Source organism: Dama dama, chromosome 29 (assembly GCF_033118175.1).
Source record: "Dama dama isolate Ldn47 chromosome 29, ASM3311817v1, whole genome shotgun sequence".
Lineage (NCBI taxonomy): Eukaryota > Metazoa > Chordata > Mammalia > Artiodactyla > Cervidae > Dama > Dama dama.
Genome location: NC_083709.1, coordinates 35,483,408 through 35,771,765, shown reverse-complemented (window position 1 = coordinate 35,771,765; position 288,358 = coordinate 35,483,408). Strand labels below are relative to the sequence as shown.

Genomic DNA, 288,358 nt, shown 5'->3' with positions numbered 1-288,358 from the left:
TTTCCTCAAGAATATCTGGAGTAAATACTGTCGGGCCAATTCATCTTTTAACAATAGTTTTTAAATGTCATTGCTATTCTACCATCAGTGCCTGAGAACAACAACAGCACAGTACCAGGGGATCTCCCCATGGACAGGGCGCCTGGCAGGCTACAGTCCATGGGGTAGCAAATGAATTGGACATGACTTGGCAACTAAACACCACCACCAGGGGGATAACACCCGTATCACATTGGGACAGAGAATTCAGACCTAGGTGGTGAGACCACAGCAGGGGTATGTACATGCACCCTAGTGCTTCACACCCTGAGAGATACTAAGCCAGGAGAACATGTGGACTCTACAGCAGATCTGGCATCTGTTGCTTTCTAGAACCCAACCATCTAGCATACAGGAGATCCACCTTGTCTACTGGCTTCATGGTTTTTTCACTACAAAAAGTCCACTGAATTAGTCTGAAACATTTAAAAAATTATTTAAAGACAGCACTGACAAAATATTAATTTAAAACACTCTAATTCAACGTGGAAAGAAACCAAACCAAAATGTTAACAGTGAAGATTTAATGGAGAGGTGGTTAGTATCGCACACAGAGGTTCAGTCTTAAAATGTACATATTTAAAACCTTTCATTTAAAAATTTATTTACACATTATTTACTTTTTTTGTTGTTTAATTAAAAATATGCTTAAAAAAGATGGAGACAAAAAGCGTTCTCTGAGCTATGAAAATAAGTTCTTACAGGCACGTTTACGGTTTCATTCTAGAAACGCCTCAGGTTCACAGGTTGAACATTCAGCCGCTGTGTTATTTAAAAAACAAAACATTCTTTGGCCTGGAGAAAACCAGGCCTCTCTTTCTGGGGCATAGTTAACTTGATGAGGACCGCGTGGTTATGCAAATTGCAGGGGATTATTCCAGAAAATGTATGCGCACCTGCGTCAGAGGTGTGGCTTTCTTCCCTGGCGGTTCCTCACGGCAAAGCTCCTCCGAGGAGGTCGGGTCCCTGGTGACAGAGCCGGAGAGGCAGGGGCCGAACAGGACGGAGGGAGACTGTTTGCTGGTGTCTCCCACCTGGGGAAGCAGGGTTCTAGGGTCAGAGCTAGCGCGGAACAAGGTGGTTCCTCACTGTTTCTCCACGTGGCTGCAGCTGCCGAGACTGGGGGCGAGCCTGCCTCCACGTCTCCCTTAAGGCGTGTTCCAGAAGCTTCCTGTGGAGGATCCGGGCGACATTCTCGGTGAGCAGGCGGCAGGGGCCCGGAGGTGTTGGTGGGTGGGGAGCGGTGCAGTGCGGATAAGTCCTGCCTCAGGGGTGAGCCCTTTCCCCCCCTCCTCCCTGCGCGTCTCTGAGCCCACCCACGGCAGTGGAGCTGGGTGACCGCCTGGCTCGGGCCGGGCCCCGCTGTGTGCTCCGCCTCGCGGTCCTCACCCGCTTCTGGAAGGTGTCCTGCCCCACGGGGCTGTGGTATGTGATGCTGAAGAGGCTGGAGAGATCACCATGGTTGATGGCGGTGTGCACAGGGCTCTCCCGCCTGGAGGGGGTGCAGGCCCAGGCCGGCTTGCCGCACCCGTTCTGGGCCAGCCCGGTAGAGCTCCGGCCGGTGGGCTGGTCCACTCTGGGGAGGGGCTTCCCCTGCAGCTTGGAGACCCGTACTGGGGGAGCGCCGCGTGTTCAGACTAGGCCTGCGCCTTCTAGATGGCCGAGGGCACCTGCCTGTTCCTGAGGCAGCGAGAGGGAGGGGCCGGCCGTGTGGCGCCAGCCACGCCTTGGGCGTGAGACCCGTGTCGGGGCTGCGGGTGACTGCGCCGCCCCGCGGGGCTCCGGTCCGCAGGTCAGTGCTGATGGTCTGGACCGTCCGCATCCCTGTCGTCCCGGGCCCGTTGGTCTGGCAGGCCGTGTCCTTGACTGGAGGCTCACCGGCGCTCCTGACGGAGAGGACCACCTCCTTCCTGTCGTCACTGGGGTTCTCAGGCTGTACAGGGGGAGGAGAACCGAGGGTGCTATTGAGGGCCCGGAGCTCACCCTCGGTGCAGTCTCGGGGGATGCCTGGGGGGGCACGAGGCCACCTGCCAAGCACGTGTTCAGCAGGGCCGCCTAGGTGTCCGCCTGGCCCCGGGGGCCCCTCCCTCGCCGCCCGCAGCCGCAGTGCAGTCCAGCCTCCAGACGGTGGGTGGACTGTGAGCATCTTCACCTCAGCCGGCTCCGCGCAGACGAGGCTCCGCAGCGGCTGCTTCTGGCAGTGCTCTCGGCTGGTCCAGGGCCGGTGGTCAGGGGATGCTTGTGGTGAGGTAGCAGGAAGAGTTGGAGAAAGGCTCCATGCTGGCTTCGGGCCTCACTGCACTCCGGTCCACCCAGCGGTCTGGGGGGCTACTGTCCCAGCTCTTGCTGTTGAACTCCTGGGGGTGACGTCTTCCTTGGTGCTGGTGGCGGCAGACCTTTCTCCTGCGCTGTCCATCAGGCACTGGAATGCAGACATGGAGGACAGGGTACTGGCCCCTTGACAATTTCCCTTGTGATTTTCTTCTTCCTAAGGGAAGCAGCTCCTAAACTCCATCTGGGGCCTGTAGGCCAGAAGGCCTTTGGTAGTTTGATAGGAATTGCACTAATCTGTCAGTTGCCTTAGGTAATATAGTCATTTTAACAACACTGATTCTTCCAATCCAAGAATTCGGTATATCTTTCCATCTGTGTCCTCTTCAATTTTTCATCAACATCTTATAGAGTTTTTGGAATACAGATCTTTTGCCTCCTTAAGGAGGTTTATTCTTAGGTATTTTATTCTTTTTGATGTGACTTTGGGGAGTAGGGACATTTTAATAATATAAATATTCTATCCATGAACACAAGATATCTTTGGACTCATTTGTATCTTCTTCAGTTTCTTTCATCAAGTAGTTTTCATTGTACAGATCTTTTACTTCCTATTTTAAATTAATTACTAAGTATTTTTTGATGCTCTTATGACTAGGGTTGTTTATTTTTCAGATGTTAGTATATAGAGATACATCTTATTGCTGTATGTTTTTTTAATATTTGACAATTTACTGAATGTTGGTTTTTCCAACAGTTTTTGGTTGAATGTGGAATTTTCTATACATTAGATCACATCAACTTAAAATAATGACAGTTTTACTTCCTTTCTTATGTGAATGCCTTTTATTTATATGTCTTGCCTATTTGCTCTAGCTAGGACTTCCAGTACAACATTGACTAAGATTGGTGAGAGTGGCCATCCTTGTCTTATTCTTTATCTTAGAAGAAAAGCTTTAAAATTTTTGTCACTGAGTATAATGTTAAGTGTGAGTTTGTCATATACATGGACTTTTTTCTGTTGCAGTATGTTCCTTTTGTACTCAATTTTTTGAGGGTTTTAATCATGAAAGAATGTTGTATTTTGTTAAATGCTTTTTCCACAAAATTGAGATGATCATATGATTTTTATATTTCATTCTATTAATCGTATTTATTGATTTATGTCTATTGAAATATCCTTATATACCACTTGCTCATATGGCATATAATCATTTTAATGTGTTGTTGAATTCAATTTGCTACTGTTTTGTAGCAAATTATTGTACAGATGCATCTGTAGCAAATTATTGTACAGAGGCAAAAATATTTGCATCTATATCCACAGGGATATAGGTCTATAGCTTTCTTTTTTTTTTTAGGACACAGCTAAGATTCAAGCAACTTTTATATCCAAGGTCATTGCTCTTTTAACATACTCTAACTAATTAGTTAATTAATTTTTGGCTGTGTTGGGTCTTTGTTGCCGTGAGGGCTTTTTCGCTACTTGCAGTGAGCAGGGTCTACCCTCTAGTTGCAAGTGCAGGCTTTTCACTGCAGTGACTTTTCTGGTTGCAGAGCACAGTCTCTAGGGAGCACAGGCTTCAGTAGTTGCAGTGCTCAGGAACTGCGGTTCCTAGCCTCGAGAGTGGAGGTTCAGTAGTTGTGGAGCAGGAGCTTGGTTGCTCCGGGGCACATGGGATCTTCCCCACCCAGGGATCAAACCGGTATCTCCTGTACTGGCAGGTGCATTCTTGACCACCGAGCCACAGGGAAGCCCCTATGGTTTTCTTTTATTGTAGTGTCTTTTTCTAGCTTTGGTATCAGGATAATGCTGACCATAATTGAGAATTCTGAACCTTCAGACTCCTCAGAATTTTCTGCATTAGAAAAAGAGGCCCTGTCCTCCATTGCAGCAGTGTAGCAGTCCTTCCTTTTCGAGAGACTAGCAAGAGACTTTACCTAAGACAAGTGCCTCTTAAGATAATTCTTGTCTTCCTCAAGTTTTTACCCTTCAGTTCAAGTCAGTTCAGTTCAGTCACTCCATCGTGTCTGACTCTTTGTGACCCTATGAATTGCAGCATGCCAGGCTTCCCTGTCCATCACCAACTCCCAGAGCTTACTCAAACTCATTTCCATCAAGTCGGTGATGCCATCCAACCATCTCATCCTCTGTCATCCCCTACCTTCAGTCTTTCCTGCCTTCAATCTTTCCCAGCATCAGGGTTTTTTTCCAGTGAGTCAGTTCTTCACATCAGGTGGCCAAAGTATTGGAGTTTCAGTTTCAGCATCAGTCCTTCCGATGCATATTCAGGACTGATTTCCTTTAGGATAGACTGGTTGTATCTCCTTGCAGTCCAAGGGAATCTCAAGAGTCTATTCCAACACCACAGTTTAAAAGCATCAATTCTTCAGCCCTCAGCTTTCCCTATGGTCCAACTCACATCCATACATGATTATTGGAAAAACCATAGTTTTGACTATACAGACCTTTGCTGGCAAGCTAATGTCTCTGCTTTTTAATATGCAGTCTAGGTTGGTCATAGCTTTTCTTCCAAGAAGGAAGCATCTTTTAATTTCATGGCTGCAGTCACCATCTGCAGTGATTTTGGAGCCACCCAAAAATAAAATCTCTCACTGTTTCCATTGTCTCCCCATCTATTTGCCATTAAGTGATGGGACCAGATGCCATGATCTTAGTTTTTTGAATGTTGAGTTTTAAGCCACCTTTTTCACTCACCTCTTACACTTTCATCAAGAGGCTGTTTAGTTCCTCTTCACTTTCTTCCATAAGAGGGGTATCATCTGCATAGCTGAGGTTATTGATATTTCTCCCAGAAATCTTGATTCCAGCTTGTGCTTCATCCAACCTGGCATTTTGCATGATGTACTCTGCATATAAGTTAAATAAGCAGGGTGACAATATATAGCCTTGACGTACTCCTTTCCCAATTTGGAACAAGCCCACTGTTACATGTCCAGTTCTGCTTTTATCCTTACCCCACCATTCATTTTAGATCAATAGTTATTTCACACTGCAGCATGGCTCAGCCATGGAAGCACAGCCTAGTCTTCAGAAGTAAATAGATATTTCACAAAAGAGCTACAGAATAGCTAAAATAATATCAGTAAGAACTTTGAGAACACTCCTGGAAATGGATCTTGAGAGTGTTGAACAGAATATAGGGCTGGGTATGAAGTTTGTTGATATGGGATACTCTCCTGTGACTCATGGTTTAACATCCTGCCAAGGACACCTGAGATTGGTCTTAATATGTTGTCAGAATGACTCCATGAAGCTGGGGGTGGTGGTGAATGGAATCCTATTACAAACTAGATAGAGGTGCCATAATTACCCTAGTAGAGTATTAAGGAAGAGGTCAAGTGGTTCAAAGAGTGGGAATGCTAGACTAGATTTATTACACAAGACCTTGGAACCCAGCAGCTGACTATGTTGCCCAAGAGGGTCTAGAAGACACTCCCTTTACTAAAACAATAATAATTCTGTAGTAAAGGGGTCATTAGATGCATTAAGATGCATGGACTCTCTGATGACAATAAAGATGAAATGATCCTGAAATATCAGAAGCCAAGTGACAGCATGCAAGATAGTGAGAGGCAAGGTGGACATAATTGCCATACTGCAAAGTCAGTTTTCCTAGGGGTGAAATAGATGGATAGGTAACCAACTAGGGTATTTCTTGATCTAAATCAATTAATTTCATGTCTGGGTAAGGAAAATATTGATGTCAGCTGCTGCGATTAAAAAAAAAAAACATAATCTCTCACTGTTTTTGAACGTGAACCTGTTCTCAGACCTAGAGGCTTTTGATGGAAGGTTGCCTCAGAAAGTAGGGAAAACCACTAGACCATTCAGGTAGGGCCCAAATCAAATCCCTTACGATTGTACCATAGAAGTGACAAATAGATTCAAGGGATTAGCTCTGATAGCATGCAGAAGAACTATGGACAGAGGTTTGTGACACTGTATGGGTGGCAGCGATCAAGACCATCCCCAAGAAAAAGAAATGCAAAAAGGCAAAATCGTTGTCTGAGGAGGCCTTACAAATAGCTATGAAAAGAAGAGAAGCAAAAGGCAAAGGAGAAAAGGAAAGATATACTCATATGAATGCAGAGTTCCAAAGAATAGTAAGACGAGATAAGAAAGCCTTCCTCAGTGATCAACACAAAGAAATGGAGGAAAACAATAGAATGGGAAAGAGTAGAGATCTTTTCAAGAAAATCAGAGATACCAAGGGAATATTTCACACAAAGACAGTCACAATAAAGGACAGAAATGGTGTGCACCTAACAGAAGCAGAGGATATTAAGAACAGGTGGCAAGAATACACAGAAGAACTATACAAAAAATATCTTCATGACCCAGATAATCACGATGGTGTGATCACTCACCTAGAGTCAGACATCCTGGAATGCGAAGTCAAGTGGGCCTTAGGAAGCATCACTATGAACAAAGCTAGTGGAGGTAATGGAATTCCAGTTCAGCTATTTCAAATCCTAAAAGATGATGCTGTGAAAGTGCTGCACTCAATATGCCAGCAAATTTGGAAAACTCAGCAGTGGTCACAGGACTGGAAAAGGTCAGTTTTCATTCCAATCCCAAAGAAAGGCAATGCCAAGGAATGCTCAAACTACCACACAATTGCACTCATCTCACATACTAGTAAAGTAATGCTTAAAATTCTCCAAGCCAGGCATCCACAGTACATGAACTGTGAACTTCCAGATGTTCAAGCTGTTTTTAGAAAAGACAGAGGAACCAGAGATGAAATTGCCAACATCTTCTGGATCATCAAAAAAGCACAAGAGTTCCAGAAAAACATCTATTTCTGCTTTATTGTTTACGCCAAAGCCTTTGACTGTGTGGATCACAACAAACTGTGGAAAATTCTTCAAGAGATGGGAATACCAGACCACCTGGCGTTCCTCCTGAGAAATCTGTATGCAGGTCAAGAAGCAACAGTTAGAACTGGACATGGAACAACAGATTGGTTCCAAATCGGGAAAGGAGTACGTCAAGACTGTATATTGTCACTCTGCTTATTTAACTTATATGCAGAGTACATCATGCAAAATGCTAGGCTGGATGAAGCACAAGCTGGAATCAAGATTGCCAGGAGAAATATCAATAATCTCAGATATGCAGATGACACCACCCTTATGGAAGAAAGCAAAGAAGAACTAAAGAGCCTCTTGAAGAAAGTGAAAGAGAGTGAAAAAGTTGGCTTAAAACTCAGCATTCAGAAGACTAAGATCATCACATCTGGTCCCATCACTTCATGGCAAATAGATGGGGAAACAATGGAAAGAGTGAGAGACTTTATTTTCTAAAATCACTGGTTTTAGAAAATTTAGAGATTTTATGCTCTAAAATCACTGCAGATGGTGACTGCAGCCATGAAATTAAAAGATGCTTGCTACTTGGAAGAAAAGCTATGGCCAACCTAGACAGCACATTAAAAAGCAGAGACAGGGGTCGAACAAGATGGCAGAGGAGTAGGTGGATGTGGAGTACATCTCTCTCCATGGATACATCAGGAATACACCTTCAGACACAGAAGTGCATGCAGAACACCAGCTGAGAGCAGATAGGAGCACTTGACCAGTGGAGAAGAGTATATAGAACCATGCAAAACTTGGTATTACGGACGAAAGAACTAGAGGGGAAAACAGGAGAGTTAGTAGGACTGGACCTGCCCTTGGTGGGTGAGGGAACTGAAGCAGGGATCCAATCCCCACATCGGGGCAATTGTCTGAGTCAGGAGAAACTTTTAAGGCTGAGAGTGAAATAGCTGATCTGTGACAGCCTAAATGGAATGAGAATCAGACAGTCCTTGCCACAGCCATACATACCCCCAGGCAGAAACGCAGGTCTCCTGGAAGGGGCAGAGGCTTGGAGCTGGAGTTTAGGGATTGTGGAGCAATCCCAGGGCGAGGGCTGCTGTTGATTGTGGAGGAACGGATCGAGGGGATGTGAGGGAGGAGATCGAGGTGGGAAATGCCTGTGGAGGAAAGCCAGGCGGCCATGGAAGCAAGGCGATACTGCTGAATCCTCCGTAGGCGGTGCAGCAATCACCATAGCTTCTCTCTCTGCAAACAGCAGCACTGGCAGCTGAACAAAAGAGAGGCTGGCCCATCAAATGCCTGAGGCACTGAACTAGAGTAGGACCCCAGCCAGGGTGACTCTTTAAGTGCCTGACGCACCGATCTACAGAGTGGGACCCCAGCCAGGGGGCCCCTCTATGTGCCTGACTCGTGGAACAACAGAGGAGGACCCCAGGCAAGGGAGCCTTCTAAGTGCCTGAATGCGGGGAGCTACGGAGAAAGACTGGCCATAGAGGCCTTCTGATCGCCAGCTACAGGAGGCTCGAAAAAAGACTCTGAAAGGGCCATAACTCCTGTGGCAGAGGCAGTCCATGTCCCTGCACACTTGCTGCCACCAGGGTCCCCACAAGCCAAGCAGCTGCGCCACCTTCACGCTCAACTCTCACTGGCGCAGAGCTGCCACAGGCAGAAAAAAAAAAGTCTTGTGTTGATGCACGTAGGGTCGCTTCAGTAGTGTCCAACTCTTTGCGACACTGTAGACTGTGGCCTGCCAGGCTTCTCTGCCAGAGAGGGGATTCTCCAGGCAAGAATGCTGGAGCGTATCAGCCAATACTGCTTGCCATCCCCTTCTAGAGCTCTGTATTTCCTACTATCCTAACTGCCAACCCCCCTGAGTACCTGGTGCTGCCAGAACCCCGGCAACCCAGACAACTACACCACCTCCACACTTTGCCCTCACAGGGGCAAACTCAAGCCCTGAATTCAGGGCAGCCTCAGGAGCTAAACCCCAGTGAATGACCCACATGCAGAGGTGGAAATAAAACCACAATTGAAACGCAGAGGCAGTGTGGCTAAGGAAGAAGACCCAAAACCTTCCCACCAGCTCTACAAGCTGCAGATTAAATCCATACGATCAACTAGGCAGATGCTGTGTCTATGGAATATATAAAAGGACATTGAGAGCTCCCACAAAAGAAAACACACTAGTTCTGATATCTGTGGACATTGGAGGTAAGAACACACAGGAGTAGGGCCAGATTAGAATCTGAGCTGACCCCACAGCAGGTCTAGAGATAGCATGGTTTTGGAGGGCATCCTAGGGAAGTAAGGTGGACTGTAATTTCCAGTGCTGGAAAGGACTCAGACAGCAGTGACTCAAGAAAAACATTTATTATTCTTATTTTTTGACTTGTTCTGTAGATTCTTTTGGATTTTTTCTTTTTTTTCCTTTTTTTCCCTCCCTCCTCCCTCCATTGTAGTTGTCAATTTTATTGGCACTAAGAAATCCAGCCTTTTTTTTCCCCTTTTTCCTCAGTCACATTTTTTATTTTTGTCATAAACCTCTGCCTCTATGTTGGGCTTTTGCAGTCCTGTGGAGTTTTCCTCTTTTTTTTTTTTTTTCTCTTTTTAAAACTTTTTAAACCTATTATTATTTTTTCTACATTTATTCCTTTGTTTGATTTTCCTACTTTTCTTTTCCCCTTGCAGTTAATCTTTAACATATACGAATCTTTTTTATCTACCTCTATTTAACTTTGCATATCTATTCTTTCTTTTCTTTCTCTCCTTTCCTTTTAACATATTTGTTAGTTTTATTTCCATTGCTTTATTCCCCAGTTGGCACCTTGCTTTAGTTTTGTTTTCCAGTTTGTGCTTTAATTAGTTTTGTTCTGGTAGATATAAGTTTTGGTTTCCTTTGTTTGCCAGGTCAATCTATTGTACTTAATTTTTGTTGGACTGTTTTGATTTTGCTCATGGGTGTATATGTTCACTGGAAGGACTGATGTTGAAGCTAAAACTCCAATGCTTGCCACCTGATGCAAAGAGCTGACTCATTTGAAAAGACCCTGATGCTGGGAAAGATTGAAGGCGGGAGGAGAAGGGAATGACAGAGGATGAGATGGTTGGCTGGTATTACCAACTCAACGGACATGAGTTTAAGTAAACTCCAGGAGTTGGGGATGGACAGGGAGGCCTGGCGTGCTGTAGTCCATGGGGTAGCAGAGAGTCAGACACGACTGAGTGACTGAACTGAACTGATCTGAGTCTACAGCCATACCACCCTGAACATGCCTGATCTCATCTGAACTGAACTGAACTGTATATGTGTATGTGTATATTCAGTCACACTTTCTATTGTTATTATAAAACTTTGCCTCTACATTGGGTAAATGACAATCAGAACACGACAACTCAAAACCTATGGGATGCAGCAAAAGCAGTTCTAAGAGGGAAGTTTATAGCAATACAATCCTACCTGAAGAAACAAGAGAAACATCGAGTAGACAACCTAACTTTACACCTAAAGCAACTGGAAAGAAGAAAAAAAAAAACCAAAATTACTAGAAGGAAAGAAGTCATAAAGATCCTAGCAGAAATAAATGAAAAAGAAATGAAAGAAGCAATAGTGAAGATTAATAAAACTAAAAGCTGGTTCTTTGAGAAGATAAACAAAATTAGCCAGACTAACCCTTAGCCAGACTCATCAAGAAAAAAAGAGAGAAGAATCAAATCAACAAAATTAAAAATGAAGAAGGAGAGGTTACAACAGACAATGCAGAAATACAAAAGATTATAAGAGAATATTATGAACAACTATATGGCAATAAAATAGATAACCTGGAAGAAATGGACAGATTCTTAGAAAAGTTCAATCTTCCAAGACTGAGCCAGGAAGAACTAGAAATTATGAACAACCCAATTACAAGCACTGAAATTGAAGCTGTGATAAAAAATCTCCCAAAAAACAAAAGCCCAGGACTTAATGGCTTCACAGGAGAATTTTATCAAATATTTAGAGAAGAGCTAATGCCTATCCTTCTAAAACTCTTTCAAAAAATTGCAGAGGAAGGAACACTTCCAAATTCATTCTACAAGGCAACCATCACCCTGATACCAAAACCAGACGAAGACAACACACAAAAAGAAAACTCCAGGCCAATATCACTGATGAACGTAGATACAAAAATCCTCAACAAAATTTCAACAAACAGAATTCAACAAGACATCAGAAAGCTCATATACCATGATCAAGTTAGGTTTATTCCAGGGATGCAAGGATTCTTTAATATATGGAAATCAATCAATTTGATATACCATATTAAGAAATTGAAAGATAAAAACCATATGATTGTCTCAATAGATGCAGAAAAAGCCTTTGACAAAATTTGGCACCTATTTATGATTAAAACTCTTCAAAAACTGGGCATAGAAGGAACCTACCTCAACACAGTAAAAGCCACATATGATAAGCCTACAGCAAACATTATTCTCAGTGGTGAGAAACTGAAAGCATTCCCCTAAGATCAGGAACAAGACAATGGTGTCCACTTTCACCACTATTACTTAACATGGTTCTGGAAGTCCTAGCTACAGCAATCAGAGAAGAAAAAGAAATAAAAGGAATCCAGATTGGAAAAGAAGAAGTAAAGCTCTCACTGTCTGCAGATGACATGATACTGTAGTTAGAAAACCCTAAAGATAGTATCAGAAAATTACTAGAGCTAATCAGTGAATTTAGCAAAGTTGCAGGATACAAAATCAATATCCAGAAATCAGTTGCATTTTTATATACTAACAATGAAAAACCAGAAAGAGAAATTAAGGAATCAATCCCATTCACCATTACAATAAAAAGAATTAAATATCTAGGAATAAACTTACCTGAGGAGATGAAAGAACTGTACACAGAAAATGATAAGGCACTAATTAAAGAAATCAAAGATGACATAAACAGATGGAGAGATATTTCATGTTCCTGGGTAGGAAGAATCAGTATTGTGAAAATGACTATACTACCAAATTCAATCTACAGATTCAATGTGATCTCTATCAAATTACCAAAGGCATTTTTCACAGAACTAGAATAAAAAATTTGACAATTCATATGGAAACACAGAAGACCCCAAATAGCCAAAGCAGTCTTGAGAAAGAAGAATGGAGCTGGAGGAATCAAGCTTCCTGACTTCAGGTTATACTACAAAGCTACAGTCATCAAGACAGTATGGCACTGGCACAAAAAAAGAAATATAGACCTATGGAACAAGATAGAAAGCCCAGAAAAAAACCCATGCACCTATGGGTACCTTATTTTTTACAAAAGAGATAAGAACATACAATGGGGCAAAGACAGCCTCTTCAGTAAATGGTGCTGGGAAAACTGGACAGCTACATGTAAAAGAATGAAATTGGAACATTTCCTAACACCATACACAAAGGTAAACTCAAAATGGATTAAAGACCTAAATATAAGACCGGAAACTATAAAACTCTTAGCGGAAAACATAGGCAGAACACTCTGTGACATAAATCAAAGCAAGATCCTCTATGACCCACCTCCTAGAGTAACGGAAATAAAAACAAAAGTAAACAAGTGGGACCCGATTAAACTTAAAAGCTTTCACACAGGAAATGAAATTATAAGCAAGGTGAAAAGAAAACCCTCAGAATGGGAGAAAATAATAGCAAATGAAACAACTGACAAAGGATTAATTTCCAAAATATACAAGCAGCTCATACAACTCAATACCAGAAAAACAAACAACCTAATCAAAAAGTGGGTAAAAGGCCTAAACAGACATTTCTCCAAAGAAGACACACAGAGGGCTAACAAACACATGAAAAGATGCTCAACATCGCTCATTATTAGAGAAATGCAAATCAAAACTGCAATGAGATATCACCTCACACCAGTCAGAATGGCCCTTATCAAAACGTCTACAAACAATAAATATTGGAAAGGGTGTGGAGAAAAGGGAACACTCTTGTACTTTTGGTGGGCATATAAATTGATACAGCCACTGGGGAAGATGGTATGGAGATTCTTAAAAAACTAGGAATAAAACCACCATATGACCCAGCAATCCCATCTCTAGGCATGTACCCTGAGGAAACCAAAATTGAAAGAGATACATGTATCCCATTGTTCGTTGCAGCACTATTTACTATAGCTAGAACATGGAAGCAACCTAGATGTCCGTTGACAGATGAATGGATAAAGAAGTTGTGGTATATATACACAATGGAATATTTCTCCGCCATAAAAAGGAACACATTTGAGTCAGTTCTGATGAGGTGAATGAACCTAGAACCTATTACACAGAGTAAAGTGAGTCAGAGAGAGAAACATAAATACCGTGTTCTAATACATATATATGGAATCTAGAAAAATGGTACTGAAGAATGTATTTACAGGGAAACAGTGGAGAAACAGACATAGAGAATAGACTTATGGACATGGGGGGTGGGGAGGAGAGGGTGAGATGTATAGAAAGAATAACATGGAAACTTACATTACCATATGTAAAATATATAGCCAACGGGAATTTGCTGAATGGCTCGGGAAACTCAAAAAGGGGCTCTGTATCAACCTAGAGGGGTGGGATGGGGAGGGAGCTGGGAGGGAGCCTCAAAAGGAGGGGAAATATGTATACCTATGGCTGATTCATGTCAGAAAACAGCAAAATTCTGTAAAGTAATTATCCTTTAATAAAAAATAAATTAAGAAAAAAAAAAAAGCAGAGACATTACTTTCCCAACAATGGTCTGTCTAGTCAAAGCTATGGTTTTTCCAGTAGTCATGTATGGGTGTGAGAGTTGGACTATAAACAAAGCTGAACACTGAAGAATTGATGCTTTTGAACTGTGGTGTTGGAAAAGACTCTTGGGAGTCCCTTGGACTCTAAGGAGATCCAACCAGTCCATCCTAAAGGAAATTAGTCCTGAATATTCATTGGAAGGACTGATGTTGAAGCTGAAACTCCAATACTTTGGCCACCTGATGCAAAGAACTGACTCATTGAAAAAGACCCTAATGGTTGGAAAGATTGAAGGCAGGAGGAGAAGATGACAACAGAGGATGAGATGATTGGATAGCATCACCAACTCTATGGACATGAGTTTGAGTAAGCTCTGGGAGTTGGTGATGGATAGGGAAGCCTGGCATGCTGCAGTCCATGAGGTCACAAAGTCAGACATGAATGAGCGACTGAACTGACTGACTGCCTTGAGGAAGTGCTCTGCAACACCTTAGATATATGGTAGTGATTTCCCACTTCTTCCCCCAAGTGATCCTACAGTTGCAGAGTCATTTCACACTGTGAAAAAAGGAATACAGTACTCTTTGTTTTGGATACAGCATCTGAACTGACACTGGTACCCATGACCTGAAACATTATCATGACCCCCAGTTAAAGTGGACCATACAGAGATCAGATCAGTGGAGTTCTGGTCCAAGAGTATAGCATATTGGTTTGGTGGATCCAAGCATCTGCTATGTGGTCATTTTCCTAGTCCCACTGGGAGCATCCTCAAAATGGATGTAATTTTCAGTTTGACAGAATCCTTATATTGGTGTCCTGACCTGTTGTGAGAGTCATAAGTATAGGAGTGACCAAATAGAAATCTAGGAAGCTGCCTTCTGCCTGAGCCAAGATAGTTAATCAAAAACAATACTGCATCTTGAATATAGTGGCAGAAATTAAGCCAATACCAAAAATTTAAAGGTGCCAAGATGGTGGTCATCCATTACTCCAATCATTTTAGCTGTCTCAACCTTGCAGAAATTATAGCAGTTGATGGTGATCTACATAACTCAACTAAGTGGAAGCTCCAACTACAGTTTCCATACTGGACTGGTCTCTTTACCACACTAATCAACAGTGCCTCAGGTCAATGATATGCAGCTCTTGATATGGCAAAAAATTATGCTTTTCAATCCCATCAGGAAAGATCAGAGCAGTATGCAAGTGAACGTTTACCTGAAACAGACAGAAGAACATATTCATGCTTTTTCGCCAGGGCTGTATTTACTCTCCCACTATTTGTCCAAAGGGATTCTTTTTTTTTAAAGAAATATTTGTTTTTATTTTATTTTATTTTTGGCTGTGCTGGGTCTTTGTTCCTCTGTGCAGACTTTCTCCAGTGCACGATCTTCTCACTGAGGTGGCTTCTCTTGTTGTGGAGCACAGGCTCTAGGGCACTCAGGCTTCAGTAGTTCTGGTGCATGGGCTTAGTTGCCCTGCAGCATGTAGGATCTTCCTGGACTAGGGATCGAACCCATGTTCCCTGCATTGACAAGCAGACTCTTAACCACTAGACCACCAGGAAAGTCCCCAAAGAAATCTTGATTGTACACTGTGCAGAATAGAGCCTGGTCCGCTATATTAATAATATTATGGTAACTGGACCAGATGAACAAGCAAGTACTGTGGAGGATATGGCCAGACACATACTCCAGAGAACAGATAACAGCCCTACAAAGACTCAAGGGCCTGTCCTATCTGAAAATTTTAGAAATCTAATGGTTTGAAGCATTCCAGAACACCCCCTCACAAATGTAAGATAAATCCTTGTACTTCTTCCCATGGAGAAAAAAACACAGCACTAGGTAGCTGCTTCAGACTTTGGAGATAGCGTATGTTTCACTTATGAATACTTTCTGACCCGTGTATAAAGCTCAGATGGTAAAGAATCTGCCTGCCATGCAGGAGACCTGGGTTTGATCCCTGGGACAAGAAGATCCCCTGGAGAAGGAAATGGCAACCCATTCCAGTATTCTTGCCTGGAGAATCCCCATGGACAGAGGAGCCATGGCGGGCTATAGTCCATGGGGTCGCAAAGAGTCAGGCATGACTAAGTCACTAACACACACACATACACATTGGTGTCTCAGAAGGCCTGGTATAAGAGAGAACTCTGCAACTAATTCAAACTGGTATAAGCAACATTCCCACTTGAACCCAGCATACCCCATGGTGCTGAGGTTCTCCTCAGGGATGCTGTGAAGGTTTTTGGACAAGCCTCAATGGGACAGTCACATTGCAGACCTCTAGGTTTCTGCAGAAAGATCACACTGTCTGCAAAAAGCATCTCCAGGCAGACCACTCAGTGTTTGAACATTGCACATCAAGGGATTGTGCGACCGGAACAGAGCTGTCCACTACAATCTGTTGTCACACCCACCAAGTCGTATGTCAGGGCAGTATCCTATTTTACAAGAGTCACATCTAGGAAGGCAAATTCATCCGTTTACCTGGGCAATTTGATTGTCTTCTAGGTGTCACAACAAAGAAATGCCAAGGGAATTTTACAAACTGCAGTCTCAGAATTAGTTTAATAAAGACAATTGTTTGATAAATAGTATGCAGATTATTCCTTAAAACTAGTTTGTCCATTTTCTGTTGTGTTTGTCTTTCTCTGAAACATCTTTCCTAGCTATAATTATCTACTTTACAATATCCTCCTATGTTCAGTCTAGTATTGGTTCTGTAGTTTTGTTCTTTACATGTTGATTTTAATCCATCTTGAATTTATTTTATGTGTAGTATAACATAGTGATCTATTATTTTTCCAAATTAATGGTAAATTTTCCTATCACTTAGCCTTTCCTTTCACCAATGATAGGAAGTTTTGCATTAATAATATACTAATTTCTCAAATATACATGGTTCTGTTTATGGATTCTCTAATATGTGCAATTGACTTCCTGTACTAATAGCACTCAGTTTAATTATTACGGCTTTATATTCTTGATCTCTAGTTCAATATATCCCCTTTAGTATTCTTTTGTTTGTGTTTGTTGTATTTTTAGATGCCTGTTATTGTGCAATTTCTGTTCCAGATAAAATTTTAATTGAAATGTTTATTGACATAATTGTAGATTCACATGCGGTTGTAAGAAATAATATAGAAAAGAACTAATGTGTATTTTACCCAGTTTCTCTCAAATAGCAGCACTTATAAAAGTATGATATGTATATAAAAACAGTATATTGATACAATCTACCAGTCTTATTCAGATCTCCCCACTTTTACCTGTATTCATTTGTATGTTTTTCTGTGTTCTCCTTTATACAATTTTATCACATGCATAGATTCATGTATTTACCATCACATTCCAGATAGTGGATGGTTCCCTCATTCCAATAACCCTTCATTTGACCTTTTATAACCATTCTGCCTTCCTCCAACCTGCTTGCCTCACCCTCGTTATTGTTAAGTATCCTCTGGTTCTAAAATGTTGTCATTTCAAAAGTGTTATAAAAGTGGAATCATACAGTATATAACCTTTGGAATTAGAATTTGTAACTTTTTTCACTCATCATAATTCCCTGTAAATTCATTCAGTTTGTATGTATCAATCAGTTCAGTTCAGTCGCTCAGTCGTGTCTGACTCTTTGCGACCCCATGAATCGCAGCACGCCAGACCTCCCTGTCCATCACCAACTCCCGGAGTTTACTCAAACTCAGGCCTGTCGAGTTGGTGATGCCATCCAGCCATCTCATCCTGTTGTCCCCTTCTCCTCCTGCCCCCAATCCCTCCCAGCATCAAGGTCTTTTCCAATGAGTCAACTCTTCGCATGAGGTGGCCAAAGTGTTGAAGTTTCAGCTTCAGCATCAGTCCTTCCAATGAACCCAGGACTGATCTCCTTTAGGATGGACTGGTTGGATCTTCTTGCAGTCCAAGGGACTCTCAAGAGTCTTCTCCAACACCACAGTTCAAAAGCATCAATTTTTTGGTGCTCAGCTTTCTTTATAGTCCAACTCTCACATCCATACATGACCACTGGAAAAACCATAGCCTTGACCAGACGGACCTTTGTTGGCAAAGTAATGTCTCTGCTTTTTAATATGCTATCTAGGTTGGTCGTAACTTTCCTTTCAAGGAGTAAGCATCTTTTAATTTCATGGCTACATACAGTAAAAAGTATTTTACTGCCAAGTTGCCTTCCATGGCATGGATGTACCACAGTTTGTAAAACTTCATCTGTTGAAGGTTATCTGGGCTGATGCTTCTTTTTAGGTATTACAAATAAAGCTGCTATGAACACTTGTATACAGATTTTTGTGTAAGCATGAATTTCCATTCCTCTGGATAGATACTCAAGACTACAATTGCTGGCTTTTTTGGTAATTAGGTATTTAGCTTTTTCAGAGCTGGCAAAATGTTTTCCAGAGTGGTTGTACCATTTTACACTCTCACCAGCAATGTATGGCTGATTTGGTTTCTCCACATTCTTGATAGCATTTAATGTTGTTACCATTTTATTTTAGTAATTCTGATATGTGTGTAGTAATATCTCATTGTGGTTAAAATCTGCATTTTTCTGATGACTGATGATGTGAAACAACTATTACATCACTATTTTCCATCTGCATATTCTCTCCAGTGAAATACCTCTTCATGCATTTTGTGCATTTTCTAATTGGATTGTTTGGGAGTTTTGTTTGTTTGTTTCTTCCTTGCTAGTCACTTTGAGAAGTCTTTATATGTTATGTTTATGGGTGTGCACTCAGTCGTGTCCAACTCTTTCCGATACTCCGGACTGTAGCTCACCAGGCTCCTCTATCCTTGGGATTTTCTAGACAAGAATACTGAAGTGGGTTGCCATTTCCTATTCCAGGGGATCTTTCTGACCCAGGGATCAAACCCACATCTCTTACCTCTCCTGGATTGGCAGTCGGTTTCTTTACCATTAGCGCCACCTGGTAAACCCAGTGTTAAATGTGTGTTTGTAAATATTTTCTCCAAGACTGTACATTATCTTTTCATCCTCTCCACATGGGCTTTTGCAGAGCAAAAGTTATTTCAAAAAGTCCAATTTGTCAAACCTTTTTGTTTATGGGTCATACTTGTGATGGCAATTCTAAGAACTCTGTATAGCTCTAGGTCCCAAGCATTTTCTCCTATTTGAAAAAAACTTTCATGGATTTATATTTTATTTTTTAAATTGGTGACTTTTAAAAAAAATTAATTCTTACATAAGTTATGAGGGTTAGGTCAAGGCTCATTTTTTTCTTTTCTTTTTGGCCTGGAAATATCCAGTTGCTCCATACCGTTTATTGAAAACACAGTCCTTTACTGAGTCATTTCTGTATTTTTTTCAAAATTTACCTGAGAAGTTTGTGTGAGTCTACTTCTGAATTCTCTATTCTGTTTCACTGATCCATGTGTCTTTTCCTCTGTAAATGCCACACCATATGATTAGTGGAGCGATAAATTAAGCATCAGTGGGGTCTTCCCCTGTTGGCTCAGTGGTAAAGAATCCACTTGCAAAGCAGGAGCCTCAGGAAACATGGGTTTGATCCCTGGGCCAGGATGATCCCCCGATAGAGGGCAAGGCAACCCACTCCAGTATTCTTGCCTGGAGAATACCATGGACAGAGGAGCCTGGCAGGCTACAGTCCATGGGGCACACAGAGTCAGACACAACTGAAGCGACTTAGCAAGCAAGCATATTCAAAGTAACAGCCAAAATACTTCCTACAGCTTTTCAGCACTGTCTGATCTGATCCCCTATGACCTCTCAAACTTCATATCTTTCCTCTGCCTTTTCGCTCCCTCCACTCTGCCGTGCTGTCCCCATCAAACACACTCACCCAAGGCACATTTCTTCTGCATATGCCTGCACTACCCTTTATGGTCCTGCAGGCTCAGGACTTTTACATTTGCTGTTCTCTGTCTGGAACTCTCCTTCCTCGGTAGTCACATGGTTTTTCTCTCCCTTTGTTCAAAGCCTTTAACTCAAACTCGCCTCCATAAAGAGGCTTCTCCCAGCTACCTTACCCACAATTACATCCTCCACTCTGTCACTCTCTATCATCTTACTCTGTCCTGTCTGTCTTCTTAGTGTTTTTGTGTTAATATTATTTATATCTATCATCCATTTCTACTGTGGATTATAAGCCCTAAAAAATTTGTAGAAATTGGTCTAGATTTCTTTGTTTGTTGTATTATTATAACTAACTCTAATGCCTAGAACAGTGCCTGGCACATAGTAGGGACTAAAAAGTTTTCACCAACTAAAGGAATCTTTCTGTCTCAATCACAGAGCCTACAATGTAGTGGGCACTGCAAACAAACAAACAAACAAAAAGTCACATAGATCGTTATGGAATCAAAGGGTGTAAATTCTAGTTCTATTGATTCAAAAACCAGATATGTGGGACTCCTAACCCCAAGTACCTGTGAACATGACCTTATTTGGAAGTAGGGCTTTGCAGATATATGAAGTTAAGATGGTACCATAATATGTTAAGATGGGCCAAATTCCAGTGAATATTATTTTTTACAAGGAGAGAGAGATTTGGAGACATGCAGATACACACACAGAGAAGACAAAGTGAAGACAGAGGCAAGGATTAGAATTCCGTTTTCACAACTCAAGGAACACCAAGGATTGCCGGCTCCCCCAGCAGCTGGAGCAGACCCATGGGACATGTCCTCCCTCAGGGCCTTTAGAGAGAGCATGACTCTACCAACACCTGATTCCTTGATATTTCAGACATCTAGGCTCTAGAGTTGTGAGAGAATAAATGTCTGTTAAGTCACCCATTTTGTGATCATTTGTTATAGCAGCCCAAGAAAACTAATACAAAGGATGAGAAGAACTAAGCTTTTCAAGCTGAGTGGTTGGTTAACTGATTTCACTCAATGCCAGAATTAGAATGCCTCCTTCCTGATTCTCAAACTCAGAATGCTGATGTGCTTTGCTTAGCCGCTCAGTCATGTCCAACTCTTTGCGACCCCATGGACTGTAGCCCATCAGATTCCTCTGTCCATGGAGTTCTTCAGGCAAGAAGACTGGAGTGGGTTGCCATACCCTCCTCCAGGGGATCTTCCCATGCCATGGATTGAACCCAGATCTCTTACATGACAGGCGGATTCTTTACTGTCTGAACCACCAGGGAAACCCATGAATATTGGAGTGAATAGCCTATCCCTTCTCTAGAGAATCTTCCCAACCCAGGAATTGAACCAGGGTCTTTCTCATTGTAGGCATATTCTTTACCAGCTGAGCTACCAAGAAAGCCCCAAACTCAATATGCTTCCCCCTAAACTAGTACTTCTCAACTTTATTTTCATTATCAACCCCCTTTAAGGAGCCTTTTTAGATTTTTTTGCCAATCACCCACAAATGAATTTTTAATATCATAGTATATGTATTTATATAATGTGTCACTTTGGAGGGCTATATACAGACCACTGTACTATCTAAATTTTGGCCCCCACCCCTTAAAGAACCAGTATTCATCCTCTAGGGAGACTGTTGTCTCATAGATAATGCATGCACTCACTAGGTTGTAATGTAATCTAACAATGGCAGTGAGTTAAACAGTTTTCTATAATCTGCATGCATGGGGATTCCCTGGCAGCTCAGCTGGTAAAGAATCCACCTGCATTGCAGATGACCCTGGTTTGATTCCTGAGTCAGAAAGATCTGCTGGAGAACGGATAGGCTACTCATTCCAGTATTCTTGGGCTTCCTTCGTGGCTCAGATGGTAAAGAATCTGCCTACGATGAGGGAGAACTGGGTTCGATTTCTGGGTTAGGAAGATCCCCTGGAGGAACCCATGGCAACCAACTCCAGTATTCTTGCCTGGAGATTCCCATGGACAGAGGAGCCTGGCAGGCTACAGTCCATGGGGTCACAAAGAGTCGGACACGAGCAAGGAATTCAGCACAGCACAGCATGCGTGCGTATTCCAGCTCTCCCTCTGGCGTATGATAGGATTTTAATTCTCCACCCACTCTGAAGTGAAGTGAAGCCATGTGACTTGCTTTAGGCCCTGGAATGTGAACGCAAGTGGCATGTTTCACTTCCAAGCAGAAGCTTAAAGAGTGAGTGGAAGAGTGTCCACCTCTCTTCCTCCTGCTTCTGTGATTGTGGTAACACAGGTGCACTAGAGTCTCCAGTAACCAGGACACCTCTTGTGGTGGTGGTAACACAGGTGCACTAGGGTCTCCAGTAACTGGAACACTTGGGTGAGGGTGACGGGCAGGGCTTCCCTCATGGCTAACACTGTACCATATATGTGAGTGAGAAATCCACTGGGATGTGGGGGTTGCTTGTTACTATGGAAAACCTACCCTATCCTGACAAATACAGTATTGCATGGGGAAAAAGTCAGATGCAGAAAATTAACTCTTCTTTTGTTTTAATTTTCATTTACGTAGTCCTCACAGGAGCAACCAATAAAAATTTTAAAACATAACTATAAACTTTTCTGTGTTTTTTAAATATGTTAGTAAGAACTGATCTTATTATGTATTAAATTTTAAAATGTAAAGCATTTTAAAGTGTAAAGCAAAAGTTTACTACTCTAGAACGCTGTTAGAAATTTTGTGCAGTCATAGATGGATATGTGGGTAAATTTGCAGGATGAAGGGAGATTCCCCGCCACACACTACCCCAGCTCTGAAAGCTCACTGTTCTTCTCTACTTCCTTTGCAAGGTGTATGGTATTAGGGCATGAACTTCATCACCAGTGAAAAATAAAAGTATGTGTTTATTGGAGTTGTGTGACCTTTTCCTCCAACAAGCTCAGTGCCCAAGCTTTTAGCACATCCATTCCATAAGTAATTTTAAAATGCAACAAGGAGAAGAAAGTCATGCTGTGTGCTAAGCCACTTCAGTTATGTCTGGCTCTTTGTAACCCTGTGGACTATAGCCCACCAGGCTCCTTTTGTCCATAGAATTCTCCAGACAGCAGTACTGGAGTGGATTGCCATGCCTTTCTCCAGGGGATCTTCCTGACCCAGGAATCAAACCTACATTTCTTATGTCTCCTGCATTGGCACATGGGTTCTTTACCACTAACGCCACCTGGGAAGTTCCCTGATAAGAAGGTCAGACAATTCCAAAAAATCTGCTAGCCAGTGTCAACGGAATGCATTAGGTGCCAGTAGAGTTTCTATTTCAGATACTAACAAACAGGACATAAAGCTGCAGTGTAGTTGGAGTGAGGCAAGAGGCATGCCGGGACATATGCTCAATTACTCCTGGGAATTGGAAAGTACAGTCAGCCATTTCAAAGATAAGAGAGAAAGCAATAAAAAAACAGAGTTTTCAAGAGTAAAAAAAATGTAGGTGTTTTACCAGTAAAGATGCCTAATACAAAATCCTCACTTGCATTCAAATATTTCTTTTTCTTGTGTAAATTCAGTGGTTTGTAAAAATAGACAACTATTCTTTTCAACTTGCTCCTTTAATTACTTCCTTTCACTGGACAGACCTCGGTAGGACTTTGTGAAGTTTTTCCTTGCCTGATATCCTGTAACAAACATTAGTACAATTTTTAGTAATGGAAATGGGTTCAGTCCAGAAAACAGAGCCATTGCAAGTATTACAGAAAGAAAGGGATTTAATAAAGGTATCAGGACTTACACACATGTCGGGGAGCTTATGGAGAATGCTGCAGGGGGAGGATTGGAGAAATGTCAGCCTGAAGGACTGCAGGGGAGAAGGAAGCTGAAATTAGCCAGAAACCCAGGATGCCACCACCCCTGGCCACTGTGACCCCCTGAGAAGGATGGCTTAACTTTCTAAGTCCCAGGCAAGTTCCTCTGATGGCAGAAAAATCAAACCATACAGAAAGAGCATTCTGGGAAACATGGCACCCAACCTTGGAAGTAAGAGGTGGTTCTGCTGAGATGACCAGAAAACCCAGCACAGTCAAGGGCAAAAGGCAAGGAGAACTCTGTTTATTAAATACAGGGTTTATTGGGACTCCCCTGGTCATCCATGATTAAGACTTCGCCTTCTAGTGCAGGGGTGTGGTTCGATCCCTGGTCAGGAAGCTAAGATCCCACGTCCCATGGTCAAAAAACCAAAGCATAAAACAAGCAGTATTGTAACAAATAAAGACTTAAAAAAAATGGTCCACCTAAAAAGAAAAACAAGGCTTATTTATTTTAACTAATAATTGGAGTATAGGCAGTGGTAGGATAAAATCAGTTATTGAGTTAGTACCTTTTGCTTTTGTTAATAAAAAAAAATATTTTAAAGAAGGACAAAATATCAGCTGATGCACTTTTAATTTTTCCTGAAATTATTTCCATTAGATGTTAGATGTGTGCTTTCATCAAAACAAAGCCTTAATTTTCATGGTCATGGCAGCCCCTGGCCTTAATGTCTTGGTGATTGAGGCCAGACAGTGGCAATATTTTGAGTGATCTATTGTGTAATAAAGAAATTAATTAAAGCTGCTCTCTTCTTCTGGGTATAAAACATAGTTCAGAAGCATGAAAAATTCCACCGACTGTTATTTGCAGTAGAATTGAAAACTGGATTGCAATACAAGTTTATAAAATGAATACATGAGCCTTCAGATTGTTTATCTGCAAATAGTACAACCAAAAAGGGCACAGAGTAACTGTCAAAATGAAGCTTTAACAAAAGGAGAAGGACTGCAAGTTTTGGGTAGAGATTCTGCTGTTATCTGGGGATGTGAAGGTTCCTGGAAGACAGGAAAATGTCCCCTGCAGTTTCAAAATGCCTTAGAGAAGAGAGGGAGGGCAGAAGAGTGGGAGGGATGGGACATAAAGAGTAACGGGAAGAATTGCAGTGACCTGTGAGTGGAGAGGAGGCTGCAGAGGTGTTGCTAGAACAATCTAAGCCATAAGGGAGCCAGATCAGCCCTGGGACCAGGTTCTGTAACACAGCAGAATAGGACCGTGAGTTAGCTGGTTCTAGCAATGAGGACCAGCGAGAGACTTGCTCAACTGCAAAATTCCTTTTCCCCCAATTCACTCTTGAATCTGTCTGTGTGGATAATACTCACTTAATAATCTGGATTTTAGCCGTTTTTTTCTTTTTTTTTTTTAAATAGAGAAACCTATTCCTTGAACAAAAACCAGTTGGCATTTTTGTGCTTTCTTTGAGATTTAAGACCACCCTTTCCTCTTTGATGGCACAAATGGAACTCTGCTATCACCAGGTGGCAACTCACAACTTTGCAGGTGAGAGAAGAAACTGCTGTTGAAGCATCAAATAGCCCTGAAATTTTGACTGTCTTTGACGTTATAAGCCAAACCTTGGAGGAAAAATGGTATTTCAGATTTTGGATCACTTAGACAAATTCTGAAAAAATTAGACTCACTGTTTTCTTTTCCCCCCCCAAGCATTGCTCTAGAAAATTTGCTAAAGTTGATCATTATAACACGGCTTGTGAAAGGTTTATTTTCCTCTTTAAAGTTCCTGTTAATATTGAGAAATCTGACTGTAACTCTGTCCATGTTCTCTTGGCCATATTGTTGTTCAGTTGCTCAGACTTGTCTGACTCTGTGGCCCCATGGACTGCAGCACGACCAGGCTTCCCTGTCCTTCACTATCTCCTGGAGTTTGCTCAAACTCATATCCATTGAGTCAATGATGCCATCCAACCATCTCATCCTCTGTCATCCCCTTCTCCTCCTGCCTTCAGTCTTTCATAGCATCAGGATCGTTTCTAATGAGTCAGCTCTTCACATCAGGTGGCCAAAGTATTGGAGCTTCAACTTCATCATCAGTCCTTCCAATGAATATTCAGGATTGATTTCCTTTATGACTGACTGGTTTGAGCTCCTTGCCATCCAAGGGATTCTTAAGAGTCTTCTGCAACACCACAGTTCAAAAGCGTCAATCCTTCGATGCTCAGCCTTCTTTATGGTCCAACTCTCACATCCATACATGACTACTGAGAAGTCATAGCTTTGACTCCACAGACCTTTGTTGGCAAAGTAAAACTCAACATTCAAAAAACTAAGATCATGGCATCTGGTCCCATCACTTCATGGCAAATAGATAGGGAAACAATGGAAACAGTGACAGACTTTATTTCCTTGGGCTCCAAAATCATTGCAGATGGTAATTGCAGCCATGAAATTAAAAGACACTTGCTCCTTGTCCATATTGGGTCATAGAATTAGGGCCTGTTAGCTGAAAGGGGAGTTAGCCATCATTTGTTTATGATGAGACAACTCCCCCACCCTTTTCAGTGTATTTTCTTTTTAAAAAAACATTTGTTTACTTAACTGTGCTGGATCTTCATTGCAGCATGTGAGATCGTGGTTGCAGCATATGGGATCTAGTTCCCTGATCAGGAATCGAATCTGGGCCCCTTGCATTGGGAGTGTGGATTAGCTGCTGGACCACCAGGGAAGTCCCCTCACAGTGCATTTTCTACTGTATTTTGCTGTGATACAGTCTCAGGTTCTAGACTCCTATGACATAGAAGAGTATCTCTCAGGGACTTTGTAAGGATTAAAGGAGGTCACACCTGGAAATGACTAGTACAGTGCCTGCCACGTAGAAAGTGAAAGTGAAAGTGAAGTTGCTCAGTCATGTCCGACCCTTTGTGACCCCGTGGACTGTAGTCGACCAGACTTCTCCGTCCATGGGATTTTCCAGGCAAGAATATTGGAGTGGGTTGCCATTTCCTTCTCCAAGAGATCTCCCCAACTCAGGGATTGAACCCCGGTCTCCTGCATTGTAGGCAGACGCTTTACTGTCTGAGCCACCAGCACTTAAATGTGAATTGGCTTTTCTCCATTCGAGAGAAGTTTAGGTGATGAAAATTCGGATGGTTGCCATTTGTTGAGCTATGGACTGGGCGTTATGCCAACTGGTTTCATCTCTAAAACAGCTTCGTAATGGAAATGAGACTCAGGTACTAACTTGCCCAAGATCCCAGAGCCAATATGTAGGTATGCTGGATATTTACCCTGTGGACTGTCAAACCTTTTATCAAAATACCATCCTGCCCTTGACTCTTCAGACCACATATGAAATGCTGTCACACTTTGTGCAGCCTTGGATCACTTGTGCTGGACTCCTGCGGAAGAAAAATTTTTGTGGTTTTACCTCATTCAGTCTTTGAAACTCCAGTATAACACTGCCAAGCCCTGAATCTTAAGACTGGCTCAGAAAGGCAGTCTTGGTGGGCATACCACTGACAGTGAGCCTGGCTTTCTTCCATGGCACAGGGGTCAAAAGAGGCTGTGCTCCTCTAGCCTTTTGTATGCCACACACGAGAATAAACAAGTTAAAGGAAGTATTTCTAACTACCCTGTTCTGAAACATGATGTGCAAACTCGGACCCAACTTGCTCTTGTCCACTTTGATTTTCCTTTTGTCAGCTTGACACCTGCAGACAAAATCCTGTGGATTCCTGTCCACTTCTCCAAGTCTTACTGAATTCTGGTCCCCTCTTTCAGAGTCTTATTTGTTTTTCAACAGGCACTTTCTGCTAAATTTCTGCCTCTTTTTTGGTGATTCATTTCCAAAATCATTGAGTTAAAGGTACTAATGGACCCCAGGATGTATGGAAGACTTGGAAACCTTTAGAATGTAGATGCCTAGAATCCGTTAAGGAGGCCCCAGCTTTCTCACCCCTTTATGACCAATCCAGAAATTCCTCTATCTAGAGACTGCCTCGTCTAGGAAACTTCATAACGTTATAACCATAAGATTGTTCCTTGAAATACACATGTATTTCTTTAAAGCACGTTAGTAAATAAAAATCAACCTGCATATATTCTATGTTGACTTTTCACAATGGAAAATGAATTTGAAGACGATTTTCTGGATTGTTTACTTTGCTTTCAGTTGTTGTTTAACAGTAGCGTGTTCTGAGTGAATATTGGGCCTTGCACAGTCTTCCTGTTTTGCATTTGCTTAGTATCTTTGAAACTTCCAGAAATTTTACATTTGTATTTCAGAAACTGGAATATCTGGTTTCTTGGGGATCCTGTAAAGAAGCTTGGGCCTATGCCAGAGAATCAATTAAATCTTGCACTCAGGAGCACTCATTAACTGAACATATTCCTCCATCACATGGTTGACTCCTGAAGATCTGTAGAAATTTCTTTGGTCCAAGAACATTAAGAACAGTTTTCACTATGAAGTCCTTTGCTTTTCCTTTTGAAAAGATCCCTTTACTCTTATTTCAAGTCTGTGGAAAGTTTCCTAAAATACAAAAGTTTCAGGAAGTGGTTATTTGTAAATTGACTTTCTGTGTGTGACTTACATCAGCTCATTGTACTTTGATATTTGGATTAGTCAGCTTTCTCCAGAGAAACAGAACCAATAGGAAGTGTGTGTGTGTGTGTGTGTGTGTGTGTGTGTGATTATGATTACTGTATAATCATTTACAAAATGATTCATATGATTCATTCTAAGAGATAAAAAAATTTATTATTAATAACTAGCTCACAAGATTATGGAGGCTGAGAATTGCAAGATCTACACTCAGTAAGCTGGAGACTCATAAGAGCTGATGGTTTAGTTTCAAGTCCACGTCTGAAAGCTTGAGAACTGGGAGAGCTGATGGTGTGATGTCCAATTTTTTTTTTTTTTTTTTTTTTGACATCTGAACTTTTCAGCTCTAGGGCTGGCTCCAACAAAGAGTTATCAGACCTAGTCCATCTTGTGCATGTGTGTTAAGTTGCTTCAGTGGTGTCCGACTGTTTGTGACCCTATAGATGGTAGTCCACCAGTCTCCTCTGTCCATAGGATTTTCTAGACATGAATACTGGAATGGGTAGCTGGTCCCTTCTCCAGGGATCTTCCCAACCCAGGGATCAAACCTGCTTCTCTTATGTCTCCTGCATTGGAAGTTGGACTCTTTACCATTTTCGCCAGCTGGGAAGCCCCAGTTCATCTTGTACTTATAGATTACAGTACTTGAAGATGTCCCTCCCGGAGATCCCAGAAGTGCTCATGTTTGTGTCCTGGTTGGGAGGCAGGACACTGATGTTCCAGATCAAGGCAGTCAGGCGGGAGGAGTTTGTCTCACTTGGTCTTTTTATTCCATTCAGGTCTTCCATTCATGGGATAAGGCCCACTCATTTTAGGGAGAAAAATCTGCTTTACTTTTTTTTTAATGATTCGAATGTTAATCTCACCCAGAAATACCCTCAAAGACACACCCCAGCTTGCACTCAAAGCAGGAATTGAGTGTTCATCTGAGATCCCTCTTCTCTGTCTGTCCTCTACCTGCCGTTTGCCTGAGAAAGAAATCCACACTGAATGGAGCTCTGATGTTATCAGTACCCGATCAGTGATTCTTGGGCTTTGGCCAGATTCCAGAGACTCAGAGGTACCCAGCGTTATCTTTATAGATCAGATCACTCGGTTCTCATGGAATTGTCTCAGTCTACAGCGACCCTTCTTGCAGCCTGACATCTGCCTCCTTCATCATGTTTTCTCACCATAAAGCTAACTTGTACACTGATCTCATCACTGGTAAAATTTCACCAAGAAAAGTTTGGAATTGCAGTGATCATTTTGGGGAGGTTTTGACATGAACAAAATTGTTTATTTGAGGAAAAAAAACCAAAAAAGGAGCTTTCATGAGAACATTGCCTTGCTCATCTAAAAGAGATCGTTTTATTCAACATAGGGCATTAGAAGTTTTCCTCTTCTTTGCTTCTGTACTTTCAGGATTAGTCAATGATGGCTTTCCGCCCCCCCCACCCCCAACTGTATGACTTGATAATATTATCTAGGGCCCAAGTTTGAAAAATCCAGCCATATGTCACTTTCTTTTTTGTCTTTCCTCCTTTCTTATAAAGGTCAACTGATAAAAAAATTATGTTTCAAAAATTTTCCAAAGAATTGATCAAAAAATCATTTTTCATGCACTGTCAGGCTATATAGTACAGATAAACAGTAAACATTTTCTAAAATAAAAAAAGAAGTTATTAAATTGTGTTTCTTTTAATGAGTATTGGGAAGTATCTGATTAATCAGTATTCTGATTTTATAACTACAAGGTAGTAAAAAAGGTTTTAATTTCAAAATAAAAGAGGAACTTTGGAACATGATCAGAGTTTTTAAAACTTAGTTTATCGTATGGAAATAATGTTAGCAAAATATTTTGATTTGTTAAAAATAAGGGTTAAATTTCTCATAATTCAAAATTTCCTACCATGGTTTTATGAATTGAGTAAACTAACATTGTTTCCAAGGCTTGCTTAAAATGAAATATACATTATTATACTCAAGTAAACAGAATGATAATAATTAATATCTTTTTAAAGGTTTAATCTCATGAGAGTTTACAGTGCTGCAAATAAAAATTATAATACTAGTTAAATTGTAATTTTCAGATCCTTCAGTGACATTAAGATCATAGAGAAATGATTAAGTTCTTTGAAAATCTGAACAGTTCCTAAATAAAATTTTTAAAAGGTACAAAGCACAAATTACTAAACCTATCTCTTAAAATGGCAATAGAATAACAATATATAAAAGTGCCTTTGGATAATTACATAATGGTCCTCCTCCTAACAGTCAAAATTACATGAAGTATGTTCTCATAGACCAGTAATAGGCACTAAGCGTAATTAGGTTTGTCATAGACTCTCCAAATTTTAATAAGTAAATGTTATGAGAAACTTCTTACCAGACTTAATATGCAAAAACTGACAAATTATAAAGAGAGTTTAATCTTCTTTGGAGGAATGTACTTAAGTTGAATATGCTAACACAAATATCTCAGTTATCGAATACGTTCAGTTTAAAAGAAGCATGTTGTTGTGTTAGTAACTCAGTCGTGTCTGACACTTTGCGACCCCATGGACTGTAGCCTCCCAGGCTCCTCAGTCCATGGAATTCTCCAGGCAAGAATACTGAAGCTGGTAGCCATTTCCTTCTCCAGGGATCCCGACCCAAGGATCGAACCCACGTCTCCTGGATTGCAAGCAGATTCTTTGCTGTCTGAGCCACTAGGGAAGCCCAGAAGAAGCATACTCCTGCATAAACACAAAGGCTGATATAGTACTTCTGTTCCAAAGGATTTTTCCAGGCTTCTAGATTCACAAGCATTTTTTCCCCCTTTGTTCATAAAAGATTTGGACATACTTAGAATACTGACTCATGTGAATCATTAGAGACCTAGTGTAACACTAAAGTCTTTCATCGGCTCCAATAGCTAAGTCATATGTACCTCCTCAAAGATATAACAGTAATGGGAAAACATGTAAAAACCTCAGTTTGTTTCTTCAGTCTCCACTAACTTTAATGAGTTCCATGTTTTACATACACTTCTATTGATCACAAATGCTCAGCACTTTTCATCTAGTCACCTAACCTCTTATGAAATCATGTTGCTTTTCCATTCACACATCACAGCCTGTTGCTGTGACGCCCCAGATTTAGCCATCCTCTTTCACTTGCCTATAGGAGAAAAAAAATCCCATGGTTGCTTGCCTCTGTTGTCCAAACTGCTATACCCTGCACTACCTTGCTAGGGACTCCTCTTAGTCTTTGACTTAATTATATTTGCTCTACTGTGTTTAGTTGCTAGTGGTGTCCATCTCTTTATGACCCCATGGACTGTAGCCCACCAGGCTTCTCTGTCCACGGGGATTCTCCAGACAAAAATACTGGAGTGAGTTGCCATGCCCTTCTCCAGGGGATCTTCCCGACCCAGGGATCAGACCCAGGTCTCCCGCATTGCAGGTGGATTCTTTACCGACTGAGCCACCAGGGAAGCCCGATTATGTTTGCTAGTAGTTCATATTTTTTCTTTTTAAAAAAAGCTAAAAATATCCAAGCAGACTATGCTATCCAAGACTTAAGTTTATCCTTGAAATATAAGCTCTCATTGTATTCTTAGTGGGTAAAGTTGTTTCCCAGGGGTATACACGTTAACAATTCAGATACCAGTATACACATACATTGGAACTGAAGATTTTAGGAAATGGATGAGGAATGGTGAGAGCCAGGTTTCTTCCTGTTGGGATAGGAACTGACTGGTCACTGAGAGGAGGTTAGGATCCATGTGGTCAAGAATTAGAGTTGGAGACATGAATATGGATTCATATTTAGCTTAATATAGATACAGATAGTTCCTTATAGAAATGCTTACAGAACACATGTGTATACCTGGTTAGTACACACACACCTGTTTCCTTGCTCTCAGCTGAGAAAGGCTAGAAGGAAAACACCCCAATAGCAACAGGCACACTTTACTTGTGTGCTGGGATCTTGATCTCTAATATAAGGAAGTTGGGCTAAGTGGACAAAGGACTGATTCTAGAACAAAGGCAGGAAATATACAAGATGAACCTGGAGCATCTTGTTAGTGCTAGAAAGGATGGAAGTCTAAGTAACGAAGTGCTTGAGGTAAAAACCAGACAGAAAAACCTACATGGAAGAAGTTTGTTAGAGGGACTCAGGAGCCAACTGGAAGAATGGCTAGAATAATTTGATCAACAAAATAAAAAGAGTAGTACTGGATTATTGCCGAACATATAAACTAAATGAATCCATATTGGCTCAAAAAAGTAATTCAGTTCTTTAAATGGGGGAGAGTAGACAAACCTGCTGAGCAGAAGAAATCCGAATAATTTATGCAGAATCCCTGCCTCAGGGAGGGGAGCATGAAGCCCTGCTGCTTCTGTGTGGGTTGCTCTAGGGACTTCCTTCCCAAGGACAGTATGTAGGTGCATGGGAACGTCACAGTGGCAAAGTCTGATGAGCTCTACCTCAAGGATCAAGATCACTACAAGCAGTGACAAATCTCTTCAGTACATACAGAGTATGTACTCTTGACATGATGTGATGAAACGGCACTTCACCTCCGTGGTTTTTCTCTCCCAACTCATTTTAGTCATGAAATAGAATGAATCATGAATAGTCATGAATCAGACAGGTTCCAGTGGGATCTATAAAATGCTTGACCAGTATTCCTCAAAACTGTCAAGGTTCATCAATAATGAGGAAAGTCTTAAGAAATTATCATACCTAGGAGTAGCCTGAGGAGACATGACAACTAAATGTCATGTGATGGACCTCCTGGAAACAGAAAAGGCACATTAGACTTTTTTAGGACTTGAGATTAAAACTAAGAAAATATGACTAAGCTGTGGACTTTCATTGATAAAAATGCATCGATACTGGGGCTTCCCTGATGGTTCAGTGGTCAAGGGTTCTTGCAGTGCAAGGGTCACCCATTTGACCCCTGCAGCAGAGCGACTGGGCCTGTGCTCTGGAGCCAGGGAGCCACGACTACTGGAGACCGTGCGCCGTAGAGCTGGTGCTCTGCGACGAGAGAAGCCACTGCAATGAGAAGCCCACACACCGCAGCTAGAGGGTTGCCCCCACTTGCCACAACTAGAGGAAAGCCCGCGCAGCAATGAAGACCCAGCAGAGTCAAAAATAAATAAATAAGCAAACATTTTAAATATACATCAATATTCATTTATAAACATACATACCATACAAATGGAAGCTTCCAGTCCAGGACAAAGCCCTGCTTCCTTAAACTTTACATCACATCATAAGTCTTTTCAGAGCCCTGGGCACCCCATTGTGAGAGCCCCCAACCAGTGCAACCCGTAATAGCCCAGATTGTTCAATTCCGTGTGTGTGCTGTCGGGGTTCACCATAACTCAGTCAAACAGTGATGACTGTAAACATGTTGATAATGGCAAGCTTTAGATGCATGTTTTCTAAGAGTAATTAAAAAAACACCTATTATTGCTGTTAAAATAGTCTCATTCCAAATTGGAATGATTATGTTCTTTTTTAATGTTCTAGACTTTATATGGTATTGTTGTTCAGTCAGTTGTGACCGACTCTTTGCCACCCTGCTGGACTGCAGCCCGCCAGGTTTCCCTGTCCTTCACCATCTCCAGAGCTTGCTCAAACTCATGCCCATTGAGTCGGTGATGCCATCCAACCATCTCGTCCTCTATCATCCCCTTCTCCTCCTACCTTCAATCTTTCCCAGCATGAGGGTCTTTTCTAATGAGTCACCTCTTCACTGACGAACTAAAGAGCCTCTTGATGAAGGTGAAAGAGGAGAGTGAAAAAGTTGGCTTAAAACAAAACAGTCAAAAAACAATTCAAAAGGTCATGGCATCCAGTCCCATCACTTCGTAGCAAATAGATGGGGAAACAATGGAAACAGTGACAGATTTCTTGGGCTCCAAAATCATTGCAGATGGTGACTGCAGCCATGAAATTAAAACTGTGCTGAAGTACATTAAGTCTCAAAGAATCAGACTTGACTGAGGTACTCAACACACGTGTGTGTGTGTGTGTGTGTGTGTGTGTGTGTGTGTGTGTGTGTGTGTATGATATGCTTCCCTGGTGCGTCAGCGGGTAAAGAATCCACCTGTTGTGCAGGAGCTGCAGGAGACTGGGTTCGATCCCTGGGTCAGGAAGATCCCTTGGAGAAGGGAATGACAGCCCACTCCAGTATTATTGCCTGGAGAATGCCATGGACAGAGAAACCTGGTGGGCTTTTGTACATGGCGTCACCAGGAGTCGGACAGTACTGAGCGACCAACACTTCTTTACCATCTGAGACAGCAGCGGGTAAGCCCAAGAATAGCCTATGGCTTCTCCGGCGGATCTTCCTGACCCAGGAATCAAACCGGGGTCTCCTGCATTGCAGGCGAATTCTTTACCAACTGAGCTATTAGGGAAGACTATATATATATATATATAAAATCCTTGCAATAATGGCAATGGGCACCAGGCGGCAGTGTAACATAGCAAATGCAAGTTTGCCTTTTTCCAATCTACCTCGTGCAATAATGATAATGGACACGAGGTGGCGGTATAACACAACACATGCAACATTGCTGTCACCAAACTTTTACAAGAAAAAGTGAAAGTGAAGTCGCTCAGTCGTGTCCAACTCTTTCGACCCCATGGACTGTATAGTCTACCAGGCTCCTCCGTCCATGGGATTTTTCAGGCAAGAATACTGGAGTGGGTTGCCATTTCCTTCTCCAGGAGATCTTCCCAGCCCGCATTGTAGGCAGACGCTTTACCGTCTGAACCACCAGGGAAGTTCCTAGTTGGACCATAAAGAAGGCTGAACACCAAAGAACTGATGCTTACGAATTGTAGTGCTGGAGAAGACTCTTGAAATCCCCATGGACTGCAAGGAGGTCAAACCAGTCAATCCTAAAGGAAATCAGCCCTGAATATTCATTGGAAGGACTGATGCTTAAGCTGAAACTCCATGTTTTGGCCACCTTATGCAAAGAGCCAACTCATTGGAAAAGACCCTGGTGCTGGGAGAGATTGAAGGCAAGAGGAGAAGAGGGCAACAGAGGATGAGATGGTTGGATGGCATCATTTACTCAGTGGATGGAAATTTGAGCAAACTCCAGAAGATACTGAAGGACAGAGGAGCTTAGCCTGCTGCAGTCCATGGGGTCGCAAAGTCAGTCAGGACTAACGGACTGAACAACAACAGACATACATAGCGGCTGAACAACAGCAATCAAGTTAAATAATGGCTTGCTATGTCTCCACTGAGAAGATGAACTTCTCCAATAGGTTCTGTTGTTCAACAGGTATTATACAGGGATACATGGTCCAAAATGTTATTCTTTTGGACCTTAAGTCAATCAGATCTGATTCATTTTGAGAATTTATTTGTTATCTTGACAGTTGATGGGACTTTGCAAAGTAAATTGTTTGCCTTTTCATTTCTTAGACTCAACACTAGGAAGGCCTTTTTTATGATTGACTTTTACCATTTTGTCTCATTTTCATGGTATAATCACCAAAAGCTGTCTTTGCTTATCTCCGGGTTCCTGTCATCCCAGTTTGAGGGGCGTGAGGGATGTGTTCAGACTGTCCCCTGGGACGAGGGTGCCCGTGCCGACTGGCGTGACCACAGAGTGCTTCCCCAGGGGGAGGGCAGGGCCAGCGTGGTGGACTTCTGCCTGGCGACTGTGTCAAGGGCACAGAGGCACCAAGGGGAGGAGAGAAGCAGAGACCGGGAGCCGCCTGTGGTTTGGAAACGGGTGCAGCGCCGACGGAGCCCAGAGCTTGCCTTCCTCAGGGTCGAACCAGGTGCAGGGCCCCCGGCCCCTGGGCAGAGCTGCTCTGGCAAGATAGAGAGTGGCGTCCCCCTCTGGCTTTCCTGTCACTAGGAAGCCCCTGGGGTTTGTTCGTTTGTATTTTCTTTTTTTCATATTTTCTCAAGTGCCTCAACTCAGTCAGTAGCTCCTGGTATTCCTGTAGACTCTGGGCACCTAAGGCAGGAAAATAAACTCAGCCAGAAACAGAATAGCAAGTCCTCAAAGCTTTGGAAAGCTGCTGCCTTATTTTTATAGTATGCAGGAGAGAAAGAACCCCTTGAGTGTCTGAGGTGTGTTGGGAAATAAGTGTAAACTGCAGGTTTATCCTGGAAAATAGCTATTATTTAATGGGACTCGATATAGTGCTTCCTGGGAATCAGCTACTGTTCAAAATTCATTTAATCTTCATAACGATCCTATGGGATAGGTTACCATAATTACTGTGTTCTACAGGAGAGGATCCTGTGGTACAGAAATGTTAAATGACTTAGCCAAGAACACACCACCTACTAACTATTAGAACTGGGATTTGAACCCAGGCAGTCTGATACCAGAGCCCACACTCTTTATTATATGTATGCAAAGATACTCTCAAAATGAGAAATGCAGTTGCCTTCTGCGAATGAAAGTTTTGATTTGAATTTCAGTTCCCAGTGGCGCTAGTAAAGAATCTGCCTGCCAATGCAGGAGATGCAGGAGAAGCAAGTTCGATCCCTGGGTCAGGAAGATCCCCTGGAGTAAGAAATGACAACCCATTCCAGTATTCTTGCCTGGAAAATTCCATGGACAGAGGAGCCTGGTGGGCTATAGTCCATGTGGTTGCAAAGAGTTGGACACGACTGAGTGACAGCCCACATATGCAACTGGATTTGAAATAATTTGAGTAAATAATTTGAGTGCATATAATTTGTTGGTGCAAAAATGTTATTTTTTACAGTGAAATATATAACTCTTATTTGAAACTTATAATGGGATTTTTGGCTTAAATTATTTTAATTCCTTTCCCTAGTTACAGAATCTTTTTTTTAAAAATTTTATATCTTCTACTAAAAATTGACATCTCAAGAGAAGAATCACATCTATGTCATGATCTATTTAGCATTTGGACTATTTAGCATGAGATCTAAACCAATAGAAAGGGTTCTAGACATGCTTAAAAGCGTACCAAGTATTCAAGAGAGTAAAGTTTCTACTCCGCTAAATATGTACCAGATTCAGAGAACACACTACCAAATCTTTTAAAGTCCAGGCTTTTATTTATCCTATTGAAATCTGTTGTCTTGATTTTTTCTTGATAGGATTTTTAAAGACGATCTTAGGTTCATCATATTCTCTGGTATACTGTATCTAGTTTTCCTCTTTCTATTTCTAATCTGTTTAGCACAGAAAGATTCATGATTGTTATGTCCTTTGATATTTTAGCTCAATCTCAGTGATTAGTATATCTCCTTTTATAGAACATGTGCTCTGAAGTAGATCTCTCAGATTTTCACTTTCACTCTATTCCTTGATAGCCATAGGAGCTTGTGCAAATTAAGTTTTTTTGAGCCTTGAGGGTTTCTTCATGTGTAAAGTACTAATACACAGTACTCCTATCTAATAAGAGTAATTTCATAGACTTTATAGATTATTCCATAAGTAGCTGTTGTTGTTCAGTTGCTAAGTCATGTCCGACTCTTTGCGACCCCATGGACTGCAGCACACCAGGCCACCCTGTCCATCACTATCTCCCGGAGTTTGCTCAAACTCATTTCCATTCAGTTGATGATGCCATCCAACCATCTCATCCTCTGTCGTCCCCTTCTGCTCCCGCCTTCCGTCTTTCCCAGCATCAGGGTCTTTTCCAATGAGTCTGCTCTTCGCATCAGGTGGCCAGAGTATTAGAGCTTCAGCTTCAGCATCAGTCCTTCCAATGAAGAGTCAGGACTGATCTCCTTTAGGATGGACTGGTTTGATCTCCTTGCAGTCCCAGGGACTCTCAAAAGTCTTCTCCAACACCGCAGTTCAAAAGCATCAATCCTTCGGCACTCAGAACTTGAACATGTCTGTTTCCAAACATCACACATGATATCAGTCAAGAACACCTTCTGCAGTAACAGATTTTGTCTGTGGTGGTTTGAAACAGCAGGGGTTTATTTTCTCACATAGAAGACAATACGCAGCTGCTTGGCAGCTGGCCTTGGCCCAGTGGTTCCGTGGTAGCAGAGGCAGGTGCTGTAATTGCTCTGGCTTTTTCTTCATGGTGGTAAGATTCCAGGGAGAGAGGGGCAAAGGGTGAGCAGGCAGAACTTGCATCCCAAGTCCTAACACTTTCTTAGGGTCCCCATAGCTGACTTCCACTTACATCCCACTGGCCAGAACAGGGATCAGGAGGAGAATGCTAAATCAGGACGGTGCACAGCATCTATACCCTTGTTCTGAGATATTTGATAATAGGTTCCTGCCCAGCTAGCTCTGTAGAATCGTGGAAGTGAAATGACCAAGCAGCGTTCGGAGCCCACCTCCAGGGATACACGCTGGGTCAGAGCAACCGCGTTGTCAAGGGCCCCCAGGTGCCCTGGTTGCCCCTGCTCCTGCCAAGACAGCCGTGTCCCAGCGTCACATGATGACAGGCTGTAAACGCTGCCACCGCCTTCCTCGTGCTTCCTAGCAAGTTACCTGCCTGTATCTCGATGCTGCACTGGCTGTGAAAGCGAAAGTGAAGTTGCTCAGTCCTGTCCGACTCTTTGCGACCCCACGGACTGTAGCCCACCAGGCTCCTCTGTCCATGGGATTCCCCGGGCAAGAGTACTGGAGTGGGTTGCTATTCCCTTCTCTAGGGGATCTTCCCGACCCAGGGATCAAACCTGGGTCTCCTGCATTGCAGGTGGATTCTTTCACTGTATGAGGCACCAGGTTTTTGGGGGTTTTTTTTCTCTCTTTTTCTCCTATATATTTTTTTTACCACACTATGCAATATGTGGGCTCTTAGTCCCCTGACCAGGTATCAAACTCGTGCCCCCTGCATTGGAAGTGCAGCATCTTAACCACTGGACCACAAGGAAGTCCCTCCTTTTTCTAATTTTTGGTTTTCAAGTAGCCATAGGATGAGATTAGACACGATGTCAGAAGCTCTGGATTCTAGTCCAGTTCTGCCACCCACCAAGAAATCTGGGCCAAGTCCCCGAAGCCTTCAGTGTTTCACCTGTAAGGATGGGATCACTTTTTTGCTTATTTGTTGAGATCGTAGAATGTACCAGTCAGCACTCTGAACTCTAACTATGCTGTGCTTAGTCGCTCAGTCATGTCTGACTCTTTGTGACCGCATGGACCATAGCCCACCAGACTCCTCTGTCCATGGGAATCTCCAGGCAAGAATATTGCAGTGGGTTAGCCATTCCCTCTTCAGGGGGTCTTCCCAACCCAGGGGTCAAAGACCAGGTCTTCTGCATTGCTGGCAGGTTCTTTATCATCTGAGCCACCAGGAAAGCCGAACTCTCTTAAGGTCTTATATAAAATAAGATGCTATTACTATGACCAGTGGAGAAGGAAATGCAACCCACTCCAGTATTCTTGCCTGGAGAATCCCATGGACAGAGGAGCCTGGCCGGCTACAGTCCATGGGGTCACAAGAGGTCAGACACGTCTTAGCAACTAAACCACCACCACCACCACCACCACCATGACCAGGGGCAATGGGGCCTCTGGGTCCAAGGACTGCTGTGACCTTCTTGGACCATGAGGCTGTAAGACCCCAGAGGGCAGAGCTGTGTTGTCCTTGTCCCCGTCTCCCCAGAACTTGCATGATACTTATGCTTAGGACTTAGTATTCATTCAGTGAGTGGCTGAGCAGGTGAATGGCTGGACAAATAAATAAATGAATGATTACCCTATGGCAACTGGATTCCAGCCTTTAGCTCTGCCTTCACCCTTGCACGTCTGCCTGCACGGGCCACTGCCTGAATGTCCTGAAGCCCCCCAAACCAGTCTTGTTCCACAGGAGTGTCACTCCTGGCTTCTGCACAGAACTGTGATCACTTTGTGTTCCCGCTAATAGCATCTCTCTTCTCCAGCCCCGAGGTGTGCAGTTGTAGATCTATACTTGTCTCTTTATTTTCCCTCATTCCCAATATCCTGTCGTTTGAAGAGTCTTTGTAATCTTCCCCTATAATGTTCAGGCATGATACACGTCTCAGCCACCACATGGCTTTGCAAAGAGGGCTCCTGACTACGCAACTTGATCTTCTTTCACATGGTGTTGACGTGGGGCCGGGGAGCCTTCTGTCTGTTCCTGGGTTTGTCAGGATCTGCGCTGAGGCAGCGTTGGGCTGCGTGTTCTCAGGGGGCTCTGTCCCGTCTCAGATGCCCCTGCCTGTGCGGCTGTCACGTTTCATGATCGGGCATTGCCAGCAGCTGACTTGTGAGTGTATATTTTCGAAACTAAAGCACTAGCATGTTAGACGGTGATAGTGCGTGCTCAGATGAAGAGTTAGGCACTGGAGTTAGACTGACGCGTGCTCCTCACTTCTGCTCTGTTCACTTCTTTAGAGTCACTGTACAAATAACATCTTAAGACATAATTCACAGACCATTCAGCCCGCCGGTTTAAAATGTACAGGGCTCACCCATGTAAAATGCTAGTACATTTACAGTTATGCAGCCATCGTCCCGATCAGTTTTAGAGCATTTTAAGCAGTTGCCAAAATCCCTTACCCATCAGCAGTCACTCTCCTTCTCTGTTCCTTATCCCCCTCCCTCCTCAGCCCTAGGAAACTAGTTTGTTACTATAGATTTGTCTATTCTGTACACAATATTAATAGAATTACATAGTATGTAGTCTTTTGTGGCAGGCTTCTTTTACTTGGCTTAATGTTTTCAAGGTTCATTCATGGTATAGCATGTATTAGTAGTCCATCCCTCTTTATTGCTAAATAATACTCCATTGTATAGATATATCATATTTTATTTATCTATCTATTCATCAGCTGATGAATATTTGGGTGGTTTCTATTTTTTTTTTAGCCATTATGAATAATGCTGCTGTGAACATCTGTGTATAAGTTAATGCGGATGTTTATTTTCATTTCTTTTGGGTAGATACCTAAGAGTAGAATTGCTGCATCATGGGATAATTCTGTATTGAACCTTGTGATGAGCAGCCAGACTGCTTTCCAAAGCGGATGTGCCATTATGGAATCATTTCTTTTAACTTGGTGACTATTAATAGCATCATAATAGAAATGGGCATTTTAAGTCAGCATGCTCAGAGGCTTATTCAAAAGAAACAGTTTTAGTTTAAAGTGCTATGCATCTGTGCATTTATAACTTGTGTTGAGTCCCCATCAGAAGGTCTTCCAGGAAACAGGATTGCATTGTGCTGCTTCGTTTTTCCACAAAGAAAGATGAGCTACCTGGTTAAATATCCTAGCATTTCAAGTCACCTTCCCTGGGAAGTGGTGTTAGGCCAGCATCTTTCTCTGCCCGCTCTCTTGCTTCTTGTTAGGAGATTCAGGCACAGCTGGCCGCAGTCCTTGAGAATCACTGCAGCCCTGGAGTCAAGGCTCAGCACGCTCCTGCGCTCATGGGTGTTTCCCATAGTGGGTGGCTATGGAAGAACCTTGTGTCAGAGACAACATTGCAACCTCTCTGTAGAATGAGAGAGAGAGAAACCAGGTCAGAAACAGGCATGCTGCAGCCCCAAAGTGGTTAAAGAGGAAGGAGGAGAAGGAAAATCCATTCTCACGACTCTCAAGTGTATGTTCCATAACTCTGAATACACAAACTATAAATGCCACACTCTGGGTTTCATTAGATTGGCTTACTTCCACAATTAAAAAAAAAAAATGGATAGAAAAAAAAGAAAAAGGCACCACTGTCAGTTTCAGCTTAACCTTTATTTAGATTCTATGTATCTCACCTCTAGGGATGCTAAAATCAGATGAATTTCTTATTTTAGCAAAGTGGAGATGAAGCATATCTCTCACAGGTCTGAATGTCTCCTTAAAGTAGTATCGACAGTCACCCCCTCATGGTTTCTTCTTATAAAGCCCTGGGATTCAGTGGACACGATTTCAGGAAGCTAATAATACGTTTGAAAGCATGCAGATTGTTAGATGTAGAGGTGAGGCAGCTGGAGAAATGGAAGCCCAGAGAAAGTAAATGTGTTGTTCCATCTCCCGGTTCAGCGGGGGCCCCGGAAGCATGCCCGGAGCCTTTGACTCTCAGACTAGTGCTCCCAACCTGGATGACGCTGCGTCGGGCTGCTCTTTGACCTTGACTGGGCCTGGGGGACGGCACAGAAGAGCCTGTTAGCCAGGGTGCACGCCAGCCCCCGTCCTTCCATGCCGAGCACCAGGAGGCACCCAGCGGGTGGGGCTCCATGGCAGACGTCATAGTACAGGGTGAAGGGAAGGAATTTCAGGTTCTTGTATTCCCGCACCAGCTCCTTTGTGTGAGTTAGGAAAACCCCACGTTCCTCAACAGAGGTCAGACTCTGCCGGGCAGGCACTGTGCCTCTGCCAGGGAGCCTTGTGCAGGACCAACCAGGGCAACCCTGCGGCTGCTCTGACTCCCCCTCAGAGACTCACTGTCCTCATCTGTGAAATGGTGGCATTGACGGTAAGAATTCTCCACTGAGGGTCCCTGATGCGTAGGTGAGACCCTGTTGATGACTGTGCTTCATAAACCAGAAAGGATCACCACAGGATAATTATTATAAATATATGTGTGTCCACGCACGTTTGCAGGGCTTCCCTCGTGGCTCAGTAGTAAAGAATTCGTCTACAATGAGGAGACGCAGGTTTGATCCCTGGGTCAGGAAGATCCCCTGGAGAAGGGAATGGCAACCCACTCCAGTATTCTTGCCTGGGAAATCCCATGGACAGAGGAGCCTGGTGGGCTACAGTCCACAGGTGACAAAGAGTTGGACACAACTGAGCGACAACAGCACACACATATGCACACATCCTTGGCTTTTCCATGTTATTTTTCTTTCTAAATTTTATTTCATTTTATTGTATTGGCCCTGGCACGCAGCATTTGCAATCTTAGTTCTCTGATGAGGAATTAAACTCACGCTCCCTGCGTTGGAAGCACAGGACTGCCAGGGAAGTCCCGCTTTTGCCGTTTAAACGCCTGAAGTGGTATGTCCTTCAAGTCCTCACTGGAGGAGGGAACAGGAATCCACTCTAGTGTCCTTGCCTGGAAAACCCCGTGGACAGAGGATCCTGGAGGGTGGGCTACAGTCCACGGGGTCACAGAGAGTCGGACACGACCGAGTGACTAACACACCGGAGTTCTTGCAGTCCAGCAAATGGGCCTCCATCACCAGCAAAATGCCCCTGGTCCTCAGTGTCAGAGAACTTGTGAGTAGACATCTCAACAAAAGATAAAGAGCAAAATGACATTTATCCCCCGACCCCATGTTTTTCAGACCTGGCTGGGTATTAGAATAATCTGTACAGTCAAAAAATACAAATACCCAGGCCTCCCTCACCCCCCAGAGATTCTGATTTCAGCTTATTGGGTAGGTGTAGGGGGTAGCTAGAGGCTTCAATCAATTTTTTACCCCCAAGGGAAATGTCGTTTAAAAAAATTATGCCCCAGGCCTCTGACTTTGTCTTTGGTTTGCCTTTAAATAACCTTGGAGCAAAACTTCTGTTGTGGAATAAAAGATAAGGAAACTTAATAGGTTATTGGAACTAAAACCCTCAAGAGAAGCTGTTCCAACCAGACTCTGCTTCCCTGTGAAGCTCTGAGGCTGCTGAAGAGGCATTCCCCACCTCCCATCTCCGCCACCCCCACCTCGTTCTCTGTCTCCTTTTATTCCCACAGTCTTCTGTGCTTCCTCCCCCTCCACTGCCCCGCTGCCTCCCTCTCCCCCAGCCTCACGGCTGCCCTCTCTCTAGTATGGAATGTGATGTAGCTGGAAGAGTCAGCAAACAAATATTCTAATTTAATCTCCCACCTTAAAAGACAAAACCAAATAATCATGGCATAACCCTTCTTTGACCATCTGGATTTCTGCCTTATATTTCCATCTTACCCATTATTCTCACGAGTTATCTACATACTCTGTCTCCAGCTTTGCACTCTTCACTCACTCTGTAACCTCCTCCAATCTGGCTTCTCTCCCCTTGTCTCCACTCACCGCATTTGCCAAAGCCATCAGTTACCTCTAGGGAGTCAAAGGAGGTCACTTTGAAAAAAATGGTATTTTTCTCTTTAATAAAGTTTAATTTAATGATGTTAAGGATTGAATGTTTGTGCCCCTGGTCCCTGCCCCCCCACTGGCCCCCATCCTTGCCTGCTATTTATTTATTGAGACCTAGTTCTCAATCTGATTGTGTTAGAAGGGTTAGAAGGTGGGGGCCTTCAGAGTTGATTAGGTCATGAGGGTGGAGCCCTGGTGAATGGGAATTATTATCATTGTTCAGTTGCTAAATCATGTCTGATTCTTTGCAACCCCATGGATTGCAGTATACCAGACTCCTCTGTTCTTCACTATCTCCTGGAGTTTACTCAAATTCATGTCTATTGAGTCAGCAAGAGTCAACGATGCTATGTAAATACATCCCACCCTCTGCTGCCCCCTTCTTTTACCTTCAATCTTTCCCAGCATCAGGTTTTTTTTTTTTTCTAGTGAGTTGACTCTTCCCATCAGGTGGCCAAAGTATTGGAGCTTCAACTTCAGCAACAGTCCTTCCAATGAATATTCAGGATTGATTTCCTTTAGGATTGACTGGTTTGATCTCCTTGCTGTTCAAGAGACTCTCAAGAGTCTTCTCCAACACCACAGTCCAAAAGCCTCAATTCTTCAGCGCTCAGCCTTCTTTCTGGTCCAGCTCTCACATCTGTACATGACTACTCGAAAAACCATAGCTTTGACTCTACAGACTTTTGTTGACAAAGTGATGTCTTTGCTTTTTAATATGCTGTCTGGGTTTGTCATAGCTTTCTTTCCAAGGAGCACGTTGTCTTTTAATTTCATGATTGCAGTCATCGTTCACAGTGATTTTGGAGCTCAAGAAAATAAAATCTGTCACTACTTACACTTTTCCCCCACTTATTTGCCATGTGATGGGGCTGGATGCCATGATCTTAGTTTTTTTTTGTTTTTTTTTTTTTTGCCACTTTGTGTATTTTTTAATTGAAGGGTAATTGCTTCACAGAATTTTGTGGTTTTCTGTCAATGACAGTTTTTTAATGTTGAGTTTCAAGCACATGCATGCATGCTGTCACTCATTTGTGTCTGACTCTTTGTGATTCCATGGACTGCAGGCCCACCAGGATCCTATGTCCATGGAATTTTCCAGGCGTGAATACTGCGGTGGGTTGCCATTTTCTCTTTCAGGGGATCTTCCCAACCTGAGGATTGAACCTGCCTCTCTTGCAGGTTGGGAAGATCTCTTGGAGAAGGAAATGGCAACCCATTCCAGTACTCTTACCTGGAAAATCCCATGGATGGAGGAGCCTGGCAGACTACAGTCCATGGGGTTGCAAAGAGTCGGACATGACTGAGTGACTTCACTTTCACTTTCTCTCACATTAGCAGGTGGGTTCTTTTACTACTGCGCCAATTTTATGCTATCATGAATGGCATTAGTGCCTTTATAAAGGAGACCCCAGGGAGCATTCTCAATTCTTTGACCATGCAAGGACATAGTGAAAAGACACCCTCTATGAACTAGGAAGTGAGTTTTCATTAGATACTGAATCTGCCAAGCCTGATAGTGGACTTCCCAATCTCTAGAAGTGTGAGAAATAAATGTGCTTTATTTAAGTCATCCAGTCTATGGAGCCCAAATTAAGACAAATTAACATATAGACAAGCATAAAGAGTATAAGTGTACAGCTTAATGAAGTTTCTGAAAGTGATCACATCCATTTAAGCATCATTTAGGCCAAGAAACAAGATATTTTTTTTTTAACTTAAAAAAATTATTTATTTATTTGGCTGCATTGAGTCTTAGTTGCAGCTTGTGGCATCTTCATAAGATCTTTAGTTGCAGCGAGAGCTTTGTTGCTGTGTGGCATGTGGGATCTTAGTTCCCTGACCAGGGGTTGAACCTGCATCCCCTATATTACAGAACAGATTCTTAACCAATGCACCAGCAGGGAAGTCCCAAAACAGGATACTTCCAACACTTCAGAATCCTCTGTATGCCCCTCCTCCAGGTCACCACTATTCTGATCTAGCAACATATTAGCATTGCCTTTGAAACTTTATGTAAATGAGAATATATAATATGTGCTGTTTTTTATGTTTGGCCTCTTAGTCCAAGAATTATGTTTGTGAGATTCAGGTATTTGAGATTGAAGTATGAATAAACCTCAACTTATTAATTTATGCTATTCTTGATAAATTGAGTTGTTTTCCATTTTGGACTACTATAAATGATATTGCTAAGAACATCCTTGTACAGGTTTTTCATGTACACATGTGTTCATTTCTGTTTGTTGTATACTGAGGAGTAGATTGATGGGTCATGCAAATGGAGACTGCCAGGGTATGCATATGGAGACTGCCAATTTTCCAAAGTGGTAGTACCAGTTTACCAGCAGTCCATAGGAGTTCAAATTGCTATAGAGGGTCACCAGCCAGAGAGCTGGCATCATTCCAGTAGCTTCTTGGCCACTTTGAAAACTATGACCTTGGAGCATCCTTTATTCAAAATGCTAATCAAAACACAGGACATCAAACTCAGTCATTTTTTACAATATGAAAATTATATCCAAATGTAATATGGTATTGTTATTACATCTAAACTGAGATATAAATGTGGATAGGGTGGACCTTAAACTATGATATATCCTTCTCATCTCCCTGTTCCCTTCCCAGTTTTCTTTAAATACTTCCTACCCATTCCATCTGTGTGTTGTTCTTGACAGGGAACAGGAGTGATGGCCACTGGGAGCAAGCTGAGCTAGGAGGTGGTGCCTGGAAGCTCCTTCTATAATTATCCAAGGAGGAAGAAAAAGAGGAAAACAGGAGTCTAGAAGAAAAGCTAGGAACAGAGAGACCCATTAACCAGAAAGGGCTAATAGATGAGTCCGGACAAAAGATAGCACAGCTGGTGAGGAGAGCACAGCAAACTGTGCTGAGTAGGAAGAGAGATTTAAGACTGCAGTCTGCCAGTGCCGGACAGCAGGTTGCCTTCATGCAGGGGCTGTGTCTTTGTTTCAGGCTCAGATTACTTAAAAAGCCCTAGTAAGCCAGACAGTCTCCTTCCCTGTGTCCGCCTTGTCAGGGTGCATTTTGGCCTTTCTCATGTTATCTTAAGTCCTTCTTGTGTGATGTGCTCAGTAGCTTTAGTCGCGTCCGACTCTTTGCCCCCCAGGTTCCTCTGTCCAAGAGATTCTCCAGGCAAGAATACGGAGTGAGTTGCTGTGTCCTCCTTCAGGGGCTCTTTCCAACTCAGGGATCGAACCTGCGTCTCATGTCTCCTGCATTGGCAGGTGAGTTCTTTACCACTAGCACCACCTGGGAAGGCTTAAGGCCTTCTAGGCAGGCCTTAACACACTTTCTCTTTTTTTTTTTAATTGATTGATACTGACTTCTTATTTAAAAAAAATACATATAGTTTTAACTATATGTATTTAACTCTTAAGGAGTTAAAACTCTGATAGAGCAAAACAGTATAGACACAGATGACATCAAACTATTCATGTTAAGTAGGCATGTGCAGACAAACGGACTCCATGTTCAGGCCCCGTGGCAGCATAGTAGAAATATTTCAAGAAGAGGGGTTCCTTGGTTTCTTTGCCACATGCACGCACTCTTACAGTAGCACAGATACACCTGGGAACTCATCTTTCACACAAGATGTATAAAGTTAATCTAATTAACAAGGTGTTAATACTGAGAAGGCCCTGGGATTCACACTGTCTTTGTTAAGCATTTTGTAATTTATATAAAGCAGACCTTGGGTGTTCAGGACACTTTATCTGCTGAGTGTCAACACAGTACAACACAGCTGAGGTTGTAATGTGTTAGCAAGGATGATGGGAAGGGAGTTGGAGGGTCAGATCTGTAGGGAGTGTCTTGTTTAGCTTATACAGAGTTCTGAAAGTGTCGGTGGCTCATTATGTTTGGCAGCTGGGAGCACCATCCTGGGTCAGAGCTGAAAGTACTCAGGCCACAAAGAAGGCAGTGAATGGTTGGAAGCTGACCTACTGATACTTTCCAGAAGTGTCAGTTCTGGTAACTGGAAACTTCCCATGCATCCATCCCCTAGGCAGAACTTGGCTAGATTAAGAAAATAAAAACAAACCATTTCTCCAGTTTCTCAAATTTCATTTTGCCCCCAAATCACCCAGTACTGATTAAAGTGAACATTATTTATGTGTGTGTTTGTGACTCAGTCATGTCTGACTCTTTGCAACCCTGTGGACTGTAGCCCACCAAGTTCCTCTGTCCATGAGATTCTCCAGGCAAGAATACTAGAGTGGGTAGCCGTTCCCGTCTCCAGGGGATCTTCCTGACCCAGGCGTCAAATCCAGGTCTTGTGCATTGCAGGTGGACGCTTTACTATCTGAGTCACCAGGGAAGCCTGAACTTTCATTATAGTCATTTTTTTCCCTCTTTTTTTTGCTGTGCTGCACGGCAGGCAGGATCTTAGTTCCCTAACCAGGGATGGAACCTGTGTTCCACTGCAGTGGAAGCATAGAGTCTTAACCATTGGACCACCAGGGAAGTCAGAAAAGTGAACATTCTTGAGCCCCACTGACAGCGATTCACATGGGACTTTCTGGGGTTGGGCTCAGACAACTGCTTTCTTCTAAGCACACCATGTAGTCTAGGTCAAGTGGTCTGTGGACCACATTTTTCTGAAATGCTGCCCTAAAGTTTTCCATGTACCCCAGCTCTCAACTCACTGGGTAAAGTGCTATCATTCAATTTATTTCCAAAGAGCAAGGTCTGGAAGTAGTTTTTCTTTCTCCTCCCACGTTCAAGCTGTCTTCTCCTTCTGCCACTATGTTCCAACATTTTCTTTATGTTCTCACCCTCTTCTCAAGCTACTCACCCCAAATCATCCTCTAAGCTCGAAGTGTTTTCAGTCAGCTCCCACCAGGTCGAACAGCTGAGAGGTGAGCGGAGTCCTTTGGGCAATAACCTTTCTTGACCTTGATGCAAGTGCATCATAGTGACTCATAGTGACTCCCTCTGCCAGATGTGGCAAAGTGATGACCAATGGCCAAGTCTTCTGAAGAGTTTCTTTATTAATTTGAATTTTTTGTTAATATTTTCAAATGGGGGAAATTTCCCATACGCCTCCAATACCAGAAGATCTCGCCACTCTGAACAGTTTTCCTAAGCATAAGAGCCAGCTGGGGTTGTGGAGAGGTCCTTGAGACACAGATTTGTTGTTGAGTTGCTCAGTCGTGTCAACTCTTCCTGACCCCATGGATTGCAGTATGCTCGGCTTCTCTGTCCTTCACTATCTCCCGGAGTTTGCCCAAGTTCATGTCCATTGAGTTGGGTGATGCCATCCTACCATCTCATCCTCTGTTGCCCTCTTCTCCTGCCCTCAGTCTTTCCCAGCATCAGGGTCTTTTCTAATGAGTTGGCTCTTCACCAACAAGGAAAAGAGGCCCATATATTGCAAAGATAAGGAAATGCAGGCCCCAGAGCCCTGCTGCTCCAAGGCCTTTGGCCATTGCATTCTGTAGTTTTTTTTTTTGGTAAAGAGGCCTTCACAGTTGTGTAAGTTTTAGATTTCCCGAAACTTGGATCCACCCCTGCCATTCTGTTCTCCGTACTCTCCTGCTACCAAAGACTGGTTAGTGTTTATCATCAGATTTTCCAGCAGATTTTCTTAAAGAAGAGAAGTATTTTTCTGAATTTCTGGGCCTATAAAAACAAAGAGAAATGGTGAAGACCTCATACTTTACGCAGAAACAGGGAGAGCCTGTCTTTACATGGAGATGATCTGGCCTGCATCCCCTGACATTTGATTTCACGATTCCTGGCTGCATCTAGTTCTTCTATAATTCACGATTCCTTAGATTCCTTGCAGTGGGAACACTTTTGTATACAGTTGTCATGCTTGCTTCCTTCTGCATTTCTACAAAGACACATTTCAAGTTCATTGATCCTCATTTGGGATGTGGATGCTAAGGATCCCCCTGCTGGAAAAGGAAAAATTTAAGTGCTATCTGCCTATGGAAAGGTATATTTTTGAATGGAATGTCCTAGGGGGGAAGGACTACAACTTCTCTCTAATTTGTACTGCATGTGTTAGCAGACATGGATAAATGCTTTCTGAAATCTCAATAAATATTCACTGACTTTGATGCTAAAACATGTACAGATTAGAGCAAGGCCTCTGTTCTCCAGTTACCATCTAAGATATGACTTTTCTTTCTTGGTCACTGCTTAAAGCAGATTCTTTCATCCCACTACATTAAACTCTATGGAAATTCAAATATTTTTGTTGCAACAACACACTGTAACATTGGGAATTCATTCATTGCATGTCCCCCTTGCAAGATGTTATTTGCTTTACTTTAGTATTTCTTGTGTTGTTCATAACTTTTTAAAGTCCCATTTTTCAGTCTCAAGATTGTTAAGGATTTGGTGATGTTATCTGTGAATATATTTATCACTCAGCAAGAGCCTGCCTCTGCTCCTCTGCAGGAATGGAGGGGAAGTGACATGCATTACAGATCACTGGGAAGCAAGTCTTCCCGAGCCATTTATTTGAAGCTGATTTTAGCACTTTTCATGTGCCCAGTCTCTTAGTCGGCTCCTCTTTTTAGATAGTATCTTAGGAAAAGGAAACACCTGTTTGAAGATGTGAAAATAAGACTAAATACAAACAAAAGGGCATGTTGTTGAATGTGGGCATTTGCCATATTTATTTTCTCATCTTTCCAGTCTGGGGTTAAGGTAGGGGATGGAACTTATCACTCTAAGCCTGAGCCATTAACTACTTTTTCTATAAAATAAAGGGTTTAGAGCCTGTGTCCACTAGGTGGACATTTCAGTCATGACTATGGAACTAGTTAAGTGGTTGATTATTTTAGTGATATTAATGTCACTAAATTAATTATTCAGTGGTTCTCCATCTTAGCTGTATTTTACTTATGTGTCAATCTAAATATTTTAAATTTAAAATTTAAAAATTTAAATTTAAAATTTAATAAAATTAAAATTAAAATTAAATTAAAAAAATTAAAATAAAAATAATAAAATAAAAATAAAATTAAATAAAAAATTTAAATTTAAAAATTTCTATTTTAAAAAAATTCTAAAATTTTCAAGTACTGTTGCTAAGCACTATAAACACACTTCTTGATTCCTCTCTAGAGATTAAAAAAACCTGGTTTCTCTGTTAAGAGAATTGTTTTATCCTGAATAAAATTATTCAACAGATAAGTTAAAGTCTTATTCAGCCATATCATTGATGGCATATTACATTTTTTTTTTTGAACTTTGCTTTTAATCTACTACCCCTTGCATTATGCAGGAGACCCGCAGCTCTTTCTTTGTGACATGAGTGTTTTGGTAGCCATCTGTGAATTTCAGGCCTTATTTTATACAATCACTGCATTATTTAAAGGCACCCAGGAATATCTGATTCCAGTGATGGCTTACAAAGAAACTGGGTCAACCTTTTGCTAAGGCCAAGTAGGAATGCTGAACAAAATATTTTTATAAATCATCTTCAAGGCATTGGGGACTTAAGGCAATGAAAAATTACCAAGCCATAATCCCACAAAAAGAGGGAAATCTCGGGTAGTAAACATGGTTTTTGGAGCTGCTTTGTCTTGAGGAGCTTTGCAAATTCTGGAAAAGGCAGCTAGAAGGCTCAAAAGTGAAAGTCGCTAGTCGTATCCGACTCTTTGCAACCCCATGGACTATAAAGTCTGTGGAATTCTCCAGGCCAGAATACTGGAGAGGGTCGCTTTTCCCTTCTCCAGGGGATCTTCCCAACCCAGGGATGGAACCCAAGTCTCCCACATTGCAGGCAGATTCCTTATCCACTAGGGAAGCCCACTAGAAGCCTGAGAGCTAAGCGATACTTTTAAAAACTTCCAGGGTTGAGGCAAACCAAAGTTGAAGTCTAAGGCCTGCCGAAGTCATGGTGGCAGGTAAATCCATGTTTTGGGTTGACATCCAGAGGGTTGTAAGGGCTGATAGGAAGTATGTAGCTTGGTAACCTCAGGAACTGCTGCCATTTGGGGATTATCTTTAGTATAAATAGTATTTAAGTGGTTCTAGAATGCATGTGCCTTCAGATGTCTGAAAGAATCAAACTGAAATCTTGAAAAGGATCATTATAAGAAAGGAGAATAACAGGCCAACTTCTCTTATGAATATAGTTGTGAAAATCCTAAGTAAAATATTATCAAATTGAACCCAACAGTACACAAAAAGTATATTGTGCTTGTGTATGACCAAGTTGTATATTTCCCAGGAAACTGAATTTATTTAGGTATTTGAAAACCAGTGTAAGTTCACTACAGAATAAAGGGGGAGATGTCTGTTTAGTTCAGTAGATACAGCCAAAAATATATGATGGAATTCAACTGTGTTCCAAACTAGTAATACATGGGAATCTCTTAAGTATAATAAAAGCTACCTACAAAAAATAAAAGCATATGTAGTACTTAGTGAGGGAATGTTGAAAATTCTCCCCTGAGTTCAGGAAAAATAAAAATGATGCTTCCTATTACCATTGCTAGTCAACATTTTACTAAGGTCAGTCCTAGTCATAAAAAAGAAATAAGACTAAATTAGGAAGGGAGAAACAATTGCCATTCCCAGAACACATGTTTGTACTCACAGAAAAATGCCAGAGAATCTTTAGACAAACTATTACAATTAATAAATGAGTTCACCAAGGTCGTTGAATTAAATGCTTAGTACATAAGAAATACATTGTATTTTTATATACTATCTCAAATATCTAAATAATGATAATTAGAACATACTTAGGAATATAACTGACCAAGAAAAATGAGCAAGAATGAAGCATAGAGAGATAAAAGGGGAAAAAGGTCAAAGGAGAAGATTAAAATATATAGAGGATATAGTGAAAAGGCCTAGAATATGAGAGGTTGTAGTCCTAGAAAGGGTGTAGCAGAATTCATCCTTAGAGGTACAATGACCAAGAAATTTATCACACTTAAGAAAAACATTAAGGCACAGATCAAGAAGTCCTACAAACTACCAAGAGGTTAAATAAAAGATATCCAGAGCTATGCACATCACAGTTGAACTGCTGGAACCAAATGACAAGTAGAAAAATCTTAAAAGCAGCCAGGGGTGGGGAGGAGTGAAGACATATTACCCCCAAGTTACATACAATTTGATGGCAGACTGACTTTGTATGCGAAATAATGGAGTATATATATGAAGTACTGAAAAAAAATAACTGCCAACCTAAAATGCTATTTTCATCCTTAAAGAATGCAAGTGAAATGAAGACATTTTCAGATGAACAAACACTTAGAGGATTCATCACCAGCATACCTTTTCTTAAGAAAATACCAAGGGATATTTTTTAGGCAGAGTGAAAATGTTCCCAGATGGGAGGTGGGAGAAGCAGGAAGAAAGGAAGGGCAACAGAAAGGGGTGTTTATGAATAAATCTGAATGCAATTGGCTGTGTAAAACAATAATAAAAATACCTTATAAGCCTATGTCAGGAGGCAGGTAAACGGAGTTAAAGTATTCTGGAGTTCTTGCACTGTCCACGAGTGGGGGAAGAGTGCTGAAATACGTTACATTCTAGTAACTCAGAATGGCATGTTGCAATCCCACTGGTAGTCACTAAGAAGTACAGCAAAAAGGGTTATAATTTTGAGGGTAAGAGTAGGCAAAAATGGAATAATATATACTGGCTCAATCCAAACAAGAAAATCAAGAATGAGGAAGATAAAGCAGGTGCAACAAATAGTACAGTAAGATGACAGTTTTAAAACAAATACATCAGACGTTATACTCAATGTAAGCAGACTGATCGAATTAAAAGAAATTAATAAAGTTTTATATGACTAGGTTAAAAATATATGTAAGGTTCACAAAAGATACACCTAAATCATGAGGATGCAGAAAGGTTGAAATATAATGACTAACCAAAAGAAAGTTAATATATAATATCTATCTTTCATCTACATTAATATCAGATAAAATATTTTTAATCAAAAAGCTTTTGAAATAAAGGACATGATTAATAGATGGTTTTACTCACCAGAAATATATAATAAAGCTAAATTGTATGAGGCTAAGAAAGTAAATAAGGCAAAATTTGACAGAAATATAAGAAGAAAGAGGTGCATTCCCATTCATAGTGGGAAAATTTCACACAACAATTTTAGTTATTGATAAACATATAGACAAAAATCAATGAAGACACTAAGGATTTAAAAACATAATTATTAAACCACCCATAGACATTGTGTACTATACTCAGCAATGGCAGAATGTGTAGTATTTCAAAAAATGCACAGCATGTTTACAAAATTTGACTGTATGCTGGGATCTGAAGTAAATCTCAACAAATTCAAAAGTTTCAGATTACACAGTGTATGTTCTAAGTTCACCATGGAATTAAGTTAGAAATCAATTATAAAGAGATTTTTACAAAATTGCCATGTATTTGGAAATTAAGCAATATACTTCTAAATAACTTATGGGTCAAGGAAAAAATAATAATAGAACTTAGAAAATATTTTGACCAGAATACATTATTACATACTAAAATCTGTGGTATACAGCTAAAATTGTGCTTAATGGGAAATTTGTAGCTTTAAATGCAGTAGGGATATCTGAAAAATCAATGAGCTGATCATTTTTCATAAGAAGCCTGAAAAGAATATCAAATTAAAGTAAAATAAAGAATAAAGATAAGAACAGAAATTAATGAAATGGCAAATATAAAATACAGAAAATCAATAAGCCAAAAATTGCTTCTTTGGAGAAACTAATAAAACTAATGAATTACTGCTGAGACAGATTAAGAAAGTGAAGTAAAAAATAACCAATTTCTGGAGTGAAAAAGGAAACATCTATATAATTCTAACTTACAGACATCAAATATAGGAGAATATAATAAACAACTTTATGTAAATATATTAAAAAATTTAGAAAAAACTTACAAATTCCATGGAAAAAGTGAATAAATTTGATACAGAAAATAAAATAGTTCTGCAGATATCAAAAAATGTTAAATTTATAATTTAAAATCTCCCATAAGGAAAACTTTGGACCTTAATGGCCTTAGTAGTGAATTTTACCAATCATTTAAGAAAGGAATATCTTCAATACCACATGCACTTTTTTAGAGAATAGGACAAAAGAGAACACACCCAACAAAATTTATGAGACCCAACATAACCTTGATATCCAGACCTGACAAGGACATGTTCGAAAAGGAAAATTATAGGCCAGTCTCCTTCTTGAACAAAGACAAATGGACTAATGGAATATAGAAACATTATTAGTGACATACATCACTGATACAGGCATTGATTCTAAAATATACCAAGATTGTTAGCAAATCAATAAGGAAAAGGCAATCCACTATGGGCAGTAGATTTAAGTGGGTATTTATTTCACAAAAGAAAATATTCAAATAATCAATAAGAAAATGAAAAGATGCTCACTACATTAGTAATTAGAAATGTAAATTAAAATTTTGAGATATAACTGCATATCTACTAGAAAAGCTAGCCAAAAAGACTAACATTGCCACGTAGCTGTGAGAATGTGGAACAAAGGAAGCTGTCAAACACTGCTAGGGAAAGGGTAAATTTGTGCAATCATTGTTTCATTTGTCATTTTATAATAAAATTGAACATATGCTATCCTGTGACTGAGCAGTTCTATTCCTGGGTAAATCCCCAACAAGCGTGCTTGCATATGTGTGGCAAGAGTACCATATACGAGAATGTTCTCAGCAGCACTGTTCTTGATAGTCCAAAACTGAAAGCAGTTCAAATGTTCAATAAGAGAAAGGAAAAATTAATTCCTGCAGGAGAATCCTCTATAACTGGGGCCAAGGAACTTATGCTGGCAAAAGGACGAGTCTGAAAGTGGTTTATCCTCTGGTGTAGACAGGTTGGGGTGGGTAAAAACTGCATGAATATGGAAAGGATAGATTAATCTACATCAGCAACTATCTGCACCATGTGAAAGCTTACCTTTAAGAAGCACCATTTAGTAAAAGGGCTCAGTGGTAAAGAATCAGCTTGCCAATGCAGGGGACACAGGTTTGATCCCTAGATTGGGAAGATTCCCTGGAGAAGGAAATGGCAACCCACTCCAGTATGCTTGCCTGGGAAATCCCATGGACAGAGGAATCTGGTGGGCTACAGTCCATGGGGTCACAAAGAGGTGGACACAACTTAGCGACTAAACAACAGCAACATCTAGTGAAAAATTCCCTAGAGATCATGTGATCCTCTCCACTTGACCTACCTCAAATTCTAGTCTTCATTATACAGGGCCATAAGAAAGTTTCCTTCTTTTACGCTTAGCTCCTGAAAGAATTTTCTTTTCCAGATTGTACTTAGTCCTCTTCTCTCTGCAGGAAGAGAAGCCCATAACCTAGACATAGGAGAAGCAGACATCACCTGTGGCAGAAGAAACACAGCTGGTGGGAGAAGAGTCCTGAGAGACACACAGAGCTAGGTAAGAATTTCTGCTCCATCTCTGACCAAATTTTTGTTATTGTTGTTCAGTTACCAAGTCGTGTCCCACTCGTTGTGACCCCGTGAACTGCAGCACACCAGGCTTCCCTGTCCCTCACCGTCTCCCGGAGTTTGCCCAAATTCATGTCCATTGAATCAGTGGTGCTATCCAACCATCTCCACAAAATTACTCCATCTGTCCAAACTGCAGTGTCCTCACTCATAGAATGGGGGAAAGAATCCATTCAACATATAGTTATATGAGAATTAATGAGGTAATGTCTTAAAAATGTCATGCTCAGACAGAAAGATGCTCAACTATTTTCTGTTGATGGAGCCCTACTAGCATCATTTGAAAATCAGTGGTTTGACCTTGACTCAGACCTTGTCCTCCCTCCCCACCAGCTACATTAAGAACCCCAAGAATGAGTTAAGTTGTTCAAATCAAGCCCTACTGGACCAGAGAAGATGGGCTATCCCCAGCTGAGCTGATCAGGGAAGGAATTTTTGTGTCATCATAAAGCATGCTGATTCCCACGGACAGCAGCTGCAGTGGGAGGGGAGGAAAGAGGCAAAAAGAATGAGATGAGCCTTGGGACTCCCATTTGAAAGCTGGACTGTGATGGCGCGAACAGAAATCACTGCCATCATAACCTTCCTGTGCTTAGCTAGCTGGAGGGGATTTTCCTTGCCTGCTTGTTTCCTGTCCTCTTTAAAAGGACTTCTGTCTGTGCCAGCTAGTTCCTAGATGTCTGTGTTTGTAGAATCAGAGAATGTGCACAGAAACACGAGCCGGATTCTGGAAAAGACAGACGGATAGGGGCAGTCAGAGAAGCACAGTGAAAGGAAAGAAAAGGCTGGGAGCTGAGGAAAGTCTTATTTGGAGTTGAGAACTGGACAAAGAAAGGAATTTGGGGAAGCAGCTGATGGTGTTTTCAGAGAGCATTGTAGTGGCAAAGGTAATCAGATAACGACACGTGGCAAAGCCAGGCCTGGAACCGGCTGTGCATCCTTCACCACCACCTATTTTAGAACTTTTCATTATCCCCAAATAAAACCCCTCTTTCTAGCCATCAGCCCCAAACTCTCTATCCTTCCCAGCCCAAGGTAACCACTAATCTACTTCCTGTCTTTATAGTTTTGCCTATTTTTGATATTTTATGTAAGTGGAGTTATACCATAGGTAGTCCTTTGTGACTGGCATATTTCATTGAGCATAATATTTTCAAGGCTTATCCATATCATGGCATGTATCAGCACTTCATCTCTTTAATGCCAAATAATATTAACACTGTTTTTGAATGTTGAGTTTCAAGCCAGCTTTTTCACTCTCCTCTTTCATCCTCCCAAGATGCTCTTTAGTTCCTGTTCACTTTCCGCCATTAGAGTGGTCTCATCTGCATATCTCAGGCTAATTGCATTCATGGAAAAAATGGAAACTTTAAAAAAAAAATATTTTCTAGTGTAGATTTCTCAGTGTGTACTTGTGTTTAAAAGAATTACATAACACAGTGTAGGTTTGAGTGCTCTATCATTTTCTGACTAGCAGAATTCTTAAACAGCAGTTGCTGAAGTGTAAGGCACACCCACAGACTAACAGTCCTTCCAGAAGGCTGAGGGGTGAGCTGGTGAATACTGAATCACCACTTCCATCTCTCCCCCTGATGGTTTAATGCTTAAAGGTCAGAAGTACTCATAAGATAAGTGGTTTACAAACATCTCTAGGTTTTCTTTAGGAAGATCTGTGAGCCCACAGGGCTATCCAAAATTACAGAGTAGTTCTGAATTTCTAGTCTTCTATAGAAAGAAGTATAGTAGAAAACTATTCCCGGCAGAGAGAGGGATGCCTGCAAAGGCCTGGTCAGAGTGGGGAGTGCCCAGCGAGGGACGTTTAAGCGTGGGGATTAAGGGCTTTAGGGAGCAGGAGCCCGGCTGGGCACCTGAGGCTGGAGACCGGAGGAGGGGCCAGGTGTCATAAGGCCCCCGGTGCCACATGTTCACAGCCTAAGCAACATCGGTCTTGATGCCATTGATTACTCTCCTGCTTCACTGTTCCTGGCTTCATCCCTCCACCCCTCTTACCACTATTCTGTCTTGGGGAAGAGGTATTCCTCAACCTTTGTGTTTGGGCTTTCTTCCCTTCCCTGCTGCATCCTCTAGTGGCTGGGCTCAAGGAGTCTTTATGTCTCCACTGTGACTCTCAACTGCCATTTCCTCTCTGTTGTATGTGTTCACTGGTCCTGTGCTTGACGGCTGGAACGGGCTTTCCTTCCTCCTGTACTGCCCCTTCAATATTAAGGACATCTTTTTTTTTTTTTGGCTGCACCAGGTCTTTGTTGCAGTGTGTGGACTCTCCAGTTGGAGCTCATGATCTTAGTTGCCCCACGGCATATGGGATCTTAGTTCCCCGACCAGGGTTCAAACCCACCAGTTATAAAGCACATCTCCTGCGTTGAAAGGTGAATTCTCAACCATTAGGCCACCAGAGAGGTCCCCCAAATTAAAGACATCTTAAGAATTGCTGTCAAAAGTTCTCACTATTTTATTCAGCTCTATTCACAGGAAGCTTTCCATTATCTTTGTTCTAAAGAATTCCCTACTTGACAAATTTCCTGTGACCGGAGCTTGAGAAAAAAACTGGTATTCTTGAGAGGGTGATGTATTTGTGTTAACTTAAATGTTTGAGAGGCTTTTTCAAAATAGTGCTTTATATTTGATTCTTTGTCACTGAAGGAAGCTTTATATGTGTGGGCCAGAGAAAATACAAGCTGTGAAATTAAGTAAAATCATCAATAATTTTTAAAGGGGAAAAATAAGTCCCCCCAAATCAAAGATAAATGACCTATGTATAAACTGCCCATTAAAAATATAAAGTAGAATATAGCATTTTTTAAAGTATATACAGCTGATGCTGATAGAAAGAATATTAGTAGGTTGTACTCCAAGTTCTTAGTTTCGTTGACAGGTTCTTGCTGAACTAAAGTTATGTCTTTTCTCTCACCTTGGCTTTTCTGTAATCAAGAGAATGCAGCCTTGAGATGGCAGGGTGGAATGCACACTATATTAAGGAATAACTTCTCTCTGCGTGGCTAACTGGCTACTGAAATAGCAATAGAACTTGGTCTCTTTAACACCACGCTTTAACAGGCTGACTAGCCAGAGCTTACATTCAGGGCTAACAACATGCCTTCAGAATCTCTAATGATAATGTCCATCCAGGAACAGAATAAATAAGCCAATGGTACTGATGCCCTAACAATTTGCCCTTAATTACAGTTGTTCTAACTCCAGGAGTGGGCACTGCTGTCTCTGAGTGCAGCTGCTTGGCATTTATTTACCAGCATTCAGCTGCCAATTCCCAGGGGCTTGAAAGGTTCAGACCCTGGCAGGCCTGACACGTACTAATCAAATAAGCAGAAGATTTGATTTGAAAATCAGAATGTCAGTGTCTTAGAGGGAGACTTGCCACTTGCTGAAGGACTATATTCCTTGTCACTCAGTCTGTCCACCGTTGTCTGAGAAGGAAGCTAATGCAGTGCTACGCAGTCACCATAGTTGTCTAAATTGCTGTGTTTGTGTTGCTAGAACTGAACAAGAATGGAGATTAGAACATTATTGCAAGGGTCGGAGGGGAGAGGGGATGTGTATCACTTGGAGTTTGCTAATTGCAAATAACAGAAAGCAATATTGGTTGACTGTGTCAAGAGCAATTTATTTACTTATTTATGTACCCAGATGTACATGCTGGGTTTAGAAAAGGCAGAGGAACCATAGACCAACAATATTTGGATCATGGAGAAAGCACGGGAATTCCAGAAAAACATCTACTTCTGTTTCATTGACTACACTAAATGTTTTGACTGTGTGAATCACCACAAACTGTGGAAAATGCTTAAGGAGATAGGAATACCAGACCACCTTACCTGTCTCTGAGAAACCTGTGTGCAGGTCAAGAAGCAATAGTCAGAACAAATGGAACAACTGATTGGTTCCAAATTGGGAAAGGAGTACAACAAGGCTGTATATTGTTGCCCTGCTTACTTAACTTATATGGAGAGTTCATCATGTGAAATGCCAGGCTGGATAAATCCCAAGTGGGAACAAGATGGCTGGGAGAAATATCAATGACCTCAGATATGCAGATGATACCACTTTAATGGCAGAAAGTGAAGAGGAAATAAACAGCCTCTTGATGAGGATGAAAGAGAAGAGTGGATAAGCTGGCCTGAAACTCAACATTAAAAAAACTAAGATCATGGCATCTGATCCCCTCACTTCATGGCAAATAGAGGGGATAAAATTGGAAACAGTGACAGATTTTCTTTTCTTGGGCTCCAGAATCACTGCAGCTGGTGACTGCAGCCATGAAATTGAGAGACACTTTCTCCTTGGAAGGAAAGCTATGACAAGCCTAGACAGCATATTAAAAATCAGAGATATCACTTTGTCGACAAAGGTCCATATACTCAAAGCTAGGGTTTTTTCAATAGTCATGTACAGATGTGAGAGTTGGACCATAAAGAAGGCTAAGTGCCAAAGAATCGATGCTTTTGAACTGTGGTGCTGGAGAATACTCTTGAGAGTCCCTTGGACTGGAAGGATATCAAACCAGTCAATCCTAAAGGAAATCAACCCTGAATATTCATTGGAAGGACTGATACTGAAGCTGAAGCTCTAATAATTCTGGCCACCTGATGCGAAGAGCAGACTCATTGGGGAAGACCGTGATGCTGGGAAAGATTGAAGGCAAAAGGAGAAGGGGACAGCAGAGGATGAGATGGTTGGATGGCATCACCAATTCAATGGACATGAGTTTGAGCAAACTCTGGGAGACAGTGAAAGACAGGGAAACCTAGAGTGCTACAGTCCATGGGTCACGAAGAGTTGGACATGACGTAGTGGCTGAACAACAAGAACAACAATGGGAAAGTCATTGAGAACTCTCAAAATTACAGTAACCTGGAGATTCAGGCTCAGATACAGCAAGGGAGCAGCAGCTGAGGCCTTCAGTCTGCTTAGTGGGGGAGAAGCGAGCTAGTTCCAGGCTTTCTGGACCTCTGCTGGATTTAGCTTTAAAAATTTCATTTGGATTTTCAAATTGCCATCAGACCATATCTAATGTTTACATTTTCTGCATAGAGTTGTAAAAGATAAGGCCCCGAGCTCAAAGAGTTAAGAATCCAGCACTACATATCAGTATGTAAAACATGTTACACCAAGTTCATGGCAGAGATGCCCAATTAGGGCTTTGAGGTGTGACAAATGAACAGAAGATATAGGGTCAGAAGGATGGGGAAAGACCTCAAAAGAAAGACTCTGGAAATGGCATTGGAGATGGCCAGATTTTGCTAGGGAAATTGGAAGCTTTTCAAAATGGGTTGCAAGTAATAAATAGAGACCCAGATGTAAGAGCCTAACATGAGTCACATACTTGGTGAAGTCCCCTCCTCCTCCTCTTGTGATTGAGTTTATAGGGTTTACTAAATGAAGAGAAAAGTTTTGCGGGGAGAGGTGCCTGTGCTTTGAAGGGGGGAGGGCTGTGTGGGAGAGAAGCAAAGCTTGGAGGGGAGAGAGAGAGAGACCCACACCTTCCACCTCCAAGAGGCGAAAGTGTATCTGGTGGGGTGTGGGTGGTAGGGTGAATGCTGGGGTGTGGGTGGTAGGGTGAAAGCAGGGAGATGAATGTGGCCTTTATTTGATTTCCCTCCTCTGGGAAAGGGCTCAATAGCCCCGTTGATACTGGCTGGGGGCCCAGTGCTACTGGCAGCATCCAAAGGCACAAATTCTCACGTTAAGTGCCATCTACTCCAGAACAACTGTCTGTGTCCTGCACAACCCAGGCTTTAATACAAGGCTGCTGGGTGAGTATTGTTGGACATCAGACCCAGTGTCATACGAACACAGCGTCAGTGACAGTGATAAGCAATTCACCCCCATCTATATTTCATCCCCATCTATATTTATCAATACTGATGGGAGTCTCTGGCTGAAACTGAGGCCAGAGGCTGGAGTAGAAAGAGTAATAATGATTACATCACTTCCTTTCGTTGTTTCGGTTTGCCCTTCCATTAGACAAGCAGCTGGAATTTAATGCCTTTGCTTTGCTCTGTTTCTTGTGCTTCTTGAGCTTATACGTAAAGGTAAAGTCAGGACCAATTTATCCTGGCCTGGGCCAGAGGAGTGGCATCAGGGCTGAAGGGCAAAGGATGAGGAGCGCTGCTTGTCCTCTGCCTGCTCATAATGAGACGCCCTCTGAAGGGGGTCAGGGTTCCGCAGCTCTGTGCAAACTAGAGGCCTGGTATTTGCCAGAAGCCTTGGCATAATGCAAGGAGAAATAGCACATGAGTGATATGACGGAATTATTGCTGACCATGAATTTCCTGCCCAATTAGTGAGGTGAGGTTGTGTGGGATTTCTTTTAATTGGAACTTTGCAAAGCAGATTTAGGTTTATTTACTATTTTACTTTGATTTGATCTCAAGAGATGAGAAGGCAGCATGTTGAATTACAATAATCTTTTGTAAAACAAAGTTCTTCCCCACTGACCTTTGATTCCCCTTTCTTGCACTGTGTTTCTGTGTTTCTCCATAAAGCCTCTGTCAGGGCTTCTTTGCAACCAAAGAGGGCACCCAGGTTTGAATTTTTTTCGATGTCTGGTGCATTTTCTCCGCTACCTTCATGTCACAGGAAACGTCTCTAAGTTTCCCCAATTGCTGGTGTGGAAACTCCTTGGGGGCAATATATAGTCTGTGTCTTGGTAGTTCACACTATATTCACCCCCCATGCCTCCTGTATGTGCCTGCTGGAAGGAACTCAACGAATCTCTTTGAAAACATCTTAAAGGTCTTTATGGGAATAAGCTGTGGCTTCAATAGAAATCCTGGCTTTACCTGAACCCCAGAGGGTATCTGGGGGAGTTAACTGTGGTTTCAGAATGATTTAAAGTCCTTCCCCGCACAGCAGTTCCTTTGAAGGACAGCAGGATCAGCATTCTGAGTTGGTGGATGAAGACTCAGGCAATGAGACAGACTTGGTTTTGTTACATTTAGGATTCTGTCATGTACTCAGAGTTCTAGGGCGGGTTGGTGGGGAGCTTTTTCAGGGCCGCCTTCACGCTGTTCACGTTTAGAGACAAGAACTCACATATCCCTAGGCCCTTCCTGTTTGTAGATGAATTACTCTCTCTCACTCTGTTAGCACCTTCAACCGAGGCCTATCCTTTTCTGAACATGTTCCGTTGCTCAAATCAGGAACCAAGAAGGAAAAATCAAGTATAAAATACATGTATTATACAAGTAATGGGAAAACATTATAAAAATTGGGAGAATGGAGAAGAAAGTTCATTCCTAACATCTCTACTCCAGCCCAGGGTAGGAAATTCATGGTCAGCAATAATTCCATCATATCATTCATGCACTATTTCTCCTTTTGAAGTGTGGTCCCCAGACCAGAATGTTAGCATCACCTGGGGACTTGTTAGAAATGCACACTCTCAGGCCCCACCCAGTCCTAGTGAATCAGAAATTGGGAGGTGGTTCAGCAGTGTGTGCTTTAACAAATCCTTCAGGGGATTCTGATGCTCGAGAGTTTGAGAATGGCTCTGGCAGCACAACTGTAATGAGCATTTTATGGCAGCCTTTTCACGAGTGTGTGTTTGTGTATACCAGCTTCATCAACTGCTAGAATACAAAAGCAGCCATTGTAACACTGGAAATCTTATCTCTCTAGCCTAGAGCTCCACCTAGTCCTGCAGCGAGTCCAAACTCCTTCAGAGTTTCCTAGTATCAAGGCATAGATAACAGACTTGCGGACACAGGGGGCGGGGCGGGGGGGAGGAAGGAGAGGGTGGGACCAAATAAGAGTGTAGCATGGAAACATATACATTACCATGTATATCATTAGATAGCCAGTGGAAATTTGCTCTATGACGCATAGAGCTCAAATCCAGTGCTCTGTGATGATCCAGAAGGGTGGGATGGTGTGAGAGGTGGGAGGGAGGTTCAAGAGGGAGAGGATGTATGTACACCTATGGCTGATTCATGTTGATGTATGGCAGAAACCAACACAATATTGTAAAGCAATCATCCTCCAATTAAAAATAAATGTATTAAAAAATAAAAATAAATAAATTAAAAAAAAAAAAGGAATCTGGAGATCAACATGGTGGGCCTTACAGACAAGAGTAAATGTGCCCTAGGCAAACCACTGCTGGGACCTGATTGACCTCACATTATCGGTTTGTCCTGGGTGCTGATGGATCACTAGCCCCACTTAACTATCAGCAGGACTTTCATCTTTCCCTGCCTGATGTTCTTGTGAAACATGGACTGCCTCTTGCTCTGACATTCCTTTAGAATTTCCTATGGCTCCCCAGAGCTAACTCTAATTCAGTTCAGTCACTCAGTCCTGTCTGACTCTTTGCAACCCCATGAACCACAGCACACCAGGCTTTCCTGTCCATCACCAACTCCCGGAGCTTACTCAAACTCACGTGCATTGAGTTAGTGATGCCATCCAACCATCTCATCCTCCGTCGTCCCCTTCTCCTCCTGCCCTCAATCTCTCCCAGCATCAGGGTCTTTTCCAATGAGTCAACTCTTTGCATGAGGTGGCCAAAGGATTGGAGTTTCAGCTTCAAAATCAGTCCTTCCAATGAACACCCGGGACTGATCTCCTTTAGGATGGACTGGTTGGATCTCCTTATAGTCCAGGGGACTCTCAAGAGTCTTCTCCAACACCATAGTTCAAAAGCATCAATAGCATCTTCAGCGCTCAGCTTTCTTTATAGTCCAACTCTCACATCCATGCATGACTACTGGAGAACTCTCTCTAACTGGTAAGGAAAACACAGGGTCAGAGGTCAGGGTAGGGTCAGTGCCTGGAGTCACCCTTCCTTCTGACCCTCAGGCCTCGGAGCTGAGTCTGCCCACTGCTTCAGTGAGGCTGCAAAGAAGAGAACACACCTCCCCAAACTTCAGTGAGGCTTTTGTAAGAACATACAGGCCAGTTCATGGACATCTAATGACAAAAACTAAAATACACATGGCAGGAAATAGAAAGTCTCCCATCTTCTTCTGAGAAACGGGAAAGCATTTTCTCTTTTATGCACTAGTGAGGGCAGACTAATTTTGTCGCAGTAACCACCCTAGACTCAGTGAATCGGAATGACTCAGGTTATTCCTCACTCATGCTAAATGTCTTTTGAGACCTGGCTCTGCTTCGTCCCACTCTGGATTCTGGCTGACAGACCACAACCACCTGAGATACTCTTAGGGAGGGGAAAGGGCTTTGTAGCATCTTGTTCCAACCGCTAAATTCTCTACCAAGAGGTGACCGTCACTTTCCTCTCTAACCCACTAGTTAAAACTTGTCACAGCACCCCCACTTAACCACAGGGGATTTGGAAAATGCAATTCCACCTTGTATCTGAAAGGTACATAAACATCAGGAATGACTCTCACTTTGGAGATCTGCTCCTTTTGCCTGTTTCACTTGGCAGCCTGAGATCAGGAGTTCATGTGCTCTTGTTGCTCTGCGACCTGCCACTAACTGCTTGAGTCTGCCTTTATTAGTTTCAATTCACATTATCAAGGGCTGTGATTGGTAGATCAGCTGATGTACAAGATCATCTTATATCATCTGTTTGCCCTGTGCCCAAGCGGCCTGGCTGGAAGGGTGCGGGCGGGGTCTGTGGTTCCTCCCAGGTGGCAGGGGTTGAAGAGATAATGCCAGGCATCCTCAGTACTCCTATTCTGCTGTGCTGTTTCTTACTCATTCTTGGCAGTGTCTCTCACCTTGGCTTCTGCCATTCTGGCTTTTTCTCCTTATAGCTTTTGGTTCCCACATGGGGACACAATTCAAGTTCTTCCCTATGTGCTTCTTAGTCCTAGAAAAAGCAGATCAAGTGGTTAATGACCAGAATACAGAAGCCAACTAGTGCTGCTCTACCAATTCATCTAGTTATAGCAGAGTTTCAATTTTTTTTAATTTGGTGAAAGTCACATAATATAAAACATACTATTTTAACCATGTCTAACTGTACAGTTCAGTGGCACTAGGTACATTCACATGGTTGTGTAACTCTCATCATTCATCTCCCAAGGTGTCACCTTCCTAAACTGAAACTCTGTCCCCATTAAACACTAACTCCTGATTCCCTCCACCCTCCCACTCCTGGCCCCTGACACCTACCAATGTACTCTCTGACTCTATGAATTTAACTATTCTAGTTAACTCATATAAGTGAAACAATATTTGTCAAGTTACAATGGTTTTGCTTTAGCCCAATCACGTATACGTTGTTACATATGCAGTATTTGTACAACTTTGATTCATGCTTTTTTATATTATATAATACTTATTTAATTAATTTAAAATATTTATTTACTTATTTGGCTGCCATAGGTCTTCATTGCTGCTGGGTGACTCAGTAGTTGCAGTGCTTGGGCTTAGTTGCTTGCTGACATGTGGGATCTTAGTTCCCTGAACCTGTGTCCCCTGCATTGGAAGATAGATTCTCGGCCACTGGATGAGTGGGAAGTCCCAGTGCTTATTTTAGATTAAATCCTAAATCTACTGTCATAAAGGAATGTCATAGTCATATGTTTTTATAACTGTAAACAGAAGATTAAGTGTTATTACTGTAATAATATCCTACTTCAATTCTATTTACCTGACCAGCTTTAAGGTTTAACATTTTTTTCATCTTCTTTTTAAGTCATCAAATTGTGTCAGATCTAGAAAAAAGAAAAACAAACACGAAAAACAAAAAAACCCCAGCACTGGTGGCTTTCCCCAACGTTGAGGAGGCTTAAGGGATAGCGAAACCAGGACAGTGAAATGTTTTCTGTGACCAAGCAAGCAAGGAGCAATGACTTATTCATTACCCCAGAGAGAATACCACTCCTTTCCAGGCTGCAAAGAGGGCAAGCTCAAAGGGCAGGAGGGTAGGCTTAGGCAGCGCCTCTGCGGCTACCTGGAAGCCAAGCAAATCACCTGAGTCTTGCGGGAGCCTGGGTTGCCAACCTGCAGCCGCCGCTGCGCAGTCCGCGGGGCACGCGGACACTCCCGGGGCTGCAGAACGCCCTCGGCCCTCTGCACACTGCCGGCCGGTGCGAGCGCCCAGGTAGCGCGTGCCGCAGCACCTGCCGCACCAACCCCGCGCCCGGGGCGGGGCTTCCCGCGTCCCCTTTAAGAGCCTGCATCCCCCGCCCCTGACGTCAGGGTGTCTCTCCGCACGAGCCCGCGTCCCGCGCAGCTCCGCGCCCCCGCGCCCACAGCCCCGGCGGCGGCACGACGAGCGGCGGCCTGGCCAGCGCGCCGCTCCGCTCGGTCCTCCCGCCCGGCTCCGCCGCCGCCCGTTCCCTGCACCGCAGCCGCCCGCGCGTCCTCCAGCACCATGTCGGTGGCCGGGCTCAAGAAGCAGTTCCATAAAGCCACTCAGGTAAGGCACCAGACAGGTGCGCCGCGGGGGCGGGCCCGGGAGGAGCCGCGGGGGGCGCTGGGCGCCCGCAGCCGGCCGGGAGCCTGGGGACCCCGGCCCGCGCCGAGCCTCCCCCGGCCTCGCCCCGCATCGCCCGCCCCGCCCTCCGCGGCAGCGACCCGGGCATCCCGGGGCTCCGTCCTCCACCCCCGGCTGCGGGCGGCGCTGCGGGCTTGCACCGGTCCCGGGCGTCCAGCCGCCTGGCTCAGAGCGACGCCTCCGCATGGCCCAGCGCGGGCGCCGCAGGGAGGGGGCCCGGCTGCCCGGGCGGCGCGGCGGGAGATTATGTAAAGTCGCCTCTTCCCTGGTGACCTTGCGGTGTCGGTGCGCCCGGCTGTCCCGGGATGTGCTGGCACGAGAGGTGGCCCTCCCTCGGGGTGGCTGCGGAGGTGCCCGCGGTCTGCGCTTCTCGCTTGTGGTCTCGGAATCCCTCCTTCCACAGAGGCTCCCGAGGAATGGGAGGTTGGGGCTTCCTTCTGGAAAGCTCATGCATTAACTTTTCCTTGGAGAACTCGGTCGTGAAACTCCTTTGAGGCCAAGCCTCTACCGACAACAGTCTGCTTGCCTTTAATTTCCCATGGGTTTTGCAGCCTTAACATTACCAAATCATCATGTATTTCAACGTATTATTTTTAGTGAGCCCTTTATGTTTTGGATGTGCCCATCTTTATGGGGTTAATAAGCTGTGATTATAATAAAACTTAATTTAGATTCTAATCATTTAAGTCTCACTGGGCTGAGTTGAAAAGTCATACATAGGAAAAATAAGAATATACTTATAATGTGACCTATTTCTTATATAATGAATATGGTTACTGTTTTTTTTTTTTTAACCCTCTGAAACAGTTCTAGTTTAAGAGGTCTTAAGCTAAGAACTTTGTTGCTTTCTTTAAGTATTTCTCCTAATTTAGCCTTAAATATTTTTTCATAGATTTGCCCATAATTAATACTGAGCTTTCTCATCATTTTTTAGAATCTCAGATCTAGTGAGGTTTTCCAAGGCTGCCACAATAACAGTTCTATTGTAAACCACCTCCAGAGAAGGTGAGGGTTATGTTTTACAGAATTTTGGTTAAGTTACGGTGACAGACACAGTGTGAAATGCATCCTCTGTGTGCCCATGTGCCATCTCTGTCATCACAGACTTGCCTTTATAGAACCCGTTATATTTGTCAACTTGAGAAATGGAGAGAACTAAGACTATTTTGGTAAAAAAAAAATACCGTTAATGTATTTTTGCTTTATCACCTTGGATCTTTCTGGGACCTCTGTGCCAGAAATATTTGCAAGTAAAGTGCATTATTGATGTAATTTGGAAGGTTTCTAATAACTGTATACTTCACATTCCTTCAGGGTTACAGAAGCAGCATATATTGCTATCTATAAATTATCAGGCAGGACTTCCTTGATGTCCCTAACCGTTTTTATTTCCGGTACTTGTCATTTCTATAAAGCACCCCGATCCCCCTTGCCCCCAGCACCAAACTGACCAGCACAACACCTTTTTTCCACTTTGATGCTGAAGACTTCCTTTATAAACCTTGGTGCCCTAAAAGGCAGTTAAGAACCTTGACTTTGGAGTGGGAAAGGCTAAAGATTGACCCATCTCTGCTGTCTGCGACCTTCAGCAAGTTATTTAACTTCTGAATCTGTCCTTGCTAGAATATGGAAAAGAACCATTTCTTAGAATTGATATAAGGACAAATGAGTTTGTAGAACACACATAGAAAGTGTTCAATAAATTATTATTAAAAATAATTTTTATTAGCATAAAATACTGACCTATATTAATAATAATGAGACATGAGGAAATCCTAGCATCTAGGATTTCTAGCTCTGCTGCCTTAACAACAACAACAAAAATAATCAAGCCACTCCATTTTAGCTAAGTTATGTGCAACTCTGAAATTCAGAATAAAAACTTGAATTGTGATATGAAGGAACTTCTTAGAGCCTCGGAGGAGGTCTGTTCATAATAAGATGAGATTAGTATCTACCACACTGAATCAAGACCCAGAATCATTGTGTCATTTTCTTTCTTTTTGTTTCTTGCTTTCTTTTTTTTACTGGAAAGGCTTTCATTTTAAAGGTGAAGTGACATGCAGTCCCTTGTCTATAACCTAATGTAGCACAGTCTGAGAAAGCCCAAGGCAAATGTTTTTCTTCCTGAGCACGTATGGGCATTTTCAAGGGCTTTTAAAGCCAGTGCTAATGTTTACATGTGACAAAGATATTAAGGGAAATAGCCATGTCCTACTTTTAAAGCCATGCCTTCCCCACTCTCCTCCCCCACCATACATTCCATGTACCTGATCTTCTCTACAGAGGAAACTTTAGACCTAGAATTACTTCCTTTTGAGAATGGATATGCTAGATTAGATACACTGTGTTTATTAGTGAAAGGCTCCACTTCAGGAACATTTCTCTTGTTTCTGTGAAGTCGAGCTTTTTGCTTGTGTTTGTGAGGGATGATATTTGCATTAATAAAGCAGTATAATTTTCAGTGTTTACCCACTGATTGGAAATCTGATTAGATGTGTCACCACTGTTTTCTTGGTTTGGACGTGACTATTTCTGCCTTTTTGCTGACAATTATTTTCATCTCTGTTCTTTAAAGGTTAAAAAATGCTTTTGCCAAATAAATTTTATTAAAGGGGAAAATCCTTTAAGCTTGAGAACATGTTAAAATAGCAAAAATTGATCATCTTTTTAACTTGAATATGCTTTATTATTTAATTGCTCATAAAGATATAATTTATCATGCAATTAGAATAAATAAGATACACCTTTCTAAAACTATAAAATAGGGCAAATAATCATTCATTATTCTACTTTTGTGAGTTTTATGCATATTGAAATTTCATTCTAGCAAGAGTAATGCCATTTCTCCCCCCCCCCCCCCCATTTGTTGGTTTAAACCAGCAGCAGATTAGGTAAAAATAGCTCTCCAGTTCCATTTAACATGCTGTTCTTACAAAATCTGTGCTTTTTTTTTTTTTTTTAAAACATTATCAATCATTTGGTAGGGACATATCTTGCTGTACAGTGAAGTTTCTTCAGAGTATAATTTTAGGTCTCTGTATTAGTTTGGTAGGTTGCAACTAAGTGTCACTTTGTATCAACAACAAAGTTATCAGTATCTGAGTGTCTTTAACAACATAAATTTGTTGTCTCACCCTTTTGAAGACAAGGTGTCATTTGCAACAAAGTATCACAAACTGAGTGCCTTAAACAACATAAATGTATTGTCTCACACTTCTGAAGATAAGGGGTCAGGTGTCAGTCCGGCTTGCTTCTTCTGAAAGTACTATGCAAGAATCGGTCCCAGGCCTTTCAGTTTCTGGTGGTTTGCTGGCAGTCTTTGGCCTTTCTTGATTTGTAGACATCACCCTGATGTGTACCTTCATGTTCACATTGTGGTCATCATGCCTGTTTCCAAATTTCCCCCTTTTGTGGACACCAGGACAATAGGGTGGATTGGAAGTCCAACCTATTTGATGGGTATGACCTCATCTTAAGTAATGACACTTGCAAGACCTTATTTCTAAATCAGATCACACTCAGAGATACTGGGGGATAGGACTTTAACATATGAATTTTGGGGGTGGTCATAAATAGTCCATAACAAGTCCTTATTTTCCTAAAGTATTCAGTTTTCTTCTAAACATTGTATTTGATTCAATGTAAAAGGACAGCTCACTCTGTAAATAATAACTATTTATTGCATAAAAAGAGATACGGTGGTTGGTGCTGGTTTAGTCACTAAGTTGTGTCCTACTCTTGTGACCCCATGGACTGTATGTAGCCTGCCAGGCTTCTCTGTCCACGGAATTTCCTAAGCAAAAATACTGGAGTGGGTTGCCCTTTCCTTCTCTGGGGGGATCTTCCAAACCCAGGAATTGAACCCAGGTCTCCTGCATTGCAAGCAAATTCTTTACTGACTGAGCCACCAGGGAAGCCCAAAATGAGATATGCTTTCTTCTTTTTGGGCTTCGCTGGTCGCTCACAGGGTAAAGACTCTGCCCACAATGTGGGAGACCCAGATTTGATCCCTGGGTTGGAAAGATCCCCTGGAGAAGGAAATGACAATCCACTCCAATATTCTTGCCTGGAGAATTCCATGAACAGAGGAGCCTGGTGGGCTACAGTCCATGGGGTTGCAACAAGTTGGACACAATTGACTGAGTAACACTGGCTTCTTTTCAATGAGTTTGGTTAGTATACATACCTAGCATATTTCAAAAGGATAAAACATATTTGATTAGCCTGTGTTAATTACATATGATTTAGCCTGGTAGTAATTATTGTCACATTCAGATTCTTCAGCTGGAAACATTTAATTACATTGGTCTTTTGAGTTTTTCTGTTTTAACTCATTTCTTCATGGCTTCATCACATTTAAAATGCTGTGTTTTATATAGATGTTTTCTCTGGAGAATGTTACATGAATCTGTTTATGCATTTGTTGATTCAGCAAGATTTAAAACTGGTTGTTGTTCAGTCACTAAGTTGTGTCTGAGATTTTGCAACCCCACGGAGTGCAGCCCTCCAAGTTCCCTTGTCCTTCACTATCTCTGAGTTTGCTCAAATTCATGTCCATTAAATCGGTGATGCTGTCTAATCATCTCATCCTCTGCTGCTCCTTAAAACTTAAAAATACTTTAAACCTGGTTAAGGTATTTAATTAATTAGCTATGATTTTATCTGAGTGAGGCTCTCAGTTCCTTAATTGCCTGCTGTAAGCTGTAAAATCTCTGCTGCTTTTGAAATCTCAAGTATGGCTCATCTCTATTCCTGCATCCTGTCAGTTTCTTAGCCTGGTGTCCATAATAGACTGCAGAGGGCCTGTTTATTTCCTGAAATTATGCCACATTTTATGTGTGCATTTTTCTGCGGGAGATTGTCCTTAGCCTACTACCAGCTTTTTAAAGGAATTCCTAGTCCCTAACTTTCTTCAAAGGGATTCCTAGTCCCTAACTTTCTTCCTCCCAGAATAAAAAATACATTGTAAGAAATTGATCGTGTCATCAGGAGAGAATGAAGTGGTCTTATAATACCTTCCTCCATTTATTTATTTATTTATTTTTTACTGGGCTTTAGAATGTCTGATCAAAAGGCAGATTTCTCTTAGTGAATTTTAGGCTCAATCATATATTTTTTAAAAAAATTTCTAGAGATGTCAGAATTGAATGGGATGTTTGTGAGAGTGCCAAGCTTTTATAATGAAGATAACTTGAACCATGTTTTTAAAAATGTTGTTAGGGAGCTCTAACTTCCTGATTGTTTTTTGTAGTTGTTGATGTTCAGTTACTAAGTTGTGTCTAACTCTTTTCAACCCTGTGGACTGCAGCACGCCAGGCTCCTCTGTCCTCTGCTATCTCCCGGGGTTTGCTCAAGTTCATGTCCTTTGAGTTGGTGGTGCTGTTAATATCTAATCATCTCATCCTCTGCCATCTCCTTCTCCCATTGCCTACACTCCTTCCTAGCATCAGCGTCTTTTCCAATGAGTCGGCTCTTCCCATCAGGGGGCTAAAGTATTGGAGCTTCAGCATCAGTCCTTCCAGTGAATATTCAGGGTTGATTTCCTTTAGGATTGACTGCTTTGCTCTTCTTGCTGTCCAAGGGACTCTCAGGAGTCTTCTCCAGCACCATGATTTGAAAACATCAGTTCTTCGGCTCTTGGCCTTCTTTATGGTCCAACCCTCACAACCATACATGACTATTGATATACTTGGCAAATGGACCTATTGAGTATTTGAATGTGTTGACTGAGAATAATTTTGCTTGAGGCTGAGATTCTTCTTCTTTTTTAAAAATAATTTTATTTATTTTTATTTTTGGCTGTGCTGGGTCTTTGTTGCTGTGTGAGGGCTATCTCTAGCTGCAGTGATTGGAGGCTACTCTCTAGTTGCAGAGTGCAGGCTTCTCATTGCCATGGTTTCTCTTGTGGAGCATGGGCTCTCCGGTGCTGGACTTCAGTAGATGGGGCATGTGGGCTCAGTAGTTGTGGTTCCCAGGCAGCCTGTAGTATCTTTCTGGACCAGGGATGGAACCTGTGTCTCCTGCATTGGCAGGTGGATTCTTTGCCACTGAGCCACCAGGGAAGCTCCTGAAATTCTTTGTGATAAAAGTGTTTGTTTTTGACATGGTTATATTTATGCAAGGGCTCCCGCCACCCCACAGTGATTCCTGAATGTTTTAAATTGAGTTTATATGAATTTTGGTTTCAATCTACTTGGAAAATTTAAAGTACCTTCCAAATTAATTATAAATACCCTTGAAAATGGTAAGACTTGGTTGGGTAATATGGTGACTGTTTTGGGAAGAAATGTGATTTTGGAGGGAGGACTTTATATTGGGCTACTTCCGCTGGCAGAGAGGAGTCCATTCTGCAGAGCCCTTGTGCTGCATGAAGGTGTCTGGAGCCCTGGGCTTTCTTATGAGTGGGCAGTCTGAGGAAGTAAGCAGAAGGGAAGACTGTTGATAAGTGAATAATGAGAACTGTGAGGTGAGTTCAAGAGCAGCTCCAGGGTTTAGAGTGGTGGGGCTTTCCTGGGGATGAGCAGTCCTTCAGATGGCCAGATAGGCAAGAGAGTAGGGGGAAGGAAATCAAAGGATGTCTGTGGCTTTCCTTTTTCCTCTTTTCTGTTCTTTTAATCCTTTGTGCCCTTGTCCTATATTTTTTTTATGCGATTATCAGTTGAGTGTGAACTTAAGTAGAGAACAAGGAGGTTTAGGAAAACAAAGTTTACTATACTCACAGGTCCTGGAGAGAGAGAATCACTGCAAACTGAGAGGGGGCCACATGGGCGGGGGACCAGGAAAGTGGGTTCAGCCCAGCAGGTGGGGAGCCAAGAGAGGAGACCCATGGACAAGATGGACAAGCACCTTTATGGAAGGTCGGGATGGAATACACAAGAAAAGGCATGAGGGACTCTCCTTGATGCATGAGAATGTTACTGGGTCACAGGCAGAGAAAGGACCTTGTGGTCAGGCCCACCTTATCACATGGGTGCACTTAGTCACCTGGGTGGGGTGCTCACAGCTTGAGCATGTGGGGATAGTGAGGGAGCAGGAAGCAAAATATGAAGTTTAAAAAATTTTACAGTGCAACCTCTCTCTATTTTTTTTTTTTTTTTGGTGTGTGTTTGTGGTTTAGATTTTCTTTACTTCCCTAATCAGTTTGGAGCCCAAAGTTTAAGAGTGATTTATATGGTCTATGATGGATAGTAAAGACTAAGAAGAGAAATATGTGTAGCCACAAGTTTTAAAATACTTTGTGAGGCATTTTATGTTGTGAGACCCTGCCAAGTGTTCCTGCAGACTATCAACAAAATATATTCAAATGATGTGAAAACCTCAGCTAAGTCTGATGCTTTGGGAAATAACTTTACTATTTATGAAGATTTTACATCTAGTATAGCTTCTAAATTCTGAAATGATCTTTTCCTTGCTTTGCTCTAACCTCTCTCCGCCAATTACATATGGTATGATGACTATGGAGAAGCTATCCTTCATTCTTTGGAACCATTCAGCTCCTAGGAGATTTGCTCAGAAAGATGGGCTCAATAAAGGACAGAAATGGTATGGACCTAACAGAAGCAGAAGATATTAAGAAGAGGTGGCAAGAATACACAGAAGAACTGTACAGAAAAGATCTTCACGACCCAGATAATCATGATGGTGTGATCACTCACACTCACCTAGAGCCAGACATCCTGGAATGTGAAGTCAAGTGAGCCTTGGGAAGTATCACTACGGACAAAGCTAGTGGAGGTGATAGAATTCCAGTTGAGCTATTTCAAATCCTAAAAGATGATGCTGTGAAAGTGCCTGACTCAATATGCCAGCAAATTTGGAAAACTCAGCAGTGGCCACAGGCCTGGAAAAGGTCAGTTTTCATTCCAGTCCCAAAGAAAGGCAATGCCAAAGAATGCTCAAACTACCGTACAATTGTACTCATCTCACACGCTAGTAAAGTAATGCTCAAAATTCTCCAAGCCAGGCTTCAGCAATACATGAACCATGAACTTCCAGATGTTCAAGCTGGTTTTAGAAAAGGCAGAGGAACCAGAGATCAAATTGCCAACATCCGCTGGATCATCGAAAAAGCAAGAGAGTTCCAGAAAAACATCTATTTTTGCTTTATTGACTATGCCAAAGCCTTTGACTGTGTGGATCACAAAAAATTGTGGAAAATTCTGAAAGAGAATACCAGACCACCTGACCTGCTTCTTGAGAAACCTGTATGCAGGTCAGGAAGCAACAGTTAGAACTGGACATGGAACAACAGACTGGTTCCAAATAGGAAAAGGAGTTCGTCAAGGCTGTATATTGTCACCCTGCTTATTTAACTTATATGCAGAGTCAGACACAACTGAAGCGACTTAGCAGCAGCAGCAGAGTACATCATGAGAAATGCTGGGCTGCAGGAAGCACAAGCTGGAATCAAGGTTGCTGGGAGAAATGTCAATAACCTCAGATATGCAGATGACACCACCTTTATGGCAGAAAGTGAAGAAGAACTAAAGAGCCTCTTGATGAAAGTGAAAGAGGAGAGTGAAAAAGTTGGCTTAAAGCTCAACATTCAGAAAACTAAGATCATGGCATCCAGTCCCATCACTTCATGGCAAATAGATGGGGAAATAGTAGAAACAGTGGCTGACTTATTTTTTGGGGTTCAAGATCACTGCAGATAGTGATTGCAGCCATGAAATTAAAAGTTTGCTTACTCCTTGGAAGGAAAGTTATGACCAACCTACACCGTATATTAAAAAGCAGAGACATTACTTTGTCAGCAAAGGTCCATCTAGTCAAGGCTATGGTTTTTCCCATAGTCATGTATGGATGTGAGAGCTGGACTATAAAGAAAGCTGAGAACCAAAGAATTGATGCTTTTGAATTCTGGTGTTGGAGAAGACTCTTGAGAGTCCCTTGGACTGCAAGGAGATCCAACCAGTCCATCCTAAAGGAGATCAGTCCTGGGTGTTCATTGGAAGGACTAATGTTGAAGCTGAAACTCCAATCCTTTGGCCACCTGATGTGAAGAGCTGACTTACTGGAAAAGACCCTGATGCTGGGAGAGATTGAGGGCAGGAGGAGAAGGGGACTATGAGGATGAGATGGTTGGATGTCATCACTGACTCAATGGACATGAGTTTGGGTAAACTCCGGCAGTTGGTGATGGACTGGGAGGCCTGGCCTGATGCTGTTCATGGGGTGGCAAAGATGACTGAGCGACTGAACTGAACTGAACTGAGCTGATTGTCTAGCCTCTTCTGAATTATGGTATCTGATAGAAATAGAAGTATCTTTCTCATAATTCAAACTGAATGTATGAACAGATCCTCATTGGAGGAGTTGAAGTGATATCTTAGTGTCAAGGTAGGCAGATATGGTTTGCCTTGCTTTTTCATGTACAAGAAGCATCATCCACAGTGAACACTCCCACTCGGCAAAGGGAAGAATGGGGATCATGGCCTGTGTGCTCCATGACAGTGGTGCCGCCTGCCGAGTAAGCCTCGTGCAGTGCCCAGCCCCTACAGTAGAGGACGATCCTGGGCTTCACCCTGTTTCTGCAATCTGGGAAGAACTCTCTTGTTCTCTCTCTCATTTGGCCAAATTTAAAGAGAGTGACAAGGAGTGTGGCCTCTGGATGCTGCATAGATTCTTTAGTTGGCTTCCTGTTTATTTAAATTTGGTTGTCACTTTACAGTCCCAGGCTTTTAACTATGAACTGCTTATGGCTGATTTGACTGGTGACATTTCTGCAAACCTCTGAAGGCTTCTTATCAGTTTTCTTCTTGTCATTCCATCTGCCACTTACCACATGGAATCTTTCTCTTATCCATTGGATCCATTCAATCTTTGTTAGATCTCAATTTCAACCAGTACATTTGGTTTTTGTTGTCTGCACTTTGAAAGATGCTCTGATGCTTTGGTTTAACCAACAGGTCTTAATGGATCTTTGCTCCTCAAAGCTCTTTTTATTCTTATCTCCTGTTTTTTGCTTCAGGAACCCAAGATAGAGTTCTGCCATCTTTAACACATAATTTTCATGGTTGCCAAAGGGAAAGAGTGTGTTGGAACAAGCATGGAGATATTCACGGGCCAAACCTGGAAGAGGAGTGTGGTTGGCAGAATGTTAAGACCTTCAGTGACCCTCCCTCTAGTACAGGCCCCTCCCCGTTGCGTGTAGGTCAGCCTGTCACTATGGAAAGATGTCTCCTGAGATTATTCCTTTATATGGCAAAAGGGAGATTACACAGTTGGGATTAATCTAATCCCATGAGCCCTTTAAAAGAAGAGCATTTTTTGGGGGGGGGGTGAGGGGGAGCTAGTGGCAGAAGAGGAGGTCAGAAAGGACTGGCGGTACTGTTGCTATTTAAAGATGAAGGGGCCTTGTGAGAAGGAGTGTATTTACTCTCTAGGAGCAGAGACAAGCTCTTGGATGGCAGCCGGCAAGGAAACAGGGACCTTCTAAGGTCCACAGCCCTGAAGAACTGAATTCTGCCAACGATGTGAATGGGAGACTTCTTCCCAGAGTCTGCAGAGAGGAGCCCAGTCTAGCTGACAGATACCCTGCGGGCTCATGAGACTCTAAGCAGGGAACCCAGGCAAGCTGGCCCAACCTGTAGAAGTCTGAGCTAACAAATAGCTATTGTTTTCAACTGTTAAGTTTGTAGTAATTTGTTATCCAACAACAGAAAACTAATAGAAGGAATAATCACTTATGTTTGTCTTCAGTTGGCTGGAACTTGTAACCTGGCCAAAACTTGGAATGCCTCAATGCAAGGGAAGAAGGGAGGACGCTGGGAACTGTGGTCTCTCCGTGTACCCAGAATGTAGAAGTGGGTGTTAGTAACACATTTATCTGTATGTGTGCTTATGATTGTATATATGGACACGCACATACACATACAATGTAAACACTGACACATAAAATTTAAGTCTCATTTGCTGTCAAGATTTTCTTATTACGTGAGCCTCTTTTAATATGTGCTATATTTTACAGTTTCCCCCCTATGTTTAGTTATTGATATTTTTCTCTGGTGAAACACAATTTTCTTTTTGTAGTCCCTGATCAGTCTTAAACAGTGAGGCTGTTAATTACTTTCTGAGCATCCTCTTACTTGGTAGGCTGGTAGCATAGTGACAGTTTTATTAACTTTGGAATGGAGAGGCTGTAGAACATTGAAGAGTTTTTTGAATTGTCAGTTTCCAATAAGGCATCAGGGAATCTTTACCAGTGAGAGCAGAGTGCTTGACTGTTCATCATCTGTCTGTTTGCTTGTGGAAGGCTGGTGCCAGTATAGATACAGGGAAATGCCCTTATCTTGTACGGGCGCATTAGACAGCCACATGGGAGTTTGAAGTTGCTCATTAAGTGGTTGTTGAGAGTTCCAGATGCCTGTGGCACGCTTTGTGTTGTTCGTCAGTGATGTGTTTGCTTCACGCTCTTTGGCGTGACTCGGGGACCCAAAGCCCTGAGTGGTTTTCTAGGTGTAGTAGGTGGACAGTGCCAGACATCTATTGGAAAGGATGAGGTCTTGCACCCTAAGGTGTCCCGTGAGGACTTGGTGTCATTGGACAGCTTGGTCCAGGAGAGAGAAGTCAGACGCTCTTTGCGTCTGAGTGAAGTAACCTAAAGGTGATGTATTCTGTAGGAATTGATTGCAGAGTGGGTAATCACCATTCTCTAATTGTCCAGCTTTCACCTTTGTCATTCCCTGCATTTACAGCTGCTCACTGAAGTGACAGGGGTGCTTCTTTACGTTGCGTGAATGCTGGCCATGTTTATTTTATTCCTTAAACTGCTCAAGTGGCTACTTCTGGGCAAGAGGCATTTCAAACCCAAACCTTTGGCTCTGCCTGGCCGCTATCATGTCTGTAGACTGACTGACTGAAGTGCTTTCTGGAGATGTTCTGTTCATTACTGTTACCAAGATTTTACTCATGCAAATTAATATCTTATTATCCAGAGATTCTATTCTACTTCTTAATGCTCAACATTTCACTTGAGTACTGTCTCCTACTCCACTTTTTAATTAAGTTTAACAAGCAAGTTTGTTTTTCATTTAGCGCTCTTCTGTCCATGGCATCCCTTACTCTCTGTGCATCTTTGGCCCTTTTGAAGTTCACAAATCCAAGTTCTTTAGATTTTCTACTTTTTTTGGCCCTTACTTTTATCATAAATCCAAACCAGAATTTCCAGAGAGAAGCTTATAATGCTCATCATCTATTTCTTCTTTAACTTTTTTGATACAGACATGGAAAACTCCTTTTTCTTAGCTCCAACAGAAGCTAGAAAAACTTATAGTTTACAAAATTTAAATTGGTCGGCAGGTATTTTGTGATAATTAAGATGCATTTAATTCATTTTTTACAAGCTCTTTCAGCTACTTTCTATGTCTCAGGAAATGTGCATTTAAATCTTTTAGGTACATATTAACCATAAATCACCTTATATGAAAGAATATGTTCTAAACAGAAAACTTATCAAATCTCTGTATCAGTGCATTTGTCTAAATATGATTACTGTTACTCTACTTATATGAAGCAATGAGTTATGCTGATATCATGTGATGTGTATTTGCTTGCCCTTTATAAATTTAAATTATTGCTGTCTGCTGATTGCTGCCAGGAGTGATTCAGATGAATTTCTATAGGCTCTTCTGACTTCTGTAGGCTTTTTCCATAGGTTATTGCAGAGTAATTTGACTATTCCCCATACTTGACATTCATTTTTATCTTCATGACTTTTGGGCATCTTCATTCATCTTTAGTTTACTGACTTTAATTTAAAAATGAATCATATCACTTTGATAGATGGAAAAGCCACATTATGGTAAATAGAGATATAGGAAAGTACCACACAAAAAAGAGAGTTAAGTCCTACATACTCTTCTTGCTTGAGTAAATCTGTGAGCTTGAAGTTTATTCTGCTTTTGTTAAAACAGGAAATTAACAAATATTAGGCAAGCAGTAAATATCCTAACAACACACTGAAGGCTTTTTCCTTCAGAACGATTGTAAGAAGACTAAAGCAGATGACATCTTCATTGAAGGAATCTGTTATTGAGGACACAAGTCTGCACCAACTGTGTTGTTTAAAACTTGCCCCCTCCCAAATTTCACTGCATAAATGGTTGACTCTTTTCTGACCTTCAGGGAATTTTCCACCCATGATGTGATTTGATCATGTATCATAAAAGGGAAGTCGTTTGTTTAGAGCAGCAGTGAGTCATCTGTGCTTAATGTTCAGAAGGGAGGCAGAGGAATGCTTCAGGAGGAACTCTTGAAATCATTCAGAAAGTGGTGAAAGACTGGCCATCATTAGTGTGGAACATGATCAGTAGGGGCCAGGGTTTAGGAGCTCGGAAACTTCAGCTGTCCTCCTGGTTTTCCCATTCTGAGGACCTGTTAGACACTGGACAAATTGCTAGTCACTTAATTTCATCTCAGCCCCCACATCTCCCAATTCCTAAGATCCACAGCTGAGGCAAGATGGACATGAATATAGGTTCTGACATTCATGCTGCTTGTCTTGTTCCCCTCTGATTCATATCTGAATGGAGCTATTCATCATCTTTATAAAGAACAACTCTAACTTTGCGCCCCCCCCCCCCAAAACTCATCAGTGATCCTTATGGCTCCCAACATAAAGCCCTTCTCAGTCCCATGAGAAAGTTTGGAGTGTGGTCTGAGGTGTTTTACCCACCTGGTGTCATCTCTCACAGCTCTTTAAGTGTGTGATCGTCTTTTACCTGTTCTCTGTGTACTACCCACACTTCCCTGCTTTTCACCCTTCACACTGTGCTGGCCTCTTTGTGGAAATTCCCCTCCCCTCTGTTCCACTTTATAGTTGACGAATCACTGCTTCTGTTTCCAGTCTCAGCTTGATAATTTCTTAGATACCCTTCCCTCATTTGGCGTGGGTTAAATGCCCTGCCGTGTGTGATGAAAACTGCCTGGCTAGTGTGTCTCTTAAGTACAGGCCTTGGCCACTGCCCTGCTTGTTGGTTTACTTCCTTGTTGATATCCCCCTGGGTGGGTCTTCTTCACTGTTTCCCCAATGCCTGTCCCTTAGTGGGCATTCAGTACATGCTTGTGGAATGAATGCATCCTTCCTGTTTCTTTTCTTTTTATCCATATTTATATATGATTAATGGAGAGGGAGATGGCGACCTACTCCAGTATTCTTGCTTGGAGAATCCCATGGACAGAAGAGCTTGGAGGCCTACAATCATAGGGTCACAAAGAGCCAAACACAATTGAAGTCAGACACAATTGAATTGACTTAGCACATATATGTTTAAAAGGGGTTATTTTGTATATGTATTTTTTTTTTTTTGTATTTTTCTTTTTTTTTTTTTTTATTAGTTGGAGGCTAATTACTTGACAACATTTCAGTGGGTTTTGTCATACATTGATATGAATCAGCCATGGATTTACACGTATATGTATTTTTAAATTCATTTCTGCTTAAAGACACATCACATATTTTAAGAGTTAATTTAAAAGTTAAAATATGCTTTTATAAAATTATAAATTTAAAATAAACTTCTTTAATTATAAAAATGGCTACCATGGCAGTTAACTCACTAACTACCCAAACCAGCCCCATAAGAACATTATTATAACCATTTCACAGATGAGGAAACTAAAGCACAGAGTAGTTAAATAAGTTGCCCAAGGTTACACAGCTTTGGTGGCAGAGTTAGGATTTTTGTCCAGGCTGCCTAGTTTCAGAGCTGATAACTGCCAATAAATCTCAATTATGAGCCCAATGCCAGCCTTAAGTGTCAAACTAAGAGATATATGAAAATATTTAGTAATCAGTAAGATAAAGATGAACACTTTAATAGAAAAATAGAAAAAAATATGGAAAAGCAATACAGCTTTCCCTTGTTATCCACAGGAAACCAGGACCAGGTTGTACCAGGACCTCTACAGATACTAAAATCCATGGAAGCTCAAGTCCCTTATATAAATGGTGAAGTATAGTTTGTCTTCCATATCTGCAGGTTCTGCATCTGTGATAACAGAGAACTGATGGTATAGGAAAGGATTGCACATGGCCAGGATACAGATACAAAAGTCATGGAAATCAAATAGCAGTTTATGACATATACCGTTGTTTACATCAGCATGGATTAAAAGGGCTGATAACATTCTGAGTCAGCAAAGGTGTAAGTGTGTGGGCTCTCTTTTAGTGGTGGGAGGCTAGATGTCAGCAGTTTTCTTCCTTGTAGTTCTGTTTTTAGGACTCTATTTACAGAAATGGGTGAGCTTGGAACACTTGTGTGCACCTTAGTACACCTTTGTAGTTATTGTAGTGAAAAGTTGGAAAGAACCTAAATATCAAGTGATAGGGGATAGAGAAGTAAATTGGCTGTATCACAAAGTATCTATAGCCATGTGTCCATAGACGGGTATTTATCAGTATAGGGAGGTATTTATGATGATTGCTAAGAAAGAAGAATAGGATGTAAAACAGATATGCAGTTGTCTAATGTTGGGAAAAAGAGCTGCAATAATAAATAAAATACTCTGAGAATTAATATGACAGGCACTTTCTATAATGCTGTAAGATTATTTTTAAAATTAACATTTAAACAGTGATTTTTACTGGTCAGTTGGTCTTATCGAGGAGCAGTTTGTCTTTGCGTTTGTCTTTTGTGATTAGATTTTGGTTGTGGTGGCTTAGTCACTCAGTCATGTCCAGTTCTTGCAATCCTGTGGACTACAGCCTGACAGGCTCCTCTGTCTGTGGAATTCTCCAGGCAAGAATACTGGAGTGGGTTTCTATTCCCTTCTCCAGAGGATCTTCCCCACCCAGGGATTGAGCCCGGCTCTCCTGCATTGCAGGCAGATTCTTAACCACTGAGCCACCAAGGAAGTTTTATATATCAGTGAATTTTCTTTCCACTCCATCATCCTTACTTCTTATTCCCATCCCCACTTCCTCAGGTTAACTTAAAAACAAGGAATAGAAGAATCTTACAAGTCATCAGGGGAGCAAACCCAGTTTCCTAGCTGGGAACCATCAGTCAATGCAGGTTTGCTCTGTTTAGCTTAAGAGCATTAGAGCACCTGCTTCACCCTCCACAGAGTCCTAAATTAAATCGTGCTGCTTGGGTTTCTTCTGAATGCATGGCTGCTTTTCCTGTTTCTCCAAGAAGTGTAGAGGCCTCATGGATAAGGAGGCTGCTAATGACATTTGCTGCCATTTCTTAATGACTTCCCCCAGCCCCAGATCCCTAGTCTTATCCTCAGGAAAGACAGTGCCATGGCTTTGACTGTTTTGCGTAACAGGAAGGAGGGCAGGTGGGACATGTCTAGAATTAAAGTGCTTCTGTTGCAGGAAGGGGGACCCTTTCCAGGGCCCGAAACTGGGCTCTTGTCTAACACTCGGGAATGAATTGTCCGAGGAGACACATGTGCTGACAAAGCCAGAGATTTTATTGGGAAGAGCAGCCGGGTGGAAAGCAGGAGGGTAAGGGAACGCAGGAGACCTGCTCTGCCACTGGCTCGCAGTCTTGGGTTTTATGGTGATGGGATTCATTTCCAGGTGGTCTTTGGCCAATCCTTCTAATTCAGAGTCCTTCCTGGTGGCGCCCGCATGGCTCAGCCAAGATGGATCCTAGCGAGAGGGATTCTGGGAAGTGGACGGACACACAGTGTTTACTTTCAGACCTTTCCCAAACTCTTCCTGTTGGTGGTGGCTTATTAGTTCCGTATTCCTTATCAGGATCTCCTGTCATAAAACAACTCGTGCAAATGGTTACTACGTGCCTGGCCGGGGTGGGCGGCTTCAGTCTGCGTGCTTCCCCTACCGCTTCTGCAGCGTGCTCTCGGTCATGGTGCACACTGACCAGCCTCATCCTGCAGCCCCTCTTCTGGGGATCTCCTGGGCGTCTGTCACTTCTTAGCTTCTCAGCAGAAGGCCTGTATGCAGTGCATCCAGTAAAGAAGAATGAAGTGTGGTAGAGATATTCAAAGAAGGTAGACATCCTGAGCGATCTTCATTGAACATGAATACACAATTCTATTAACATTCTTTCATGGGCTTCTGTTGAAGATAGAAAATGCAGAGTTTAAGAAGGCATACATAAAAAGAAAAATAATATCTCCTTCTTTCCACTCCAGCAAAATAGAACAGAATGGAAGAACCATGACCAGAAAACACAGCCTAAGAAATGAGATGGGCAGGCCACTTTCAGCTTCCTCCCAGAGAGGCTTTGCCTGGCAGGATCAACTGGGGCACTGGAGGTTGCTGCTGATTGGGCGCAAATGTGACTTTCTGGGTGGTTTGGCTTTCTCTGGGGCCTGGCACTCTTTAACGGATTCAATGAAAAGTGCTTCAAGCTCTGAGACAGATAGGCTGTGAAGTCATTTCTGGATTAAAGCTTGTTTTTCCAGCCTTTGCAGAATTGTTTTAAATTTCTGGAATCAATATTAGTTTGTAAGTTGGGAAATAAGAGTTGAAGACTCTGCCTCAAGAAATATTATTTTCTGGCACAGTCATTCTGCATTTACTAAATTGATGCTTTACTTGCTGCAGAACTTCAGATTTGGTCCTCATAAGTATTTTTAGACTTGAACATTAAACATATCCCTCCATAAGAGTGAGTTTTGAGTTACGGTATACGTGGCATAATAGAACTTCATTATCTATACATTCTGCACTGTGTGTGCCCTTTTTAGGTGTTTCTCTGAAGAGTGGAAGAATTCTGCAGGATATTTCTCTTATAATTGGGCATTACTGGTGGAAGATGAGGTGTGAGTCTATTTGAGTTGTAAATTTTTTTTAGAGCAGGATATTAAAATATGCTTTAACAAGATACTCAATGAATTGTCTTGATTTTAAAACTTTTAATGCAAGATGCATTCTTATTTGTATCAGTACATTAGTCTCTTATTCCTGAGTGGACTGTTGGAATCCTAAAGTCTTGGTTTACAGAGTACCCATGGACTGGGAAAAGGTGTGCAATTCTGTTTCTGTAGATTAAATTATTTGACTTTCTTTATACTTCTGAATATGACTTATCTTTGACTCATGCTTCATTTAGTAGTGATTTATCACCCCAGCCTAGCATCTCTGCAAGTAGTTTAAGCCCACTTACACTATTGCAGTGGCTCCTAAACCTGGCTGCGTCAGTCACACCTAGCTCCTACTTCGTGTGAATCTGAAATAGATCTGAGGAGGGGCATAGACATTACAATTAAAAAACTCAAAAACCCATAACCAGCTCCTCATTTTTTAGGACTGCTGTGTCCAAAGAATCTTCTGTTAATACATAGAACATGGGAGAAACATACCTACTGAGACCAAATAAGCTTAAGGAATATTGGAAACAAAGTTAAGCATGTTTCTGTAGCAGGAATTTCCTGAGCCCAACCATCGTGAAATGTTCGGAATTCTTAAAGCAGGGTATGACTGTGAATAGCTGATTTACTAATCCTCCTGCCTGGTTCCTTTCTGCACCCCTTCTATTCTTTCCTTTTTCCCTTCATTCATTTCTCTTTTTGGAAAAAGAAAATTAAAAAAAGATTTGTTGCAGATTGCCCATATATGAAATAATAGTTCTCCTTCAGAAGTTTCTAAAGTTTGGTTTTGATATGTGATTTCTTAAGTGGAAGCATCGTCTGTATTTTGAAATAAGTGCTGGAGTCTTTTCAATAATCCCTTCTACCAAATGAAAGGTCTTTACTTAATGTGTCAATTAATTAGATCATTATGATTTGTCTCGTGAGTAAACTATTCAGATACATGATTTTCTGACATCCATCCTGGGAAACTCACATTAACTTTTTTCCTCTTTGTTGATGCATATGGAGTGACACCTTAACATTTTGTAGTGTGTATATACTTATTTTACTATTGTAACACCTCTCTATGGAGAAGGCATGTTGATGCTGAACCATTTATAATAACATATGAGAAAACAGAGTCTGAGTACCTTGCCTGTAGTTTCTCCAAAGGTGACGGTACTAGGAGAGTGTGGCCCCAATTTGTGATGCATCCTTCCAGCCAATCAGCAGGACGTTTGTGCCTAAACCACTAACAGCAGTGCTGTGTGTGTTCATGGAAGCTGAGGGATCAGCAGGGAGAGGAGCAGTACAGGAGTGTGATGTTCTCAAAGGGCTGTGGATAGATGGCTTGCCCCTGCCGAAAAGCCCTTTGCAAATACAGAAGTCCATTCCCTTCTCACGTTAGAGAGAACTTAAAAATATGTAGTCATAGGTTTTTCAGAAATGTTAGGATTGAGGGCTTCCCTGGTGGTTCAGAAGGTAAAGAATCTGTCCGCAAGGCAGGAGACCCCAGTTAGATCCCTGGGTTGGGAAGATCCCCTGGAGAAGGAAATGACAACCCACTCCAGTATTCTTGCCTGGGGGTTCCATGGACAGAGGAGCCTGGTGGCCTACAATCCATGGGGTCACAAAGGGTCGGACACTGCTGAGCGACTAAAGTTTTTTCACTAGGAGCATTGAGGATTAAGCATGTAAAGTTTTTCTTTGTAACATGGTGTATTATTTATTTTATAAACCATGGTGCCGTTGAGTTGCAAATATGGCAGTGCAAAGGCCTTTAGCCACTAAGCTGTGTGGTTCTGATTTAATATTTGATTATTTAATACATGGGAGCTGTCTTTCCACAGTTAATGCTTGTGCCTTGCGTGAGTGCAGTTGCTTAGAACTGGGACTCCTCTAAGGGAAACAGACTTTAGTCCATACTCCCATTTGGTGTTATAGGCTTCTTGATTACAATGCCTTCTTCCTACATTGTAGAGTCTCACGTTTGTATCGAGGTTACTAATCACATGAAATTCTCATTTCTGATGCCAAACCTCTCCCCATCAAACACCGGTAACGGCTGCACCCTCGGCATGTGGGATCCCAGTTCCCTGGGGCATCAGACCTAAGCCCCCCGCAGTGGAAGCATGGAATCTTAACCACTGGACTGCCAGGGAAGTCCCTGGAATGTCCATTTTGAAATGCTGTGGGCGTTCCTCAGACAGTCCACACCCCCTGCCCGCACCATCCTGGTTCAACCTGTGACCTGACATCTTTCCTGCCTCCAGTCAGGTCACGTTTTAGCCAGGGAGGTCAAAGCTACATATATCCTTGACACATCTGTGCTTGAAACCTTCCGATGACTTCTGGTTGCAGAGACTAAAATCCTAAATCATGAGCTGCAGGGCTTGCCTGAGCTGTTCCTTGCCTGTCCCCCCTGGCTGAGTGGCAGTGTCCGCTCACACCGTTCTGTGGTCATCCATCTGTCTTGCGTTGTCCGCCCACACCATGCTCTGGTCATCCATCTGTCTCACAAACAGTCGGCCTTGAATTGATTACCTGCCAGGTCTGTGCTGAGTCCTGAATGTAGAGAGTTGAATAAAATACTCATTTCCTGCCTTCATGGAACTGGCAGTGTAATGTGGGAGACAGACTGATAATCATGCAAATATATACTTACACATGGTCACAAATGCAAAGAAGAAACGCTTGGGTGCTATGATGGGGCGGGCGGTGGGGTGGGGTCATACTTGACATGGTGTTGTGGAGAGAGACCCTGCTCTCTTCAGCCTGCAGGAAGGTTCGTGGTGCTCATTAGGGACAGCAAGGGAAGCTCTTCCCAGTGGAGACAACTCCAAGTGTGAGAAAGGAACCAGATTTGCACACAAAGAGGCGATGATGGTTTCATCTGCACCTGTATGTGTTAATTCAGAAAGGATAGCCCTGAGGATAAATGCTGCTTGTCTTTGACTGAAGCCAAGATCTTGGAGCATCTCTAGCTGGAGTAATTTCTGTTGAAAAATAAGATCGTATTCTGTGATTTACAGCATCAGCTTTCTTATCAAAGACAGTATCTCTGGCTTTTCAGAAGTGAGTGATCATAGAGTGTCTCTCTGAGGACAGGAATTTAAACTGAGAAGTTGAAGTTGGGAAGAAACCAGCCCTTTGTGAAGCTGCCAGTGCCATAGGCAGATGTGGGGCTATGCAGCCAGGCCATGTGGCCCACCTCCTGTCACCCTGGGGACTCTTCACCCTTACTTATCCCCTGGCCTTTAATTCGAATGTTACTTCTTGGAGGCCCCTTCCATGATCTGCTAGATTGGATGAGATTCTCCTCTAGTCTGTTTACTGTGGTTTATCATTGTATATTAATTTTGTGGCCCTTTGGTAAAATATTTATCTCCTTCATTGGTCTCTAAATTCCTGAAGGCAGGGACCAGATTTCTCTTTGCTGACTTTTGAGGGTGACTTTGGTGACTTTTGATGATAAGGATAAGTAACTTAAAAATAGTGCTTATCATTTAGCTTAACCTCATTTTAAAAACCTATTAGGTAGGTACTGTTATGCCCATTTTACTGATGAGGAAACTAAGGCACAGAGAGGTTAAGTGTCTTCTCCAAAGTAACATAGCTATGAAGTGAAATAAGTCAGGCAGAGAAAGACAAATAAATACTCTATACTATCACTTAGATGTGGAATCAAAAAAATAAAACAAACTAGTGAATATAACAAAAAAGAATCAGACTCACAGATATAGAGCACAAACTACTAGTGGTTACTAATGGGGAGAGGAAAGGAGGGAGGGGAAAGATAGGGGTAGAGGATTAAGAAGTAAAAACTGTATATTTAAAATATAAATAAGCTACCAGGATATATAGTACAACATGGGAGTATGGCCAATATTTGATAAGAACTATAAATAAAATATAACCTTTAAAATTATGAATCACTATACTATACACATGAAACATATAATATTGTATATTAGCAATACCTCAGTAAAAATAAATAAAAATGAACAGAAATAGTAACACAGCTATTAATGGTGAAGGCAGAATTTGCCAGTGGCAGCCAACCTTTGGATGCTAGAATAGACTTTAAATCAGTCACTTACATTTTATTTATTCAGTTGGTGGAGTGGAATAGAAAGTTCAGTGATAAGTGGTAAATGTGTACTGTGGTAATTTGGTATATGAGAAAGGCAGTTTTTCAAATTGATAGTGAAAACAATGGGTTATTCAGTAAATGGTGTTTGGATAGTTATCTATCCATTTGGAACACTGGATCCTTTAATCACATTTATACTGAAATAGATTGTAGGTGATTGGAATGTATAAAGGTAAAAGAATATTAAGTGGTAAAAGCAAAATAGGGTTTCCCTGGTGGCTCAGCTGGTAAAGAATCCGCCTGCAATGAGGGAGACCTGGGTTTGATCCCTGGGTTGGGAAGATCCCCTGGAGAAGGGAAAGGCTAACCACTCTAGTATTCTGGCCTGGAGAATTCCATGGACAGTATAGTCCATGGGGTCGCAAAGAGTCAGACACGACTGAGTGCCTTTCACAAACACAAAAGGAAAATATGGGTTCTCTTGAACTGGAGAACTCTCTGTGCTATTCAGGAGGTCCTTGTTGGTTATCTGTTTTATATGTGAAAGTGTTAGTTGCTCATGTGTCTGACTCTTTGTGACCCCATGGACTGTAGCCCACCAGGCTCCTCTGTTCGTGGGTTTTCCCAGGCAAGAATACTGGAGTGGGTAGCCATTCCGTTCTCCAGGGGATCTTCTTGACTCAGGGATTGAACCTGGGTCTCCTGCATTGCAGGCAGATTCTTTACCATCTGGGCCACCAGGGAAGCCCTGTTTTACATGTAGCGGTATGTATATATCAATCCCAAACTCCTAATTTATCCCTCTACCTCCTTTCCCCTTTGGTAACCATAGTATTTAAACTCTTATAATACTTGTTCTTTTGGTTCCTATAAATGCTATTCCTACTTTGTTCTTCTTAGCCAATGTATTAGGGAGGTTTGAAATATTCAGGATACTGAACAGAAAGTAAAAACCAAAGAAGGAAATGGGGTTCAGAAGCATTTTCATTAAAATTGCATGAATACTGGAGTTTATTTGACAGCACAAAGCCTTCCTGGATGAATTGGACCAATGTTTAATGAAAACAGCTTTTTAAGCATCACTGTTTCTAAACTCTCTGTTTTTAATTAAATGTGCTATGTTCTTTAGCCTTAAAAGGTGGAGTAACTAAGACAAAGGAGGGGAAGAAAAGAAACCACCAGCATCAAAGATAAGAGTATAATGTTGAAGGGCGAATTTCAAACAAACCACCCCACGCACACCTCCCTCAGAGATAATATTAAGCAGCACAGTTCGTTCAGATTCTGATCTTTTCTCAGATCTTCAGAGAACAGTTTAATATAACATTAATTATGTAGCAGCCCTACACACACTGTAGACAGGAATAATCTAGCTGCATAATTTTGCTAATGATAAATCTACAGGATGCTGTTTCTATCCTATTATAAGATATCTATTCTTTAGTGATGAGGGTTAGGCTGATTTCAGATCCTTAAGCAGCATTTGATATTCAGCACTCTTACCTGGTTTGGTGAGTATCACTGTTTTTGATTTTGTGGGGAATGGACTTTCAAGAATGGTTTTTATGATGATCTACAATGTGTGGACACGTTGGAGATTTTTCAGATAATCTTCACCCATTGTACAGTGAGGGAACACTGGAAGGCAGAGCATAGGGAAGAATGGGATAAATTGTCTGTGTAGGTGAAAAATGCCATGTGAATTTAGGGTTTAGGATATGGAAATTGTAATATGTTGTTGGAGCTGCAGTAGGTAACAGCTCCATACAATTTTTTTCTTTTTCTTTACCTCTGTGATAGACACTTTGATTCTTGTCCCCCTCCCCCTTAATCAATGTGTCCCTCAGCACTTTAAACCATCTTATAGATCCATCACCTGAGCTTTTCTTTCTGCATGTTGTTGTATCTTCACCTTTATCACACTGCTCAGCATCTTCATCCCATTTAGGTCCTGTTAGGTGGTTTTCATTGTTTTTATTTGATTTGTGAAACTCATGGAGTCTTAAGTGAGATCATATTCTTTAATCTGAACCAGTCTATTACCGAAGGGCATATAGCAAAATGGGTGAAAGGTGGGAAAAAGAAACATAGGGCTTATTGTTCAGAGGATATTTTTCAACTTAGAAGTAGCTCACTACTTTCCATGAAATGGTTGAATGTAATTAATAGCTCATGTTTCCCTCTGTGGCTGGCTGTTTTTCTTTAAAGGATGAAATGCTGGTTTTAACTGCACATACTTGCTTGTACACATGCGTGTCTGTGTGTTTGGGCTTCCCGGGTGGCATTAGCGGTAAAGAACCTGCATGCCAGTGCAGGAGACATAAGAGACCTGGGTTCGATCGCTGGGTCGGGAAGATCACCTGGATGGCAGCCCATCCAGTATTCTTGCCTGGAGAATCTCGTGGATAGAGGAGCCTGGTGGGCTATATAGAAAAGAGTTGGACAAGACTGAGGCGACTTAGCATGCACATGTCTGTGTATATGTTTGGTTCTGTAGGATCAAAAGGAATGTGATTATTTTGTCTGAGGGCTATATGGATAGTATTTCCTTTATCTGTCTCTTGTAAAGTGTCTTTTAGTTGCTACAGAAATCAAGTCTTTTTCCCACAGTAGCCTCAGAAAAGTGAAGTGGTATATAAAACTAAACCATGACAGTAAGTAAATTAAAAAATAAATGAACACAGAGGAGAAATCCAGTGAGTTGGTGAAATCACAGTGTTAATTTTCATGTACTTTGGAATGCTCAAGTAGAGCCAGAAGTAGTTTTCCTTAGATTGTTTGAGTTTATTGGGTGACTGCTGAATTCTAGAATTTGGAAGTGGCCATAGTGGGGAAGAATGTCATTGTGGGCATCTGTCTGTAGTAGGTTTGATTCTGTCAAATGGTTATAAGTAGTTCTGGTTCAAGTAGTTAAGAGAAATGCTCAGGCTTGGGAACTGTGAATTGTGTTTTTAAGCTGGGAGTTTTACAGATCATTTGACATATGTGAAACTGAGACCTTACCATTTTAAGGGCATCCGAGAAAGCCTTCTGGCTTATCTTGATGAAACCCAACTCTTCCTTCCCAGACTCTCTCGCATCTTTTTGAAAACCAAATTGGCATTCTTTATATAAAAACTGCAGAACTCTGTTTATTGGTGGGAGGACTTAAGAGGAGAAGACTGAAGAATGACAGTCAGATATCCTTGATTTCTCCTCTGGATGTGAGGTGGAATGCTCTTGATGCCCCAGCACCCTTCGTCAGAATCAGGATAACTGGAGACAGAAATGATCTTAATTCATGGGACCATGACTTAAAATGGGATAGCTTGTTTTTTTTAAAAAATATTGCAAATGGCAAAACACTCCAGTATTCTTGCCTGGAGAATCCCATGGATGGAGGAGCTGGCAGGCTACAGTCCTTGGGGTCGCTAAGAGTCGGACATGACTGAGCGACTTCACTTTCGCTTTTCACTTGCATGCATTGGAGAAGGAAATGGCAACCCACTCCAGTGTTCTTGCCTGAAGAATCCCAGGGACAGTGGAGCCTGGTGGGCTACCGTCTATGGGGTCTCACAGAGTCGGACACAACTGAAGCGACTTAGCAGCAGCAGCAGCAGCTGCAGTAACCTTTGAGTTTGCTCTCAGTGTATTATTTAACAAGCTGGGTCTGTCCTTCCTCTCTCTTGCCCTGAGGCTTGGCTTCTGACACACTGCGGTCATCCCTTGGCATTGGAGGGCATTAGTTCCAGGACCCCTGTCCCCCCTGCCCCCTACCGCAGACATACATTCAGATACCAGAATCCATGGATGCTCATGTCCCTTGTACAAAATGCCCCATGCAGCTGGTTCTCCACATTCGCAGGTTCTGCATCCGTGGATCTAGAGGGCAGACTGCACTTCAGCCCATTTTTCTCCCCCAAGATGCACTGTCATGTGTAAGGACATTACCTTAGCTTGTTTACCTCAAAACCCTGCTCAGTGGTATTGGTTTAATTGCTCTTACCTGAACTCATTTTGTTATGCTTAGGGAGTTTGTGGTAGGTCAGAGTTGACATCAGTTAATTTTATGGCCAGGTGAGGTGAAGCATACAGAGCTATCTCTTATTTGGTGCATTTCATCCGAAACATTTTTATGCAACTTTGGCTTCCCTCTTTCCAAGTGTTTGTAGTGGCTTCTGCTGGTGAGGTCACCAGCTGCTTCTCTCTTTCACCCTTGCCTCCTAGAGATTGGCTGGTCTGATGAAGACTGTCAGAGTGGTGGATCTTGCCCTTCAGGTGAGACCTGACCCCTTTTTAGGAGTAGCCTGGTCCCACAGGGACATAGCAGTGTCAAGTGTGCTAGCTGCTCAGTTGTGTCTGACTCTTTGCAACCCCATGGACTGTAGCCCAGCAGGCTCCTCTGTCCATGGGATTCTCCAGGCAAGAACACTGGAGTGGGTAGCCATTCCCTTTTCCAGGGGATCTTCCTGAGCCAGGAATCGAACCCAAGTCTCCTGCATTGCAGGCAGATCCTTTACCATCTGAGCCACCAGGGAAGCCCTATAGCCATGTAAAAATACCGAATGTTATTAATTTGAGAAAGAAGGATTACCAGCAGTGGTAGCAAGACAGTTGATTATTATATTTTTCTCTTTTTTAAATCCCTTTTTTGGGGATACAGTTGGGTTGGCTCTCTCGGTCCTATGATTAGTGAGCAGAACTACCAGCTGGAACGTACCTTAGACCCCATCAGCTCTGACACTCATTTTTCAGGTGAGAAAGTTGGCTCTCAAGTGAAGGGATTTACCTGCTTCATTGGTGGGTGTAGTCCTCCAACCTCTGGCTCACCCAGGTTTCTGGAGGCAGCAGAGAGTGTTAAGAGGCAGGCTGGGGGCCTAGTGCCTAGTCTTCACCCTGCCTCTGCTGCTTAGCCTGCATTCCCACAGGCACAGGTTCAGCGCTCCCATCCTGTTTCTGAATCTGTCAAGCGGGAGTCACAGTAGTGCCCCATGGGCTTGTTAGCACTCAACACTTAGCACTATGTTTTTGCATACAATAAGTGACAAATAAATGTTAGCTGTTTAAAATTATCATTATCGTTCTCATCCTGTTGCTGTTCATAGTTTCTGCAGAGGATTTGGAGAGCGAGGCGGTGGGATTGAGGCTCAGCAGTAATCACTTCTTAGCTCCCTGCCCTGAGCTGAACTGCTTATTGTGTCCTTGTGAACCCTGTGCGCCGGGGCGGATGAAACGCCTGTCGTGGTGTGGCTCTGATGAAGAGAGGGAGGAGCCCGGCAGAGCTTGGGTCGGTCATGATGGTGAAGGGGAGGTCAGCGCAGTCAGCGGCCTTGCAGCTGCAGCTCTGCAGCCCTGGCCTGGGCGTGGTGCTGGGGGCACACGGGCTCAGTCTCGTCCAGGCCCCAGGCTGCAGGTGTGTTCTCACAGGCCTGCTTTCCGGGGCCTCCTGACGGGGGGCTCCTTGGCTCCTCTGGGTGGGCTGTCCCTGGATGTTGGCCCAAGGCCTGCAGGTAGGACTCGGCCTAGTTCAAGGCTGGACAGAGGTTAGGGTTATCTCACAAGTACTTTGTCTCTGACCGAGATGCTGAGGATCCCCTCACTACCAACTTGTCAGCTCTTGTTAGCTCTTCCACCAGCTTATGGTGGAGGACTTCATCTGAAATTAAGATTGTTAGCAGGGTCGTTTGTGTTCAAGGCAGATTCATGTCACAAACAGGTAGTGGGCGTCTGTGCACCTCGCCGGGGATAAGAGGCTGGAGCTGTAAAGAGGAGTGAAATGAGCTTGCCGTGGGGGGCTGAGCCCCTAGAGTCCGCACACAGTGACTGAAGGAGTGAAGGAGTTCAGTGTTCGGCGCTCTCTGTACCTCAATGCAGGATGCTACCGCAGTAGGTAGGTAAATGTATGGAATTCAAGGTGTATTTTGACCAGCCTCACTTCTTGTCTAGGCAGCTTCTTCTCTGGTTGTGAAATGGCAGCCTAGAGACAGAGCGTCAACGGTTGAAAATGGGGCCTTGCTGTGATTTCGCACGAGTTCATGTGAAAGATGGAAGGACAAACCCACAGAGCTTCAGAGGAGCCCCTGCGCCAGCTGCTGGCCTTTCTCCTTCCTCTTACAGATAGAGAGGAAGCGAGTTTGCGTGCCAGGGAAAGGACTGTTTTACTGTATCTCTTTAAAACGATGACACATTTAGCTGAATGATTAAGTGAAATAAATCATAAAGTGAACACGTTAGTCACTCAGTCCTCTCCAACTCTTTGCGACTCCCTGGACTATAGTCCACCAGGCTCCTCTCCAGGCAAGAATACTGGAGTGGATTTCCATTCCCTTCTCCAGGGGATCTTCCTGACCCAGGGATCAAACCAAGGTCTCCTGCATTGCAGGCAGATTCTTTACAGTCTGAGCCATGCATCTTTCCCTCTCACCATATTTCATATACTCTCTACTTTTCTACTATAGAACTGAGCCACCAGGGAAGCCCAAATCATAGAGTCCTTTTCCAGAGTATTTTTTACAGGCTTACTCTGCATAGTCTGGATATGTTTACATCATATTCTGGTGTGTGCATAATATGATCTTCCTTTTCAAAACTGAATAGTTAAAACTTCCAGCAGTCTCCAAGAGTTGTCCTGTGTTTCTTCCAGCCCATAGTAGAATTGCCTCTATTGAAAGTACATGAAAATAATTGTGTGAAATGTGATATCACCACAAACTGATTTTTTGTTGAATACTTTTCTGTCCCAAATGTCTGTACTCAGTGCTGGGTGTGTTGATGATGTGAAATGTTTTTCACCCTGGAGAAATTCAAGATTTTTCTTTCCCTCTAGCTCATCTGTTGAAATTAAAGCAGAATACTTGTGTGTAGAGGGCTGGGATGCACTTGTGTATAAACAACTGAGGAAATTACGTATTTAGAAATAAATTTTTTTTTTTTTTAATTTGAAAGTGGCCTTCTTTATGGTTAGATCTTAGTAGAAAAACCTGTTAAAGGAAACATTAGTAAACATATTAGGTTCTCCCTCACCCGGTTCTCATCTATCCAGGTTGGAAGAGACAAGTATTTTTCTTTTGACTCATAATTTATCAAGAGACATGACAGTTTGTTGATGGATGAAGCACAGTGGTATTTTGAGCTGCTTTGACATTCCCTAGGAAAGTATTGTTTGGAACAGAGCCCTGAAGTTTCAGAGTTGCTCTTGGTTTCTTGATTCTTCACTGTCTTGTCTTACACAGACATTTTGAGACAGAAAATAAAATTACTCAAGGCTCAAAGCACAGGAGTTGTCAGCTGGATCTTGAAGTTGAAATTAAGTGGATCAAAACATGAATTATTTTCAGTTACACAAAAGTGGAAAAAATAATCTAACCACTCCCAGTGAATACAAGACACTTAAAATTCTGTACTTCATAATAATTTCAAAAATAATGCATTATTAGTATATTTGTTCTGTTTTGGTGAATGGAGATCTGGGTGACCCATAGACATGTAAAGGTGACCTATTTTTTCACTGTCCTTATCCATAGTGGTGAACTGATGCAAGCGTCCTTTGTCTTCATCACATTGTTGGGGTCATGGGGGGTGCAGAGCTGATGAAGACGTGGTCTTGCCCTCAGTGGGCTTTGGTCCAGCAGGTGACAGTGCTGGTGATCAGCACTGTTCAACACTTAATGAACAATAACTCTCATAGCCTAGTGAAAGAGTTTCTTCTAATGGTACCTCCATTTATAGGTGTGGCTGTGACATGCAGAGTGATAACAGCTTCCTGAAAATCACAATTTATACGAGAGAGAATTATAGTTTTGATCTAGGTAGTCAGGGGTGTGCAGCCCAAGAACCAATTAAGTAGTTTAGGAGAAATTTTTTCTAGGATTTTGTGAAGGAGGGTTGAATTTGAAGAAGCAAAGATGCCCAACCTTGTGTTCAAGAAGATCGATTGAGCACTTTTAGGGTCATGGTCTCTGTACCTATGAAACTCTGACAGGTAGGGACGATTATAACTTTAATGCCTGCAGTAGCCAGGCAGGTGGTGCAAAGCCTGCCTGGTGGGGCTGTTGTGAGGTGGAGAGCCTCCCGGGGGGCAGCCTCAAGGTGCAGCTGGAGCCTTGGCGGGGCGGGAGGGGGGGCTTCCCATGACTGATCTTTAGAAGGACACATAATTAAAGGTCTAAAAAGCATCTGCAGGTCATAAATATAGATCTTTGTACCATAACAAGTTTATCAATCTTTAGTGTACAACCCTGGACATGTACGTGAAAAATGGTTGGGGAGAATGTTTGAGAACGTGGGGGAAACACTTCATTCACTAAAGTTACAGAGATGACCTTACAGAGCTACAGCTGAACTCTGTGAGCTGCCCCTGAGAAGGGCTTGGGCTCCCCAGCTCATCCCTGCCTGGCTCATCGGTGGGTGGGAGGCTCTGAAAAGCTACAGCAAGATGCATCGTACTTGGGCTTCTCAAGGCGCTGTTTTGCTGGCCCGAGATCTCCAGGCCACTGACAAGAGTACTTTCTGATGCCAGTAAGTACTTACTTGCTAAGTTAGGGTGGAACTCTTGTACTATTCAGATTTTTCCTAAATTGGTCAGTGTGTTACGCAGTGTTGACTCTCTGGGCGTGGATTTGGTTTGAAGCCCCGTCTTATTGAAGCTTGGCAACTGTGGGCAAGTTCTGCCTTCTCAAGGTTGAGCTTCCTCAGGGTACTGGAAGGATTAAATACTGAAATACACATAGGGGTTTGGTGTACAGCGGATGATAGTTTTCTTTCTTTTCATCCTTTTCATTGATCACTTGATTTATGGAAGTGATAACAAATGAGCTTTCTGAGAGAAAGCAGTCCTGTGTGAGAGCAGAGGAAACCATGAGACTGTGGAGGGCTCTTGATTCTGTTTGCAGTTTGTTCTGGCTGCTCAGGCATTAAGAGAACTAAAGTTGTTTTCTGTTCTCGGGGAGTTGATGATATAGGGTGAGACACACATTAAAGTGGATGTCTGATGGTGAGATTGGCTTCAGTGTTTGAAAACTTTGAAATGACTGAAATCACTTTAATGGGGTGAATGTACTCTGAAGTGGGAACTTAGGGAGACCTTTGCACTGTTAAAACATACACTTAAAAAAGAGGATGTAAACATTGTGATCGGTGAACAATGTTTAGATTTTTTTCCCCCTTTGGGACGGCAGCACAAATTTTATACAAATTTTTAAAGCAAAGCTATTCTAAGAACTCTAGTGAATTTTCTAAAGTTTTTTTTTAAATAAAAGCTTAGATTGTATTTTCCTATTAGCTATTTATGTGATTCACAGGAGAATTGTAATAGAATGGGGAAATGACCCTTTTAAAAAGAGACTTTTATGTTACAGGGACACATTTTCAATGAATACTTTATCTTAACTGATCTTTTTCTTTAGGTCCTAGGCTCCTTATACTAAAGTCAGTACAGTTAAAACATTACTGTCTGGATAAAGGAAAATTGTTAATAATGCCAGGGTGTTAAATAAAGCTCTCATTTCTTTTTAATGAAGCATCTTTTTTTGAATCAGCAATTAATTTCCCCCCGTTTCTCTACTCTTTGCAACCCCATGGACTGTGACCCACCAGGCTCCTCTGTCCATGGAATCCTCCAGGCAAGAATACTGGAGTGGGTTGCCATTCCCTTCTCCAGGGGATCTTCCCAACCCAGGGATTGAACCCAGGTCTGCTGCATTGCAGTCAGATTCTTTACAATCTGAGCCATCAGGGAACCTCCCCCCCACCCCTGCCCTGTTTCTCTGAGACGGTACTTAATCATTGTAGCATATTTCATTTTATGAAAGGTGTGAATAACTTCTTTAGTTTTTGGTTTTATAATGTAGACATAGCATATGAATGTAACTTGCAAACAGTAAGATATGCTTTATTAGTCTTTTACTTCATAAAGTTTAACAATTATTTTGCTATAAAGAAATAACACAGGTAAAATAATTTCATCTGATTTTAAGACAGTCTTGTAATAAGTTAGTGGATGACTCTCTTTTTATAAGTCTTCTAAACTTGTTTTTGAAGCTGTTTTTAGAGGAATACATCATAAATTCTATATTTCTTGAGTATTTTCATGAACATGAAAGCAAGATTCATTTTTATGGGGTAAATATGGGTCCGCAATAGGGTACATTTTGGTTTCTTTTTTCATTTTTTCTTTTGGTTGAAATTGATCATGTAAAACTAAAATATATTCTGTAGTAAGACAAGTTTTCTCTTATCTTCAGGGCACTACAATTTAATAGGAAGGAAAGTTCATTTAGAACTTTATTGGCGTCAGTGTCTTCTGGCTACAGCAGAATCAGAGATGCTGAATTTTCATGGCACTGCAGTGATGGGTGTGAGATGTACATGAATTGAGGGTGGGACATCACACTTGAAACTCCATGACTAGTAACCCAAGTTCCCCATTATTAAGTTCATGATCTCACAGTGATATTTCTCTGAGGAAGTTGGTGGATCCCAAAGGCATGGACTAAGGCTTTTACTGCCTCTCAGAGCATGTCTGGCTCACTTTGGTCGCGGAAGCCCCCCTGCTCTGGGAATCAGCGCTCCCCTTGCTAAGCTGCTTTGAAGGGGTAAAAGAGGGCGTTGCCTTGGCCTCTGTCTTCAGTGCTTCAAGGAAGAGGCAGCAGGAATTGCCCACCCCCAGAGTCCAATCCACTTCTCTTGTCTTTCGAGTCCGTCAGGGGAATCAGAATGAGAACTTGCCTATCTCAACACTTCTCCCTATCATATAGTAATATAATACTTTATGGTTCTTCAGGTTCCTTCTGCAAGCATTTTCTTATCTCAATCTGGGAAGAACTCTGTGACATCCTCAGGTAGTGGTATTAGGTCCAGTTATACATACAAGGAAGTTGTCTCAGAGGTGGGGATGCTGGGGGAAGGCCTGTGAGCAGCAGAGCTGGCATAGAAGGCAAGTGCGTGACCTGTCCGTGTGTAAAGAAGTCCAAGAGTTCAGTGGAGGCATCGCCTCTCAGCCTGCCTGTGTAGTCCTGAGCTGGGAGGGGCAGGGAGGACACACGCGGCCTGGGATGTCCCTGGGTGTGGCTGGTGGCAGGACTTGGGGCGGTAGCTCTTGTCAGCGCTCAGAGTTTTAGGATGTTATGAGTCCATATACGTGGTTCCACATCTGTGATGTGGAAAGGACATGACCTGCTTAATGTTACCACACCTGGGAGCTTGCTAGAAATGTAGAACCTCAGGTTTCTACCCCAGACCGAGGAATCACAACCTGCCCTTTCGCAAGGTCTGTGGTGCTTCTCATGTACCTTAAGTTTGCAGAGCACCAGCTCTAGAATACGGAGGACAAGAGACCCTCCAGTTGAGACTCAAGTGAGGAGGCAGAGTGTGAGTGTGTGTGTCAGTGAGATACTTCATTTTGTGTATGTGTGTAAATGTGAGAGTGTGTTTATCTCACGCAACTTTTAAAAACAAATTCAATGAGATGTAACTCACAGACTACGTAATTTGCTCATTTAAAGGATACAATTGGGTGGTTTTTAGTGTATCTACTGATATGTGCAGTCATAAACACAATCAATTTAAAATTTGTTCATCACCTAAAAAACTCTGTACCGATTAACATACACTGACCACTTCCCCCCAAAGTCCACCTGCCTTCCCAGAAGCCCCTGACAATCACTAATGTACTTCAGCCTTTATGGATCGGATTTGCCTGTTCTGTCCATTAGCAAGAACTCATACAAAATGTGGTCCTTTGTGTCTGAATTTTCTCACCTCGCATGATATTTTCAAGCTTCACCCATGTTGTAGCAGGTCTCAATACTTCATTTCTTTCTTTTACTGCCATTTTACTTTTGTAAGTTTATTTTGAACAGGGATAGGGATATGCTGCCTTTTTTCTTTGTCCTGATGAAGTTGAGACAGCTTTTTCACTGTATGGTAAGAGTCAACGAGTAATTTCTTAGTGCAGGTGTTGCTTTCTAATGCCCCATGCTCTAGGGTCTGAGAAGTGTGTGACAGTGAAATACTAGGAGCATTGTTACATGCTTTCAGTTGAAAAGAATAAAGTATTATTTTCCATTTTCTTTATGAGTTTTGATTCCTTAATTTTCATTCACTTTTTCCATGAAAGCAGTGGTATGCCATCCATGCTTTGCTGAAAACTCTGCCTGTCTTTACAAAATACCCAGCTGATGTTGGTGAACATTAAAATGACAAAATATTGTGTTCAAATAAATAACAACAATAGCTATATTTTTGGCAAGAAACCACAATTGACCCTCCCCCAAGCAGTCTGTTCCCTGCTGTTCTGAATGTTCAGTAATTTTAAGCTTACCAGAGGAAGAGAACATTCTTCCTTTTGTTGTCGTGCTAAGATCTGGCATTTTTATCCATCATTTCAGTTCAGTTCAGTCGCTCAGTCGTGTCTGACTCTTTGCGACCCCATGAAGCACAGCACACCAGGCCTCTCTGTCCATCACCAACTCCCAGAGTCCACCCAAACCCAGGTCCATCGAGTCGATAATGCCATCCAACCATCTCATCTTCTGTCATCCCCTTCTCCTCCTGCCCTCAATCTTTCCTAGCATCAGAGTCTTTTCCAGTGAGTCAGCTCTTCGCATCAGGGGGCCAAAGGATTGGAGTTTCAGCTTCAACATCAGTCCTTCCAATAAACACCCAGGACTGAGCAACACTTACTGAGTGACACTGAGCAAGCACTTGAATTTGTTTCCCTACTTAAAAACAGCTGATGCTTGCTTACCAGGTAAAAGTAATTTTGAGGACAGATTTTTTTTTTTTTTTTTTAAATGTATGACCAGTTCAGTTCAGTCGCTCAGTCGTGTCCGACTCTTTGCAGCCTCATGGACTGCGGCATGTCAGGCTTCCCTATCCATCACCAGCTCCCAGAGTTTATTCAGACTCCAGTCCATTGAGTCAGTGATGCCATCCAACCATCTCATCCTCTGTTGTCCCCTCCTCCTCCCACCTGTAATCTTTCCCAGCATCAGGATCTTTTCTAATGAGTCAGTTCTTCGCATCAGGTGCCAAAGTATTGGAGTTTCAGCTGCAGCATCAGTGCTTCCAATGAACACCCAGGACTGATCTCCTTCAGGATGGACTGGTTGGATCTCCTTGCAGTCCAAGGGACTCTCAAGAGTCTTCTCCAACACCATAGTTCAAAAGCATCAGTTCTTTGGTGCTCAGCTTTCTTTATAGTCCAACCCTCACCTCCATACATGACCACTGGGAAAACCATAGCCTTGACTAGACGGACCTTTGTTGGCAAAGTAATGTCTCTGCTTTTTAATATGCTGTCTAGGTTGGTCATAACTTTCCTTCCAAGGAATAAGCATCTTTTATTAATTTCATGGCTGCAATCACCATTTGCAGTGATTTTGGAGCCCAAAAAAATAAAGTCAGCCACTGTTTCCACTGTCTCCCCATCTATTTCCCATGAAGTGATGGCACCAGATGGCTTGATCTTCGTTTTCTGAATGTTGAGCTTTAAGCCAACTTTTTCATTCTCCTCTTTAAAGGATAAATTCATTTTATTCAGATGTTTAAAGATCTCCTAAGAAATCTATCATGCAGAATACTTTACTGATTGAGGAAGATGTCTGCTTGGCCTTTGGGCTGCCTGTAGATAAGTTCAGAATGCGTTGTTATGTGTGATGACCAGGAGAAGAATGGCTGCAAGATGTTTTCATACCTGCACACAAGTGTTTTGAGCATGTCACTGCTCTGGTGACCTTCTTCAGTCATGTGGAGATGCTTACTCTGATTTTAGCAGTGTGAGAAGCTCTCCTTTTCCCTCTGCTCTTCTCCCTCACTAAGCTCATCTTAATGCCACTACAGTACCAGTGCCTTATGTGGCTGGCTGCCTGGTAAATCAAATGACTGACAGTCTTGGAGATTTTGTGTGGTCACTTTCTAAAGGGTTTTGTGCTTCCTTTATACGCTTTCTCCCTCTCCTTTGTTGGGTAGACTCAATTATTTGGCTCCGTTTGAGAAGACTCTGGGCAAAATGCCATTTATCTTTTCAACTTTTGGGGACATACTTTCTTAACAGATCTCTTTGGGAAGTAAGTTTCTTTCTTTAACCTGACTACTGTTTCTTTTCAACACTGATCACTCTCAGTAAATCTTAAGCATTGTGTTCTTCATCAGCACCCCAACAAAGTTGCTGTTGTGTGCATGTACGTGTGTGTGTGATGCTAAAAATGCATGTTTCCAAGAAAAGAAAAAAAGATAAAAATCCTTTCCTCACTTAGTCTTGGAAATTAACATGACTGGGTTAAGCAGATTGCTCTGTTGGAAGAGATAGGAAAGATTGGATTGAGCCCTAATGTCAGGGAAATTGATTTGGCTCGATTTCAGGGAGCAAGCTGGGCTAGCCCACTAATGATCTGTGTCAGTATCTTCAGTGGCCTCGGAATTGGCACAGGAGAGCTATGTTGTTGGTTTTTTGTTTTGTTTTGTTTTGGTAGTAGGTCAAACTGGGGAAGGGGGCTGGCAACCAATACTGGAGCAACCTTGTGATCTATGTGTTGCTATTGTTATTGTGGTTATTACCAGTGTTTCTTTATAAATGCAAAATCTGAGGCCCAGAAAAGTTAAGATTCAAATTTCCCTGCATCCAGATAACTATAAGCAGCATTTCTGGGATGCAGGAAAGCTTCCCTGGCCTCCAAGGATCCACAGAGGTGCCCACCTGTCAGAGACAGTCCCTCATGAGGGCAAGCTCCCCATTAAGTCCATATGAGAATGCCCAAGCCTCCCTGCTCTAAGGGTCCTCTGACCTTGCAGCCCCTCCCAGCTACACCAGATACTTTGGCTGCATGCTGCCTGCTCACAGTTGCTAAGTCACTAGTAGCAACTTACTGTTTCTTACACAGTTTGGTGAATCTGAGGTTGACTTCTGGTGAGTACCCTCTAATGGGTTGAGACTATGACCTCCCAAAGTCTGTTTTGTAGGAAGTGTTTTTGGGAACTTTTTGACAGTTCTCAAATAAAGCCATGTAATTGACCACTTCATTTTCTATGAATAAATTTGGCCTTTTGAAAAATGTAATCTTTTCATCTTCAAAATTTCCCCTATAATGCCTTATTTTTAATTCTCCTCTATTAATACATGATTATTGTAAAAAAAAATTAGAGCAAAAGTTAAATTTAAAAAAAACTTACCATATTATGAAGAGATCCTTATTAAAATAATTCTATATTTTTTTCTATAGAAAAATTTTAACATGAACCTTGTAGAACTCAGTCAAATGGAACATAATCATTTTAATAAATTAATAATTTGTTCTAGTAGTCCTTTAAAAATAGTTTTGCACCATTTTGCTTTCTCTACTGTATGGCAGGTTGTAGTTCTATGAATAAGAAAATTGAAATATGTGTTTGGTAGAAACCAACACAGTACTGTAAAGCAATCCTTCAATTAAAAATAAATTAAAAAAAAGAAAGTTAAAATGTATGTTCAGTGGACCTACAAAGGTATTTATGGGAATTGAGATTCTGATACATTCGTATTCTGCCTTCATTGGGCCTCCTTAATTAATGAGGCCTTTATTCAGTAGCAGAAAGTTACAAAGAAACACAGGGCTAGCAAAGAGGCGTGATGACTTTCTAGGATATTCTCAGTGAATCAGTGATCCATTTTTTAGAAAGCCAGCAGCAGCATTTTGTTCTGTTGGGGGGAAAGCAGTATATGGGTACAAGTTCAACTGTAGTTAATTTGTTGTAGTGATACCTTTTAAAAATTGGAATCAACAAGCAGAAATCTGCCAAAATGAGTTCCATGTGCACTAAGCTAATAAAAGAAGCTGTTGTATTTTTTTGTGGAGGTGGTGGTTTTATTTTTCTTTGTGTGAAGTGTGTGCAGGAGGGAGGAGGCTGAGGGCCTGGGGGTTGGAGGAGGCTACACATAAATGATAGAGCAAAGTGAATAACTAGATGATGAATCTTGAGGAAGTCATGAAGGGAAATAAAATATCGTTACTACTCTATCAAAAAGCATTTTCTCCTTTATTTTAAAAACAAGAAAGTATCTGCCTTTAGAATCCTTTCAGTGAGTGATTGTTTCTTTTTTTTGCCTCTTTACTAGTGGTGTTTGCAGTTTTAATAACTTCTTTAATTTCTATTCTAAAAGGACTGGTAAAATTAGACTAGCCATTTTTAAATTTATTTTTTTGTGTGAGTATATAGTGTAGTCAGCATAATACAAAATATTAGTGTTCTGTTGTACTAGAAGTATGCCATCACTTAATCTTTATACTTTTGGTGAATGTCTTCAGTTCGATCTTTGGAATAATGCTGTAACTTATGAAATTGTTAACTTAGGTACATATGTGTAGAAGGAAGTGGAAACCAATAGCTGAATGATGGTTTTATAATTGTCTCTGAAAGTTGGGACTCTGTCATTTTTTCCCAGACTGGTGATGCTCGGAACCCTCTTCAGGGAAGTAAACATTTTTGGAGTATAAGGAAAAGCAGTATTTAATGTCCAGATAGGCTTGGGAAGTGCATTGTTCTCTGTTTTCTCTTGGAGCTTCATAAGGAAATTAGTAAAGGGTTAAAGTGATCACGTGGTGCTAACAACAATGAAAAAAAGATCAAAGACAATTTTTCAAACTTATTTGAGCATCACAAATATCAATATGCATATTAACATCTGTCAAAACAGTTTCTGGGAAAAACCAGTTTGGGAAATGTTGACCTGTGTGATTCCTCCCTGTCTTCCAGTTTCATAGCTTCTGAAAACTAGCTAAACAATAGATACTTCAGCTGACAAATTGCTTGCCTTTGTAGTCACGTTTCTTGACACCTGTAGTTTACTCATCTCTCACCAGTGTGCCGAATGTGAGAAATGCCTTCTTGGAAAAGCTGTATGTCAGGACCACCTTCTGTTCGTGGGCATGAAGGCAGGTGGGATCAAGGGTTCTGGGGGAGCCCAGTGTGCAGTGCACTAAAGCCTTGAGCTGTGAAATCATTTTCTACTTGGAGACAAAAGCAAAAAATTCACTTTGGCTGGGGGTTGGGGTGTAGCAGTTGGTGAAGGAGAGTGGTGAGAATCAAATAAGCAGCACTGCAGCAGAACTTGGAATCTGGAGTTTCTACTGTGGAATATGGAGAGGAAAGGGGGAGTTTTTCCTCTAGGGCCCTGATTCTCAAGGAGGCATGCTTTTAGCCCCCGTCCCCACCCCCAGGGGGATTTGGTAAAGTCTGGAGACGGTTTCGGTTGTTATGACTAGGAAATGCTGTTGGCATCTAGTAGTGACCAGGGCTGCTGCTAAACAGTCTACAGTTATACAGACAAAACACCACAACAGAAAATTATCCAGCCCAAAACATGAGCAGCGCTCCGTGGATAAATCTGCTCTAGATAAATCAGTCATGTGCCTTTTTGGACTGTTGCTGCCGTGATGGTAGCATTTGAAAGTATAGATTCAGGACTCTTTATTCACTGTTCTACTAGGTAAAAAGCTCTGAAAATGTAAAGTTTCTGCATAATTTATTTAGCAGTAAAATCTCACCCGCACTGACTTTTTGTCTTGATTTTCTTGAGTTTGTGTGAATGTTAGAGTTTTGATAGTAGGGTGCTGGTCCACACCTTGCTGGGGGCTTTATATCGGGTGTTCCATGCACACTGTATCATCTTTCTAAAATATGAAAAAGTCTGCACTTGAAAACACTTCAAGCCCCAAAGATTTCTGGTAAAGGACTTTAGATTTATATATTTTGAACTGAATTTTTGTCTAATTTGGTTTCTTCTAAGAAATTAAGAACTAGTAGTGGATATTTATTGATTTTTTTTTTTTTTTTTTACTTCAAAAATGACATAGGATCATTGTGAAGAATTTGATAAGTACAAAAAGGAAATAATTTTATTAACCACCTGTTCAGTGCTTACTATGTGGCAGGGGCTATTCTCAATTTACATGAATTAACTAATTCAGTTTTCAGAATTCTGTTGTTTATGTGTACAAGTGAAGAAACCATGGCATAGTAACTTGCCCAAGACCCCATACCTAATAAATGGCATAGTTGAGCCTTTTTGAACTCAGTAATAAAGAAACAAATCATCCATAGTCAGAAGAGCTAGAGAGGACAGTTGAGTGACCCTAAATGTATTTAAACAGCCTTCTATTGCTGGGCATTTAGACTGTTTTCAATTTTTCACAATACAATATTGACACAAACATGTTTATCTTTAAATATTTGTTCACATCTCTGGTTATTTCTTTAGGGAATATTTTTAAAGGAAATCCTTAGCCAGAGTGTGTAACTTTTTACAAACACTTCATATATGCCACAAAATATTCTAGTTTATACTCCCACTAATCTTTCACGCTCATCAGCATTGAGTGTTAAATTTATTTTTCTCATTTCTTATTCTGAGATGTAGTATCTTGGTGCTTTCTGAGAAGATGGGACAGATGGCTGGGCATTTAGTATAATTTAAAAAAATTTTCAGGATACCAGTTAAAAATTTCCCAAGAAAAAACACTCAAGTAGTTGGAACAACTGAATTTAAAACTTAAGATTTCAAAGAAATTAAAATGTATAGCCATTTTCTTTTCAGGTTGATCCCTGAAGTTAATTGAGGCTCCATTTCAAATTATTACAAAGTGTTGGCAGAAATTAGGATGTAAAACATTGAGGAATATTTTGGTTCAAATCTTATCTGGTATATGATCAGCATATGACTAAAATAGCCACTCACTAAGTGTTCACAGAGCATTTGCTCTGTATCAAACACTGCTCTTTGTGCTGGGATGCGGTGAGGAAAAAGGAATAACAATAAGAGCAAATACTTGTAGTGCTTCTTAGGTATCAGGCACTGTCCTAACTGCTTACATATATTAACTTATTTAACTCTCACTGCTCTATGAGGCAGGTACTATTGTTGTCTCCAGTTAACTGATGACACTGAAGCACAGAGAAGCTAAGTAACATCATTCCAGACATACAACTACTAAGTGATGAGCTAAGATCTGACCCTAGGCAAAGCCTGAGTCTACAAGTTTTGGGGGCAGACATAGAAGGTTGGTGCAGTAATCTGGACCTGAAAAAATGGTGGCATTAGCTGATTGATCCAGCAGTGGGGTTGGAGAGAAATAGAAAGATCAGAAAGAAGGAGTTTTTCAAGATGGAGTTCGTCAGACTTGGTAAATTCATCAGATTGGATGTGAAGGAAGAGGGCCAAGCCTAGGTTTTCTGTCCTGAGAGATTTGCTGTGTGGTGGTACCATCAGTAGGTTGGGGAAGACCAGGGTAAGAAGAGGAGTATGTTTAGGAGGAGGTAGAGATGACTAGTTTTGAATTGGTTATATTGCAGGGGTTTGAAAGATGGAGATGCCCAGAAGGATATTATCTCCAAAATACTTGAGAGTTGTTAGGTTTGATGCCCAGATAGCTTATTTATCAGAAAGTAATTTTTCATTAAATATTTACAATGTATACTTTAAGAGAAGGTTTTACAGCTTTTACAGATGTCAACAAAGTTTTGGTTGATGGCGTTGGTTTTTATGTATCAAAAATGTAAACATTTTATTGTGTCATTTTAATGCCCTTTTAAAAACTCATTTTAATGCTTATAGACAGCTTTTTAATGTGGTTGTACCATTATTTCTATAAACAACAATTTGTGAAGGGATAGATTATTGCCATTTTTTTTTTAGATAAGTTGTAAATAATTTTATAGTGTGTGTCTGTGCATAGGACACTTCCATCATTCAGGATTATTTCTCTGAAGATTGATCAACATGGGAACTTTTGGACGTGAGTACATATTGCAAAATTACTTTCTTGTGCTAATTTACATCCACCAAATATGTTCAGGATGTACCTCTTGATCAGCCAGTGAGTTGACTGTTGATTCGATTTTTTCCTACTTTGTATAGCATATGCCCTAATCACAATCACATGAGACTTTTGTGTATTGTCTTTATTTCATTTTGATCAGGATCTGATTCACATATTCCCAAGAATTTTTACATAGCTCATCTGAAGGATGTGGAGATTACCATCATTGTTCTTTACCTCTGTCTAAAGTATTGTTGGCAGGATGATATTTAAAGTCATTTGAGATTGTCTGCTGATGTCTGGCTGATGATGGCATAAAGATCTGGAATTCAGCAAAACATGCCTGGTCTTCAGCTTGCGTTTGGCCTGTCTCTGTGTGTGATAAGTGGAGAATTAAACCATTACATGGATAATTCATGACAAAGACAAATTTTACTATATTATCTGCTTACTTTGAGCAAATCAAGAAAACTTGTTGACTGAAATTATGCCAGTAGTGGCCTTAGTTTTGTACTTTATTTTCCACTTTGCTCAGTAAAAACTTTATTTTCCAACCTTTAATTTCTATCATTTGTCCATCACCAATGTTCCTATTTTATGCATTTTTTAAAAATCATGAATACCTGCCTCCAGAGCTATGACGTTTGGCTTCTTTTGATTATTTTCAAATGATATTTTGGGGAAACTAGAATCAGGCTATTTGTCATTTTGGAATTTTCTGTATTTATAAACTGGCCTCCTTGTAACCTTTTAATGAATTCACATATGAGTTTTGGTGAGTTTACTATTTAGGGATTACTTATTAGCCTGGTTACTTGCCAGAGTGACACATTAAAAAAAAAGAAGTTTGCCCACCCATCTGCTTCTTCCCATATCCCCCCCAAACAGTCATCAACTGGGAGAATTATAATATGCAAATAAGCCATCTGCACTGTCCAAATGGAAGGATAGCTTCCAGTTCTTCGTCAGGGATCTGTCAGAAGCAGGGAAGTAATTTCAGTAGTTTTCTTAAGAGGGCGGGAATCTCTTAGGAAGCAGCTTGATTAAAAGTGTTCCCATAGGAATAAGGATGTTTGGACTTGAGTACCCAGACCACCTGTGAGTTAAAAATCTCATTTCCAGATTCAGCCTCTAACTATGGGATGTCTATGTTTTATCATGCTGCTAAGTCACTTCAGTCGTGTCCGACTCGTGTGACCCCATAGACGGCAGCCCACCAGGCTCCCCCGTCCCTGGGGTTCTCCAGGCAAGAATACTGGAGTGGGTTGCCATTTCCTTTTCCAATGCATGAAGGTGAAGAATGAAAGTGCAGTCACTCAGTCATGTCTGACTCTTAGCGACCCCATGGACTGCAGCCTACCAGGCTCCTCCATCCATGGGATTTTCCAGGCAAGAGTACTGGAGTGGGGTGCCATTGCCTTCTCTGATGTTTTATCATAGGTGTTCTCAATTTTATTTTTTTATCCCTCTACAAAGACTCCCCCCCCCCACCCCCAAAAATGTGACGTACCAACTAAAAATTTGTTGTTGTTCAGTCACTCAGTTGTGTCCGACTCTTTGAGACCCATGGACTGCAGCATGCCAGGCTTCCTTGTCCTTCACCATCACCCCGAGTTTGCTCATTGAGTTGGTGATGCCATCAAACCATCTCATCCTCTGTCACTCCCTTCTCCTCCTGCCTTCTATCTTTCCCAACTTCAGGGTCTTTTCCAGTTAAGTTGGCTCTTCGAATCAGGTGGCCAAAGTATTGGAGCCTCAGCTTCAGCATCAGTCCTTCCAATGAATATTCAGGGTTGATTTCCTTTAAGATTGACTGGTTTGATCTCCTTGCAGTCCAAGGGACTCTCAAGAGTCTTTTCCAGCACCAGAGTTCAAAAACACCAGTTTTTTGCCTTCAGCATTCTTTATGGTTCAGCACACACATCTGTACATGACTACCTGAAGTATAAAAGAATGTTAGTTCAAATGGAGTAATATCTTTGGTTTCTGGTGCAGTGCTGGGCCTTTGTTTCCTGAGGAAGTATCTTTTATGATCTTTTTCGCTCCAATACAGGATCTAGTCTATGCTCAGATCATTCCATTTATTTCATTCATTAGCTTTGTTTTATCTGAGACACCACCACAGCCTTGTTTTATCTTTTGTGACATTTACAGTTTTTAAGAGTATACCCCTCCACTCTTAAAAAAAATAGAATGGTCTTAAGTTTGGAGTTGTTTGATGTTTCCTCGGGGATGGATTCTGGTTATACAGTCTCAGTTGGAATATTGCAGAGATGATGTTGTATCCGTCTCAGGATGTCACAACTGGAGATGAATAAGTCCTGTTGGTAGAGATAACTTTGATCACTTTGCCAAGGTGTGGTCCAGTGTCTTGACTGTATCATTACTGTTTGCTTACTAGTTGCAGAAGAGGGAAAATGAATCTATGAGGAGACACTTTAAGATCATGAAAATATCCTGCTTCTCATCAAAATCCATTCAGTGTTTAGCATCCATTGTTGATTCTTACTAGATCCAATCTTTTCTATGATAAGTACAAAATCATGAAATTCCAATTCAATACTCCTTCAATATTTACCAGTCAGCTTTTAGCATTCTACTATAGGCAAGTATCCTTTCCTTCCTTCTTGTCTTTCTGCCTTCTTTCTAACGCTCAATCAGTTATTGATATAGACTCGTGAATTCTATTTTCCAATTCTTTGTAAGTCACAATTGAATTCAATTATCTGGTGCTTGAATTGTCCCCAACTTGTCCAGTGGGAGCCCCTTCAGGCTGGCTTTTATGCCCATCATTTTTTTTTTTTTTGAGAACTTTTATTACTTTCTGGCATAAAGACATGTTCCAGGATCATCTTGTCCCTACTCTACCCGACCTCTGAAATCAGCCATTTCTTTAAGGACCCCAGTGTCTTTAAGTAGAGAAAGGATACAGCAACTGAAGGTGCATGTTTTCGGTGATCCTCTCTGCTGTCTGAGGTGCTGGGCCCAGGCTTTGGAAACTGCCAATTTCTTGGTTGATAAATTTTGGATCAAGTAGAAATCCTATGGTAGTGAAGAAGGGCAGCGTTGGTTTTCCATTGTTAAATGAAGAATATATATCCAGAGTACATCTGGGATGAAGATTGTTTTTGTATTTAGTTGTAAGCCTTGTTTGGAGTTAGCCTGACAGATGGAGTCCCTTTGCCTCTGGCCATACCTTTCTGGAAAGGGTCTGTCCTGCATTTTAATGAACGTGCCGTGAGTATACTGGTCCCCTCTCTTACCTGTAGCTTTAGGTGTCCCTTCGTCACCATGCTCTATAGACTGCCCTTTCACACTGGATCATTGAGTGTGGATGGACCACAGAGGAGGGGAGGGGACGGCTTTCTGGCTCTCTCAGCAGTGGTGGTCTGCACACGCTTTTGTCCACGTTGGCTGTTGTTGCCTGGGTCCTGCTGGGAGCCCCACCTTGTCCTGCTGTGCAGAGTGAGCTGAATCCTAACTGCAGGGCTGGGGGGACACATGGTCCTTTTAAAGTCCACCCCTCCTCATTTCCACCAGTATAGCCAATGGCTTCTGACTGTTTGGAGCTATTTATTTTTTATTTTTTATTTTTTTTGGAGCTATTTAAAATGTATACCTCCCTGTCCCCTCATGGGAGCCTCTTAACAGGAGCCTTGTGTGATAGTCACACACACACACACACACACACACACACACACACACACGTGAGGGAGCTAGGCAGAGAGTAAGTTTCCAAAGTGGAAGCAGCTAGTAAGTGGAAGGACCAGGACTTCAGTCTAGCTTTTCCATCTCTCAGTTCCACACTCCTTCACCTTGGTCTTGGAAATTCCAAGACTGAAGAAGGTAAGTGAGCCCTCTAGAAATGATCTAAGGTGTGGGAATTGGTAGGGATAGGGTGTAGGGTAGATGTCTTCCTCCTTAATCAGCTTCCTGTGTGGAACATCATATATCGAAGATATAATTTGTCAAAGTGAAAGAAACCTCAAGGTCACTCTGTGTCCTCACGGAGATCCAGACCCAGGCAGTATGTCCACACTCCAGGGTTACCCCCAAGGCAATTAGAGAAAAGAGCACAAGTCCGTCTCACTGCTCTGTGGTTGATGAAGCACAGCAGAGAAGCTGTTCTTTTCTCCTTTTTTTTCTTTTGACTTCTGCACCTGGTCCTCCGTATCTGAGCTGATGGGCTCTCTTTGGGGGTGGGAGAGGTCTCCCCAGCCACAGCACACAGCAGATGGAAGCCCATGGGAGTCGTGTTTGTCTGCCTCAGCAGGTGCAGTCTGGGATGGGGTCTGACCTCTGCCCGGTACCATATGTCAGGAGTATCTCACCCCACATGAGTTTCTCCAGATTTCCTTTGGCCTGGGGCTGGATTTGGGAACACTAGAGTGATATTGAGGGAGTGGCCTGAGGTTAGAGAACCACAGAGCTGTTCCTTCTCGAAGCTTCACCTGGGATCTGAGCCTGAGGTGTAGCTTCAGAATGGCTGTAGTTCGGTTGTGTTCTTATCTCTTGTATTTCCTGCTCCAGTTTTGTTTTCATTATTTTGTTAAAGGCTCATGAGCTTGCATTTTTTTTCAAATGGCAGTAATTATGTTTTTTTTTTTTTAAAGAGTAAAACACTGGCAATCTAGTGCAGTTATTTCAAGACACATACCAGCTACCCTTCACCAGTAAATTGAAGGCCATCAAAGCAGGAGTTCTTGGGGAGTCTGGGGATTACCTGAGATGAAGTGCAGAATGTTACATGTGTGCATGAATATGTTTTTCTGCAAGATTCTTGCAGGTGTTTGACAGCCCCTCTCCAATACATGGCCTTCAATATGCCTTTCCCACCTTCCCTTGGCTTTGCCCGTCGTGCCCCTCATGTTTCCGAGCCCTTTAATTTCTGGAAGAGTGCGGGGAGAGGAGGCCTGCTCTGCAAGAGAGGCCTTGGCCTCTTCTTACCACAGCACTGTGGCCTTGCCCTGCCCACCCCCCCTCACTCTGAGCCGGGACTCACTGTCAGGCCCTGGACTGCCTGTTGTGTGCACCTCCCCTCATTTAATCTCAAGATTCTCCTGTGAGGGAGATGGGAAACATTCAGTACCACTTTCAAGCTATTGAGTAGAGGGACTGGGACTGTCAGCCGTTTTTGCCAGATTCTAAAGCCACTCTTCTTCTAGTACACTCAGGGAACGAAAGCACTGCCTGTCACTGTCTGGGCACCCCCGGTGAGATGACACCCACAGTACAGGCAGTCCTGGGGCCCTCTGCGGCCAGGCTCGCTGCGAGAGGCAGAAGGCTGACCTTCTCATGCCGAAGAGTAGCAGAGCTCTCAGAAGGAGCCCTCTCCCCAGCCACTGTGCTGGGGTCCTCACTCGTGGCCCAGCTGAAAGCTCTTCTCAAAGACCAGAAGCTGTGGCCTTCTTGCCTGCAGTGATTTTGCCAGAAAGGGAAAAATAACACAAGTAACATGTTAGCAAGCAGACACCATCCATTATCTGAATTTTAAAATTAGAAATAAAGCAATCATTATTATAAGGTGTTTTTAATATAGTTGCAATGGCATGAAAAAACATAAATGTGAAGCGCAGGGTTTTTAATTCTGGGAGTGTGATTTGTGTGTTTTGTTTTGTTTGTACCCACCAAGAGTATGTTTCCCCAGTCCTGTGGAAGTTCTGTAATAGATCCAGCTGGCCTTCAAACTCAGATTCCCTGGGGGTTCTCAGTCCCTTTGCTGGGTCCCCAGGTTGGGAAGTTTGTTGTGGGCCCTAGAACTTTTGCAACAGTGTGAGAACTTAGACAGCTGTATACAGTCAGCAAAAAACAAGACCAGTAGCCAACTGTGGCTCAGATCATGAACTCCTTATTGCAAAATTCAGATTTACATTGAAGAAAGTAGAGAAAACCACTGGACCATTTGGGTATGACCTAAATCAAATCCCTTATGATTATACAGTGGATGTGACAAATAGATTCAAGGAATTAGATCTTATAGACAGGTTGCCTGAAGAACTATGGATGGAACTTCATAACATTGTGCGGGAGGTGGTGATCAAAACCATCCCCAAGAAGAAGAAATGCAAAAAGGCAACATGGTTGTCTGAGGAGTCCTTACAAATAGCTGAGAAAAGAAGAGAAGTGAAAGGCAAAGGAGAAAAGGAAAGATATATCCATCTGAATGCAGAGTTCCAAAGAATAGCAAGGAGATATAAGAAAGCCTTCCAAAGTGATCAATGCAAAGATATAGAGGAAAACAATAGAACGGGGAACTCTAGAGATGTCTTCAAGAAAATTAGAGCTATGAAGGGAACATTTCATGTAAAGATGGGCACAATAAAGGACAGAAACAGTATGGACCTAACAGAAGCAGAAGATATTAAGAAGAGGAGCAGAAATACCCAGAAGAACTATACAAAAAAGATCTCAATGACCCAGAAACCACAAAGGTGTGATCACTTACCTAGAGTCAGACATCCTTGAATGCCTTCAAGTGGCCTTTGGAAGCGTCACTGCTAACAAAGCTAGTAGAGGTGATGGAATTCCAGCTGAGCTATTTAAAATCCTAAAAGATGATGCTGTGAAAATGCTGCACTCATTATGCTAGCAACTTTGGAAAACTCAGCAGTGGCTACAGGACTGGAAAAGTTTTCATTCCAATCCCAAAGAAAGGCAATGCCAAAGAGTGTTTAAACTACTGCATAATTGCACTCATCTCACATGCTAGCAACGTAATGCTCAAAATTCTCTAAGCTAGGCTTCAACAGTATGTGAACTGAGAGCTTCCAGATGTTCATGCTGATTTTCAAAAAGGCCGAGGAACCAGAGATCAAATTGTAACATGCACTGGATCATAGAAAGAGCAAGAAAGTCCAAGAAATACATCTATTTCTGCTTTATTGACTGCACTAAAGCCTTTGACTGTGTGGATCACAACAACTGTGGAGAATTGTTAAAGAGAAGAGAATACCAGACCACCTGACCTGCCTCCTGTGAAACCTGCATGCAGGTCAAGAAGCAGCAGTTAGAACCAGACATGGAACAACAGACTGGTTCCAGATTGGGAAAGGGGTACATCAAGGCTGTGTGTTGTCACCCTACTTATTTAACTTATATGCAGAGTACATCATGTGAAATACTGGACTGGATGGAGCACAAGCTGGAATCAAGATTGCTGGGAGAAATATCAATAATCTCAGATATGCAATGACACCACCCTTATGGCAGAAAGTGAAGAGGAACTAAATAGTCTTTTGATGAAAATGAAAGAGGAGAGTGAAAAAACTGGCTTAAAACTAAAAAAATGAAGATCATGGCATCCGGTCCTATCGCTTCATGGCAAATAGATGGAGAAACAATGGGAACAGTGACAGATTTTATTTTCTTGGGCTCTAAAATCACTGCAGATAGTGACTGCAGCCATGAAATTAAAAGACGCTTGCTCCTTGGAAGAAAAGTTATGACCAACCTAGACAACATTTTAAAAAGCAGAGACATTACTTTACTGACAAAGGTCTGTATAGTCAAAGATTTGGTTTTTCCAATATGGATGGTGTGAGATGGTAGTCATGTATGGATGTGAGAGTTGGACTATAAAGAAAGCTGAGCACCAAAGAATTAATGCTTTTGAACTGAGGTGTTGGAGAAGACTCATGAGAGTCGCTTGGACTGCAATGAGATCCAACCAGTCCATCCTAAAGGAAATCAGCTCTGAATATTCACTGGAAGGACTGATGCTGAAGCTGAGGCTCCATTACTTTGGCCACCTGATGTGAAGAACTGACTCATTGGAAGAAAGCCTGATGCTGAGCAAAGTTGAAGGCAGGAGGAGAAGGGAATGGCAGGATGAGATGAGGATGGAATCACAGACTTGATGGACATGAGTTTAGGCAAGCTCTGGGAATTGGTGGCGGACAGAAAAGCCTGGCATGCTGCAGTCCATGGGGTTGCAGGGTCAGACATGACTGAGCGACTGAACTGAACTGAATTTGTTTGTAATGCGATGAATATCATCAGCTGAAAAAAAAAAAAAACACATTGTGGTGGCTGTGCTTTGGTAGTGCTCTGAGAAGGTAAAGGTATTTGTCATCCTACCGTACCCTTCGTCTGCTGTGATGATCATGTAAACCAAAGATTAAACCCAGGTAGAGCTCCCGAGATGGAGGCTCCAGATGGCCTCAGCTGAAGAGACACCTGGCATCCAGAGCGGCCGTGTGGCGCTTTGTACATGAACCACGGGGACTGTTGTTGTTGTTGTTGTTTTCTAGTGACTCAGCAGCAGTGAGCCACTCACACGGTGGTGCTCTGTGAAATTTGGCTTTTAGCCTCTCCTCTGCTGTATTTTAACCTTTCTACACCTGACATTTCTTCCTTCTTTCCAGCCATCACGAGGCTGGTTGTGGAGCTGAATATACAAAAGATGCAATCACTGTAAGCTCCCTTTTGTCAAAGGAACACTGTCCCTCTGAGGAGTGTGTTTGCAGCACAAAGTGCAAATCACCGCATATCAGAGACCGACCACATGGCTGTGAGAAAGTTGCCTAAGCTCCGTGAGCCTCAGTTTCCTCTTTTGAATATGAGTCCATCATTCAGTATCATGTGTGGTTGTGCAAATGAGCTGAAAAAGGTCAAGCACTTAGCATGGTCAAGCACCAGTCAAGCACTGGGATGTGGGCCCTGTGAAAGAGTGCAAATCTCTTCCCTGCCACCTCACATCCCTGAGTGCCCCTTACCCAAACAGAATCTTTAGATTGGCAGGAGGTAGAGTAGGAGCATTAATCTATTTCTCAAACACCATGCCAGGCTTAAAAATACATATCTAGCTCTGGAGATGGCCAGATAACTATTATGGGGTGTGTGTGTGTATTAATCTATGTGTGTAAGTAGGCACAAGTCAGGGTCTCACCTAATGAGAAGAAGCGTGCCTCGGTGACTTCAGCCTTCTTGACTCTGATTTTAAGACTTGGAAGTGAGAAAAAGAGAGTAACCACATATATGCGAAGCTGGAAAAGTCAGTGACTAGTTTGGAGGATGTTTTTAATGGGGAGCTTTAATTTTCAGCAAAAATTCTGGGTAAGTTTGTCTAGCTAAAGGGAGAACTGCACATTAGGGACTAACTATTAATGGATGAAGTCCTGCCAGCTACCTTTTTACAGATCTTCAATGTAAAGTGGGGATTTGTCTAGGTTGCCAGCTAAGAATCGATCTTGGATCCAATTCCACCAGAGCAGCTTTAATATTTTTAGCAATAACGTTCGCCCAAGCACAGCATAAGGTGATATGGAATACCAGCTGTTTATAGAAATCTATGTTTTAATTAATTTCTAGAAAATGAAATTGTCTTTTCCCCCCTCAACACCTTCTGTCCAAGCTGTATGAAATTGTAGTAGAGTTCAGGAAATGGGCCTTTACAGATAATTTAGAGGTAAACTAGGAGGTTGACTTTCAGGACCTGTGGATAGTATGGTGTTAGGGTTTCCTGGGGGTCAGGAGACCTGGACTCTAGCCTCAGTTCTGCCTTTTTCCTGACATGTGTGATTGGTTCTGCATCACAAGGCCATTGTGGCCCTCAGATTGTGCAGCTATTTAATAAGGGGTTCCTTAAACTCCCATATGTTTTCATTTCAATAAATTATTTTTATAACTGCATGATAGAAATGAAATACAGTGTTTGTAATTCTCCTTCCTAAAATTATGATATTATATCCTTTAGAACTATGTCCTGGAGAAGGAAATGGCCACCCACTCCAGTATTCTTGCCTGGGAAATCCCATGGCCTGAGGAGCCTGGCAGGCTACAGTCTGTGGGGTTGCAAAAGAGTAGGACACGACTTAGCAACTAAACAACAACAGAACTGTGTAGCTTGGGTAGTTCTGTAGAATAGTTTGGGGATAAATCAGATTTAAAGAATCAAGAAATTGATTTTTGGCAGTCTGGCACTACATCCTTGCCCTGTCAAATGGATTCTCTTGTTCTATATTCAAAGAGCAGTTTCACCTTGCCTTAATACCAATTTCTTTTCCATTTACCCAGGTTTCATGTTTTGTGATGTTTGTGATGTTTGTGATGTTCTGTGATGTTTGTGATGCCACTGTAAGGCCCATCTTCTGCATACACCTGTGATCCAGTTTCTCAGTTCAGTGAAGTCCTATAGTCCTGTTCACTGATACTCATTTGGACTCTTAGATAATTCCTTGAGTATGTCTTTCTGTATATATTCTAACCTCTCTTAGATCACTGGTTCCCAGTTCACCTGCAATAGAATTACTTGGATGCTCTTGTTAAAATTATGGTTCCTTGTTCACATCCCATTCTTACTGGATCCATGTCTCTTGCAGTAAGAAAAAAAAAAAAAATCCTAATTTTTTTAGACAACTTCCCAAGTGGTTCTTTCAAATTTAAATTGGCCTCAGAATCACTGTCTTTGGAAATTGAGTCTCTATTTTTGTTCATATTCTCTGGGTCTAACATAACTGGAGTTCCATGATTATTTTTTGAGCTAATGAATCAATGCATGAATGGGTAAATAGTGAATATGTAGTAGTTTATTGGAAAGCTATAAAATTCCTTTACCAGTCCATTTATATTGAAGCCCGTGCAATATTTATTGAATGAATGGTGCTGAATAACAAGGTGATGGAAGTAATTTTTTCATTGATAATCAATTTCTAACCTACCATCTTTTGTTTCACAACAGTCTTCCCCAAACAGTATATCTATGCATACTGAGCAGTTATCTGTGCTTGCTTGTGCACAAATGTCTTTGGCCTTGTGTTCAGAAGCACCCCACTCCATGGTGAGAAACTTGTAGGAGAACATATGCTTAGGGTTTCAGTGTTAAGAAGGCTATCAAGTGGACCAGTTCAAGGGCAGGATGTGGTGGGTGAGTAAGAAATGAAAGGCACATGCATGCTCTGGCTCGTTGCTTTTTCTTATTGTCTTAGAGCTTTGTGGTTTTTACATAACATCACTAAAACTGGAGCCTCCGCAAGGCCAAAGATGCGCTGATTGCAGAAGCTCCTGCTAATTATTGCTAATCACTGCTAATCTGGAAACCGCCTATTTCCTTACTTCACTTTATAAAAATGATGTAGCCTGAGGGGCTTCCAAAGCCCAAATGGCATCTGGGGGATGGGAAGTGGATTTTGGTTCTGAGGTCAGGTCTCTGCCTGCTCTTTATGGTCAAGGCAAGGCTGCGTCAGGAATTTCCTCAGTCTTGGCCCCTTTCTCTCATCATGATGATAGAGGATTAGGGCCCTTGAATTGTTGAGGAATTTAGGTATTCAGCAGATAGATCCAATCAGAATAATGGAAAGGAAAGGTAGGTAGCAGTTGATTTAATATGTGACCTTTGGTAGCAATAAGTAGTATCCAGAAGCTGTGAATGCTGCCATTGCTTGATAGTATAGCTTGAGTTTGAGTAACAGCATAGAGTTGGTGATTTTCTAGAGGGGTGTATGAGAGGAGGAATTGAACTCATCTCTAACTTTCTTAATTCTTAGGAACTTTTCTGCCAATAAAACCCACCTAAAGAGCTGAAACATACAAAGTTAATAGCTAATAGTGTGAGCATAGCAGACTCTCCACTGTTGTCACATTTCTTCTAAATAATTCTGTTTTGGCAGTACATTTTGTTTTAGAAAATAAAACAAAAAATGTAGTAATTCATTTTTCAGAGACGGAGATGGATGCTATCCATCTTTATTCCCTGGAGAATTCACAGTCACCTCCTTCATATAATCAATGTTTGTGTGAAATATTTTTCTAGTCTTCTAAGATGAAATTTTTTCCCCTAGTCTCCAGAGTCTCAGTTTTCTCATGTCTAAAATGAGAGTTTTGTATTACAAATGATCTTGAATACCTCTTTCAGCTCTAACAGATTCTGGATGAGAGACTATTTTCCCTAAATGGAAAAATTTAAATTTTAAATTTAACTAAGATCACACTTGCAACATTTTAGATTTCTTTACATTTGCAATCTATTCCCAATATCTTCCTTTTGAAAAAAATTTCCTCCTCTGTCCTCCCTTTCCTAGATTTATTGAGAATGTATTCTCTAGTTTGATTAATTTCCTATAGAAAGACTATGAATATCAGGTTGAACTTAGATTTTAGGTAAACTGTTTGTCTTCCCAAGATGAACTACTGTTTCATCAGTTCCCTGAAAACTGCTAGTGGTGGGTTTCTCTGCTGTGGCATCCCTTGGACTGTGTTGACCAGATTCCCTCTCAGGTTGCAGTGCAGTGATGACTGGGACAGGAAGCCCTGCTTGTGTGAAGAAGGAGTGAAGAGAATCAGGAGTCTCTGCACATGAGGCCTCTGGGAATAGTGGCCATAACATAGTCCTGGTCGTGCCACACATGGCTTGTGTGACATTGGTTGGGGGAGACCACTGGTTGTGTCTTTGCCTTTTTTGCTCATTAGTAAAGTGAGAGGGTTATAGTAGCCAGGCATTGAAGTAGATTACCTAATACTGACTGAATGCTTCCGATTACCAGTGTCTTGTAAGTCATCCAAGAAATTATGCTAGTTGTAGTTTGAGTGTAACACACACGTTTCACACAATTCACCAAATGTTGGTGTTACAAATATGGAAATAGAATGGGTGGTTTCATGCTGGTTGTGTAAGATGGTATGTGGAGATGTAGGAAAAAATATTAGAACTTATACTTCTACATTTTCCTCAAATAAAAGTTGTTTTCATATTTTAAATTAATGTAGGATCCATATCATTTCTAAATAAAAATATCAGAGGAGGCCCGCGTGCTGAATTTTTACTGATAGGGGCTTGTATCCAGGGTTAAAAGACCACTGGAATAGATTATATGTCTCTTTTGCTGAAAAGAATGTATTTCATTGGGACATTCCAGTGTGTGATTATTAAGCAATAGAATCTTCTATCTTTCCTTGGGAAAGATTATGATAAAGAATGATTGCTTGAGTGTGTCCAATTCAGTAAACCTTTATTGACTACTGTGTATCTTGGGGTGTGTTGAGAGAGGAGTGTTTAGGGAGGCACTTTTTTGCCTTTATAACGTAATTAAAATGAAAACAGCAGCTTATGTGTCCTAACACCGTCTTGTTCAGGTCTTATGTTCACCTTGGCATGGGATGTATTTGGTGAGCCTTGGCTGTTCTCTTTCACGCTGCCCCTTCTCTTGCTATTCTTTCTGGGTTTATTATGATGTAAACCCACCAAACAAGATATCTAGGATCTCCATAGATGGAAAATATGACCCACCACACTGGATATTCATGTCACCTGGGCTGGGTTACAGTGCTGGTAGTGGGTGCTCTGAAAGCATGCGGGTTACACGTTCAGAATACCACCCAAAGCATAGGATCTTGGGGTTTGTGGGGCTTTAAAACCCCCTTTATTCTAACCCACCTTTCACGGACTTCTGTGAACATTTTATAATTTTCCATACTTTTTCTGAAAATGAGCTTTTTTATATCCCAATGATATACCTGGAAGACATACTTTGAAAAGTAGGTAAGTTGGCTTATTGAAGGCTTTAGGACTTCTCCTTATGCTCATCTTTACATTTTGGAAGTTGACCTAAAACATCAATACTTTGCTTTAGATTTGAAAATTATCTGTTAATTGCTTTCTAGGCATATTTAAATATTAATTTTCTTGGCAAAAGCATTTTCTTTTTAGGGTTGAGCATTTTATTTTAAAGGGATATTTTTAGAAAGATTTTAATAAAGCTTAAGAACTTTCTTAACCATATGCGTCATTATTTCATCTATAAATTTATGGGGAAAAGGGATCAGTGAAAAGGTTAGCATAACACTAATTAGCAAATGTCATTTTCTCTAAAGCTGGCTTAAAATTGTCTTTGCATGGGGAGAGAACTTTAAAAATGGATCAAAACTTAGCATCAAATAAAAAATAAAATATTAGAAACAGGTCTTTCACTGTAAAAACAAAACATCTGAAGCAGCAAGGAAAATGTTATAATAGAAAAAATTCACTGCCTCTAGCTCAACTGTTTTTAGTTTTGCATGTTTTTATTTTTGTTCATAGAGCTATACATCACTTATTTGGTACTTTTGTTTTTTATCTGCTATTTATATATGATCTTTTTTTTAGTTTTTCCATTTCTTGTACAAATATTACTGAAATGGCTATATAATGGGTTATCCAGTTGATTTACTGTAACCATTCTCATATTGTTAAGAATTAGATTATTGTATCCAGTTTTTTGACACTGTAGACAGTATTGTTGGAAAGGTATTTTTGCCTGTAGTATTTTCCTTTTAAGGATTACTTTAAAAATTAAAGTTGGATTTTAAATTTGGAATTTCTGGGTCAAATATACTTTCATGGTCCTGAAATAATAGTCTGTTTTACACTTTTTAGAAGAAGTTTTTCTTTTTCCAACCCTCTAGGTCATGAGTGGTGGGTAAGGTTTTAAGTTGAGTGCATACAGGGGTCAAATAATTGAAGCTGTTTATGTTTGATTGCATTCTGAAGATTTTGTGCACTTAATGTATGCCTGTTATCTGGGGTCTGCCTGAAAGGGATTCTCTCAGGGGCTTCTGCTAGTTAAATTAGTTTGGTCCAGTATTTTTATCAAACGGTAGCTAATTGTGGTGTTCTAGTCCTTCACGCTCATTCCTGGAAAAGGTTTCGATAAAATGAAAGGATATTAGCTTGAGGACAAAGAAGTTAGAGACCTGCACAAAAGCTGCCATTGCTAGCCAGTCACCACTTAGAGCTTGCTAGTCTCACGTTTTCCCTCTTCCGAGCCACCTCATTGGTCTTTGGAGCACTGCCTTTCTCTTTCTATCAACAGAGTCTTGCAAGCCTTCTGGTGTAGTCCTTGGCTCTCCAGTGAGTATGTCCTCAGGGGTGGAACTGGGCAATCTAGGAAGCTAACTTTGGTGACCCAGGCATATGAGAAGGCCAGTAGAATAGGAGTCTCTGGTAATATGGGTGCTAACCCTGCCTGGCAGGAGTGGAGTAGATAGTTCTTGTGGTCCCTGTGAACCCTGTCCATTGATGGACATCTATGACATGAGAATCTACTGCTTTGCACTGCTGCCAGTGACCTTAAAGATTGTTTTGAGAGACCATGCAAGTGACTGGATAGCTGTTTAGGATGTACTAAATGTAAAAGCAAAATACAAAATAGTCTAGATATTATGCAAGGATCCTAAAATTTGTGCATATATTCTAAATAATATAAGAAAATATAAACAGTTTTAACAGGATATGGTGAGATTAAGGGGCTTCCCCTCCTCCCTCCTTCCCACCAACATGTTCTTTAGTATTTTAGCAGATTTTCAGTAGAATTTTGAAGTTATTTATTTTTGTTTTTTTTCAATTTAGACATGTAGGAACCTCAAATCTGTGAAATGAAGTTGAATGAGGAAGATTTGATTTTTCTGGTTAAGCTACTGGGAAATAGAGCTTGAAAACAGCATGCTTTTGTCTGTGTATCTTCTGGAACTGAAATGAATACTGTGCTCCTTTTGCTGTATGTCTGTGTGAGTATGTGTTAAGATCTCTCTAGGGAGGAAGTGTATCTTTAGCAGAAAAATTTCTTGCTATCCTAATCCCTGTAGGAGGCTAAAGGGAAGGATTGAAGTATCCAGGCGTGCCTTCAGTACCGTTTGGCCGCCCCTTTCTGCCCTCCCTTCATCGCTGTAATGCACATCTCTCATGGCCGGTTTTGTCTCGGGCTCACAGAAACTCTGAGCTCAGTCGTGCACACCATGTAGGAAGCCATGGAGCGTAACTATAAAGATGCTGATCCCAGACTCCGGCTGCTTGAGTTTGACTCTGGCCGACTTTGTGACTCGGCTCTCTACGAGAGGTTATCATCTGCACAGTGGAGACCCTGACAGTGCCCACCACTCAGGGATATTGTGAAGATTATGTTGGTTAATACTAGTGAAGCCCTGAGCCCAGCATGGTACTCTACTATAGTTATGATGATGATGATGATATAAAGATAATGATAAATATTCTAAGATGCTAAGGTATCCTAATATTCTGAGATTTTTATGTCAGCTTTTTTATCTTTTCCATTGTGGAAAATAAGGAAAAGAAAAAGAAAAACAAAAACCCAGAAAATCATAGAGAACACAAAATAACCCATAATTTCAGAGTTGAAATGTTCTTTGATGATGAAATGAAAGGTGCTGGCCATTTAAGGAAGTAAAAATCTCTATAAATGGGGTGTTTCCAGCACCTCTGAAATAAATCCCCGCCCCCACACACATTTTACCTATACTTAGCAAAGTAATGGGCTGATTGGCACTTGGTAGACAGTTAGTTTCATGTCTTGATACTGCTGCTATTGTTATTTGGGAAAGTCTCTTAAGTGTTTCAAGGTGTTCTTTTAAGGCAAAAAATTAAGGTTAACCGAGCTTGGCCATTCTCTCTTCTCTTAGTCTTTGACTTGGTTGGTCCACAGTTTGTTCAGTGTCTCTTTCTGTCTCCTGTGGATGAGCAGAGACAACATCTTTGGACACCTCAGTTTGCCAATAAATATTGAGCCCAAAGTAAGTGCTTGACACTCTTGTGGCAAGGGAACTATAGAACTAGGCTATGCAGGTGTACTTTCTGCCTCATGGAGCTTGCAGCACGGTCTTGAAAGGAGAAGGATTAGCATCCTTTTATGTCATGATGTGATGAAAGCATCTGCAGGGCAGCACAGGGTCCAATGCAAGTACTTATCAGAATATCTCTAATTAGGATGAAGTGAAAAAAGAGGTGGTGAGATGAGCACCCAGCCCTGAGCCATAAAGCCTGGCATTGGACTGCTTCATTTTTAGGAACTCAGTTTAATTCAGAATCCTGTGGCTCAGCTGTAAAGAATCTGCCTGCCAGGCAGGATATATGGGTTCAATCATTGGGTTGGGAAGATCTCCTGGAGAAGGGAATCGCAAACCACTCCAGTATTCTTGCCTGGGAAATCCCATGGACAGCAGAGCCTGGTGGGCTCTAGTCCGTGGAATCACAAAGAGTTGGACATGACTTAGCAACTAAACAGAAGCAGCACATCCCTAAAATGTACTGAGCATTTGCCTTCTGGGGGCTGGGGATGCAGAGTTTGTGTCTTCACAGACCACCTAGTCAAGTTGAAAAGGCAGGTGTCTGGTGTGAAGAATACACATCAGGGAAATTGGATGGTTTGACTTAATCTTCTTAGAATGTTTCTTGGAGTCAGCTGTGGTGCCCATTGGGGTTCAGGAACAAGGGAGAAAAATGAGTGGTTCCCTTAAGGCTTTCTGGAGATTTCTTAGTTGTTCTGGACTCCAGTGGAGGAGTATCACTGGAGGCTGTGAGAGGATGAAGGTTGCTACTTTCTCTAGCTGCCATGGATCAGCCAGGTGCTTGCAGCAAGTAAACCAGAAGTCCTGAATGCAGTGGCTAAGGTTTAGGCGGGCACATGACCTCCAAAGGCATTCAAGCACAGTGATGCCAAAGCTTTGCTTCTTTAGCAATGTTTGGTTATCTCTTGTCATCTTGCTGTGCTTTTCATGGAATCCTAAGTGATGTTGGATCTTGTGCATGTGTGTATGTGTGTGTGTGCATGTGTGTGTGTACACATGTGCAGGTGCTTGTGTGTGAAGTATTAATGGTGGCATTTTTGAGCAATAGTAAATCTTCAAAAAGAAGTGTCTAGGACAAGATGACCTTGGATTGAGAAGTCTAAACTACATTTTATCATTGTATTTCTGGATTCTAGTATGAAACTTGCCATTGTGGGCAGCATAGAAGTGTTCAAAAATGGATGGATTATGCATATCATGAACAACCTTCCTAACCTACCTAGAATTCCCTGAATTTTATCCTATGCCAAGACTCCTTCTGTTTTTCCAAACATGTTGTATTTTCCTTTCAGCTAAACTATTTGTGTAAGGAAACCTTGTGATGTACAATAACATATTATAGCCCAGATCCATTATTCCATTCTGTATGTCAATCGTAACTCTGAAAAACGACCTTCTTCACTGGTGGAATTATGTCGGGGTACAGCTTGTAGCGGGTTAGCTGTTTTTATAATGTTAGAGGAAATCAGATACTACTTTTCATCCAGGAAGATTATTTTCCCATTGTGCAAGTTTTTAGCCATAGAGTTAATAACCTTCACATCAAGTCAAATATTTAACTTATGCTGGAAAACAGTTTAAAGTAGACATTTAATTCAAATATTATTTCTCTTGTGTCCACTGAACTGGCACTAGTTACCTTATCCTTGGCACTGTCTTTAAAGACAAAATCACAATTAAGGCCCACTGTCTCTCTTTGCAGTTGAATCAGTTGTCTGTACTGCTTATTTTGCTTGATGTTCTTTGTGGGTTTAAATTCATAGTAACTAATTTGGCATGTTGAACACTTGAGCAAAAAGGAGGTCCTCGATCGTTTCATACATGTGAATATGTTGTTACTGCTAAATTTCCTTCATTTTGCTTTTAGTAGACTACCTGGTCTAATGTGCTGATTGTCTGGAAGGAAAAAGAATCAGAAGACAGACTTAATACATGCACTATTTCTTGCTAAATTGGTGTGTCTTCTGAGAAGAACTGATGTTGTTGGGCACAGCTTGCAGTAAATTGTGGCATTTTTTTTGGACAGGAGGATAAACCCTTGGTGGTTAATTCAACTTATGTTACATTTTTAGGCTAGCATTTAAGATCATCTCACTGTTTTGCTACATACTTTATTACTGCAGATTACTACTTGAGAAAGTGTTGCTGGTAAATGGAGATTGGTTAGGATATGGCCATCAGATTTAGAGCCAGACAAAACTTTCTCAAATCCCTGGTCTTAACTGAGAGTTGGTTTGGAACTCTGGGAACCCCTTCTGAACTCCCATGAACCCCTGGTCCCACCTCCTTTGTAGCACTTGTTTCACTATTATCTGTTGGTGTGTCAGTGTTCCTCACTTAGTTGTGAGCTCTTAAAGTCAGGGGCTGTGTTGTAACATCTCTGAAGGAATGAGTTCATGTCAAAGATGGCATTCCACACTGTTCTTTGTAAGGACAAAGAGATAGTGGAAACAACATGCTTTTTGGATACAGACGTGTGATTTGAATCCTGTCTTGTCCACTCACTAGCTGTGCACCCATAGACAAATGTTTTCTTTTTTCCTGAGCCTGAGGTTCCTTATCAATTAAGGTAGGGAAATAACCTCAGAAGTCATTGTTACTGTGCTCAGAACAACCTCAGTGCTTATTCTGAGGGAGTTGGAGAATGCAGTTAAGTACCCAGCACAGTGCCTGTGGTACCAGCGGGTGGCCAGAAAGTAGTTGTTACTCACGTCGTTACTTGGTTTTCACTCCTCCGTAATACTCACCTTTACGATCTTAAAACACTGCTTTCATAGGACTGGTGTTTTTCAAGATGTCCCAGAGAAGCCCATAACTACTTTCTCAATCCCCAGCAAATTTTTCAAGTCAGTATCAAAAAAGTCATTATGTTATTGGATGTTCTTTTATTTATTCGTCCATTGTACAAATATTTTATTGAGTGTTTGCTGTGTTTTAGGCCTGAAGCTGAGAGCTAGACATATGAAAAATGAACAAAATGGGTTAGTTCCCTATCCTAATGGTCTCTTTTATTACTGTTGTTGTTGTTGTTCAGCCGCTCAATTGTGTCTGACTCATTGCAACCCCATGGACTGCAGCACACCAGGCTTCCCTCTCCTTCACTATCTCCCAGAGTTTGCTCAAACTCATGTCCACTGAGTCAGTGATGCCATCCCACCATCTCATCCTCTGTCGCCCCCTTCTCTTCCTGCCCTCAGTCTTTCCCAGCTTCAGGGTCTTTTCCAATGAATTGACTCTTTGCATCAGGTGGCCAAAGTATTGAAGCTTCAGGTTCAGCATCAGTCCTTAAAATGAATATTCAGGGTTGATTTCCTTGAGGATTGACTGATTTGATCTCCTTGCTGTCTCAGATACTCTGAAGAGTCTTCTCCGGCACCACAATTCAAAAGCATCAATTCTTTGGATGGTAGAGACAGACTGAAAAGGCAACAAGCCAGTGAAGGCATAGTTAGTTGTGAAAAATGCCACACAGAAAACCAAATGATAAGGGGGAGAAGTTGAGCTGATGGAGACTATTTTGGACACGACGGTGCGTGAAGGGTCCTTTGAGAAGATGACATGAGCTGAGACTTAGAATGAGACAGGGCCACTATATCTCTTCTTTGGGGTACTGGGAGGTCTACAGAACAAGGTCTCTTTGCCTTGTGGGCTCCGCCTGAACCACCAGCCCCCACTGTGGTCACCTCAGCCTTTTAAACTAACCTCAGCAGGTTGATGGACCTCCTTTCTCCAGTAGAGTGGTCCTTCCATCCACCCCTCCCCATCAGCCTGTAGGTAAACCCCTCTGTGCTATGGGTCTGACTTCTCTCATTTCCCTGGTTTGCAGATGTTAATGGACATCAGAGTCACTGGGGTTTCTCAGAACTGCATTGCTGGGCTCCACCTCCAGAGTTTCTGATTCAAGCAGGATTGAGAATTTTCATTTCGAGCAAGTTCCCGGGTGAGGTTGATGCTGCTGGTCTAAGGATCACACCTTGAGAGCTGCTAATACCTTTTTGCCCTCAGATACATACATTTCTGTCTCATCCCTTTGATCCATCTGTATAGTAAATGTGGGTAGAACATACACTTACGTAGTACTTACTGTATACTGGGCACTGAACTAAATAAGTGCTTTTTTCATATTATGTTATGTATAGTGGTCCTTTGAGACAGGTGTTATTATTTTTGTCTGCATTATAGGTGAGGAAATGGAAGTGCAGAGAGGTTAGATGGCTTCAAGATCACTTAACCAGGTAATGGTGGAGCTGGAATTTGAACACATGCAGTGTAGTGCCCATGTTCTTAAGCACTTGGTGAAAACAGAGATGGTGACAGTATCTATCTCCTAGGGTTTTCAATGATGATTATACAAGATAACCTATGCTGTGGGCTGACACATGTGTGTATTTTAATTATTCTTATTCCGTAGGTAAGAATAAAGTCTAATTTTCCAGTTATTAAGTCCTGCGGTATGTTAAAACACTGACTAGGTAGGAGGTGACTTTTGGCCGGAGAGTGTACTAGACAAGTGTAGTTTATGTTGCAGTTGCTCTATAAAGGTATGCTGAATGAATTTGTGAATTCTGAATTGTCAGGATTAGAGTGAGACCGGTGCCATTTTCTCTTGTGGCATTGGATTGCATCTCTAATCTAAGATTTCTTCAAGAGGATACAAAAAGCCTGAAGTACAAAGAAAAAATTGGTAAAATGGACTTTATCAAAATTCAAAACCCTACTACCTTTCAGAGAACATCTGGGGATAAAAAAGCAAGCCATCATCTGGCAGAAAATATTTGTAAAACATAAATCTAATAAAGGGCTTTTGTTCAGAACATATAAAAAACTCTTGTAATAGTAAAAGCAGACAGCCCAGTTAAAATTTTGGGCAAAATATTTGAATAAACATGTCATAAAAAGGTACATTAATAGTAAACACAAGAAAAGATGCTCAGCATCACTAGTTGTCAGGAAATTGCATATTAAAACCACAGACTACCACATACCCATGAGAATGAGTGAAGTTAAAAAGACTGACAATGCCAAATATTGATGAGAATGTGGAATCCCTGGAACCTTTGTATGTTGCTGGTGGGAATCCAAACTTGAAAACAGTATGGCAGTATCTTTTAAAGTTTAACCTAAATTTGCCATTTCACTTAGCAGTCCAACAGTTTGATATTTGTCAAAGAGAAATGAAAACATGTGTCCATATGACTTTTATGTAAATGTTCATAGCAATGTTATTCATAACAGTCCCAAACAGGACAAAACCTCAATGCAGCATATCTGTACTCTGGAATACAACTAAAAAAGGAACAAAAGTATTAATACATACAGATACATGTTGACTTTTGATGAATCTTAAAAAATCATGCTAAGTGAGAGAGGTCAAACTCAAAAGAATAAATCCTGTCTGATATCATTTATATGACATTTTGTAATAGGAAAAACCAGTGATAGAAAGTAGATCAGTGATTGCCTGTGCTGAAAGTTGTCTGTGCATATTTATTGCAAAGAGTACCAGAAAGCATTTCAGAGTGATGGGATTGTGATATGTGAATGGAGGTATTGAAGGTTATAAGGTTGTATATAATTACAAAATTTATCACACTCTACAATGAGTGAATATTACTGTAATTTATTATCTTAGTTTTAATTAATTGTGGAATTATGAATTTTGTGTCATAAAGTGGAAACATTTAAAATGTATACAGCCCTTGCCAGTTTAATCTTGCTTACTTCTGCCAGTGAAGCATTCTGCAGTGTTTCTTAATTAAGTATGGTAGTAAAGAGTTATTCTTCTAAACATTTATACTCGTTCTTTTACTAGTCATTATGTGAGTGAAGAACTTGAAAGGAGGTTACTTTCTCTCTTTCATATTCAGTATTTTTTTAAACCATATTAATTCAATTTACTGGCCCTTTATTACTTTTTTTCCCAAGAGCATTTTTTCCCACTCACTATTAAAAACACTAGACAGGTTTATGGGACACATAATCTGTTCTATACTAGAGACCCTGTGTATTACATTGTTGGGTTGGCCAAAAAGTTTGTGGAATTTTCTGTGAGATGGTATGGAAAAACCCAAATGAACTTTTTGGCCAATCCCATATTAAAGAAAGCCAGTAATATTTGCATTTTAAAAGGATCTTTCTCAACCTGTTTTCCTGCCTGTGAAATAGGCCTAGCCCTTTCAGGGCTGTTGTGAAGGTGAACTGCGACCAGCTGTCAGCTGTGACAGGACTGTCTGTGACCAGGGCACGGTCTCAGCACACGGCCAGCGGCTTTCTTGTGCCTCCCCAGGACACTTGGCCCAGTTTTCTCAGCGCCAAGGCCTGGGAATGTTCTAAAAGGTTTATTTAAAATGTTTATTTACTGTGGCTGTTTTTTTTTTTATCCATTTACTTATTATTATTGTGTCCTTAAAATGAGGGTTATATTATAAAAATATTCAGATCAGTTTTAACACATCATTAAGGCCTAAGAGAATATTTTTTCCTTCATTGTGTTGCCTAATGTAGCATAATAGCATAAAATTTCAACTTTTAAAATTAATTTCAAGGAAGAGTGTAAATATAGAAAAGCCTGTCTTTCCCTAAATTGATGTATAAATTCTAGTAAAGTACTGGCAATGCCTGTGGATACAATTATAACAAAATTGAAAAATTTTGTTTGATTTTTACCTGGATGAGTTCATTTGTAAAAAGCATCTTTAAACTTTTAGAAGGAGCCCTGTTTGGTGGGTAAATGCTGATTCTTTTATCAGTTTTCTAATGGTGTGCACACTGTACTTGAGTTGAATATTGTAGTTTTACCTTCGGACAGCCTCTAGTGTTTCCAAACAAATAGCTTTTCCGGTTATCTGAAGTTTAGCTCAGTTGCTGTCTCCCTACTGCTCTTACAGTGTGAGGTTTCTGGTAACAGGTGGGAGCAAAGGGTGCATAAACCTTTTGAACTCAGATTCTTGTTTTCCAGCAATGAAATTAACAAGGCACAAACTGCTTCTCTAAATTGACTTGCAAAAGAAATTTAAGAAAAGATGGAATATTCTCTAATTATAAATATATTTTTTGTGACTGCAATGTGCAAAAACATTATACTATATATTGTGGGCAAAGACTAAAACGAATAATAGCAGGACCTTGTTGTGTGCCAGATGCTGTGCTAAATGGTTTATGTGGGTGATTTCATTTAGTGCATACAACAGATTCTGTGAAAGAGCTCTTGTTAGATACACACACAAACACACACACACTTTAACATCTGAGAAAACTGCTGCTTTAGGAAAATGCAAATGGTGACACTGGGCTGCCAATTCAGACCACAGAGCTAGTGTTCTTAACTCCCATGATTAACATTTGAAGCCTCACCTTCTACATCTGTAGAATGGGGATAACAAACTAGTTTGTCATGAGGGATAAATACAGTCAGGCTAAAAAACACTTGGTATCACATTGTAAGTACATAATGGTAGTAGCTATTATGATTGTAAAGATTTAGATAAATAAAATGTATGTGAAGTCCTTAGCACAGAATATGGCATCTAACTACTCAAAGGTTCTAAGAGACATCCTTTGAATTGGACCTTAGAAATTGACAGTGTCTCTATATATGGAGATCAATGGTTGGTGGAAAAAATCATGACCAAGATTAGGGAAATGCATGTACAAAGCCCTGAGATGGGATTGAGGACTGCTAAGTAGTCAGCTTGGCCTAGGAAGATAGGAAGCTGGCTAGCAAAGGTACTTTGGGGTCAGAATATTAAAGATGAATGTCAGGCAAAGAAGTTTGGCTCTATCCTTTTTTTGGAAAGCCAGTGTGTCAATTTAACTTGCTCAAAAATATGCAGCATTTTTCTTTAGCATTAGTAAGTTAATGATTTAGACACTTGAGAAGGAGAGTTCCCTGGGGTTATTTTCTTATTATCATTATCATTTATACATTCATTTTCCAAAATGTACTTAGATGGTGCTTTGATAGAATCAAAGCTGCTCAGAAAATGAACCATTGGTTTCTTTCAAGTAGCTTCTTCAGTTCTGTTCAGTCACTCAGTTGTGTCCCACTCTTTGCGACCCCATGGACTGCAACACACCAGGCCTCCCTGTCCATCATCAACTCCTGGAGCCTACTCAAACTCATGTCCATTGAGTCGGTGATGCCATCCAACCATCTCATCCTCTGTCATCCCCTTCTCCTCCCACCTTCAATCATTCCCAGCATCAGGGTCTTTTCAAATGAGTTAGTTCTTCTCAACAGGCGGCCGAAGTATTGGAGTTTCAGCTTCAGCATCAGTCCTTGCAATGAATATTCAGGACTGATTTCCTTTAGGATGGACTGGTTGGATCTCCTTGCTGTCCAAGGGACTCTCAAGAGTTCTAAATTACTGTGTTTTCAGATCTCAGACTCTGTCTCAAGTTTGTCTTTTGGTATATATGATGTATTCTAAAGACTTTTCCATGATAGTTTGGTTCATCGAGGTGGAAATGATGAAGACAACTCCTGGAGAAAGCTGACAATACAGGTTACAATTGAGAGCCCAGAAGCAGAGTACTGTGGACTGTTCACCACATCAACAATCAATTTTCTTTTCAAATTACTACAATGAGATGCAGATAGAAAAAGCACTACTTCATCAAGTATATTATTTTATTCTGAGTATAAATGCTTTTCCTGTGTGATATTCAGTGTGAGTGTGTGTGTATAAAAGTAAATCTGTTAATGTGGCCTTTTATGCCCTTTTCTCTTAACTCAAGCATCCATTATAAGGTTCTACAGTATACATTTTTAAAAAAATTTTACTTTTTTATTGAAGGATAGTTTATTTACAATGTTGTATTAGTTTCAAGTGTACAGCAAAGCATGTATACACACACACACACATATACGCACATATATATATATGTGAAAGTGAAAGAAAGTGTTAGTCACTCAGTTGTGTCCAACTCTTTGTGACCCCATGGACTCTTCTCCCAGGAGTCCTCTGTCAGCAGGCCCCAGGTCAGGAGACCCCTGCTGGGCTCCTCCATCGATGAAATTCTCCAGGCAAGAATACTGGAGTGGATAGCAATTCCCTTCTCCAGGGGATCTTTCCAATCCAAGAATCAAACCCAGGTCTGCCACACTGCAGGCAGATTTTTTACCAGCTGAGCCTCTAGGGAAGCCCATGTATATATCTGAAATCTAGATTTGTTTCCCATATAGATAATTACAAAATATTGAGTAGAGTTCCCTATGATATATAGTAGATCCTTGTTGTTTATCTATTTTAGATATAGTAGTGTATATATGTTATTCCCAAATTCCTAATTTAGCTCCTCCTCTTTCCCCTTTGATAAACATAAGCTTGTTTTCTAAGTTTGTAAGTCTTTTTCTGTTTTGTAAATAAGTTCGTTTGTATCATTTTTAGATTCCACGATTTTCATCTTTCTCTGTCTGACTTCACTTACTGTGATAATCTGTAGGTCCATCTACATTGCTGTAAATTACATTATTTCATTCCTTCTTATGGCTGAGTAATACTCCATTGTATATGTACCACATCTTCTTTACCCGTTCATCTGTCAGTGGACATTTAGGATGCTTCCATGTCTTAGCTATTGTAAATAGTGCTGTAATGAACATTGGGGTGTACAGTATATGTTTTTAAAGGCAGAAATACAGCTATATTTTGAATTTAACAACTCTTCTCACCTCACAAATACTGTATTCTGATTTGCTCAAAAGGTCTGTGTTTTCAGTATGATTTAGATGAAAGAGATAATAATGGTATGATAAAGATAAATCTGTGTCACCAAATGATATGACACTTTAAAAGGACAGGGAGGATGTCATAAAACTTTATTTTGTTTTCTCTGTGCCAATTAATTAACACAGGTGAGTTTGCTTAATTAGACAGCTCAATGAGGCAGTGCAATTTTCTTTTAATAAAAACCTAAATAAGGTATTATTATAGTCATGCAGAAAATAATGAATGTTTTAAGTTATTTTGGATAGAAAATACATTGTTTTTCTTAGAGGAATGTAGGTGCTTTTTCTTCTTTGCATAAATTTTGAACAGATAAACATTTCAAACCAATTTGTTATACATTTGTTATAACAAAGAAATAAGGAAGAAAAATCACAGTTAACAGTTTTGACAAGTTTGTACCAAAATGGTATTTAACAAATCCAGATGTTCTACCCAGAAAAAAATGAGGAATGACTCATACTTTAACTTAATCTAAAAGAAAAGCCTTCATGTTCAGTTTCTGAGTCCCACACATTTCTAATATACATGACAATGACATCTTCCCTGGAGAGAGTAGAGCTGACTTCATACCAGCTCTGATTATAACTTTAACTAAAAACAACAGTTGAGATGATGTAATTTTCATTCAGATTCTCAACTCAGTTATGGAATGAAAAATTGCACATGTGTACCTATATAAAATAAGATGGGATTCTGCCAAGATTTTACCTAAACTAAGAATAAATGCCATTTTTGTAATCATCTGAAGTACACAGAAGAACATGGTCTCTGGTTTGTGTGTTCCCCAAGCCTTAATCATCATGCTGTGGTCATCCCCTACTGTCCATGGGGGATTAGTTCTAGGACCTCCGTGTATACCAAAGTCCATTGAAGCTGAAGTCCGTTATGGTCCACCCTCTGTATTTCTGGGTTCTGCATCCCTGGAAATCAAGGGTTGAAGTGAATATGATGTAATATCCACATGATGTCCACATGATGTTTTCAGTTAACTAAGTGAAACATATTTTTTGTAAGACTATAGGTAAATATTAAGGGTAAAGCACATCTCAGTGCAATATAGAATCTGGTCCTATTTGGAACATATAAAATACATGAGATTGCTCATAGTAATTCTTTGTTTTAGCCATGGTGAGCTTTACTCTGCTGTGAAAGTGTGTTTCTTATTCTATGGAATACAGGGTTTCCTTCTCTTCACTGATCACCCTGATATCCTAATTACAGAACCACTGAATTTCCCCAGACCTGAATTCTGACACCCTGTCACTGACCCCAGAACTTTTCTCTGACTCCCTTCTTTCCCTCTGCGTGTGTTTGTGTGTGTGCATGTCTGTGTGCACCTGTGTGTATGACAAAGATAGAAAGAACACACGTTCTGTTTCTTGACTTTGCTTCTTGATTCTTTTTCACCAGTTTTTACTGTTCTCAATTACTATGATATGATTAATTTTACTATCTGGCAGGATAAGCCTCTTCAGCTTTTGCTTTATTTTCTTCCATAAAATGTCTTAGCTATTAATTTTCTTTTTTTCTCCATGTATGTTTTTAGAATTAATTTGTCAAGTTTCCTCAAACTCCTGATGAGATTTTGTATGAAATGCACTGATGTTATAAGTTGATCTTGGAGAAACTCATTCTGCCCATGAGTATCTTTTCTTCCTATTTATATGGAGATTTTAAAATATGCTTTAAGATTTTAACATTTTCTCCTTGAAAATCTTGTGCAACCTTTGTTAGGTTAATTTCTAGATATATTGCTTTTGTTGTTGCATGTTGTTTGTTCTATTTTCAAATAGATTGTTACAGTGATAAGAAATATTATTGGTTCTATGTATATTGATTTTGTACTTGACAATTTTGCAAAAACTCTCCCATTAGTTTTCCATTCCTTTATCATCCCTCTTTGCTTTATTTTTAGTAGTCTGTGAGTGATGAATTCTTTCAGCTTTTGTTTCTTTTAAAAAGTGTTTCACATGATATTTTTTCTGTTCCCTTACTCATTGTTTTAATAGTTATTTTCCCTATATTTTTCCTTTACTTTTAAAAAAATTTTAAATTTATTTATTTGTTTAATTGAAGGATAAGTACTTTACAGAATTGTGTTGGTTTCTGCCATACATCAACATGAATCAGCCTTAGGGATACAAAGTCCTCTCCCTCTTGAAACTCGCTCCCCACCCCACCCCTCTAGGTTGTTACAGAGCTCAGGTTTGAGAGAGTAACATGGGAACTTACATGACCGTGTGTAAAATAGATAGCTTATGGGAATTTGCTGTAATACTTAAGAATCCCATCTATTTTTATTCCTCCTGTAAACTCCCCGGATTTTGCCTTTTTTTTTTTTTTAATGGAGTGAAGGAGGGAATTTTGCCATTTCATTGCTTCTGTCTTGTAAGCCTTGCCTAAAGATATTCTAAATTATTAGCTTTAAAAAAAAAGACCAAAAAAAAAAAAAAAAAACACTTGGGTACTTCTTAATCTCTTTTATTTATTTTTTGGAAACTTCTTCTAGTTCATTGACTTCTGCCCATAATCTTTATTCACTGCCTTCTCATTTTTGGCTTTATTCTCTTGGCTTTGTCTTCCTTAATGAATTCACTTATTGGCTCAGAGTTTCCTGCTATTACTGTTTTAGGCACAGTTCACAGATTTTGGCATGAGTTCTTCCCTTGTTATTATGCTTTAAGGATGCTTAGTTCTCATTGTTTCTTCTTGAAATCACATTATTACTTTTATGTATGTTTCAGATAGATAGCATATCATTTTATTATTTGTTTCTACTTATTATTTTATAATATAATCTGATGGACGTTTTGGTAATTTTTTGAGGATTCCATTGTTGTTCATGAATTGGTCAATTTGTGTGAATATTCTATGAGTGCTTGATTAAAAAGAACACAGTGTGTATTTCGAAAGTTCTATGTGTGTGCTCAGTCACTCAGTTGTGTCCAACTCTGTGACCCCATAGACTGCAGGCTCCTTTGTCCATGGGATTTTCCAGGCAAGAATACTGGAGTGTGTTGCCATTTCCTTCTCCAGGGGGATCTTCACTACCCAGGGATCTAACCCATGTCTCTTATAGTGGCAGGTGGATTTTTACCACTGTGCCACCTGGGTCTATGTGTTACCCTTAATTCGTATACTTACATTTTATCTATCATGACTCTTTGAGTCATGGTTTTTAAAAAATTCAGTCTGAGAGTGTTTTTGGCATTGTTTCATCCATTTTCTTTATTACTATTCCATCAGGCTTATATATGCCATCTGATATTGTCTTTTATCTTCATTGTGCTTGTTTTTTGCTTGCCTGCTTGCTTTCTTACACTCCTTTTATTTTCTACCTTCCACTGGAAACTCTTTCAACTGGGTGTTTTATTTATCCCCCCTCTCCCCACACTTCTCAGTTCTTGGAAATTCTTTCTTTCGTTTTGCTTTAAAATGAATTTGTGTATTCATGATAGCAGTCGGTTGTAACATTTGGAAGGAGTCGCACAAGAATACACAAGTGGTGTCAGGTGTATGGTGTTCAGTCGTCTCCGTTCAGGGGTGAACAGGGGAGACCGTGAGGGCAGCCCCTGAGGGACTGACCCTCTGCTGTCCTCCCAGCAGCACCCTCCTTGTTGTACCAAGTCTGGTTGTTTTTTTTTTTTTTTTTTTTTTTGGTATTGTTAACAAGGGCACTCTCCATTTGCTCCCTCCGTCAGAGGTTTGGTTGTTTGCCACTTTCTTTAGCACTTTTCTTCCTCTCAGCTGGATGGACAGGAGTTCAGGTTTGCTTTGTTGTCTCCTAGCCTGGGCCACATTCAGCTCTCTGATTGAACCTTTCTTGATATTTCACTTTCTGAACCCCCACAAAGACAAAACTCAGCACTGTGAATGGTACCCACTTAGGTTGTCAAGAGCTGCCAAAGCTTCTCCTTGACATACAACCTCAAGAGCTTTAAAAGCACCCACTTAGGTTCTGCATTTCAAAAATCAGTTCTTTATTCTTTTGGCTGCATTGGGTCTAAGTTGGGTCACACAGGCTGTTCACTGCGGTGTGCCGGCTCCCTACTTGCTGCCTGCAGGTTTCTCTCTAATTGTGGCACTTGGGCTGAGTGGCCCTGTGGAATATGGGATCTTTGTTTCCAAACAGGGATCGCACTTGCATCCCTTTGCATTGGAAAACAGATTCTTAACCACTGGACCACCAGGGAAGTTTCAGGTTCTACATTCTAAAGAAGACACTCAAAGAGTATTCAGACAGACTCTTTTCTGGACAGCTCATTACTAGAGGAGCAGGGCCAGTAGGGGCTTCTCTCCAGTGCAATGTATCTTTTAAAATGCCCATTTAACAAGCCCAGCCCCTCTCCCCATTTCCAGGTCCATTGCTTTGAGGGCCCTGTCGTCACGTCTTGGTGATAGCTCCTGGCAAGTGGTGCCCAGGTCAGAGTTGTGAAAATCCAGCCGTTTAGGGCTCAGGCTTGGCCTAACGACATGGCTAACCATTTCTCCATGGCACTCCCTCCACAAGGGTGTTTCCCTGACCTTTTACCAAGGCTTGGGCTGAGCCTCCACAGGGCTTGGACCCGCCCAAGTCAGTAGACCTTCTGCACACATCTGATCGCTTCCTGCCGAGAGCTCAGGTGGGTTTCACTGCCATGTTATGGTTCTGAGCCAAGAAGGAAAGAACAGTCAGTGTGACGCTCAAGAAATTGGGGACGTTGTAATTTATCACATACATACAAAACAATCCCAGCCTGACCACATACCTGTCCCCTGTAATTCAACAATTCTTGGAAATTCTTAACTGTTACCATTTCAACTATTTCCCCCATCCATTTACGTTTCTGTACTCTTTTGATTCTCATCTAGAGAGCCTCGTGACCTGCTTTACACAATGTAGATGGTTGTTTTCCATTCCTAGTGCTTGTGTTCCTCAGCTGCCTTAAAATCTTCTCTGGACTCACTGACTCATTTAATTACCCTGAGATCATCCCCTGTCTTGGTGATGATGTCTTCTTGAGATGAGAAAGCTTTGATGGAAAAAAAAGGAAAGAAAAGCCTTTTTCTAAGTGAGAATTTAAGACTCTCTGAAGCAAGAGTTGTGAGACCTTATGGGATACCTTGTTTAGAGTTAGGTTTTGCTGGTGAATGTCCATGGAGACTTCATAAGAGGCTAACATGGAGGGTACGTGATAGCTTCAAGTGGGTGGAAAACATCAAATTCATAAAAAAAGAAATGACTAGAAAAATTTTTTTAACCCTGAGTAAAACAGTTGTACAGTATATTTACATAACCAGGCTCCTGTCATTATTCAGTCTACATTTTAAACTTTGACTTTTCTTTGATCTAATTAGTAATGAGATGCTAGAAGGTGTCAAGCTGAGGAGAGAGCTGGCAGGTGGTGGGAGGGCAAGAAATTGACAAATGAGAATCCTTTTCTCAGTCAAAAGAAAACCGGGTTGCTTTGCAAGCAAAGCAGAAATAGAGACACAGACAACACATATATAGATCTCAAGGGACTTGGGACTGGGGGAGATTGGGAATTGACACTTATGCACTGTTGATACTATGTATAAAATAGGTAGCCAGTGAGAAGGTACTGTATTGCCCAGGGAACCCTACTAAGGCACTGTAGTGACTTGAATGGGAAGGAAGTCCAAAAGGGGGAGGATCTGTATAAAGGTGATTCATTTTGCTAGATAGTGGAAACAAACACAACATTGTAAAGAAACTATACACCAATAAAAATTAATTAAAACAAACAGACTGGAAAAGGTGATACTTCTCTGGCTGCTCCCCTCTGCCACCCTCTGATCCCTGCTAAGGAACTAAACTTTCCTTCTCTGGGTTGTTGTTTTCTTATATCATTTGTAAAGTCTCCTTACTCTGGTGATTATAATGTTATTTCTCTGATGGGTTTCTGGGCTATTCCCCCTGAGTAACTGCACTCCAAGAGAGAAGGGTGACTCTTGTAGTCTTTTCTCTTTGTTCACAGAAGTTTTGTTATCCAAGTGAGTGGATGAGCAGTCTTTGAATGTGTGGCAGTAAATAAGAATCTTGCGTTTATGCTAGGCAGTGAGTGTTTTGGTTTGTTAATAGGAGAGCTCCCGTTGCTGAGACAGTATGCCTGTGTAACACTAGTCCAAAACAGTAGATAAGTGCTCAGTCGACAGATTTTAATGATGAAAGTGATGTATGCCCTGTCCAGAAATGTTCAGGAATCTCATAAGAAAATGTTTAAAGAGAACCTTTATGCAAATGAAGTTCTGGGTAAAAGTGAATTTAATCACCACTGACTATATTAACCAGTAAGTTAATGTAAACAAGAAATAGTGAATGAAAGATAAAAGAACACATTGTTTTGTGACAAAAGTGTAATGCTCTATTGCAACTTTAAGAGTATAATATGTAGAGAAAATGAGGTAATAGTAAAAAAAAGAAAAATAACTGGGTGTGGTAACATGAGGACATTTCCCATCTAAATTGTTCCTTTTAAAGACAGAGACATGCTGCTCCCTGAGAATGTGATGGGAGGTCTGCAGTGAGATTAAACAGGTCCAGGAAGAAACCATGGTTCAGTGTTCAGCAGGTGTTGAGACATTAAACAATTCTTTGCGTTTCTGTGAAAAATCCCTCAGCAGAGGGCAGTGAGGAAGAGAGAAACTGGATCAGCATGCATTTTCCTTCTTCTCTGGAAATGCTCTGGACCCCTGTGAGGCTTTGAGCTAGGGTTCATGAATGGGAAAGCTGTAAAGGGGGAAAAAGAAAATCAATCTAGTTCCAGAAGACTACAATTTATTGTAAAACTAGTGCCCAATGATGTTTCATCATTTGTCTTCCTGAATGGATTAGATAATATCTGTGACCAAGTTCTACTTTCAGATTAAAAATGTCAAAAATGCCTCAAAGATAAGTTTAAAACTTAGGTTCTTTATAAAAACAATTCTTGTGTTCTACCCGGAGGCTTCAGTCATTTGACTTTTATGGTCATTCGTTAACCTGGTTTTGCTTTTAAGGAATGTTGGTGCTGGCTAGTGATACAGTGCCAACTGATCTCAGAGCTGCTGGGATTTTTCTTTGTCCCAAGTGGAATATGTGATAAACATTAGACACGGTGATGTATGAAAGAGAAAGTCTGAGGCGTTCAGATGAAAAAGTGGGATGAGGATTTGGAGGAGAAATGCAGGGGAGACTGCAGTGCCCTCTTCCTTCCTCCCCACAGCTCTTTAAGCAGAATGATTAGGTGGCTGTGTACAGGGAAGCAGAGTTTGACTTTTGGAAGTGGAAGACTAGCCTAGAACTCAGTCCTTAGATTGGTTTTCTAAAGATTACTTCTGTTACCAAACAGGCAATACTGAATTTCTTTTCTATTTGAGTTGTGTTGTTGAAGCTGTGCACGATATTATCTCAGTCATTTCTACAGGAGTGTTTCCAGTTTTAGTTATTTTGATGGACAGGTTTGTGCTAAGAAAGTTAACCATGAATGGATATTCTAGAGGAAATTTTAATATTATTTAAAATGTAATGTTTTCTCAGAGGATTAACTAACTGACCAATATATCATAAAATCAGTAGATACAATATAAAATAGTCCATTTATTGAAAGTTATAAAATAGTTTATTGAAAGTTGAGGTTTTAACTATTCTTGAATCTTGAATCTCAAGAATTCCACAATTCAGAAAAATAATTCCATGCCATTTCTGTGTAGATTACAAGTAACATAGATAATCTTGCCTACTGTACATTGGTGAAAATTATCTGTTATATTTATAATATCACAGATACTCAATAATAAATAGTAAATTGTTAAAGTATGTGCCTGTGATTGGTATCTTTCACCTTACTCTCAGACATGCAAAGAAGAAATAATAACTAAATAATAAATAGCTACTTAAATTACATTCATGCATCTTGAGGAACATGTTTGAGCATCTTTAATGCTTATCATAAAAATATTTTCAATGGGTATTGTCATGTTTGCTTAAAAAATATACATGATTGCCTGACAAGCTAAGTAGTACACAGTTGAGGTTAGGAAAATGGGATAAAAAAGTAGTTCATTTATTAATTCATGGTATAGATTGAAAAGATGATTTCATTAATGAAGAACATTGTCAGGTGCTACATAATTGAAGTATTCTATGGTAGTATAGTGGAGAAGGAAATGGCAACCCACTCCAGTATTCTTGCCTGGAGAATCCCATGGACAGAGGAGCCTGGTAGGCTACAGTCCACAGGGTCACAAAGAGTCAGACACGACTGAGCAACTTCCCTCTCTCACTCACTCATGGTAGTATAGACATAAGGTGTTTTATTTTATTTTATTTTTTAGGTTATTTCTTTTTTTTCATTTATTTTTATTAGTTGGAGGCTAATTATTTTACAATATTGTAGTGGGTTTTGTCATACATTGACATGAATCAGCCATGGAGTTACATAAGCAAAATGTGACTGTTCCTAGGGAATGGCCATGAAATAAAGGTTAGTCATTTACCTCAAAGAGAAATATAATCTAATAAATTTAAGCACACTGAATTTGTATTTCAGTTCAGCTTTTTTTAGTGCCTACAGTTGCCAGCCACTTTATATTGACAATGAGTATTTTATGTGATGAATAACACATAATCCTGCCTTCCAGGTGCTTCTTGTCTTATTGGAGACCAAAATGTATGAATAGGCCATTTTAATAAAATATAGTAACACTGTGATAAAGGTATGTACATGTGACCAGTTGGAGAATTGGGGGCAGGAAAGCAGAGAGATGTAAGGGGCAGATGGCCGTCAAAGTCCCCCAGTGTCATCCCATTCAGAGGTGAGATCTCTGGCAGGAGGTCCTCACACGGCATGCCTGGGTAGGCTATTGTGGTTGACTAGGTATCTGATGTTAGCGCCTCTACTTGTGCCTTTAGGCAAGCTATTTGCCACTCTAGGTGGTTTCTTCATCTATGGATTAGGAACAGAAGTAAAAATACCTGCCTTAGAAAACAGTTATAAGGACCAGAGAGCTAATGTGCTTTGTGAACAGGGAAGCAGCCTACACATGCTGTTAGCTAACATTCTTGGCCCTCACATAGTGACTTGAACTAATTACTTAATTTCCCTATAGTTTGTATTTATTGTGTGCAAAAGGGGATAATAATAGTTTCTTTGATGTAGGGTACTTGTAAGTGTTAAATGAGTCACAATATGTAAAACCCTAAGACAGTGTCCAGCACACAGTAGAAGTTGGTTATGATTTTAATTATTATTCTAGGAACAGAAGAGGTTGACCCTACCCCTCAGTGATTATAATGAAAGATTTTCAGCATGCTCATTTTACAGTGCTCTCAACATGGAGATTCCACGTGATTTTAATGGCTTAATAAAAACTGTGTGTTGTTGGACTGCTGTTACAGATGAGCATCCAGAATTGGATTAACTGACTAACTCCAGGTAGGATGTAAGAGGTGCTTCCCGTAGTCTCGCTCTTGAGGCTGAGTTGTCGGGAAGTGCCTCTTTCTGGTATTCATACCATGTAGTCTACTCTGGCTGCGGAAAGTTGGTTTAATGAAGACTGGTTAAGATGCTGCCCTTTTAACAGTCATTTATAGATTGTTAATGAAAAACCTCAGTTTGGAGTGTCTGGTGCTATCCCTTCAGTAGGCCACTTATAAGGGAAAAAACCCTTTCCTTTTTTTGTGAGGGCTGTGTAGCGTTGATGTTTGAAGTCAGTTTCCTTTGGATACTTTTTCCTTTTCTAGGAAAAAAGTAAAATCTACATTTATTTTGTTCAGACAACCACAGCAAGGTGAGTAGCCATTTCTGATACCTTTTCTTTTTTCAGTAGCTAATTATAATGCTTCCTCTTTGTCTGATTTCTTTTTGTGGCATATTTTAATTCCGCCCCCCCCCCCCCACCTTGGGATGTCTAACAAAAGTTTTATTTCATCTGAATTTCACTGGATCATCACACTGGATGTGTGAAAGAAAATGGGCTTATAATAACAATTAATAAAAAATAGTACCAAACAACATTGCTTATTAAATGTTTACTATTTATACCACCCACAGTGTTAGGCATTTTAATGTATAACCTCATCTAAATCATTTATGAACATTGTGAGATATGCCCCATAGCAAATGTTTAAAAAAATACTGGTTATTTATTTGAAGGTTGCTTAAAGCTGCATTAATGTGACTGAAGTCCTCCAAGCTGTACCTTGACATCAACACCCCTTGCCCTACCAAAGGACTAGAAAACCTACCAAGAGAAATGAGTCCTTTAAATTAAGTCTTCCCATCTCTGGGAGCTCCTGCTGAAAATGCAAATATTCCTAAGAAGTAACTGATTAAATAGGAAATCAGACATGAGATTATCTTCCTTTGAGTAGGAATAAAGCCAAACAAAAGCTCAAGTGACTTTTCATGAGAGACAGAGAAAAGATGATGGAAATTATCTTGTTAGTGGTAGTTCCTAGGGAATTAACTGGAGGTAGAAGAGGGTCCTAGGGAGGGAATATACAGTTGCAGGGAAGAAGGGAAAGGGGAGAGGGCAGGAGCACCTCCCTGTATATACATTGTGATCCTAAATTATGAAGGAATGCCCTGTTTGGCTCTGATCCCTTCCCCAGACAATGCTTCCTTCTCTTTGGTCCTCTAATGTGTGTTCCTGGGATGACTCTCAGCCCCACGTGCAGGATTAGCAGTAGATGCTGCAGCTGTAGGGTGGGAACCATTACATCTATTTTTGAGATGCCTGGTAGGTGTGGAGAGTGGAATGGAGTGCTCATGCATGCTCAGTCATGTCTGACTCTTTGTGATCCCATCCATGAACTGTAGCCCACTAGACTGCTCTGTCTGTGAAATTTCCCAGCCAAGAATACAGGAGCAGGTTGCCATTTCTTACTCCAAAGGATCTTCCCAACCCAGGGATCGAACCCATGTCTCCCCTGCGCTTCCTGCATTGCAGGCAGATTCTTTACCACTGAGCCACCAGGGTAGTTATCCCTGGAGTTCCTGTTAGCCCCTGAAGTAAGTGTGGTGTGTGTGTGTGTGTGTGTGTACATTTTCACACCAACACATTCTGTATGCCTCTGGGCTGGAGAGAGGTTTATGAATGAGTAGAGGTTCAGAAAATAGAATAGTTCATCTTTGGACTCTAACATTTAGATTCAGGGAGAGAACTAGTCCTAGTTATACAGAATATTGTATTTACATGTCCTCTTGTATTCAAGTTAGAAACTGGTGCTAAAATGCAGAAATAAGTGTACTCTCAGGGTTTATGATTATGTTATCAGATATAATTCAAATTTAGTGTTATTTGTTTGATAAAAGTTAAAATTGGCTTACTTTAGAGGCACAAGAATCTGGACAGTGACCTCCAAGCTAAATAAAAAGCCGAAGTCAAGAAATACCTTCTAGTTTAATACTCAGTGCTTAAGAGTCCTTCATCCCTATTAAAACTGGAAGACATAGAACTGATTTTTTGGTATGTCGGATGAGAATCTACTAGTCTCTGACTTGCTTGCCCCAGTCTGCAGACATGGAGAATGATAACTGTTCTGAGGTGGCTACAGGGATCAAATGAGGCAGTATTGTGGAGGTGTTTATTAAACGGGCTTGAAATATGACTGCCACTTCTTAGTTATGTTCAATTCAGTTCAGTCACTCAGTTGTGTCTGACTATTTGTGACCCCATGAACCACAGCACGCCAGGCCTACCTGTCCATCACCAACTCCCAGAGTTTACCAAAACTCATGCCCATTGAGTCAGTGATGCCATCCCGCCATCTCATCCTCTGTCGTCCCCTTCTCTTCCTGCCCTCAATTTTTCCCAGCATCAGGGTCTTTTCAAATGAGTCAGTTCTGCTCATCAGGTGGCCAATATATTGGAGTTTCAGCTTCAACATCATTCCTTCCAACAAACACCCAGGACTGGTCTCCTTTAGGATGGACTGGTTGGATCTCCGTGCAGTCCAAGGGACTCTGAAGAGTCTTCTCCAACACCACAGTTCAAAAGCATCAATTCTTCAGTGCTCAGCTTTCTTTATAGTCCAACTCTCACATCCATACATGACTACTGGAAAATCCATAGCCTTGACTAGACAGACCTTTGTTGGCAAAATAATGTCTCTGCTTTTTAATATGCTGTCTAGGTTGGTCATAACTTTCCTTCCAAAGAGTAAGTGACTTCTAATTTCATGGCTGCAGTCACCATCTGCAGTGATCTTGGAGCCCCAAAAAATAAAGTATGCCACTGTTTCCTCTGTTTCCCCATCTATTTCCCATGAAGTGATGGGGCTAGATGCCGTGATCTTAGTTTTTTGAATGTTGAGCTTTAAGCCAACTTTTTCACTCTCCTCTTTCACTTTCATCAAGAGGCTCTTTAGTTCTTCTTCACTTTCTGCCATAAGGGTGGTGTTATCTGCATATCTGAGGTGATTGATATTTCTCCTGGCAATCTTGATTCCAGCTTATGCTTCCTCCAGCCCAGAGTTTCTCATGATGTACTCTGCATATAAGTTAAATAATCAAGGTGACAATATACAGCCTTGACGTACTTCTTTTCCCATTTGGAACCAGTCAGTTGTTCCATGTCCAGTTCTAACTGTTGCTTCCTGACCTGCATACAGATTTCTCAAGAGGCAGGTCTGGTGGTCTGGTATTCTTAGTTATGTCGGCAACCTTATTTAATCTCTCTGAGCTACAAGTGCCTCGTCCATTAGAGCCCTGTTTGTGGAAAGAACATAGTGAGAGGAGGTATGCACAATGCCTGGCATACATTGAGTGGTTTGCCATTTGGAGATGGTTTCTTTGACCAGAACTTGTCACATTTGAAATAGCTGCTGACATGTAAGCATCAGAAGAAATCAGGTCTGGCATTTTTGTCCTTGTGTCTCTGACTGGCCACTTAAGCTGTGGGCCCTTTGGGTGGGACCACTGCTTCCAGCTGATTTATACCTTCCCTTCTCATTCACTTACACTGTCTAGCTGATTGTGTAGGCATTTACTGTCTTGCCAGTAAATGGAGGTTTTGATTAGACAGTGTGTAGCATCGAGTGTAACAGTTGGCATTTATCACATGCTCCATCAGTGTTTCCCTTTTTCTCTATTAGGCCACTGATGATGTTGTGATAGTCCAGGTTTAAACCATGTGATTTCAGCCCTGAACTAGAATCTATCTCAGTTGCCTGGGTCACCTGAAAGAACCACTTAACTTCTCTGAATCACAGTGTTCTCCCAGGTAAACTGAAACCTTTGGACTGGTTGGCTCTCAAGGTTTCTTCCAGTAGTGAACTTCTGAAAAGTGGTATATACCACACTTAAAATTCCACAGGGTGTTTGAAAAAATCTTGTATGATATCCTATAAAGAAAATGGTGAAGTATAGTTTGTGAGAACAACCAAGTGAAATTAAAAGTAGCTGGAAAATGATGTTCAATATAGTCGGTAATCCCAGTCTGACAAGCTGAAGAATAGGCCCTGTACTGTTGAAATTTCTAGTCTTGATTGGATAAAGCTGTTGAGGGCAGGTCCATCAGTATAGCAGCTCATGTGAAGCTGGGAGTGACAGTCAATGATGGAACACAGACCCGGGATGGAAAGATATCTTTATAGAATGGAGCAGTGGACTGTAATTGAACAAGGATAAATGGGCAGTGGTATAATCTGGTGAAAAATGAACAGCAAGGGTAAAGATGGAGAAGAGAATACCTTAAAAGCAGGTGGAAAAGAGATAGGGTTTTAGATGGAATGCTAAATCTTGAGGGATACCATGACCATCACTGAGTTATACAAATAAAATATTAGAACCTCTATTCATTTCTATTTAGACAAGTATCTTTTCAAAATATCTACTTTTTATATGTGGACTTAGATAGTAGGACTATAATACATGAATAAAAAACATTTGGATTACATGCTTTTAAAAAAACTAACATGGGAGGGTATGATCAAGTTTGGCAATTACTGAATTGTAAGCTCTGCTTGTTAAGAGGTAACATAGTATTGTGAAAACTATAGCCTTTGGAGTCAGATATTCTTGAATAAAATTTTTGACTTAAATACTTCATGCTTATGGCCTTACATAGGTAACATAGCTTCTTTGAGCCTCATTCTCATTAAGTGTAAAAGTGTGTTTTGGAGCACTTTTCTAAAAGATACTTTGGGATGGTTACAATGAGATGATTTTCTTACTGTCTTTCAGCTACTGGTTTCTAGTTTGATACCATCATGTTGGGAGAATATACTCTGGATAATTTCAGTTCTTTTCAACCTGTTGAGGTTTGTTTTATGACCCAGGATGTGATGTGTCTTGCTGAATATACCTTGGGTGCTTGATAAGAGTGTGTATTCTTCTGTTGTTGTGTGGTGTGTTCTATAAAGGTCAATTAGATCTTGGTGGTTGATGTGTTGTTCAGTTCTCTATCTCTGCTAGTTTTCTACATAATCGTATCATTTGCTGAGAGTCGGATGTTGTAGTCTCCATAGTGAGATGATTTTTTGTAAAGTGCTGGCCCTTGTGTGCCCAGAGTAGTGAGCATAGTACACCTCATAGAAGAGAAGGCTTTGTTGTTGTGGTTCAGTCATTAAGTCTTGTCCTACTCTTTGCAACCTCATGGACTGCAGCATCCCAGGTTTCCGTGTCCTCCACTATCTCATGGAGTTTGCTCAAATTCATGTCCATTGAGCTGGTGATGCTATCTAACCATCTCATCCTCTGACGCCCGTTCTCCTTTTGCCTTCAATCTTTCCCAGCATCAGGGTCTTTTCCAGTGAGTTCAGTTCAGTTCAGTTCAGTCGCTCAGTCGTGTCCGGCTCTTTGCGACCCCATGAATCACAGCACACCAGGCCTCCCTGTCCATCACCAACTCCTGGAGTTTACTCAGACTCATGCCCATCGAGTCGGTGATGCCATCCAGCCATCTCATCCTCTGTTGTCCCCTTCTCCTCCTGCCCCCAATCCCTCCCAGCATCAGGCTCTTTTCCAATGAGTCAACTCTTCGCGTGAGGTGGCCAAAGTATTGGAGTTTCAGCTTCAGCATCAGTCCTTCCAATGAATATTCAAGGTCGATTTCCTTTAGGATTGACTAGTTTGATCACCTTGCTGTCCAGGGGGCTCTCAAGAGTCTTCTCCTGCACCACAGTTCGAAAGCATCAATTCTTAAGATGCTCAACTTTCTTTATGGTTCAGCTCTCACAGCTGTACGTGACTACTGGAAAAACCATAGCTTTGACTATATGAATCTTTGTGAGCAAAGTGATGCTCTGCTTTTTGATACACTGTCTAGGTTTGTCATAGCTTTCTTTCCAAGGAGCAAGTGTCTTTTAATTTCATGGCTGCAGTCACCATCTGCAGTGCCTACATAATATTAGGTCTCCAGATATTTGCAAGGCTGCCTAATAGGAAACAGTGGTTGCCTCGCTGAACAAATGCAAAGAAACCACAAGGGTAGGGTTTTTGCTACCATACAAGGGAATTGTTCTCATCTTACGGCTTCCCATGAATTTAGTATCTGAACCTGTCACCATTAGCTCTTTAGATTTATAGAAAGACTATCATGTCTTTTTCCTCCTCATGGCTGTTGAGCAAACTTGAATGCCAGAACTTCCAGTTTCCTCTCTATAAAATGAACTGGGTAAGTTATTTTTCTTGCTTTTAGTGATTGTTGGTCAGATGTTCAAATATTTGGCCCTCTTTTTTGGACACATTTGTTGTTGTTCAGTTGCTCAGTCATGTCTGAGTCTTTGCGACCCCATGGACTGCAGCATGCTCCTTTAGCACGTACAATTAACATGTCTTCACATTTCATAGTAGCACATGTAAAATTATATGCTTTCTGTTCTTTGATCAAATCCTTTCTGAATAAACTTCTTGGGGAGGATATATTTTAATGTGAAAGAAAGGAGTTAATATGTTAGGTGACAAAAAATAGCCACAGGCTTTGTAACAAAGCAGTCATTCTTGACAGTTACGTTTTGTTTCTCTGTGCCTCATTTTATGGAGAAAGTTGTCAACTTCTTTGGTTGCTTATTCCACACTGGAATTAAGGGAAACCAAAGCAGCTAAGTGTTTCTTGGTGTCAAAAAAGACACATAGATGTGATTGCTGAAATAGCATTTAGTGATAACCATACCAGAGCAATGCGATTATATTTCAGATGGATCTCTTTTAAATGGCATATTACTGGAATTAAAAAAAAATCCAACTGAGAATTGATCTGTTAGTTGGTGATTTTTGTATAGGACAGATGCATCAACTGTGATGGCTGTTATATTGAGATTTACTTCCTCAGTTTGTTTCCTCCATATTCTATTTACTTTTGATTTTTCTCTTTACTATGTGCTAATGCTTTTTCTTTTTTATTGCTTCTACGATGCAGGAGATCCAGGTTCAATCCCTGGGTCAGGAAGATCTCCTGGAGAAGGAAATGGCAACCCACTCCAGTATTCTTGCCTGGAAAATCCCACGGATGGAGGGGCCTGGTAGGGCTACAGTCCATGGGGTTGCAAAGAGTTGGACATGACTGAGCAACTTCACTTTCTCTATTTATTATATGGATTAAATTTTTTCATGATTTCCCTTCTAAAGGTTTGGAATGTCATGTATTTTATTTCTGTTAGGCTTTAATTTTAACCTATATGCTCCAATTCACTTTACAAAAGATAAATTTGGCTTTTAGCAAAGTTGTGAATCAAGGAAATAGGAATTCTGATATCAAAAAACACAAGCAGTCAGTTCACAAAGATGGATTTGTTGTTGTTATGTGACTGCAATCTGACATTTTGTAGTTACTTGTTAATTATATTCTCATTAATGGTTCTGGTGAGTGATCCATCATAGAGATGTGAAGGCTGATATAAATCTGCTGTGAGATGATTTAATCCATGCCTTGGCACTGCAGACTTACTGTTAATGCATCTGTGATTAAAGTGAAGTTGCTCCCAGTGGCTTAACTTCAGTTAGAAGATGAAAACAGTTTACAAAGCAAAAGCAAAAATAAGCCTGTCTGACGAAACTGAAAAATATCTATTGGAATAGCATGGATTAAAGACTCACCATTTTACTTATGAAATGAACTTTTTTTCATATATAGAAACAGACACTCTACCAACCAACATCTCTTGGCTATAGTCACCACCTGTGGCAGTTTTAAATGAAAGAGTACTAAGGGAGAAAAATTCTGAAACAGAAATTATGGCTATCAGGAAAAAAAAAAAGTCCTTTGCAAATGGTCTTTAGTTTTAGCCTTCCTGTATTCATATGAAAAAGCTTCCATTGAATTTGCCTAAATGAAGTTGGTAGCAGTTAAGGAGTAGCCATTGGGAACACTGTTATTAAATCTCTGGTTAAAACGCTGATATTGTTTTTTTTCTAATCTCTTATAAGTAAACATGAATTCCCATGAACATGTTAGCAAAGTGGGCTTCCTATTACAATTTCTCTTGCCATAGGTAGTATCTAGAAATGTGAGATGGAAAACGTCAAATCAAGGCAATTGTGATGTGGAAATTGGCTCAGACTCATGGAATTTTCGGTTCTTGGCTTGCCTTGCATTATTGATCGTGAGATGTATACACAATATTATATGTCTTGGCTTTAGTTTTTTGTGCTTTAAAAAAGGAAATTATAATGAGTTTGAACTCTCATGATCCTGAGGGAGTTCAAGGCTCAGGAAAGTTTTGCATTTAAATACATTATATATCAGTTCAGTTCCATTCAGTCGCTCAGTCGTGTCTGACTCTTTGCGACCCCATGGACAGCAGCACACCAGGCTTCCCTGTCTGTCACCAACTCCAGGAGTTTACTCAAACTCATGTTCATCGAGTTGGTGGTGCCATCCAACCATCTCATCCTGTGTTGTCCCCTTCTCCTCCCACCTTCAATCTTTCCCAGCATCAGGGTCTTTTCCAGTGAGTCAGTTCTTTGCATCAGGTGGTCAAAGTATTGGAGTTTCAGCTTCAGCATCAGTCCTTCCAGTGAAAATTCAGGACTGGTTTCCTTTAGGATGGACTGGTTGGATCTCCTTGCAATTCAAGGGACTCTCAAGAGTCCTCTCCCAACACCACAGTTCAAAAGCATCAGTTCTTTGGTGCTCAACTTTCTTTATAGTCCAACTCTCACATCCATACATGACTACTGGAAAAGCCATAGCTTTGACTAGATGGACCTTTGTTGGCAAAGTAATGTCTCTGCTTTTTAATATGCTGTCTATGTTGGTCATAGCTTTTCTTCCAAGGAGTAAGCGTCTTTTAATTTCATGGCTGAAGTCACCATCTGCAGTGATTTTGGAGTACAAGAAAATAAAGTCTATCACTATTTCCATTGTTTCCCCATCTATTTGCCACAAAGTGATGGGACTGGATGCCATGATCTTGGTTATATGGAAATATGTTCCATATACACATTATATATGGAAGTATATTAATGTCAAATATATGAGAAACAAACTTAATTGGCAAAGATAGGTAAAATGACTGACTCTGTGATTGTATAGAAAATTCAAAAGTGCTTTTTGGGAAGAGTCAAGAAATATTTTCGGCTACTTCCATGCATAACATTTCTTTCCTAATCCATCTTCTTTTCCCTTTAATTCTCTCAACTCTCTAGAGGACAGTGACATTTCAGGGGGAGAATGATTCAAAACACAGAGGGAGGTTTAAGAAGATTTTCTCTGCTTGAAAAACAAATGTTTCTATTTCTTTGCTATAATTATATTTTAAAGAAATTGATAGCTTTTGAGTAACTTCTTATTTTAAAATGATGTCAAACTTACAGAAACATTCAGTGATTAGCTTAAAAACCTACTATACATACATTTTACCAACTCACAAAGGTTTAACCATGTGCTATATTGGCTTTATCGTTAGTTCTTTCCTCTTGTATACATACTGTTTTTTTTCTGAACTGTTTGAGTTAGCTGTAGACTAACTCTTGTGTATTTCAATACATACATCCTAAGAACAAACACATTTTCTAACATAACCTTAGTACATTGATATGAATGAATACATATCAAATTTTATCTATTGTCCCAATAATGACTTTTATAGCATTTCCCCTAATATTGGGTTCAGGATCCATTTGTATGAATAGTATTTAATTGTTTTGTCTCTTTAGTTTCTTTTAATTTGGAACCATTTTTCATCCTTAATTGTTTTTTCATGACCTTGGTATTTTTGAAGAGTACAGGCAAATTATTCTTTAGAATGTACCTAAATTTAGATTTGTCTGATATTTCTTCATATTGTATTTATAATGGATATATTTTTGCTTGTTTATTTATTCATTTACTTATTCACTTGTATTTTATGAGCTCATGGATTCTTAGTCAACGGTTTGTAAACTGCTAATACCAATATTGACTTTTGTGCTAAAATTCTCCCAAATTTGGCCAAAGGGAGCTCCTTCAACCTGGATCTTAGCCTTTTGACATGCCCTCATCATAATTTGAGTTATTTTCTAACTTTCATGCATAGCATAAAGTTCGAAGATAGATTTTTCCCTTCTCTACTTCAGTCCTGTAATCAGCCAACTCACCAAGGAAGTCTAGTTCATTTTATGGGAGAATGATATTTAGATCTTGGTGCTCGGTGTGTTCACTGCTACCAGGGGGTCATAACTTTTAGGCCCTCTTGGAGCTCAAGGCTGGAAAGAAAGAAAAAGAATCTATGGACAGATATATTACATATAATGTGTGTATACATATATACATAGGATATACATATGCAGCTGTCTGTCCATCCATCCATCCATCCATCCATCCATCCATCCATCAAAAACCGTGAATTCTTACTGGAACCATCACTTTCAGTACAGTGCCACAGAATTCTTTCTGGCATTTGTCCTTTGTGTATTTATAACTCAATCACTATCTGTGAAAAACCTGGCTTCCAGTATTCTCAATATACCTACTTACGTCAGTTCAGTTCAGTCGCTCAGTCATGTCTGACTATTTGCGACCCCATGAACCACAGCATGCCAGCTCTCCCTGTCGATCACCAACTGCCGGAGTCTACCCAAACTCATGTCTTTTGAGTCAGTGATGCCTTCCAACCATCTCATCCTCTGTCATCCTCTTCTCCTCCCACCCTCAATCTTTCCCAGCATCAGGGTCTTTTCCAATGAGTCAGTTCTTCACATCAGGTGGCCAAAGTATTGGAGTTTCAGCTTCAACGTCAGTCCTTCCAATGAACACCCAGGACCGATCTCCTTTAGGATGGACTGGTTGGATCTTCTTGCAGTCCAAGGGACTCTCAAGAGTCTTCGCCAACACCACAGTTCAAAAGCGTGAATCCTTCAGTGCTCCGTTTTCTTCACAGTCCAACTCTCACATCCATACATGACCACTGGAAAATCCATAGCCTTGACTAGATGGACCTTTGCTGGTAAAGTAATGTCTCTGTTTTTTAATATTCTGTCTAGGTTGGTCATAACTTTCCTTCCAAGGAGTAAGAGTCTTTTAATTTTATGGCTGCAATCACCATCTGCAGTGATTTTTGAGCCCAAAGAATTAAAGTCAGCCACTGTTTCCCTTGTTTCCCCATCTATTTGCCATGAAGTGATGGGACCGGATGCCATGATCTTAGTTTTCTGAATGTTGAGCTTTAAGCCAACTTTTTCACTCTCCTCTTTCACTTTCATCAAGAGGCTCTTTAGTTCTTCTTCACTTTCTGCCATAAGGGTGGTGTCATCTGCATATCTGAGGTGATTGATATTTCTCCTGGCAATCTTGATTCCAGTTTGTGCTTCCTCCAGCCCAGCATTTCTCATGATGTACTCTGTGTATAAGTTAAATAAGCAGGCTGACAGTATACAGCCTTGACATAACCCTTTTCCTATTTGGAACCAGTCTGTTGTTCCATGTCCAATTCTAACTGTTGCTTCCTGACCTGCATACAGATTTCTCAAGAGACAGGTCAGGTGGTCTGGTATTCCTGTTTCCTTCAGAATTTTCCACAGTTTATTGTGATCCACACAGTCAAAGGCTTTGGCATAGTCTATAAAGCAGAAATAGATGTTTTTCTGGAACTCTCTTGCTTTTTCGATGATCCAGCGGATGTTGGCAGTTTGATCTCCAGTTCTTCTGCCTTTTCTAAAACCAGCTTGAACATCTGGAAGTTCACGGTTCACATATTGCTAAAGCCTGGCTTGGAGAATTTTGAGGATTACTTTACTAGCGTGTGAGATGAGTGCAATTGTGCAGTAGTTTGAGCATTCTTTGGGATTGCCTTTCTTAGGGATTGGAATGAAAACTGACCTTTTCCAGTCCTGTGGCCACTGCTGAGTTTTCCAAATTTGCTGGCATATTGAGTGCAGCACTTTCACAGCATCATCTTTCAGGATTTGAAATAGCTCAACTGGAATTCCATCACATCCACTAGCTTTGTTCATAGTGATGCTTCCTAAGGCCCACTTGACTTCACATTCCAGGATATCTGGCTCTAGGTGAGTGATCACACCATCATGATTATTTGGGTCATGAAGATCTTTTTTGTACAGTTCTTCTGTGTATTCTTGCCACATCTTAGTATCTTCTGCTTCTGTTAGGTCCATGCCATTTCTGTTGTTTATTGTGACAATCTTTGCATGAAATGTTCCTTTGGTATCTCTAATTTTCTTGAAGAGATCTCTAGTCTTTCCCATTCTGTTGTTTTCCTCTATTTCTTTGCATTGATCACTTAGGAAGGCTTTCTTATCTCTCCTTGCTATTCTTTGGAACTCTGCATTCAAATGGGTATATCTTTCCTTTTCTCCTTTGCTTTTCGCTTCTCTTCTTCTCACTGCTATTTGTAAGGGCTCCTCAGACAGCCATTTTGCTTTTTTGCATTTCCTTTTCTTGGGGATGGTCTTGATCCCTGTCTCCTGTACAGTGTCACGAACCTCCGTCCATAGTTCATCAGGTACTCTGTCTATCAGATCTAATCCCTTAAATCTATTTCTCACTTCCACTGTATAATCATAAGGGATTCGATTTAAGTCATAACTGAATTTTTTATTAGTTTTCCCCACTTTCTTCAATTTAAGTCTGAATTTGGCAATAAGGAGTTCAGGCTCTGAGCCACAGTCAGCTCCCAGTCTTGTTTTTGTGGACTGTATAGAGCGTCTCCATCTTTGGCTGCAAAGGATATAATCAATCTGATTTAGGTGTTGACCATTTGGTGATGTCCATGTGTAGAATCTTCTCTTGTTGGTGTTTGCTATGACCAGTGTGTTCTCTTGGCAGAACTCTGGTAGCCTTTGCCCTGCTTCATTCTATACTCTAAGGCCAAATATGCCTGTTACTCCAGGTGTTTCTTGACTTCCTACTTTTGCATACAATGAAAAGGACATCTTTTTTGGGTGTTAGTTCTAAAAGGTCCTGTAGTTTTTCATAGAACTGTTCAACTTCAGCTTCTTCAGCATTACTGGTCAGGGCATAGACTTGGATTACCATGATATTGAATGGTTTGCCTTAGAAATGAAAAGAGATCATTCTGTTGTTTTTGAGATTGCATCCAAGTACTTCATTTGGGACTCTTTTATTGACTATGATGGCTACTCCATTTCTTCTAAGGGATTCCTGCCCACAGTAGTAGATATAATGGTCATCTGAGTTAAATTCATCCATTCCAGTCGATCTTAGTTCACTGATTCCTAGAATGTTGACGTTCACTCTTGCCATCTCTTGTTTGACCAGTTCCAATTTGCCTTGATTCATAGACCTAACATTCCAGGTTCCTATGCAGTATTGCTGTTTACAGCTTTGGACCTTGCTTCTATTACCAGTCACATTCACAACTGGATGTTTTTTTTGTTTTGGTTCTATCCCTTCATTCTTTCTGGAGTTATTTTTCCACTGATCTCCAGTAGCATATTGGGCACCTACTTACTTGCTCAATCCTTAAAAAAAGGATTTTTAAAATTTCTATTCTGTGAAAAGTGAAAGTGTTAGTTGATCAGTTGTGTCCGACTCTTTGTGACCCAGTGGACGCCAGGTTCCTCTGTCCATGGAATTCTCTGGGCAAAATGACTGGATTGGGTTGCTATTTCCTTCTCAGGGGACCTTCTTGACCCAGGGATTGAACCCAGGTTTTCTGCTTGTAGGCAGATTCTTTAACGTTTGAGCCACCAGGGAAGCCTAAATATTTTTATTTTTTTAGAATTTCTAACCTGTACTACCATGGAAAAAAAATACTCACTAGAGTTCAGTATTTGTTAATAGTTCATTTTATCTTTAGACTGAAGGTATGTAGTGAAAGTACCACATTCAAAAGTTACTTGGGCTTATTCCCTTTTCCTTTATTCAGTGTAATTATGTTCTTTATTTGAAATACCGTTGGGTCATATGTTTCTGTTGTATTCCATTTTAAGATCCCTCTACTCATGCTTGCTGATTTTATTTACTTGAATATATAAAATACTAAGATGGATTCAGAAGTGCAGGATGTACTCAGAAGTGTCACAGCTCCAATTCTTTTCACGCTGTTCACATCCTAGTTCCTAGTACCTGTATGTAAGTAACTACAAGTGCCATTAGATTCTGGTTTATCTTTCTTTTATTTCCTTTTGCAAGAATATGCACATATATTTTCCCATTCTTTCATGCACACAAGGTGATATATGGTATATATTTGTGAACTTTGCTTTTTTTACTGAAAAATATATTCTGGGTGTCATTACATACCAGTTCTTAGGCACCCTCCTCATTCTTCTTTTGCAGCAGCATAAATGCTTCCCTGGTGGCTCAGAGGATAAAGAGTCTGCCTGCCCACGCAGGAGATCTGGGTTGATCCCTAGAGGAGGAAATGGCAACCCACTCCAGTATTCTTGCCTGGAAAGTCCCATGGACAGAGAAGCCTGGTGGTCTACAGTCCATGAGATTGCAAAGAGTTGGACATGACTGAGTGACTAACATTTTCACTCTTTCACTTTCAGTATTGTTCGTCTGGATATCACATAATTTATTCAGCCAGTTTCCTAAATATTTGAATTTTGGTTGTTTCTAGTATTTTGCAATGAGAAACAATGCTGCAGTGGATAACTTTATGTATATATATTTTCATAACATTAGAGGTGCATATGTAGAGTAGATTCTGGGAAGTGAGGTTGGTAGGTTAAAGGTAAATACATAAGTAATTTTGTTAAGTATTGCCAAATTCCCCTTGGCTATTCCAGTTTTCATTCCTAACAGAAAGGTATGAGAGGGCCTTTCTGCACAGTCTTGGCTAATACCTCATGGTAACTTTTCTTTTCCAGTGATTTTCTAGCTTGAATGTGGAGAAACAGTTGTTTTATATCCATGACATGATTTTGTCTAATTTAACCTGCCTTTTGAATTGTAAATGAGCCATCAAGTAGCATGCCCTGTTTTCCCAACTTCAGTGCTATTTGCGGTCCAATTTAGCTTGGAAAATAAAGTGACAGAATCAGGTTTTATTCCTCTTTTATCTACTCAAAGCAGTAGGACTTCTATGTACTTTGAGTGGTTCTCAAACTTGAGAGGGCATCAGAATCCCTGGAACAGACTTGGGGCCTCACCCTCAGAGTTTCTGATTCAGTAGCTCTAGGGTGGGGCCAGGTTATTTGCACTTTTATAATCTCAGATGATGCTAATACTGCTGATCTGGGGACATTTTAAAAGCTAGTAGTTTGTATTAATAGAATGATTTGTGGAGTATCTGAAGGAGGTTGTTAGATCTTGTGATTCACATTAATTGAGTGATTGTATGGAAGAGAAGTCATCATGTCTGTAATGCTGAAAAGACAAGATATCTAACAGATCTTTAAATCTTGGTACTGAAAGGAATGGAAGAGTCCAGCTTTAAGTCATCCATTTATTGAATCATATGTTTATTAATAAGATGTATTGATTTTGAGCTATATTTGCTAGAAAGTGCAAGGGCTTCTATCTTCCATATTGAAGAATGTTACTTAAGACAAGTTAATTATATTTTCTAAGATTATTCATTAAAAAAAAGTCAAGTCCTTGACTTTAGGACTTTTTGATAACCTTAGCAGTTCTGTGCCTCTTTCTGCACATAATTGACTTTTATTGTAGTGGAGCTGAAATTTAAAGCTGATGTTTAATTTCATGAGCTTAATAATAGCCTTTATAACTGACAGTGACATCTTCCTTACCTTGAGATAAATGTGGCTGTTTGTTGAAACACTATTTCTTTAGGTATTTATCTTTCCTCCTAATAACTGTTACCTCATCAAAGATTGTACCTGTATCTTGACTCAAATGAAATTACACCAATTAATTTAAATCAGTATAAAATTGACTTGAAGGTATTCATGGACTAATTTCAGAGCCTAGTATGTCACAAGAGACCTAATAGGAAACTGACCTCTGTAATCTGATGTTTTATTTTGCCCTGAATCTACTCTGCCATGTGAAATAGTTATTTAAAAATATGTAAAAATGTAGATACTGACTTTTTAATTTTACTGTGAAGGTAATACATGGAAATTGGTTTGGCAATAGTTAAAACTGGGAGCAGAGAAGGAAAATCTGAGAAATATTGGTTTCTAAGCAACTGAACACATAATATCAGATCCATGTACCACTTGCTTAATGTTAAGTTTCCTGAATTGTAAATAATTGATTGAACAGAGATGAAAACAGCCATTGTAGTCTGCTGAATTCTAAACTCCTTGACTTGGGCTCGTTATGGTCAGGTTAGTGAAAAGGATGGCTAATTCTCCAAGGAGAGGAACCCACATACAATTCTGGCATATATGTGGATCTTGAAGATTTGGTGGACTTAAGTAGGCATTTAGTTTTCAAGCTTTGATTTCATAACTGTGGGAATCCTAAGCTCTTAACTCATCAGGAGGTGAATGAACTGCAACAGAGCCTTGGACTCTTTCCCTTCACATCCTTCATATAGAGGGCCTAAGGAATGATCATTTAATAAACGATGCAAAGAATGATAAGCCTTACATTCATCAAATCCTGTAATAACTTTCACTTCTGATTCTCCCTCTGATATCTCTCTTTTCACTCTAGAAGCTTTTCTTGGTTGATTTCGTCTATGCTTATGGTTTTAATTCTAGTACTTAAACACATGATTTCCAAGTATGTGCCTCCAGTTTTACTTTATAGAGAATTTAGACTTGTATATTCTAGTACGTGCTGGACATCTTGACTGTGAGTCAAACTCAAAATGTCCAAGAAGGAATTTATCTCTTACCCAGCTTCTTCTCCAGAGAATACTACTGTGCCTGTTCTGCTCTGTTCTGTTTGGAGGTGATACCTGGGAATATAATTGTGCTCTTTAATCTCTCCCTATTACCCTTTACATCCAGTCATTTGCCATAGCCTGCCAATTCTTTATCAATACTTCTTCCCAATAAGTCTACCCTCTCTTCTCCTGTAGTCTCTCACCTTGACCTTGACTGTTCTACCTGTCACTGGGTGTGGCCCTCTCAATCTTCTGTATCTTACATACTGCAACCGTAATTGTTTAGAAACAGAATTCTGACCAGTACTGTCCTTTGAACACCTGGATGATGCTTGGTCACCAGTGGGATAAAGCCGAAACTCCTTATAGCCCACTGTGATTTCACTCTTGCCTGCCTCTCCAGCTAAATATCTTGCCATTCTCCACACATCCTTCAGAATGCAGCAGTTCAGAACTGCTCTCAGTTCCCTGGATACCATGATGCTTCACACATCCTCACTTGTGATCATGCAGGCTTTTCTTACTGACCTTTTTACCGCTTGTAATACTTTTGCTTTTAAGACTTTGCTGTGGCTCCTCCAGGATGCCTGCCTTGATTTCTCCTGCTAACTCAGCTACTATCATCTCAGATTGTCTGTTGATTTTTCTCTAAGGTCTCCACAGGGCACGCTGTGCATGTCTCTATAGTAGAATCTTGTTCACTTTGTTGAATTCATCTTTAAGTTCCTTCAATGGAAGCTCTTTGTTTTATTTCTTCTTATATTCCCCTTACCTAATAAAGCTTCTGAAATCATTACAGACTGATTCACATCCTCTTGTGAAGATGTGCTGAATTAACTTCATAGTGGTAGCAAGGAGGATCTTTGTCTTTTCAGTGACAATTTGGCGTACTGACATTTTTGGGCATTTATTTAGGGTGTCGATCACTGCATTCCAAGACACTCCAAAATTTTAATGCTTAAAACAACAAACATTGTATTTATTCATTATTTTCTTAGAAAACTTTGGACACCTAAACGGGCTGGGCTTGATTCGATGTTTCTTTTTTTGGTCTCGTCTGGGGTTACTCAGGTATCTTCGTTCATTTGATAGTTTAACTAGGGCTGGGTGGTTTAGAATGAGCTCATACACTTATCTGACAGTTTGGTGTTAGCTGTCAGCTCTGCCTGTCGCTCGTCCTCAGAAGAGCTGGCCCAGGCTTCTTTACATGGTGGTCTCAGGACTGCAGCAAAGTGAGGGGAAGCTGAAGGTGTGTAAGTCACATGGTAGTCCCTCTGTCCAGTTTTAGGTTAGAGCAAGTCGTCAGGGGTCAGACTGAGCAACTGAACTGACTGACTTGAAGTTGTCAGGCCAGCCCACGTCTTCGAAGGCATGGGGAAAACTGGGGAATAGCAGCCGTGTCACATTGCAGAGGAATGTGTGTTCAGGGAGGAATGTGTGACCTTTTTTTTTAACCATTAACAGAGTATTCTTTGTTAGAATTGACTGCTCTACTTTTTGAATTCTTTTTTCACATTCTCTTACTTCCATGGTAGTTATCTTACATGATTTACATCTTGTACATTTTACTTTAGTTAAGTAATTCTTTTCCCCTTGCATTTAGGAAGAGCGTAATAAATACTGTTTCATAGTAAATACCAGATTTTTTAACTTGGCAGCCTTTCAGTAAATACTTAGCAAGTGAATTATCTTTTTTTCAATTAAGAAATATTTCAAGTATACAAAGAAGTAAGAGAACAATATAATATATGGCTGTCTACCTACCACTCTGAATATCTTTCCTGAGATAGAAATAGTGGTGTGAACTGATAGCTAAAATAGCATTGCCTGTGCAGTTACGTGTGATTTATAATAAGATACTGTTGGCTGACTTGAAGGTGATTTTGGCTGCACCATGCTGGGTATCTTAGTTTACCAGTCGGGGACCAAACCTGTACCCCCTGCAGTGGAAACAGAGTCCTAACCGCTGAACTGCTAGGGAATTCCCTGACTTGGGCTTTTAGCAACCATTATGACCTTGTTTCAAAGGGTGAATGAATTCAAGCGCTCCACCTTGCAAATTTGATTGAGTCCTCTTTCAAAGCTGAGGAAATAAGCCCTACATGTGAATATTATAAGCATTTGGATAATGTCAGTATCTATCTGAAGGAATGAGCTAATTACAGAGTTCTGTAAGTTGTACAGAGGTTATTTTCTTCCCTGGAATTTCAAAATTCTTTGCTACAAGAGACAGAGAGTAGATACAGGTGCTTTAAGGGTATAAATGCTCTGTCTAGCACTGTTATTTGTTTATACTGTAATACCTGCTAAAAATCTAAAGTTTTAGTTGTGTATTGGATTGGCTTCACAGATGACCGGTAAAACCCAGTAAAAATCCTAAGGCTTTTAGTTGCATATTGGATTTATTTCATGGAAGGTTTTTCCCAGAGTACTTAGAAGCTGTGTGTATATATACCATAGGGAGTTGGACATGAGGAAAGGGAGAAGGTTAGGTTAGAAGAAGGCAGAGAAATACATTGTAGTGTAAGGATTGTGGACACTGTTCAGTTCACTGTGCCCTGTGTTCTATCTGAAAGATATAAATCCATAAATCCTTGAAGTTAATTCCTCATCTTAATCTGTGGTATCTCTCCCTCTCCTTTTTCTATCCTGTCCTAACTTTACTCTAAAAATAATTATTTAGAATTATTATTGCCAAAAATTTAAGAAGCATATCACAGGCCTCATTACATTTTCTTCCTTAATAAATAATTATGCATCTCTAAAAATGACATTTTCCTGCATAGTCTCAATATCATTTTCACAACTCAGGTTTGTCCTCTTAAAATGAGAATGATGATTCCGCCTGCATCCACAGTGAGATTGTGGCTAAGTGGGTCTAAGACATAACAGGTGCTTCCCCAACTTGCTCTTCCACCTTTCCTGGTTGCCTCTCCATCGTCTTCCTCTCTTTCTGCCTTCCCGCTTCTCCCTGAGTTCTCTTACTGGCTTTTCCACGTTGTATGCCAAATATCCTAACTTCTCTGTCTTGGTTCCTTCCTGAAGTGACTGACGGAAGCTCTTGCAGCACCAGGGCCGCTTAGAGAGGTCACAGGCCAGTGCCCCATGAAAAGCATTCCGAGAGGCCACCCGCATCTTCATTTGCCTTCAGGCACCCTGTAAACTTAGGAATTTCTGCAGGGGTGAGCATGAGCTTTTGGCTTCAAAGTACCCATAGTTATATTCTCACTTGTTCTCTGAAGATTTCAAAAGGTTTTTTTTTTTTTTTTTTTTTTTGATTCCTGAAAAGCTACATCTGTGCTCACTTGTGCAAACTTTGGAATCTGTTCATTGTTTTCTTTTTTGCTCATCTCCATGTTCACATTCACTAAATAGTCTTGGCTTTACTTTATGTTTGGCCTTTATGCATTCAACATGGATTGGATCATTTTCCAGTGATGCAGTGCTCTGACATCCTGCAGGTGATATTTCAATGTTGCTATGTCTAGTGAATGTTTTGAAATAGTATCAATTAGCCTTCAGCAGTTTCTAACCTTCCACAAAGCACTTATTTTGGGGTCTACAGAGTTTCCCTCAATGTATTAAGTGAATGAGTTATTATTTTATACAACTTATACCAAATCTTTTAGCCACCTCTGCTTCTACAAGCTGAGGAATCTAAAAGTAGCTACATTAAAATGAACAACAACAACAAAAAAAGAAGCTTATTATGGAAAGTACCACAAATCATTTTTTGTAAATGCTTTATTACTCTTAAACATAAGGAAGGAGAGGTAAGTGGCAAAACATGTCTCTGTGTAATCATAGGACTGGAAGCCTGCTGGCTCAGTGGTAAAGAATCTACCTGCCAACGCAGGAGACACAGGTTTGATCCCTGGGTTGTGAAAATCCCCTGGAGAAGGAAATCTCAACCTGCTCCAGTTTTCTTGCCTGGGAAATCCCATGGACAGAGGAGCCTGCAGGCTGCAGGCCATGGGGTTGCCAAGGGTCAGACATGACCGAGCACGCACATGAGCATGGTAGGGACAGTGACGCTGAGTGTCACCCGTGTAATATTATCAATTCATGCTTCTGTTCTCTTTTTCTTTACTCTCTTTGTATTGTTCTCTCTCAACTTACCTAAAACAAAAACAAAATCACACATTATTTCTACACCTGCTATATCCTTTCCCATGATATGTTGTGTTACCAGAAGGTCTCATAACTCTAGAATAAAGGAAACTTGGTATTAAATGGAAAATGATATGTTCCTGCAAAAGCCATCTGGGTTGGATCAGTTCTAAGAGATAGCCAAGGATAGATTAATTTGAGGAAAATAGAATAGTCTTGGATGATGTCATGCTGTGGTGTGCTAAGTCGCTCAGTCATGTCTGACTCTTTGCGACCCTGTGGACTATAGCCCACCAAGCTTCTCTGACTGTCGGATTCTCCATGCAAGAATACTGGAGTGGGTTGCCATGCCCTCCTCCAGAGGATCAAACCTAGGTCTCTTTCATCTCCTGCAATGGCGGGTGGGTTCTTTACCACTGGTGCCACTTGGGAATCCCTGTATTGGACCATAACCCAAATTTAATAAATAATTCATGAGTTCATACTAATATAAGTTAATAATGGAATAAATTAATACATGGAGGAAAAGAGACAAATATCTCATGCTGAAGACTTCCAAATAATCTATGTTCTCTCCTCTAAAGGAGAGGGCATGTAACTCCTCACTCCTGAAGTATGGGCTACTCAGCCTTCCTTCCAAACCCAGCAGTATGAGAGAGAGCTGTGGGGAAACCTGACAAACACGGTCTGAGCTGGGCGATTGGTTCCTATTCGCAGTATCAAGTTATGTTAATAATATGTGCCTTTGACGTGTTATGATGAAAATGGCACTTAACCTCTGTGGGAAATCCACAATGCAGGCTGATTATAAGAAAAACGTCCAGTAGAGGGGCATTCTATCATATTCCTGACCAGCAATCCTTAAGGCTCTCAAGATCATCAAAACCAAAGAAAAGTCTGAGAAACTGTCACAGCCAAGGGGAGCCTATGGGGACATGAAAACATGTGGTTATGTGGTGTCCTGGATGGGATCCTAGAAGGGAAAGAAGTGTTAGTACGTTTCAAAAGGAAGGAAATCTGAATATACTATGCACTTAATTAATAATAATGTATCAGTATTGTCTTATTAATTGTAACAAAGGCAGCATGCTAATATAAGGTGTAAGTAACAAGAGACAAACAGGAGGCACCCTGGACCCTCCCTCAGCCTTTCCCGACCACAGCCTTAGAGCCTGATCTGGCCTTCTCTCCTCAGTTCCCAGTGTTAGCCCTGCCCTCTTTAGCGCTGCTCCAGGGGCACTGGCCTTGTTGGCCTTTCCTGAACACCTCAAGATTCTTCCTGCTGTAGAAGCTTTCACTGGGCATTTCCTCTACCTGGAATCTCCCCCTCCCCGCACCCCCCCCCCCCCCATACACACACACACATTTTCACGTATACTGTTCTCTGGATTCTGGTCTTTTGGCAAATATCATGTCATTACAAAGCCCTCACCTGACCATCCTACTTAAAGGTGCAGTCTGTACTCTCAAAAGCCGTGTTCTTTTTCTTCATGATACTCAGTGTTTCCTGAAGTGATTTATCTGTAAGATTTTCTATCCACCCCACCAGACCTTAGGTCACATTAGGTCAGGAACTTGGTTGGCCATACTTAGTCCTGCGTCTGTAGTTAATACTAGACCAGCGCTTGGTACATGGTAAGTAGGCATCTAGTAAATATCGAGTAAATGAAAGAATTCTCTAATTCTACTCTTTCCTTTTCTGTTAATGCATGTACTGTATTCCCCGTGCCTCTCATAAAAATTGTGCTCTGCTGTGCATTATGGTTTTGTATGTACAAGACATCATTTCTCTCCTAAATTGCTACACTGCGGCAGTCGTCTGTCTCTGATGTATCTCCTATTCCCATGGTATCTAGCTTGGTGCCTGGCAGGAAATTACTGCTCAGTAGCTATTTATGGGATAAATATTTGTGTCTGCTTTGCATCTGTCTTATAACTGCTTTCAGCATAGCCCAGTGGGATGCCACAGGCACTGCAGAAGAAGTTAGACACATCTGCTTTGCTTAGGGATGTGACAGCTTATCTCCTTGCTGTGATGTAAGATGTAATATGAACTTCTGCATGCTTCAGCTCCCTGGATTTTGACCTCTTTCTCTTTGGTCTTGGTTTCTGCTGCATCATATGTGCTCTTTAGAATCGGAAACATCATTTTAATTTTTTACCAAGGCCCTGGTTTGTAGAAACCCTGTAGGTTGCCAGCTCATCTTGCCAGTTACTGTGGTTATGAGGTGCCTGGCTCCTGTGGCCAGCTGAAGCTCACAACAGGTGTCAGGGCATCTGTCTGGGGAGGAAAGTCAACACTGTGAATGTATCCTGTGGCTTGCAGAAGGCAGTCTGCCTGGTCAGAGATGGACTCCCTCCCCACTTCCTTCTTAGCCCCTGACTTTTATTAACAATGACAGGTCAAGTGCCAGGCACTGAGTACACTTAACTGAATAAAATACAAAGACTTTGAAGAACTTAACATGCAAATAGGTGGTCTGCATATAGTTGAATTATTACACCTCTGGAAAGCCTGGTCATTTGTTCATGAAGTTTAAGCCAGGGTCGCCTGTCCACTTGGTAGAGTGTCCATGAATGAATTGTAGGCATAATGATTAGCTGCAAGCAGACAGACTCCTGTGTTGTAGCCTCCCAAAACTCACTCCCAGAGCAGTGGTAAATACTATGCTTTTAAATAAGCTCCTCCTATGGAAAAAGGAACTTGTCTTGAGGAGTGGAGACTTTTGCAGTAGCTCATAACCAGAGTCTTAGCGTGCTGGTTAAGTCAGTGATAGATCTGTCCCTTGTAGGTACCGCATGCTAGATTTCTGATATTTATATTTGTAACATTTATATTTTTGTTTTCACCTTACTCTGCCAAGAAATAAGTTCTTTTTTTAAGAGCGGGGTGACCAAATGATTAAGATTTTTGTGCATTTATCTCCTCTGCTTTGGAAAGAATTTCCTTAGGAGTCTCATTCCGGACTGTGTGTTTTATAACCTTTGGACTCAGGAGTTTTAAAGAACGGTTTCTTAAGTGATCCTTTGAACTAAGAAAGTCTTTGTAATTAAAGTCATGACTGTTTTAAGACTGTTTTTATGACTGTTATGTGTCAAGGTTGGTTCAGAATGATTTTTTGCAATTATAAAAAGCTGGTTCAGTTGAACATAATGGTTTTTTTTTTTTTAAACAGGGAATTATGCTTGTGGCAAAGCCATTGATTCTGTTCAGCTAATTTCTTTTCTGGATGATGTCTTTGTTGAAGTGTCTATTCCCAATTTATGGTCTCAGTTCTTATTTTTTCATGGACTGGATTCTTTATACAGAATACAGAGATGGCAAATGTGACCTTGAAACAAAAGCAGTTTCTCCTCTCCTCACATTTTTAGCAAAGGAACAAAATCCCTTTTCCTTCTGTCACATCTCTCATTGCTTCCATTCTCATTTAATTAATGGTGAGACTATCTTCATCTGGTAACTTCTGGCAAAATAGATCTGGAACTTAAAGAATCTAATTATAGTCTATCTTCTTTAAGACAAGATTGAAGGCTCTTGGGGAGGTAAGTCAAAATGCACATTTTTTTTTTTTTTGCCTTTAAGCCCCAACAGTTTCCTCCTAGGTACTTGAATTATCAGCCTTTGGATTTTATTTTCTAGAATTGACAGGTATCCTTATTTGGGTTTATAGGGACAAGACTTTAAACTGCTGGTAGTCGTTTGCATTTTTGCATGAGTTGTTCAGATTTATTGTTTGCATTGACTGGACAGTGAAAGAGTATGGCTCTGATGAGGGAGAACACAGAAGGAATAAGGCTTATGGGGAAAGATCTGCGAGGGTGCTGCAGTGGGCAGTCTGACTGTCCTAAGAAGATGCCATTGTTCATTCAGCAGTTATGCTGTGAGCACCTGCTGTGTTCTAGGTGCTTCTGAATGCTGAGCAAAAGCCGTGAAGAAAACAGAACTCAGGACTTAGGCACTGGAGGTGATGATTTTGAGAAGAGGCAAGTTCCAGGAGAATGCCTTAAAGTTCTTTATAATGTGGCCTAAGATCCATGCTGCTCCCCTTTCTTCCCCAGTAGTTTTGCAACTTCATATTAATTGTTCTGCTGTACACACTCCATTGAATAGAGCTATGGATTGTTGAGCTCTTTGCCAGTGGAATCATGTCCAGGTATTTTTTCAGTTGTCTTTATTTGTTGTTCTAGTTGTTGCTTTATAGATTTTTACCAGTTTTGAACCTTTCTTTTGAGACCTGAACTGCCCTTTTACTTCCTTCCTAACCCTTAGTCCATTAGTGCTTTACCTTATCAATCAGAAAAATTACCATCATTATCAATAAAAACATTAAAGATATTTTATTTACTTCTTGGACAGATAATACACAATTGGTTAGTAGTATTGGGTTGGCCAAAAAAAAGCTTGCTTGGGTTTTTCCATAAAATGTTACAGAAAAACCCAAACAAACATTTTGGCCAGCACAGTACATTGCTTAGAGAAATGTGAGTACTTAGTGCATTTCTTAGTAACTTTGATTTTTCAGGGTAATCTACAAGTGAGTCCCTTCTATAATTAGTTTTTGTCAGTTTAAGCTTGTTTTTCTGTTTGTTTGCATATGATTTCTACGTGTAAAAAGCAAAAGTATTTAATTTATTGAACATGTGAAACATGAATTTGTTTAAACCTACAAATAAACTGACCTGCTTTCCTCTTGGGGCTTCCCTCATAGCTCAGTTGGTAAAGAATCTGCCTGTAATACAGGAGACTCCAGTTTGATTCCTGGGTTAGGAAGATTCCCTGGAGAAGGGAAAGGCTACCCACTCCAGTGTTCTGGCCTGGAGAATTCCATGGACTGTATAGTCCATGGGGTCAAATCTGCTGTTTTTGTGTCCAGACAAAAATTGACGGGAATTGTAGTTACAGAAGATTTTACAATGACATAGTTGGTATTTTATTAAAAAAACAAACATGCTATTCTAGTAACTTAATGGATTATATTTTTTTCCATTCTCAAATGTTAGACATTTTTCCTTGATCATCATTTGTCATTTTGTCAATATTCGATTTTGACTTTAAAATTAATGATTTTAAATGCTTTTGACAGTTATTATAAAATACTACATAATCCATATAAATTGCCTGATAATCTTTAAGGATATGTACTGAAGAGGGGGGATTCCCATGTGGTGCTAATGGTCAAGAACCTGCTTGCCAGTGCAGGAGACATAAGAGATGCAGGTTCAGTACCTGGGTTGGGAAGATCCCCTGGAGGAGGGCACGACAACCCACTCCAGTATTCTTGCCTGGAGAATTCCATGGACAGAGGAGCCTGGTGGGCTACAGTCCATGGAGTTGCAAAGAGTCAACATGACTGAGCGACTAACATATACTGAGGAGGGGAGGTATTTTAGTCATTAGAAGAAATGGCCCAGTTAGGAAGTATCTGTCAAAATTATAAATGCAGTCAATTTCTGATAATTTTTCTGAGATATACTTGCTTACATGTGAAATAATTTGTGCAGAGTTACATTCTTGAAATGGCAGAGTATTGGAGAGAGACCATGTATACACAGGTATATTAATAGGGGCTAGGTAATGGTGGTACATTGATCGTGGATCACTGTGCCAGTGTTGGAAAAAAGCAGAGGGGGCTTGTTGTGTACTGATGTGGAAGAACGCAAGGTGCAGAGCTCTCCTGTTGTGATTAGTTTTCTGTCAGAAGAGGGGTAAGTGGTTCTGTTGCCGCAGTGAGGCTGGGTAAGAATCACGGGATTGGAGACTGAGGAAATGGAGCCAATATGCAATTCAAGGATCAAGTAGTTTATTCCACACAGTTACCACACAAGTTAGTCAAGCGATGAAAATAGAAAAGAGAGTGATGAACATCTCCAAGAAGTCTGGGAAGCAGGCATCTCAGCATGAACATGGATCCCTCGTCCAGCAGTGGGTCTCTTGACACCTGTGAGTGGGAAGTTGCCTTCCGCTCTGACTGAGCTGCTGGCAGCGCCCCTGGAGCAACTCTCGGCAGCATGGAGTTTTGTCTTCCAGCAAAGAGCCTCCACCACCCTGGGCTCAGGGGTCTCTGTAAGGAGTCCATCAGTAGGGTGTTAACAGTTAGGCTCCAGGGGGTCCGACCTCTGTGTTTCCTCCTCTGTCTTAGTGAAGTCTGCCCGCAGACATTACCGAGTTCCTTATCTAAGGTTAACAATTCATCACACTGACAGTCCTGTATCCGATGTCTCAAAACAACTAATATGAAAAAGCCATTGCCATACTCAAGTTTATCTAGAATTTCTCCTTTGTTTTCATCTAGGAATATTATGGTTTTCACATTTTGTATTCAGGTCTCTGATTTGTTGGAGGTGATTTTTGTGCAAGGTGTAAGATCTGTGTTTAGGTTATTACTATTATTTATTTTTTGCGTGTGTATGTCTCATTGTTTCCTCCCCATTTGCAGAAAAGACTTTCTTTACTCCATTTCATTGTCTTGATTCTTTTGTCAAACATTAGGTGATTATACTTACATGGGTCCATTTCTGGGCCATCAATTTTGTTCCATGGATCCTCATTTATTCTTTCTCCAGTACCACACTGTGTTGTTTAACTTCATAGTAAGTCTTGCCAGTGAGTGGTGTCCATCCTTTTTGCTTTTCTTCTTCAACATTGGCTTAGCTATTTTGGTCTTTTGCCTTTTCATTTAAACTTTGGAGCCAATTTGTTGATTTCCACAAAATATCTTCCTGGAATTTTGATTGGACTGAATCTGTCAATCAAATTGGGGAGAAATGACATTTTGACAGTATTGAGTCTTCATTATTTAGGAATATCTATTCATTTATTGGAGCTTCCCTGGTGGCTCAGAGGTTAAAGCGTCTGCCTGTAATGTGGGAGACCCGGGTTTGATCCCTGGGTTGGAAAGATCCCCTGGAGAAGGAAATGGCAACCTACTCCAGTATTCTTGCCTGGAGAATCCCATGGACGGAGGAGCCTGGTGGGCTACAGTCCTTGGGGTCGCAAAGAGTTGGACACGACTGAGCGACTTCACTTTCACTTTCATTCATTTGTTTAGTTCTTCTTGGTTTCTTTCATCACAGTTTTGTAGTTTTCCTCATAAATATTTTCTACATATTTTTGTTATAATTAATACTTACTATTTCTTTTTTGGGTGGGCTGATATAAGAGGCTTTGTGTTTTTAATTTTAAAATCCAGTTGTTTATTGCTGGTAAGTAGGAAAGCAATTGATTTTTGTGTAATAACCTGGTATCCTGCAACCTTGGTGTAACTGCTTTTTAGTTCCAGTAATTTTCTTTGTTGATTCTTTCAGAGTTTCTACAGAGACAATCATGTCATCTGCAACCAAAGGCAGTTTTATTTATTTTTCCTTCCTGATCTGTGTACGTTTTATTTCCTTTTTTGGGTGGGGAGTGGGGGTCTTTTTGAATTAGCTAGGACTACCTGTACATTGTTGAAAAGGAGTGGTAAATGGACACATCCTTGCTTTGCAGTAAATTTTAGTGGAAACACTTCTAGTTTCTTACCTTAAATATGATGTTAACTGTAGGTTTTTCTGTAAATATGCTTTATCCAGTTGAGGAAGTCCCTCTCCATTCCCAGCCTGCTGAGTTTTCAGTGGGTGTTGCTTTTTGTTAAATCATTTTTATGCATCTGTTGATACGGCCATGTGATTTTTTTGTCTTTAGCTTGTTGATATGATATATTACATTAATTGATTTTTGAATGTTGAACTAGCTTGGTGTACCTAAGCTAAATCACCTTTGGCTATGTGTATATGTATATATAGTTTTTATATATTGCTAGATTCAATTTGCTGATACATTTGAGGATTTTTGTATTGATGTTCATGAGGACTTAAAATACTTTTGGTACTTTTTGAACCATGTCACCATATTGTCCATTAATGTTAAAAAGTTTTTTTTTTAAGTCTTCACCACTTGGGACCTTACATGTATACTAGTATTGATAGTGAGTTTTGTAAATTTGCTGGATGTCTCCATTAGCAAGGAAAAAGTGGTGTTTGTACAATGAATTGGGGTCCTCTTTTGAGTTTTTTGATTGCTGGCAATCTGTTGTCCTTTGGCAAGAACCTGAACTCTGGTTCCTGGAACAGAAATCCCAACAGTAAGAAACCTAATGGATATACTTTTGGTTGCATTAGATACACACACACACACACAAAGAATTGAACTAAATACAGAATTTTTACTTTTTAGAAGGTGTCATTCCTTCTTTGTAAAATGGCAATGGAGATGATATTTTTGTTTTTATTTTGCTTGGTAGAATGTGAGTGGTATAGAGGTTCTTCAAAGAAACAAAAAAATGAGAGGTTGTTTTTTATTCTACTGTTTTGTACAAAAGCTTTTCCATAGATGTATAAGAGGGCAGCAAAATTGCCATGTGAAAATTTATAATTTTTTCTCTAACATTGCTTTGTAAGAACTGAAGTTGCTAAGAAATTGATGCATTCCCTGCTGGATGAACTAGCAGGAAGTGAGTAAAATGCATGGAGGAGTCATTGATGAGAAAGGGGTCTCATTTGGCTCTCAGGATAGACACTGAACATCAGTATGTTTGGAGTAACATTAGCTACTGATACCTTGGTGGAAATTTTTATGATAATTCCTTTTGATAGAAGAATTTATTACTGAATGTATAATGGAAATTTAGAATGTGTATTAATGGCCTGAAGTAATGTGACATATATGTTAGCTTTCATGTTACTACTTTCTTCCATACCTACTACTCTTCAGGATTTTCTTCAGCAGTGGTTTTCTCTTTTAGCTAGTTGGAAACTTCCATATTATTCAGAAAAGAAAAATCAATCACCGTGAGGAATTTGGAGACAGGAGCTGATGTTGGAATGTACCAAAAGTCTTTCTGCCTGCCCGTTTTTATGCTAATAAGAAAACATTAGTTCTTCTTTCTTTTTTTTTTTTTCCTCTAGGGAATTTCTCAAGTGCTCTATTCTAAAAACAACTGTTGCTTTTTGTACCATAGTCCTGGATTTGCTATATGCTGGGCACATCTCTACCAGCTTAACAGTATTAACTATCAATTAACCTTCAGAGTTCAGTTTATAAAATGTCACTGTTTTTTTTCTGTCAGCTGAGACAGTAGAGCTGAAACCAACAAAGGAAAAAGCAAATATTTAGGAGTGTGAATATTTTAAGTGCTTGACAGGTAGAAATGAAAATATCCATATCTAGGTAAAGTGAGCATAGTCTCTTTAGATTTCTGTGTGCCGTTAAAATGGGGGTGAGGAATTTCCTGAAGAGGTGCTCTGAGGTATTAAAATAATTGAGTTAAACACCAAACTTTGTGTTCATAGATCCCACTAACGGTTTTGCAGATAGAGCTTTTTTTTTCTTTTTTTGGTGATAGGGAATGGAGTAAGGGAGGCAGCCCTTCAGTGATATCTTTCACAACAATCATAATGCTGAATTTTGAGGAAACCCAATAACAATTGTAGTACTATACAATAAACAAATAAGAAAATATTAGAAAAATAGCCAGAGACTGCTACAGGGAAAAGAGGCAAAAAAACAAAACAAAACAAAAAACAGGTCATACAGAATATCATCTTATTCTCTCCCCTGGCTGTTTTTTATGGCTTTATTCAGTGAGTGAAAACTCTGGAATGTTCAGTGGTATCTCTCAGCTCACCATTTTATCAAGCTCTTTTCATTTTCTCTTAATGAAATGCAATCCCTCTGCCTCCAAATGGTGACAGGCACATGAGGAAGGATGGGAAAGAAATTCAGCGGCCCTGGAAGCTTGTTTCTGCTTGATACACAGCAGATCAGATGCCTGAGGTGTCAGTAAATATTGGAAGTATTTATTTCCAAGAGTTCAGAAACTTTACCTGTCTCCTCTCCTCTGCACACAAACAGAGTAATTGGATTATTTTCACTAAGTCAGTAAGGTTTTTAGTGTCAGTGAAAGAAATGTGATTGCTTAGGTCTCAATATACTCCAACAGATGGAAACTTTCTATAGCCAGGAGGTATCCGAACTCCCTGGGTGCTCGCCAGGAGTCTTTGACCTTCTCTGTAAAAAGCTCTTTCTGTACTGATGCTCTAGGTGGTGGTGGTGGTGGGTCAAATGGCAGTTACATAATCACAGTCCCTTTTCCATCAGGTTGGCCTTTGTTCAGAGAGCTAGGAGAGAGAATTTCTTCTTGGCAGGAATAAGCAAAGAAAAAGCTATTCAAGGTTTTTTTGTTGTTGTTGTTTTGTTTTTTAATGGAAGCATTGTGAAAAGCAAACTATCTCGAAGTCTCTCAAATTGGGGGTGGCATTTTTTTTTAAGTTATTTTTTTATTGAAGGATATTACTTTACAGAATTTTGCTGTTTTCTATCAAACCTCAACACAAATCAGCCATAGGTACACATATATCCCCTCCCTTTTGAAGCTCCCTCCCATCTCCCTCCCCATCCCACGCCTCTGGGTTGATACAGAGCCCCTGTTAGAGTTTCCTGAGCCCGACAGCAAATTCCCGCTGGCTCTCTATTTTACATGTGGTCATGTAAGTTTCCATGTTACCCTTCCCACGCATCTCACCTTCTCCTCCCCTCTCCCCATAAGAATAGTCCATAAGTCTATTCTCTATGTCTGTTTCTACATTGCTGTTGAGTAAATAAATTATCTGAGGGAATTGGCGGGGAATATCAGGGTCATTTCTTAGAATGACCTTCATAAGTAATAGAGGCCTTTAGTATTGATGTTGCATTTTTAAAAGGCAGCTTGGCGTTGACTGGGAGTTGGGGTGGAGGAACCCTAGATGAGGAGGAGGCAAGCCCAGTCCAAGCTGTGTTGTGGTCTCCCTTGTTTAGCCTTTTGATTCAAGGAGGCTCTGTGTAATCCCCAAACCCTCTCAGTTCTGAAGTGTGCCATCCTAATTAGGGGTGGCTGGAGGACTCAGGAGGCCCATATTACTGACATGAAGATACCTTTTTTTTTTTTCCTTTTAAAGAGGATAACTTTAAAGAGGATAACTTTCAAAGAAGGATATTTTAACCACAAATTGCTGTTGCACTTGTATTTTATAATGAGGATTTCAGACTTATGTTTGTCCCCTGAAGTTGACTGTAAAGAAAATAGTTTTGTAAACAAAAAGAAAAAGAAAGAATGCTTGCATGTATTACCCTTGACTCTCAGGGATGCAGGCCCTTGCTTGCCTTTTTTGGTTCTTAGCCTTCACATTTTTTGTGTGGGTATGAAAGCTTAAATTGAGCTCCATACATATCTTTGCATGGTGTCTCTGTGATTCTCTTACCTTCCTTTCCTTTCTTGAACTTGTGCTTATTGTAGGGTGGTTTTGAGAGGCTGAGCATTATAGAAACTTTAGTGTCTCTTATAGATACAATAACAGATTTAAAAAAATATGTATTATGTAAATATATAAATAATCATGTTGTTAGTTGCTCAATTGTGTCCAATTCTGTGACCCCATGGACTGTAGCCCGCCAGGCTCCTCTGTCCATTGAATTCTCCAAGCAAGAATACTGGAGTGGGTTACCATTTCCTTCTCAAGGGGATCTTCCCAACCTGGGGATTGAACCCAGGTCTCCTGCATTGAAGGCAGATTCTTTGCCATCTGAGCCACCAGGGAAGCCCCCGTAAATAATTATATATATGCATATATATGTGTACATATTTTATATACATATGTATATGTATATATGTGTATATATATATATATAAACACATATATATGTATATCATCACATATATATATGAAGGGATGTACTGCTTGGAAGTGAACTAAGTCTAGTTGAAACCTTGACCCCACATGGGTACTAGAGTTCACCTGGGATGTGGAAACTGGGATGTGAGGACCAAGAGGTGGGCAGATACACTGCCAACAGCTGCACAGACCGTCCGCTGTCTTTTATGTTCATAGCTGGCTTTCCATTTTCAGCTTGGGCTCATCCTCAGATGAATTTCTATATAAACTCCATCAGTGTAGTAGCCAGTCCCAGCGTTCGTGTTCACACCATAACCTGAGGAAATCAAAGCAACATTTTTAGTCATCTGGCATAAGCAATTCTTATATTAGCAACTTCATTAGAAATCCCCTAGTGCATACATTCTATTAATAATTTCATCAAGGAATCCCCATCGTTGCTTCTCAAACAGCCTTTTTGACTGCTGAGCTTGAAATGATTCAAGAAGGGTTTGAACATCCCACAGTTTTGCAGATGCAGAAGCTGCTAGGTGTTGTAAGCCTTACCTCCTTCCTATGTGGCCTAGGTGGCTTCTCCTGCATTCTTCTTATCTTCTCATTTGCTCTGTTGTTGTGATGTTGCTTGAAAGGAAAAAGAAATACCAGATTGACATTGAATCTCCAAGATCTGAAAATGGGCTATTAGAATTTGAAAAGCATATTCATCCTCTGCATTCTGTCTTTCTGTACTTACTCTTATTTACCCCTAATCTTGTTCACACCTAATCTTACACATCTAATCTTGTGGTGTGTAGGATTCTGTCATCAGAACTTAGATATATTTGACCAGGTACTTCTCTAGAGGATCCTGGAAGAACTTAAAGATGAATATTATGTACTTTAATAGACTCCTGGTTAGGAAGAATTGGAGACCTGGACCCAACTCCAGATACAGATATTCACTTATGGCTTTGATCAAAATCTTAACCTCCCAAGGTTCCATTGTCTTGTCTAATAAAGCATGGTACTGTCTGACTCTCAATTTCTGCCTCATGGAATAATCCAAGACATGTGGTTAATGATGACTGCTCTTCACATCAGCTTTGAGATAGCTTTCCAGACTTGGTCCAGTAAGTCCTGGACTATACAAATACATAAGCTTTTCTGTACCAGTGACCCCAGGAAAGTAAAATGTAGCTGGTGGCATTTTTGAATTTTGTTTAAACCAGTGTCTATTTTTGGTCCATGTAGAAATGGAATTGGACTGAAAAGCAGCCCCATTCTGTGCTTTATACCCCTTTACCTTTTATGTTGGACAGAGAAGCAAGCCCTTGTGGTCGCTGAGCCTTCCATTAGAATACTTAACAATGGTTATGTGGGGATGTGGGGAAATCTCTGGGGGAATGCAGCGTGATTGTTGAAGAAGCTTTATGGTGTACAGTTCTAGGGGGTTAATGAAAGCGAGGACTCTTGTGCTCAATGGCGAGTGTGTGTGTGTGTGTGTGTGTGTGTGTGTGTGTGTATGGGTGTGTGTAAGAGAGAGAAGGAGACAGAAGGAGAACAGAATAGATAAATCAATATCTGAGAAGTCTTCACGAATGGGTGAGAACCAGCAGAAACTCCTTGGGAAGTTTTTGTTTTTATTTTTCATCCGTGTGAGTATGTTTGTATTGGAATGGTTCTGAATCCCAGGCTTCAGGTAAACTAAAGTAGTACGAGATAGTATCAAGAGGTAAAATTTCATTGGCCAGAGTTGATAAGTATTGAGCTGGCCAAAATGTTTGTTCAGGTTTTCAACGACCTTTTTGGCCGACTCAATATTAAGTAACTGACAAAGATGAAAAGGAAATAAAAGATGAAACTAGATGAATAAAATGATGCTGGGCAGGTCATTTAACAAGATCCCTGGCATTGTTTTTGCATGCGTGGAGGAGTTGGACCAAATTGAACTTTCAGCTCCTGTTCTGTGTAGGTCACAAGTACATGGAAGATGTTTCTGACCTTGAAGTTAGATAGTTCATCAATTTTTTTCTTTCAATTTTTATCCTTTTCCTGAAGGTATAGGATAGGCAAACTGTAAAAAATAAAATTACAGATGTCATGTGGGTTAAAAAGCCAAAATTCTCTGGAATACTTCCATCTATATAACCCTGATGGATTCACTGTCAGTCATTTGGTGAAGATATTATTAGACTTCTGTGCAACCAGCCTAAACGGTTTCATACCTTTCAAGGTGAAGGAAACAAATGGTCACATCTTATGTTTATCCAAACTGTATAAAAACCCACAGAAATATATACTTGCCAGATTGACAAGAATGTCAGTATTACCCTCTAGGGATGTCCTCTCCTGTCCTCTCCACTCCATGTTTACATAGTTCAAAGAGGAAATTCACTGAGATTGGCTTTCAAGCAGGAAAAGCTTTAGTCTGTCTCCTACAGATCTTCCTGCCTATCAGCCCTCCTGCTATGCTGAACATTGGCTCCACTTGTCTGACCAGCAGTGCTTGCTTAAGTCACTGTGTTGTCCTAAACTCCCTGGAAAGACCATGTGACTGTTTAAACAAGGGCAGCTCACTGGTTCAGTGTCCCATCCATTTTATGTATTACATGGAATGTACCATCATTTGTTTAGCCAGTCATCTAATAGTGAGTGTTTAGGTGATTGTCAGTATTTGTCACCATTATGTAACAATAAATACCCTATTCAGTTGTTTCTTTAGACTTAACACCCAGGGATCACGTTGCTGGATCAAAAAATACACCTGTAAAATTTTGACCCATCTTGTAAATTTGCATCCCATAATAGATGGAACAATTTACACTCCCAGTGAGAGTGCATGAGAGTGCCCTGCTTTGTCACACTTGCTGGTGATTTCTGTGAAAGAAGAAAATAGTTCTGGCTACCACAGTCTCCAAAGGAGAACATATGGCCCCACACACAGGCAAAATTATATTTAGAGAACTTGAGCTCCTTTGTGTGTTCAGGATCCATCTGTTAGGGACTTACTGTTTTTCTTTCATTTTCTTAAAAATTAATTTGTTTTGAATTGATTGTTTCAACCCATTTGGAATGAGGGGATGGGCTGTTTATCTCACGTTCTTTCATCGTATTTGAAGATGTGGCAAGATGTCTCTCAACCTGCTGGGCATTTATGATTTTTTATTGTGTTTTTCCATATAGATATGATTTTCCCAGTAGAATAAATTTTAAGTTCAGGAACTCCAATTAAAATTTCCTGAAGCAATATCCTGAAACCCAGCTGTGAGCTGAAAACTCAACAGAACTGTGAAGCTGTTAGAACTCTCTCCCTTGGTGCTCTTTTTCTGTGGTTTCCTGATGGTTAGGTTAGGTTGGGTTAGCCAGTACTCATTTCTGTCTTTGTTGCTTTTTTGAAGATTACCAATTATTTTCTACCTTTTGTTCTTTAGCCAGATTCACTTGCCATTAAATTTTTTTTGTCTTTTCCCTTTATCTTACCCTTCTTTGGAAAATTTCTTGTATTCTGCACTTTGTTTTGAAGGTTCTCCTAAATGTTAAAGGCCCATGTTAAAATTTTGTCAGCAATAAGGCCATATGGTTTCCTAGATGTTCCACAGACTAAAGAAAACACTTATTCTGATATCTTGAATCAAACTCTGAGGACTTAAACATATGGTGCAAAGATGCTAGGCAGATGGTTTTTAATATTAGAACCATATCCAGCAGAGTGGCAGATGAGCTCATCTCGAAGGCCTGCCTTAAAGAGATGGATGGCGTCTCAGCTGTGTCTCACGGCGCTCATGTGCAGTGTGCCTGCCCTGTCCCGCTGCACCATCGTTGCTCGTGGTAAAACCAGCTGTAGCCTCCGTCATTTCAAGTGGGCTCACAGAAGCAGGGGAGGCCGCTGCAAGCGGAGGCGCCAGTCCAGCAAGCGAGTCTGCCTCTGAGGTCTGAATGGATCCAGTGTGTACATAGGAAAAGCCTGCCCACAGAGTCTTCCGAGAGGAATAAGGTCAGAAAACCTGAAAAAAATGTATCTTGCTGTAAAACCTAGAAATGGCAAGTGAAATATAATAATTATACATTTTAAGGAGTATTAGGGAAAACCAGAAAGTGAAGGAAATATCAGGGACCAACAATGAAGCGGGAACTGAAGCCTGAACTTGTCCTGGAAGAAGCTGGGGTGCGGGAAGGGGTCAGACCATGGGAGGTGGGGCAGGATGGTAGGGCTCGAGGTTTTTCTTCTCTTTGAGGAGAAAAGTTGGAAGCGAGTCACCCTCTCATAAACTTGGGACACTCAGGTAACTTTAAACTTCACATATACATGTCCTGACAATGCAAAGGAAAATATCCAAATGTAGGAAAGAAAAAAAAGTACTTAAAAGCAAAATATTACCTAAGGTATGACAGAATTAAGACCAAACCTATGTGTATCTTAGGGCTGCTGTAACAGTCACAAACTAGGTGGATTGAAACAATAGAAAAATTTTCTCTCACAGTTCTGGAGACTAGACGTCCAAAATCAAGGTGTTGGCAGTGCCACGCTCTGTCTGAAGACGCCAGGGGAGAATAGGTTCCACATTTCTTCTAGCTTCTGGTGCTGCTGGCATCCTTGGTGTTCCTTGTCTTGTAGACACATCACTCCATCTCCACCCCTGTCTTTAAAGTGTATTTTCCCTGTGTGTCTGTTTCCTAGCCTCTTCTCTTTTTATGAAACCATCAGTAATATTGGGTTAAGGTCCGTCCTAATCCACTGTGACCTCATTTTAATTTGATTACTTCTGTGATCATATACTGAGTAAAGGCAGACCAAAATTTTAAAAAGCAGGATTTTGAACTACTTATCAGACAAATTTAAATTGAGGGTAGAAATCAAAGAACTAAATGAAACAAAAAATGGCTTGCTTTTTACAGAAGAATGACACCTAGTAAATGTATAAGGAATGGTAGAGTTAGAAAATCTCAATTCTGTAACTTTCAATTTAAAAAATGATTTTGATAAGAACCACTAAATGATTTTAGAGTCATTAGTATGTTTATATGGTACTAAGCTGAGCGCCGAAAAATTGATGCTTTTGAACTGTGGTGTTGGAGAAGACTCTTGAGAGTCCCTTGGACTGCAAGGAAATCCAACCAGTCCATCCTAAAGGAGATCAGTCCTGGGTGTTCATTGGAAGGACTGATGTTGAAGCTGAAACTCCAGTACTTTGGCCACCTCATGCGAAGAGTTGACTCAATGGAAAAGACCCTGATACTGGGAGGGATTGGGGGCAGGAGGAGAAGGGAACGACAGAGGATGAGATGGCTGGATGGCATCACCAACTCGATGGACATGAGTTTGAGCAAACTCCGGGAGTTGGTGATGGACAGGGAGGCCTGGCATGCTGTGATTCATGGGGTCGCAAAGAGTCAGACACGACTGAGCGACTGAACTGAACTGAACTGAAGTTGTCATGAGACAAAATGCTTCCTAATTGAGAAGGTGGAAATTTATTTTTGTCATAGAACAACCAACTGATCAAACTGGGTACTGATAATAGTGGAACAATCTGACATGTATGCCTTCTGATGTGACATAATATGAAGCACGTATCCTCAGCTAGGAAGCAGTCTTAAGAAAAATAATTAACCTGAATATAATTAAGGCTTTGCACCTAACTTTGAGATTTCAAGAAATACAGACACAAAGAAACAAGTGATGCCATCAGAAAACAATTTGATGAATCTGAAGTTTGTAACATTCTCCAAAACAGTTGGCCTGGTCTGTTAAAAAAAAAAGAAAAAGAAAAATTGGTGTAGTATAGGAAAAAAAAGAAGAGGCACGGGAAACATTTAAGAATTGAAAGACTAGAAGGATGTAAAAACTAAATGTCATTCATGAACCATGATTGGTGTTTTGGCAAAGTGAGTTTAAAAGATGTTCTGAAGATACCTAAGTAAATCACCGTAGATACAATATGGATGATACTAGGAAATTACTTTTTAAACCATAGTATTGGCATATGGTTATTTGAGACAGTGTGCTTATTCTTAGAAGATGCTTAATGAAATATTTGGGGATAAAGTGTCTGAAGTTGGAATTTGCTTTCACATGGTTAAGTAAAAAAAAAAAACACACACACGTATATAATATGTATGTGTCTGTGTGCATGCAGTAGCTCAGTCATGTCCAACTCTTTGCAACCCCACGAACTGTAGCCCACCAAGTTCTTCTGTCCATGGAGTTTTTCAGGCATGAATACTGGAGTGGGTTGCCATTTTCTCCTCCGGGGGAATCTTCCCTACCCAGGGATTGAACCCACATCTCCTGTGTCTCCTGTATTTGCAGACAAATTCTTTACCACTGAGCTACCTGGGAAGTATTATAATATGTATGCACATATTTAGAACAAATATACAAAATTATTAATTTTAAAAACTAAGATTTTATACATATATATATGTGTATATATACTATCTTTGCACTGTTATTTTTAAGTTTTTTAAATAATAAAATGTTGGGGGAGAAACCCAGTTGGTCTTATTTGAGGGATTTATGCTCAGTCCCTCAGTCATGTTCAACCCTTTGTGACCCCACGGACTGTAGCTCATGAGGCTCCTCTGTCCATGTAATTTTTCATGCAAGAATACTGCAGTGGCTTGCCTTTTCCTTCTCCAGGGGAGCTTCCTGTCCCAGGGATCAAACCCATGTTTCTGCATCTCCTGCATTGCCAGGCAGATTCTTTACCACTGCGCCACCTGGGAAGCCGATTCCAGGGTCTTACTCAAGCGCAATGATGGCTTACTGTTAGGGAGGCTGCTAACACATCTTGCTGTATTGGGTGTAAGGAGATATATATAATTATTTTCAGAAGTGTTAAAGGCATTCGACAGAACTGAGCGTTCATTCCAGTAATTCCTCATCAGAACAGACTGATGCTTCCTTAATCTGCCTCAAGTCTCACCAAACCACCGCCATGCCAAAATTTTAAAATACTCACATTAGAGTCAGGAATAAGACTGCTGCTTAACTTTATTCTGGAAGTACTTTGTCATTAACACTGTTCAACAAGGGAAAAAGAGCAGAGGTATAGAAATTGGAAGAGACAGTAAATCATCACGATTATCAGATGATATGACTATACACCTAGAAAGTTTTATGGGATCAAGTAGAATAACATGACAAACAATAAGCATATTCATTTTAATGTACAGAAATATTAATATAAAGAAATAGCTTACATAAATAAAAACAACCACCAGTTTAGAAAACAGAGTGGAAGAAATGACCTCATTCGCGGTAGCATAAAAAATGATAAAATGATTAGGAATAAATTTTTTATCTTAAAAAATAAATTATAATAGTAAGATTCTTCCTTTTAGAAGAAGGCATTGAAATAGAAAGGCACACCTTGTTCTTTTTTGGATGAGAAAATTCAGCATCATAAAGGTATCAGCTTTACTGCAATTAAACTATAAATGTAATGAGATACTTGTAAAAAACTGCTCTTGTAAAATTATTATGTATTTTATGGGGATATAATCAAGTATAGCTTGAGGAAATATAAAGAAGGATCATAAGGTAGCTAGCCCTGACAGATACTAAAACACATTTTAAAATCTTTATTATTTAGAGTAGTGTGTTATCTTCATAGTGTGTTAATCAGAAAACAGATCAATACACTAATGACCCTGAGTGTATAGAAATTTAATATAACATACAGGTGGCGTTTTAGAACAGTGAAGACAGGATAGATAATCCAGTAAATGTTATTGGGACAAATGGGTAGTTCTCTTGGTAAAAGGTTGGATTCATAGCTCGTATCTTACACCAGGGCAAATACTTAATAGAATAAAGATTTAAGTGCTTATAAATGAAAGCATAAAAGTACTAGAGGAAGCGATGGAGGAATTTAAAGAATAATTTTGTTATGGTGAAAGCCTTTCTAGTTATGACTTCAAACCTAGAAACTATAAAAGAAAGAAGCAACATATATATCTACATAAAAAGAAATCATGGTGTATAGAAAAAGCTCCCATGCAGAGTCATGGAGAACTTTAAACAAATGGAAAAATAGGGGGAAAAAAACAACAACATAAACTCTTATGTTCCCATCCCTTAATTTCAGCCTTATCAACTCATGTCTAATCTTGTTTACTTTCAAGTTAATTTTTGCTATCATATCATCTCATCCACAAAATACCTGTGTATATATGTATATATGCATATATGTGTACATATATGTATATGTATATAAAAGGCTTTTTAAAAAAACACCTTAAGATACCACTATCACAACAAAAAATTAGTGATTCCTTAATATTCATGATTATATTTAAGGAGTAGGAAAATGAATCTTCTTGTAGTAATATCCATATACTACATATCATATACCCATACTACATATATATGTAGTAATACCCATATATATGTGTGTGTGTGAGTGTGTGCATATGTATACACACACATATGACACATTCTGTGACTTTGAAAATATTTAGTTCAGTTCAGTTCATTCGCTCAGTCGTGTCCGACTCTTTGGGACCCCATGGACTGCAGCATGCCAGACTTCCCTGTCCATCACCAACTCCCAGAGCTTATTCAAACTCATGTCCATTGAGTCAGTGATGACATCCAACCATCTCATCCTCTGTCATCCCCTTCTCCTCCTGCCTTCAGTCTTTCCCAGCATCAGGGTCTTTTCTAGTGAGTCAGTTCTTCACATCAGGTGGCCAAAGTATTGGAGTTTCAGCTTCAGCATCAGTTCTTCCAATGAATATTCTTTAGGATTGACTGGTTTGATCTCCTCACAATCCAAGGGACTCTCAAGACTCTTCTCCAACACCACAGTTCAAAAGCATCAATTCTTCACTGCTCAACTTTTTTTATGGTCCAACTCTCATATCCATACAATGGAAAAACCACAGCTTTGACTATATGGACATTTGTCGGTAAAGTAATGTCTCTGCTTTTTAATATGCTGTCTATGTTGGTCATAGCTTTTCTTCCAAGGAGCAAGTGTCTTCTAATTTCAGGGCTACAGTCACCATCTGCAGTGATTTTCGAGCCCAAGAAAATAAAGTCTGTCACTGTTTCTATTGTCTCCCCATCTATTTGCCATGAAGTGAAGGGACTGGATGCCACGATCTTAGTTTTCTGAATGTTGAGTTTTAAGCCAACTTTTTACTCTCCCCTTTCACTTTCATCAAGAGGCTCTTTAGTTCTTTGCTTCCTGCCATAAGGATGGTGTCATCTGCATAACTGAGGTTATTGATATTTCTAATATTGAAAATATTAGAAAAAATAAAAAGTAGATAAAATAAAAATAAGAAGAGTGAATATGCTACAGAAAATCCTATTAAACTAAATTTAGACACTTCCCCCTTGCAGTGTTCCAAATGCTCTTGAATCTGTTAATGCCTTGCAGTCAGCTGGTTATGTCACTTGATTAACCTTTTGTTAATCCTGGCTCCTGCTCTGACCTGGATGAAGCCAGTTGCTTTATCCTCCTCTTAGAAATCATTTAGGCCTGGGACAGAAGACAACTCATCAGTCTCTTCTAAATCCTTCAAGATGTGTATAGATTAGGCATGGGTAGGAACCTCAAGTTCTTGAAAGAAGACTCAACCCAGAAAAAATGTGGAGGTAGCTTGGACCACTAGCTGGATCATCACAAAGCTGTGAGCCAGAATTTCTAACCCTTGGCCTCATGAAATTCAGCTACATTCTATGGGTAGAGAAAACTCTCTAAGGATTTTGTAGCTCATAATTCTTTTTTTTTTTTTTAGCAACTAGATTAAGTAAACCTCTTTTCATAAAGATATTTAAGGTGTTGTAAGACCAGCTAATTGTGAAATTGATCAAGGTCGAATTTTGACTGTTGTTGTTCAGTCGCCAAGTCATGTCTGACTCTTCGCAACCCCATGAACTGCTGCACGCCAGACTCTCTTGTCTCTTACCATCTCAGAGAGTTTGCCCAAGTTCATGTTCATTGGATTGGTGATGCCATCCAACCATGCATCCTCATAATAACAAATTTGACTTTTAAAATGAGCGTGACTGTTTGGAATAACATGTGTCAGTTTCATCCAGTTTGTAAATTTCAGTTTTGAAGTAAAACTTATAATTGTATTTTTTGAGAAAGAACACCTCTTTATCCTGGAGTAGCTAAGGACTCACTCAGGGCCACTTAGTAAGGTCTGGACCCCAGGTCTCCCAACCCCTGTGCCCGTGCCCTTTCCATAGAATCACACTTCTTTTCACACTTTTAAATTAGTTATCTTTAATTCCTTAGAATGTGTGCTGAAGTTTTCAGTAGGGCAGATAGACACGAATGTATTTTTATGGCCTCTTACTTTAAATTTTTTTCTCCACATTGCCTGTGATGCTAGTACTTTTTCATGAACTTTCCTATGCTCTAAATTGCTGCCAGATGCAGCGGAGTAATCACTGTTCCTAAAAAAAAAAAAACAAAAAACCCACAGCTCACTTTATTTTCCTCTTATCTTTTCTTATGCTGGTAAACTTTCATGGTCATTTATCTCTCTGTCATAAAAATGAATGTGTGTTTAATCTTTCATGTGTTCGGTTATATGGTCCATACTGTTTATGTCTTCATTCTCATTATATTATGTGAAGAAGCCTTGCATTTTTCCGCCCTCCCAGCTTCCGCTGTATCATAGGTAGGCAGCTGAGATTACTTGGCTCTTCCTCATTTGTCCTTCTCTTCCTGATGTCTAAGGCTAATCTTAAACTATTAAAACAAATAATGCCACACAAAAAAGATCCTTCTTCCCACATAGGAGAAATTTAATTACAGGCCAGAGAAGGCAGGAGAAAGGTGTAGTAGGGTTTTACTTCAACCCTACTGGGTTTCAGTAAACCAGTAAAATAGTAAGTGTTGGAAGAAAATTGAAGCCGTGTGCTTTGGTAAGAGAATTGTAACATCTCATCATGACCCAGATAGCCATGATGGTGTGATCACTCACCTAGAGCCAGACATCCTGGAGTGTGAAGTCAAGTGGGCCTAGGAAGCATCACTAAGGACAAAGCTAGTGAAGGTGATGGAATTCCAGCTGAGCTATTTAAAATCCTAAGAGATGATGCTGTGCTGCACTCAATAAGCCAGCAAATTTGGAAAACTCAGCAGTGGCCACAGGATTGGAAAAGGTCAGCTTTCATTCCAATCCCAAAGAAAGGCAACGCCAAAGAATGTTCAGAATACCACACAATTGCACTCATCTCATACCCTAGCAAAGAAGTGCTCAGAATTCTCCAAGAGAGATTTCAGCAGTATGTGAACTAAGAACTTACAGATGTTCAAGCTGGATTTAGAAAAGACAGAGGAACCAGAGATCAAATTGCCAACATCTGCTGGATCGTAGAAAAAGCAAGAGAATTCCAAAAACCATCTACTTTTGCTTCATTGACTGTGCCAAAGCCTTTGACTGTGTGGATCACAACAAACTGTGGAAAATTCTTAAAGAGAAGGGAATACCAGATCACCTTACCTACCTCCTGAGAAATCTGTATGCAGGTCAAGAAGCAGCAGTTACAACTGGACATGAAACAATGACTGGTTCCAAACTGGGAAAGGGGTACATCAAGCCTATATATTGTCACCCTGCTTATTTAAATTATATGCAGAGTACATCACATGAAATGCCAGGCTGAATGAAGCACAAGCTGGAATCAAGCTTGCCAGGAGATACATAAATAACTTCAGATATGCAGATGACACCATCCTTATGGCAGAAAGAAAGGAGGACTAAAGAGCCTTTTCATGAAAGTGAGAGTGAAAAAGCTGGCTTAAAACTCAACATTCAAAAAATGAAGATCATGGCATCTGGTCCCACTTCGTGGCAAACAGATGGGGAAACAATGGAAACAGTGACAGACTTCATTTTCTTGGGCTCCAAAATCACTGCAGATGGTGAAACTTCAGCCATGAAGTTAAGGGACGCTTGCTCCTTGGAAGAAAAGCTACGATCAACCTAGATAGCATATTAAAAAGCAGAGACATTACTTTACCGACAAATGTCCATATAGTCAAAGCTGTGGTTTTTCCATTGTATGGATATGAGAGTTGGACCATAAAGAAAGTTGAGCAGTAAGGAATTGTTGCTTTTGAACTGTGGTGTTGGAGAAGAGTCTTGAGAGTCCCTTGGATTGTGAGGAGATCAAACCAGTCAATCCTAAAGGAAAACAGTCCTGAATATTCATCGAAAGGACTGAGGCTGAAGTTCAAACTCCAATACTTTGGCCACCTGATACGAAGAACTGACTCACTAGAAAAGACCCTGAGGCTGGGAAAGATTGAAGGGAGGCAGAGAAGGGGATGACAGAGGATGAGATGGTTGGATATCATCACCGACTCAATTGACACGAGTTTGAGCAAGCTCCGGGAGATGATGGATGACTGGGAAGCCTGGCATGCTGCAGTCCATGGGTCTCAAAGAATTGGACATGACTGAGCAACTGAATTGAACTGAACTAATGATGACAAGAAACTTCAGGCAACATCTGTATATAGCAATTTAATTTACAAAGCCCCTACACTGCTGACCAGTAGTCAGCCGACTGTTTGACTCAGCCTGAAGACCAGGAAGCTTTGAAGTACAGCTAGAATAACAGAAAGAACCTTCGCTTTTGGTAGATCTCTGTGTCCTGATTGCAATACATGTGCAAGTGAGGCAAAACCCTCACTTCTCTGATTCTCAGTTTCCTTATAGTAACCTCATTAGGCTGTTAGGAGAATTCAGTGAGATCACAATAACAATTGTTCTTGGCCTGTCAATCACATTATTCAGTATATACTTGGAAGCTGAGCTGAAGGTATCTTCTAGTTCTCTTGCTTCTGAGTCTGCCTCTTGGGTCTATGCAAAACGTGTTTGTAATCTCAGTACCTATCTTCTAGGGGTATTTAATTTCAGATCTCATCTCTCTAGGGCTGTTTATTGTCCTTTGTGTATATGAAAGCTATGTAATTGGAGAACAGATGCAGACAAAACATTGGTTTGGTGGCACCTTATAGCATTCTCTCTGATAGACCTGTTTCTTATTGTGTTATATTGAGTTTATGCTACACAATCTCATTTGTGACTTAGTGTGTTTAGAAACAGAAGCTCAGATTAAATTTACATGTTTCATTTCAGTCATCCACTGATGTGGAAAACTTGTTCACCTTCTGGAGAACATATACTTACCTTTCAGACAGAGCAGAGTGAGAGTTATCATTGGCATCAAACCTTTACAGCTGCTCCAGCTTAACCCTAACTCCTTACCCCTAAGACATAAAGTACAGCCTATACGTAAGTCTTTTCTACTTGCTGTTGATAATTGAAATCCTGTCCATTCACAAACAGGTAATAAGGTAACCCGGTAGACACACTTGATCTCATACCTACCCATCACACTCTTTACATTCCACATACAAGGGGACACCTGCATATTTTCACATTTGCCCTTTTGGAAGCATGTGGACTTTGTGTGTGCTGCCCCCTTTAAATAGAGTGTTCAAAGATCATTCAGCAGATCATTATCTCTGGGCATCTCCATTCTGAATGTCCTGTGATTCAGGGCTGCCCACAGGACCTTTGAGATGGTCGAGAATGATCTGCTCCTAGATTCTGGATTATTCTTGTTGTCATGTCGGCTATATTTCCCCTCCTGTTCATCTTTGTTCTTTCCGTTTGCTGTGCCTGCTTCTTAACATTCTTACCACCACCTCTACCCCTTTCTTCTTTCTTTTATTTTTTCTATACTATTTTTCCCTTACACTTCAGTTTGTTTTTCATAGTTGGTGATGCTAAATTTTGCTTTAGCTTAATCGATTGTCATATTTCATATATTTGATTTTTTGAGCTTGACCCTTCTTAGTCCTAGTTCATAAAAGATACTTCTTTATAGATAAACTCTGTCTTGAGTAATTTAGGAATCCTGGGGTAGAATTTCATTTGGAAAATATTCTCACTTGGGCTTTTAAACATGTAAAATTTAAGGATGGACCCTGTTAGATCTTGAGTTTCTTAGAACTTCATTAAGTATACAGTTAGAAAATATATATGGTTGTATTACAGTGTACTTATAAATTAAATTTCCTTAACCAGAAGCACAGTTATCAGGTCTCTCTGGTGGCTTTAACAGAACACTTTCTTACCTCATGGAGCTCACATAGTACATGTCCTTTGTTGTGCTTCCAATTTGCTAAGTTGAAGGAGATCCACTTCTGAGTTCGGTTTTAATAGTGCTATTTAAAGGCTGTCTGCATGGCCCCATTTAAGAAATTAGGCTATGCAAATCCAACCTGATTACAAGATATAGGTCTAAGGAAATTTGAAGTGCATTTGAGGTTCTTGGTTACTATAGATCTTAGCCTTCACTGGAATTGGAAAACTGAATTTTAGGCTTTTTAAGTTTATGTAAGAATTCCACTTCTGGCACCAGTATATTTTCTTTAATTCTGAGGCCTAACTGACCAGGCTATAATTTTTCTCCATATTCAGAAATAGCTTCTGTGGCCTCCATATACTTTTATCTATTTATGCCATGATTCTTACTGCTATCAAAACACTTATTTCTAGTGTAGGTGAAGTGTTTAGTCCAGAGATTCTGCTGACCTGTAATGTTCCTAATAGTGCATGCTGAAATTTTTCCCAAGGCTTGCTCATTTAGTTAGGGTCGATGGAGCATGGCTTTGGCCTGGAAGAAGCTCGTTTTATTTACATATATCTTGTGAGAGAAGTACAGTGACCTGGCGTGGGCTGAGAGCACCATTCCCCTTTCAGATCCAGCTCATCAATTGAAAGCCCAGTAATGTGGTCTGAGACAGTTTCCGCACCCCCCCGCTCCATGGCAGTGCAGTGTGGAAAACCAGAATCTTTGTGGAAAATAGGATATTTTTCTTTATCAGAGAGACTGACAGAATTAAAGAAAAACATCCCTTCGTCATCTAGTGTGCACAGTTTGAAACTGTCATTTATCTTACTTTGAATTGATGTTTCAGGAAAACCATTATCCACAGTCTTTATCAGGTTTAGCTGCATGCTGAAGTACTCTTGTAATATATTATCATTAGGCAGTGAAATCATTTTTGCTCTGTGTATGAGCGTAAAGCAGAAGCTTATTAAACCTTTAATCAAGAAGTCATACCAGATTCCTAGTCCCAGGTGTGAGAACACATTTCTTGTGTGGCGTGTTCATAAAATCAAAGGCCCAGCCCACACGTAGATGGATGACACTCCTTAGCAGAGAGACACCCTAGATATTAGCCTGTTCTGGCACTGTGTCTGTCATTCAAGGGGAGGCTGTGTGTTGTTGGCCTCTTTTCCCTGCAGTGTGCTTAAAAGGGCCTCTAGACTGCAGCATAAGGAACTTAAGAATGAAAATGAAAGTGACATGTGAATGACTACATGTTTCCTGTAAAGAAAAGAGGTTTTCTCAATCCACATGCATGTATGTGTGTCTAACCTGTTGCATTATACACACACACACACACACACACACACACACACACACATGTTTAACCTATAAGCTGTCTCTTCTGTTACATTGTTTACTTCACAAAATGGCAGTTTTTTTTTGTTTTTTTTTTATTCTTTGGGCTGCTGAGCTGGCATTCATTCAAATACTTGTATCAAGTTTCTATTATATTGTAGGCACTGTGGAAGGGTAGTGAAGATACAAAGATGAATAAAATTGTGAAATCTTGTTATCAAGTAGCTTACAGCCTCCTGAGCAAGGTGGAACCATTAATAATAGAGTTGAGGGAAGTGCTAATAGAAATACTCTGTGTATTGGGTTGGTCAAAAAGTTCATTCAGATTTTTTCAGATGATCTTATGGAAAAACATGAATGCACTTTTTAACCAACCCAATATAGCGTGCTTTGAAACCTTAGAGGAAGGAGAGAAGTCCTTGGGATAGGGGGTCTTAGAGTAAGATGAAATTACCTGGGAAGGACCCATCATGTTGAGGAATCTGAATTTCGCGATAAACTCAGTAAGGGAACCATTAATGAATTTTAAGCCTATGAGTAGAATGGTCAGATTTGCTTTCTAGGAAGTTCTTCTTTGAATTGCAGCTTAAGAGAGGGTAAGGCGATTCCTCAAAAAATTAAAGACATAATTGCCATATGATCCAGCAAATCTCTTCTGTAAATTCCCAAAAGAACTGAAAGTCGGGTACACCATTATTCACAGCAGTATAATTCACAGTAGCCAAAAGGTAGAAACCACCCAGAGGTCCATGGACAGATGGATAGATTAAATGCATATATTAATAGATATAATAGAATTTTACTCAGCCCTGAAAAGGGAGGACATCTTGACACATGTCACAACATGGATGAACCTTGAAGTTACTATGCTAAGTGAAATAAGCCAATTGTCATCTCTGCCATGTGATAATAGCATCTGCTTCATAAAACAACAGGGCAGTCCTGAGAAATACATTTGATAACTCATGTAAAGTGCTTCAAAGGGTGCCTGATGCACAGTACCTCCTCAAATATTAGCTGCTGTTGCTACTTTTGCTGTTATTATTACTACTCCTACTTTATTTGAAGCAGTAAGAGGATAGGATATAGCATATTGATCTTAGTTTTTTGATGAGATATCTTATTTTTAACAGCTTTATTGAGGTACAGTTGACATACAATGACTGCACCTGTTTAAAGTGTACAGTTTGCAAAGGTTTGACTTACGTATATACATTATGAAGCCATTCATGGCATATAGAACATGAGTATATCCATCACCTTCCAAATTTTCTCTTCCATATATTCTCCCTTGCACCTCTGGTTCTATGTTTGTAGGCAACCAAGGATGTTCTTTGACTTGCTGTAGATTAGTTTGCATTTTCTAAAATTTTATATAAATATAATTATACAGTATATATACTTTTTATCTATTTCAATCAGCATATTTATTTGGGGATTTATCCATATTTATAATATGAATAGTTCATCTGTTTATATTGCCAAATAGTATTTCATTTTATGGATATACCACAGTTTTACACATATGCACCTGTTGATGGATATTTGGGTAACTGCCAGTTTGGGGGTATTACACATAAAGCTTCTAAGATATTCATGTGTAAGTCTTACATGAACAGGCATATTACTTTTCTCTTGGGTAAGTCCAGGAGTGGAATGGCTGAATCATATAGAAATTTTATGCTTAGGTTTTCAGCAAACTCCCAGACTGTTTACAAAGTATCTGTTCCATTTTACATCTAAGCAGCAGTATATGAGAGATTCTGTTGCTCCACATACTCACCAACACTTGGTATGACAGGCTTTTTAATTTTAGCCACTCTAATAGGTGTGGAGTGGTATTTAATTGTGGTTTTAATTTGTGTTTCCCTAATGACTAATGCTGGTTTTAGAAAAGGCAGAGGAACCAGAGTTCAAATTGCCAACATCTGCTGGATCATCAAAAACGCAAGAGAGTTCCAGAAAAACATCTATTTCTGTTTTATTGACTATGCCAAAGCCTTTGACTGTGTAGATCACAATAAACTGTGGAAAATTCTGAAAGAGATGGGCATACCAGACCACCTGACCTGCCTCTTGAGAAACCTATATGCAGGTCAGGAAGCAACAGTTAAAACTGGACATGGAACAACAGACTGGTTCCAAATAGGAAAAGGAGTACATCAAGGCTGTATATTGTCACCCTGCTTATTTAACTTATGTGCAGAGTACATCATGAGAAACGCTGGGCTGGAAGAAGCACAAGCTGGAATCAAGATTGCCAGGAAAAATATCAATAACCTCAGGTATGCAGATGACACCACTCTTATGGCAAAAAGTGAAGAGGAACTAAAGAGCCTCTTGATGAAAGTGAAAGGGGAGAGTGAAAAAGTTGTTTTAAAGCTCAACATTCAGAAAACTAAGATCATGGCATCTGGTCCCATCATTTCATGGGAAATAGATGGGGAAACAGTGGAAACAGTGTCAGACTTTATGTTTTTGGGCTCCAAAATCACTGCAGATGGTGATTGCAGCCATAAAATTAAAAGACGCTTACTCCTTGGAAGGAAAGTTATGACCAACCTAGATAGCATATTAAAAAGCAGAGACATTACTTTGCCAACAAAGGTCCGTCTGGTCAGGGCTATGGTTTTTCCAGTGGTCATGTGTGGATGTGAGAGTTGGACTATAAAGAAAGCTGAGCGCTGAAAAATTGATGCTTTTGAACTGTGGTGTTGGAGAAGACTCTTGAGAGTCCCTTGAACTGCAAGGAGATCCAACCAGTCCATCCTAAAGGAGATCAATCCTGGGTGTTCATTGGAAGGTCTGATGTTGAAGCTGAAGCTCCAATCCTTTGGCCACCTGATACGAAGAGCTGACTCATTGGAAAAGACCCTGATGCTGGGAAGGATTGAGGGCAGGAGGAGAAGGGGATGACAGAAGATGAGATGGCTGGATGGCATCACCGACTCAATGGACATGAGTGTGAGTGGACTCTGGGAGTTGGTGATGGACAGGGAGGCCTGGCGTGCTGTGATTCATGGGGTCACAAAGAGTTGGACAGGACTGAGCGACTGAACTGAGCTGAATGACTAATGATGCTAAGTATCTTTTAGTGTGTTTATTTGCCATTCCTGTATTTTCTTTGATGATCTTTTCACATCTTTTTCACATCTTTTTTTTCTCATTTGTTGGGTTGTTTATTTTCTTATTAAGTTCTGATAATTGGTTATATATTATAGATACAAGTGCTTTATTTTGTCTCCTTCTCAAAGCAGTAAGTTCTGGTAATTGCAGGGCTCATCCCATTTGTTTCCTGCTTATCAGGGATCAGTGTCTCATTTCCTGATACCTAGTCTTGAAAACTGTTGTTTCTTACACACATGCATACACATGCACATGGGCAAACATACATATCATAGATGGCTGGTTAATTGTTTTCAGACAGAGGGATAAATCAGTTCTTACTCCAGCTTACTTACTCTAGCTCTGGAGCTAAGTCTGATAAGATACTTTTGAATTTTCAGAACCTGCTAGCTGAATGTTCTTCAAAGGTATCCCTTGTGGTCCATTGGGTGCAGTGATATAAGGCTGTGAGATGTTTCTACCAGTGACCAGATGTATAAGTTTTCCCAAGAAATAGACTCCTGGAGTCTTCTGGTTGGACAGGACTCTACAGGTCATGTGGCTGATCCTCCAACTGATGTGTAAAACCCTTTCTGTAGTCTCTCCTATACCGTCCCATGTTGGGCAACTCTCCTTTTTAAAGAACGCGTTTCCTATTTAGATGTTTCCCATGGTTAGAAGCTTCTTATCTACATGAGCTAAAATCTTTCTCCCTATCTTGCTTCAAATTTTCACATGAAGTCATGTGAAATTTTAATTGGACAATTAAAATTGGACAATTCTAGGTGGAAGATTTAGATTTGTCTAGATTTGTCCAACGAAGTCATGTGAAATTAATCCTATTTCCACACAGTCCCCCTCACATTTCAGGGCCAATTGCCTGCTTTCTTCCTGGGTCATCTCTCTAGGATAAATATCTTGATCTCTCTGAACCTCAGTTGCCTTATCTCTAGAATATAGTTGCAAAGAGGATTCCTTTATCTATGAGTGCCTTCTTTAGTGAGTGAGACACCCTGCTAGATGCTAAGGATACAGAAGAGGGTATACTCTCTCTGCCTCCCAGAAACTCACCAGGGAAGAAAAGTCAAATGATGCAGCAGAGAGCTAAAAAGGCCTCTTAATAGCAGTGTGCTAGGCCCTTCACAGGACTTTAGAGAAGATCAAATTAATTACGATATTGGAAGTGTAGCCTATACACTATAAAAGACTATATGTGTGTTTGGTATTATTATTAGTGGTAGTCAAAGATTGTACGGACAGCTGATCTGTCCCCATTATTTTTTCTGAAGCCTGCTATGTCTCTGACCATTTAAGTTTGAAAATTCTGTTTGAAACCTCTGGGCTGTACATAATTAATGAGTTTGGATATGTGATGGTGCTCACAGGGGGTAGAAATAAGCCAGTAAGTTTATTTTTCCTCTTGCTCTTGCACATTGTTTGGGATCAGGGCTTGTAAAAGACAATTATTTTCAGTGAATTTTTATGTGAATTCAGATGTTATAAGTTAGGGGGACTGTAAACCTCTACTAATGCTTTATTGTTTAAAACTCCAGATGGTGATGATAATACTTCAGCTTTTGCCATATGGAGAAACAGAAAGCAACTTTCAGAAGAAAGCAGTGGCAAATTTGGATATCATGATTTTGCAGTTCTAGGTCACTCTGTGCCTCCCTCACAGGGTGTTGGAGCCTCTCGTCATGACATTTCAAGCATCTCTTTACTTTGCCAATAATATAACAAATGGAAGTAAGAGGAAGAACTGTGTGGTGATGTGACATGATGCTGAGTTTAGAGTTTGCCACAGTATGGCAGCATTTCTTACACTGGGGGGCTTAAAATACAAATTCCCAGACCTCACTTCAGACACTCTGATTTAGCCATTTTATGGGTTTTGGGGGAGGTGAGAACTGCTACAGTGTGCCCGAAGATAGTTCCTGGATAATTCTGGAACAGATGTGTCCTGCTTTGAGAAACATTGGTAGTGGAGTGAGCTTGTGATATGAGGGCAGTAAATCTTGTCCTGCCTCTGTCTCTGTGTTTGTTCTTGCCTTCACAACTTCTGAGGGTCTACTCTTTATCAGAATTTATATCATAAAGAGTCAAAAAGGCCAGATAGATAATTCCCATTCTCAATGAATCTTCAGTGTAGCCTTAAGATGTCAGTAGATCCTGGTTTAGTAGCTGCATGACTTAGAATGGGTTACTTTTAGGCTTAGTGAGTATAATTTGGATAAATCAACCTGCCTGTTCTGCAGGATTGTTGGGGAAACTGATTGGAAATTAAGTGCCTTCTCACAATCATAGGAAATATTACTTTATTCTATTTTAGTATTAAATATGTTTTCCAAAGTAGCAACTCTAACTAAATAAGATTCCAAATGCTAAAACTTAAAGCATTCTATATGTGAGTCAATTATTTCTAGGCTGGGCTTCCCAGGTGGTGCTAACAGAAAAGAACCTGCCTGCTGATACAGGAGACACAGTGGATTTGATCCCTGGGAAGATCTGCTGGAGAAGGAATGGCAGACCTCTCCAATGTTCTTGCCTGGAGAATCTAATAGATGACTGTAGCCTCATGGGACAAATTATAAATATGAAGAAAGAACAAATATAAGTTAAGTTTTTAGAGTCAGATGCAAGTCTTTCCCAGTATGTTTGAAAATATTAATGCCCTTGTGATTACTGATATTCAAAGTATGGTATTAGTTGAGAGTCCTTGATACACCTCATTTCTTATTCCACCTGTATACAATAAACTATAAACCGTATATATTTTTAAATAAGTAGAATTACTTTTATTTGTTACTTATTTACAAAAACTTCCATTTATTTTTAATATGTTGAGTATTCTGTTTGTAAAGTTGTGGTTGTCTAAAACAAACCAAGTAATCATTGACATGGTAGATACTAATTTGTAGTTTATTGATAAAAGGAAAGATGTTTTCATTTACTCTGCTTGGCTCTAAAATTATCATTCCTTCTCACAAAGAAATTAACCTGGTACCAAGATGATACAGAGGATAACCTGAAAATGAGTTAGCTTCATGGTCTTCCATCTCTCTGCAATGGGGTGAGGACAAAAGAAATAAGAAATTGACTTTCTAACATTTTTTTGATATTTGAGGTAAAGTTAGATATGAGGAAATGTGAGAAAATAAAACAAAGGACTTATACTCAATTTTCTAAATTTAACTTTTTTTAAGAAAAGCCCAATGGTTTTGGGAATCGGGAATTAAAGATATAGAGCCATCTAAACTGGTAGTTCTTAATTTATGAGTCATGGTGTCCTTTTGTAGCATGACCCCTTCATACGGGAGCCGCCAAAATGTGGCCAGTGTATTCAATGGATGTTTGCTACCATAATTGCTGCATTGTCTTCTGGAAGAAGCATTTTGATAGTGTGGAGTGGCACTGTGTTATTGATCAGGATACAGCTTTAGCAAGTTAGAGGAAGGAAGTTTTGTTGGAAGGTCAAACTGGTAACATAACAGGGTCTATATCTCAGGTCCCATTACTACTCCTTTGTGAATCCTGTAGCTCTTCTTTTCCTTGCTGACTGGCTTGGATTCTGCACCTCTGTTCAACTGCCCAAGACTGTCAGTTTGGTTAGACTGACTATATGCTTTAGGACCCTTGATGCAGACCCTTCCAACCCCTTATTTGACTTAGTGAATTATATAGCTACACAGAACTTGACAATTTCAGGGTCTTTTTTTTTTTTTTTAGGGTTACAAAAGTAATATATATTCATTATGAAAAGTATTAACAAAGAAAAGAAGAAAAATCTATCATTCTCTCACTAGGAAATAGTATTTGATATATTGAGGACTTAGTATTTTCATCCAGTCTTTTTCTCTATGTATATTTTAAGAATTAGGATTTATACTTTTTTAAGCCTGTCTTTTTTTAAAATTTATTTTATTTTCGGCTGTGCTGGGTTTTCGTTGGTTGTGGGGCACAGGCTCTAGGGCACAAGGGCTTCAGTAGTTGCAACTCTCTGACTCTAGAGCGCAGGCTCAGTAGTTGTGGCTCATGGGCTTAGTTCCTCTAGGGCATGTGGGATCGTCCCAAATCAGGGACCGAATGTGTCCCCTCCATTGGCAAGCAGAGTCTTTACCACTGAGCCACCAGGAAAGTCCAAGCCTGTCTTGTCTTGTTTTTATTTTGCAATGTAATATGATTTTTTTTTTTCTATCATTATAAATGGTTGCTGTGTATTCCACTAAAAATGAAGGTACCATATTTTACTTAACCAGTCTGTTTAACTTCTTGGGAAAGTTTTTCTTAAATTTCCCAGTACCATTGTAACTCAAGTAAAGAAAAAAATGTATTTTCATGTGTGATCACACATGTATGCACTTACACACATACTCCTCAGTATGTGTCTGTGGCTTTGCCTACTACTAAGAAAATAAGGACAATGAAACAGGGACTGCTCTACAGATAACCCAGTAGTGATATCAGTATAATGCTCAGGCCTCCTGCCTGTGTGATCCCAGATCTCTTACGAGGGAGATAATGCACTCTGTAGGCTGAGTTAGGCAGGGCGAGAGAGTCTTCACTCTGCCTGTCTGCATTAGTAGTAAAATAGCAATATGATTACAGTTTTAACCAACACTTAAAGCACTCCTGAGTGCCAGGCACTGTTCAAACTGCCTTCACACATATTAGCTTATTTAATCTTTACACTGTGGTGGTTTAGTCCAAGTCATGTCCAATTCATTGTGACCTCATACACTGTAGCCCTCTAGGCTCCTCTGTCCTTGGGATTTCCCAGGCCAGGATACTGGAGTGGGTTGCCATTTCCTCCTCCAGGAGATCTTTCTGCCTCAGAGATCGACCCTGGGTCTCCTGCTTGGCAGGTGGATTCTTTACCACTGAGCCGCCTGGGAGGCCCTTTACGATCATCCTACGGAGGACATGAACCCTTAAACACAGCCATAGAGGGGATATTTCAAATTACTAAACCATAATTCACACTTAAATGGGAAAAAGACAAAGCAAATTTTTATGTACTTTGAAAGTCTACAGTATGAAGGTTGAAGGTCTGTTGAATAGGGATGCTGAACAGCACTCTGGAAGTTAGCAGACCTTACCACATTGGTGTATCATTGATACTCTAGTTACTGATGCAGTGAACCCATCAAGAGAAGGAATCAGTAAAGGCAGCAACCAGAAAAAGCACTGGAAAGTATAAACACTTTGTTCTTAGTTATCTTAAAATGTTCTGATTAGGGCAGGCCAGAGTTCCTAGCCCTGTCAAAAGGAAAAAAAAAGAACATATGAAGTGATGGTCTGCTTGGGGTTCTTTGTGAAGCTCTTACTTATATCTGGTCAAATGAGACGTAGCCCCAGATGTGTGTAGAATATTCAGAAGTATAGGTAAGGATTCACTTTCTCCCAGTGTCCGTATCTACTTGGAAGTACAATCTGTAGACTCTTTTAAGATAAGCAATCTGAGAGTGATGAGAAAGTGAAATTTGTGCCCAAGATGGCATAATCAGAAATTGAGGGAATTGGAACTGAGAAAGTGTGGCTTTTCAGGCTTCTTCTCTCTATTTAAGTTAACCCCAGACCTCATCTGTACTTGTCAAAACATGGCAAATGTGATGATGAAAATCTTCTATTTAGTGAGCCCATTTAGTATCCGCTTTTAAACTTCTGACAGTTTTTCCTGCCAGCTTAAAGGTTCTCATAGGTGTGTGACTGTTACCCTCCTTTTATTGGCCCAAAGTGTAGGAGCCCCCTCTCTCTGCTCAGTTGTGTCTGACTCTTTGTTACCCCATGGTGGATCACAACAAACTGTGGAAAATTCTTAAAGATACGGGTGTACCAAGTCACCTTACCTGTCTCCTGAGAATTTTGTATGTGGGTCAAGAAGCAACAGTCAGAACTGGACCTGGAACAACAGACTGGCTCCAAATCGGGAAAGGAGTATGACGAGGCTATATATTGTCACCCTACTTATTTAACTTCTATGCCAAGTACACATGTGAAATGCCAAGTGAGTGAATCACAGGTTGAAATCAAGATTCTCGGGAGAAATGTCAACAATCTCAGATATGCAGATGATACCACTCTAATGGCAGAAATTGAAGAGGTAAAGACCCTCTTGATGAGGGTGAAAGAGCAGAGTGAAAAAGCTGGCTTAAGACTCAACTTTCAAAAAACTAAGATCATGGCATCTGGTCCTATCACTTGATGACAAATAGAAGGGGAAAAAGTAGAAGCAGTGACAGATTTTATTTCTTTGGGCTCCAAAATCACAGAGTATGGTGACTGCAACCATGAAATTAGAAGACACTTGCTCCTTTGAAGAAAAGCTATGACAAACCTACACAGGTTATTAAAAAGCAGAGGCATCACTTTGCCAACAAAAGTACTTGTAGTCAGAGCTATGGTTTTTCCAGTAGTCAGGTGTGATGTGAAAGTTGGACCATAAAGAAGGCTGAGTTCTGAAGAATGGATGCTTCAGAATTGTGGTGCTGGAGAAGACTCGAGAGTCGCTTGGTCAGCAAGGAGATCAAACCAGTCAATCCTAAAGGAAATCAACTGTGAGTATTCATTGAAAGGACTGAGGCTGAAGCTCTAACACTTTGGCTACCTGATGTGAAGAGCCGACTCATTGGAAAAACCGTGATGCTGGGAAAGATTGAGGGCAAGAGGAGAAGAGGGTGACAAAGGATGAGATGGTTAGATAGCATCGCTGACTCACAGACATGAATCTGAGCAAACTCCAGGAGATAATGAAGGACAAAGAAGCCTGGCGTATTGTAGTCCATGGAGTTGTGGAGAGTTGGACATGTCTTAGCGACAGAACAACAACAACAAATCCTCCCTGTGCTGGACAAGAACTGAGTGAATATAGTTAATATCCATTAGTCAGGAGAAAACATTCTCTCCGTGCCACCATGAGCATTCATTTCCTTTTGGAAATATTTCTGTTTTGTTTTAGATTTGTAATTTTAACTATTGGGCTTTTGAATGTGCCATAAAGTATCAGTTACAAAAGTTCGCTCTGTTACCAAATGGCTCATCAGGGTTTACACACTTCTGGGTCACTTCTCTTCCTGCTACCACCACCGCTTATTTTCTTGGCAAATTAGCCATTTTCTTCTGTAATTTATGTCCAAATCTGAGTATAACAACCAGGCTTCCAGTAGAAAGTAGCAGGTGTAGGTGTATCCAGGGCACTCTAAATATAATTAGCGAGTTTTCTGAGCTAGCTCATTATCTCAGCTTCATGGTGCCCCATGCCCCTTTCTCTCAGAGATGTCTTTATCTGAATCACCCAGTACCTGATTAGTAAATTTGCTTCAGTTGTAAAAAGTAAGCAGTACTCTACAGTAAAAGCACATTTAAAATATACAAAAGCAGCAAAAGAAAAGAAAAGAAGCTCGCTGCAGTGTTTTCTGGAGGTGAAGCAAGCTTACTGCTGTGGTGTAAATAGGTCTTTGTGGATTTCATTTGCATTGTTTCTGAAGTTTTTATAGTGTACCCTCAAACTCTCACCTTGTATATCTCTTACTTCTTTTGTAGCATCAGTAATCAGTGTTTGAGAAGCCTTCTAGTGTTTCTCCACAATGTCCGCTATTTTTACAAGCATTGAAATCATAAATTTTTAATTAAAAAATTGAATGAGTAAATTGGTTGTCTGATATAATTATTCTCACCCACTTTTGCCTTTAATATCACCCACATGTCATATTTATAAGCAGTTAATAATTTAGTCAGTTCTTTCTGAATATTAACAAGTGAGTTTATATGTGTTTCATGCATCAGTTTAAATTCTTAATGCCTCACTGACAGATCTGGTTTCTCAGTCGTCTGTGAGACGAAAGAGCTATTAGCTTCTCACAAACTTCAAATCATGTAGATGAAAGATTTTTAAAAATTTGACTTTAATGAAAAGGTAGGTTTTTAGGTAAGACCTTTTAACAAATGAGATCCGTATTTTCTGCGTATTTTCTCTCAGCATTACCTTCCTGAGATAATTCTTCCTCTCTTGGCCTGAACATTTCTGCTTTTTATGAAGACCCTCCTCAAATGTATTTTCTGGGACTTTCTCTGTCTCACAATCAAAACTTATATGTCTTTTCCTTATTTTTCTTTCATTGCTCTTGCCTCCGTTGCTTTTGATGAGAAATCAACTGTCAGTTTTATTGTGGTTCCATAATGGAGCAGGTTGTTTTTCTCTTGTTGATTTCAACAGTTTATCTTTGACTTTCAGCAGTTTGATGAGTTTGGGTGTGGTTCTCTTTGAATTCATCCTATTTGGAGTTCATGGAGCTTCTTAGAAGTATAGATTAGTGTATTTTTTAAAAAGTCAAATTTGGAACATTGTCAGCCATTATTTCCTTGAATATATTTCTGTTCCATCCTCTCTCCTTTTCTTCTCATACTTTTGGTATGTGCATGTCCTATAGTTAATGGTCTCCCACCTTTCTGAAGCTCTTTTTAAATTTTTTTTTTCTTCTTTTTTCTTTCTGCTCTTTGGATTACATAGTCTCTATTCATCTATTAACAAGTTTCCTTCTGTCAGTTCAAATCTGCTGAACCACTCTACTAAATTCATCATTTCAGTAGCTATACTTTTTAACTCTATTATTTCCATTTGGTTCTTTTCTGAATTTTCTATCTTTTTATTGATATTCCTATTTGATAAGACACTGTCACCATATCTTCCTTCACTTCTGTAAGCATGATTTCCTTTTGTTCTTTGAGCATATTCATAATATTTACTATATTGAAAATATACTATTTTCAAGTCTTATTAAATATAACTCTGGGCACCTGTAAGCTTCTATTGTCTTTTTTCTTGTGTATGGGTTATACTTTTCTGGGTCTTCTTTTTTCTATTTTTTGGGGTGTCTCAATTTTTTGTTGAAAACTGCATATTTTAGGTAAGATATTGTAGCACCTCTGAATACTGACATCTCTTTCCACTTCCTTTTTGAAGAAAGTTTATTGAGGTTGCTGTTTGGTCAGTCATTTGTTTATCTGTTTAATGACTTGGCTGGACTAAATCTGTGAAATCTGTTTTTCCCACACTATAATTTTCTTGCTTAGATTTTTTTTTTCTTGTTTTTATTTTTGATCTGACTTCTTAGGAGTTTTTGATGTGTCTTTATAAATTATTGATTGATCAAAGTTTGTGCTTAAGTTGCCTTGGCTGGGGCTTCTCAGGTGGCTCAGTGATAAAGAATCCGCCTGTCAATGCAGAGACACAGGAGACACCTGTTCATTGCCCAGGTAGGGAAGATTTCCTGAAGGAGAAAACAGCAACCCACTCCAGTGTTCAGGGTCCCTAGTGGCTCAGTTGGGAAAGAATCCACCTGCCAATGCCGGAAACACAGGAGACGTGGGTTTGATTCCTGGATCAGGAAGATTCCCTGAAGGAGAAAATAGTATCTAGCATTTTTGCTTGAAAGAGTCTGTGGACAGGAGCCTGGTGGGCTACAGTCCATGGGGTTGCAAAGAGTCGGACACAACTGAGTAACTGAGCACATCTATACCATGCTATGCCTTAGCTACTTAGACGTGTGTGTGGTTTCTAGACTGCTTTCACACTTCAGGGAATTTACAGTTTCCCCCCACTTTTAACCAGAGTCTAGTGTTTCAGAGGTCTTTTCTCCATCTCTCCAGGTAAGGTGCATCACTGGCTCTGCACAGTCTTCCAGACCATGAGGAATGAATATCATTTTATTCCTCTTCCTCTTAGGCTAGAGTGACTTATGGTTTAGCCAGTATTTTGGTTAAAGTTTGCACTTAAGTCTTTTGAGTCAGGAAGGCTTCTAATTTTACTGATGGATTTGCATATGACTTGGAAGATTTTCATGTCTTCTCCAGTGAAAGGTTGTTGCTCTCACCAGTAACTCTGGTTACTCCTGAATGGGTATAGCCTAGGATATGCCTTTAATCTTTAGAACCCTCAGGAATGAGTGTGATCCTAGGAACATTCTTCTTGAATGTCTGTCTCTTAAGCTTTGTTAAATTTTGATTAGTCTATGATTTTATGATATATATGGTCTGTCATAGTACTTACATCATGAAGCTACTAGCCCAGGTAATTATTTGTTTGCCACCAAAATTCTCATGGTTTTTGACAATGTCCTTAGGCATGAACTTCTCCCTTGGTGGTGGTGTTTAGTTGCTAAGTTGTGTCCTACTCTTTCAGGCCCCATGGACTGTAGCTCTCCAGGCTCTTCTGCCCATGGGATTTCTGAGGCAAGAATACTAGAGTGGGTTGCCATTTTGTTCTCCAGGGCCTCTTTCCAACCCAGGGATCGAACCTGCATCTCCTGTGTTGGCAGGTGTGTTCTTTGCCACTGAGCCAGCTGGGAAGCCCCAAACATCTCCCTACTATGTCCCAAGTAAAACCAGTTGATCTGGGCAGCATGGTGGAGCTCTTTTTCATTAGGGCCTGCCTCTTCTCCTGGGCTGAACCTCTGCGCCATTACATCAGAGCTCTGGGTTTGGAGAGTAGCTCACTTCTCCCCGAGTGACAACCTGTCTCAGCAAGCAGTCGCCGAGTGGTCTCTTAGCTTATTCCTCTCAGTGTGGAATCTTTGCCTGATGAGTGAGCTAGGATTGCTCACTTGATGATTGGAGTCCTAGCATTCTCAACCTGGTGCTCCTGGGACCAAGCCCTGCCCTGCAAGTGGAAAGGGAGTCAGGGAAGGAGATGTGGTCCTCTCAGCAGCACCTGCCCAGATTTGTGCTTCTTCATGACAGGGTTGGGGGTGGAGGAATGAGAGGTGCTGGCAGCATAGCCTGTGCCTCTTGGATGAAACCATAGCCCTAGACCAGGATCTGGGAAGAGAGGGAACCCCCATTTTCACCATATCTACTCAGATACATCACCATTCCATCACGCTCTTTTTTCCTGATTTTTCAAGGCTGTGCTCCAGGCTAAGTGACATTTAGCTTGTCTGGTGATTAATCCATTGCAGTTGGATGAGCCTCTTAGGTTGTGGTTTCTTATGTCTTTATGTCCCTGTTGCTAATTCCATGACTGTCACTTCATAGTAAGTATTCAGTAGATGTCCCTGGATGGATGAGTGGGTGAATACCAGATTTTTTCAAATGATGTGTTTGTTTTTACTCAGAATGGATGATATATACAGTGGGGCTTTTGGGTACTTGGGACCTCTGCTGGGTATGGAGGTGCTTACTTTGCTGACCTAGGCCAGTGATAGACAGCCAGAACTTTAAAAATGGAAGGGGTGTAAAGAACTACCACATGATGCATGAGTAAGAAAAATTGCAAAGCAAATATCAGTATCAACCACAACAAAAAAATAGGCATATGATATGCACAGGCAGCCCATAGAATAGGTATCCCAGAAGATCAGTTAGTGTGAAAGGATGTTCAGGTTTTCTAGTTATCAGGAATATGGAAATTAAGACAATATTGTAATATACATTCGTAACCATCAGATTTGCAAAGATTAAGAAGTGTGGCAGAACTGAATATTGAGGAAGATATGCAGACAGTACACTGATGGTGGGCCATCAGTTGGTCCAGCTGCTTGGGAGAGTAACGTGGCAATAATGAAATAAGCTGAAGATTCTTGTATTTATGCATACCTATGACAGTGGTTTCACCTCCGGGCATATATCCTGGAGAAAACTCTTACTTATGCACCAAGAGACAGTCACAGAGGGATACTTATCGCTACACTGTTTGTAATAGTGTGAAACAGAAAACCACCCAAGTATATATCACTGAAAAAATAAATTTTGATATAGTCTTACAGTGGGACACAGTACAGCAGTTAAAATGAATTGTCTGCCTCTACCTATAGCAATATATGTTAAGTACAGGGGACTTCCTGCACTGAGGTATGTCCCACATGGTTCCTCGCAGGGACCCCTACAGGGGCAAGCCGTATTACCTAATGTGGTAGCCAGCTCCAGCACACACTCTGCACGGCCTTGCCTTTCTCTGCCCTAGTCTTCCTGCTCCCTCATCCTGTTCCCTGGGACCACCATCCACACAAACTGCTGCCGCTTCATCCATGACCCAGGCTCTGTTTTGGGAAGATCCAAACTAAGACAGACATGTGGGCAAGAAAAGAACAAAACTGCCTCTGGAAAGGAGGGAGGTACTGTGCGGGGGTGGAGGGAGGGGGGGAAGCAGAGGGGAGGGCAGAAGGGGCAAAAAAGGAGCTTTGATTTTATTTTTACATTTTACATATTTGTATGTATCCATAACAAATAGGAGAAAAGGTTAGCTTTTTAACAGCTGAGTCATGTGTAGATGGGTATTTACATTTTGGAGTTTGAAATCATGTGCCAGATTTCTTCGTGAAAATAGTCTTCCTCTTTTAATTTAATTTCTCTATGAGAACTGTTTCTTATAGTGCTTAAAATCCAGCTTCTACCGTGATATGTTCATCATACCTTTTTGAGTGAAATTAATTCCTTATGTGAATAAAAGAAAGGCACCTATATTTAGTAGAGAATGTGCACCAGAGGAATTGAATTGAGACTTCCCCTTCAGTTTTTTTTTTTTTTTACAAAAACTACTTAACAGTATAATTTTCTCCTCAAGTAGTGATATCAAAAACCTTCTGCTGCATTAAAGATACTCATCTGAGCTCTAAATGACGGGTTGAGCATGCTCTAAGTTAGGAAATATTATGTAAGAGTAGACGGTAATTCACTGCAGAGAAACACAGTTTACAGAAAACTATATAACAATTCATTGGGAATATTTTTTTTTAGGTTCCGGAAAGTTAAATCCCACTGTGAGTTTTCATGTCCTATGTAAAAAAGGAAACCAAAACGAAAACAAAAGGACAATAACAACAAACCCAAATTGTATTCTCTAAGCCTCCTTACAGAGCAGGATGTTTTTATTGGCAAATCTGGGACTTGATGCAGGCAAGACTTCTTTCAGAAAGAAGCCATATGTTCTCCTGTGCATGCCAGACTTGTGACAATCACAATTTTGTGGTCTTGCAAATGAAAGCAAAATGTGTAGCCCTCCCAGTAGGGATGAAACCTGTTCCTAAAGCACCATCCTTTTGTGACCTCTTATTTGGCTGAGTGACTTTGCAGTTAGTTTATCTGGCATGAGGTTTTAAAATCATATATCCTCTCATTCTACCCTCATTGCTCTTCTGATGAAGACTCTCATATTTTCAGAAGGGCTTGCAGTATCTGCCTCCTTCTGATAGCTTACGGTGAATGATGTTGGATTCATGATCTCCGAAGAAGATTTAGCTTCGGGACCAGGGACCAGGCTTGATCACTCAAGAGCTTTTGTGTAGCAGAGTTTTGTGAAAGAAAATGAACAGAGAAAGCTTCTGACATAGACCTCAGAAGGGGGGCGGAGAGTGCCCCACTGGCTAGCCTTATCAAGGCCTTATATATTTTTTTCAGACCCACTCCCACAAAGTACATCTTAAATTAACAATATTAGAACAAACAATAGAAAGATCTTACTAGACCCACTCCCATAATATACATTTTAAGATGACAAGATTAATCAGAAGGTTCTTGTTAAGGAGAAACATGTCCTCGAGCAAGATACATTGTTATATTGATGAAGACAAAGCAATATAGAAAACAACATTGTTCCTTTTCTCCTTGAGAGCCCCAGACACCTTTCTCCTTCTTGAGGGCTCTGAACCCCTTTCTCCTCCTCAGGAACCCAGACTTCTTATCAGCCTACCTAGGAACTGACTCTCTCACTTCCAGCATCTCCAATTTCATCTTGGGTGCTTTCTCTTTCCCTTTCTAATTCTCTTTCCCTTCTAATATTTCATGCTGGGCTCTTGGAGGAGCCATGGTTACCCAATATACCCTAGGGCCCTTGCCCATCCTCCTCCTGGTCTCTTGAATGCCTGACATATAAAAAGAATTCAGTAAATATTTCCCAAATGAATGAACAATAGAGATTGGAAAGTAGCCAGGTTCTAATGTGGTGGTGGTGGTGGTGGTGGAGGAGATGTTGTGGTAGGCAACAAGCATATTAAAAAGGAACCACCTCTGACTGTTTTGTCTAATCCGTAGTGTTTCAAATGGCTGTTGAGTAGTCCAACTTTCATCCTACTTCATCCTTGCTTTCATCCTACTCTCTTATTTTCATTATATTCTTTTTTTAAGGTTTTATTGGGATATAGCTGATTTGCAATGTTGTGTTAGTTTCAGGTGTACAGCAAAGTGACCCAGCTATGGATACACACATGTCCACTCCTTTTTAGGTTCTTTCCCCACACGGATCACTACAGGGTACGGAATGGAGTTCCCTGGGCTCTGCAGCAGGCCCTTATTGGTTAGTAGTGTGTGTCTGTGAATCCACTCTTCCGGTTTATCCCCACCCCCACCCCCGTAACCATAAGTTTCTCTTCTGCATTTGTAACTCTGTTTCTGTCCTGTAGATGAGTTCATTTGCAGCCTTTTTTAAGATCCCACATATGAGTGATATCGTATGATTTTTGTCTTTCTCTGTCTGACTTGCTTCATTCAGCATGAGAATCTCTAAATCCATCCATGTTGCTGCAAATGGCATTATTTCATTCTTTTTATGGCTGAGTAATATTCCTTTGTGTATTTGTACCACATCTTCTTTATCCATTCTTTTATTGATGCCCATTTAAGTTGCTTCCATGTCCTGACTATTGTAAACAGTGTTGCAGTGAACATTGGGGTGCATGTGTCTTTTCAAATTATGATTTTCTCTAGATGTATGCCTGGGAGTGGGATTGCTGGATCATATGGTAGCTCTATTTTTAATTTGTTAAGGAACTTCCATATTGTTTTCCATGGTGGCTGTACCAGCTTACATTCCCACCAATGATGTAGGAGGGTTCCCTTTTCTCCACACCCTCTCCAGCATTTATCATTTGTAGATTTTTAAAAATTTTCATTGTATCCTTATCAATAGTCATACCAGCGTAGTATCTTAATAATCATTAAAAAAAAAAAAAAACTGTTTATGGTAGTACTGTTGGAAATTGTTTCCAGAGCTGCTGCTAATTATCCTGTGACAATATCCACCTTTGCCATCACCATCAATAGAGAGATATTTTGAAGGAAAGAAGAAAAGATAAATGCAGTGATTGTTCAGGGAAATGATAGCAAATAGAAATGAAATAGGAAAAAAAAAATGAGACCAACCTTGTGTATAGCTTGGTGTACCGCCTTTTCATCTGCTTATATTTTGTGGGCCAGCCATGTGCCGGACCAGCTCTGGGCACTCAAAACCAAGATCACTGCTTTCCGGGAACATCTGTTAGAGATGTGTTCAAGTAGATGATGGTAATACAAAATAAAACCTAACAAGTGCTGAATAGAGTTTGACCCAGTGTTACTGAACCAAACTTGGATCCACTCACCCAATGTGCACACAACCAGTGCTGACAACAGGTTGTGGTGAAGGAAAGAGTGTTTACTGCAGGGCCAGGCAAGGAGAGTGGGCAGCGTATGGTCAAAGGACCCAAATTCCCCCATGGCTCTTAGGGAAGGGTTTTTAAAGACATCGTGAGGAAGTGGGTCAGGGGGTCCATGATTGGCTAGTGCACAGTTCTCTGACTGCTGGGTGGTGAGCTAATAAGCACATGAGGACACAGGGGTCAGCACTATACTCAGACCTCGGCTGGTCTGGGGGCTGTATGTGCATGGTCATCAAGCAGTTAGCTTCTTCCACCTGGCGGAGATTTTAGGGTCTGCAGAGCCATTCAAGCATATGGCCCAGGATATTACCTATAGCTCTTAGGAGGAACCAAAGGTCCTTGAGTTTGTTTTATGACTAACCCACTGTTGTTTAGTCTTGCTTGACTGTCTTCCTTTGTTTCTGCGTTTTCTCACTTTTATGATTATATTTATTCTTTGGAACTCCGGGAAAGCCTAGGAGAAAGTTTTTACAAACAAGAGGCAGGTGTAGAATACAAAAGGTGGGGGCTGTCTGTCCCTGGGAAGGCCCCACAGGGTCTCGCTCATTTTCACCAGGAGCTGTGGGAGCACAGAACAAAGCAGGGCAAAGGCTAACAGAGTTTTGCCAAGAGAACGCACTGGTCACAGCAAACACCCTCTTCCAACAAAACAGGAGATGACTCTACACATGGACATCACCTGGTGGTCAATACCAAAATCATATGGACTATATTCTTTGCAGCCAAAGATGGAGAAGCTCTATACAGTCGGCAAACACAAGACTGGGAGCTGACTGTGGCTCAGATCATGAACTCCTTATTGCCAAATTCAGACTTAAATTGAAGAAAGTAGGGAAAACCACTAGACCATTCATGTATGACCTAAATCAAATCCCTTAGAACTTTACAGTGGAAGTGAGAAATAGATTCAAGGGATTAGATCTGATAAACAGAGTGCCTGAAGAACTATGGACAGAGGTTTGTGACACTGTACAGGAGACAGGGATCAATACCATTCCCAAGAAATGCAGGAAGGCAAAATGGTTGTCTGAGGAGGCCTTACAAATAGCTGTGAAAAGAAGAGAAGTGAAAGGCAAAGGAAAAAAGAAAAGATATACCCATTTGAATGCAGAGTTCCAAAGAATAGCAAGGAGAGATAAGAAAGCCTTCCTCAGTGATCAATACAAAGAAATAGAGGAAAACAATAAGATGGGAAAGACTAGAGATCTATTAAAGAAAATTAGAGATACCAAGGGAACATTTCATGCAAAGACGGGCACAATAAAGAAAAGATTGTTATGGACCTAACAGAAGCAGAATATATTAAGAAAAGGCGGCAAGAATACATGGAAGAACTATACAAAAAGATCTTCATGACCCAGATAACCACAATGGTGTGGTTATCACCAACCTAGAGCCAGACATCCTGGAATGAGAAGTCAAGTGAGCCTTAGAAAGCATCACTATGAACAAAGCTAGTGGAGGTGATGGAATTCCAGTTGAGCTACTTCAAATCCTGAAAGATGATGCTGTGAAAGTCCTGCACTCAATATGCCAGCACATTTGGAAAACTCAGCAGTGGAAAAGGTCAGTTTTCATTCCAATCCCAAAGAAAGGCAATGCTAAAGAATGCTCAAACTACCGCACAATTGCACTCATCTCACACACTAGCAAAGTAATGCTCAAAATTCTCCAAGCCGGGCTTCAGCAATACGTGAACCGTGAACTTCCAGATGTTCAAGCTGGTTTTAGAAAAGGCAGAGGAACCAGAGATCAAATTGCCAACATCTGCTGGATCATTGAAAAAGCAAGAGAGTTCCAGAAAAACATCTATTTCTGCTTTATTGACTATGCCAAAGCCTTTGACTATGTGGATCACAATAAACTGTGGAAATTTCTTAAAGAGATGGGCCTACCAGACCACCTGACCTGTCTCTTGAGAAACCTGTATGCAGGTCAGAAAGCAACAGTTAGAAGTGGACATGGAACAACAGACTGGTTCCAAATAGGAGAAGGAGTACATCAAGGCTGTATATTGTCACCCTGCTTATTTAACTTATATGCAGAGTACATCATGAGAAATGCCAGGCTGTATGAAGCACAAGCTGGAATCAAGATTGCCTGGAGAATAACCTCAAATATGTAGATGACACCACTCTTATGGCAGAAAGTGAAGAAGAACTAAAGTGATTCTTGATGAAAGTGAAAGAGGAAAGTGAAAAAAGTTGGTTTAAAATTCAACATTCAGTAAACTAAAATCATGGCATCTGGTCCCATCACTTCATGGCAAATAGATGGGGAAACAATGGAAATAGTGACGGACTATTTTGGGGGGGCTCCAAAATCACTGTAGATAGTGACTGCAACCATGAAATTAAAAGATACTTGCTCCTTAGAAGAAAAGCTATGACCAACCTAGACAGCATATTAAAAAGCATAGACATTACTTTGCCAACAAAGGTCTGTCTAGTCAAGCTGTGATTTTTCCGGTAGTCATGTATGGATATGAGAGTTGGACTATAAAGAAAGCTGAGTGCCGAAGAATTGATGCTTTTGAAGTGTGGTGTTGGGGAAGACTCTTGAGAGTCCCTTGGACAGCAAGGAGATCCAACCAGTCCATCCTAAAAGAAATCAATCCTGAATGTTCATTGGAAGGACTGATCCTGAAGCTGAAACTCCATACTTTGGCCCCCTGGTGCAAAGAACTGACTCATTTGAAAAGACCCTGTTTCTGGGAAAGATTGAAGGCAGGAGGGGAGGGGCATGACAGAGGATGAGATGGTTGGATGGCATCACCCTTTAAATGGACATGCATTTTAGTAGGCTCTGGGTGTTGGTAATGGACAGGGAATCCTGGCAGGCTGCAGTCCATGGGGTCACAAAGAGTTGCACACAACTGAAGGACTGAACTATAACTGTAACAGGGGAAGGTAGCGTTGATCTAGTGATGATTTGATCACAGCGAGTCCTTAGGCAAAAGAAAGGAGTTATGAATTTATTATTGAAGGACAGTAAAGCCTAACTGATATTAATCAATTCTTTTTAGTTACTTAGAAAATGCTTAACAATGACTTCTAACAATAAAAACAGTTATGGAAGACAAGTTAAATATTTTAAAGGATTTTTGTATGTTTAACCATCCTCCAGTGCTACAGATTGGCATCTATTGATTAAAGCTAACCCAAGTAGACCCCCTCTTGAAAACAGGATTTTTATTGATGTGGGAATCAGGGAACCTGAGTTTCAGTCCTGTTTCTGGAATGTCCTGGCTGTCTTACCATAACACACGTGTTCCTCTCATCCTCACATTCTCAGTGCTTCCCTTCCCTGCTCCTCTCCCTACCCTCCAGCACACGCTGGTACCCGAGGGATGATGTAGTCCTGTCAGAAACGTAAGTTTACTCCTCAGTGCTTCCCTCTGAAGGGTGACCAGACTCCCTCTTTCCTACAGTAGCACCCCAAATTAGAATTGGAACTTGTCATTTTCCCCAAAAAGCTCCATACCCCCAAAACAAAAAGTATACTTCATGGGCTCATGAATGTGTTAACTTTCCTCTCACATTCTCCTGTTTAACCTCTTCTTGCTAACTCCATGATCAGCTGTAACGCAGAATGGTGATGTGTGCTGATTTGATACAGAAAACTTGAGGTCACTTCTGAGAAATGGTTTCTCAGAATAGCATTGCATTCCGAAATGAAAATCTCCAGTTTGCCTTTAATTAGTAATGTGTGCCCACAGGCACACCATTTTGCTCTTCGAAGATCCTCTTCTGGAATGATGCTGTATATATTAACAGCCCTCAAATCGTTACTTGGCCTGGATATTGGAAAGTGTTTATGTCTTCCTTCTAGGACAAGTTAATCTTGGGTAGAAGCATTTTGGAAGGCTCCACCTTATGGTCACCATGTTTGGTGTCCCCATGTTACTCTTAAGTAACAGGATCATGTGGTGGTGCTTACAGAGTAACAACACTAATCCTTTGCATTGATGAAGTGCTTTATAGTCTGCAAAACACTTAGTTATCTTCTATAATCTTCATAACTGCCCTGTGAGGTGGCTTTGAACTATCCCTATGTCAGAAAACTTGAGAAGTAAAATGATTTGCCCAATCTAGAAAATAACACAAACTGTCCATTACTTTATGGATGGACAAAGACAATATGGTATATTCATACAATGAAATATTACTCAACCACAAAAGGAAGGAAGTACTAATACATGCCCCAACATGGATGAACCTTGATAACATGATAACTGAAAGAAGCCAGAAACAAAAGACCACATAATTGATATTCCATTTATATGAAATATCCAAAATAGACATATCCATACAGACAGAAAGTAGATTAGTGGCTGCCGGGGTGAGGGAGCATTAAATGGAGTGGCGGGGAGAGGATTAGGGGGTGACTGCTGATGGATACCAGGTTTCTCTTTGGTATGATGAAACTGTTCTTGATTTATTGATTAGATAATGGTGATGGTCACACAACTCTGTAAATATGCTAAAAGTCATTGAATTGTGTACTTTAAATGAGTGATCTTTGTGTCATTAAAGTTGTTAAAAATTTTAATTCAATTTTCTTTTCCCTATACTCCAGAGCTTAAGGAAAGTGACTTCAGAACAATTACCCTTGGGCCCCTGTCTTGACACATATTTGACTTCACCTTTTTTTGTTATGAAAAGAGGTGCCAGCCTCTTCTCAAGAGTCTGCCCCTTCCAAATATTCCTCCATCTTTTCTCTCATGTCCAAATTGAACAAATAAGAGGGCAGCTTCTCGGAGGCTCTGTGTACACCACCTACTACTCACTAGCTGATTTTAGCACTTTAGTAAGCCTGAGAAAAATTAAAAAAAACAGTATCCTTTCCTGTGTCCTTTCCTTAGTTTTCAGTTCAGTTGCTCAGTCATGTCCAACTCTTTGCGACCCCATGAACCACAGCATGCTAGGCCTCCCTGTCCATCACCAACTCCTGGAGTCCACCCAAACCCATGTCCATCTAGTTGATGATGCCATCCAACCATCTCATCCTCTGTTGTCCCCTTCTCCTCCTGCCCTCAATCTTTCCCAGCATCAGGGTCTTTTCCAATAAGTCAGCTCTTCGCATCAGAGGTTATTATTTCTCCCGGCAATCTTGATTCCAGCTTGTGCTTCCTCCAGCCCAGCATTTCTCATGATGTACTCTGCATATAAGTTAAATAAGCAGGGTGACAATATACAGCCATAACGTACTCCTTTTCCTATTTGGAACCAATCTGTTGTTCCATATTCAGTTCTAACTGTTGCTTCCTGACCTGCATACAGGTTTCTCAGGAGGCAGGTCAGGTGGTCTGCTATGCCCATCTCTTTCAGAATTTTCCACAGTTCATTTTTTGGCATATTTTTATTAGAGCTTTGCAAGCAGTCAGCTCATTGAAGAGCAAGTCTCCCACATGATTGAAAAGCACTGGGCAGAAACTTGAAAGGAAAGAAAGCTATTAGTGCCAGTTTGGAGTGCTGAAATGTATTTAGAGCATGTCCTCAATTTGGTATACAACTTTGAGCAACTCTAAGCCTGTAGAAATGCCAAATATTTCTCTATTATTTATCATGTAGTATGTATATATATATATATATACTCATATATACACATGCATATATGTATCTCTGTGTTTATATAAGTATATAAGTATGTTTATGTGTATGTATGTTATATATGTATATGTGTATATATGTATGTATGTGTGTATTTATGTTATATATGTATATGAAAGTGTAGAGTATAACTATTGGTGCAGAATTGACTGAGACAGTAGGAAATGGAACAATAAAGTGAGTAGCTTCTTTTCCACCTTGAAAGTGTACTGGGAAACAAGGTGTCAGGTTAGCTTTCAGATGTGGAATGCAGTGACATTACTTTGAATACATGCTCTAACTATTGCATCAGCCTTGTCTGTGAAATGTCCCTTGCAGGGGCTAAATTCTAATACTAGAATTTACTAGAACTCAAAATTCTAATACTAGAAATAACGAGTAAAAAGCAAACCAGGAATCTGTATGGTTGGGGGTGGGGAGCCTCCTCCGCTTCTGCTTCTCTGACTTCAGCATGAGCTGGCAAGGTGTGAGTCTCCAGAGATTGGCCTGCAGTGCAGGCAGCAGAACTTGAAGCTCAGGGTGGAAGCAGAGTGTGCATCTATCAGGGCATAGTCTTCTCAGGCAGTGACAGGCTGCTTAGCACTCAGGAAATTCTGCCCAGATTGTAAATGAAATCTATATCTGTATCTGCCTTGACATTAAGGTGCTGTTAACATTTTGGGTTCAGATGATGGAATTTCTGCAGCATGAGTTACCAAAGTTGATATCTCAGAGAGGGATCCATCTTTCTGAGTTTTATGTGGTTATTCTTTGTTCCCAGTGGAATTCCTCTATTAGCTGGCACAGTGGTAAAGAATCTGCCTGCCAGTGCAGGAGACACAAGAGACACGGGTTCAATCCCTGGGTTAAGAAGATCCCCTGGAGGAGGAAAGGGCAACCCACTCCAGTATTTTTGCCTGGAAAATTCCATGGACAGAGGAGCCTGGTGGGTTTTGCAAAGAGTCTGACATGACTGAGCACACCCACACATTAGCAGGCCAGTGATTTTCTATATAAGATGGTTGGTCTAGTATTTCTTCACTGAATGCCAAGAGGTGGTCCATCCACATTCATGACTATCTCTGCAGCCTCTTCGTATCTTCTCCTTACTGTTACTTAAGTTATAGCTTATGATTTATTATTGCAGCTAACAGCATGATGCCAGCTTCCTTTGGCTTTAGGAAAAGAGGAGCATTTATTTCAGGATAAAGCTCAGGTGCCGCATTTGGTGACATAAAATGCTGTGTGGAGAACTGAATGAATTGATGTGTGACATACTTATAGGAAGTCTCTCAAGTGTCTTCAAATACCCATTGGCTTGCAGCTTGTCCCTGATATTTGCTTTTCTGCAAAGCTGAGGAACTTACCTTGAGTGGATGGATGAAGGCTGTCCAAGCGTTAGTGAGAGAAATGGAGCATATTCTCAGTTGCCTGCCCTGCAGCTGAGACCCAGGGACTATCAGTTACTCTACTTTAATGGGCAACTCCTACCAAAGATGATTTCTTTTTAATTTTAGAAGGAGATTTGCATCAAAATAACCCCAGTTTGAGAATGTGAGGTCAAGAGGGGAAGAGTTCCATAGCATTTTGTTTTCAGACAGTTTTCATGGTATTTTCTCTTTCCCTTCCTTTTCTGATTGTTATCTACCTTTGTTTTACTATAAACAGCACTCCAGCAGGCAGAAATTGCATCAGTTAGGGCTCTTCAGAGAGAGAGACCCAGTAGGATATGGAGACAGAATTTTTTCTTCCTCAAGGAAACCTCAGTATTGTTTTTAAGGCCTTTCAGTTGGTCTGATGCAACCCTGCCACATTTTCAAGGACAATTGTGTTTACTTAAGCTCAACTGATTATGGAATTAACCACAAATCTATAGACTATTCTGGGGCTTTCCAGGTGGCTCAGTGGTAAAGAATCTGCCTTCCAATGCAGGAAATGCAGCTTCGATCCCTGGTTCAGGAAGATCCCCTGGAGGAAGAAATGGCAACCCACTCCAGTATTCTCGCCTAGGAAACTGCGCAAACAGAGGAGCCTGGTGGGCCACAGTCCAGATTGGTCATAGAGAGCCAGATACAGTATGTGCAGCAAGACCTAGGTTAGTGTTTGATTGAATAACTGAGTACAGTTGTTGGTATTCAGTTGCTCAGTCATGTCCAACTCTTTGCAACCCCATGGACTGCAGCACACCAGGTTTCCCTGTCCTTCACTCTCTCCTGGAGTTTACTCAAACTCATGTCCGTTGAGTTGGTGATGACTTCTAACCATCTCATCATCCTCTGTCACCCCCTTCTCCTCCAGACCTCAATCTTTCCCAGCATCAGGGTCTTTTTCAATAAGTTGGCCCTTTGCATCAGGTGACCAAAGTATTGGAGCGTCAGCTTTAGCATCAGTCTTTCCAATGGATATTCAGGGTTGATTTCCTTTAGGATTGACTGGTTTGATCTCCTTGTAGTTCAAGGGACTCTCAAAAGTCTTCTCCAGTAGCTCATTTTGAAAGCATCAATTCTTCGGTGCCCAGCCTTCTTTATGGCCCCACTCTCACATCTGTACACAACTACTGGATAAACCATAGCTTTGACTATATGGACCTTTGTTGGCAAAGTGATCTCTCTGCTTTTTAATACTCTGCATAGGTTTGTCATAGTTTTTCTTCTAAGGAGCAAGCATCTTTTAATTTCATGGCTGCAGTCACCATCTGCAGTGATTTTGGAGCCCAGGAAAATAATATCAGTCACTGTTTTCATTGTTTTCCCATCTATTTGCCATGAAGTCATGGGACTGGATGCTGTGATCTTAGTTGTTTGAATGTTGAGTTATAAGCCAGCTTTTTCACTCTCCTCTTTCACCTTCATCAAGAAGCTCTTTTGTTCCTTTTCGCTTTCTGCCACTAGGGTGGTGTCATCTCTGTCTTTCTCCTGACAGTCTTGATTCCAGCTTTTGCTTCATCCAGCCTGGCATTTTGCGTGATGTACTCTGCATAGAAGTTAAATAAACAGGGTGGCAATATACAGCCTTGACATACTCCTTTCCCAACTTTGAACCAGTAAGTTATTCCTTGTCCACTTCTAACTATTGCTTCTAGACTTGCATACAGGTTTCTCAGGAGGCAGGTCACGTAGTCAGGTATTCCCATCTCTTTAAGAATTTCCCAGTTTGTTGTGATCCACATGATCAAGAGCCTTAGCATAATCAATGAAGCAGAAGTAGATATTTTTCTGGAATTCTCTGATCCAAGGGATGTTGGCAATTTGATCTCTGGTTCCTCGCCTTTTCTAAATCCAGCTTGTACATGTGGAAGTTCTCAGTTCATATACTTTTGAAGCCTGGTGTTGGTTTAGTCACTAAGTCATCTCTGACTTTTGCGACCCCATGGACTGTAGCCTGCCAGGCTCCTCTGTCCATGGGATTCTCCAGGCAAGAATACTGGAGTGGGTCACCATTTCCTTCTCCAGGGTATCATTCCCACCCAGGAATTGAACCTGGGTCTCCTGCATTTCAGGCAGATTTTTTACTGACTGAGCTACTAGCTTGAAGGATTTTGACCATTACCTTGCTAGCATGGGTACTGTAGCCTAGCTTAATTGATTCATCAAATTAACCATACTAGATATAGACATCAAATTTTAAATAGAAAGACACCTTAGAACTTTCCTGGTTATCTCACCACACCCTACCCCAATTTGTGGATGAGGAAACAGAGACCCAGAGAAGTTTGTGGTTTCAGTTTACAAAAAAGTATCAAACTACCAATGGTATTTTTCACAGAACTAGACCAAAGAATTTCACAATTTGTATGGAAATACAAAAAACCTCGAATAGCCAAAGTAATCTTGAGAAAGAAGAATGGAACTGGAGGAATCAACCTGCCTGACTTCAGACTCTACTACAAAGCCACAGTCATCAAGACAGTATGGTACTGGCACAAAGACAGAAATATAGATCAATGGAACAGAATAGAAAGCCCAGAGATAAATCCACGAACCTATGGACACTTTATCTTCGACAAAGGAGGCAAGGATATACAATGGAAAAAAGACAACCTCTTTAACAAGTGGTGCTGGGAAAACTGGTCAACCACTTGTAAAAGAATGAAACTAGAACACTTTCTAACACCATACACAAAAATAAACTCAAAATGGATTAAAGATCTAAATGTAAGACCAGAAACTATAAAACTCCTAGAGGAGAACATAGGCAAAACACTCTCCGACATAAATCACAGCAAGATCCTCTATGACCCACCTCCCAGAATATTGGAAATAAAAGCAAAACTAAACAAATGGAACCTAATGAAACTTAAAAGCTTTTGCACTATAAAGGAAACTATAAGTAAGGTGAAAAGACAGCCCTCAGATTGGGAGAAAATAATAGCAAATGAAGCAACAGACAAAGGATTAATCTCAAAAATATACAAGCAACTCCTGAAGCTCAATTCCAGAAAAATAAATGACCCAATCAAAAAATGGGCCAAAGAACTAAACAGACATTTCTCCAAAGAAGACATACAGATGGCTAACAAACACATGAAAAGATGCTCAACATCACTCATTATTAGAGAAATGCAAATCAAAATCACAATGAGGTACCATTACACGCCAGTCAGGATGGCTGCTATCCAAAAGTCTACAAGCAATAAATGCTGGAGAGGGTGTGGAGAAAAGGGAACCCTCTTACACTGTTGGTGGGAATGCAAACTAGTACAGCCGCTATGGAAAACAGTGTGGAGATTTCTTAAAAAACTGGAAGTAGAACTGCCATATGACCCAGCAATCCCACTTCTGGGCATACACACTGAGGAAACCAGATCTGAAAGAGACACGTGCACCCCAATGTTCATCGCAGCACTGTTTATAATAGCCAGGACATGGAAGCAACCTAGATGCCCATCAGCAGATGAATGGATAAGGAAGCTGTGGTACATATACACCATGGAATATTACTCAGCTATTAAAAAGAATTCATTTGAACCAGTCCTAATGAGATGGATGAAGCTGGAGCCCCTTATACAGAGTGAAGTAAGCCAGAAAGATAAAGAACATTACAGCATACTAACACATATATATGGAATTTAGAAAGATGGTAACGATAACCCTGTATGCAAAACAGAAAAAGAGACACAGAAATACAGAACAGACTTTTGAACTCTCTGGGAGAAGGCGAGGGTGGGATGTTTCGAGAGGAATCGGGTGGAGAGGGAGGTGGGAGCGGGGATTGGGATGGGGAAGACGTGTAAATCCATGGCTGATTCATATCAATGTATGACAAAACCCACTGAAATGTTGTGAAGTAATTAGCCTCCAACTAATAAAAAAATTAAAAAAAAAAAAAGTAAAGAGCTTCCCAACAGTTGGTCTTAACAACGGAAGACCTAGGGCTACTTTCCCTTGCCTTATCAGCTGAGTCATAGGGCTTTAGGTTTTAGGCCATTCACTAGAGGGTACTGAAATCCCAAATGAATTACTGGTATTTTTTTTTTTTCTTTCTAAGTTCTGCTTTTTTCTCAAGGGATTTTATAACTGAGCTTTAAATAGAACTTTAAAAAAATAGTATATGACATAATTCTAGCCCTAAGTCTTGGAGTCTATTTTTAGCAGACTCTGTCTTTTTACATTTTGCTCAGTTTTGGTGGCTTATTGCTGTAGACTATGAAAATGCATGATTTTTTTCCTATAGCCAGGGATGGGAAACTTTATGGATATATTTTCAAATTCTGTGAATCCCCCTTACTAAATTACCCCTTATCTGATGAGGAACTAGATTCTTTGGATGAATGAAAAATAGAGAAGTGGTTATTGGTTTTTATTATGTACATTTTATGTACTTAATTTTCTTTTTTTTTTCTAGAAGACAGAAATAGGATCACTTGTGAATGCAGCTATAGGTGATAGTATAAACTGTCTTTCCAGGGAGGAACTGAAATTTGCATAATATGTCTATTATAAATGCTACCATTTCCCTTTGAGGTGTGTGTGTGTAAGTAATTAGCCACATAGTACATAGGAAGTTCTCAATTTGGTGCAACAGAGCTTAGAAACTTACTACTCTTTACCCAAGTGAACCACACCAGAGGCTTAGAACACCATGCAAATCAGTTTCTGCATTTTCTATATAGTATTTGACAAAAAGCAAGATAGGCTGAAAGTTGGGAAAAGGGCCAAGTGCTTAGTTCTTCTAACTCATTCTAAAGTTTTTGGCTCCAGATGTTCAAAGAAAAGCATTCCTCATTCTGTTGAATTCTTGGGGCAGGGGGTATAACTATGAGAGGAACCCATCGACCAAAAAAAGATGCACGACGTGGCAGGTGCAGTCAGGTTTTATATGGGGCAGAATGAGGACTGCAGCCCAGGACACAGACCTGAGAGAGCTCTGAGAAGCTGCTCCACATGGTGAGGGAAGGTCAATATGTGATTTTGGTGAAGGGGGTGTTCATTGCAATTAAGCACTTACTTTACAAGAGGTTTTCTGTTACTCCTGAGGAGCTGATGTCACCATAAAGGGATTTAGTGCTTTCTAGATATGAGGAGATACAAGGATTGGGATCCTGCAATCAGTTCCTGAAAATATCTTAAGACCCGTTCTACAGGTTTCACTGAAGCACAGAGTGACTCATTCTCTACCCTGAACTTCGACACAGGCGTGTCGAAGGTCAGCAGCTGCAGCAGCACGGGATTCAATCTCCATGGAGACAGATGGCAAATGCCCTTGGCAAACACCAGTTTGTAGTTGACAAACCTTTTTATTTTTCTTCAATATAGTGAGAAATAGAATTAGCACAGTTAGTTCAATTAACTTAGTTTAGATAGATGAAAATGCCTTTACTCATATTCAGGAAAATATGAAATTTCTTGATTGAGAAAAATAATATATAGTTTTTGAAATTCACTTTCAAAACATCATGGCATTTAAGCATTCCAATTTAATGACAGCTGAGAAAAACTAGTGTGAAACCTTTATCCCATAAAGTATATCCATCCTCCTTTTCATACATGGCAACACCACCATCTGGAAAAGCTAGATCTACTTCTTTTTAGCCAAATACCAAGATAATATTGCTGTGCTTTTGACTTTTCTGTTTCCTTCTGAATATTAGGTATGTTGTCAAGTATTATCATTTTAATTTTAGTACCTAACTAATGAATAATAAAGAACTTTCATAGAGTTAGAGTATGGACTTCTTTTATTTGACTTCCCTGGTGGCTCAGAGGGTAATGTCTGCCTGCAGTGCGGGAGACCGGGGTTCGATCTCTGGGTCAGGAAGACCCCCTGGAGAAGGAAATGGCAACTCACTCCAGTATTCTTGCCTGGAGAATCCCATGGATGGAGGAGCCTCGTAGGCTACAGTCCAGGGGGGTCACAAAGAGTTGGCCACGACTGAGCGACTTCACTTTCTTTCTTTCATAGGTGACATCTTTCTATAAATATTGGGAAAGCAGTATTTTGAGTTTGCTGTATTTTTACTTATTGTCCACAGGAAAAAAGTTATGACATTTTACAGGGGAGATAAAACTCTCAGAAATGAGATAAAGAACCAGTGCTCACTCGTAATTAAGGGTCCTCCTCTGATTTATTTTGCTCTTAGAATAATTCATTGAGACACATTTTTTGTGTCAGCTGATGATTTTCTGCTGTGCAGTGTGTTAGGTACTACAAAGGTTTTCAGACAAAGTTGCATGTGATATGATTCCCACCTTTGAATTTTATAATCAGATAAGCAAAAGTTCTCAGCAGTTTTACTCATCAAGTAGCTAGTTCCAGGGAGTCTAACAGGTGGTGTGTTTTGTAAGAGTGCAGTGGAAATCTAGTAACTTCCATCTAGGGTGGGCATTCAAGATGAAGATGGAGAAGGTGAAAGTTGGATTAGCATCTTAGGTAACTGGCCGGATTTAAAAATTAGAAAAGAGAAATAAAATAGGTCCAGGTACAAGGCAAAAGGAATTAACGCAGCATATTTGGTGACTGGTAAGAAAATCTGGCTTTGTATGATGAATAATGAGACAAAGCTAAACAAAAATAGGGACATCAGACAGTAAATAACTTTGCAGGTGTGTGAAGTATGAATGAATTTGGTCTTTAAGTCTATTGAATTTCACTGATGATGTGATTTTCAAGGAGACCTTTATAAAAGGCAGTTGGAGATAAGGTAGTTGGATATTCAGTGTTTGATTGAAGTGCAATATAGGGAAGTATCAGAGCTGCAGCTAGAGGGTGGAGTGTCTTTTACCTAGAGGTGACACTTCCATGCAGGGGAGGATGAGTCATTGTTGGAGAGCCTGCAGCATCCTCATCCTTTGGGCTGAGAACAGTGGTCATTTATTTAAGCTGCCTCCTGCTGCTGGTTCCCTTATTTTTCTTATCTGGCATAAAAAAAAAAAAAAAAAAAATAGCGTGAGGCAACACGACTGCAGACTCAGAATTAAGACTTTTAATTTAAAATGTGAGTTGATTATATTTTTTATTTTCTTTCTTTGAAGAGTTGTGCCTTTTGAAAAACCATCCCTGAGTGAAATGGTCAGTCCTGTTTGCCTTACTTTATGTGTCCTTTCAGTCTTTTTAACATTAACATTTACAAAATTGCACTGTAGTTCAGTCCACAAATCTTTACTGAGTATATCTTGTGGTGAATACAATGAAGAATAAAATAGAGGAAGATGAGATTTTTTGGTTTGGTTGGAATATATATGGAGAGTGTAATAGAAAATAAGATCAGAAGCAAAGTTCTCAGTGCTGTACTAGGTGAGTACACTGGAAGATTTTGAACAGGAGAATTGTTTTTAGGTGGTACAGGTGGGCATATTGACTCATTTATACTGTTTTGTTTGATTCAAATAACTTTTGCTAATGTTTATTTAAATAGGGGATCAATTTCTCAAAAAGTGAGTACACTAGCTAAAGTATACTAAACAACATCGGAAAATATTCAATAATATGAAATCTTGGTTTTAGGAACCACCTGACTGGAATATAGTAGAGCAAAACTATTCTTAAATAAATGATACTAGGTAAGGAAAACAAGAGCTACATTAGTATCTCAGTGGCCAAGATACTGCCTGCAGTATAGAACACCCAGGTTTGATCCCTGGATTGGGAATATCACCCGGAGAAAGAAATGGCAACCCACTCCAGTATTTTTGTCTGGGAAATCCTGTGGGCAGAGGAGGCTGGTGGGCTATAGTCCATGGGGTTGCAAGAGTCGGACATGACTTAGTGACTAAACCACCACCAAGAAAAACAAAACTCATTGTTGGCCAGATGAGCTCAGGGATCCTGTCTTCCTCACCTGAATCACATACACAAAAGTGATAGATGTTTTAGTAATGTTATTTAAAGAACAGGAGGAGAAAATATTTGGCATACTCCTAAGGAATGAGAACAGAGAAGGCAATGGCACCCCACTCCAGTACTCTTGCCTAGAAAATCCCATGGATGGAGGAGCTTGGTAGGCTGCAGTCCATGGGGTCGCTTAGAGTCAGACACAACCGAGCAACTTCACTTTCACTTTTCACTTTCACACATTGGAGAAGGAAATGGCAACCCACTCCAGTGTTCTTGCCTGGAGAATCCCAGGGCGGGGGAGCCTGGTGGGCTGACGTCTACGGGGTCACACAGAGTCGGATATGACTGAAGTGACTTAGCAGCAGCAAGGAATGAGAAGATGGTTATTTAGCACATTGTTTAATTCAGTGCCTTGGTATATTTAGATCCTTTGTGACTTGGGAAAAAAATAGCCCAGAGAACAATGTCGATGTCCTTTTGAATATTCTTTCTTTTGCCATGAATCAAATCAGATAAGAAATTTATATCAACCAAACAATCAGACCAAGACCAGTATCTGTTAGCCTCATTCAATATATTTGGTGAACAGTTTCTCTTAGAGAAGCTCAAATGTCAGCTTTTGTGGAGAATAGATTCATATTTTCTCTTTCTTCCTTCCTCTCTGTTTGCCCCCATCCCCTCCCTTTCTCTCCTCATCCCTTTCTCTCCCCACCATCTCTCTCTCTCACACACACACACATACACATATACACAGAGTACTTAAGCCACATAGTTAAAGTCAATGGACTGATGAGTTGTGCTTCGTGTGAGTTACCAGGACTAGTCTGAATTACTAATGGCCAGTGTGATCCCATTTGGTATTCCTATAATATAGTGAGCCACTCTGGTGCTAACTTATTGATGGATGTAAAACAGGAGGAAATTAAAATTACTTTCAGTTGAGCAATATGGGTTGAAAGTATAATATAAGCTCTGCGGTTTTGATGAAGGTCCTATTTTATTGCTTATATATGGTAAAAATGTGATTAACCAAGGTTACCAGGATTTTCTAATGTTACTATAAATGGAGACATTTTTCAGCTACTTGGTTTTTGTGACAGTTTTGCAAATGAAAATTAAACATCTCATTCATGGATCATGGGAGGAATATATCTATAATGATTCTTTTTAACCAAAGTGGGGCCTTGGGCCTGACATAGCAGACAGTCAGATAGAACTGAGACAGTTGAGTTGGGAGTATGAGGCTTATATTTCTTTATTGCATAGGAATGCAACAAGATTATAGAGTTTCCCAGCCCAAATTTAACAGATAACCACATTCTTGTGTCAAGAATAAGACCTAAGAGGGGCTTAAATATGAGCTGAAATTGCCATCACTGAGCAAAGTGAAAGGGAGGTAATCAGAGTAAAATTGTTTGCTGATAGGAAAAATTTGATAATAATAACCTTTAAGTTCCCTTCTATTCCTAATTTTCTATGACTTGAACATGCAGGTTAAGTTATTGACACTTGGAATTCCACTAGGAATTCCAAAACCTTTCCATCTCTCTCTGGCTTGGCAACATCTTTAAGAAAGTAGGCAAAAACTGACTGCCGTGCCAGATCAGTTGATACAGGCTTTTATTTGGTTGATAGTGATGCAACACAAAGCCTAGATCTGTCCAGACTGTTGAAATAATTGATAGCCACCATCACTTAGGAAACAAGTTAAGTGAGAGGACTGATGTCAAGGACTGAGGGTTGAAACAGTGAATTGAACTCTGGCCATCTGACCATTTGGATCTAAAGAACTTTAGGCAGAAATGGCCAGCACCATGGACAGCTCTTCAGTACTGTGGTGTGAATGCAAAGCCACCTAGGGTATACTTGGGGAAATTGCCTTCCAGGTAATTTTTTAAAGTTTATGCAAGCCTCATAAAAAAGTTTATTTATGCAAGTCTCAGTTTTCTGAAAATTGCTAGATTCTTCTTAAGGTATTAAATAGCAGTTAAATAAACTGATAGAAAAGACCAGGATTTTTAAGCAGACCAGGAAAGCCCAGCAGATGCAGTTTATTGGTGAGAGAAGTAAACTAGGATATATTGCATGTCTTAAAGGTTCAGACAGGAGTTTTTATATTTTATACCATTTAATTTGCATAACAACACTGTGTACCACGGCAGTCCATGCCATGACCTTTCATCACAGCATATTCCTTCTGTTACTGCTGCTGAGGTGAAATCTGGGCCAGAGTGGTGAAAGAATTCAGACTCTTGATTTTTCCAAGAGTGATCTCTTCTAAAGCTCTTCCTGGTGGCAGAACACAGGAGTGAGAGAAAGGGAATGTAAGCACTATACCTCAGCCCCCAGTAAGGGGATATCAGAGCTTCCAAGGTCAGAAAGTGGAGCCATGTATCCCAGGGCCCTTTTAGAAGGAGGTAAACCAAGGTTACTTGAATGACCCAGTTGTTACTAAGGTTGCTGCAGGTCTGACCACGGTGGGGATCTTTTGCAAAGACCCTCAACACAATGGCTATTAAAGGAAATGAAAACTTATACTTCAGTATGTGTATCTGATAGCTTTATGTAGCACAGTGACATCTTAGTAAAAAGCATCTAACTACCTTTACAGTTATTTTAAGAGGAATAACATTCTGGTGTCATTAGCATTTAATATTTCCTGTTTTTAATGAAAGTAAAGTATTTTTCATGTGATTCCTTTGTAATTTTTATTAGACTTAATTTGATCTTTATTTCAAAACAGAAAAGGATATCTAATTTTTTAATGAGCATGAATCCTACAAGTAGAAAATGTACATTTGCTTATGTGAACTGATGAATATAGATTGTATGATAATGGGAATTGACTGGGTAGAAAAAAATGCCCTCAACATCTTTACACACAATTTATCTTGTGTTTATAAGGATATGGACAGCTACAGGGAGATTTATAAGATAACTACTTAAGTTCTTTTATCTGAAGATCAGTTAGGCTGGTATTCTTCATTCCAGTTTGATAGATGCTTGTGATTATCTGTTCAACAGCCCATTGAAGAATAGGTTGAAGACACAGTAATTTTCTACCTAGGTAGCATTTTAGATCCATTATCAGAGGGAAATGATTATTGTATGATGCTGTTGTCCCTTGGAACTTTCTAAAGGAAAATGTTAGTGATTCTATAGTTGTATGATGATTTATATAATAGACAGAGCACTGGAGTTGAAATTAGAAGACACAGCTTTGAATTCTCGCTTCAGTATCTACCAGATGCATGGATTTTGGTAAATTATTCATATCCTCTATTACACAGTTACCTCCTGTGAAAATGGGACTGCCTACCCATGTCGGAGAATAGTTGTGATGTTATATTAGATGATATTTGTCAAAACGCTTAAAACTTGTGACATATTTTTAAAAGAAAATTTATTTATAATAATTCCTTTTTTTTTGGTTATTTTCTACAGAAAGTGAGTGAGAAGGTTGGAGGAGCTGAAGGAACCAAGCTAGATGATGACTTCAAAGAGATGGAGAGGGTGAGTCTTTATCACTTAGAGCTCCCTTGACATAAAGTCTCCCAGCATACTAAGTGGAGAAGGGAGAAAAGAAAGGGGAAGCTGTTCTCCACTGGTCCCTGAGAAAGCAAAAGTTACTCTTAAAAGTACTCTCTTTTTAATGTATATTGTAAAACAGAAAATGTAAAGTGCCCTTTTTTTTTTTTTTTTTAAACTATCCTGGGAACAAAGCCTCCATGAAGGTGAAATGTCATAATGGATTTTATCATCACTTTTCCAAATAGGGACAATTTGGAGCTGGTGTTTGAATTGGACTGGGCTGGTATGAAAAGAAGAGAAGGTTGGGAATGATGTATCAGATGTTTTGGGGAGAGTTTGAGTCACTCTCTAGCTTTCGAGAACTTCCCTGAGGGGACTGTGCCAGCAAGAGTCAGCGGGTGCAGTGAATGTAATTGTGAGCCTGTCTGCTCTTGGCCTGAGTTCCACCTGCACTGCTTGTTACACAAGTCAGGGTATTGCTCTGGGCCTCTGTATTCTCATAAATGTAAAAGGAGAATACAAGTTCATTCTTCAGAGATTTGTTAAGGATTAAAAATAATGTAAATCACGTAACAGTCTTCCTTAAAAGAGCAGATTCTCAACAAGTGGGAGTGGATGTGGTGGACAAAACATGCCTTTTCATTTTTCTTGTGACAGATGCCATATTTTCCCTTTTGCTTTTCTTTCATTTTGAGACTGTTCATTGAAAGAGATACATAGGCTTATGATGGAGAATGGGTATTACATCATGCAATTAATTATTTTAGATGTTAAATTGTGAATGAGTAAAGGATCTGGGAATCCAAACCATGTACTTGAACAGAGAGAATGTCAAAAGCCCGTGATACCCAGAAACCACATTTTTTACTTAGTCTATATCAGTGGGCTACCTCAGTTTTGCTATTAATTTTTTGCTTTCTGCATGAAGGATCAAGCAGAAAATTCCTAGATGCTTTCTGCCCTGTCTTTTTAAGTTTTTGTTCTGAAAAGTTCATTGATGAATTAAAGCAAATTTTTGTTTTATACCGCCTTTGAGGCAGGCTTGTGGGATACATTAGTAAACAGGATAGATAAGGTTCCTGACTGAATTAAATTCATAATCTAGTGGGGAAAACAGACTTTAGACAATTACTGTCCAGGGTGGCAAGGGTAATGAAACATGGCACTAGAGAAGCTTGGAATGGAGGAAACTCACCCGCATAGGGTGGTCAGGGAAAACTTTCCTGATACTTAAGTGAGGATATAAAAAATAAGCAAGAATAAACAGAGCCTAATGTGTTTTTAGTAAAGGAAACAGCAAGCAAGAGAGGACCAGACATGTTGGAGTTCCTGAAGAATAGATGAGTTGCCCAGCGACCGGAGTCTTGTGAAATAGACTATTTAGTGTTTATCTAGCTGGTATTTCTGTCCAAGTTTTTGAGGTGGACTTCACTGATAGAATAAGGACCCTCACTGATAGGAGATTTAATATGAGAGTCCTGAGTCCTGACCTGAAGTCTGGGAAGCCAGCCTCTTACACTGAATGCCTGACAGCCACTTGCTTCCGTTGAACTGAAGTCTGCATTGGTCTCTTATTTCTCATCTCTGGACAGTTTGAAATACCACCTGACCTTCAGCCAAAGCCAGTAGCCACTGCTGTTCACAGTTTTTGAAACAGAATTCTACCCATCCTTCTTTTACAGCATCTGGGGCTCTAGAATCTGACACACCCGCTCAGAATAACTTGGCTTTGACTCCTCCTTCCCCGTTTGTATTGGAGTTCCGTAACTGTCTTTATGAGTAGCCCCTTAGGTCTGTTAATTTGTACCAATCTTGTCTATACACAGTCTTCCTTCATCCCTCTTATCCTTTGATGTCTCCCTACACCCCCCCACCCCACCCTAGAGGAAATGTATAATGTGCCACTTGATCAGAACCCTGTCATTAATGACAGGTTAGGCAGGTATTATATTTAGGAATTTAGGACTAAGGAATCAGAATTGGAGTCCTGCTTTTAGCCTCTGCCAGGACATAAGGCGATAAGCTCGGTAGCCCACTGCCAAAGCTGAGACAAACTAACTTTCTGTTTCTTAAAAATGAGACTAAAATCAAGAAGAAATTCGAAGAATAGACTTTATAACTGAACAACTAATTAAGGCTTTGAATCCATACCAATCTTGCAAAGTAATTGAAATAAAAGAACATCTTACAAATATTCTACTTCAGACAAAGACCCACAGATGTCCCTCTGAGTCTGAAAAAGGAAAGTTAGTCACTCAGTTGTGACCGATTCTTTGTAACCCCATGGACTGTAGCCCACCAGGCTTCCCTGTCTATGGAATTTTCCAGGCAAGAATATTGGAGGGAGTTGCCATTTCCTTCTCCAGGGGATCTTCCCAACCCAGGGATTGAATCCAGATCTCCTGCATTACAGGTAGATTCTTTACTGTTTGAGCCACCAGGTAACACTTATTTCTCCTATTTCCCAGAAAATAATGAGTTTCTGAAGTTTTTATTTCAAAATCTAACTATTCCTGTAATGAAGTTTTGTTGATTGAAGAACACAACTGTGGTTTTGTATTTGGACTTACAACTAGGTAAACTGAGAGATTTAGATTTCAGTGAGGTGTGGAAATTATTTAATTCCACTTTATCCCACTTATCTTTTGCCTTATCTGTGGTTCAGTGCCAAGTTTTGAGCTCTCCACTCATGTTAAAATTCACATTAAAGGTGGAGACTTATGTGGTAATTGGAAAGCACATGCTTTAGATTTAGACTCCCAAACTGCCTTCTGTTAATGTGTTTATTACTCACAGAAAGATTTTTACGCAGTGTTCCCAAGCCTGCAGAAGAATCACCTCTCCATGGTTGGTTTTCTGATCATCAAGCATTAAGAATAGAGAACCTTTGTTCAGCTGTGTTCTCAGGGGTACAATTAGGCAACAAAATGAGATAGATTAGAGGTTTGCATCAAGCAAGACTATTGGAAAGAGAAGTGGGTATTCCTAGTTTCCCAGCAATCCCACTGCTGGGCATACACACCAAGGAAACCAGAATGGAAAGAGACACATGTACCCCAGTGTTCATCGCAGCACTGTTTACAGTAGCCAGGACATGGAAGCAACCTAGATGTCCATCAGCAGACGAATGGATAAGAAAGCTGTGGTTCATATACACAATGGAATATTACTCAGCCATTAAAAGGAAGGCATTTGAATCAGTTCTAATGAGGTGGATAAAAATGGAGCCTATTTTACAGAGTGAAGTAAGTCAGAAAGAAAAAACACCAATACAGTATATTAACACATATATATGGAATTTAGAAAGATGGTAACGATGACCGTATATGCAAGACAGCAAAAGAGACACAGATGTATAGAACAGTCTTTTGGACTCTGTGGGAGAAGGTGAGGGTGGGATGATTTGAGAGACTAACACTGAAACATGTATATTATCATATGTGAAACAGATCGCCAGTCCAGGTTTGATGCATGAGACAGGACGCTCAGGGCTGGTGCACTGGGATGACCCAGAGGGATGGGATGGGGAGGGAGGGGGGAGGGGGGTTCAGGATGGGGAACACATGTACACCCATGGCTGATTCATGTCAATGTGTGGCAGAAACCACTACAATATTGTAAAGTAATTAGCCTCCAATTAAAATTAATTAATTAATTTTAAAAAAAAGCCACCCTGACCACTCTCCTGCTGAGATGCAGTAAAATTCCCTGTGTACTTCTTAGCCCTTGTAGCCTTCCCCTCAAGGAGCTGATAGGGTGGGATCCTTCCATTGCATTGTCTCTGCAGAAACCCTGCTATCACCTATTCTGTCCTCTTCATAGTTGCCTCTCATGCGATTGTTTCTTTGTCAGTTTTCAATAGGATCTGCTGCTTACAAGCTTCCTCAAACATTGTATGGATTCCTCAAAAATCCATTGTGTGGATATTTTTCTTTGAAAAGCTTCAGATTTTTTTGGCAAGAGTGTTGCAGGAAGGGGAATGCCTTCCAAGGCCCAAGAGTGGGCTCTTGTCTGACACTTTGAAATGAATTGTCTGAGGAGACACACAAACTGACAAAGCAAGAGACTTTATTGGGGAGGGGTGCCCGGTCAGGCAGAAGTAGGGTTAGGGAACCCAGGAGAACTGCTCTGCCACATGGCTCACAATGTCAGGTTTTATGGTGATGAGTTTAGCTTTCAGATTATCTTTTGCTAATCATTCTGACTCAGGGTCCTTCCTGGTGGTGCCTGCATTGCTCAGCCAAGATGGATGCCAGCAAGAAGGATTCTGGGAGGTGGTAGGACCACCTTTTGATCTTTCCCAAATTCTTCTGGTTGGTGGTGGCTTGTGAGATCCGTGTTCCTTACAGAGGACCTCCTGTCGCAAAATAACTCATGCAGATGGTTACTGTGGTGCCTGGCCAGGATGAGTGGTTTCAGTCAATGTGCTTCCCCTAACAAGAGAAAGTACTGGAATTTAAGGGACCTCTGGTTTCCTCACAGATTTACATCAGTTGCTGCAGTGATTCTGTATGTGTGTGTGTGACTATGTTCATGAATTCACATGAAATAACTATAAATGCTTCCATGTGACAGGCATCCTGCTGGACACCAGGAATACAAAGATGATTAAGGTACAGTTCCTTCCTTCAAGGAGCTTTCAGTTTTGATAGAAGAAATAGGCACAGAGATGAGTGTCTTACATGACATGGTGCTTGGTGTTTTGGGAAGTATTTTCATGGAACACCTAACTCAGACTGGGTAGATCAGTGGAATGTTTCTAGAGGAGAGGGCACCTGAGCTAAATTCCAAAATTTTCTCTTGTTTCTGTGTACATGAGTTATGTAGAAGTCCAAGCCAAGGAATACAGTGTCTCCTTTTGCAGCCTGAAAAGTATCATAGGAAATCCCTGCTGTTGAAACAGAGAGTTAGGCAGGGTGATAAGGAGTTCAAGCCTAAGGTCCCTTTCAGAAGGAGGTGAACATTCTTTCTTTTTCACATTCTTTTGCCTTAGACACATAGGCCTCTTAGCCAGCAGTATCTCTTGCTCACGGACATGCCTTTTTTGAGCCCAGAATGTATGCTATGGGAGAAGGTCTGGGATAACCTGTTCCTTCTGGCTAATCTTGTGCCGATGTCATCCCAAGATGTATATTATGGGAAAGGGTATGGGCAAAATTTTCACAGCCTTGAAGTATTTTTTTCTATTCTCAGCAGCTAGCAGAAAAGTATATAGTATTCTGATGTCTATGTCAGAAGCTTTTTCTGTCACTTTCACTTTAAATAAAAATCTACACAAAGCTCTGAGTGACTGAGACTGTCTTTGGTCCTGGAGTTAAATGTTCTTTGGAGACCACGAATCTGGAAGCACCATTCACCATAAACCATCATCTTTGGGGCTCATCCAGGATCCTAGGACAAGATATAGCTATCACTATCATCTTGGGGGCTTGTCTGGGATCCCAAGACAAAGTGTAGCCACCATCTTGGGGGCTAAGATAAAGCTATCAAAACCAGGAGTCCTCAAGTTGAAAGCATTGCTATAGACCATTTTAACAACAATGGAATTTATCTGAAGGGTCAGCCTCAAGGTTTTTTTAAACTTTTTATTTTATATTGGAGTGCATGCTCAGTCACTTCAGTCATGTCTGACTCTGTGCAGCTGTGTGGACTGTAGCCTGCCAGCTCCTCTGTCCATGGGATTCTCCAAAGCAAGAATACTGGAGTAGGTTGCCATGCCCTCCTCCAGGGGATCTTCCTGACCAAGGGATTGAACCCATGGCATCTTCTGCATCTCAGGCGGATTCTTTACTGCTGAGCCACTGGTGAAGCCCTTACATTGGAGTATAGCCAATTAACAATATTGTGATAGTTTTAGGTCAACAGCAAAGGAACTCCGTCAGCCATACATTTAAGGGCAGCCTCAAGTTTGAAGACAAGCAGATCCGGGGAAGAAGGGAGCGATTGTCATTCCTTATGAGAGCGGAAAGTGTATTTTTTGCAGAGCAGGCTGTGGAGGTGCTCTACAGGAGAAGGTCCATGGCCATTATCTCCATACATAATTAGTTATTGGGTGGAGAGGGGCTAGATCCTTCTATTAAACCCCACGTGGTAGACTAGCATTGATGAGTAGAAGCTATAGCAAAACAGATTCAGGCTTAACAGAAGAAAGAACTTACTGCTGTCAGAACTTTTTAAATAAAAAAGAGCCTTGGGAATTACTGAGTTCTCCATCACTGCCCATGTTTAAACAGAGGCTAAACCCAGAGTTCCCATATTCTGTATGGAGCACACTAGTTGTCATCTCCTTTGACTGTTGAGGCAAGTAATTTGTTACTAATAGTGTCATGTCGGGCCCCTTGGTGGTTCAGTTGTTAAAGGATCTGCCTACAATACAGGAGACTGCCTGCAATGCAGGAGACCCAGGTTTGATCCCTGGGTCGGGAAGATCCTCTGGAGAAGGAAATGGTAACCCACACCAGTATTCTTGCCTGGGAAATCCCGTGGACAGAGAAGCCTGGTGGGCTACGGTCCATTGGGTACAAGAGTTGGACATGACTTAGGGACTAAACTACCACCAATAGTGTCATTTTTAATAACGTCCTTCTTACTTGGATTCTAGTGATAGATCTCAAATGGAAGGGAAAGGAATAGAGTCCCAGCAAGCATGCTTAGGGCTTTACACATCCCTGAGTGTACCTGTCATGTATGTGAATGTCTTCATTGTGGTGTTAAAGGAGAAGATGTGGGTTACTGTACTGAGACACTCATTCCCTCGTATAGAATTATAGGATGGATGGGAGCCCCAAATACGATGAGCTTTAAAGATATTTTTCTGCTTATCTTGAAACTTAGCTTCTTCTCAGTTAAGTGTTTTCCACATATTCCCAAGCTAATGTTCATTAAAGGTAAATGCCTAAGAAGATTAGCAAAAAAAAAAAAAAAGATACGTTGGGGCAACCTTGGCCTAGTGCGTTGTTTATTTTTGTTGTCAGCACACAGTTTATTAATCAGGCTTTCCAAATACATAAGGTAACTGCTGTGAAGTACAGCAGTCTGGGGAAGGTACACTGATTCTTCCAAGTCAGGAGGGAACTATTAAAACACCCTCTATTGGACCAGCCTGCATCTCACTGCCAGACAAACTTTCCCAGGATGCTGTTTTCATCAGATCTCTATGGCTTATTTAGTGATGTGTTCTCCTTCAGGTCCTCAGTACTTTAAGTGGGTGTGTGTACGTTCTTAATAGGTATATTTTCTTAACTTCAATGACAGAAAAATTAAGAATTTGAAATACTTTCATGTTTCATATGATATTTTAACATTTCTTTTGTGTAAACACTGTAACTTGCCCTATGTCCAAGTGGATGCCTAATTCATCTATATAGTATTAATCACTAGGCCCAGAAACTGTGTTCCATTTTAAGGTGTCCATTTTTTTGTCCTTAAATTCTGCTACTGTGTCCCCTGTGCCATCATCTGGTATAATGTTGTATAATCTGGTATAATATTGTCTGATGGTGTGAAGTCAGATCTTTCAGTCCTTTTGTTAGTCCGCAAAAAATGCTGCATTTTTCACCTATGCAGCCACTTGTGTTCAGGAAACACTGACTGTTCCTTTTCCAGTGAGGGCAGGTCATGTTCAGGCGCCTCAAAACAAAGGCCCCGTTCTAGTCAATCTGGTGCTTTTCAGTTCTCTTGTATCTTGTCTCTGAAGACTGAGGCAGCTGGTGGAATGATGGGCATCCATAGATTCAGCATGGCATGCCTTTGTGAAAGTACAATAGAACCTCAGCACAGGAGCAGCAAACATTTTCTGTACATACATTGGGCTTTGTGAGCCAGACGGCATTTGTGGTCTCTTTTATTGCTCCTCCACCTCTGCTGCTGAAGAGCAAAAGCAACCACTGACGGTGCTTAAATGAAGGAGCATGGCTGCATTCCAATAAAATTTACTCAAGGACACTCAAATTTGAATTTCACATAGTTATTATATGCAGCAAAATAGTCTTCTTTTGAATTGTTCCAACCATGTAAAAAAAATTCTACAGCGGCCCAGATTTGGCCTGCTGGCCATAGTTTTCCAACCCTTGTCTCAGCATGAAGAAGGAAAATGTGATAGTGAGTAAGAGGGTTGAGGGAGTTCCTTCTCTCCCTACCCACAATTGTTAATCACAAGGCTGGATAGTGGAGGAGGAACCTCCTAATGTATTGAGAGTTGTTAAAATCTTTGTATTGAGAAGACTAAAATAAAAAGACAGAGGAATATGTGCCTATGCTTTCACTTTCAAGAAAACAATTGGCCAGTTCAGTCCTTCTGACACTCTTCCTTAGAAACCTTAACCTTTGGAACTCTTTTCATTCCCATCATAACCACACAGGTCATTTGAATACATTTACCATCAGATGCCTTAAGCTCTGCCATATAGCCAGCAGAAAATATGTGTTTTCATCCTGTCACACATGTAACCTAGACTTTCAGCCTGTTTTTTTTTTTTTTTTTTCTTTTCCTGAACACACCCTTTGACTTCATTTTCATGACGTTGAGTGCATAGTGGTTGGTTGGTAATATTTCCAAGACCTCCGTGTACAGCCACACAAGTCTTGCACTGTACAATTCCAGGGAACCACTACTTACTGCAGAGTAAAATGCTACTTAGCCACATACTCAAATCTAAGATGTGTTAAAAACTCAAATTAGCCAGAAGGATGTGGTACATAATACACACGTGGACAGGCATCTCTAAAATAGGAGTGTTTTTTATGGTAATTTGATACCATGATGATGGCATAAGAAAAAGTTGTTTTCCTCTCTTAATCCCAGTAGTTACAAACTCTTTAAAACACAGTAATCTGACTACCACTGAAGTGGAAATGATTGAATATTGAAAAACAAAGCTGAAAAATAAAATCTTCTGGTTATGGTTTGGTTTCTGATTATAAAAGAGAAGGAGGCTTTACCCTACCCATGAAAGGCTGACTTTATAGATATAGTAAGTTATGGAAAAATTTTGAATTGAGGACGGAGCCCTTGAACTCAAAACAATGAAGTTCTCATGAACTTAATTGATAACCTGATATTCTACCATCAAAAAATCAATTCCTTTCATTCATACTTAATGTATTCTATGTACTTAGCTTGGATAGAAGGATGCACTAATTTTCAGTAGTCATTTACCCTGTAAACTGAACCATGCGAGTTGATAAGAAAAGAATTTCATGGAGGAGTGTAAAGAGGGCCTCCCTGCACTGGCTCTCCATGTGGGGAAAAGTGCTGAGTACAAATACTGACAGTTCAGAATTTCCCAAGGATGGACTGTAGGACCAAGGTTTTCATTTACAATTAACCCAAAGTTCAAGAACTTGCAGTGTTCTTGGAAGTTAAATAAAAACTTTCCTTCTCTTACTCGAACAAATAGTCGATGTTTCACGTTTCTTTCTTTAGAGCAGTGAAACCTGCCACCATGCCTGGCCCTCTGTTGACATCCAGTGAATGCCTCTGGGAAAAAGTAGGATTCATAATTCAACCTTTTTTTTTTTTCCATTTTTTATTTATTTTTTAAATTAATTTACTTTAATTGGAGGTTAATTACTTTACAATATTGTGGTGGTTTTTGCCATACATTGACATGAATCAGCCATGTGTCCTCCCATTCTGAAAACCCCTCCCACCTCCCACCCCATCCCATCCCTCTGGGTTGTCCCAGTGCACTGGCTTTGACTGCTCTGTTTTATTTGTTGAATCTGGACTGGTCATCTGGTTCACATATGGTAATATACATGTTTCAATGCTATTCTCTCAAATCATCCCACACTCTCCATCTCCCACTGAGTCCTAAAGTCTGTTCTTTATATCTGTGTCTCTTTTGCTGTCTTGCATATAGGGTCATCATTACCATCTTTCTAAATTCCATATATATGCATTAATACACTGTATTGGTGTTTTTCTTTCTGACTTACTTCACTCTGTATAATAGGCTCCAGTTTTATTCACCTCATTAGAAGTGACTCAAATGTATTCTTTTTAATAGCTGAGTAATATTCCATGGTGTATATGTACCACAACTTTCTTATCCATTCATCTGCTGGTGGACATCTAGGTTGCTTCCATGTCCTGGCTATTAAAAACAGTGCTGCAGTGAACACTGGAGTACATGTGTCTCTCAATTCTGGTTTCCTCAGTGTGTATGCCCAGCAGTGGGATTGCTGGGTCATATGGCAGTTCTATTTCCAATTTTTTAAGGAATCTCCACACTGTTCTCTATAGTAGCTGTACTAGTCTGCATTCCCACCAACAGTGTAAGAGGGTTCCCTTTTCTCTACACCCTCTCCAACATTTATTTTTTGTATACATTTTGATAGCAGCCATTCTGACCAGCGTGAGATGGTACCTCATTGTGGTTTTGATTTGCCTTTCTCTGATAATGAGTGATGTTGAGCATCTTTTCATGTGTTTGTTAGCCATCTGTATGTCTTCTTTGGAGAAATGTCTGTTTAGTTCTTTGGCCCATTTTGTGATTGGATCATTTATTTTTCTGGTATTGAGCTGCATGAGCTGCTTGTATATTTTTGATTCTTTATCAGTTGCTTCATTTGCTATTATTTCCTCCCATTGGCTCTTTTCACCTGCTTATGGTTTCCTTCATTGTGCCAAAGCTTTTAAGTTTAATTAGGTCCCATTTGTTTATTTTTGCTTTTATTTTCATCACTCTGGGAGGTGGGTCATAGAGGATTTTGCTGTGATTTATGTCAGAGGATGTTTTGCCTATGTTTTCCTCTAGGAGTTTTGTAGTTTCTGGTCTTACATGTAGATCTTTAATCCATTTTGAGTTTATTTTTGTGTTCAGTTAAGTTCAGTTGCTCAGTCATGTCCAACTCTTTGTGACCCCATGGACCGCAGCATGCCAGGCTTCCCTGTCCATCATCAACTCCTGGAGCTTACTCACATTCATGTCCATCAAGCTGGTGATGCCATCCAACCATCTTATCCTCTGTCATCCCCTTCTCCTCCCACCTTCAATCTTTCCCAGCATCAGGGTCTTTTCAAATGTCAGTTCTTTGCGTGAGGTGGTCACAGTATTGGAGTTTCAGCTTCAGTGTCAGTCCATCCAATGAATATTCAAGACTGATATCCTTTAGGATGGACTGATTGGATCTCTTTGCAGTCCAAGGGACTCTCAAGAGTCTTCTCCAACACTAAAGTTCAAAAGCATTAATTCTTTGGCACTCAGCTTTCTTTATAGTCCAACTCTAACTTCCATACTTGACTACTGGGAAAACCATAGCTTTGACTATACGGACCTTTGTTGGCAAAGTAACGTCTCTGCTTTTTAAAAGTTGTCTAGGCTGGTCATAGCCTTTCTTCTAAGGAACAAGCGTCTTTTAATTTCATGGCTGCAGTCACTATCAGCAGTGATTTTGGAGCCCAAAAAAGTAAAGTCTATCACTGTCTCCATTGTTTCCCCATCTATTTGCCATGAAGTGATGGGACCAGATGCCATGATCTTAGTTTTCTGAATGTTGAGTTTTAAGCCAACTTTTTCACTCTCCTCTTACACTTTCATCAAGAGCCTCTTTAGTTCTCCTTCACTTTTGTTTATGGTGTTAGAAGGTGTTCTAGTTTCATTTTTTTGTAAGTGGTTGACCAGTTTTCCCAGCACCACTTGTTAAAGAGATTATCCTTTCTCCATTGTATATTTTTGTCTCCTTTGTCAAAGATAAGGTGTCCATAGGTGTGTGGATTTATCTCTGGGCTTTCTATTCTGTCCCATTGATCTATATTTCTGTCATTGTGCCAGTACCATACTGTCTTGATGACTGTGGCTTTGTAGTATAGTCTGAAGTCAGGCAGGTTGATTCCTCCAGTTCCATTCTTCTTTCTCCAGATGGCTTTGGCTATTCGAGGTTTTTTGTATTTCCATACAAACAAATTATTTGTTCTAGTTCTCTGAAAAATACCATTGGTAGCTTGATAGGGATTGCATTAAATCTATAGATTTCTTTGGGTGGTATACTCATTTTCACTATATTGATTCTTCTGATCCATGAACATGGTATTTCTCCATCTATTTGTGTCATCTTTGATTCCTTTCATCAGTGTTTTATAGTTTTCTATATATAGATCTTTTGTTTCTTTAGGTATATTTATTCCTAAGAATTTTATTCTTTTCATTGCAGTGGTGAATGGGATTGTTTCCTTAATTTCTCTTTCTGTTTTCTCATTGTTAGTGTATAGGAATGCAAGGGATTTCTGTGTATTAATTTTATATCCTGCAACTTTACTATATTCATTGATTAGCTCTAGTAATTTTCTGGTGGTGTCTTTAGGGTTTTCTGTGTAGAGGATTATATCATCTGCAATCAGTGAGAGTTTTACTTCCTCTTTTTCAATCTGGATTCCTTTTATTTCTTTTTCTTCTCTGAATGCTATGGCTAAAACTTCCAAAACTATGTTGAATAGTAGTGGTGAGAGTAGGCATCCTTGTCTTGCTCCTGACTTTAGGGGAAATGCTTTCAATTTTTCACCATTGAGGATGATCTTTATTGTGGGTTTATCATATATGGTTTTTATTATGTTGAGGTATGTTCCTTCTATGCCTGCTTTATGGAGAGTTTTTATCATAAATGGATGTTGAATTTTGTCAAAGGCTTTCTCTGAATCTGTTGAAATAATCATATGGTTTTTATCTTTCAGTTTGTTACTGCAGTATATTAAATTGATTGAATTGTGAAGAGTGAAGAATCCTTGCATCCCTGGGATAAAGCCCACTTGGTCATGATATATGATGATGTTAATATGCTGTTAGATTCTGTTGTTAGAATTTTGTTGAGGATTTTTGCATCTATGTTCATCAGTGATATTGGCCTATAGTTTTCTTTTTTTGTGGCATCTTTGTCTGGTTTTGGTATTAGGGTAAAGTGGCCTCATAGAGTGAATTTGGAAGTTTACCTTCCTCTGCAATTTTCTGGAAGAGTTTGTGTAGGATAGGTGTTAGCTCTTCTCTAAATTTTTGGTAGAATTCACCTGTGAAGCCATCTGGTCCTGGCCTTTTGTTTGTTGGAAGATTTTGATTATAGTTTCAATTTCTGTGCTTGTGGTGGGTCTGTTAAGATTGTCTATTTCTTCCTGGTTCAGTTTTGGAAGGTTATACTTTTCTAAGAATTCATCCATTTCTTCCAAGTTGTTCATTTTATTATCATATAGTCAAAAAGGAAATAAAAATATGCATAGAAACAAATGAAAATGAAAACACAACAGCCCAAAACATATGGGATTCAGTAAAAGTGCTAAGAGGAAGGTTCATAGCAATACAAGCTTACCTCAAGAAAGAAGAGAAAAATCAAATAAATTACCTAACTTTACACCTAAAGCAACTACAAAAAGAAGAAATGAAGACCCCCAAAGTTAGCAGAAAGAAAGAAATCATAAAAATCAGAGCAGAAATAAGTGAAAAAGAAACAAAGAAGACTATAGCAAAAATCAACAAAACTAAAAGCTGCTTCTTTGAGACGATAAATAAAATAGACAAACCATTAGCCAGACTCATCAAGGAAAAAAAAAAGGGAGAAGAGTCAAATCAACAAAATTAGAAATGAAAATGGAGAAATCATAACAGACAACAGAAATACAAAGGGTCATAAGAGAGTACTATCGACCTTATTTTTTTTTAATTTATGTTTACTTTATGCTGAATTTATTCCTGGGTCATGTGTTTTTTTTTTCTTCAGTTTCTTCTGGTCCATTTTTTCCTTTTGTGTAACCTCCTCTTCAGGTTGAGGAGCAATTTGCTCTTTTTCAGTAGGGGTCATCTCAGTAAGGCAGGGAGGTCTTATGTAGGGATTAATCTATCCATGAACTCTGAAAGTCCAGGCCCCATCTTCGCTTCACCTGGGATGTGCTCAGTGCCAGAGACTCTACCTCAAAACCCTTAATGGGGAGTAACATTGCTCCCTGAATGTTTAGGAAGGTGAGGCAAAAAATCACTGTATTTGGGGTGATGGCCCGTGTCCAGCCCCACTCTTTGGCCTGGACACATCAGCCAACTCCAGCATTGTAATGATGGAATGACATGCATTACTTCTATAAAGTGACATCCTTCAGAGACTTGGTGGCTGTTTGAATATGCATACCCTCCATGGCCTGGCCAGCTTCAACAGTATTCTTAAAGATTTGAACCTCCAGATGAGCAAGATTCTGTGGGGTTTCCTGCACCAAGTGAATAGTGAATCATTCTCAGTGACCACCTCAGACAATGTACAGTGAAAGGTGGCTATATTCACCTGATTTTACCAAGGGATAATGAAGTATATTTTGAAACATGTTTTCCACCTTCCTCTCTGACTCAATGGGCTTTCCAAATCTTGATGGAATACAGCTGAATGCAAGCCAGTGGTCTGACTTTTTCTGACAGCTCTGTGAGCCCCTCACTTTCCACCACAGGACTCATCATTGCTCTGTTGAACCATCAGTGGTTGTGTATATGCTCAAGCAAAAACTTTGTTTCTAAAGCTAATAATTTGCTTGATTTAGAAATTTGTTTTGTCATTTCAGAAAGTGGATGTCACCAGCAGGGCTGTGATGGAAATAATGACGAAAACAATTGAGTACCTTCAACCCAATCCAGGTAAGGGGTCATTTTATACATTTATGGCATCCCTCCAGGGAACTTCTAGTTACTCTTTGGTACACATGCTACATTTGGTACACTTCTGCATGCTCGATCCTCCCTTCTGGAGGTCCAGTGTCTTCAGGTGGAACATTTGACTGGGGAGCGAGGACTTTTTAAGGCTCACACTGAAGTAACTGGAAGCTTCTGTGATAATTTATCTGACTAGAGTGTAATTAACAAACAGTGTTGTGTGGACAGTGTAGGTGGCAGGTACATGATGTCAGGCACATTACTAGCTGCAAGCTAGTAATAACTGAACTTTCATGTGAAAGGGATTGTAAGGAAGAATTTTAGGGAAAATTTTCAGATGAAACATAGTAAGGTACCAATGGTGTGAAAAAGTAGGAAAATTGAACTTTTTTAAAAAAAAAATACAGAGGGTTTTTGTTCATATACACCACTGAAGTCTGTGGAGGGCTATTCTTTGCCCCAATTTTTCTCCAAGCACTTTGTCAATCAGCTTTTGTTCTTGCTAACCTGTTACACTTGTAAGAGAAAGGAATTATAATAGAGATATTGGAGCTATATCTTGAAAACAAGATCCACGCAGACATGGGGTGATCTCCCAGAGCACACGGTGTAACAGAGCCAAGTGGCTTTATATGATAGACCTCCTTGCCATTCCTCGTGTAAAGCAGTTCCTAACTGCAGAGTATAGAAACTTGAAGCAAGGTTGAATATATTTAAATGAAATGTATGAATATCGGGAAAACTGCTTATTCTGAAACTCATTTATTTGGGAGTTTCAGGTTGAAATTTCTATGTTTTTGGTGGTGCTAAGGGAGGTGGTCCAGGCACTGTCAGCCCCAGTGTCTGGATACTGAGTCCTAGTGGGTGAGAGAAAAGAAAAGGAACCACCTGAAATAAGCAGAGGTGGACCAGTAAAGTCAGTGCTGACGGGCTCTCTGCCACCTCTTGCTACTGCCTGCAGCTTTCACTCAGCTTTCAGTGTTTTGAACATGAACAAATTATGGGAATAACATTCTCACTGGTTTTTAAACTATATCAGAGATGAGATTATTTGAGAAGGAAAAATACAGAAGTAAATGAAAAGCCATGAAAATATAGAAGTAAACGAAAAGCTATGGCATTTAACAGATAGTGGACCAGATGGTTGGCAAATTAGGTAATGAATAACAAAAATGAAGTTTCTCACTTTCACTTGGAGCCTTTGTCATGCCCTCTGTATTCCACAGAGTTGCAGGGACTCCCTTAGATGTCACATGTTCCTTAGTATTTAAACAGTTGTGATGTAGGTCAGTTCTGAAATGGGAATTACTTGCCCTGTCTTACCATAGAAGTCATTGTTTAGGGCAGGGCATTTTTTGTCTTTATCTTTGAATAGGACCTCAAAGTGTTCACTCATTTCCCAGGATATACACATAAATGACGCTAAGATTACTTGATCTCACTATTGTTGGACTAAGATTAAATATAAGCAAGAGGAGGGAAAATATAGTATTTATTCAGCATTAGTGCATTTTCAGTATGTTGCTAGTTATATACATTGTCTTCTCTGTAATTTTCTGACATATAAAACAAACACAGTTGAACAATTCATATTGTAAGAAAGAGGCTAAATATCCGTGAACACAGATCCTTAGTCTGTTTTCCTGGGTATAGTGGAATTCAGTGTAGGGAGATGTGCTGTATTGAATAGGATGTTCGTCTAAATCCAAGGCAACCCAGAATCTCCAAATGTGACTTTATTTGAAAATAGCATATTTTGAGATCGAATCAGTTAGTGATCTTGAGATGAACTCATTCTTGAGTTATAGTGAGCCCTAAATCCAACAACTGCTGTCCTTATAAGAAGAAGAGAAAACACAGAGAGACACAAGATCGAAGGCCCTATGAAGACAGAGGTCAAGAGTATTGAGTGACGTCAGGAGCCACCAGAGTTGGCAGTGGTGAGGAAGGAGTCTCCCAGAGAGCCTCTGAAAGAACCAGCCATGCTCACACCTTGATTTCAAGCTTTTTGGACTGTGACAAAGTAAATTTCTGTCATTTTAAGCCACACAGTTTGTGGCACTTTGTTATGGCAGACCTAGAAAACTGATTTAGTAGGCTAGCCCAACTTTCTTCAGGAAAAAGCAGGGTCAGAGAACTTAAGAAACTTTACCAAAGTCACACACCCAAGAAGGGATGTAACCAGGGCTGGAACCCAGGTCTGACTTCTCCCTGAGCCCAGGAATTTTCCATTGCACAGCCTTGCTTCTGAGAAGAATGAGTTCTTTGTTTAGATGCAGAGGGTCTTTTAGTTAAGTGGATATGACAGAAATCCAGAAAGGGAACATACTGTAGGGTTGAGGCTTATTTTTATTTTAATAAAAAAGATAACAGGAAGAGGTAATTGGGGGAGATTTGAATTTTTAGAAATGATTTATTTTTAACAGAATCTTGAATGTGCTTATTATCTACCAACATATTGATTTTATGGCTATTTAAAAATGGAATGAACATCTGACACCAAGAAGGACAATTAAGGTCGTCACCAGGAAATCACAAGTTGGTATAGTATCATCTAAAAGGGTCCAGAAGCAGATCTGAAAGAGACATGCGCACCCCAATGTTCATCACAGCACTGTTTATAATAGCCAGGACATGGAAGCAACCTAGATGCCCATCAGCAGATGAATGGATAAGGAAGCTGTGGTACATATACACCATGGAATATTACTCAGCCATTAAAAAGAATTCATTTGAATCAGTTCTAATGAGATGGATGAAACTGGAGCCCATTATACAGAGTGAAGTAAGCCAGAAAGATAAAGACCATTACAGCATACTAACACATATATATGGGATTTAGAAAGATGGTAATGATAACCCTATATGCAAAACAGAAAAAGAGACACAGATGTACAGAACAGACTTTTGGACTCTGTGGGAGAAGGCGAGGGTGGGATGTTTTGAGAGAACAACATCAAAACACGTGTATATCTATAGTGAAACAGATCACCAGCCCAGGTTGGATGCATGAGACAAGTGCTCGGGCCTGGTGCACTGGGAAGACCCAGAGGGAATGGGTAGAGAGGGAGGTGGGAGGGAGGATCGGGATGGGGAATACATGTAAAACCATGGCTGATTCATGTCAATGTATGACAAAAACCACTACAATATTGTAAAGTAATTAGCCTCCAACTAATAAAAATAAATGAAAAAAATAATAATAATAAAATAAATAAATAAATAAAAGGGTCCAGAACAAAACAAAATTCCATATGCCCATTCTATAGAATTTGATTTAAAAAAAAAGATTAAAAAATTAGAATTTGATGTGTTTAATTGGCTTATAAGAGATATGACTTAGCTCCTCCATGAATTTCTTGCCCTGAGAGCAGACCTTAGCTGGAGCTCCTGGACAAGAGGGCTGATCTAGTACACTTGTTCAGACCCAGTGTCCTTGCAAAGAGGACACAAGAATGCAGCTAGCACCAGAGGTCCCTAGTCCTTGGACACAGAAGAGCAGAACATTCCCAAACTTGTGCTGTTGAATGAATGCTTTGATCACTCAGCCTCTCTGTGACCCCAGAAATTGGGTCACTGGATCCCATGTGGATCACTGGCTTCTGGTCTTAAATAAGAACGATTAGGTTGGGGTCAGGATAGAGGCTTATGCAAAGTAACAGGTTTACCTTCACAGGCCCATCTGTGGAAATTAATGCTTTAAGGGTATTTTGAGAGTATCTTGCATTAGATTCATACTCTAGAATGCATTCTGGCTTCCAGATCTTGTGGTTATGGGCATACACACCTGTTACAGACTCGAAACTTAGTTCCTGCTGACACGATGACCAAAGAGAGTGGGTTTCTTCTTGTGCATCTGTAGCTGTGCTCTGTGTAGGCCCCCCATCTGCTCTTGACCACCTCCAGAGTGATATTTTAAAAGGCAGATCTGCTCATGTCATTGTCTTGCACAAAATTGTTTGATGGCTTTTCTCTGCCTTTAGGAGTTTGTTTTTGTTTTCCTACTCTGTCAGGTCTGACTTTTTTGTGTGCTTTGCCATTTTTTTTTAAACAAAGCTTAAAGTGCCCTCCCCTTTCTCCTCCACCTTAAATCAGCCTCCCCTTTCTCTTCCACCTTGCCAAGCAAACAGGCTCCTCAGGTTTGGCAAGAGGGTCATTTAGAAGTCTTCCTGGACATCTGACTACATTAGCTCCCCAGGTCAATGACCCTCTCATGATCCCCATTGCTTTTCCCTGGTGACACATGCCACACTTACTGTCATTGTGTGGTGTATGTGTGCTTTGGTTTGTCCTCCCCAGTAAGGACAACACTCTGCCTGCCTTATTCCCACCTCTTGCTCCCCCCACCCCACACCCCCACCTCCCCGCCCATATCCCCAGAACCCAGCTCTGTTCCAGGCAGCCCGTGACACTGGAATATTTGAACAGATGAATCATGGAGCACAGCTGATAGCCAATGGTTAATGTGATAAAACTGCTGTAATACAAAGGGGAGAAAGAAAAACTCTTTTCCCTAGACCATCACTTCTACTCATATAGCCAACAAGTTTATCAAATGCATTTACTTTTTTTACAGAAACCTATGCAACTCTCGATGTAGTGGGGGTACATAACAGAACCACGTTTGGGCCCCTGCCTGCTGAGACTCACAGTCTTAATAGCACAAGGTACATACAGTCTGAGGAGAGCTTCCCAGAGGCCTTCACAGCTAACCGCTTCTGGAAATCTAGCTAACTGATGAGGTAAGGACAAGCGAGTAGGGTCACAGGTCTGCAGGGCTTAAAGGACATAGAACAGAGAGCTGTGAAGTCTTCCAGCTTGGACTGTGAAATTACTCTTGACAGGAACAGTGTAAGCCAGTACAGATTCCCAATCTGCTTAGATAAGAAGTAATTTGAACTCAAAAAGTCCTGTGAATGTCTACTGGCTATGAGGCCCTAGTCTCATGATACCTAAGCATATGGATCATCAGAGAAGATATAAATCTGTTTTCTTAGGTGAGTATTCTGATACCTGTGGCAGGCATGCTAAATCAGCAATGTCCAGTAAAAATAAGATGCAAGCCACATGTGTAATCTGAATTTTCTAGTAGTCATATTTTTTTAAGTAGTCATATTAAAAAAGTAAAAAAGAAAGGTAAAATTGATTTTAATGATACTTTATTTAATCTGGTATATCCAAAATTTTAACCAATATTAAAAATCATTGGAAAATTTTACTTTTTTTCCTTATACTAAGTCTTCAAATTTGGTATATGTTTTACACATACTGAACATACCCTTTTGGACTGTGCTTAGTTGTGTGCTCAGTCACTCAGTTGTGTCCAACTGTTTGTGACCCCATGGACTGTAGCCCACCAGGCTCTTCTGTCCATGGGGATTCTCCAGGCAAGAATACTGGAATGGGTTGTCATTTCCTTCTCCAGGGGATCTTCCCAACCCAGGGATTGAACCCATGTCTCTTGCGTCTCCTCTCTACCACTGAGCCAACTGGGAAGCCCCTCCTTTTGGACTAGCCACATGTCAAATTGCCAACATCTGTTGGATCATAGAAAAAGCAAGAGAATTCCAGAAAAACATCCTCTGATTCATTGACTACACTAAAGCCTTTGAATGTGTGGATCACAACAAACTGTGGAAAATTCTTAAAGAGATGGGGATGCCAGACCACATTACCTGTCTCCTGAGAAACCTGTAGGCAGGTTAAGAAGCAACAGATAGAACCAGACATGGAACAATGGACTGGTTCCAAATTGAGAAAGGCGTATATCAAGGCTATATACTATCACCCTGCTTGTTTAACTTATATGCAGTATGCATCATGCGAAATGCCAGGCTGGATGAAGCATAAGTTGGAATGAAGATTGCCAGGAGAAATATCAATAACCTCAGATATGCAGATGATACCACCCTTATGGAAGAAAGTGAAGAGGAACTAAAGAGCCTCTTGAGGAAGGTGAAAGAAGAGAGTGAAAAAGTTGGCTTAAAACTCAACATTCAAAAACCTAAGATCATGGCATCCAGTCCCATCACTTCATGGCAAATAGATGGGGGAACAATGGAAACAGTGAGAGACTATTTTCTTGGGCTCCAAAATCACTGCAGATGGTGACTTCAGCCATAAAATGAAAAGACGCTTGGTCCTTGGAAGAAAAGCTATGACCAACCTAGACAGCATATTAAAAAGCAGAGACATTACTTTGCTGACAAAGGTCCATAGAGTCAAAACTATGGGGGTTTTTCCAGTAGTCATATATGGGTGTTAGAGTTGGACCATAAAGAAGTCTGAGCACCAAAGAACTGATGCTTTTGAACTGTGGTGTTGGAGAAGACTCTGAAGAGTCCCTTGGACTGCAAGGAAATCAAACCAGTCAATTCTAAAGGAAATCAATCCTGAATATTCATTGGAAGGACTGATGCTGAAGCTGAAGCTCCAATACTTTGACCACCTGATGTAAAGAGCCGACTCTTAGAATATTCTAAAAGACCCTGATACTGGGAAATATTGAAGGCAAAAGGAGAAGGGGACAACAGGACCAGATGGCTGGATGGCATCACTGTCTCAATGGACATGAGATTGACCAAGCTCTGGGAGATGGTGAAGGATAGGGAAGGCTGGTGTGCTACCATCCATGGAGTCACAAAGAGTCGGACACAACTGAGTGACTGAACAGCAACAACATGTCAGAGCTCAGCAGCCCAGTGTGTCCAGTGGTTCAATAGTGGTCAGCACAGGACTAGATAGTTCACCATTCAAACTCTGTATTCTACTTTGATATGTGTTTGACATTTCGTTTCTTGGTTAATGTATATTGACGGTTGCTTTTTTCAAGACCAATAGACTCTTGATTTTGGATCAGGATATCTTTGATTTGCTGTTCATTTTTTCTCTGCTTTCTGCAAATCCATTTTCTGGCACTGTAGTGGAGAACTTCCCATGACATAAAACAATAGGCATGCGGGATTGCTTGTGTTTCCTTCACAGCCTTAGCAGAGTGGTGGTGACAGAAGACCTTTTTAGTTTGCACTGAAAGGTTATTCTGACCCTGATGTCATCATGCTGTACAAACTTCCAAGATGTGTAGATTAAAAGCAGTTGAAACATGAAAAATGTCATGCCCCGTTGAGATTTGGTTCTCTAAAGAAGTGCTTTTCTTGTGAGTGCCTATACGTTCTAGGGTTCTCCACATGCCTGAAGTTGGGACATTAAGTCAGAGTCATTAAATGTCTATTCAGAACTTCTTAATAATAATTTCAAACCTCATTTGTGGAATGTTGCATGTAGAAATAAAAGTTACCTCTATTAATTTAAAAATATCTGATTAATCCCTGGAAAGCTATTACATCAAATTATTGTATTTCTTCCCCATGGGCTACCCTCTTAGTTATCTCCTTCCAAAGATGCATAAATACAGTGATTATGCAGTAGAGCTGAAAATCAGTACATGTATTGTTTGGCAGGCATGCCTTCAAATGCTTGGCTGCAGTACACATTGAATTTGCTGTATTTTGTGGAGGACAGGACCCAAGTCATGTTCATCATTTTGTCTTTCAGGGCTCCTGGCATTGTGCCTGCTGTGTTGTTTGCCCTCAACATGTCTGTTGAATAAGTGCACAAATGAATATATCCATCTTCTACTTAAAGAATAAAGAGTCTATACTGAGTCTCATAGCCAGAGTTTTAGCTTTTCTAAATCCTGACACTGAAAAATAATGAAAATGCATAAGGACAGACTACAACAGATTACTTGGCACTGGCTATTTCCTCTTCCTGGAATGCCCCACCTGCCGCATGTGTGACCCCTGTCTTCTTAGTCATCCTTCCTCCCTCAGCTTAAATATCCCTCCTCTAGAGGCATTCCCTGAGTCCCCTGTCTGAATCAGGTCCACTCCAGTGTCGTCATGACACCTTCACTTGAGTCCCCTCCACAAATCTCTCCAGTGGTTCCTCGTTGAGAATAACATGGAAAGATAGCATAGACAACATAGAATAACATGATCCTCTAACCTCATGGTAGGTTAGAGGATCCGATGATCTGACTTCCTTTCCTGTAATCCTACCAGTTTCTGTTTAGTCCATCCATATCACCGTCCCCAGCCTTTGCACTGCTTCTCACACGCACTTAGCACCCTCATTCCTGGGATTGCGCCAGACCTCCTGCCTGAATCTCTTGTCTCCAGGTCTTCCCAAAGTCTTCACTCAGGTTTCTGCTCAGATATCACCTTATTTGTGTGGCTTTTCCAACCATCTTGTCTAAAACATTTTCATTCTCAGCCACTTTTCCCTGTTTTATTTTCTTTCAAGGCCCTTGTTACTATTTAAACTTTTATTCTATATTTACTTGGTAAGGTGTGACATCTCTGCAACTAAAATTCAGGTGGCCTGAGTGTAGGATTGTTGCTTGTACGTTGTAGTCAGAAAGCTGGTTCTTATTGTTTATTGTTCTTATCAAAATATTTACAAGTTTTCATTTGTTCAGTATCCTGACAACCTTCATTCTTACTCCCCTGTCTTACATTTCCCACATAGCAGCCAGTTCATTCCATTCCAGGTGTCAGTCATGTCTGTGGTTCCTCTACTTGTTATCCTGCAGTGGCTTCCCATCGAGCTGAGAAGAGACTTCTTGGCTGTGGGGCCTTAGCTCTTGCTCTGCCCCTGAGCCTGGGTTGATGTCCAGTCGTACTGATTTGTTGCTGTTCCTCAGCAGTGCTCTGCTCGTTCCTGCCTCAGGGCCTTTTCGCAGGAAGTTCCTCTGCCTGAAACACTCTTCTCCTGGCCCCTGTTATAGCTGTTCTTTCTTGTCACTCCACCTCCCTATGCAGTCCTTCTCTGGCCACTCTATTTGAAATAGCCCTTCCTGATTACTCTCACATCCCCTTCTAATATTCTATCATGATTTTAAATTGTCCTCTATTTTACCTTTAAAAAAAAATCCACTGATCACCCACATTTCTGTAGAATATAATCTCCATAAGAGTAAGGACTTTGTCCTGTTTCTTATCCCTAATATACAAATAGTGCCCTCATTATTTATTGAATGAATGCTGTTTTTCTTTCCCAATGTACCATGAACTCATTAAAGACAGAAGTATGTCTGTTTTTGCATGTATGTGTGTGTATAGATAGATAGGTAGATAGATAATACCTAGCACCTAGCATAGTAGTGCTTATTAGGTGCTTAATTTGCTGAATGAGAGAATCAAATCATGTCAATTATATTGAAGCTTCATCTATAGGAGTAGTTAAACTTTCAGATGGAGTCATGGTCTGCAGACCTGAACAGGCCGGAATCAGAGCCTGTTACTCTGTATATATAATACCTACTTGGTGTCATGCACAGTTAATGCATTTCACAGTTCACAGTTGCCTTAGAAAAAGTACAAAAGTGCATATAATCTCAAATTTAAGAGATTGAACATTATTTAAACTATTAAACAATAGCTGAAGCTATTGACAGCACATTCATATTTATATAGATAATAGTTGTTCCTATTTTCAGATTAGAAAATTGAAGCTTCAAGAGAGATTAAATAATTTGTCCAAAGTCTTGCAGCAAAGGAACCAGAATTCATATTCACATATGACTGTCTCCTTAGTCCATTTTGTCTTCATTGTCATATGCTACAAAATATGAAGCCACAGTTAGTCTTGCCATGTGTGTAGAATACACTCTAGAAAACTGAAAGTGAAAGTCACTCAGTTGTGTCCGACTGTTTGTAAGCCCATGGACTGTATAGTCCATGAATACTGGAGTAGGCAGCCTGTATCCTTCTCCAGGGGTTCTTTCCAAACCAGGGATCAAATCCAGGTCTCCCACATTGCAGGTGGATTCTTTACCTTCTGAGCTACCTTCTGAAGCCCACACTTTAGAGTGGCCCCTAATGATTTCATCCTTAGTAATCTCTTCTTTTTGAGTATAGGTGGGATCTTGATGACTTCCTTCTAACTAATAGAAATGGGATTACCACTCACCACTCCCTTGATTAGGTTCCATTATATGGCGAAACTGTGGGCTGTTACTCCCAAGATCACATTATATATAAAGCTTTCTTAGCAGACTAGAGTGAGACGGATCCTCCTGCTGGTCTATGAGAAGCAAGCTGCCATGTTGTGACTGTCTTAGGAGGGGGCTGAGTGTCAGGGGTGGCCTCTAGGATCTAAGGGTAGCCACGGGCCAACAGCCAGTAAGAAGCCAGGGCCATCAGTCAAAACTGCCACAGAGAAGTAAAATTTTATCAGCCACCCGAGGGAGCCAGGGAGCAGACTCATCCCTACTGATGTTTCCTGGTAAACAAGGCAGCCTGCCAATACTTTGAATTGAATGTCGCCTTGTGGGACCCTGAACAGAGGCCTCAGTTAAGTTGTGCCTGGACGTCTAACCTGCAGAAACTGTGAGGTCATAAATCTGTGGCTTGCAGTCACTAACTTTGTGGAATCTTGTTATACAGTGGAAAATTAACACAATATGGCTATTTGTTCCCAGCCAGAGCTCCTATTTCAAGCGTATCACTGTCTGCTGGAATCAAAAGGCCGTTTGACTTTATCATTTTTGGCTCTTTTACCTGGAAGCAGGAAGTAGATGGGGAAAACTTGTCAAATCTTTTCAGCTTAGCATGGTGTCCCCTGAACCCCTCAGGGAGTGGTAGGACAAGTCCACTTGGTGCTGAGACTAAGATCTCTTTGAAACATGTCACAGTGAAGAGCACTTGGCACAGTGCCTGGAACTTTGTAAGGGCTCAAGAAATGTCACTCTCCTCTTCCCAGTGGCCTGCCGCCCTGCCTCAGGGTATCTCAGGTGCTTACCCAGCAATTCCTCCACAGATAAGGCCTCCAGGGGAAAGTCCCACTGCAAGACCCTCCCCACAGCAGTCTCTTAGTTCTGTCTGCTCTTAAAACCTGATGAAGCAGAGGCTCATGATGCTAGTCCACAAAGGGTTGTGTGCTTTTCAAATGGCAGGAACCATTCTTTGCTCCTGGGATGTAATTGCCTGCCTTCCCAGGGCACGCTGTGAGACCTCTGCTGGTACCTTCTAACACCCAGTGTGGAGGTGGGCGATGTTTGCTGTCCCATCTCATGGGTTCTTAGGGATGCTGACTGCATAGCACAGCTCTGTCTTTAAAACACCTCCCTGCTGCTTCCCACTCTGCAGGGGCAAACCAAGAGCTTTGCTACCATGGAAAGAAGTGTTTTATAAATACTATTATTTGGGTTGAGAGTAGCATGCTTCCCTGGTACAGCTGCATATTTGTATAAATCAGTAGAAAAAACATACTCTTTCCTTTCCTCAATACCTTCTAATACTTAACTCCAAAAAAGAAAACTGCAAATGTTTGAAGATATTTGCCTAAGTCCTAATTACCATATAAATCTTTCGCCCCTTTAATAATTGTTAGTGTGCAAGACTGGGGAACACATTGCTCACAGGGCAGGGAGCATCAGAGGGTTCATCTCAGACATGCAGATATTCTGAGATGTCATCTGGAAAAATTAAGCCATTATACACAGTCATCACAGATTGCTAATGTGAAATATATGCTAAAGTGTTCCTTATTACTTACATTTCATTGCAAGTATTAAGTCCCAAATCTAACTTAGTGTGATTTGGGGATTGATGTTCATATTCCAATTGTAATCTCTCTAAAAGACTTTATAAATGTAGTTGATATAATTCAGACTTAATTTTTTGTTCCAACTAAAGATATCATTGAGCTTTGATAAATAATAAGGAGGTAAATAGATTTTTAGCTCTTGGTGGACCTTTTCACGCAGTGGTCATCATCTGCGTTTTTCCCCCACCCAAATTGGGGAGAGGGAACAGAGGAACAAACACTGAGCTGAGTGCCTGCTCTGATTACATGTAGCACCTCCTTTCACCATCACTGCACTTCTGTCAGTAAGTATTAGTATCTCTCGCTTTACCCAGCCACGGTGAGGGTGAGGTCAGCCTGCTCTTCTCGGAAGAACTGGGGTCTGAACCCTGTCCCTGTATTCCTTTGACAACACATGTCCTTGCGCTAATTAGTAGGCAGTGATAATAGATTTCATCACAGGAAAATGCAAGTTCAATTTTTTTATCTTCCAAAAGAGGCTGTATCTGCACATCTAAATATATCACTTTGATTCTCTTAATTTTACCAGTGTTCGTTCACAATATCTGTTGTATTTAGTAATTAATTTCCATGATAAAATTTATGAACATTCTACAATAAGGGAGAGTAAATAACCTTAAGACCCATACACATAAACCAGATCATTAGGAAAGAGTCTGGCTATTGTCTTCATTCTTGTAGAAACAAAAACAGAGTAAAGAAGGGGTTAAAAAATAGAACAAAGGTAAAATCTTTATGTTGGAGGTTTAAAGTAAGACTTACTGGTTTTGATCTCAGTGATGGTTTTGCAAAGGATGAGTTTCTTTGGTTTTGAAATTTTACATTAAGGCTCTGTGTACACTGGGATAGATACCACATACTTATTTACAAGGGACCTGTTTCACTTATCCTAGTGGATTCGAGGGCATGTAAAAGAGATTGTTAGATCTGAAAGGCATTATGAAAATCAGGTAATCCAGTCTTCTCAGGTTCAAGGTGAGGAAGCAGAGGTCCAAGTTTAGGTGGCTCACCCAAGGTCACGCAGGGGGAGAGATCTCCAGTCTCTTCACTCTGGGGCCCTGCTCATCTTACTTCCTGAATCACAGCAGGTATCACACTCCCTCACCTCTGCATTTTCAAACACCTAACAAGTGTAAATATAGCTGGAGCTCTGCATCTTGCTGCTGACACGTCTTAATTTGACGTATTTTAATGAAGAAGTAATAGAGCAGCCAGAGTCGGAGTGGCATTGTGGGAGGACATTCGGCTTTTGAGACACAGCTGGGGTTCGGTTTTTCCTCAGCTTCTTGTTGCTTCGTGTCCTTGGGCGACTGCATCATTTCTTTCTGCTTCGTTTTCCTTATCTGGAAACTGAGAGAAGCCAAAGCTGTCTCTCGTGTTTGGGGGAGGATTAAAGAGATTATGTATGTGAATTACACATAGGAGATATTACTGAAATGATAGCTATGGGATGAAATGTCATCATGATCTTCAGTTATTCAAAGATATTTCAGGGATTTTTCTAAATTTTCAGAACAGATGGTAGCATTTATGAAGACTAGTACAAATCATTAAGCATTTGTCTGATAAAACTCTCTGCTCTTTGAGGCAGCTTGATTTGTTTTCTGTAATGTAGGTAAGAGATAAGAAAGGAAGTCTGTCCTTTAAAGAAGTGATAGTCTTCCAGAAAATTTATTCCCTTATGGATGCTAAATCCATTAGGTTTCCCCTCTCAGTCAGAAGACAAGGATGTGACTTGGAATTTTGTGGCCACATCTGCCTGAGTGTGTCAGCTGCCTTCATCAACACCAGCCAGGGTGGGGGTGGCTTTTCTTCTTCCCTGTTGTGACAGACACCCTGTCAATATGTTTTCTTATCTGGAATATCCCAGTTGAAGAGAGACAGAAGCTACTCTTGAGAGCATTCTACAGCAGTTTAAAGCAGGTTGTACTTTTTATGATTTATGAAAGGTCTCTTTGTAAACGCTCCTGACATGATCAGTTGGTAGGAGGAGAAAGATGAGGTGCAGACTCCGCCCTCATCCCTGTCCCCTGCAGTGAACACTCTTGTTCACCACCCTGCTTGCCTTCCGCCCCTTACCTCTGCTTACGTTTGTGCTGGGGCTCTTCATTCCCCTCCCTGTTCCAGAGACTGCTTATTTCCAGAGCTATAGAAACCCTACTTGCTGTAAACATTGATTTTGAATCCTAGTTCAGTTTAGTTCAGTTCAGTAGCTCAGTCCTAGATAATGAAACTAAAAAAAAACACCCGATATCAGGACTCTTTTTTTTTTTTTCTTCTAGGTAAAAGAGCACTTCATCTTCTGCCATCTCTTTCTTTGGGACCAAACCCCTTAGAACACACCACATTTTCTTGTCCTCACAAGCTTGGGGTCCACTTGTCCTGACATTCCATGAAACCTTTCTAGAAAAGCAATCTCTGCAAGGTTTAATACCTGTCAGAACCTCAGTGCTCACTCATATGAGTGTGCTGCATGCTGTTTCAGAGCTGTAAAAGGAAAACTACTGTGTTTTCTCTATACTCTGCCTGCAGACACTTCTGACACTAGATGTGTATGTGTATGTTTTTTCCCCCACACCAGCCAATTCTCTGACTACCCGGGATCGGACAGTTCAACTCAGTTCCGACACTGTCCATCTGGAGTTGGCGTCAGATAAGCTAAGGACTCAGTCCTCCCACAAGGGCCCCATTTCAGATGCCAGTCCCAAGCCTGAGCCTGTGGTGCTTCTGACCACCTCTGTGGGCTTGCTAATTTGCTAGAATGACTCCTGGAACTCAGAAAAATACTTGTTTAATGTTTACCCATTTATTATAAAGGATGCAACTGAGGAACAGCCAAATGGAGGAGATGGATAGGGTCAGTGTAGGGAAGAAGCTTCAGTAATTGTGAGAAAACTAGACTGTTTGAAGTCACTCAGTTTATGATAGCTTTGTTATAAAAGCCCTCAGAAAATAACACCAACAGTGATAAGATACATCTTTCAGATTGCTCCAAAGACTCTGCAGCACTCGCTGGGCAGGGGTCTTCCTGAGCTCAACTACACAATTTGTCACATGTGACTTGATAAGGTGTCCCCTGGCATAGTGGTCATTCAGTTCAGTCACTTACTCGTGTCCGACTCTTTGCAACCCCGTGGACTGCAGCATGCCAGGCTTTCCTATCCATCACCAACTCCCAGAGCCTACTCAAACCTCATGTCCATCACGTTGGTGATGACATCCAACCATCTCATCCTCTGTTGTCCCCTTCTCCTCCTGCCTTCAATCTTTCCCAGCATCAGGGTCTTTTTCAATGAGGCGGTTCTTCACATCAGGTGGCCAAAGTATTGTAGCTTCAGCTGCAGTATCAGTTCTTCCAATGAATATTCAGAACTGATTTCCTTTAGGATTGACTGGTTTGATCTCCTTGCCATCCAAGGGACTCTCAAGAGTCTTTTCCAACACCACAGTTCAAAAGCATCAATTCTTCGGTGCTCAGCTTTCTTTATAGTTCAACTCTCACATCCATCCATACATGACTACTGGAAAAACCATAGCTTTGACTAAATGGGCCTTTGTTGGTAAAGTAATGTCTGCTTTTTAATATGCTATCTAGGTTGGTCATAGACTTTCTCCCAAAGAGCAAGCGTCCTCTAATTTCATGGCTGCAGTCACCATCTGCAGTGATTTTGGAGCCCAATTAGGAGAATATTAAAGGAGTAAGCACAGCATGCCAGGAGGGCAGTGTCATGATTTGCTTCAATGATGGTTCTCTCAGCAGTTTAGAAAGCAGTTGGGAGTTATTTCTGGCTCCTCAAAGGAGTCTAAATTCTGTCTATAGGAGAACTTGGGCAGATTTTCCTGTCTCCCTGAGTCTCTACATCCTCACCTTGTACATGCAGCTCAGTCCTGTCTCCACAATGGGAATGATGCAGTGAGACCCACAGGCTGGCGATGGTTGTGAAGATTAAGTTTAAATTGTTTAGGTAAAGCTCCCGGTTGATGGTGACTCTAATTAAAGCTACCTACCAAATACATTTGGTATTCTCACCTACCAAATATAAAACCAGATGAAAAAGAAAACTTGTAGAATTTTGTTTAATATTGATTTTGGGGGAATTTTCTTCCCCTTCTCTCTTTTATCTAATGGCCTAGCCTTCAAGATTCCAGGTGTTTCCTTCTTTATTATGACTGAATAATATTCCATGTTATGAATGTATGCATACATACCAAAAAAATTGTATGATCTTACTTACATGTGAAATCTAAAGAAACCAGACTCATTAAAACAGAGATCAGATTGTTGCCAGAGGTTGGAGGTGGGAAAAAAGTATTAGTCACTCAGTCGTGTCCAACACTTTAGCAGCCCCACGACTGTAGCCTGCCAGGCTCCCCTATCCATGGGATTCTCTAGTCAAGAATACTGGAGTGGGTTGCTATTCCCTTCTCCAGGGGATCTTCCTGACCCAGGGATTTAACCTGGCCAAGGTACAAACTTTTGGTTATAAGTAAGTCCTAAGGATATAATGTATAGCTTGATAACCATAGTTAACAGTACCACATGATTTGAATTCTGTATTTCAATACCATATTTAAAGTTGCTAAGAGAGTAGCGTGTCCTTAAAGTTCTTGTAAGAAGAAAAAATTTGTAACTGTGTGAGGATACATATTCCTGTAGTGATCATTTCATGATATATGCATATATCAAATTATTATGTTGTATACCTTGAACCTATTCAGCATTATAAGCCAATTATATCTCAGTAAACCTGGAAAAGAAAAAAAAAGATTCCAGGTATTTCAGATAATCTACCATCTTTTGGGCTTAAGTGAAGTCGCTCAGTTGTGTCCAACTCTTTGGGACCGCATGGACTGTAGCCTACCAGGTTCCTCCATCCATGGGGTTTTCCAGGCAAGAATACTGGAGTGGGTTGCCATTTCCTTCTCCAGGAGATCTTCCCAACCCAGGGATTGAACCTGGGTCTCCCACATTGTAGGCAGACGCTTTACCATCTGAGCCACCAGGGAAGTCAAACTGTACGTTGCCCTCTCTGAGGTTGATCCTTGATCCTTTTGGGCTTAAGACCCATGTATTTAGTTGTATGTTTAGTCCAATCTTGTGGATATTCTGTTAGACTTTGTATTTGCTGAAATTGAAGCACCTCTATACATCTTCCCCCAAGTCTCCCCAAAATCATGTCAAATTTTTATCATCCCCTAGCCAGGTATTCAGTCTAGAGATTGGAATGCAGTGTATTCTCAAACCTGGTGTATGTTAGAATCACCTAAGGGATTTTAAAAACTATAGATGGTTAGACCAATTAATCAGACATCTGGGAGTAGGACACAGACATCAAGGTTTTTTTTTTTTTTCCCTGAGCTTTTTATTGATCTACAGTATAAGAAAGTATAGTGCTCAGATCCTAAGTGTATGGCCCAGTGAATTATTGCAAACTGATACCATCATGTAAAGGTACCTAGTCTAAGAAACTGCACACTGTTGGCCTCCCATGAATGCCTGTCCAGATGCGAGCTGCCCTGACTTCTAATGCCAGACAGTTCTTTCAGTTTTAGAGTGTTGCTTAAATGGAGTCATGGAGCATGTACTCTGCAGATCTGGCTCCTTTTGCTCAACTTTATATTTGTCTTTGCTGTATATAGGTGTAGTTCTTTCATTCTTGTTGCTGTTCCGTTGTGAGAATAGAGCACAGTTTATTTATCTGTTTTCTCACTGATACGCATTTGGGTGTTCCTATTTTCTGGCTATTTTGAATAGCCCATTTTTGTACATGTCCCTTATACACATTTCTGATGGATATATGCCTATAAGTAGAATTGCCGGGGCATAGGGTGTCTTTTCAGCTTTTGCAGTTAGATATTGCTAAGTTGTTTTCCAAAATGTTCTCCCAATTCTTACTCCCATCAGCAAAACTTAAGAATTCCGGTTGTTCTACATCCTCTGAACACTTGATTTTTTTTTAGTTTTTTCTTTTTTTCTGCTTTCACCATTACTGTGGATATGTTTCAGTGTGGTTTTATTTGCATTGCCAGAATAATGAAGTTGAGCCCCTTTCAGATGTTTATTAGATATTTGAATATCTTCTTTTGTGAACTGTCTGTTCGAACTTCTTGCCCATTTAAGAAACTGGATTATCTTTTTCTTAATGATTTATAGGAGTTTTTTTCCTTTTAATGTTTTGGATACAAGTCCTATTTTGAATATGCGTATTGTGAGTATCTTAACTCATTTTCTTTGGTTGCCTTTTAATTCTTTATGATGATTTCTTTTGGATAGCAGTACTCAATTTTAACATAGTCCAATTTAGAAATACGTTTCTTTATGACAGTGTTTTTGTGTCCTGTTTTAAGACATCTTTGTGTACTCTACAGGTCAGGGATGTGTTCTCCTATATCATTTTCTAAAGGTTGTACTGTGTTGGTGTCCATAATTAGATCTGCAATCCACTTAGAATTAATTTTACGTATAGTGTGAGGTGGAGTTAAGAGTCACGTTTCTTTCTTATGGAATCTAGTTGACCCAGTACCTCCTTTGATGGAATCAATAGTTTAAAAACCTCCTCAGGCAGTTCTAATGGGCAGCCATCCTTTGCCTTAACACCAGCCTAAATGCCCCTCTTCTTCCTCTTCAGACTTAATCAGTCACCTGGTCCTGTTAGTGCTACTCACCACAGGACTCTAAAGTTCATTTCTCTTCTCCCCTCTGTTTCCTTAGGACTCATCTGTTAAATTACAGTGTTCTCATGGGTCTCCCAGCTTCCAGTGGCTTCCCATTTGGGGAAGACCCCTTCCCACATCCCTCTTTTCCTACAATGTTGATGGGAATCTTTCCCCCAAATCTAAACTTAATTTAATTTGAATTAAAGCCCTTTTGAACCTCTAGATGTTAAATAACTCTCTGTTAGCAACCTTCGATAGAAGAATCTCAGCTCCTTAGCTTGCAATTCAGGGCCCTTCACTACCTGGTTCCTACTGACCTTGTTCTCTTTGACCTTGCACCTCAGCCACAGACACTTTGGAGTTTCCAGATGTGCCAGGTATTTCCATATGCCTTTGCTCACACTCTCCAGACGCCTAGAGCGCCTATTCCCACCCCACTGCCTTTACAGCTCAGTCCTCCAGAAACCCAGCTGGAGTGTCACCTGTTTCCCAAGTCTTCCCGGCGTTAGTCTTCTAGCAGAGTGCATTGCTCTATTCCGTGATGTGAATACGTTATAACTTCACTCACAGTATGCCCTGAATCTGCCTCAGATCACAGTGAGTAGAGCGTGTTCTCACTCTCCAACTAGACAATAAGCTCATTGAGGACAGAGACTGGACCTTATTTCTCTTAGAGTCTCTCTGTCATAGTCCTGTTCAGACAATAAATGTTTTGTTCATTTAATTAGTGGAAAAAAATCTTTAGAAAGCTGATTTTTAGGAAATACCTCTTCAATCAGGGCTTCCCTGATAGCTCAGTTGGTAAAGAATCCATCTGCATTGCAGGAGACCCTGGTTTGATTCCTGGGTCAGGAAGATCCCCTGGAGAAGAGAAAGTCTACCTACTCCAGTATTCTGGCCTGGAGAATTCCATGGGGTCGCAAAGAGTTGGACATGACTGAGCGAGTTTCGTTTTCACTTCACTCAGGGGGTACAAATTCATAATTTTTCTGTAATGGGGGATACATAATTGTTTCCAGCTCCCCTATGTATTGATTTTTATTGATCTTTTTTTATCCCCTTAGGGCTTATACTTTAGCATAGGAGCCCTCTTTTGTTGGAAAAAAGGAGAGCCTCTGTCTTGATTTCAGGAGATTGTATGATCAGCTTCTTACCATTTTCCCATAAAGCAGCATTTCATGGTGTAGTTGAGAGATGACTTGCTTCCTGAGACCCGGTTTTAATAATAAGAGAATAGGAAATGAGGTCCCACCCTTCTGCATTTTAAAGAATGGAGTCAGGAGACATGAGAAGACCCAGCAGCCTCGGAAATCTTAAAATCTGGTTGTATACAAGGGAAACATCAGCCAGATTGCCATCAGCATGACCTGCTCTCCCAAATCATCCTTTCAGATCTCAGAGTTTCTGTGTAGTTAGATCTTATCAGCAGACTTTCACTCTGTTCAGAGCACAATAGGAGACTGTTGTGCTTTTGAACAGGGAAGTCTTTTCTAAGGATTAGAAAAAATGATGTATACAGAAAATAATATAAAAAGTCAGAATTTTTAAATAAAATCAGTCAGCCCACAGTTACTAAGTAAGCGCCTGCTATATGTTTGGCCCTGTGCTAGAATCAGTAGAATGTAATTTCTCAGCTTGTAGCAGCAAACCAGACATGCAGAAGAGAGAGAAATAAAGTATCATGTGAGCTATCAGTGTATGTACAGGGCATGGTAGAGATATAAAATGAGGGAAGGATCACGTCTACTCAGAGGCAGTAGAGGTAAAGGGTAATTGGGAAAGACTGTAGAAAAGGTGTGCCTGGTATTGTGTTGAGCAAGTAGAGAGGGAAGGTCATTCCAAGAAGAGGGACAGTCCTAGCAACTTAAGAAAACTGCTGAAGTTTCCTGTGTGTGAAGCCTTTCTTGGAGAATTCTTCTATCTAAGAAGAATCACCTTATATAGAGAACTTGGAAAAGTTTTAGTAATTATCCAACTGTCTCCTTTTTTTCACCTTTTTATCAGTGAAGAACCTGAGAGGTAAAGTAACTCACACAAAATCCCACAGGGAACTTACTGGCATGTCTGATATTCATAAAAATAGGCAACATTTATTGAAGATTTATCATGTACCAACATTGTGACATACAATATATCATCTAATCCTTACATCATCCTAACCCAATAAGGAGGAAGTACTGTTTTACCGATGAGTAAAATGAGGCCCAAATCATCTGGCAAGAAATATAGCCAGGATTTGGACTCAGACAATCTGACTCCAAAGTCTGTGTCTTAATCCCACCTTATTAAACCGGCTGTCCTTTCTGGTGTTCTTCCCACTTCAGTTCAGTTCAGTCACTCAGTTGTGTCCTACTCTTTGCGAACCCGTGAACCGCAGCACGCCAGGCCTCCCTGTCCATCACCAACTTCCGGAGTTCACCCAAACTCATGTCCATTGAGTCAGTGATGCCATCCAACCATCTCATCCTCTGTCGTCCCCTTCTCCCCCTGCTCTCAATCTTTCCCAGCATCACGGTCTTTTCAAATGAGTCAGCTCTTCGCATCAGGTGGCCAAAGTATTGGAGTTTCAGCTTCAACATCAGTCCTTCCAATGAATACCCAGGACTGATCTCCTTTAGGATGGTCTGGTTGGATCTCCTTGCAGTCCAAGGGACTCTCAAGAGTCTTCTCCAACACCACAGTTCAAAAGCATCCATTCTTTGGCACTCAGCTTTTGTTATAGTCCAACTCTCACATCCATACATGACTACTGGAAAAGTTCTTCCCAGTATTAGCAGCTAACTCCCACCTACAACTGTTTTCTTTTATGTCTGTCCTGAAAACAGAGTTGCAGAATTGAAATTTTTATGGTCATTTTTATTGACTTATTTTCAGGGCTCTATCAGGGATAGATCATAAATTTTGTTAGTTTAGATACTAGACCATTAGCCACTGCATTGGTCAGAATTCAGTAAGGGAAGCAAACCCATAGTGGATACTATGGACTAAGAGATTTATTAAAGGAACTAGAGCTTATATAGTTGTAGAAAGAGCTGGGTAAGTAAAGATCAAAAAAGTGGGGTTAAGGATCAGAGAAAGTTCACTGAGCAGCCCTGACCGGTAAACAAACTTCTGGGGATCTGGAGGGTGGGCAGGCCCAGCTCTGGAAGTGGCACTGCAAAGGGCAGCTGGCATGGAAGGAAAGCTGTGGAAGCTGGTTGGCTCTTTAAGGTCACCCCCTCTGTGAGCTGGCAGCACAATCTTGTGGTGGGCCTGGGGGCACTCTTGGTCACCAGAATCAACATTCGAGAAGAAGAGCTAGGCACAGAGTATGACCTCAAGGACACACTGGAACCTGGGTTCATCCTAGGCTCGAGCGCATGGCTGCCGCTTCACTTTTGCCTCCCAGATCTTCTACGGCCTCACTTTGGATCAACTCTAGCTTGGAAACATGCAGGGAAGGGGCTCTGGGAAATATAGTTTCCCCTACAACCAGGTTGGTGGTGGGACACTCCACACACACACACACACACACACACACACACACGCGCGCGCGCACACACACACACACACCCTAGAAAGAGAACATGGAAGGTAGAAAGGGGTGCCTTCGCCTATGGTGTGTGTGTGTGCTGGTTACTTTTTTGGCTGTTTATCACTGAACCGTGATAACTGCCTTCAGAAAGAATTGATGCTCAGGGATACATATCTAGCAAGATTTGAAGCCTGGATTTTTTTCCTTTGTTCGAATGAGCCAAAACTAATGTGTATTTTAATGTCCTATGCTGCTTTTCATGAGAGACAAGATCTAATGGTTTGTTTTTCTGTTCATTTGAATTAATAGATGAATTTTTTTAAATTTAGGTTTAGCAGAAGTTCTGCGTTTTCCACATTCCAGTTAGTTACCATGCTAGTTACTTAGGAGAGACCAAGCAGTGACTCACAGGGACACCACTTTTAGGTCAGAGGAGAATAAGTCCATCTGGTAGCGTGACGAGAGCTTCTGTTTCACTCTCAGCAGAGCTTTGGCTTCCCTTCGGCTGTGCCCAGAATTAAAAAGCACGTCAAGGGATGCTGCAGACGATGCTTTAGAGTCAGGAGCTGATTTGATCGAGCTTTGGCTGCCCCTGTTTCTCTTCCTGAAAAGATAATCTGGATTTTTGAGGACAAAAAAGAAACTGCCTTCCCCCACCCCCTTTCTTAGCAGAAGACAAAGCCGTAGAAGCCCTCTGGGGGCTGCATCAGCCTTTTTTGATCACCCTGATGTCACTTCCTGCTGTTTCAGTTGACCCAATGCCTTTCCTTCCAGAAATCACCTACATGTGGACTCACTGAGACCTTGCCTCTGATGTTTTTTTTCTTGATGGTATTTCACCTGTTAATCCTCATGAGCTTCTCTCTTCCTAGCCAATTCTCTTTGCAGCACTGAATATAGTTTTCAGTAGAACTTTTTAGTGGAAAGACCCATGAGGTTAGAGCAGTGCTCGGACTATGAAGACACTGTGAGTACTGTTTATCCAGTTCCACGACTAAATTAGGTCTCCTGCTGGAAAAGGAAGTGGGAACTATGTTAAATTTAGTTCTTCATAATGGAAGTAATATATGCTCATATTATTAAAATATAAAATAGTTTTTTGGATAGCAGCCATCCTGACTGGCGTGTAATGGTACCTCATTGTGGTTTTGATTTGCATTTCTCTGATAATTAGTGATGTTGAGCATCTTTTCATGCTATCCAAAAGTCTACAAGCAATAAATGCTGGAGAGGGTGTGGAGAAAAGGGAACCCTCTTACACTGTTGGTGGGAATGCAAACTAGTACAGCCGCTATGGAGAACAGTGTGGAGATTTCTTAAAAAACTGGAAGTAGAACTGCCATATGACCCAGCAATCCCACTTCTGGGCATACACACCAAGGAAACCAGATCTGAAAGAGACACGTGCACCCCAATGTTCATTGCAGCACTGTTTATAATAGCCAGGACATGGAAGCAACCTAGATGCCCATCAGCAGACGAATGGATAAGGAAGCTGTGGTACATATACACCATGGAATATTACTTAGCCGTTAAAAAGAATTCATTTGAATCAGTTCTAATGAGATGGATGAAACTGGAGCCCATTATACAGAGTGAAGTAAGCCAGAAAGATAAAGACCATTACAGTATACTAACACATATATCTGGAATTTAGAAAGATGGTAATGATAACCCTATATGCAAAACAGAAAAAGAGACACAAATGTACAGAACAGAGTTTTGGTCTCTGTGGGAGAAGGCAAGGGTGGGATGTTTCAAGAGAACAGCATCGAAACATGTATATTATCTATAGTGAAACAGATCACCAGCCCAGGTTGGATGCATGAGACAAGTGCTCGGGCCTGGTGCACTGGGAAGACCCAGAGGGATCGGGTAGAGAGGGAGGTGGGAGGAGGGATCGGGATGGGGAATACATGTAAATCCATGGCTGATTCATGTCAATGTATGACAAAAAACACTACAATATTGTGAAGTAATTAGCCTCCAACTAATAAAAATAAATGAACAAAAAGAAAAAAAATAGTTTTTTAAAGCTTTTAAAAATAACTTTATTTAGTTCTTTTTGACTGTGCTGGGTCTTCATTTCTGTGCACAGGCTTTCTGTATTAGTGGTGAGCAGCATCTCCTTATGAAAACCACTGCCATGATCATCTATGAATTTCCAAGATAGTCTGTTTATGCATTTATTCTTTTTCAGCAGTCAGGGTTACACATCTATGGCATGTACAGCTTTACACTAATCCTGTCTAGGAGATATGCAGAGCAACATACCAGTATCCTGCTCTCATGGGCCAGGGGAGAAGTTGTTTTTTGGAAGCTGTTTCTGTAATAAACTTAGTGGGAGCAACTTGAACTAGAATAGTGAAGGTGGGAGAGTAAAGATGGGGGCCTAGTTACAGAGATCGTAATGATTTGAAAGAAAAACTAAAGGTATGGCAGACATAAAGATAATATGAAGAAAAGGCGTTAGATCCCTCTAGAAAACAAGAGAAAGGTGCCTAGGAGCAGATTCAACTTGGTGATGCTATCTAGACTGAGATTATAGGAATTTTAGTTTCTTTGATTTGTAATTTCCAGGCTTCCTCTCTGTTTCTTAAAGTACTGCTTTTAAAAATCATTTTAAAACACTTATGTTAACACTTAAAAATGGTTAATTTAGTGCTCACTTTGGTAGCATATGTACTAAAATTGGAACAATACAGAAAAGATTATCACGGCCCCTATGCAAGGATGACACACAAAGTTGTGAAGCAAAAAAAAAAGTTAGTGTAGAGATCTGATGATGTTTTTCAAGAACACAGAAGCTTACTAATCCAAGAGTCTTAAAAATACTTAATAGTTGTGAATAAATGTAAAAGCCTGTTTCTCCAAATATATGAATCACTAGGTAAATATTTTAATTTGAAGAAACAGATAAACTAATAGAACATGGTTTTCTGCGCATGAAAATGTAGAACATATTTAAGATGTTCTTCAGTAGTTAGTGGAAGAATAAAGTTCTTCACAGTTGAACAACATTCAAAATGATGAATCTGGAAATCAGCCACAGTATATTTAACTATTACAATTACTTCAGGTAATTACTTACCAGAAGACAGCTCTCAGCAGAACCAAGATATAAGCACAAATCAGTAACCAGCTTTCCTAAAAGGAATAAATCTTTAGAGTGCAAAATGGTCAAAACAGGATTTGAAAGGATTAACCACCATGTGTGGTTTCATTACCCTGTTTGTTTGATCTCCACTTATCTTCTTTCCTTCTATTCATTTGCTCCGTCTTACTGTCTGACGTCTGCTTAGTTCAGTTTTATTTGTGCTGCTGTTATTCCTTCTCTTTGTTCCCCTGATACCTTGTGTGTACTGCTTTTATCATATTTGCTGCCACTGTTACGTATCTGATGCCTCACTATACTATGTGTACGCTTTCAGGGACTCTGTCTTTCCTGGATTTCAAATATGGCTTATTGTAGAAAAATCTTTGAATATAAACTCTAATGATATTATTCCCCCCAAAAATGTGTCTTCATATGCCATTTTCAATTTTTAAAACTATGTATGATACACTTTTCTATGAGGAGTAAAGAAAATGTGAATTTTATATTCTTATATTTTTCCAGCCAGGTACCACCAGGCTTTGCATATTGCTATTAGCAGGACTAACAGCTAATCATTATGTGACTGAAAGTTTAAAGATGCTTCTCTCCCAAAGCCTTCTTTGCAGGGCCCACCCATACAAACTAGGGAGTTGCTATATTTTTGTGACTTGCTGTAATCTCCCTGCATGACACTTGGTATACACACTTCACTCTAATTGCTTTTAAAATAGGTGCTACCTTGTAAGCTTTGTTAAGGTAGAGACCATAGGTGTCTTGTTCATTACAATATCCCTGGCTCAGGCTTAGAAGGGGATCCTCTCGTAAAAATTGTCCTTGTCTCCAGATTCAACCTTTGAAACCCAAAGTTTAAATAAAACCCTATTTGAACATAATGTTCAAGATGAAACGTCAGCCACTAAATACTGAAGTGTATGCATTAGCTGGGATTCTGTAAGGGGTTGCCATGCAGATGGAATCCTACATTAATATACAGTCCCAACTCTGATAATGAACCTGAGAAACCATAGCATCAAGTTAATCAGTGGGCCTAACAGTGTCCTAATAAAGCTGTTTCTTCCATGAAAACTGGATTTACCTTCTAGGCATCTTCTCCTATAAAAATAAAAGCAAAAGAGAAATTGAAATGCTGTCTTTGTGGCACAAAACTCATTTTCCGAAGCAGTTATGTTCAAGTGAAGTACTTAAGTATTTTTAATGAACACAATATTTCTGTTCTTCATGGGTCTGTTTACTGTCAGAATCTTAGTAAAGAAGTGATTTTGCAAATAGTTTTATTTTATACATGGTCTAAGTGAAACATTGGGGGCAGGCGGAGAAGGGGACGACAGAGGATGAGATGGCTGGATGGCATCACCGACTTGATGGACATGAGTTTGAGTAAATTCCAGGAGTTGGTGATGGACAGGGAGGCCTGAAGTGCTGCGATTCATGGGGTCGCAAAGAGTCGGACACAACTGAGCGACTGAACTGAACTGAACTGAAGTGAAACATGGCAGAAGGCCCATGTTGCAAGAATTAGCAATGAATTTCTTCCTTCAGTTCATAGGCTCCTAGAATTGAAATATAAAAGTAGAGTCCTGGAACTTAGAGGTCACATAATCCCATGGTTTCTAAGTGCTTCCCCAGGTCCACAGAAGAAGTGCATGGCCACAGCAGTGAGGACAGGACATGGGAAGATGGGCAGGAGGACACAAAGGTGGGACCTTCGCCTGGGGAGCTTCGCCTTTCCTGTTCAGCTCCTCATGAGATTCTGAAAGGGAGAGCTTAGTGATGACAAGGGCATGCTTGTGTTTTATCTGTGGACCACCCTGCACATATTACAGATGAAGACATTGGTGAAGGTACAATTTTCAGTAGCTGAACTGGTTTAGAGTCTGCTCAAGGCCTGATTCTCTACCCAGCCCTGTTTTTCCTACATCACACTGCCTACTTTGAAAGTCTCTTATTTCTTTGCCTGCAGCTTCCAGAGCCAAACTCAGCATGATCAACACCATGTCAAAAATCCGCGGTCAGGAGAAAGGGCCAGGTTACCCCCAGGCAGAGGCACTGCTGGCAGAAGCCATGCTCAAGTTTGGAAGAGAGCTTGGAGATGACTGCAACTTTGGTAACGTGTGCTTCCTCACATTTTCCGTTTTCATTTGTCCTGGGGGTCTTAGTGCCACTGAAAAAAACCCTGCAGGAAATAATTAAGACCATTTTGATTCTCAGTTTTGGGTCTTGTACACATGAGCCCCATATTTGTTTTCAGAGTTGTTTTGGTCATTTTTAGTGTCATTTGTCTTAGAAATTTTATTCATTTTCTTTCTCCCTCACCAGATCCCATCATTACCATAGCTGGTAGACACAGCCAGATGCCTGGATATCTACCACTGTGTGGTCTGGTGGTGACTGAGCGTTGGGGCAGAGGGAACTGTCACACTCAGCATGGGTCAACACCCCACTCCACAAGCTTTTTCTTAGCTTCTGCTCACCTGTATAGGGTACCTAATGTGACACCCCCTACTGAATTCCTTTACCTCACTCTCCTTGGACCCTCAGCTGCCATACTAACCACCTTCTGTTTTTACTCCTTCACAATGTGAGATCACAGCAAATGACTGTCCTTCCTGATTGAGCCCTGCTCTCCCTTCCAAATTTTTGCTGAATACATTGACCTTAAACAGATCTCCTCTAGGGGAAAGCGAGTACTTGGGACTTCCCTGGCCGTCCAGTGGTTAAGAATTCAACGCTTCCACTGCAGGGGTCATGGGTTTGATCCCTGATCAGGGAACTAAGGTCCCATGCTCCACACAGTGTGGCCAAAAATAAATAAATAGATAAAAATAAAGAAGGTGCTAGTGGTAAAGAACCCACCTGCCAATGCAGGAGACATAAGACCTGAGCTCGATCCCTGGGTCAGGAAGATCCCCTGAAGGAGGGCATGGCAACCCACTCCGGTATTCTTGCCTGGAAAATCCCATGGACAGAGGAGTCTGGCAGGCTGCAGTCCATAGGGTCACAAAGTCAGACACGACTGGAGTGACTTAGCACACATGCACAAGTACTTATAAAGGAGGGTTCAGTTCAGTCACTCAGTTATGTCTGACTTTGTGACCCCATGAACTGCAGCACGCCAGGCCTCCCTGTCCATCACCAACTGCTGGAGTCTACCCAAACCCATATCCATTGGAGTCAGTGATGCCATCCAACCATCTCGTCCTCTGTTGTCCCCTTTTCCTCCTGCCCTCAGTCTTTCCCAGCATCAGGGTCTTTTCAAATGAGTCAGCTCTTCGCATCAGGTGGCCAAAGTATTGGAGGTTCAGCTTCAACATCAGTCCTTCCAATGAACACCCTGGACTGATCTCCTTTAGGATGGACTGGTTGGATCTCCTTGCAGTCCAAGGGACTCTCAAGAGTCTTCTCCAACACCAGAGTTCAAAAGCATCAATTCTTTGGCGCTCAGCTTTCTTTATAGTCCAACTCTCACATCCATACATGACCACTGGAAAAACCATAGCCTTGACTAGATGGACCTTGGTTGGCAAAGTAATGTCTCTGCTTTTTAATATGCTGCCTAGGTTGGTTATAACTTTCCTTCCAAGGAGGAAGCGTCTTTTAATTTCATGGCTGCAGTCACCATCTGCAGTGATTTTGGAGCCCAAAAAATAAAGTCAGCCACTGTTTCCACTGTTTCCCCATCTATTTCCCATGAAGTGATAGGACCAGATGCCATGATCTTAGTTTTCTGAATGTTGAGCTTTAAGCCAACTTTTTCACTCTCCTCTTTCACTTTCTTCAAGAGGCTCCTCCAATGGAGGGTAGGGAGCTTCCAATTCCTTTTCAAAGGAAAAACAAGATTTTATGTGATCTATAGTGAGGAATGCCAGCCCCCACCCCCAGGGGCACTGAGTCTGCTGTACTCAGTGAACTTTGATGAGCTGTCTCAGATGGAAGATACACTGATCTCCAGAGGGCATTATGTTCTGTCTCTTGTCTTGGTTGTCTTCAGAAGACAGGCAGCTGTTCCTGGGTTTGGTCTGTGATGAGCCCTGTTATTGCAATTGCATTTCATCTTTGTTCTTTAATGTTCAAGGGCTTCCTTATTACCTTGCAGGCCCAGCGCTTGGTGAGGTGGGGGAGGCCATGAGGGAACTCTCGGAGGTAAAGGACTCCTTGGACATGGAAGTGAAGCAGAACTTCATTGACCCCCTTCAGAATCTTCATGACAAAGATCTGAGGGAAATTCAGGTACCTGCTACTAGTTATTTGGGAACTGGATGTTGGAATTGTACAGATGCAGGTCCCCCTTTCCTTTAGGAAACACTTTTTAAAACTTACCATGCATGTTGTCAACACTGAGCATGTGAACTGCAAAAAATCCAGCATGAAAAATCAAGATAAATGATAAATGTAGTACTTTTTACCCCACTATTATGACTGTGCCACTCACGAGTATTACATTTAATTTCTCCATGTTCAGTTTTCAAGTTTTTCAAGCATTTTTCTCCAGAAGGATATTCTTTCCCTGACTACACAATTTTATTAATTATTCTGTTTTCTGAGATGATTTCACCCTCTAAAATACCAGCCGTACAAGTTGTTAGCTTGTATACATAGTTCTTTTACTCTATAAACTTGTGTTTTCATAATGGTTGTTAGACTTGAGGAAGAATACCCAACTATCCTTTCTAAAACATGTAGAACAGTTTAGTTTTTCCAAATAAATAATGTTTAACTGGCTTTAACCTCTAACTAGGTGTGTAATGTTTGCTCATTCATTCTTTCAACAGATATCTGTTTAACTTGTCTGAAATTTGATTTTCAGATAAATGAAGTCTCTGCAATCTCTAGCTTAAATCTTCAACCCTGTCACGCTATTGCTAGGTGGCAGATTCACTCCAAACCTAACATGTCTCTCTGATTCCAGTGCTCTGTCTTGCAGCTGACTGCAGGTCCAGACATTTTAAAAAGGATATTCCCTCCAAAGGAACAAGTACTTAGTTTGGACAGGGCATGGGCTGGAGGCAGGGTGTGCGGTGGCAGGACAGTCAAGGATATTCTTCCTCCCTCCTTGTCATTTCTTCCCCACTCCCAACTTCATTTTCACTTCCTTCCCTCTCACTCCCTGAACACGCAGGGTCAAGAGAAATCCAGCACATTTTTTCCCACCCATTAGTATGGGACACGGCAGCTCGTAGGAAAAAAATACTTTGTGGCTTTGCGAAACTACTTTGCTAATTGGTTACTGGAGGCGTTGGGGCAAGGCTGGGCAGTCCTACACCTGGCATGTGTGCATCCAGGGGTGATGCAAAGAGGAACTGCTGTGCAGTGTTGGGGGTTAGGTCCTGACGAAGGTCCCTCTGAAGTTAGGTCTTCAGACTCAGTGTCATCATCTGTCAGATGGGAGACTGAAATTAATCCATGATTCTCCTAAAGCTGCATCAGTCTGCTAGGGTAAGTGCTGAGACTGAGTTGCCTAGGCCCTAGCCCTGGATATTCTAATTCAGGTGATCAAGAATCAGTAGTTTTAGTAAGCATCTTAAGGTGATTCTAATAGACTGGATTACCTCAAAAATAAATCCCCTCCAGCACTAATGTTCTATGATATGAAAAGGAAGAATACTTTTCTTTCTCACTTCATTTCAAGGAAACCATTTTTCCTCTGCCTTCCCACGAGATACCATTTCCTTGAAGATGGAGACTTGTGAGCCCCCTATGCCTGTGCTTTTTAAACCTGTAGGGTGTGTACACACCTTCCTAGCTTCCACACCTAGTCATAGGGTGGAGAGGCATATATTCCACCTTAGCTTTGACCCAGCAGGGGCAGACAGTAAAGGGCATCAGTATTTTCCACAATATCTTTCTTGCTGTTAATTATTTTTAAAGGTGTTTCCCAAACATAAATGTCTTAGCCTTTAGAAGCATTTGCCCCCATTGATGTGTGTTTCTTTATTTCTCTGGTGATGTGATGTTTTAGAACTTAGCCTGCCTTATTTTGGAAGCAAATAGGCATGGTGGGGAAGTGAGCTGTAAATAGTCCTTTTCCATAGGTCCCTTCAAAGCACATTTCTGCCCTTGATTTTTTCAGCATCATCTAAAGAAGTTGGAGGGTCGACGCCTGGACTTTGATTACAAGAAGAAACGACAAGGCAAGATTCCTGATGAAGAGTTACGTCAAGCTCTGGAGAAATTTGATGAGTCTAAGGAAATTGCTGAGTCAAGCATGTTCAATCTCTTAGAGATGGATGTAAGTGACTCCCCTGTGGTTTTTAATTTAACTTCACCTTTGAGAAACAGGATTAATGTGTTAAAGGGTTATGTAATTTAAAATGTGAATGACTGATAGTACTATGTGATGAAAGCTTCAGTAGGTGGTTATTTTTAAGAATAATTTAAAATTACAAAGTAGACTGAGAAACTGTAAAGCTGTTTCTATATTCCTGTAGTTTGCTGTAAGCTTCCCAGATGGTACTCGGGTGATAAAGAATCCACCTCCCAGTGAGGGAGACACAAGACTCGGGTTCAATCCCTGGTTCAGGAAGAGACCCTGCAGTAGGATACAGCAACACATTCCAGTATTCTTGCATAGAAAAATTCTATGGACAGAGGAGCTGGCAGGCTCCAGTCCATGGGGTAGCAAAGAGTCAGATACAAATGAGCACACACACACACACACACACACACACACACACACAGAGGTGACAGCACAATAAAACGTTTGGTGTAACTAGATTTTTGTCTGCTAATAAACTATTATAAATAGTAGGGAGATAAAGAATGTTTCTGATGACCTGGGCTTCCCTGGTGGCTCAGATGGTAAAGAATCTGCCTGCAATGCTGGAGACCTGGGTTCAATCCCTGGGTTAGGAAGATCCCCTGGAGAAGGGAATGGCTACCCACCCCAGTATTCTTGCCTAGAGAATCCCATGACAGAGGAGTCTGGCCAGCTACAGTCTATGACATCACAAAGAGTCAGACACAACTGAGTAACTTTCACTTTCAGATGACCTATATAAGTCCAATAGTTTAAACAAATATTCTGTTGAAATGTGAAATGTAAGGCAAATTGATTTCAGATTAAATAAGAAAATCAGTCAATGTAGTCAGTAAGTATGTGTCCAATATATGTTAAGTTCAGTTCAGTCACTCAGTCATGTCCAACCCTTTGCGACCCCATGGACCACAACATACCAGGCTTCCCCATCCCATCACCATCTCCTGGAGCTTGCTCAAACTCATGTCCATCGAGTCAGTGATGCCATCCAACCATCTCATCCTCTATCATCCCCTTCCCCTTCTGCTTTCAGTCTTTCCAAGCATCAGGGTCTTATTTCAGTGAGTCAGTTCTTCACATCAGGTGGCCAAAGTATTGGAGCTTCAGCTTCAGCATCAGTCCTTCCAATGAATATTCAGGATTGATTTCCTTTAGGATGGACTGGTTGGATCTCCTTGCAGTCCAAGGGACTCTCAAGAGTCTTCTCCAACACCACAGTTCAAAGGCATTGAATCTTCATTGCTCAGCTTTCTGTATGGTTAAGATGGTATATATTTTGAGGTAAAGTCAACCTTTTCTTTCCAAAGGTAATTACAATTAAGGTTGAAGATTGTCACATAGATACTACATTTGGGACATAGGTGAGATAGTTTAAAAGTTGCCTTCACATTTCCAGAGTGCTGAATTATTTTTCATGGCTTTAAAAGTTGCTTTCTAACCACTCATGTCATAAGACCAGATTTTCTGTCCTTGCTCATCTTCACCTCTAGCCCCATCAGTTGCTCACCAGCTTCTGCCAAGATGTTTACAGAACCTTTAGGTACTTGCCACCCCCCTTGACTGGTGACAGGGAAGGCATGTTGAACATATCCAGACTTCCAAACTCTCCAGAAACATTGCTAGTTTGTGATTATGTAAAACAATGTGTCCATCTACCTACTGAGGAGGAACACCATGAGGAAGAGGGTGACCTGAGTCATAGCGTTCCTTCTCTTCACCAAGGACCCAGCCCCACTCCAATACTCATGGGGTAGCATTGCCTCTATTCACTCAGAGGCCACTGTTCAACTGGATCACATCATAAGACACAACATGAAGAGTAGCCAAGGATGCTCAGAATATTACAGGTGGAGAGAGCTCAAGGTGTCACTTAACCCAACCCTTTTACATTACAAATGAGGGTCAGAGAGAACAAAAGATTTTCTGTCAAACTACACTGTCTCCCATAGTGCCTCATATGAGAAATCAATATTTACATTTTTATTAACAGCACTGATACTGACTTAGCATAAGAAGTATAGAGAGCAAAGAATGTTCTTGTCAATGCATCTTTTGTCCTATAGAAAATCAATCAAGGAAGCTAAATCCTAATCAGAAGGTTGTGGCTAAGCATGAGACTGTTTAATGAGAGCTTTGTGATCTCTGGGAGGATTCTAACTAATGTTTCTTCTCCTAGAACTAGAGTTTCCAAGCACAGGGATGCTTTCTTATCTTTAATCAATTTGTTACCTGCAAAACTATCAGTTAGCCTGGCTCACTGCACATTCATGGGCACCGCTGAGCACTGGGCTGTATGTCAGGGGTAGCTGTGTCATTTGGACTGAGCAGTAGCAGATGATTAAGGACTGTAACCTGATAACTAAGACGTGATTCCCCCATTGATCTGCAGATCGAGCAGGTGAGCCAGCTGTCTGCGCTCGTCCAAGCCCAGCTGGAATACCATAAGCAGGCCGTCCAGATCCTGCAGCAGGTCACTGTCAGACTGGAGGAAAGGTATTGTACAGCTCCCTGCATTTTCCATTTCCATTTTCTTGCTATGAAATGGTGTATAAAGAAGTGGAAATATTAGAATACATTAGAAGAAAAACTTCCCTCAGCATTCCTACTGATCCTACATAAGCAACTTGTGAATCATTTGTTTTGATTTTATACTGTCTTAGGCTCTGATTTCCTTCATTTCCTTCACTTTGCTTCATTCCTTCCTAATGTTGTGTTTGGGCTTCCCTGGTGGCTCAGTGGTGAGGAATCTACCTGCCAATGCAGGAGACGTAGGTTTGATCTCTGGGTCGGGAAGATCCCCTGGAAAAAGAAATGGCAACCCACTCCAGTATTGTTGCCTGGGAAATCCTGTGGACAGAGGAGCCTGGTGAGCTGCAGTCCATGGGGTCACTGAAGAGTTGGACACAACTTAGTGACTAAACAACAATCGTCATGTGTTGTATGAGCAATCAGTACTTAGGTAATACTTTGATGGGACCCCCAGGAGGCTACTAATGATAATGGATGTGATTTGCCGGCCAGCTGTGCCGTGGGCACTGAAGGCAGATCATCATCAATCACATAACAGCCCCATAAACCAAGCGTTGTTAACCTCACCTAACAGACCACAGACCTGGGCTCAGGGTCATGCCGCGGTGCCACCGGGGCTCCAGTGTAAGCACAACCTCTTGGAAAGCCTGCGTCGTTTCACACTTTGTGTTTCTCTAAGTGGCGATGCGGTCCCTCGGAGGGGCTGATTACTCATGCCTGGCCCGCCTGCTCAGATGGGCCCCTAGCCTGGCTGGGTGGTTTAGTTATTAGGGCTGTGGGGCACAGCCTGCCCAGCTGTGTGTGGTGGCCCTGCGCTGTGTCATATGTGTTATTTTATTTGAGCTGAATGTATGCACAGCAAAGGATTGCCTCAAGAGATTTTATTCTCAGCTTATGGCCAGATTAGGCTCTAAGAGCTGATATGGCTATAAATGCACAGGGCCTCCTGCAGGTATAGGGCTGTGTTATGAGAAACTGCCTCAGCCTGTTCCCATGTGGCCAGCCTCTTCCTCTCCTCAGTGTCTTCCGTGACTAGTGTTTGGACAGTGAACCCTCGTGGAAACATGTATAATGCTCTGAAGCCTCTAGGAGGATTGAAAACCATGCATTTCATCATACTAAAGAAACATAATGTATCTTTGTGACATCTGCTGAGCATGAAGGCCACTTTTCTTTTTTCGCTCTGAACTATGTTCAGAGCCACTGTCAGTCTACAATTGCCATACCCTAAACTCCCCCCACACTTGCAGACTGGCCATGCACTTTGCTTAGTGAACTTCTGGCGCTGTGGAAAACACTTCGGGGTGTGCAGGTTTGCTGCCTGTACCTTTCCCACTTCCTCCTGTCTCACTTGGATTCTTTCTTCTTCCTCTGTGCTGTACCCAAACTATACCGTATTTCCTCCTCTCCTCCCTCCACACATTCTCAAGTTCAGCAGGGAATAACTGTCTTCTGGGAACAGCTATTCATCTAGAAATGACTGCTAACCATCTTTTACTTTTCTCCTCAAACCCTCTCTGACTTCTCCATGGACAGGTAGACTCCTCACCCCCAGCTCCACCTCTGTGTTCCTATAACATTTTATGCCGATCTCCATAATAGTGTTTACTACAGTTTACAGTAATCAGTTGTTTATGTTCTGTCTTCCCACCAGACCATAAGCTTGAGGGTGAGACCTGTGACTTATTGGTCTTTGTGTTCCTGGCACCTAACACAGTGCATCCTTACAAAGTGAGCTCTGAGTAAATGAGGGAGAAAGTGAGAGGAAGAATGAAGACAGTGAGGGTACAACCATAGAGAGTGTGACTTTGGCATAAAATATGGAGAAAGACACAGAAAAGAAAACTAAGGATCCTTTCTCATATTCCACAATGGTAGATGGGTGGGTAACCTAAGTATTTTCTGGATTTTATGGCTTTCCTTTTTGCGTCTTAATTGGCTGCATCCCCTTTTTCTTTTTAATGCAGAATAAGACAAGCTTCATCCCAGCCAAGAAGGGAGTATCAGCCTAAACCTCGAATGAGCCTGGAGTTTTCTACTGGGGACAGCACTCAGCCCAATGGGGGCCTCTCCCACACAGGCACCCCCAAACCTGCAGGTAAGGAGCTGATAGCTGCAGAACCCATTCCACAGGCCTTGGGCACCCCCAGTTGACACACTTCAGAAATTCTAGGAGTGGTTCAGTCTGGCTACATGAGGAATACACAGTAATATATTTCTTACAGAATGGTGTTGTCAGACAGAAACTTAATGGAGTTCCTTCTTGTCTCATTGACTCCCGCTTCCTCTCTTGTACTCTCTCTCCTCTATTAAACTTTCTCTGTAAGTCCCTTTTTCTCTCACTGTCCACCATCAGCCCACACTTACCTGCTGCAGCAAACACATTTGATTTTGACCTGACTTTGTGGTCTTAAAGTCATGGTTTTTTTTCTGCTTCTGTGAATCTTGCCTGAATAAAGATGAATGCCCCTGGACAGTGAGTGCCCACATATACTCACTTATAACCCACAGACAGCAGCTCTAGGAAACTGTTGGATTTTTGGGGTCAACGAAACATGTAGGTGAATATATTTGCAGATGAACATATTCTGAGTCTCAGTAGCTGCTCGACTTTCCTCCTCTCCCTACCCTCCAGCCAGTTCACTGTGCTGTGGTAACAGGTTGGAACAATAAAAGTGGAAACTTATTTTCTATCAAGGATATTGGTGTAATCCCAGTAATGAATCCTTTTAGCTGACACCACTGCTGTCCACCCGCTACACGCAGATCGGATAAGAGCCTGTGCTTGTGATATGTTCAGCCTTAGTGATCTGCTTGGTTGAAGAAGAGGAACTGTCTGATACTAGATGTGGACTGTAAGGATATGCCGCTTTCTTCTGTGTTTCCTGCATCCCCAGTGCTGAGTGTTCGATGGGAGGAAACACAGGCATCCTCAGGAGATGACAGAGGGAAGAAGTAAGGAGTGTGATGATGGCAGGAGCTCTCTGCCCCTTGGGCTGAGCTCTGCTGCCCAGAGCACTCTGGGTGTGGATGGCAGCGTGGTTTTTAGAAGTTAGCCGGTTACAAGGACCAGTCATGTAAGTTGTAGGTAACCTGTTCTCTGGCACTCAGAAACCAATCACATATTCCACTTTTCTCTTGGAGACTCATTCACTTGCTTTCTCTAAGTAAAAATAAATAAATGTTATTGTTCCCCTTCAAAGCCATCTAGGTGGCACGGATCTGCATGCACTTCTCTGAGTTTATTAGTATATGTGTATGCCTACTCTGTCAGTATGCTTACTGATTTAATATAGATCTCTTTTAAGATATGGGCCCATCCATCATTATTTAAATCAAGGTAAAATATGTTATTTTTCTATGCCATAGCTCTGATGGACATACATCATAGTCATATATGCGGTATATTAATGCACAGGTATAATTATATGACTTTTATATAATCTCATTTAATAGCCAGAGTAGTACCATGAAATGAGTTCTAACTGTTCATTCCAATTTTAGACAAAGAAACTGAGACTGAAGTGCCTTATGCAAGGTCACAGAGAGTAAGAACTTGAACACAACATTTTATACTGTCTTGTTTTTTGCTATATTATAGCAACTTCCAGAGACTGAGGTCTTTAAGAAGTGTGAACCGCACTGTTATTCTGATGCTGCAAAACATAGTCCATGTAATGAACTGTAGCAGAGATCGTAGCGTGCTAGTGTGGAAAGAATTTCGGCCGTGCTCCATGACGAACCGAAATCTCGCTGTGCTGTGCTAAGTCACTTGAGTTGTGTCTGACTCTTTGCAGCCTTACGGACCGTAGCTCACTAGGCTCCTCTGTTCACGGGATTTCCCAGGCAAAAATACTGGAGAGGGTTGCCATGCCCCGCTCCAGGGGACCTTTCCGACCCAAAGATCGAACCCTTGTCTCTTACGCCTCCTGCATTGGTAGGTGGGTTCTTTACCACTAGTGCCACTTGGGAAGTCCAGATCTCACTAAGACTCCTTAAGTCATTGGGCCTTCCATCTCTGCACATTGTTAGGAAGGCCAGCCTCAATGAACTGTGTTGTAAGTATCAAAAGAATAGATGTGACCAAATTTTAATACTGGAAAAAGAAACAGGAATTCAGCAACTCCCAAAAACGTGAGAAAACTTCTGAAGACTGGCAGAGAGCAAGGTGCCATGCAGCAGACACTGGGGACCAGAGCCAGGAGGACGCTTCAGCAGGAAGAGGAGTGAGGGAGGAACCCGGGGGGCAGCCAGGCAGGCAGTAGTCGCGTGTGTTAAATTCCCCTTGTCTCTCTGTTCTTCTCTCCTGCTCTTCCCCCCAGGTGCCCCAATGGATCAGCCCTGCTGCCGAGCTCTATACGACTTTGAACCTGAAAATGAAGGGGAGCTGGGTTTTAAAGAGGGTGATGTCATCACACTCACTAACCAGATTGATGAGAACTGGTATGAGGGCATGCTCCACGGCCAGTCAGGCTTCTTCCCCATCAACTATGTGGAGATTCTGGTTGCTCTGCCCCACTAGGATGTTAACGCTGGCTGCCTCACCTCTTCTTGACCCAGATAGTTAGGTTTAACCACTGCTTTGGTAATGCCGCTTACAATACATCCCAAGTGCAGGCTGCAGTGGTCCAAGTCGTCAAGCCCCGCTGAGTACGTTTGGTTGGCTTGTGTGACCCCACAGGAGTCATGGTGATGGATGGTATCTTCTTAGCCTGGTGGGCATGGCGTGTGCTTTTCCAGTACCATTTGAGACCAGCCAGTAGTCACAGAACTGCTGTTTACCCAGTTCTCAGGAGGCTGTGGCCTCTGAGAATTTGACCATGCGCCACATCACAGATCCACCATCCTACTGAAGATATTATCTATCACTGGCGGGCCATCTCAAGGTCTCAGGTTCTCCGTTTAAGTAGAAGAGAAAGTTCTTGTTTTCACATCAACCCCTCCCAAACGTGTGAGTCACAGAACTGTCCAAGAAAGCCTCCCTCACCAGCAAATTATCTTCTTGTCTGAATGAATGAATCCCTGGACGCTCTCATAGAAAGTGTTGAGTGTGGGTTCAAAGCCTTCTCTGAAGAGTCTCCTTTGTTCCCCTGCTTATGCCTATTTCTGAGGTTCAGCTGGTTTTCTTCCCTCCCTGCTGTTAAAGCCAGAGGGTGATTCCCATTTTATCTCTAAGTAAGATGGTCATCATGTTGTGGGAGGAGCTGAAGAGGTTCTCTGCTATGAGGAATTGGAAAGGACCTGGTCTCCAAGCTTTCCTTTCTTGCTGTACAGAAACCAGAGATGTATACAGGGCATTTCTGAAGGTACACGGAAGGGGGAACAGATGTCTTCACTTCAGTTCTGTTTATGAATTACGTGTTTCATGAATCCATTTGGTACAGAAACACAAGAAGAAGAGCACTCGAAACCATTTCCCGACTAGTTCATAGACCAAGAAACAGTAACTATCTTCCCATTCCACTTTCACCTTGTGTTCTTTGAACATCGTTTGTGCATATTCTGCCCTCAATGAGGACCAAATAAAGATGATTTTTGTGCTTAGCAGTTTAAGATGTGTGGCTGCATATGCAAGACTCTTTCGCAGTTCAGTAACGACATTTATTTCTGTCTCTTCTATCTCCTCTTCATTTTGTGTGTACAGTGCTATGCGTATGCTTATGAGTTGTTGTTGTTGTTTTTTTGTATCAGTCACTAAAGTCTTGTTAGGTATCCAGAGTTCTATTTATCTAGCTGTACAGATTCTTTCAGAGGTTTAATGTGCTGCTTCGGATGTGCCACCTGCGGTTGTGGATCATGTGGAGTGAAAGGCAAATCTTACTGCTTAATGTATAAAGTCTTCCCACAGGAAGCGTTGCTGTTTCCAATAAATATTGCTGAAGACAGAACCAAAGGCTCTGGTGCTTTATTTTGTGTTAGTTGTCTGGGTCCAGCAGTGGGTGGACTAGTCTTCATTGCCTTCTGCCACAGCCAAAGCAGACCTGGTTCCAACCTCAGACCTACTTCTCTGTAAGCAGGGCAAGTTCCATTATCAAGAAGGAGTTAGCCTGGACACTGGTAACTTCTTGGTAACCCCAGGAAGGAGGAGATTTGAAAAAAAAGGATAAGAAAGTAGGAAGAAAAGGACTTCTATAAAAGTTAAATAAGATAGCATCATGTTGATATCATGAGAAGAATATAATGTTCAGAGGAGCAAATAAAATATATCATTTCAATCAGTCTTTTGTTTTCTTTCATGCTTGAAGAGAAAGGAATGGACATGGAAATACAGATTGGCCAAAAGCCAGCATTCTTTTCTCTTGGGGTTTATGTTGGGGGTGTGGGGTGGGAGGAGGGGAGCAGTGCATACAGAATATGCATTTCCTGAGCTCCTGAGAAAATAAACATGTTCTTTGTGTACTGGGTGTCCTTGTATTCTTCCATGCTGAGGGCAATAATGCAAATGTTCTAATATAAAGCAAATAGTTTTAATCTAACTCCTAAAGATTTACAGAAGATACACTACTACACATATATATTATATATCAGTTTCTCTAACTGAAATTTTTTTTCAAGCTGTGAGTTAGAGTATTACAGATGAATTCTTCAAAGCAATTTAAAGAAGAAATTACCAATGACTTTATTGTGAATGGAGAAAATCCAGAGGAGTCACAGGTAAACTGTTAGACTCAATAAGTAAATTTAATAGGATTACTGGATGTATAATCAATATCCAAAAATTTAATATACCAGTAATGGTCAACTAGAAAAAATTAATTAAAATATATATAATTTACAAAGGCTTAAAAATTTAAGTCCATAGATATAAATCTAATAAGAATTATGTAAGAACTCTAGGTAGAAATTTATGAAACATGTTTGAGAAAAAATAAAGAAGACCCTAAGTGAGTGAAGAGATATTTATGGATTGGAAAACTCAACACTGTAAATATGTAATTTCTACTCAGATTGACCTATAGGCTTAGCACAATTTCAACTAAAATCTCAGTAAGTTTTTTGTGTGTATTTGAAAATTGACAAGCATATCATAAAAGTTATGTGAAAACGCAAGTGTATATTTCTTCCTAAAGAAGAGCAACAAAGATGGAGGACTTTTTCTCAATATAAAACATGAAGTTACAGTAATTAAGAAAGTGTGATGTTGATACAGTGACAGGACAATAGATGATCCATACAGAAGAGCAAGTCCAGAAAGAAGCCTATTATATTCAAGCAATATTTGAACCAGTAAAGCTTTCTGTTGTCTTTAATGCTACACATACCAATGTGACTGTGCCTGTGTCATAGTAGTTCTATAACATCAAAGGGAAACTAACAGCAAGACCCAGCACATAGAGTAATCTCATAATGCTTTAATGTCAAATTAAACTAAAAACCACAGCTTCCAGGAAGAACTCAATGTTTAAGGGAGTCTTTTGGAGATCATTAACAATACACTTACCAGATTTGGAACTATCTGAATTCCTTATTTTTATTGAAGAATAATAAATTCCTTTTAATAAAACTTTACATATAGAAAACAGCAGGCAACTTTGTGGACCACCATTGAGAAATTGAATCTACCCCCATATATGTGTTTTCCTAAGTCTAATCATAGAATGAACTGTCTGAGGTGGAAAGAGAAGCAGGACGAAACTAAACTGAACCAATATGACAAATTATGAGGCAGTTGTGTCATTTTGTTTTTTTTGTAATATGTCTGATAAGTTCTAAAGAGAAAACTTCCTGGGAAAGTATTTTCCTTTAGTTTTTCTTTGCTAAAAAAAAGTGAACAATAAGAATGGTATGACTGAGAATTGAAGTTTCCCTTACACTGTTTATAGTATATAACATACACCCTGGAATTTGTCAACTCTTATTCTGTGTCCATTTAGCAATGGTTTAGGATATTAAGATTATCCCAAGGCTCTTTTCAAAACAGCTTCTAGAGTTCTAAATCAAACCATGTGGGCACTTTTTAAGACTCATTTGAAGACCATCTTATTAACCAGATTAAGAACCGAATTGCTGATTATCAGAGAAATGAAAATCAATGCTCCAGTGAGGCATCACCTCACACCAATCAGAATGGCCATCATCAAAATGTCTCCAGACACTAAATGCTGGAGAGGGTGTGGAGAAAAGGAAACACTCCTAAGTTGCTGATGGGAATATAAATTAGTTGAGACACGGAGAACAATATGGAGATTCCTCAAAAGCTAAAAAAGCTAAAGAGTTAGCATATGATCCAGAAGTCCCAATCCTAGGCATATATGCAGAGAAGATGAAGACTAATTTGAAAAGACACATACACCCCAATGTTCATCAGTCAGTCAGTCATTTCAGTTGCTCAGTCATGTCTGACTGTTTGTGACCCCGTGTACCGCCTCACACCAGGCTTCCCTGTCCATCACCAACTCCTGGAGCTTGCTCAAACTCATGTCCATTGAGTCAGTGATGCCATACAACCTTCTCATCCTCTGTCATCCTCTTCTTCTCCTACCTTCAGTCTTTCCCAGCTTCAGGGTCTTTTCTAATGAGGCAGTTCTTTGTACAAGGTGGCCAAAGTATTGGAGCTTCAGTTTCAGCATCAGTCCTTTCAATGAATATTCAGGACTGTTTTCCTTTAGGATTGACTGGTTTGATCTCCTTACAGTCCAAGGGACTCTCAAGAGTCTTCTCCAACACCGTCAAAGCTTCAGTTCTTTGGCACTCAGCTTTCTTTATGCTCCAACTCTCACATCCATACATGACTAGTGGAAAAATCATAACTTTGACTATACGGATCTTTGTCAGTAATGTCTGTGCTTTTTAATATGCTATCTAGGTTGGTCATAGCTTTTCTTCCAAGGAGCAAGCATCTTTTCATTTCGTGGCTACAATCACCACCTGCAGTGATCTTGGAGCCCCTCAAAAATAAATATGTCACTGTTTGCATTGTTTCCCTTTCTATTTGCCATGAAGTGACGGGATCAGATGCCATGATCTTAGTTTTTTGAATGCTGAGTTTTAAGCCAGCTTTTTCACTCTCATCTTTCAATTTTATCAAGCAGCTCTTTAATTCCTCTTTGCTTTCTGCCATAAGGATGGTGTCATCTGCATATCTGAGGTTATTGATATTTTCCCAGCAATCTTCAAGCTTGTGCTTTATCCAGTCTGGCATTTCGCATGATGTACTCTGCATATAAGTTAAATAAGCAAGGTGAAAATATACAGCTTTGATGTATTCCTTTCCCAATTTGGAACCCGTCTGTTGTTCAATGTCTGGTTCTAACTGGTGCTCCTTGACCTGCATACAAGTTTCTCAGGAGGCAGGTAAAGTGGTCTAGTAGTCCCATCCCTTTAAGAATTTTCCAGTTTGTTGTGATCCACACAGTCAAAGGCTTTGCTGTAGTCATTGAAGTAGAAATATATGTTTTTCTGAAATTCTCTTGCTTTTTCTATGATCCAATGGATGTTGGCAATTTGATCTCTGGTTCCTCTGCCTTTTCTAAATCTAGCTTGAACATCTGGAAGTTCTTGGTTCATGTACTGTTGAAGCTAACTTGGAGAATTTTGAGCATTTCTTGGCTAGTGTGTGAGATGAGTGCAATTGTGCAGTAGTTTGAAGATTCTTTGGCAACGGCTTTCTTTGGGACTGGAATGAAAACTGACCTTTACCACCTTGGAAAACTGTGGCCACTGCTGAGTTTTCCAAATTTGCTGGCATATTGAGTGCAGCACTTTCACAGCATCATCTTTTAGGATTTGAAATAGCTCAACTGGAATTCCATCATATCCACTAGCTTTGTTCATTGTGACACTT

The 288,358-nt window shown here is 40.7% G+C and overlaps 1 protein-coding gene and 1 non-coding gene across 3 annotated transcripts; both read left to right on the top strand.

Moving 5' to 3' along the window:
- The first annotated feature begins 67,871 nt into the window (after nt 1–67,871).
- On the top strand, nt 67,872–284,441 carry SH3GL2 (SH3 domain containing GRB2 like 2, endophilin A1). 2 transcript variants are annotated; one of them, XM_061132257.1, is made up of 9 exons: nt 67,872–68,012; nt 230,189–230,257; nt 244,806–244,878; nt 271,753–271,896; nt 273,886–274,019; nt 275,860–276,018; nt 278,435–278,538; nt 280,542–280,672; nt 282,897–284,441. In XM_061132257.1, the coding sequence occupies exons 1-9, from the start codon at nt 67,968–67,970 to the stop codon at nt 283,094–283,096; spliced, it is 1,059 nt and encodes a 352-aa protein (XP_060988240.1). In that variant the 5' UTR covers nt 67,872–67,967; the 3' UTR covers nt 283,097–284,441. The 2 variants fall into 2 exon arrangements, with proteins under 2 accessions (XP_060988240.1, XP_060988241.1); XM_061132258.1 differs by lacking the exon at nt 67,872–68,012 and adding an exon at nt 82,969–83,046.
- Nucleotides 269,336–269,442, top strand: LOC133049056 (U6 spliceosomal RNA). Its single transcript, XR_009691212.1, has one exon. It is a non-coding gene; the product is annotated as a U6 spliceosomal RNA (small nuclear RNA).
- Nucleotides 284,442–288,358: the final 3,917 nt, after the last annotated feature.

Excerpts from the sequence above, each read along its gene's own strand:
- SH3GL2 (XM_061132257.1), top strand. The coding sequence starts at position 67,968 with ATGTCGGTGGCCGGGCTCAAGAAGCAGTTCCATAAAGCCACTCAG. Across the intron at positions 274,020-275,859 it reads AAGATCTGAGGGAAATTCAG|CATCATCTAAAGAAGTTGGA; the intron begins GTACCTGCTACT and ends TGATTTTTTCAG. Across the intron at positions 280,673-282,896 it reads AGGCACCCCCAAACCTGCAG|GTGCCCCAATGGATCAGCCC; the intron begins GTAAGGAGCTGA and ends TCTTCCCCCCAG.